The following is a 253,229-nucleotide window of genomic DNA, read 5'->3' on the forward strand; positions in this document are numbered from 1 at the left end:
AGGTCTCTGCATAAATTCATGAGATGGCACATCCTTGCAAAGTGTGAAATCTTGCTAAAGTTTAGCGAACTATTAAAAATGTTTGATCTGACCCGGTAACCCCCTGCTGGTGCCACTGTGCCAAAGTAAGATATGGGTCAGGTAGAACACTATTCCCCCACACATAGCAGCTCATATCCTTCCATTGGTCACAGTGGGGCTGTTGTAGTTATTATGCAGAGCTGTGTGCAATGAGGGCAAGTAGCACTGTGACCGCAGCTGATTCTGGTGTGTGATGAAGCTTTAAATGGCTGGCGGAATGGTATTGCAGGGGAATTTGGATCAGCAAATGTTACCTGGAAGCACCTCTGTAGCATATATGATGGACATGCTCAGAGAGGGAGCAAAAAGATTTCCTTTGAATTCACTTATACCTAAAACATACATTATCGGAAATTCTGTGCTCTGGCAAGCATATTTCCATACATTTTATTATCTCTTACTTTATACTTTGTCATGTATATGAACTAGAGAAAGATTAGGAAAAAAGAGTAAGGTACTGGTATCTGAAAACACAGAAAGATTGGTCATTTATCAGAATCAAACAATAATGTATGTGTATGGTACAACACAGAAGGAATTTGATTTGGTGTTCCCTTAACTTGTAAAGTAGGGGAAAAGTCAGTAATACAATCTACTTTTTGAATTCATTGTGAAGAAAAAAGTGCATAAGCAAGAAAATATTGTTTGCTGAGGTCGATACAAGGATAGCATATTCCCAGTGAGGCTTTGGTGGAGACAGCAATAAATACATATTCTGACAGTAAGTGCCTGTGTGGGACTCAAAGGACACAGTATCCATACCACAGTCTGGTAAGTGAGTAAATCTCACTAAACAGCTACATATTTAAATCCTGACCCATTATAATTCTTATTTCAAATTAATTCCAAAATAAATTGTAATGATAGGAATAGCTTTCAAATAACAATATATAAAGAACATTTTCTGGAGTCATATTGTAACCAAGATTATTTTTTTGTAAATCAAGCCTTACATCAAAGATACTAAAAAGCCATGCAAACATTCTAGTAACTTTACTTTCATTATTGTGCAGCATAGTTTTCTTAGTGGAAGAGCTGCAGTGTTTTAGTGCTTTCGGTGCCAGATCAGTGTACACATGCCTGGAACAATCAAAAGTGTATGACACAATCATTCGCTTGGATGTGTCTCTATCTTACACAGCGATTCACACTGGGATTAGCATATAAAGGTAGATTTGAACAAACGCTACGCTAGAGGCAACCCTGCTGGAATCAGAGTGAAATAAGCATATGACATTGCTATCTTTTGGAGGACACGCTTTAAATTGCGTCTCCTTCCTACACATCCACCTGTTCTCCAGACGCACTCTCGCGGTTGACAGTGATCTGTTTCAGCACAAGTCAGGTGACTGTGAAATGAAATTCCGCGCTCCATACCTAAAGGAAGAGAAAACACTCTGTGAAGAGAAGTGCTGACTGGCACGAACCAGTCGAATGAAAAAGAACGGGCAGACACTCAAATGAAGAGTTTATGTATGCATTATATGGTGTCAGGTGTCATTTAAAAAAAGAATAACTAAAAATAACTCTTGGACACCTGGAACAACCTCTTTATCTCTTTCATATCTAAAGTTGGAATAATATTCACAAATTCATACACCAACAGACAGACAGACAGCCATAGAGACAGGCAGACAGATAGATAGATAGACAGATAGATAAAGTTTCAGATAATTTTCCTCTACAGAATAGGATTTGTCTGTTTTGACAGGGCTATAGTGAGGACAGCGTGAGTGCTAACATGATGAGATTATAAAGAAAGGGAAAAAAAATGGCTTCTTTCCAAGAGCCAGGTCTGAACCAGAAAGGTCCCGTGTTGCCTAAATGATGAAGATCACGATCTATTAGAGGTGAAAGATACACGATTTTTGCTGCTCCAAGTGTGACGTCTTAATTTTACACTCCTTGATTTCAGCAGAACCCTGCTGATAAGAAAGACACTATGTCTGTGACTTTTATGAGCCAAAAAGCATTCAGTAATGAGACCAGTTTAGTACAGAAATGGGACATGACTTAATTAAGACTGTGCCAATATATCAAAGCCTTCCAGTAATGTGTTTCTCATGCATTTACTCCTTCCCCTGTGATTACACCATAATGTGGGAAAGCACATGAAAAGACTGTTGAAGACAAATAAGACAAATAATAAACCCTAAAAATGAAGAGGGGAATGCAAAACAATAGTTTTTCTTGCTGCAAATCTTAATTACTACAAAGCTGACTGGAGTCATGAGGAGCACTTGTTAATTTAGATTATAGTAAATTGCGCAAGCCTGATTGTGCCTTGAAACAATGCCTCTTCAGCAGAAGGACAGGTGCATGAATTTTCCGTCATCACTCAAATATCGAAATGACTGTCTGCCCAATGTTGCAAGATTTTTGACTATGCATAATCAGAGTGAACAGCAGTGTTTCCTTGATGACAGCAAGCAAACCTTTATGAAGTCAAATAAATTGAGGCAGACTGGTACTCCTCTGTACCCATGTCTTTCACAAGAGGAAATAAAGATCACTTTAATACTGTGACATTAATGCTTCACTTAACACTTCAGTTGCAGCCATATGCCCTTTTGATGTCACAGGAAATCTGGGTTGTCTGTGGGACCATAAAATCCAGGGAAAGGAATAATTGATATGACTTGTGTTTATATTTTCAATCAGAATCTTCAAGCATGCATTGTTTTAATGCAGAAAAGTTGCAAATACATGATGTTGTTCTGTTTGTTTCATAGAACAGCCCCGTGAGCCCTTTATTCTTCAGTGCATACCACTCCTTCACATGTTCAAAAGAGACATGAAGTGTCACCAGTGGTTCCGATAGTTTAACTGCATAATTGATTGAACCACATGGGGGTGAGGGGTCGTTAAAGTGCCAGTTCTGCCTGTGGTGCCAATTTGCAGCTCTTCATTACATACTGTGATGAAAGGCCTCTGCAGCGCTCTGCACCAAGACCCTTTCATAACTCCTGAAACGGAACCCGGAGTCCACGTTTATTGAATAAGTGTGCAGGTACCACCTGTTGAAAAGGATGATAAAACGGTCTGGCATGCTGTTGCATTAACTGCTTAGCAGATGCCCATATAAGGTATCAGTTACAACATAGAAATGATTTTTTTTTTTGTTCAGATGATTATATGCTGAAGGTTAATTCAGGGCAAAAACGAAGACTGGTCACAAATGTCAACTTGATTAGTTTTATGATATGTACTGAGTACATGCATGCATGACTGGGTATTCCAAACAGTGCCCCACAAGCCCAGAGCCTGCGTTGCCTCCACCAGTCAATGTAAGCTAGCCTTGCTACCAGACAGAAAAAATATATATACATATAAATATTCACTAGATAAGTCATCAATCACTTAGACACAAAGAATCATGTTGAATTGTGTAAGGCTTATTGATAATGATGCTTTTTTAAATTAAATGAAATTAACTGAAAAACCAGATAATGTTATGAACCTAAAATAAAACTAGGAGATACATTATAGAGGCCTGCTCTATGGGCTACAACCACATTTCATCCTGATTGGTCCTTTCCAATGCATTTTCATTGGCTGACTCTCACACTTCTGGATCGGCAAGGGCATGTCAGGACAGCACAGTTATGGCTCATAAAAATGGACCAGTCTTATTTTGCTACATGTGTCATACTCAACAAACGCAGGTGTGAGACATCACAAAAAAATTAAGAAAAACATAAAAAATTAAGAACAGCAGACAGGCAGACCCAAATCTTCAATATATCATTGCTTTTGATAAACATTATGTGAAGGCCTGTTGTTCTGACATAGGCAGCTGGGAGGCAGAGGTACTGAGGGCACTGCAATGATGCTGTCTTGTTATGGCAGGTCCTCAAGAAGCAGATTGGCATCCGAGGACTTTGCCTTTGCAGAGCTGCTATTTAGGTGAAGTGCACCTTGTCTGTCATGCAGCATTCTGACTCTCCATTGTCATTGGGTGCGCGTGTTGAGAACACTTGATTTTGCAATAAAGTAATAGAAACAGATGTGCCACAGATACTCTGAATAGAATTCACAGTGATATCCACAGTGATGGAAAAAGGCACAAATCTAACTGTTTTACAATTAAAACTGTGGCATCTTGTGTGATCTTTATTGAGATAAGGATGAGAGAGATGATCAACAGGAAACTGTACCTGAACACATTAAGCATACTGTAAGCATACTGTAATTAAAGCAGAATAGGGACATCTTTCAATACAGTTAGCAAAGGCGCAAGAAACAATATGAACCTTTAAAAACAGAGCCAGAAAACATGACTGAATTTTGGCTTCATTGTGTTATTTAAAACTCAAAATTCATCCCCAAAGAAATTCAAAATACTGGGCAGAAGACTGTGACTGAATTTTCATGAGGAGAAAACCATTTTTTGGATTCTTATCACCTTGTTCCTGCCAAAAAATAATTTTAACGTTTGAAGACAAAAGGCAGTGTAGTCTTTTGCTTTACTACATCAAAGTGTCAGTTAGGTGTAACCACAAAACAGTGGCAGAAAGAAGAAAACATGATCAACACACTTAATGTAAATGAAAGCTGTTGCTTGCACAAACGAAAAGGTGGAGGATTTGAAATAACTCCCATTTCTGTCCCACTTTTTTAACAGCTGGAACAGAGCCAGTCATCAAACTTGTGGAGGTAAAAATCATAACAAGATTTTGGTTACTGAACCTGAATGACAAACACCTATGGGGTTGCTTGGTGCTTTTTCAACATGCTTTCTTACAGTGGCTTTGTGCAAAGCTGTTAATGTTTTGCATCTCTTGAAAAGAAATGTGCCATCTTTTCAGAAATGTAATAAGGAAGCCTGTTAAGTAGTATATTTTTTTGCATTCACTCCTGGCACCACACAGAGGTCAAAGACTCAACAGCACTGAAATGAGTCCTTGAACTAAAGTACAGTTGCAACTGAAAGCGTACAGCTACATACAAAAATAAGTTAGGCTTGGAGGAGGGCATTCATTTGGACACAATGTCAAAGTAGCTTGAACTTCACTGGTCCTGTGGGGATCCCTTCATGCTGAGTTAATTTGGTATTTTTTTGTATATTTGCATAATTTGTACAGCATAAAATAAGTTATAGGGCAGTTACAAATATGTTAATAGAAGGAGTACTTGGGAGCTGAAAACCATTGGAGCTCTTTTTCAGTGAAGGTCAGCAGCATCAGGTTCCCTCCACTACAGGAAGGGCGAGAGAGCATGGATGGCATTGGGGATTAATAGGTAATGCTTTGTGTAAGGGAAGAGGAGAGAGGAAGTCAGAGGATTGTTATTGAAATACATAGAGAGCAGAGGAGATTTGAGGAGAACGCACAGTCTTTAAGTTTGGATAGGGTTTGAGGGGAATTTAATGGCTGCAGTTCTAATAAAGGAGTGTTATGTGTTTACATTTTGGTGTGAAAGGTCCAGGGGAGGTGATGGTCATGATTGACAGGGGGATTGAGCTTCTTATTTTAGTGTGTGTGTGTACGTGTGTGTGTGTGTGTGTGTGTGTGTGTGTGTGTGTGTGTGTGTGTGTGTGTGTGTGTGTGTGTGAGTGTGGAGAAAACATATTAGGGAGTTGAGGAGCTGAAGTCAGATAAGTATCCCACACTTACAGATAAAACAAAGAGGAATTCTATTACATTATTTTACATTACACTATTTTTTAGGCCTTTTTGCCTAAACCCACAATGCTCAGCGCACAATTTACATATGATCCCTTTATTTGATCAGTAATATCCTATGAGTAAGAAACAGAGGGATGTAGTGGTCTCACTTTAAAACTGTCTTGGCTTGCAGCTTGTTCTCTCCATTCAGTCTGGATAACTCTGTAGGAAATTAAGTGAATTTTGATTATGACAACAATTTTGTTTGTTTTTATTGTTTTGTTTTGTTTTCATTATATCTGAGTGATTTCATATACTATATATGAAGTACAAAAAGGTAACGCTGTCACATACAAATAATCAGACTTTACTGGGTTATGTAAACTTAATCTGATATGTTCCTACAAAATAAGTGAATAATGAGAATACTTATCAATTTTTTTTGCCTTCATTATTTGACGCTCTCCATTCAGTACTGATGCAGATAGACATTTGCTGATGTTATTCAGGTCAAGTATCTGGTTCAAGCTTACAACAGCAACATGCCGCCTAGGAGACAGATCCTGTTCATTAACCCTTATTCCTCCCAATGTCCGGTTCCTCTGACTACACTGCATCACTGAAAAAACGACCACGGTAGCTGGCATGCAGTAGATTTTTATTTGGCCTTGGATCTAGACTTTGGATCTTTTTTGTTTTATGCAGTCAGGATTTTCATACTTCATTTTCCAGAAAGTGGAAATATGTGATGATGACATGACGCTCTTCAAATATCTCTTACTAGCATGGCAATTGATTCCAAATCAGCCCTTCTTCATCCTTCATTCTAGCGGTAAATATTTACCCAAGCCATAAAAGGACTGATGCATGATTAAGTTTTGCCTCCTTTTGCATATCAAAAGGAGCTTCATGTGAGCCAAATGGGAAAGATGTTGACGGAATAACCACAACGGGCCCGTCGGCTAGTGAAGTGCCTTTGAGTCCCAGTTCATTCAGCATGTACTCCTGAGTTTTAACACTAATAAGGAGTCCGTGTGAAACGAGTTAATGCCAAGCCATAAATATGGAGACAGGGGTTACATCGATTTCCATATGCATGAGACAAGTTGAGGGTATGAATGGCATCACATACTGGATAACATCAGTGACTGTCAAATGTAATCACACATTTCATGTGCAGCTTTTCATCCTGTGAATGATCTTTTAGGGTTCATAGGCCATTGCTTTTTACCTAATAGTTTATTTATACTATCACTACTGTAATAACATCACGCATAATGTTTTGAATGTGGTAATATAACTGTTAATAATTCATGTCCATATCAGATCATGCTGTGATGTTCACTATAATATTGACAACTATACAGACATACTGCCATTATAATCCCTCCTCAAATTCATGACAGGATTTTTAATTGCAACGTAAATGCACAAAAAGAAAATTGTCAAATTCATTTTAAGCATATTATAATAATTTTTTGTTGCATCTATCACTGAAATTTCAAAGCAGTTGTTGGGTTTTGATGGCTGTAACACCGGGTATTTGTGATAAGTATAAATTACATCAGCCTAATGAGAAAGCTTAACAGAATCCTTTATCATGGGAATACTGAATGAGATGCTCTGCTCCTTTTCAGTATTTTTCTTGCCTTTATTGTATTTGTCTTCAGGAAACACAATGTGCTCCTGTTTTTCCAACCATTCAAACATGCCTCCAAGTGTGTAGACCATAGCCATTGCTGAAGTGCTTTGAAAAAAAAAACAAACTGAAATATGGAAGCCCACGCTGACCTTGTGTTTCTGGCCTGTGGCCGTATGATTTACTAGATAATAGCCCCTGCAACAGAGGTGGTGGTTACCTTGTTAACTTGCCCTCTTTATACTCAGGATAAATTGACTATCATGGTCCAATGTTGTAGCAGAAAAGGTGAAGAGCAGTCTATGCTCAAGGGGAATTTACAAAAATATATTGTCTGTGGGGTCAAGCAGATTCTTTCAGTTTATTCTCTCTGCGTGTGCCCTTGGGTGTTTATGCATATATGTGCATGTGCGTGTGTGAGAATGCGGGCCTGTGCTGTGGGTTTAATTTCAGATCTTGCTTTTATTTGATGTTTCTGCAGTTTAACAGCCAAACATACCCAAATATAATCCAAGAGCAAACACAGATGTTTTTGCCAAATATAATAATCCAAATCCAACATTACCTGACACTTGTGAATCTCCTGAATCTCTGCCTCACTAAGGTATAATTACTGGACACGTTTGGAGGACACATACGCAGTATCACTGCTTCTTTACCTCCAGTTCATTAGGTAAAGCATGTGCGCTCATGCATTGTTTGTCTAAAAGGAAACAGAGCTCTCACTTTATGTTAGTAAGATATGAATTTAAATAACTGCAGCCATGGAAAGCTCTTCTGGTTGTGGCTGTGATTGATAGTGACTTGTAGATAACCTGTGACTGTCAGAAGATTTGTCCAAAAGGCGATACAGTATTTTGGGTTACAATTTCGTTCACCAATTTCATATAATAAATCAAGGGTTTACCTGATGTATTTAGAGTGGATTTGTGCCAAACACTTTCTAAATAAGAAATGTTTAGCCTCTTAATTAGAGCTTTCATGAATGTTTTAATTAGATATTTTATTTATGCATTTATTTATATGCCTTCAGCCTCCAGTGTTGAAAGGTTCTGCTTTTGAAGCTGTGCTTCAAATAAATGTACTCTATTCGGTCTCTTTCATAAACACAGGCTAAAAGGCTACATTTGTTTTTGCTCTTATGGATGTTGTTGTTTCATCGTAAAAGAAGCCTTTATCGCTGCCATGATCTTTGACAGCAACTGCTCAAAAACAATCTTTCTAGGAAGCGGTCAAAGGGAAATGATGGTTCTATATTTTAGTTAACCATCTACATCCAAATCAGGATTAAAGACAAAGTGTGGATGGGAATAACTAACTCAACACCTCCCACATTGGTAGGGTAAGTACCCATATGCACCCATAATGGAAGTCCTGAAAACTGCAGCTGTCTGCTGCCATGCATATTTATTGTATTAAAACATAATCCCAATTTCTGCAAGGAGTGATCTTTGTCAGAGATGCAACTTGAAAATGACCGGGATTTGTATGCAAAAGATGATGGCAAGTCACTATCGTATTCACAGATGGAAAAGAAATATCCTTTGTTTAAGCCTCCTTGATCAAGTACTGTACGCTGCTCTCTACAGGTTTCACTTTATTGTGAAGTCACCTCATTTATTTAAACCCTCGGATCAAAGCTGTCTGTCAGTTACAATCAACTTACTTTTTAAATTGGCTGAATTCACTCTCTATAATTCTGGAAACATTTTTTGACCATTATATAGCCAATATTAATACCTACAGAAAGCTTCCTCCACTTTACCACAAATGGCAGATAGCCTACCTAAGGGAAGTCTGCTCCGATGCTTTGAAACGCACCTCTGTGCACTCATATGAAATGCTTGCATCAGACATTTCTCAAGTGAATGACAGACGGCTAAAAACAGCACTACACATCACACCTCCAGGAGGGCCACCTCTTCTTACCTCAGCGTTAGCACAGCATTCTGGAAAAGTACTGTCGTGTGTACAGGCACGCTGTGTTGCGCAAGTTCACACTTCACAAGAGCTGGCTCAGAGTTCACTCGACAAAGATTAACATGAACAAGTTCACGTTCATAGTTCACAATTTTGAATTTTGAACATGTTCACAGTCCCAGTTCATTTCTTCCATTTTTTTAAATGCTGCTCCAGGGACTGTGTTATGCGTACGTCTACATGCGCAGTGATTGTTACGCGGGATATGGGCAGTTGGTTGCGAGCTGTCTATCTGATGAGCTGCACTAATAAAAACGTCTCAAGTGTGGAATAACGCCGTCCGTGTTTATTCATCAAGCAGTAACTTTAACACACCCAAGGATTCCGAATCTCGCCCAGACCTGAACGAGCTCAAGTTCACGTTCTTTAGCTGCAAACGAATACGTTCAAGGTCACCGTTTACCGAAAAAACGAGCACGTTCAATGAACTCGCTCTTTTAACGCGTGCATGCACAACACTGCATGCAGAATTGTGTTCATAGAGAAATGTACAAGTGAGCACAAAAAAAGTTTAAATTAAGTTCATATTCCAAAGCCCAGAACCAAATAGGAATTCTTGGAATACTGTAAGTAGCCAACGTTCTGATTGCCCAGCCTTTATAAAGACATGCATGCAGATAATGCACTTGCGGTACAAACAGAACGACTGCTTATCTCTGTGTAACAGTAACTGGGGCACTCCAGAAGCCACTGTTATCACTCATTTATTGTATTTAAAAATGAATATTTGCAATCAATTTTCCAGTTCAGCAGAGGGCCATCCGACAAAGGGAACGATAGAAGTTAATATGACATTCAGTCTCCAACAGAAATTACAGTATCCACTCACTTTTCCAGTACCAAGGACTCATAACAAATTGTCTGGTACAGATATCTGCATATTTTTCATACATGTTTTTGCCGCCAGAGCATCCAGTTTTGTTAACTCCATTGTTTCATAACTGATCAACACAATGTTAAAACACTCACTGGCATGTAAGACAAGGTGCAGATGTACAGGGTGCATACACTTACTTTGTTTTGCATAAAATAAGCAATGCAAAGCAAATTAAGTGTATGCACCCCAGAATTAAGTATAATGTACAAAGCATTAGGGGGGGGGGGGGTGATGCAGAGAGAAAGGCATGTGCACTTACTTTCGTGCTCCAAGATATACTCTTTTTAAATCCAGCTCAACACATCAAGCTGATTTCCCTACATTTAGTTTCCATAAACCAGGTTTGCTTTAAAAGGAAAGCCAGATGGAAAACTTAACTTAATGACACAGCGCTTCTGTAAGTAGAAGGTCCATGGGAGATGGGGTATTGCCTGAGCTTGGTCAGAATGTCCTTCGTCAGCACTTACTTACATCATACTGAATGTGCCCTCTAGCTGATTAGCATCTTAGCTGAAATTAAATGTGTAGCAAAGGTGTGTATGATGAAAGATCACATGAGAGCCTGCTATATAAGGTTGTGCCACCCCCTTCAATCAGAGCAATAATATGATCGGGTCCCTTGGATAGACACCTGTGGCTTAAGCCCAGCAAGCTAAGTCTATCTCTTACTGTCCTGTGAGGGCTATGATTTGAACCCCACAAACTTAGCTCCATTACAAATGCTAAGAGAAGGATCATTTTAGACAGATAGCAAGCATCCATGTGAGGTAACTGCGTGACTACTGCAAATACTTTCACTTAAAATCAAAGTGAATTACTAAAAAACAATGCAACACACTGAAAATATTTAAACAATGCCTTTGTCATTCATTAATTAATTTAAATGCATCACCAGAAAGCTAACAAACACTAATACAAATGTTACACTTGCCAACATTAAGCTGAACCCAAAAGTAGAGTAATTATCCAGCTCTGTAATATTTTTATGCATTGTCTGACAGACAAAAATTACAGTAGGAGTAGCAATATTACTGCACCCACAAATATTGTTGATCAACCCTCTACTGTTGTCATATGACCCAATGCCCAGTGTCATCAGAAACATGCTTACATAGCCACACAATACTCTATTTCTATTTCTTTTCTTATCATTTAGCAGATTCTCTTATCCAGAGCAACTCACAAAGTGAAACTAATAAATTGGTGTACACACAGGACACTAACCATATACAAACATGTGTCAGTACCAAACACAGTGATGAGATAACAAGCGTGTACTTAGTTCATCGCAAAAGTGAAACATAATAAACCACGCAGTAGGACTACCATATACCCTACAGTAAAACTATCACATATAAAATTTCACAAAAGGGAAGCAAGAGATAACACACAGGCAGGAGAACTGAGGTGCAGTCTGATGAGCTGGGTCTTCAGTCTGTGACGGATGCTGGCCGGCAGCTCTGCTGGTCCGACTGCCACAGGAAGTTCGTTCCACCACACAGGGGCCATGATTGGCAGAGGACAAGACCGAAATGTATGCTTGCAAAGGGGGGGGGGGGGGGCAGCCAAGCATCCGGAAGAAGCTGAGCATAGTGGCCTGGCTGGTGTGGTATTTCCCTAGTTTATAGGTGTGATCAGGAAAAAGGGGGGGGAGAGAGAGACCGTCGAGGAGGGAATTGTTATTCAAGGTAAGAAGGGAGGGGAGAGTAGGGATTGTCTCCTCACTTTGAAAGCGATAAAACGCTGAGGACAGCAGAGAGCCATGCCAAACACATCTGGCATCTTAATTGAGACATTCTCTGGAAAGGTAATTTGTGTTTCATTAATGTGACCTTTGGATTATCTTTATTTAACAGAATTCTAATTATGCAGGACATTAATAACATAAATGTGCTTGTGTCTCAGCAAGGTAATATGTAAACTCTGTTTTGGTATCAGCGGGCACCAGGACACAGGGGTAACCCATAAACGCTGAGATGAAAGGGAAATATTTTAATACTGGAGGAATGTAACAATTAATCCAATTAAGACACTGCTGTCATCATCAAAGTATAGAGCATTGTTTCTCAAATGGCGTGAGCAAAGCAGTGAAAAGGGGTCACACTGAAAAAAACTGAATCACAAGCTGAATAAATCAAGTATGCCTCATTCCAAAGAGTTCAATGTGATATCAGTTTTCAGCAGACAAGGGGCTAAACACGTCTCAATGAAAATAAACACTTTTGTCTATTCAGAATGCACATACCTGTATATATGCAATGCTAATGCGAGAAATGATAAAGTCAGTCTGTTGAACAATGGCTAAACAATTTTAAATGCCATTTGATACATTTATTGGGTTTTTTTTTTAACACCATAGGCCCACATTTCATGATACTCGTGTGAACGGCGAACACAGCGTAATAAAGAAACACATTCCGTATACAAAATCCAGTTGCGTTAAATACAAGGGTCTCTATGTTCGACTGCCACTCATAAGCAGACGCAACAGCCCTGCAAGAACTAATATCGAACTGTCTGTACTATTCATGCTTACCAATAAATTACAGCCTTAAACAAATGTCTTGCTATATTACAGGCTACCTTAACCTTAGCACGAAATTTAGTGTGTACTTTCCAACCGTAAAGAAAAACTTTAATATATCAAACATTGTCATCTTAAGATTTCGCCTGTTATATTCGCAAATATTTCTCGATGAATTCCATTTACTCACATAAAAATACCTCCTAATGTCCCAGTTTCCCGTTTTTCCATTTTGCGTTTCGCTTTTTAAATAACCACTCCAAATAAGCGCTTGTCACCCATGTAGTTAACTAGCTCACTGTACGTTTGGGAAGAAACGATCGGAGAGTTTTATGCAGATGACCCAACTATCTTTTAGACATTCCTTGTAACTTTCATTATTCATTCATAAGTGCCCTGCCTGCTTTCAGCGTCTGAGAGTCTGAGCCATAGCCGCTCATTAATGCATCGTTCGATATTCCCTGGCTTCAGAAGTGTTTGCCTATCCTCACAACCTGTCTGCCTCAGCTAACTCAAGAGCTCTCTCACTGCAGACGTGGGTCCCCAGCTGAAACCTGGTGTGGATTACTGGAGAGTACAGTGTTTCTCAAGCAGCAAGAACGAGGGGGGACTGGCGCGTCTTGCTATTTCAGCAAACTGTGTTCAATCTTGGCGACCGACTAGCTATATATTTAGCAGTTTTCTTAATTAACCATGCCTGCCTTAATTGTAGGCGTTCTTTTTACCGGCAGCCTGTTATGCGGAGCGACAGGTGAGTAAGTCGCAAACAAGGTCTTATTTTGTGTGAATCAATCGATTGGTGGAGATTGGTGGCACATAGGGCTACTACAACGAGGTCATTCTTCAGTTTTGCTGGGCTGGCTCTTTCCTCCTGTGAGGTCGACAGAAAATAACATGCAACCTATCTCAGAGTGAATTGTACTGCCAGTCTACCTTAAGGCACGCATAATTAAAAATTTGCATGTATGCGCGTGTAATCAAGAGTAATTGCTTTGCCAGTATGATTAATTGTTTTGAGATGAAACACATTCTTGCGGATGAAAAACGGGCAACATACCTCGCTGTACACCTGTATCCTCAGCTATTGGCGAGTTGGCAGCCTGCAGAATATCATCTAAAGCCAATATCAAAAAGAAAAAAATACTTTATTGTGTTGATTTTAAATCGTACTCGCCACAGGAATACAAAGCTTGATGAAGAGATAGTGTCTGTTAAGAATTTAAAACCAGTTATACGAGAGGATATTTTGGGTGCTTCATTATCAGCAACTATTCTCAGTGGTGAAATAATCCGTTTAAAATGTAACGTATCTTTCTGGTATGCTCGTCAATAACTGCACTGCACACTAGGTCTTTTCGTCCCGGCATCACAAATCAATTTGCCATGAAAATGAAATGGCTTGGAAAGTTTGTACCGATTCTGTTTATTTATAACTTTTATGATTTTGATAGTTTCAATATTCTTTTGTATTATTACGGTCTTGTAATGGCGAGGGTGTCATATGCACATTGCCTTTCGTTCTGGTGCTATACATTGTTTTGATATAATCCTAATGCTTTAACCCAATATCCTCTTTTTGCTATCAGTAGCCTATTACCAACAAAAATGCGACGTGGTGTTCAAAGCACTGATGCTGTTATGTCCGTCGTCACACAGAAAATGACGCTTATTTATTTAAACAGCTTGTTGGACATCAGGGTTTTCATAAAAAAGTGTGTAATGATAATGTGTAATAATATATGTAGGTATATATGTACAACGCATTGTATTTTCACAAATTAATGCAGCCTGCATAATCACAAATGATTGCTCAGTAATCTGGAAATTGGGCCTGTAGGGTCTGGGTTTTCATTGTACAATTCTGACATTTCACAGATGTTGGCACTGCACATGCCATGCTTTTGATATTCCTTGGTCTAGCCCACCGGTCTTCTACATTTTTCCAGTGTGTACTCACTAAGCATTGCCCTGTATCATTTTTGGTTTTATTTATAATCTGTAATATAATCTGTAATTTAATTTATAACCTATAAATTTATAAAGGGCATCTAATAAAATGGCATGAAAAGTTGCACAAACAGGACACCACTAACCACATGTGAACAAGCATCAGTTCCAAACAGTGCTGCGACTGCAAGTGCATGCCTAGTTCACCATGTTAGTGCAATGCGTAAACATGTCACATTCATAGTTTCATAGTGCTAGTCAAGCACATTAGACTTATCTGAGGCTGCAAAGCATTATCATTCAATAATAAGCAGTAATGACGCATACAAATCTATTAACTGCATATCTGGATTCATACTGTATCCTGTAAGTATTATATTTTAACAGCACAGACATTTTCTCTACACAGAACTCATACATGTGCACTGCAAGAGCTCCAAAGATAAAGTGAATCTCTGTGTTAAATGTTTCTAACCCTCTCAGAGGTGAGTCACCAGTGGTCAGTTTGCTGCGTAGGCATAAAAGCAGCCTCTGACATGCAGAAGAATACTTTTCTTTTTTGACTTTGCCCTTTTTGATTTACAGTCACTTTAACCTCATTCAGTGTGCCCGAAAAGAAGTCTAACTGCCCCCTCGGCTACTTTCCATGTGGCAATCTGACCAAATGCCTTCCTCAGCTACTGCACTGCAATGGTGAGGATGACTGTGGTAATCAGGCCGACGAAGAAAACTGTGGTGAGTTCCTTTAGCAGTCTCTGAAAGGAATACCTTCAGTATCAAGAAATGCTATTTTCAGTGTATGAAGAGGTTTACAGTGGGTCTGCATTTACTGTTGATTCCATAGGTGCAGAGTTCTCTTTCTCACTAAACAGAATTAATAACATCTGTGACAGCACACCACTCTTACTTTTTGGGTGTCTCTGTAGAATTTGTGTTATCTCTACTTCTCTACTTTCATGTTCAAATGGTCTAAGAAGAAGACATCTGGTGTTTGTCAGTTTGTGATGGTTCTGGTTTTCTGCTGGATGGTTTACCTAAAAGAAGTGCCAGACCTAAAAATCTACCTGTGAAGAAATGAATATGTTCATATGTACAGGAAATACAGAAATACCAGAGGACTGCAACAATTAAGACATGATACCAAATAATTCTGCAGTTGGTTGAATGAGGAGCGTGGCATTAATACTTACTAACTCATCCAATTAACATACATTTTGTGACTGAATGTGAACTTCATTGTTCATAGTCTTGCTCTCATGGTGTCTGAAGAAAGAAATTAGAAGAGAATTTAAACCCAGGGTGACTTATATGGCTTACATTTATTATATTAACTATAACACTGCTCAATATTTTGTGGACCAATCAAGGCTAATTACTTTGATTATGTTTACGATGGCAGTGACCCTGACAATAAACAGTCAGATCATACTCTCCCAGTCACTGCCACTGACATAGATAGACTGTGGAACAGATACTATAGGTCCTGGCTCCAAAATCATATAGAACAGTAGCTTTAAATGAAACTCATTTGTTCAAATGTTAGGGCCTTGGAATTTGAGCTAAACATTAAAATCAGGAATAAAATCATAAGGGAGTATTATTCTGGATATAATTTACACACACATTTTAGTTTAGTTTTCTGTCTTCATCCACATTCATCCTCATCCTGTAGTGTGGTCGAATGTGCCATCCGTTTCTAATTGAGTGTGTGTGAGTCATATCATTACAGTGATGTGGTGAGTGAGTAAATAATTGCAGAGGTGCTCAGAGGATGACAGCTGGCATGTCTGAGATTGTCACCACTATCAAAAATGAAACATTTTATATTCCACATAAAGATAGAAATCTAATTGCTTTGCACTCTCTTCAGACCTATATTACAAGAGAGTAATCAGCCTGTACCAACGCGGCCAGTACTGTCTCATCATTTTTATTCTGGCCTGGACACCAGGCTCAGTATTTGATTCTGCCCAACGGCTTTTATTCTACATTTTTCAAGCCTGCCAACTTGAAAAAGAAACACAAGTGGAAGTAATTACATGCAGCCCATGGCGGCCAGTGAGCTTACAGATAGTGGATGTGGTGATCTGAAACTGGTAATGATCCTGCATCTGTTTATTAACAAGCTTTCTAGCTTTAGCAAGAATCATCAATCAACACCTGATTCCTCTTCATTTTGTGCTGTGTAGACCATGCTTAATGTTGTAGCATTAGCTTTGTGCACTTCATATTAAAACAAGTGCCATAAAATAGTAAGATCACAGAAAAAGTAACAGCTTATAGCCAAGTGATTCTTTTGAAATGTAAAATCAAGCATGCTTTTCATATACCAAAACCTACCTCAGGTGAAGTGCACAAAATGGAGTTACTGTTGGATATAGTGTGGGTAAGTAAAATGGAATTAACATCGATAACAAGTTACATACTGAAAAAATATACAAACAATGAAAAACAGGATAGTGAAATTGTCTCCTTCCCATATCTTAAGCCCATTGACCACCACTGAAATACAGGTTGAAATAACTAAATACAAGTCAAAATACTATTTTATATATATATAATATGTATATGTATGTGTGTGTGTGTGTGTGTATGTATTACTTGCATTTACGTAAGATGTGTTCATTTCAACATTTATTTATTTTATTATGTATTCATTAATTTTTTTCCTGCTTTTTCCATAATACATGCTATATATTTCCAAATAACCTTCTCAATGCCACTTTCATAAACCAGTCCACTCTACGACAAATGAATATACATTTGAATGTTTCATTGACTTTTATTTTTCATAAATATGCAAGATATGCTTTTGCTCTGTAATTAAACCATCTCGCCTGTTTGTAAGAGGTGTATCTTAATCATGGGAGCTCAGAGGTACAAAATGCCAGACATTTGTAAATGGTGAAATATTCATCTTTGGGCAAGTATACTGTAGTTGCTGATTGTGTTAAAGCATTATACACTCGGTTTTGAAATTGACACAGTCAAAAGGACACAGGAGGTGCTGTCAAAAGGACACAGTGTTTTAACATACATCCCACTCTGTTTCTTAGGAGATAACAATGGCTGGCCTAATCTTTTTGACAAATACTTTGGAATCCTCAATAACGACTTTGGAACCAAGTCCAACAAATGCTGTAAGTATAACTGCACACACACATGTATATCCTTGGTGCAGGGAATTAGGCCCTTATCCATAAATCCACTGATTAGCACAAGCAGAGGGTTGGTGATATGAGGTTTAGTCCTACTCGCTTATGCTTACATCTTTCTCATGTATTATCCTTTTATGTGATTCATATTGTGACATAATGTAACAGGTGGCACCATGTTTTTGCACACTAAATAATGTAGCATTCTCTTGAAGACTGGAAGAAAAAAAAAACAGTCATCATACAGTTGTCATGAATAAACACACACACATATATAAAATACAAACTTTGATGAACTTTGTGTTTTTGGGGAAATGGATATCACATGATGATGTGGTTATGCCTGCCTTCAGAATTTTCTATAATATTTTAACAGCACTGGCACACACATGGTTAAACTTGTCATATCGAACAGAAGACCTATAGTATGACTTAGAATGCTGTGAATTTGTGCTTATAGTTGAAAGAGCTGCTTTAAAATTCTGACAATCTATTCAGGAGAATGTCTTCAAAGGGAACATTTATACTTGTTTCAGATTGATGTCAAAAATAGATTGGCATGAAAGTAAAATGTATGGAAACGAGAATAAATGCAAATTTTTGCTTCAGGGCTCCATATGTGGAATCTTGTAGAACTGAAGGATAGCCACAGTTTGTCAGAAAAAAATCTGAGGAAAAATAACATAGAGAAATGTGTGCGGAATGCAGCTTACTCTCAACTCATGTTAGCAAGAGGACTTGAGCTTTTCAGAAAAAAAAGTTCACCTCTTTATCTGGACTGTCAGAGCATTCAATATACAATGTCATTTTCAAGGAGTCTTGTACCAGCTGTGTGTAATTCTGCACAATCTATATGTAATACATACAGATATAGAGAAAGTGAAACATGCAGACACCTTAAAAATGTATCATTAGACCCAGTATAGAAATATAGTTTTCAAAGAATATTTGCAATTTCAGTGAATACATGTTGGCATATTATGTTTCCAATTTTTTGAACATTTGAATTCATAGAATTTATATTTATAGGTCTCTCTACATAGTATATTTTTTTCTTTAGAATTGATTTTATTTACAAGCCTGCTGAGCCTGTAATTGTTCTTGAACGTGCTGTCTTTTAAAGTGGTATTGATGGTTGAGTGTGAATCTCAATAGTGGGTTTCAGTATTCCATCACTGTGGTTTATTACTTACTTGTTACTGGAGTTATTTTAATTAACTGGAGTCTTGTCCTTATCAATGTAAATCTAATCCATTGTTTCAGTCATCATCAATGGTGCCACTAATTTTCACTTATTAGATTATTTTAATTGCCACAGCTCTGGGAACAAATGATTCTATAATGAGTTCTTTGAAGATATTTCATGGAAGATATGTACTTGTGTAATTAATACAGGAAGTATTTTTCGTTTGATTTTGCACAATAATCAGCAACTGCTTGTGATCATTACTATGCCAACACTTTTTTATTTATGGAAACTGATCAAGGGTGGAGATAACAGTTTACCCTCAGCTTTGATGCATAAATTTAAGAAAGTCTTTCCTCATTACTTAAACATTTCATCTCCACACCTTCAGAACTCATAATGTGTTGTGTTGCTAATGAGAAACTTAACACATGTTTAAAAGTGTTATTCAGAGCTAAAGGCAGAACTGGGGTAAAAGTGATAGCTGGGTTCAATCCTGCCATATGGTGTTTTATCTATAACTTTGAATAACAAATTTAAGCCGGTATTCATTTCTTTCATTACTTAAAACATCAAGTAACAAAAAAGCTACTTTGACTATTAATTTATTTCTCTAAGGACAAACTCAGTATGATCAGACAGAATCTGGGGTTCTCATTTGGTCAGACATTTTCGGTGAAAGTGACCCTGTTGCACTGATCTCCCCTGTCCCTCTCTCCCAGTGCTTGGGATTGTCCCAGACTCTTGCCTCTGCAGAGGCCTGGAGTTGGACTGTGACGGAGCTCAGCTGCGGGCTGTCCCAGCAGTGTCTACAAATGTCACCATGATGTAGGTTTGCCTGCTGCACTGAGTGCCTTTGGATAGAATGGCCATTTGTCACTCTGTGGTCCTCATGGCCCGCCTTTACATTCCAATGGTCAGAAACTGCATTAGTGGAGCCTGATTTTCCTTAGTTGGTATGACACAGGACTAACCTGCAGTGGTGAGAACTGATTCATGGGCAAACATGAATCATGCATTTAGAAATAATGCAAAAAAATTGTGCTTTGATATTTTGCTGACATCACATGTCAGTTTCTGTGACAAAAGGGTAATTATTATATTTCTTATTTTTGATAGATTTCTCAATTGTTCAATTGAGTTCAATTGTTCAATTGTTCCAAAAGTCACTAAAATGTGGCTCAAATAGTCAACATAAAACTGTCAAACTGCTTAAACACTCAAGCCTCTAAGGAGCTGAACAACTGTACAATACCCTTTGTCCATAGCTTTGAGTGAAGAATTTAAGAATGTTATATTTTATCATTTATATTTTCTGCATGAACTGCATGAATCTGACTTTTTAAGTATAAAATAGGGTTGACTACCCAGTGAAAACTTCATCATTTGCAGATGTGTAATTTTGCTTTCCCTGAGGCTGATTATTCATTTATTGAAAATGTAATTATGCATTCTTTCCATAATTGCTTTGCTGTTATTTATTTTTTTCATAACATGCTTTTGTGTACCGTTTGCATGTTTTCCTGAAATGCATTCACTCCTTAGTAAAAGATAACCCAGTAACTGCGCTCTTACACACAAGTTGTTTTTTTTTATTATTGCTGCCTATAGAATAGATCAACTGTACTTTAACTTCAACTTTTACTTCAAACTTTATCTTCTTAACTCCTTCACTGTGTATCCAATCTGTTATTATCACAGATGTTGAGATATATGAAGAGCAGGGTTGTGTGTCCTTTTAGAGTTGTTGCAGAATATGCAAAGGCCTCCCACTATTGTCATTGTGACACCTCTCTGGTGTTCTCTGTGGCACCTAATCAGTTGTTCCCATTTCAGGTCTCTACAAAGAAACAGGCTGAGGAAACTCAATGCTGACATATTTTATAAGTACCAGAATCTTCAAAAACTGTGAGTTGTCTTCTGATGAGACACAATTGATATGTGCCTGGAACCTTTGTGATTAGTTTTGAGGTTCTAGGTGAGGGGCAGAGGTGTTGCATGTTTCAGCTTGCAACCGGAAGCAAGGTAGAGCACTCTTTTTGCAGTTTTCAGCAAAGTACATAACCTGAATTATTTCAATAAATATCCAGTTGTGTACCAGTACATTATGTATCTGTGAAATTACATAAGTGTATTATTTCATGCTTGCTATAGATACCATACACGTCACCCTGGAAAGGTATGATTGCTAACTAAAGAAATCATGTAATAATGCATTTAAAGGAAGGTAAGCCTGAACAATCACCAAGGACAAAATCCACATAAATGAAAACAGCCTTATTTGTGCTCATAGTAGCTCTGTGTGTTTTAATCTTTTAACATACATTGTGTGTTGAGGGGTAGCCATCCAGTTCACAGAGAGAGATCAATATGATCTGTTATTGAGGATGAATTCGCAGACAACAGAATGTTCCATGTTTGCACACTACAGAATTATAATAAGGTTCTGATGAATCTGCTAATCTGCTGAAATCAGAAGGTCAGTCTGTTCATTTTGCCAGCCTGTAGAATTCATTGGGGATTCTTAATTTGGTCTTTCTTAAACTCTTATTACACAGCTGCTGGGGGATTGCTTAAATATAAAATATATAATTCATTATTAGTTTTTAGAGACAGAAATCCAGATTTAATTTTCCATTGGAGAACACTCATCATTTTAATACTTTAGAATATTATTTTTACAAGTGGCCCTTGTTCCTCTCCCCTGGAGCAAAACTGTGTCAAATGTAGAGAGGGGTGATGAAGCAGTGATCGTGCATAAACCTGCCCCGCTGGCAACTTCCCTGAGCAGGGTCCAACAGTGACACCTTGAGGCTGCCACCGGAAATGATCCCACTGTGTACACGAATATAAACGCAGGTTGTTTGTTCTCAACTTTCGATGTCTAATCTTGGCGGAGAGATGAAATATGCAAACACATGCTCTGAATACTTGAAAGTGAATTGATGTTGTTCCCGCTCTTTTTGACATGGCATACTTTGTTTATTTATTTGCCTTTTTTTGTAGATATCTGCAGCACAACAGAATCCGAGTGGTGAACCCACACGCCTTCAGAGGACTGTATAATTTAACAAGACTGTGAGTTAAACTGTTTTTTTTTTACGTTCCTGCCTGTGTTACCTGCAGTATGTAAATGTTTTTAGTATTGCTAGGTTCCCTAAACTTTAATATTATTGTCATTTTAGCTGTCAGCGTACCTGCACACAAAAAAGTTACAAGCTCATGTAGAGTGAATGTTGAATTATTGTTGCGGTGATAACCAGGAATCATCTGCTTGACAAGGAGAGCACTTGAGATGGGGCTGGATCTTCAGGGCCCGGCAGCTTTATGTGTGAGAGCCCTCAGCGGATACTTGTTACGCTCGCCCGGGACTCCCACCAGCACTTTCACTAAGATATCTGAAAACCGCCTGGTGACAGGCACTTGATACAGAATCCCATGAATATGAATTCCTACTTTTCACAAGATATTTATATTTAGCCTATAATGATTCATAGGCCAAGGGTCTCTGTCACAAAGATGAAACTTGGTTATAGATATTTGGGAACTTTACTGCTATTGTTAGTATTTGAGATAAAAACAATAATAAATAAAATAAATTACAATTTTAATTATTAAAACTATAATTACTTTAATAGAATAAATAATACACCTATATTGTTTTTAATTAAACAAGGAAGGTCAAATGAAAACTAATTTCTGACTTGAAGTCACACACTTGGGAAACAATATGGGTGGTGCAAGCAAGGAATTACACAAACAATTAACTGTATAGCTGAGATCATTAGGGTTAACCAGAGTCCTTCCATATATGCCATGGTGTCTTTAATGAACAAACCTTTGTTTACAATTGAAATATTTCTATAATTTCTATGTGTTTTTAATTTCTGTGTCTTTAAAGGTACAGGACCTCAAAAGTATAACTATTTTACATGCTAGTTTGAGGATTACATGCTTTTCTGTATCAACAGACACATCTGGCTGAAAAAATACCCTCTCACTAATATCCACAGTAATTTAGCCATACATTAAAAACTGTGGTGAAGTCTTTGCAGGCCTGCTTTAGTACAGAAAGTACCCGGAGTTTCCCACTTTCTTCAGCCTCCCAACTGCACATCAAAGGAAGCATATTTTGCTGTAAGATCAGCAGGACAGTTAAGTGATTAAAGGGATTCTGGCTGCAAATGGGCAACACATCAGCATATTGTAAAATATTAAATATTAAACTCCCTCCATTACCTCTGCCTGTAGGGCAGCAAAACTGCCCCTTTTTACAGGCGAACAGGATAAGGTAGTGCAATTCTGTTGGTAAATACTGCAAGGCAATGCCTCTGCCACCATTCTACAGTTCCATTCAATGGCAAGAAGTGCTTCTCTTTTAAGTCCAAGCCCTCCTGCTCCTTAATGATAAAATAGAACATCCACGTTCACTTGGATGCTGAAAGGCACATCCGTGCTTGGCAGTTTGATGTATTTTCTTCTTGTTTGATTGTACGTGATTGAATCCTTTTTGTCACCAGCCTGGAACTTATTGTACCTGGTGTCTCACCTGGGAGGAAATGTTGAACTTTAATGACTACAAGATTTTAACTTCATTTAGTCTTCGCTGTGAGGAATCTACAGTGCCACATCTGAGTTTAATAAGACCTCATGAATTTATTCATGTGACTTCCTCCAAGTTTTTTTTTAATTTCTTGCCACTTTTTTCTCTCAAATTCACTCTTAGAATAAAATAGAATGAACTGTCATCATTTCAGCTACATTCTGGCTTCACACTAGGTGGTATGTAACAGGGACTTTAGAATGGCTTACTGAGTGACAGTTGATGGATGACTATATAAGAAATATTGAGCTACATTATGTGCATATTGATGAGTAATGGTTGCGCTTGTTTTTCCAGGTATTTGAGCCATAATAAGATATCCGTTCTAAGGCCTGGGGTATTCCAGGATCTTTATAAGCTTGAGTGGTTGTAAGTTTTCTCGTTAATATTCTATTCCCAATTGTTTTAAGAATTACTCAAGATTATTTAATATAATCATGCATTTACTTTTGCAAATTTACTTACATTTTGCTGTAATTTTTCCATTATGAGGTTTGTAGTGAGCAATTTCCTTAATATTCCTCTGGGTTCCATTTTAAATGTGTGTGAGACAGGACAGTTTCCATCATTAAATTGTTCAGTGACCCTTCCAATCAGTAATTGCCATCTTTGTCATTTTTCCATTGTTGTTCACAGGATATTGGAAAACAACAAAATTAACCAGATTTCCTCACTGACATTCTCAGGGTTACGCTCACTGGTCCTTCTGTGAGTTTCCCATTAAGTGCTTTTTTGTTCCACCTTATTTCCCTCTCCTTAAGTGAGACACGACTATTAAAGACCGTGTTTTTATTTGCTCTGCAAAAGTAAATTGAGTTTGATTTGTCAACAGTTTGCTCAGCAGTGGTTTGAAAAATGTGAATGGTTTCATTTGTGTTGAAGGGTGCTGCTTAATAACGCTCTCAGTCAGCTGCATGACAAAGCCATCTGTCTGGAGATGCCCAAACTGAACTGGCTGTGAGTCCCGCAATATGCACACATCATCTGAACAGATTAATCCAAAGATCTGAATGTATACATTTGAAAATGACAGGAATCCTGTATCATAACTGTAGCTATATTTTGAGCAGTCAGTAAAAAAAGAGCATGAAACTTTCCAGTTTGTTATGAGCTAAATGCCATTTACTATTTTTTTTTCAGTGACATGGAAGGAAATCAGATTGAGAGTGTTGGAAATGTGACTTTCTCCTCTTGCAACATGCTGACTGTGCTGTAAGTCTGAATGCAAGGCACCAATGCTCTGCAATGACTTATCACATTTTATTTTATATATTTGTGTAGCGCTTTTCATTAGGCAAAATATTAAGGGCCTTTGCAACAGTTCTGAACAGTATGAATATGACAGTCAGGAAAACCACAAATTATTCAATAAATCATTTAAAGAGGAAATTGAGAAGTATGTAAGTTCTCAAGTTAGAGGTATACAGATTAAGTATAGCCAGTGACATAAATCATATGTGAAAAAAGTGAGTTTTTTGATCTTTGAAAATCTTTTGAAAGCCAAGACTAAGGCTCTCTAAATTGATCAGGCAGGTTTTTCCCAGGATGGGGTACAGGGCAGCAGAAAGTCAGTTTTCCATGGTACACTGAACAGGATAATCTAATATTGGAATTGGAGTACAGCTATGTATTGAGGCAAGGAAAATATTAAAGGTCTGTACAGGAAATGGCATATTGGGGTAGATGTAATCTGCTCTGTTACTAAGACCCAGCATTGTCTCTTTATATATGTCAGTCAAATATATAAAAGATAGAAAAACATTCAGCCAAACTGATGCCTGTTTTGTCTCGCGCACCCCCCCCCCCCCCCACCCCACCACCCCGCTAAACCACCAGTGTTTTACAGCGAAACAGAATCAGCCACTTACATGAAAACGCTTTCTCACCACTCCAGAAGCTTGGCGAGCTGTAAGTTGTACATTTCACTCTGTAGCCTGTTTTTCTTAACCCTTTTAACCTATGAAATATTTTGATGCAGTTTGAAGGTCTGCGCAAGGTTACATCAAAATTTGCAAGGAAAGACAAGACTGAGAGGTTCCCACAGTTGACATGTCCTTGGGAATTGTCGAGCTGTGTGCTTATTCCAGAAAAAGCTCTGAGGATATCATTACCATTGTTCCATGAATCAACTAAAAATTATGCTAAAGTAATGACAAAAAGTTATAGTGCAATATCAAGCAATTGTGCAACAAGACAGAATACACCACTCTGTAGAAATTAGTGCTGATGGTGACTCATGAGTTCAATGAGTCACCATCCAAATAATGCTATTTTAATTATCATATTCATGGATTACTTATAACATTACAGTTATGTGTTTTCTCCTCTTTTCTCCATGATTCCACAGAGATTTGTCCAGTAATAGAATTGAAACAATTCCCCCAAATCTTTTTGTCGATCTTGGTGAACTGCTGCAACTGTAAGTGAGCTGTATTATATATTATAATTTGTTGAGTATATTGAAATGCAAGTGGGACTTGCATTTTTTTGTTTCAACCAATACTGGCAGAGCTGTACAGTTATTGTTATTATTAAAGATATATAGGTCTGTGCAATATGATTTCACTGATAACAGTTGTTGGTAACTTTTTTATAGGAATATTTCTTACAACCCCATTCTGGAGTTGCAAATGGACCATTTTGATAACCTGCACAAATTAAAATCACTGTAAGTCATTTTCCATTTAGTATTTCATAGAAAAGTATCCCTGTGTGTCAAATCACCCCGAACTATATCCACTTTAATGGTTTAATACATAGCTAATGTTCATCATTATAGTATAGATACTTATTCTTCTCACTGCAGACAATTTCCTGAAGCTGTAACAAAATGCTTTGTTACCTGAAGCTCACCTTTTCAGACAGCTTTACTGGATGAGGTCGAAAGAAAGATTAGACAGGTGTTGCATTTTCCCTGGCTGCCCTGGCAGGTCCATCACCTGAGCAAGCAGCAATAATATGGCTTTATTCACACCAGTAGGGAAATGGGGGATTCACCTCATGAATGAAAAAGCACTCTCTGTATGCAGTGGCACATGGCAGCTGCTTAGCCTCCATTTATATTTGATTGAGTTTTAGGTGGATGATAGCAGCTATTTTAAGACAAATTCTGTCAGTGGAACAAGAGTGCATTGGTGAAAATTAATTAAAGGCAGGTTTAACGCTGTTATGAATGAATAGAATAGCTTACAAGAACTCATAATGAAAGCAGAGACTCCTGGATTGGCCATGACTATGCTTGACAGTGTTGGATACACTCAAGCATAGGCGTCATTTACGCTGGGGACGCTGGGGACATGTCACCACCACTTTTTGTTGTGGCCCATTTTGTCCCCACCACTTTTTGAAAGCCTGAACACGTCGAACCAGTCGTTGTCCCCAGCACTCAAAACAGAGGCCCATGCAAGGCAACAGGGAAAACGCCAAGTCTTGATAATCTGAATGGCCACTTAACATACTTGAACTCTCATGTTTTATACATAAACATATTTTAATAACAGACCTGCTGCATAAACAAGATATGAATGCCTCCCATATGGGTAAAAGCTGTTAAAACTATCTTCATCCTGCTGAAAGGTTAAATTGATCATTCCTACAGAGCTTTGAAGTTAGTTGTGAAACTAACTTCACTTTAGCATTCTTTTTTAGTCAAATGGGGACAAGGACTTCAAGTAATGAAAGATTATGCAATATATGTTGAATGTATATAATCACGGCTTTAGAAGGGAAGAAGACAGGGACGTGGCATGTGTCTAAAGGAGCAAAGGAGAAGACATTAGCAGTAGTTCTGAATATTGAATGACTGATAGAAAGGATTAGCTGACTTAAGTGAAAGTGGCATCTGGGGACAAATGCTCTTCTTTTTCTAGAAGCATAGAGGGGATGGAGATTAGGAACATACAGAGACGGATGTTTGAACCTCTGAAAAACTTGACTCACATGTGAGTATTTACATTCTTATTTGGTTCAATAGTTTTTAAGTGATGTGCATTTACTAGAGCTTGAGAATAATGCTGTAACCTCTAGCCTGATAAATATGTGTCATAACGTGCACCAGGCCACTATGATTAGACATGGCCGTTTTAATGTACAGTATAACAGTACAATATAACATATAATTTCTTGGTAAAGGATTACAGGATATTACTGTGACATTTAAAAATATTTTTGCAAATTATTTCATTAGGATATCCCCCTCAGACCTGGAACAAGAACGTAGAAATCATAAACTTTATAAATGTATTGTTTACTTATAGCCTTAATCATGATAGACTAATATTACATTTTAATCACACCAATGTCTGTACAGTGGACATGAAAGTACCAGTGGATGAGTGTGTCCACCCTTTGCTTCTCTACAGATACTTTAAGAAGTTCCAGTACTGTGGCTATGCTCCACACGTGCGCAGCTGCAAGCCCAACACAGATGGCATCTCCTCCTTTGAGGACCTGCTGGCCAACATTGTGCTGCGGGTCTTTGTCTGGGTGGTGTCGGCCACCACCTGCTTCGGGAACATCTTCGTCATTTGCATGCGATCTTACATCAGATCCGAGAACAAGCTGCATGCCATGTGCATCATATCCCTTTGCTGTGAGTGAGTGTGCTGTAGACTTGAGTTGTCATTTTCTGCCAAACGTGCTCAATAGGTGGACTGTGGGCTTGCAGGTGAGATCTGCTCCGTTGAAAACTTATGAGTGAATGACTTCATCTTTCAGTAATTCTGCAGTTGAACAGACACAATTTGATCACATCCATGCGAGCTTTAATCAGTCAAGCCTTTACCTTTTGCAGTGTGAATTCTGATATCTGCTATCATGCAGAGACCTTAACACTTGTGGTAGGGTATGCATTACTTTAACTGTATTATCTCAATTGCACGACAGCGTCGATTCTAGAACAAGACACTAATAAACTCATTTGCCATAGGCACCCCTAACCAATCATCATAGCACCGCCCACTTTTGCCTCATAGGTGCAGATGGCCTGATGGGTGTGTACCTCTTTGTGATTGGTGCGTTTGACCTGAAGTTCCGTGGGGAATACAACCGCCACGCCCAGTCATGGATGGACAGCATGCAGTGCCAGGTGGTGGGCTCCCTGGCCATGCTGTCCACCGAGGTGTCCGTGCTGCTGCTCACCTACCTGACGCTGGAGAAGTACATCTGCATCGTCTACCCCTTCCAGTACCTGACCCCGGGCCGCTGTCGGACCGTCAGCATCCTGGTGGTCATATGGGTGCTGGGCTTCGTCATCGCCTTCATCCCGCTGGTCGCCAAGGGGTTCTTCCGGAACTTCTACGGCACAAACGGGGTGTGCTTCCCGCTGCACTCTGAGCAGCCCGAGACTAGGGGGGCACAGGTCTACTCAATTGTCATCTTCCTGGGTAAGAGTGGCCCTCAGTGCGCCCATGTGTCATATGAGCAGACATTCACTTTTAAAATCATTACTTATTAATCTTCTTTTTTTTTAATTACATTTTGCAGATGTGCACTTTTCCCTCTGGGTAAACATTTTATTGTGCCATATAATATGACTGCTCTGATCCTTGCTGTCAGATCAGTGTTACTTACCAGACATGCTTGTGACTAACACCTGGTAAAGCCTACTGTGAGATATCTTGTTGTCCACTTTATGAAATAATGCAATGCCGCTTCTAGTCCAGGAGAAGCTGCTACTGAAAAAAAACAACAACATTTTGCACTATGCTGAAAATGAATTTTATATGATCTGAATTTGTGATTGTCCACAGGTTATTCTAACTTTGAACAAGATGACTGAAAAAGCCACGCATTCATTTGAATCTGTCTTTGTGAGATAACTGTCTGTAGAGCGAGGAAGCAAATGTTAGATTTTAGGGCTTCTACTGAATGTCTCTCGTTACTAGAAGTCATAGTGCAAAACAAAAGCTTGGATTAAATCAGACATAACTTTAAACTAACAATGTTATTTCACACATTGTTAGAGTCATATCCTCAGCATATATAATTTCATATTTTCTTCCACAGGGTTGAACCTCGTGGCATTTCTCATCATAGTGTTTTCTTACGGGAGCATGTTCTACAACATACAAAAAACAGGAACCAGAGCAACAGAGTACAGTAATCACATCAAAAAGGAGGTGACCATCGCCAAGCGGTTCTTCTCTATTGTCATCACAGACTCACTCTGCTGGATACCCATTTTTATATTAAAGATATTATCTTTGATGCAGGTGGAAATCCCAGGTAAATCTGTCTTCCCATCACCAGTAGCAAATATATCTTTTTGTGCCAAACAATTTAATAACCATGCAAAGCAAAGTCTTTACTTTCAAATACAGTCCTCTAATAGGTACAACTTTTTAAAACATGTATAACTATTCCAACAGATGTTTAAGGAGATGTAAGTAAGTGTAATGCTTTAAAGAAATAAGTGGAACTGAGACTGTTGTGGGAGTATGTTCATAACTCACCTCAGGAGACGGGAAAATTATCTGTTAGACAGTAGCTGGCCATTCAGAAAGGCAAGGCCACCACATGACTGCTATTTAATACCCCACATGTACATTATTACATTATTGTTATTTAGCAGATGCTCTTATCCAGAGCGACTTACATACAGTAGGTTAGAATTTTATCCATTTATACAGCTGGATATTTACTGAGGTAAATGTGGGCTAAGTACCATGCCTAAGGGAACAACAGCAGTGCCCTAGTGGGGAAATGAACCGACAACCTTTTGCTTACGAGCCCTGCGCCTTAACACTATACTACACTGCTGTATGTTATTCTATAGGCACAATCAGTTCCTGGGTGGTGATATTCATCCTGCCAATAAACAGCGCGCTCAACCCCATCCTGTACACGCTGACGACGCGCCCGTTCAAGGAGACCATCCTGCAAGTGTGGATCAACTACAGGCAGAGGAGGCCTCTCTCCCGCGGCCACGCGGCCTACACGCCCTCCTTCACCTGGCTGGAAATGTGGCCCGTGCAGGACTCCGCCCCGGCGCTGTCCTCCCCCGAGTACCTGGCTCACCCCTCCGAAATGTCATTCACCTCAGGGAAGTCAGAGCTCCTGCCAGCCAAGAGTAGAAATGGTGTATGAAAACTAGTTACTTTCTTTGGCTAGATAACTAACAACCATATTGTGTTTATCGGGCTGTACACTATCAAACAAATGACACGATTGATCATCATCTGGAAAATTGGCTACCTGTATCAGAAAACATACAGTGCAGCTGAAAATATATACAGCTGTCTATTGACCACTGGGGCTTCTGTTCATGGATTAATGCTGCAGATTCTCTGATCTTTATAGTATGTTAATCAGCTTAGTGAGCTCACTGAATTGGATGACCCACCGGATATTTTAAAGATCAGTGAATCTCTCGAGTGTTGACCCCCCCCCCCCCCCCCCCCCAAAAAAAAAAACACTGCCTTCACCTCAAGCACAGCCATGCATTATCAATGTTTGTGATTATCTCATAATAACCATCAAATGGAATGATCAGCCAGCAAAATAAACACTGCCTTTTTTTGTCTTTACCTTTAATTAGCCTAAATGCTATCAATAACCGATTTCTACACATTGGAAGCAAACTTGGTTGCTGTAAAGTGTACAGAAATTACAGTCTGTGATGTAAACAACTGATAAAATATGCGTTCACTGTTATTAACTCAAAAAACAATCAGTATTCATTTTATGCCATTTTATAACATGGTGTATATACATTAAGTGCACTTCATGCTAAGTGATATGAAGAGCATTAAAATAGTAAACGTATATATCCGTTGGGTATGTAATCCATTGTTGATTGCAATGGAGTTTGTCCTTTAGAATAAACTTCATTAAGTTTACAACTACATTTTTGCTTTAAACCACTAATCATTCCCTACCTAGTAATACAGTCATTCCATGCACATTTGTAATAATTCACAAATACATTTAGTTTGCACAATGTCAAAGATAACATTAGACATAAGGTAACAATATCTATATTACTATTTCTCAGAGTCAAGATAAAAACATATTCCCACCTTTTATATTGTGCAGTGATGGATGAAGAAGCTCTGGGATACACAGCAGGAATGAGACTGCACTTTATAACACAATCAACTGTTTCTCAAAGCTAGGATCAACTGGATATCCTGGATCTGCATCAGGATTACTGGAACTTGATGGATGACATTACAAGTACAAACAAATGCCATCTACATTTCAACCAAAAGTAAGAACTGAAAAAGTACAGTACTAAAGCAATTAAAAAAAGACACAGACATCAACAGTAAGGAAATGATGAAAAGATAATGGATTTACATGTTACAAACCCTGGCCCTGGGAATTTGAGTGGCAAACTGCTTACATATTTTGCAATGAATTTCTTTGTGTGTTTCTATTGTCCAGTATTGTACTGACCGTATTGATTATGTATGTTGACTTTACATTAACAGGGGTTTCCAACCAAGGGTCTGGCGTATCCCGGAACAATTCTGAAAGTCTTCAGAATTGTCTGACAAAAAAAAAACAGTTATAAAATATATTATAGTTCAAAAAAAATAAAATAAAAACTCAAAAATGACATGGTGTTTTCTGTAACTTACAGGTTCTTCTATAGGAAGGATAAATAAAAAATGTATATGCAATCGCTGACTATATACAGATGTAAACTCCAGCACTTGATGCAGATTGCATGCTTTGCCCGAATGTGGTCAATGCTGTCAGTTTCCATCACTACGTCAGAGCTAAGAAAAGGTTGAAACACCCTGCCTTGTACTTGTACTATATTATTACAGCTTAGAGTCTGTGCACTTTTTGTTGAATTTTCTTGCCTCATACAGTAGTGCCCTTTGGTATTACCTCTGTGACCAGGAGGTGGAGAGGGGATTATGTGATCGCCCCCTGTGCTTTGGGTCTGTCTGGAAACAGGACTACTGAAAAATTTGAAGATGGATTCTGAGGAAACACGATGAGATTTGTAACAAGGAATGTATTAAGTTATGACTAAGTTGTATGGCAGCTATGGAAACTGAAGGATGGCTTAGGTATTCATGCACACAAGTGCCACACTATTTTGTACTTTAGCCACTGACCCAGCAGTAAAATTTTCAAATAATTACTAGCCAAACAACTGTATACAATGAACTGCTTTGCTTTCTTTGTCTTAGTTATCAGTTACCGTCCTTGTAAAAGCAAACTTGTTTGCCTGCATGAATTGAATTTTGTGTCCAATGATTTATTTGCTTTCATTGTTGCCTTAAAATAAGTATTTTTGTATGTTGTTTAGATGTTATCAATATGTAATCCTACACATGTATTATGACCAGGGTTTATGCAAGCCGATACAACATTGTTTAACCTGTCATGAGACTGCTACTGTGTTGTACCATGCTGTTATCCTCTTAACTGTACATTTTTTTTATTTCATGTCTCTAAAACGCTGAGCATGTTTATTTCACATGTTGGCTATATAGTTTCCTTGGTCCTAAAAATGGGAAATGGTGTTAAGAAGACAATTTACAATCAAATGGACCCAGCCGTGGAAAGAACAGTTGAGAAAATGTCCATGTGTGGTGGCACAGAATAAATGCAGGGCATATTGTCTAAATTATATTTAACTTACCAATGCAACTGTTGTGTTAACAACGGTTTGCAAAAGGCACAGAAAATTGTTGCTGTGATTAGCACACTGAAAGGGCATATACCGACCTAATCAATTGACATGGAAAGCAGCACTTCAGACAGTGTCATGATAAATCAAGTCATGTTTGCCTAAAATGGAGAAGAATCCCGCTGATGTAATGGGAGAACACAGGCCGAGATACAGGATTGCAAACTGTAAATCTGTTTTCTGACAATGACGAGCTGAAACTGGCAATCGCAACTGAACAAAAGTTACGCAAAGTTAGAATATTCGTTGTCAGCCCGCTCCAAACGACTAAGTTGACTGGTTCGCAGAGGATCTTGATCTTTCAGCAATCCTTTGGCTCCGATGGCGTGGTAATGCCACGATGTCCATCTTTGATCAGGTCTCTCCATGCCTTAAGAAACAGTGCATTTGCAGAACACTGAACTGCCAAATCTTTCACTTGGGTGGAGATGATCGTGGTCGCATGCAGCAGACGCGTCATTGAGGCGGCTGCCTGTAACAAATAATGGCAGACAAAACAAATTGTTCCGTTATTATCTGGGAATATGGTGTTCAAACAAATTAACTGTTAACAAAGATAAGAAACAAAGATAGCTAGCTATATTCAACGTTGGCTAGCTAGCCCAAATGGTAAACTGACAAATTAGCTACCTCCCTTGTTCATAGTGAAAATGCTTAACTTTAGCTACTCACGTCATCAATCTGTGCTTCAATTTCTTCTAACATTTCGTGGTCTGTAAGATTAAGTTCGCTTTCCGATGCAACGGACACGTCTTCAGACATTTTCAGAATGCAAAATTATATCCAAAAATATAATGAATGTAAACTGCGCAGCTGTTCAAAATCACTCCTTATTTTCTGTTTTCAACTTCCCGCGGAATATTTTAATGCTCATGCGCACTGCGGATGTGCAGCGCCCGGAAGCGTCAAACAGTGGTAGGCGTTCACGAGGATCATATGTGCACGGTCTTGTGCCGCCGGAGTCTCCAGTGTTTTGATATATGGCATTACATATGTTCTTACGAAAAGAAACATCTGCAAACAATAGAAAACAGCTATATACGTTAACCCTGTATGATTTGGACTTTGGAGTCCTTGGCTTTCACTGAACAAGCAGCTATTTCTAGTTCTGAACACTGGTTGTCTTCTAGGTACATTTTGGCTAGTCTGCCTCTCGGAATCTGTACAATGAACTACGAGAGCGTGTAATATAATGGCTTGTTGGTGCAACAGAAGCTGAAGAGGTCAATATATCGATAAGGTCTATGAAGAGGCTAAATAGCTTACAATACACCGAGTTTAATGTTTACCTTTGCTGCAGCTCACGTTGATACTGAAGCCCGTGAAGGCAATTTGCAATTGTTAGAATAAACACAACTTCCCATGGGTCCTAGCTAACATTATTGTATTTCCTCCAACCAGCAGAAAGGATTTGCTTTTCATAATCTCTGTTTTATAAACTTCCTGAAGCACTGACCTTGAGTCAGTTTTATCTTTTTCGTTGAACGATTGGACTCAAGATGAGAATTAAGTAAACAGATCTGGAGTCGGTAGTTTGAGAAAGAAGTGCAAGTGGGGTTGGAAGGAAACTGCTCAGTTCTCGGTGCCGTCAGGTGGACAGATTGTTGTTAGAGAACGTAAGGTAGTCTATTTTGGTTATTAGAGCATTTTGGGAACTGTAACAGTTAGCTAACGTTAGCTGGCGTCAGTCTATGCTCAAGTGCAATATTAGTTACAGAGGAATCCAAACACCAGAGACGCGTATTTACAGAGTTACTGTATAACACTACGACTCTGTCCAGCAAGAGGTAGTGGTTCTCACATGATGTTTCCAGCCGGCAGGATTTCGCTGCAAAGTAAGTAACTCACGAACTATGTGTCTGCTCGTCCTTATGTTTATTCGAACTTTTTAAATTTGTTTGATATTAGATGTATGGAATAATGGGCGTAACGTAAATTAACCAAGGTACATTTGCACAGGAATGGTAGCTTAACTTGCTAGCTAACTGTTGGCTGAAAGCCATTATCCATAGCTAAAAGATCGGACCTCATTGTCCTTAGCACGGTTGTTTGCCGTCATTCATTGGCTTGAATGGTGAATTCCTCCAACTAAAAATAGCACGTCTTGCCTGCAATGTAGCAATCTAGATAACTAGCTGGGTGGCTATATTTTGAATGGGAAATTGCAAGGTACGCGCCTAGTGGTGACGAGCTATAAAATGTAGGGCAGAGTTCACGTTTGACAGTGCCCTTGATGTACCCCATTGAGTCAGGCCGGAAAACGTGTCACTTTGCACAATTAGCTGTCTAGACTAGTTATCTAATGCTGTCTATTGTAGCATTCTAAAGTTTATCCTGTCTGTGATATTTGGAGATGGATGTTTATCATGGGACTAAGTGACATCTTCCGGTACTGGGGTCCTTGCCAAACACAAGGGAAATATGTATTCGGGAAATGCATGGTCGAACCCAGTCCATTTTATTTTATATTTCTAATTCCACAATGTTCAGTGTCAGGATTTATAAAAAGGTGTGAATAAATATTGAGGGTACTGTATGTCATTAGTACTGCTATTCAGATTATTTACCCTGTGGTTGAATTGAACAACCTTGTTCTGATGCTTCTAAGCCCCCCTGTCGCTGACTATCGTATCTGTTTGTTGCCATACAGCTAATTTGGTTTTAGTATTCAACCTCATATATGTCTTACCTAGTTTTGCCCTGAATTTTGGAGACGGTTAGACAAGCAATCAGTCTTTTTTCGGGCCGGTCTCAGTCCTCTCCTGAACCCACTTCTTTCGCGTAGCTCGGCAGTGTGCGCGGGTGTTGAAGACCCTGCGAGGTGACTGCCTCCCGGCACAGAGACTGTCGTCCACTTCGGCCCCGGTGCCGCGTATCACAACACACTACACAGTCTACCCGAGGGAAAAAGACCCACGATGGGAAGGTACGGTCCACATCAGTGTCTGAATCCAAGATTTATATAACTGAATCGAATATAAACATATAAATATAAATAATTATAAATTATAAATAAATGTGAAAACAACTACAATAAGTTTTTTTTAATATATATATTATTCGTAGATTATTTTTGTCCTGAATTGAATGTGTCCATTCCATCAAACGTTTTACCTGATTCCTTTGTCAATGAAGTTGCAGAATCTGTGTGCAGTAGTTTGTGTGAGAATAATTAAGATCTTGTTGTGGCAATTAGCACATAGACTGTACTTTTCACAATACAGCCAAATGTAAAGGTCATGACATACTGTGTACCATAACATGGTAATAAAGGAGTTCAGTGAACTGTAAAGTTTTACCAAATTTCCAGTTTGCAAGCAAGAGAACAATGATCTCTTTGATCATAACTGTACCAAGAGAGTGAAGGAAATTGGCAGCTAATCAAAAAATGTTAAACGCTTACTCTTCCTTATGTCATCAAAAATGTCAGCAGTGTCGGGTTGGCTCTTGTTAATGTACACTGTGATAGCTATACTGACAACATGGTAAAAGGAAATTCTTTGCAGGGGTGGAGATGGAGCGTTTTGCAGACGAGGCCGATGTAGTGATTGTGGGAGGGGGCCCGGCGGGCCTGTCGGCTGCGATTCGGCTGAAGCAGCTGGCTAACGAGCGGGGTGCAGAGCTGCGTGTGTGCGTGGTGGAGAAGGCCTCACAGATCGGAGCCCACACCCTCTCCGGGGCCTGTCTGGAGCCCAGCGCCCTCACTGAGCTCTTTCCCGACTGGAAGGAACGAGGAGTGAGTGTTTCTGTCTCTGTGTCCTAAAGACCACCTGGAGCTTATATAAGAAGGAGATACAGGCCATTTACAGCCATCATTTTATTTTGTATTTGGTAAAAATTATTAGCATTTGACAGTGAAACCCTGGGAGTGGTTAGCTGGACACACCAAGCACACATCTTGTAGAAGAGTTTTAAATGCTTGGCAAGTTGAGTCAAACAGATGAGATGACAACGATTTTTTTTTTCATCCTATAGGATCACCCAGATACCCTTTAACAAAGTTTAAAATAGATTAGCTTCAGGGCTGCTTTTTAATTACACAATTTGATGCCATGAAAATAGTAATAACTTAAATTTTTTTAAGATAATGATGAGATAGGAAACATAATTTTCATGACGTACATCTGTTATCAAAGGTGGACTTCATGGTTTACATTTTTGAAGTGGTTATTTGGTTAAATTACAGAATATAGAGGGAGATATTGAGACATTCAGAGTGTAGCATTTTGAAAAATGCAACATTGCTAGGTAATTTTTAAACCTGGTTAGAGAATAGGTAATTTATGTTACTACTGCTGCTGTTTTTAGGCCCCTCTGAATACGCCTGTGACAGAAGACAAGTTTGGAATTTTAACAGAAAAATATAAAATCCCTGTTCCAATAATTCCTGGTGAGTGTGTAATGTGAATGGTTTGGAAAATAAATATTTCTTCCAGTTATATGACACATTTCAGACTTTGAACACCACATTTTTGTTATATTTTGTACTGGTGGAAAAGCGTTGAACTTGTTTAAAATTTGTACAGTTGTCATGATTATATTGCTGTTGTTAATATTTATTAATTTCAACATGTTTTTCATTATTGACATTGCTGATATAGTTGTTCTGTTCCCTGAACGTGCTCTTAGGGCTTCCAATGAACAACCATGGTAACTACATTGTCCGCCTGGGCCATTTCGTACGGTGGCTGGGGGAGCAGGCTGAGGAGCTTGGGGTAGAACTGTACCCTGGGTATGCTGCTGCCGAGGTACAATGGAGGTCTTTCATGCACTCTGTGATATACTGGCTGCAAACCTCACCATATACAAGGGTACAACAACAGCATCCAGCCTGGGATTTGACCCCATCACCCTCTGTTTAGGATCTGGTGCTGTAACATTGCACCACCTACTGCCCATAAGTGAATGTTTTACGTTTTTATTATGACATAATAAAAGCCTTCGTTAGATCGACTCACCAGTTACTGGCAGTAATTCTTGAATTTATTCTTCAACACTGTAGGTACTGTTTCATGAGGATGGAAGTGTGAAAGGAATCGCTACAAATGATGTAGGGATTTCCAAAGACGGTTCACCTAAGGTAAGATTTTGCCATGTCATTTTAATTCGAAATATGGCTCATGTCAAAAATGTGGCCATTAGCATGTGCAAAATTATAATGCCTCATTGTCTAATAAAATTATTTTCTATTATTGTTCAAAACATATCAATAAACCAATTGTACAGTATGTCATTGTATATTGGTATGTTCTCATTGTTGCCAAGATGATTATTGGTTTCTTATGTATTACTGTTTGATGCAATCTTATATGCAGGATGTGTTTGAAAGGGGCATGGAGCTTCATGCAAAAGTTACAGTATTTGGGGAAGGCTGCCATGGGCACTTGGCCAAACAGCTATACAAACAGTTCAACCTGAGGGAGAAGTGCCAGCCTCAGACCTACGCCATTGGACTAAAAGAGGTTGTCTGCTGTTGATGTGCATTTTGCCATTTTGTTACATTCTGTTTCTCAAATGAATATTAGGTAACAGAAGAGGCGAAACCAAATGCAATGATGCAATCAAGTTTTTTTTCACCAAGAGAAGTGGGTGCAAGTTTTCAGATCTGATTACAGATGACATTTTAATGGTGGCTCACAGTTAGCGAGTAGATTGTTGCTTTATATAGAGTTTTAACAGAAGTTCAGTACCACCAGTCTATAACTCTGTGATCCTTGGATAAAACAATTATTGCTTTGGGACTCCACCATTACATGTCCCAGCCATGTCTTTGTAGAGTTTCATACTGTTTCCTAAGTGAATTGACCAGTGCAATCTCCAACACTGACTGTAGGTGTGGATCATTGATGAGAAGAAGTGGAGACCTGGCAGAGTTGAGCACACAGTTGGCTGGCCACTGGACAGGAACACATACGGAGGATCTTTCCTGTACCATCTGAATGAAGGGGAGCCACTAGTGGCCTTAGGTTTTGTAGTGAGTAACATATACTATAGATTTTCAAGCATTTTATTCCTGGATTTGTTTCATGGAATGAATGAATCCCCTCAGTGGCAGAAACCTTTTGGCCAAATTAACATTTAAGTGCAGTAATATTCGCAGGCAAACAAGATTTGGGCAACAGATGACATGTGAAATATGAAAGTTGGCAAAAGCTCTTTCGTGTCTTTCCAATGAAACGTTGAATGGAAACCGACATAAGTTTAAAAACGCTGTGTTATCTCTTTGACAGGTTGGTTTGGATTATCAGAACCCTTACCTTAGTCCCTTCAGAGAGTTTCAGAGGTGGAAACATCACCCTTCTGTTGCTCCAACTCTGGAGGGAGGATCCCGCATCGCATACGGGGCAAGGGCACTCAACGAGGGCGGATTCCAGGTGGGCCAGCCTTTTGTGGAGGGTGTCGGGGGTTTCAGCACAGGCCAGAATTGGTCTTGTCATTCCCCAAGATGTCTGCTCTGGCTCGTGACCCTTCCCATCTCTTTCTCCAGTCCTTGCCCAAGCTCACGTTTCCTGGAGGACTGCTGATAGGATGCAGCCCTGGATTCATGAACGTCCCCAAGATCAAAGGCACCCACACGGCCATGAAGAGTGGCATGCTGGCTGCAGAGGCCATCTTCCAGAAGATAACAGATGAAAACCTGCAGTCTGAGACAGCAGGTAAAACTCAGAAATTTGTCCCACTCCCATTTAACCTCCATTGAACATGTTACTACCTTATTAACTGGGTTTGAAATTGTGGTATTCACACCAAGCTGAAGAGTGGAAAAGTATAGGGAACTGGGTCTACAGTGAATAAAGTTTTGAAATGCAGATCAGCCTTTGGCAAGTTAGTATATATTTGTATTTAAATTATTAAATTTACAATCTAGTGTAAAATACTTAGGGATGGATGGAAGTAACATTAACAACATTAAGAAGCTTGACTAAGAATTTTGAAACAACATTTAGGTTTCATTTTAATTTGTATTTTTCTGTTGGTAGGAATCCATGTGCCTGAGTATGAAGAGACCTTGAAAAAGTCCTGGATTTGGAAAGAGCTGTATGCTGTGAGGAACATCCGGCCTTCATTCCACAATTATTTTGGCCTTTACGGAGGAATGATATACACGGGGATATTTTACTGGATCTTCAGAGGCAAAGAGCCATGGACATTGAAACATGCTGGTAAGAACTTCACAGGGTCTGTTCCGCTCAAATAAAAAAAATCCAATTACTGACATTTTAAAGATAAAATATTGATGCATTGCTAAATTTGTGAAATTAAGCTACTTTGAAGATGGACATGCAGGGAGAAATCGTTTTTAAGACATTATCTTAAAATATTTTTCATCTGCATGGACACACATTTACAAGTGTCCTTGGCAGTAACTAGTAACTAGTCATTCTTTAGCACATTGTGAAATATTAAAATCTTGATGTTCACCAGTGTTTGTTCCTGATTTTAGGGGCAGACTCTGCTCAGCTGAAACCAGCAAAGGATTGCACCCCAATCGAGTACCCCAAACCGGATGGCAAGCTCAGCTTTGACCTTCTGTCCTCCGTTGCACTTAGTGGGACAAACCATGAACATGACCAGCCCCCACACCTCACTCTCAAGGACGATAGCGTACCTGTTGCCCAAAACCTGGCTATCTATGATGGGCCAGAACAGCGTTTCTGTCCTGCAGGTAATGACAAAACTGTCTTAACTGCCCACATTCGGTTTGAGCCTTATTATCAGTGATGTACCAAAGGCCACTATTCTTTCAGAGACTAGTACAGATGCTGATAGAGGTATAGGATGGAAAGAACACAACTTGTTCTGAACGTAGTTCATTTGAACAGGCTTCATATTCTCATTTACTCAGAGGTGCACTACGTAGGACCAAAGACTTGCCATTACTTTTTTGTTGTTCTGTAACTGTATGCTGGAATGTTGTAAAGTGCAAACCATTGTTTTTACAGGTGTGTATGAGTTTGTTCCTCTGGAGTCTGGAGATGGCATGAGGCTGCAAATTAACGCACAGAACTGTGTTCACTGCAAGACCTGTGACATCAAAGATCCCAGTCAGAACATTAACTGGGTGGTGCCAGAAGGAAGTGGGGGACCCGCCTACAACGGCATGTGATCTTTTGAAGACCGCGCACTGGGCTGCCACTACGATGGTTAGGGCTGCCCTAACCATGTGGTATGTTGCTTTTCTCACTCCATTGATCTAGACAACCTGTCACACGCAAAAGCAGTGTGAAAGAGAAAAGCAATACGCCCACACTTTGGACAAATCTAACCTTATCATGTGCCTAGTTTCTGAACAGAAAGTTATCATTTTAACAGTATGGGCAGGATGAGCGGAATCTGAGTTTCTAAGTTGAATGTTGAATCAACTTAGACAAGTTATGTTCGCAGAAAATTGGACGGAACTGTATGTGGATTGGGCGTGGGGGGTAAGATGTGAAATGGTAACTGATGTGAATGATCTGCTTGTTTTTAGCTCGCTTCTACTGACTAACTACCAGACACCTGCAGATATTGTAATATGTAAATGATTTTATGAACTATTGAAGGTACTGTTCTCAGCACATAAGCTCTATTGTATACATACACAATAGTGCTTATGTCGCATTCAAAGCATTGGTTTCAGTAGAGCTACATAATGTTAAGATATAAAACTACTTTAAAAAAAGAACATATCAGCTACCAATTATAAAAAAAACCAAGTTAACTGATTACAAAAGTACAAGTAATATGCAAATAACATACAAGGTTCATATTTTATTCAGTCAGAAAAATCCCAGGATTCACGTGGCATTTCAAGTGTATGAATTTTGTGGTTAGGTATTTGTGCAACCATTCAAAGTTTGCAAACACAAATAAGTTACTGAACAGGGATCAGGTAATCAGTCCTTTACTGAGAAAAGTTCAGTCTACAACAGTAATCTACTTGGGAACAGATACAACACAGTAAAGTTCACCTGGTACAGTAAAAGGAGGTAAAAGCATATGACATGTTGAACACAAGATATTTTTCTTGCACCTTCGACCATGCATGTGTGAGACAGTCCAGGATTCTCACCTTCCTGTTGCTTCTAATAGTGCATCTTTACAATTTCATTTAATAGAAATGTTTTTTGTCCCACCAAACAATTAGACAATACATAAAATAGACCAGAAAATATTCTTATCACTCAAAATATAGCACTATTGGCTTGGCTGATCTTAAGTCAAAGTAAATGTTGATACCACAGGTGTAGGCTATTAAACCCGTGTATGGTTCAAATGTCAAAGGAAGGGACCACGAATTCCCGCCTGGCCATCTGAATGTGTTGCTCATGTCCGCACAGTGAGATAACCCTCCTCAGTATCTACAGTGGAAATCTTCACGCGAACATTTTTGCATATGTTCTCTTCTCCTTCTCCTTCTCCTCCTTCACCTTCTGTCTGACCCTCAGTATCTCGTTCCCAATAGCTGGAAGTTGAGATTTGCAGTGAAAATATTAATTATTATGGAGCAAAATCAATCAAATCGACAGCAATACTTTGCAGTAATAACTGTTCCGGTTGATTTTTTTTTTTCCCGTAACAAAACAATGACAAATTCAGGGCTACATTCCAGAATGTAAATTATTACTTTTTCCACTAGAAGGAGATGGGGAAAGCAGCCAATTTATTCAGAGATGAATTGAGTAATTCTGAAATCATTATGACCTCACAGGAGGTCGCGCCCAACATTATGCTGTTTATTCGGAGCACTTTCTGAGACGCACAATAAATTATCCTTTTCAGTTCAATGGTGGCTTCTTTTTTATTACTGACAGCCATGTAAGCAGTGTAAATTTTTATTTACACATACTCAGGGGTTTCTTCTTCTCCCACTTGCTCATGCTTGTGATAAACAGACAAGAGAAATAAAGTTAACCTTAAAATTGAAAGACTTTCTCACCTTTATCCTCTGGTGCTATTTCTTGAGCTTTTTTAAGGTCAAGCTGTAAATTAAATAAAATGTCAGTATTACTGGAAGTTACTTACACTGCTCTCTACTGTTGATTCTGTGAATTACAAAAAAAGCTTTACCAGTGCTTTATCGTACTCCTTCATTCCTTGCCATCCTTGAGCCCTCCTGTACAGTGCTTTAGTGTTTGTTTGGTTCAGTTCAAGTGCCTTTTCCAGAAGACAAAGAAACAAAGGGGAAGAGTTAAATAAATAGTGCACTTTATAATTTGAAATGATATTCCTAAAGGGACTTCAATTAAATTGTCTTGCCAGGGCCACTGACTTGGTGTGTGCCTGGCTCTTGCAACTGGACCCTACTGCATTTCATTTTCAGGTACATTTTCTTAAAAATATTACTGTAACATTCTAATACACTTCATTTAATACATGTAGGGCAACATGTTTCAGAGAACAGGCCCCTGTAAACTACATGGGAATTTTTCCCCCCTCCTCTGTTGACATTTGATCTGCCACATTTGGACTTCTAGCATTTCGCTAGAACCCTTAGAAGAACCCTAGTTGCAAGAGCTAGAGCTCTTGCAACTAGACTCTACTGTGTTTCATTTTCAGGTACATTTTCTTAAAAATATTACTGTCATATTCTAATACACTTCATTTAATACATGTAGGGCAACATGTTTCAGAGAACAGGGCCCTGTAAACTACATGGGAATTTTTCCCCCCCTCCTCTGTTGACATTTGATCTGCCACTTTTGGACTTCTAGCATTCCACAGAACGTTACATTTACCTCGCTGCAGCTGTCGATGGCTTCTTGCCAGAGCTGCATTTTCAGCTTACAAGCAGCAATGTTCAAAATACAGCTCAAGGCTATGGGTTCAAGTTTTTTCTGTGCGTCGTCATCGTCCACCACATCTCCACAGACTTCCAGGTACCTGTGGCCAGCATGAGACAGCACCATTAGGTTCCAGCTGAGTGTTAATTACCTCCACTACCAGCAGGTGGAGTAGACCTTATTTGATGTCCCCTCTATATCTGTCTATCATTGGACAGGATAACTCAATGTTACGGATTTTGATGACACAATTTGTGATTATTGGCATTTGGGTAAAAAAAGAAATTGTAATTAGGGCTACTAGGTATTGTACATGTGATATGCAAGTCATGTGACACCAGAAATATGAGTAGGCCACCTGGCAAGGGATTGTATGTATCCCTTTGGGATTCCAGGTGGCAGCGGTGCGCAATCTAGTAAACTACTGTTTCTGTAAATGTATCACTTTACTGGACTTGAATATGTTCAACATTATATAGTATTACTGATTCTATGCAGTGCAACTAAGTAGCTGTAATGGTTCACTCATAATCAAACATGCACATTTTATGTTTTCACGTCTGATTCATGACGAATTGACGATGATTAACTTTCAAAAGATGTGTGGGTGCTTTTTGCCACAGGCGTGGCTTTGCAATGGCTTCATAGGTGTGCAAAATGCAGAAAAACCTACTAGCCATTTATTTTGTGAAACTACTTATCTACATGAACCTTAGAGATAAAATTATTTACAGTCAATACAAGTGTACAACTTTAAAGTAATGTACAGTACAAACAGGAAAAAGCCAGCTAATAAGAGGCAAACATGAACATAATACCACGATTATCACACCTTAGGGCTTTGGAGTACTTCTTATTAGCTGCTGACCAGTTTTGGGTTTTGAAGAAGTTGTTCCCAATACTTTTGACATCTTCAGCAACTGATAAAATTTTGTCAACCTAATGCAAAAAGGAAAAACGAAAATGTAAGCATACACACTGATCCTCAATTCCCCAAATGACAGTCAAACTGGAACTGTAAAAGAAAGTAGTAAAGATGAGAAAATGGCACCTACGTCTTTGAAATCTATATCTGAGTCCTCTGGAAAGTCTGGATGGGTGTCCCCTGAGCCATCATTTGGTGCAACCCCCCAGTCATCTCCTTGCTTGTGTTCTCCACACTCAGCTATGATGCACGGCTTCAAAGGATCAAAAAAGCACACCATTGATCATCTCCTGACATATCAGATATTGTAAAAGGATTTGCCTCCAAAGATGTGCATGCGCATTTTCACTGTTTATCAGACACTGTTTGCGTTCTATCATAAATTGACCTCCCAGAGCAGCTAGATGAAGGGAGGGGGCTTCCTTGGTGCTCTGGAAATACTCCACAACTGAAAAAAGTAATTATTATTGTCACGTACCTTCACTGGGGCATCCTCCTTTGTCTCCGCAGCCTCCAAAATTTTGACAACCCCCATTCCTTTTAGAACCTGCCCAAAGACTACATGCTTCCCATCAAGATGCGGGGTCGGTACGGTGGTGATGAAAAACTGGGAACCATTTGTGTTGGGTCCAGAATTGGCCATGCTCAGCAAACCTTCCTTATCATGCTAAAATAAACACACAAACAATACAATCAAATACTGTTAACATTCATTCTGAGCTTTGCCAGGGCACTATACAGGCTCAGTAGAGCTGATGTCTTCAAGAAAAAATGAAATGATTTGATATTTTTAACTTGATCCACACATGACTCCAGTATTCAGTGTTGCATAACACTCCTCTTAGCGACAGGCAAACTTATTTTACGTAGCTCATCCAAATCTTTTATCATTATGCAGAAGTGCCTTACCTTGTACTGAAAGTTTTCATCTTCAAACTTCTCCCCGTAAATGCTCTCTCCTCCAGTGCCATTTTGACGTGAGAAATCCCCTCCCTGGATCATGAACTTCTTAATAACTGTGTGACCGCAAGAACAATTACAAGGTGATTAGACTGATTGAACATTGAACAGACTGATTGAACATTGAACAGACTGATTGAACATTTGTAAAGCCACCCAAAAACACAACTGCACAATGTAAATAACAACATGTTACCCTATCTATATAGTATAAAGTCTGACTTCCACTTACTCCTGTGGAAAGGGCATCCTTTGAAGTGCAGTGGCTTCCCTGTAGTCGCACCCTCTCCCTTTTCGCCGGTGCAGAGAGCTCTGAAGTTCTCGGCGGTTTTAGGGACGACATCAGCGAATAGCTCTAACACTATACGCCCCACTAAAAAGAACAGTGGATTAATGGCATGATTAATAAAACGCTACTGGCTACACAAATATGGAAAATGACACTCTTATCAGCTTCCACAATGTAAGGATCCTATCACTTAAAAGTACAGTATATAAAATAGAACTGTGCACAAATATTAGCCAGTTAACATCTTTGCCATTAAAATGGAAAAGCGTTCATGTCAGCATACCAGAATTTTCACAGTGACGTCAAGGCTAGTGTGCATGCCTATATGTAGAGCTACTTTGGCTAATCAGATGTCTACCAATAACTTAGTTCTAAGTTGTAAGTCAGATCGCAACCTAGCCAGTTGTTGGAGGAAAATCAGGATATATTGTTATAGTATGTTGTGTTAAAATATATAATCATACATACAGCTCATTTACATTGTATTCTAGAAATGCCTGATAACTACTGAGTTAGCGTTAATTATAGCTACACTAGCTCCCGGATAATGGCAAATTAACTAACCAGACCGACGCATGAATGCTCGTTATCTTCGCTAAACAGACTGATAGTTATCTAGAAAGCCTGCTGGTAGACAACCTAAAGACGGCATGATAGTATTCCGGCTCAGCGCCCCTGCCAGCTCTGCTAGCTCTAGCTAACTAGCTACCCGAAATGTCAGATTTAGCTTGCGGTAATTGAACGCGTGCATCTACGGCTAACTAGCCCTCAGCTACCTTCGCTTCAGACTAAGGTAGTTTTAGATCACTATCGAACCTCTTTCTCCGCCAATATCAACGTCTAAGAAAACCCGAGGGTTGTCAGCGTTGGAGGGCTTGCTTGCAGGTGTTGCGTTTGACATTTTTCGCTTGGTTTTTGGAAAATATCCGCGGTACAGTTCTTCTGATAGCACCGGATCAGCACCGTCTACAGCTACTTGTGAGAGACATTCACAGAACTTCCGTCGCAGATTGTAAGACATCCGGGAGCTGGAGTCATCTGACGCTGATTTTTTAACCAATCAGAGAATAGAGCGCTGAACGTTATACCAATAAGCGACTAGGGCGCATCTAACTCATTGACGATTACAAAAAATACCATTAATACCATTCTGGTGTTCCAAGAAAAATAAAGTCAGGGAATATGTTCGAGTTCCCATAATAGTTTACAGTACGCGTCTCGAACATGTCATTAGACTCTGTTGGTCATGAAAGCTTGCAGTTTTCCAGTAATATCGCAGGGATGAAACCAATTCTCATGCCTAAAATGCTAGACTGGTATGGTGTCAGTCGGGCAATATACTTGAAGCAATGACTGCTAAACTAGGCAATGTATACATCATTTGTTTGCGATTACCTAGTGACCTGAAAACAATACACGCATGCAACAAGACTGGCAGTGCTTTTCCCCATTCCAGTTATTAGCTTGCAATATACACTACCTGACAAAAGTCATGGGACATGGGCAGTTATGAATAAAACATGTCTTTATTCCAAGAAAGAAACAACATTAGCCTGCTTTTTACATTAAATGTGTGCTTGTGTTTACTTCATTCCAAAGATGTTCTGTCGTGTTGAGGTCAAGTTTCTGTCCTGGCCACCTGCAATGTGATGATGTTATACTCATTTTACGACATGTAGTTACACCTATTTCCCTGAAATTAGATGGGGTGTCCGACAACGCTTGGTAGGATGCTGTAGTTCACTGCCCCCAAAAGAGGTCACAGCCCTTCTTACTTAAGTAAATATGTACATCTTAAGTAAATACCTTTATGCCACAGAAATGGTCATGCCGTACCATGCTAAAGGATGTCGGCTAAGCGTAACTGTTGTGTATCTGTGCTGTTTTGTGTTTGATTCTCTTTCTGTGGATAGTTCCTTAATAAAAATAGACTGTCTTTGGAATCTCAGGGGCTTGGTGAAGGAAGGATCTCATAACTCACAGGCATTTTCGCATACTGGTTATGCGTCCATACCCCAAATCAAGGCAGTTAACAAGCAGCATATGTTGTGTGCACATGTGTTTGTATTTTAGCCAAATACTATATGATTTATCTCCAATGAATAAATCTGTTATCAAAAATATATTTACCTTTATCCCGTTTAAAATAACTGTTGCTTTCTAGCCGTAAACAGACGTGTAACTGAGTGAGCAAATGGAGCAAAAAACAAAGCCCATAATGCCCGTAATGGGATGAAATTTTATACCCAGGAACTACCACTCAACCATAAAAATGTCGAGCACTCAAACGGCACATGAATGTGACACAATACATATGATATTTTTGATATAAATGTTCTCAACATATAGTGATCCTTCGCGCCCAATAAATAAACAAGAAAATAAATAAATAAATGCCAAGGCATTAAAACCGCATTTCATTCGGGTTTTAGCTTTTTGGGCATTGTGCTGTGGCTTTCTTTATAATATCAATATGACAAAGACAGAAATTGCATCGCGTTCTGTCTTTGTTCCTGAGATGCTGCGGTGAAATGATTTTATTATAAATTAGAGTCATTGATTTCAAAATGTTTAAAAATCAAACTGTAAAACATCTCGTAACATGAAAACATGAAGTAAAAAGGGGCAGGAATTCGTACATATTTATTTAAATAACGTCACAACTGCGGCGATTCATGAATCAGAGCACACCGCTCATATGATTCGCCTTTACGCAAGCACGGCATGCGCCGCTTTTTGTGTCCTTCCCACCACACACGTGTTGGAAGCATGCACACAGACATGATTCCAATGGCAGCTGCCTGTGCTTGGGTGTGTGTGCGCGTCCCTTCGCAACCAATAGAGAGCGTCCGAGTTTAATCTCTGTGTGTGTGTGGCTGAGGTTGCGCTCGCCATTGAATACTGTCATATGACTCTGATAACTGATCCATGGAGTTACTGAACTGCAACTCTCCACCATGGCCACGCAGAAGAACCAAACGGGGCGAGCTGGGTACCTTTGAAACGGTACATTATGGCTCCCACTCTCCTTCAGAGGCTTTTTAGTAAAAGGGCCAACGCGGCGTCTTCGCGGGATTATAAAGGGCCGGATCTATGGTAAGCATAATATGACTGAGACAGGTATCTTGCTAACGTTAGCTAGCTAGCAACAAAGCAGCGCCACAGTGGCACAGATGTGGTCCTCTCGGACAACGTTTCTTCTGCACAGTATTGTTTGATACCAAGCTAACTAGCAGGCAGCATTGCATTGCCACGAACGAAAAAACACTTGGTGATAACTTTAAATTGTTCTATCGGAATCGAATGCATTTATTTTCTGTGTTTGATTAGCAGACAGACAATGGACAGCAGTCAGCTGGTTTACAACCTAGCAAGCTAACGTGATTTGTGGATAGCAAGGCAGTTAGCTGGCTGGCTAACTTGCTCGTGGTAACGTGACTTCATTTTTTTTTCGTGCCTGCAATGATCGCATTCATGTGCAGCTAGATAGTGAAGCGTTTATTTTATTTAGTCACAAATTGTGCATGATTAATATTGTATAATACAGATTAGTGTGTAGATTGGATGGACAGAACTACCTAACATGCTGCTGCGAGAATCTTAAACCCGCTGGCGTGAGGCTGTTGTGTGAGGGCTGGACGTCAGAGGATAGCTGGTCATTCTCCGCTGCGTTATTCACTGCATTTCACGACTGGGCTGAACAGCCAGATCACCACTGTAATAATGCTCAGCGTGCATTTGGATTTTGTAGCTATTGTATGAAACTTAGAGTAAGGAGGCACTTTCTCTCAGTTGCCTGTGACAGTGATTCGTTCAGTTCTGACCTCATCATTTTTAGATGTTATAAATATTTAATGCAACCTTTGTTTTTTTCCCCATTCTTGCATTGTGTCCTTTTCGCAGTTATTTTGTAGTTAATTGCCACCTGTTAGATGTCAAAGCCTGCTTTACTAATAGAATGTTACATGTCAGGTAGACCACTGATTCTCAATCCTGCTGATGGGGGCCCCCTGCTCTGCACGTTTTCCATCTTTCCTTGCTCTACCTACCTGACTGAACTCATCAGTGGCACTTCTGATTAGCTGAGCACACCTGATTTAATCAAGAGCATGTTAATCACACTAATCAGGTGTGTTTGGAGCAAGGATGGATAGAAGATATGCAGGACAGGGGGGCTCCAGGAGTAAGACTGAGAAACACTGAGGTAGACTACATCTTATTTGCCAAAATCAGACTTGAGTTAAACAGCACAAACTTGCATTTCTTCCTCAAGTTGACATTTTTTAGGAAGCATCTCCTTGGCATATATTTTAATATACATACATATAGTCAACTGTGTACACAATTAACTACATCTGTCCGTAAACTGCTCACTCGTTTTGGTATTAAATTGCTATTGTAACATGATGTAGCCAAATGTTGAATAATTGTTAGTGCAGCCAATATTTGACTGTGAGCTGAGAGCTGTCTAAATGTCTGAGTGGACTTGTACCTGTATTAATCCTTTATCAATACAATAGAGTAATCAGACACACACACTCTCACACACATACACATATAACTGGTTAGGCAAGCAGATATTTAGAGTGTAAGGTAGTCACAATCAGGATGATTGCATGATGATAGGGAGGTGCAGATAAGGAATGTTATAGGTTAAGTCATACAGAAGTGATGCTTCCAATGAGCCAGCAGACAGAGAGAACATTGGCATACGTGTAGCAAGGCAGAAAAGATTAGCAGGTTGTCTGCAGAAAGGTTAAGATAACTTAAGTGGAGGTGGGTATTTAGACGAAACTGAAAGACATGGTTAAGTTTACATGTGCTTCAGTGATGTGTGGAAATTATTTATTGCACATATGACACAGGACCAAGGAGCTTGTTTGAGCAGAACCTGATCCTTTGACTTCTATGGTTTTGTCTGTGCAGAACCTTATAGAGTGGAAAGGTAAGGACTCTATACAGCATGTTTATGAGCTTTGCCCTGAAAAATGTGTTTGGAACTTGCTCTAATGACCATTCCTTTGAAGTGCGTATTATACCACCTAATAGTGTCACTTGAATGCAGTAGTCTTTCAGATCTTAGCTTCCAGAATTAAGCCTAAAATATGAAATACTGGTATTCAGATGAATTTAAAAGCGTCTCCATTTCGCTGAACTAGGTGCAGAGTCTACCCCAGGGTAAGCATTAAAAAGTGGAACAACCTGAAGAATCAACAAGAAGCTGGCATACTACATAGATTCCTAACCGCAGTCAAATTACTGTGGGATGGAGTAGATGATTAAATTAAATGTGTGTTAACTTCATTGTAAAAGACCGCTTGCCTGTGTAAGTTGTGAACTACTTGAGTGAACACCGTTACCCTGAGGCCCCCCCAGCATTTTAAGTGCATACGGAGAAGGAGGCTAATCATGCTAAATGTATTCAAATATCACAACTGCCAAATGTGGCACAGCCATTACTGTATAATGCAGTCAAGCACATCAACCTGGTGAGAATAAGGGATGTGTGGGACAGGCATTAATTTGCCTATATACCGTAGGTCACCATTCTCTCACTTAGAGTAGATGGCGGAGTGCTTTCATGTCATTTGGTGAGAGGAAAGGTTGGGCCAGTTGGCAGTTCTCTTGTATTTTCGTTCTGTTCAAAGGGTCCTAAGGACTGTTCCCTGATTCCCTGTTTGCCAGTATTTTACCCTGCTGTACAGTGCCCTCAATATTTATTTGTAACATGAATAATGAAGCAGTTAAAAAGAATGAATAAAATGATGTAACAGAAAAATGTATCTTGTGTATTTTTTATGAACTGTACAAAGTATATCATCAGTACATTTTACCATAAAAAAATGACCCAATATGTGCATTTTTTCCTTTATAATACGTTTCCTCCTGTTAAGTCAGGAGTATGTATACTTTTAGAGGGTGTGTGTGTGTGTGTGTGTGTGAGAGAGAGAACGAGAGAGAAAGAAAGAGAGAGAGAGAGAGAGAGAAAGAGACAGATCAACAGCAAGGGGTGTGTATGGATTGTGTTTACAGTAAAGGGTATGAGAAAGTGTGTAACCGTACGTAACAGTGCAAGTTGTGTAACTGTATATAATGCCCTCTCCCAGCTCACAGCACCCCTGTGGACATGCCGAGCAGAGGTCACAGCGAGGACAGAGGCATGTAGTATGTAGCTTTGTATAATAATACAGGGGTTGCAGCATTTGCTGAATAATCAGATTGACGATCAGACAAGTCTGAGAACAAGATGTTGTCACTGTTGTTTCCTCCATGTTTGTTTATGTGGTTTTAGGTGGAAATGTGTGAGGTGTAGGCTAATTTGCTCATATAGTGGGTGCATACACATGAGTAAAGTTATATTATTCAGCCAAAGATACAACTATAAGCCCTGACAGACTGATCATTGAAGGGGGGCATCTTTTAGAATATTTTACTAAGCAAGTGTAGCTACTCAATTAACCTTTTTTTTTGGGGGGGGGGGGACTTTTTTCTCTCTCTTCCCCATTAACTAACAGAACTAATGTAGTAGTATGATGCGTATGTGTGTGCTTGCTGCGCTCATCCAGCTGGTTAGCTTTGAATGGGAATGTCTCAGTTGAGTGGCTCAGTGTCATGCTTTTGCTTGTTTGTTTTTGATCACCCGTGCATTGCGCTGTAAATTGTGGCCACACTTGGCATCGTTGGGGATCCAACTGAACAGACTGGTGGCATGTTCTCACTGTAATCAGATGGTTTCCCACAAATGTTGATACTGGGCATGTGAGTCAACAGATTGGTAATCCACAGTACAGTAAAATCGCTCAATAATGATGTGTCAGTTAGGTGGAGATGTAGGTATGTTATTTTCAGTTTTTTCCAGTCAACAAAGTTCACAGGAACAAATGTATGCATTGAGAAATAAACCCATAAAACTTTGAGGGGTTACTTTTTTGCAGTTGGAAAAAAATACATTAGTTGAAAGTCTGCACCTCTTGTTCTTTTTTAGTCATCACTGCAGGGCATTAGTAGAGGCATTTGGTGTGCTTTTGATGTGCGGTTAGCTTTCAATAATATATTGATCACAGTGAAACAATGAGGCAATTACAGCATCATTGACATCCTGTTGCACAACTGAGACAGAGAATGCTTTTAGTGTGATCAAACATGCAATTTTAAGTGAAGCATATATTTGCTACATTCATTCGCTTTTATTTTGGTATGTTACAGGTCAAACTACAACTGATCAATAATTCGTCCTATTGTAGCATGTGACTTGGCATTATTTTTATAAATATGAGAACTGTTTTTTGGATCCAGTTAATATACGGATAGGCTAACATTTCCTTTCAAGAGTAGGAGAGTTGAAATATGTTTACTTCTTGACTGGTGTAGCACTTAATGCTAGTATGCAGTGCAAGACTCATTGAAAGGCAGATGTAGTTAGTGACAGCAAATTCCCCATTTACACTTTTATGGTAAAATGTTTCAACAGCTACTAAGACTCACAAACCTGCTGATTCACAGCATTCTTAATGAAAGTACTATGATGTAAAACAGATTTTTATTAGAAATAATATGGCTACCGTAAGACAATGAAATTGCAGATTTAGTAAATTTGCATTCAATTTAATAACCAAATGAACCGATTACTGGTCTGTAGTACATAACTTAAGAGTCCACTCATCTTAGTTGTAATTATTCTGTTTGGGTGTATTTTGGTTGGTTGTAATTAATTGCCATAGAAGCATGGTGTACCACAGTGTAACACGCGACTTTCAAACATGGGAGTGCAGGTTCTAGTCCTATCTAGTGACAAATTTCGCATAATGGATGTGGTTTATTAAATAATGCACATGTTGGATATTGAACCGGTTGCATTAAATGGCTCAGCAGTTGCATGTAGTTGAATGAATTTGCCTCACAGTGGAGAGTGGCTGTGCTTTGCACATGCAGGGAGACGTTGGCTTTGGTCTTTCCTCTACTGGGGCCAGTGGTTTGTCTGCATGGTTCAGTTGCAGTTGGGGATGTCTTGAGATAGTGGTTTTGAGGTAAGCCGGATTTACTTTGCAAATCTTGTTTCGGGCTGCCATTTCAGCCGTTTCATCAGAACATTTGATAAAGCTTCGATGCTTCTTTCTTGATCATGCAAGGGACGCCGTGCTCAAGTGTTTTTAGCGGTTGAATGCAGCACCATGGTGTCTCCCCCGAGGACTTTAAGTACTAGCATCTTCAGTCATGGTAGAAAGCTTGTAAAACTGTAGGCTCTCATTAAAGTGCATTGTCTGTCCTCTGATGGCACCAGCTTGTGGAAGTACATGTTTATCTAAATGGAGTCTGAATGAAGTAGAGTTTATCTGAATCAGTCTTCTGTTTGCTGACTTTATTTCATTAGCACATTTCAAGCACCAGGGCAGGCTTTCTGATGCTAAAGAACTTGTTCTGTTTCGAATACCTGAATACTCAATTAATTGTGCCCACACCCAAAAGATATCAGAAGGAACAGCTAACTGGATTGTCTTCAAACCGGTATCTGTGCAGAACCAGTGTTGGTATGAAAGCCCCTCGGGCTGTGTTGAGCTGCAGGATCAGTGCAGGAGTTGCGTATCATCTGCCTGTCAGAGTATCTGTGCTGTGATTCATTGTGGCTGAGTGTCACATGCTTTGCAAGGGGGGAAGAAAGTCAATTGGAGTGAAGCAGGCGTCTGTGCTGAAAAACCTGACTCACTGCATTGTGACTCTTTGTTGTGGTCGGGATGGTAACGGGCAGCTTCTCTCTCTCTCTCTCTTTCTCTCTTTCTCTCTCTCTCTCTCTCTCTCTCTCTTTTTCTCTGCCTCCCGCCTGCTGGAAACCATGAATGCAGGGGACACTCTGATGTGCTGCAAACATATAGTGTATACAGCAAACTGTTTGAGAATTCAGTCTTTGCAGTTATTTACATGTTCAAGAGAAAAGGAAATGCCCCTGACTACTGTCAGAAAATGGTCTGCTGGTGTAGGTGTGGACTTATTTTTAAAGGACACACATCACCCAAGTTTTCTTTTTGCCATTTAGGCCTTCTTGTTAGACAGTGCATTGTTGGCCATTGAAACCTCAAGAACAAGTAGAAGTTCTTCTGCAGTTGTCACCATCTGAAGTAAATTTAGAAACTAATTAGGTTTGAATTGAAATACACTCAGTGACATTTCCTTTCCAGTACGGTGTAGACTTTCTCCGCGTAGCATGCGCTGTGCGGTTGCTAAGGTCGGCGGTTTGCCGGCAGAAACAAGGAGCAAATGCCGAGAAGCGCTCCGCTGCCTTTCCCTCGGCGACCTGCCGCGCGCACACCGGGCTCCACTTCCACCACAGATTCAGCGCAGTCACAATCACATGTACCTGCGATCCGGAGCCGTCCTGCACCCCGTGAGAGTGACACACTCTGTGATTGCACAAATAAACTGTAATCCAAAGGGTTCAGGGCCCTGTGGTTAGTCATTACCGTTAGTTTCCCTTTATCTGGTGCACATGGCAGTGAATGATTATGCATCAGCTCTAAAACGCTGGAGATTTGCCAGAGCAGTTGTATAACATTTAATGTCCATTGATCATGTTTCCCTCGCGCTCGTGGTGTGGATTACCTGAGTCAGCTGGGAGGCGGTGGAGTGTGTTTTTAGCCCTGTTTGCTAAGTGCCACCCTGGGTCTGTTTGTGTTAAAGAAAGCCCTGTAGGGAGGACCAAGCAATCACAGTGATTTTGCAGAGGCACACAAATGGTCCAAATGTGGCTGCGATCAAAGTCAATAAAAACTCATTCTTTCCCTGGACTTCAGTGGAGGGACTGATTTTTTTCACTCTGATTTTGTCAGAACAAATGTGGAATTTGCTTTTTAAAAAGGCATTTTTAAAAAATTGTCCTGCCTCTGAAAATTGGATTATGTAGCCGCTCGGTTCGGATGGGTTGGGGGGTTGTTTTTTTGGGCGGATTTGCATTCCCTAAATGCTGCCGATGTCTGCAGAAGGTGACTGACTCGTGTCATATGATGGTGCTCACATGGTCACATGATATTTGTTGAGCGTGAGGCATTGTGTCAGACGTTTGACCGGCAGTGTTTTTTTTTTTTTTTCCCCTGTCAGGGCAGGTTTAAATTTAAATCGCCCTTGCTTCCCTGTTCCTGCTGAGGTGAGCCCATCTGCGCTCCATGTGATCACCTTTTACATAGATGAGGAGCTGGATCTGAAGCGGGGAGCTTTTCGGTTTTCGGCGCGACCCCCTCTGCTCTCTCTCCCTGTTTACGCGCAGTGCCGTGCCCCGCGGTGTGCCAGTCATTTTTCTCACCGCGCTGTGGCATACCTTGGCATGCCAGTCACAGACAGGCACCTGACACCGGCGGATGGTTGCCAAAGCGAGAGCCTGTTTATGGAAGTTGCGCTTTTCTGCTGAAGATCACGAAAAAAGTGGAATCGGAGCAGCGTGCAGCTGCGCAACGCGTTGAGAAAGGATTGGCCGAGGAAGGAAGAGGGGGAAACGTGTGTGGAAAGTTTTTCTGACAGCGAGGGTTTATTTATTTCCTTGTCAATGGGGAGCGTGTTTTTGTATGGAGGCAGCCGTCCCTCCCCCTAGGGTCACGCTGGAGAGAGACACGATCTCCTATATGCCCCGAGTCTACTATGAAGATAAAGAGGAGTCGAAAATCAAGTTTGTCACCTGCTTTTTCCCAGGCAGTGCCTCTCTTTGACAGGTAATCATTTCAGTCATCAAAGGAATATTGTTATGTGTGTAGCTGTGTGTGTAGCTATTTATTTTCGCTTATCAGGCATTCTTATCCAGAAGCATGTGACTCCATGTGATCTAGACACTCTTGTTTTGCCCCATCAGAAACATTTGTTTTCAGGGTCATTGCTGACAGAAAATGGTGTTTTTGGTATTTAATATTGCCATAAAGTGCAGGTGTTTGGAACCTTATTGTTTTAGTTTGTTGTTTTTGTTCTTCCAGTTTTTTATGAATGGCCATAGCTATTATGATAGATTGAGTATGATGAAACTTGATACAGGTGTAGCACGCTGTTGGATGGATGATCAGCGTAAATTTGGTACTCGTTGGTCTTGTGGTATAACCACCATACTGGATAATGTGGTGATTTTTTTTTTACAATTTCTTCAAAAATGTCTCACATTTATTGAAGTAGGGTCATGAAACTTTGTACAAATGTCAACCAAGGAGCACTTTTACAGTGTCAGCATATGAAATCTTCCATATTGAAAATTCTGCTGTAGTCTTATTTTTAAAATGGTATGGCATCTCTTCCTAGATCATACTTCTCATTGACCTGCAGTTTTTACAGATTTGTTTTTGTGATATTGCTGATTAAACCTGTTCACACCTTGTGTCTGCATTGAGTAAAATGGCAGCCATAGGACTGTCAGTTTATGGTGTTTCTGCAAGTTGCAAATTGCAGAAACACAGTTTTGTTATGCAATTTGCAAATTGCAGGAACACACTTTTGTTGTGACATTTAGTACATGGCGCAGGCCTTCCACCTTACAAAACTGAGTCATAAACATAATATAACATAATCAATATAATGTCCTATGTTAAAGTATGGCAATGCAGGCCAATGCAATGTCCAGTCATCTCAAATTGAAAAATCGAAAATGATTTGGATACAACCGTTAAATTCAGTAATACCTTGCAGACTTCTAGTCGTTTGTGAGTGATCGAATATGTGTCTGTCACATGGGGGCAGTTCCCTTATGATGCCTAGTCTCATCATCGCTGCTTTCAGCTACATTTGGTATGATTATTTGGCATTTGTATCATTGAGAAATGTTTTGTTTATGGAGCAAAAATGAGATTTTAAAGGATTATAAAGCAGGCTTTGATGTGCTGCCATTACTCCTGGTTTGTTTTCTACGACAAAGGGCTAACAGTAATAATACAAACAGGAATAATGAACTTACTGTTTGTATGTCATGCCTGGTATTGTAAAAAATTAATGTTACAAAGCTACCTGCATTTAGTTTGAAGACTGAAATGACTTTCTATTGCCTGTGTGTATTTCTTGCTCATATTCTTATTGATAATCCCGTTAGGTGTAGATTCTCTGGCTTTGCGGTGAGGAGGACATTAGAATCAAACCACGTTTGAATCAAACCGGTATCATCATCTGCATTTGTGGACAAGTCTGCTGTCAGTGTCTGTTACGCTTGAGTGGAATCCAAAGAGCCTCCATAGAGCCGAGCCACCATGAACACCAAGTATCTGGTCATCGAAGTAGGTGAAAAGTCACAGGCAAATGTACCCGTGTAGGATTGCATTTCCCTGCAATCGGTTGCGTGTTCCTCTATGCTGATGCACCTCATATTGAGCATAACAAAATATTTTATCGGGAAAATCAATAAAATCAATAATAAAAAAAACAGGCAAACAAAAACCCTAAGAAACAGGAGGTCGAGTTTTGATTTTTGAATGATGATTATTAGCAGGGTAATGATGATAATAACAGGGTGCCATTTTGTCAAAAGGCCTGCGTTTGTTTATTTAAGTATTTTGTGAAGTGACATTCTTTGTAAACCTGAGTGCTTTTGCTCTGGGGCCCCTCGGATGGGGGTGTGGCCTCACGCGGCAGGAAGTCAAGGTCGCCCCAGCATCCACAGAATGGCAGCGGGGTCTGCAGGGGGTGGGGCTGCGAAACGTCACCCCCTCCATTGGGACTTGCTGAGCAAAGGAATTTTACATTCTCTAAGATCAATAAAAAAATGCCACATAAGTTGAGCTTGGGAGCAGCTGTACCCTTGTGTATCCTGGCCTCTGTCTCTGAGATGCACTTTTTTGTAACGACAAACCCGCCGCTCCCCTTTGAGGGGAAAAATCTAGGGGAGGGGAAACTTTGTTTTGTTTTGCTTATCATTAAAAAAAAAAAAAGCAGTCGTGTGACGGCAACAGGGAAGCGCGGGGTCTCAGAGGAGCTGGTGACCCTGGCCATGAGCAGCCTCTTTGATTCTCTGGTGGCATGTACCACCAGCTCATGGGCACTGGCAGGGGCAACGTGCCAGCCAGCAGATTCTTAGTGTCAGGAGCATAAAGGACGGGTTGTCAGGCTCGCAGAAAGCAGGCGCTGTGCTCCCCGTAGCATTGTTTCTTGTTACTGGTGGCGCGCAGCTGGGCGGCAGTGGCTCAGTCGGGGTTCTGCGTGGACTGCTGGGGACAGAGGCTGCGGGAAGGGAGCGAGGGCTCTCCCGGGGATTTTGGGATTTTCTTTTCCTCCCCCCGCGGGATGAGGGGAGAGCGCACCTGAGCTGCGGTGTGTGCCGGAGACATGCAGGGGCCAGAGGGCCGGGGAAGGGTCGCCCCAAGCCTCTGAGCCGAATTCGGAGCCTTATCTCGGGGGGAAATGGCCTGAGCCGAGCCGTTTCCGCCGCCCCCTTCTTGGCCCGGCGAGGCCCCCCGCCGCAGATCCGCGTTGGAAACACCGCTACCACACCACGCGCTCACACACACACACACACACACACACACTGAGCGCACACAATGCAGTGCAGAGGTGCAGCCCCGGCCGCGGTAGCCAGCTCCACCAGGTCATCTGACAGTCTTGTGCTTTAGGATGGGCTCCGCTTTGGGATAATTCTCAGTACGGCGCCGCCGTGAAGGGAGCGTTGCAGGGAGCGTTTCCCCCCTCTGAGGGGAGGGTCACCTGGAGCAGGATGGAGAGCAGGTACGGTAAACAGTCCCAGGAGGGGACGAATTCCACAGGTGTAGCAGCCTGACTGCATCTCCTTCTGTTCTCTTTACCCAGAGACTTGAGCTACAGCGTGCTGTGGACATACATGTCAGCGTATTGTAGTCGTAGCGTAGCGTAGCATAGCTTATTGGCTGCAGTTCATGTTTCGTGTCTTTTGTTTTTCATGGTATGAAGTTGAAATGTAAACGTGTTAATGTGTGCTTGACGTTGGCTGGGGAACATACCAACCTAGTAACATAGCATGAGATAAATACTTGAGGCATTTAGACTGTAAGTCCTTTGGTCAGCATATTTCTAGTGCTTAAAGAAAACGGTTTCCAAAATAAATTTGTTGGCCTAGCATGTAATGTATATGTAGCTTGCGTTCTGTTGTGGTTCCATTGTGGTTTGTCCTATAGAGTAGGATATGTTGCAATGTTTGATACAATGTTTTTGATTTTTTTGTTTTTGTCTGTTATGCTGAGTCCTGGTGACCAGCTAGCACTGTTCATTATCAGTTATAATGGTGGCAATGTTGACATTGGAATAAACTGGATTTGTCCAGCAGCGTGCAGCTTGCTACCGATGTTCCACGCAGCTGTTTGAGTTGATGCTGCTGTTATGGAGGTGCAGAGGCTATTGCATTGTGTCCCTAAGTGTGGTCATTTATCTGCTGCTTGCAGTGACACTCGGTGTGCCTTAACCGTGATGTTTTCCCTCCCCCTCCCTTCCCTCGAAACCTCTCCAGCTGGGCGTCATCTGAGTTGGACCTGAACCAGATCCGCCTGATCGTCTACCAGGACTGCGAGCGCAGGGGGCGGCAGGTTCTGTTCGACTCCAAAGCCATCCGGAAGATTGACACGTCTGACCCGGTACGGTAAACTGAACATCAGTACACGTTAACAATGGCTGTGAATGTTTAGGACAGGAAGTGTATGGCAGAATGGACCAGCACATCCTCTCATACTGAAAAGAACGTCTGATGGTCTGAGTAATGCGATGCATCGAGGTGTGTGTCTGTACAAGTATCTGACTGCCGTGCGATGAGATGTAGTTATTCATTACATCCCGTTAGCTGTCATATTTGGTGCATCGTAAAAGTGCCTTACCAGTGTCGTACAGAGAGGGCTGTTAGAATGAGGTTTAACAGAATTGCGCATGTTTTCCGTAAAGTGGAACGTGATTTGACACGTGATGGTGTGCTATGGCGGCTGGGTCAGTGTGTTGTGGTGGTTGCAGGTTTCTTTACCATGTAAACATTGCAAAGAGGTGGCCCCCCCACTGTGCTGTATTGGTTAATAACAGTGAAAAAAGATTCTACTTGTATTTTGTCTTTCTTTTTCTGACAGTCAGGGACATATTTAAGTGTGTTTTACTCTTTCACGTTGTATTCATCACTGTATCTGGTCCTCAGTCAGGGCATGATAGGATGTGGGTGATTTTGACATTAGCATTGTCTTCAATGAAATCACGCCTAGGATGTTTGTGTGACAAAGGGAAACCCAGGTAAAGTGTCTGGCTGTACCATGCATTCTTAAATTAGCCTTGTGTTTTGTATTCCATATGTCCAACTAAACGCTTCCCCAGGTTCAGTGTCAAATACTCACTGACCTTTTCCATAGAACTGCAAAAGATAGTCACATTCCAGTGAGGCCCTGCATGTTAAAGTGTCACTGTGGGGGAGTGTAGTGGGAGATACTACCTGAGAACAGTCTCTGGTACCATGTGAGAGAGTCTTTACCATTTGCAGGGCAGAGGCCACAGTGATCCAGGAACTGTCCCGGCTGTGCCTCTCTGATGAATGGCATCCTAATCAAAAGCGTATGACTCCTGGAGTGGTGCAATTCATAATGCTGTATTAAGTGCTGAAAGTATTTATTTGTGTTGTGATAAAGGACTGCTTGAATGAAGCAGTCATGTACATGAAAGTGCTCTCCATCCTGTTGAACTGCAAAATGCATCACATGCTCCGTAATCCAAAGTGGGTGAAGGATCTCATGACAGGTCTGACTGATCAGCTGCTGGTGTGTGTGTGGCCTAAATAGGTCAGGGAGTTAACACCCACATGTTCGGACTGTCCAGGCCATTGGCTCTCCCCCACGCTGGGAGCTACCAGTCCTGGAGGGCTAATAAGGGGTGGGGGGTGGGGGGATGGGGGGTGAAGGGGAGGGGCTTCAGGAGTGCAGAGCTAGAAGTTGCTGATGCGTGCAGTGTGGTCAAAATCTCAGGTCGCTCCCCCCAGCCTTGCCCTTAGATGATGAGCGGATGGTAACATAGTAACATAGATATTTGAATGCTGCTTCCGATTATTATTATTATTATTAATAATAATAATAATAATAATAATAATAATATTAAAATTTCATTTGCTGTAGTTTCAGGTTGGTTAGATTTTTTTTTTCTTAACTGCAATCCTGAATTTTCCTCTGCATATCCATTATAGCGCGTACCGATGGCAATTCAGGCCATTTTGTGCTTGATTTCAGTTTTTAATAAAACAACAAGTGGTAATGCTCTGAAATCCCCACAAATGAGAAATGGAGAAGGAAAAGAAAGGCAGTCCTTCGAATGCAAGTGACGGGGAATGTCACGGCCGCTCGAGATGCCTCATAGACTCGCGGCTCTGTAAGGACCTCAGCGATGGAAATGCACAGTTGTTCCGCGCAGTAAAGCATTTCGCAGCTCTCAGATCCTCGCCCAGCACCCGCTCCGCATCACGAGACACGCACAGGCTAATTTTGGCTGTGTCACATAACACTCCGGTCTTACGAGGTTAAATAACCTTCCACCCGGAGCGCAAGGTAAACTCAAAGTCTACAGCTACAGTAGGTCAGTATTTCTTTCCTCCTTTGTTTCAGCGCGGCAGTCACTGAATTGCCACGTGCTAGCTAATCCTGTTAAATAGTCCTGCTGGGTAGGGTCTGAATGGGAAAGTATCTTTTTTTTTTTTTTTTTCTTCAAATGTAAGTTATTTATTTTTTAAAGATTGTGAGGAGACAGTTTCCTCAATAGCAGAATGTGTCCCCTTCTTCCCCGAATGAGCTGGGTCTGTTCCTGCCGTAGTCCTCTTTGCTCTCTGTACAGAAGCCTGGCAGGGACAATGGTGCCAACAGCGCAGTCCGCTCCAACACTGCACGTACTTTATGGCCGCAGTCCTCTAGTCAATAAGTTGACAGGAGCACATGACTGTGATTGTTGCCACGTTTATTATGCACTAAAGATAGTCACGCTGGCCATAGATAAACAACCATTAGATTGAAGAAGAAAAAAAGAAAAAAAAAAAAAAACACATGCCCAGGAAGTGTGTGTGCTGGTTGGGGGGGGGCGTCTAAGCCAGTCATTGATACACTGTGTTGTGTATCAGTGAATTTCTCCCTCTGTCCCTTTCAGACCGGTTCCCGCTTTAATGCTGACTGCGGGCATTGAGGCCGTTTATAAATAAACGTGGGAAAGGGGAAACGTGGAGAGTAAGGGAACCGTGTCCACTTTCCTGCAGTTGGGTTTCAGTTGTACTGTCTGCTTATGATTATAAAAAAGTTGTTCCTTTTTTTTTTTTTTTTAAAAATCCCCCTCCTTACATGTTCATTTAAAAGTCTCTGCTGAATGCAGTTTTTACAGCCTTATATGTACTGCTCATCTCTGGAAGGCACTGTTTTAATTTTGAATTGAAATGTATGAAGGGTTATCACGGGACCTGTCATACTGTCAGCAGCTGTTTCCTGGCAGCGTTTGTGCTGGGAGACTCATTGCCCCGGGCCGAGAGCGTAATATTGACCTCAGAGCGTAATTATGCGCAGATTAGACCCGAATCCAGCACACAAATAAAAGGTGGCGGTAAGTAGCTGCGGAGCTTTTAACACGTGCCCCATTTGCTCCGCTCCAGAAGAATGGCGATGAGGCACAGGCGAAAACACAGGGCAGGTGCTACCAGGGAAACAGGAGCGGGGCCTGCACCATTAACGCCCCGAACGTCAGCGCACCTGGCGCGCCCGGCGACAGAGAGGCACTGCCTAGCTACCAGGTGAGTGCCTGCCTTTCCCGGCTGCTTACGTGCCGTCTCTCAGGAGGGCTCGCACCTGACCCACCCCCCCCCGTCTGTATCTCATTAACCCGCGCCTGCAGGTGTGGGTGCAGGCATGTTTGCATGTGGATGACAGCTGCTGTTTTGCTTAATCCAACAGGCTGATGGAATATCAAAAGGGATCTCCCCTGAAGGGACCTCTCCGTATGATATGTGTTATCTGTAAAAAAAAAAAAAAAAGTGTTTTCATGCCTCAATTCCAAGTATTCCAGCCACTCTGAGTTTTTCTCAATGTGGGAGGCTTCAGTGCTTGCTTTTTCTGAAGTTAGTGTTGCTTAGCTGTTGTGTGAGGGCTTCCATATCTAAATGTCTTCTGATTGGCTCGTGTTGAGCAGTTGCTTCTGAGTCATTACATGCACAGTGGCAGTGAAGACATTTACATTGTTTTTGGCGGGTTTAATCCAGTGAGTGGAGTCTACCTCTGCACTACCCACACACTGTGTTGTCCTCAGGTTTGCACTGAGCTTCATTTAGCACAGCCTAAGCTTGAATAACAGGGAATATGTGCTGGGAAATAAGTCATCTTTGTGGAGGGACGGTGGGAAGAAGTGTCAATGAGAAGGTTGAAATAACAAAAAAGTCTTCACTTGCTGCCACGGTGCCATAGTAAGAGCTTCAGTCTGAACTTAAGGGATGATTACATCAGAGACACAAAAGAGCAAACGCTAACTGTTCCACAGACCGGGACCGACAGCACAAGAATGAGTTGTTTTGGTTTAGCTCTCCTTTAAAACGCATTTAAAAGCCTGGCGTTTCATCTTTCAATGTTGTGATTGCAGTACACAAGGCCAGCGTCGGATGTCAACATGCTGGGCGAGATGATGTTTGGCTCGGTTGCCATGAGCTACAAAGGGTCTACACTAAAGATACACTACATACGGTAAGGCGGCCGCCATGCCGAGGCTGTGATTTATGGCTTGCGGCAGTTCCATTTTCTAACAGACCGCGTGCCCTCTCCTTCCAGCTCACCACCCCAGCTGATGGTCAGCAAGGTCTTTTCCACCAGAGTGGGCAGCGCAACAGGGAGCACAAACACGTGAGCCTCCCCTTTTCTCATAACTCCCTTTTAATAAATGGCTAATTATTAATTATTAATGCTCTGATGGTTCTGAAAGGTTTAATGCCCTTGACTGTTAATAGTCATGAGAGCTGATTTTTTTCAGGTAAGGGATAATAGTCAGTTTTAAATGTTTGATCAAGCAATTTCATATTGAATAATGAATGTTTGATGTATCTGTCTGTTTTAAATATTTGATCTGAGTCCACAAGTTAAGTCTGCTGAATTGATATGATGGGTTAAGTAAGGTAGAACATCCGTTGTGAAGGGAGTACAGACCTCTGGTAACCCCCCGCTCTGCACATTTATGCAGTATGTTCGTCATCTGTGGCTAGTGTTACAGAGGCAGAAGTGCTCCAGGTGGCTGAGCTTGTCAGGTGTGAGCAGAGCATTGCGTTTTTCCTTCCACAGGCTGCAGGACAGCTTTGAGTACATCCACCATGAGTCTGTGGCAGGGAAGTCCTGTCCAAGCCAGAGCGGCCTGGGAAGCCAGAGTGGAAGCAGCATAGGTATGCTCTCTTATTCTCTCTGTCTTACACACACACACACACACACACACACACACACACACACACACACACGTGTGCTCTCTTGCTTGGTCTTGCTCTTTCTCACACTTGCTATCTTTCTCCTTTCCTCCCGCTCTCTCCTGCTCCCTCTTTCTCACTGTCTCTGTTGTTCTTTCTCTCGCCCTCTCTCTTCCCTCGCTCCCTCTCTCTCTCTCTCTCTCCCCCCTCGTATCCCCGGTGCCTGTGTGTTCACGGTCCCTGTGCCTCTTTCAGGAGTGCCCCACCTTTACGGGGACAGGGCGCCGCCCGGCGCCCCCCACGCCCCTCACGCCGTCCAGCTCCGCCTCGTTCGGAGCGCCTCTTTCTTTGCAGGTTTGTGTGGAATGCTGAGCCCAGTGTGAGCGGTACACAAAACACCAAAACACCCAAACACCCCCGCTCTCCACCCCTCTCCTGTAGACCAGCCAATGAACAGTCAGAGGGATGCTCCTGCAGGGGGGGGGGCACGCTTGACAATCATGACCAACTGATCACAAATTTATTCTCTGCAGTGCGCATGTCACTGAATCTTAAGAATGCAATGAAGACAGCCTCTTTGATAATAAAGATAATAATAATCATCATCATGGATTGAATTTATAGTGCCTTTTAAGGATCACTTTACAGTGAAGGGAGATTAACTTCATTCACTGCTGTGGAATGTGACTGTTGTTTACAATGCAGTTACCGGCCAAGTGAGATCTGGTGTAGAGTTGCAAATGCATGATACAACCAACAAAATACTTTCCATTGTGTTTAACTTCTCATGGAACTGTATTAGTCATTTTCTGAAAGGCGCTAACAGTTTTAAAAATCTGCGTAATGAGACAGAGGCCCAATCTGACCTGATGATGCTGGTGCCTCTCCCTGCACATGCGTACCCCCTGACTGCATGAAGTGTGTGTGTGTGTGTGTGTGTGAGAGTGCGTTTTTTCCGTCCGGTGTGTGCACCTCCGCTGGTTCACTCCACCGCTGCCTGGTGTGGGCTCTCTCCTTCTTTCATAGCCATGGACTCCTTCATTCCAGCGCCTTCCTTGTCCTTGGTTTCCAATGCAAAATAAGTGCCTAGCGGTGCACTTCCTGGACCCTTCAGAAACGTCACATTATGAAAAAACAAACATTGTGGCATCGTGTATTGTGGCACTGGGTGGTCAGTATCACCAGTGGTATAATATTATTATTATTATTATTATTATTATTAATACAGTATATTAACAGTAACAACAAACTGATCTATGCGAACACCTTGTTCAGAGATAATAGTAATTATGATAATAATAATAATTGCAATAATAGTAAACCCTTTAATAGACAGCTGTTTTCTCTCTCCAGCTTTAATTTCATTTACCAGTGTGGTGTGTATTAGAAGGGTCTGTGGACAGTCACATGCATGCACTTGTCTTCCATGCTGTGTCATGCACACAGAATAACAGCATATTGCAGAAATACACCGCTGGATCCATCCCTTTTCCTGAATGGTGTATTTCCAACAAGAGTCTTAATATGGGTGGAAATTCTGTGGTTTGTGCTTGTGGTGTGTCACGATTGCGGCAAAATGCTGTTGTCACGTTGCATGGTTTTTGGGTCACAAGCCCTAACTTTCAGTTGTGCCATTTGATGTGGGTGTTTATTACAAGTGAAAGTCTGTGCGCCCCTTAATTCTTCACAGTCCCGACATGCACAGAAGACAAAGATTAATTCTTCCTGCATGTCCTCATGTTTCTCCGAGCGCAGTAACAGAATGCCAAATATATTATTGTCCTTTTTGTTAATCAGTCTTGTCTGTATGAAAGCACCGTATAGCTGTACTATTCTTTTGAATACAGTTGTGGTCAGATGTTACGTAATGGCTTTGTGTGTAGCAGCTGAGCCTACCGCTGTTGTTGTCGGAACATAGATGTATAAGGTTGGGGTGAAGGATTACATAAGCATGGCTGCCCCAGCTCGCAGTACTCCAGTGATCAGTGATATACAGTTAGGAGTGGGTTATGTAATCACTGACAGCTTTGTGTGTGTGTGTGTATGTGTATGTGTGTGTGTGTGTGTGTGTGAGAGAGAGAGAGAGAGAGAGAGAGAGAGAGAGAGAGAGAGAGACAGGTAACCGTCAAGGGGAGTGTACAATTTTTCTTCATAGTAAAGGGTATGAGAAAGTGTGTAACAGTATGTAATGGTGCTGTTGAAGTGAAGTTGTGTAATTGTATGTAATGCCCTCTCCCAGCTCACAGCACCCCTGTGGACATGCCGAGCAGAGGTCACAGCGAGGACAGAGATAGCGGCATAGCTCGATCAGGTACTCCTCATCCCACACCATGTTCCCTATGAGCGCATGCAATACAGAGACACGCATCACTCTGTCAGACGCTGCGCATTCGACACAGTGTTCCTTATGAGCACATGCCATACAGAGACGTCGCTACATTACATTACACTGCATTACATTATATTTATTTAGCAAACGCTCTTATCCAGAGCGACTTCCAGCACAAAAGAACAGAAGTGTATCCATTCAAGTTGAATGACCAAACGGTGTCAGACCAGGCCAACGACACTCCCAGGCCAGTTAGTGTGAACATAACACGATTCAAGCCCTACCACAAGTTAACTTGTGCAGCCTGACAAGACAGCCTAGAAACTAAGGGAAGCCAACCATCATACATCGCAAGTCACTATGTCACAGAATCCAAAACGCATTACGATACTACATGTAAACAGCAGCTAATACATTGGTCGAACAGGTGCTCATCATTCAACACAATGTTCCCTATCAGCAGAGATCATTCCAGCTCTGTTACTTTCAACATACAGGAGATACAGAAACGTTTAGAAGTACAGTGGTTTTATTTAATAGATACTTTATTTAAAAATGTAAAAATATTGTTTCTAGGTTCCCTCAGCTTACACAAAGCAGCACAGTGGAGTGCTAACTGGCCATATTACCTGTGTACAGCTTGCTGCATACCACATTCTCTTATTTGCATTAGTCACACAGTGCACTCTGTCCGTGCGGCCGTTGGACGGACTGTCCGTGTCACACGATCGTGACCTTGTGTGTGTGTGTGTGTGTGTGTGTGTGTGTGTGTGTGTCCACAGCGTCCCTGAGCAGCCTGCTGGTCACGCCCCTCCCGTCCCCAGGCTCCTCCCTCTCCAGCGGCTGCGCCAGCAGCTACCAGCGGCGCTGGCTGCGCAGCCAGACCACCAGCCTGGAGAACGGTCCCGTGCCACGCTGGTGAGTGCCGCCGCCACCCACAATGCACCTGGGTAGAACACAGAGTACACATGTACTCTCAATAGGTTGAGGAGTTGTTCTGTTTATGTGCTGGTGAAAGCAGTAGCCAGACCTAGCGGAGGAGGTTTTGGCAGTGTAGTAAGTGTGTGTACAGCTTTGCCAGGGTGGGGTTTTTTGTGCTGGTGGTGATCATGGGAATCTTTTTCGCAGGGGTAACGAGGAGACCTTCAGCCTATCGGACGAGAGCTGCAGCTCGAACCCGGCCATCGTCCGGCGGAAGAAGATTGCAGTCAGCATCATCTTCTCTCTCCCGGAGAAGGAGGAGGAGAACAAGAGCTTCCAGGACTTCTTCTTTTCTCACTTTCCCCTCTTCGAATCCCACATGAACAAGCTGAAGACTGCCATTGAGAAGGTGGGCCATCACCCAAAACACAACCAGGAAGCTGGCACGGTCCTACATGTCTGATCTACTTCCTTTACATTGTAGTTCATATATCAACATTGTATTGCGCTACAATATGAAACTACACAGTTAAAAAAAAAAGCAAAATATACAAGCCACTGTCAATTCTCAGAGAAAAGAACTGGCTTCATCTGAGTTGCAAAGTGTGACCGGCTCAGTGAGAAGCTGGCTCTGACCCAGTGGCCCGCACACAGACACCTTACCTTCTGATCTTTCCAACTGGTTCAGAGACAGCAGACACCACATGAATCCTCTTCTCCCCAAGTCCAGCCAAAACTGCCCTATCGCCAACAGCCAACACTATGCTGTCTGGGTCTGTCTTACAGCAATTAGCTAGGTAACACACAGACAGTACAATGAGGTTCCTTGACCTTTGAGGAAGCTTGCCTCACTGTGTCCAGGCTACTGCTAAATAGCACCAGACATTGTTCAGGGAAGGGATACACAGCTCTGAGACTGGAGACCTGCCATACAGCAGGCGTTCCAGCTCTCTTTAAATGAGTAGCACTTAGGAAGAGGGGGAGGGATGCTGAACTGACCAGCTGAGGTAGATATGTGCCCAACGGCAACAGAAATATGCAGGAGCTAGTGGTCCAAGAAGACCACTTGAGCAGCCCTGCAGACACTGCAGCATTCCAGGTCTATGATTGGACACCACTGGTTCTGGCAGTGCATGCTGTTCTGCCGTGGACTCAATGAGCAGCAGAACTCCTCTTTGTTTCAGGCGATGATCCTGTGCCGGAAGATTGCGGAGTCCAGCCAGCGGGTGCAGGTGTACCTGTGTCGAGTTATGGACGCACTGGGGGAGTTCCGGTGAGTACTGAGGCAAGACGGTGCCCCCTACTGGTAAAAAGGAAGAGGTGCACTATTATGTGTGACCTCACTAATGTTGAACCTCCCAATGGAGTCTGACTTATCAATAACATATTGACAGATAATTAGAAATTGGTTTAGTGGAATATATCTTTGGAGTTCGACTGCAATTTATAGGGACATGCATTAACAACAGAAAGTGTTGATCACAATATTTCTTTGCTTTGGAGACATAATCTGATATCTGTCATGTGAATGTTTAGAGGAGATGTAGGGGTTTTCTTTGGAAAAAAAAAAATGTATGATTATTATGCAATGTGCATGTCTAAGAGGAACTCAAGACAGTTTCCTGGTAAATGAATGAGGATGCATTTGAAAATGAAAGCCAGCTTGTGTTTAGTTGGATTGCAAAATTGTAGTGTCCAACCAATTGCTTTCCTTGTTTTCTTTTCCTCAATTTTTAGCCAACCTTTTTAAAGGAAAACACTGACAGATAGTAGTATTTGTGAAGTAGAAGTGTAGTTTACTTAGTAGTGGAAATGTAATTTGCAGTGATAACAGAAAATGTTGATACTGTACCGCAGTGGTCAGGGAAATGGGTTTTTACACATAAGGTTTTAGGTTCAAATCCCAGGTAGTGCGCTGCTGTCGAATGCTATAGCACCACCTGCTGGACTGTCTGTATAGTTCATAAGAACTGCATTGATAGCTCAAGTTCGTGTGCATCACAAGGAGCAGGGCTTGTAACCGAAAGGCTGCCAGTTGGATTCCCCGTCAGGGCACTGCCGTTGTACCCTTGGGCAAGGTTCTTAACTCCCAACTGCCTCAGTAAAATATCCAGCTGTATAAATGGATAACGTAACAACTGTAACCTATGTAAGTCGCTCTGGAAAACAGCATCAGCTAAATGAAAATAATGCAATGTAATGTCTCATTTGTGTGTTGATAAAGTGGCAGCTGTGGCAGGGTATTTGATGAGTGTATTTTTGCTGGGCTGTGACAGGACGACGGTGTGGAACCTGTACATGGCTCCCCGGATCACGGAGCCCGTGTGGCTGACCATGGTGTCCCAGACGACCGAGAAGAGCCCGCTGTGCCAGCGCTTCCTCAGGGAGCTCACCACCCTCACGGAGCACACCGCCAAGAGCCAGTGAGTCCACTGCATCACCCTTTAAACCATAGATATCAGACACCGCTGGCTACTTAACCTTGAACACCATAGGTATAAAACCATGTTGGCTACGGAACCTTGTGAACAATAGATATCAGACACTGCTGGCTACTTACCTTTGTACACCATAACTGCCAGACCATGGTTCATAGAGCTATGTAACTCCATGAACCATAGATATCAGACGCTGCTGACTAGTTCAACTCTATATATTATAGATATCAGACCATGCTGGCTAATTAACCACATAAGCCATAGATATCAGGCCATGCTGGCTACGCCAACCCTGTAAAGCACAGATATCAGACGCTTCTGGCTACTTAACCTTGAACACCATAGATATAAAACCATGTTGGCCACTGAACTTTGTGAACCATAGATGTCAGACACTGCTGCTGATTAGTTAAGCTCTCATATATACAAACTGTATATATGAGACCCTGCTGGCTACTTATCTCTGACACCTTGAATTAATACAGTTCAGCACTTTGCCTGCTTATAGCATGTGATGGTACTGCATGAGTTTACTGTAGATAACCTTTCCCCTTCTTCGTCCTGTAGGTTTCTTGCCTCACTGTTGACTGCTGTCCTGACCCATCACCTGGCCTGGGTTCCCACAGTCATGCCAAATGACCACCCGCCAATCAAGTCCTTCTCGGGGAAGCACACATCTCAGTCAGTAGACATGCTGGCCAAGTCCCACCCCTACAACCCCCTCTGGGCACAACTTGGTGAGGAACTGCTTCCAGGTCAAGGGGCAGGGTTTTCCGTTGTCAATACTCATGGGCTGGGGAAGTAATCTTTAGACCTCAGTTATTATCTTGGGGTATGCCGGTCTTGTATAAACATCTAGTCACACCACGAATGGCACTTTGACTTTCACGTGAATGGAAAAATGTTATGGTCGAGACAGGTTCTGCCCCAGGTATTGGTCCTTAATCAGTGTTCACTTTTTTTGACAAAAGGTTTGCATTTAGGATACAAGGTGGGTTATCTCATCCTGGACTGGCTATTAGGGTCTTCCATTCTGTTCTGTATTATGATCGATTTTCCTGTTGTAGGCCTGACTTTAAGAATACTGGTATCATCATATCATATATGTTTGTCCTCAGTGGTCAGTTTAAATTTTATTTTGATTGTTGTTTACAAAAACTTAACTGGATGCATTAGGGCAGTAGCCATTATGTAAACAGATCAATCTGTCCCTGGAGTGAAGGTTGTGCCTGATTTAGACAGCAGTTATACTGCCATCTAGTGGTTGTCTGGCTATGTTTTGTCAGGATCATTCTTTCTGTAGCTCACTGCCACATTGACCAACCATTAAGTTTTCAAATACAGTTAAAATTTCTTGCATTTTGTCAATCATGAAATGATTAATTTTTGATTTCTTTGGTAATTATGCAGATGTGGTAAATATGATTTTTCATTATGCCATAATGATGGATAAGTATGTAAGTAAGTATAATACAAGCTGTATGAATTTCAGAAGGCTGGATGTTTAGTTTATGAATATATTGATATATTGCTTTTTGTTTGTGATTACATCTAAATATCCACACTGAAACCGATGTTAACAGATAAATGCTCATGTAATTAATTCGGAGCCGTAGGTTGTGTTTTGTAGCAGCCAGCTCTTGAGCACTTGTGGGAGCGGCAGTGTAGCATAGTGGTAAGGAGCAGGACTCCTAACCAAAAGGTTGCCGGTTCGATTCTACTGCTGTTGTACCCTTGGGCAAGGTACTTAACCCAGAATTTCCTTAGTAAATATCCAGCTGTATAAAAGGGTAACGTAAAATATTGTAACCTATGCAAGTCGCTCTGGATAAGAGCATCTGCTAAATGCCAGTAATGCAGTGTGATGTGATGTAATGTGTGAACCCTGGCCTGCAGGTGATCTGTACGGTGCGCTGGGCTCGCCTGTGCGGCTGGCGCGGACTGTGGTGGTGGGGAAGCGCCGGGAGCTGGTGCAGCGGGTCCTCTACGTCCTCACCTACTTCATCCGCTGCTCAGACCTGCAGGAGAACGCGTTCCGCGCCAGCGAGCGGGCGCAGGGCGAGGCCGTGCTCACCACCACGCTGGAGAGGGGCGAGGTGGAGGAGTCGGAGTACGTGGTGGTCTCTGTGCGGAGCGAGCAGCCGGAGGGCGAGAGGGCCGGGATCCCCGCGGCCCAGGACCACCACGCCCAGGGCGGCGAGCTCGGCCAATCGGCTCCCTGCTCAGAGAGGACGGACGAGGAGGAGGCCACGCCCACCAGCACAGGTTCTTCCAGCCCTACACCTGTGCAGGGGACCAGGCAGAAAGAGGTGGAGACGGGGGGCATGGGCGAGCGGGAGGGGGCGTGCCCCGAGCCCCCTGCCCCGGGGGAGAGACCCTGTTTGAGACTGCTGCCCCAGGAGAGCCCTCTCCTGCACAGGGTAAAGTTCCAGATCGGGAGCTCGGAGTCGCCCGATTCGGACCTGGAGTCCCGTCAGAGGGAGATGGACAGGAGTTACCGCTGCTACAGGGACAGCCTGGCCGAGGACCCTGGCGGCGTGCTGGCCGAGGCGGACGCGGAGACCGAGGACGCCGCGCCAAAGACTCCCCCGCAGCACGCCGCCACACACTGTGACAGGGACACGGGTGCGCTAGGGGACCCGGGCCGGGCCGGGCCGGAGGGGGCGTGTCCCGCTGAGAGACCCGGGACGCCGGGCTGTCCCGGCATGCGCGCGCAGCCCTCGGCAGACAGGGCGGGGCCGGTGAGGCCCTGCCCGGGATGGTGTGCTCCCTATGGGAGCGGCGTGAGGAAGCTGCCCCTCAGGTTGCAGGGGGACATCCGCAGGAACGAAAGCTCGGACAGCGCCCTGGGGGACAGCGATGACGAGGACTCGTCGGTGGAGCCGTCTGCGCGGCAGGAGCATCCCAGAGAAGAGTACGAACTGCCCCTGCTCAGGTAACGGCACGGCACCCCACAAACTCCAGCTTCAGCTCCTAACATCCGCTATTAATGCTGTAGAACAAATAGTGTTAACACTAGCTATTACTGCATTAGAACAATTCTGTTGTGTACAAGTGTTCACATTGTTCACAATCTCCAGCTTCAGCTCTTAACACTAGCTGCTACTTCATTAGGGTGATCTCCAGCTTCAGCTCTTAACGCTAGCTGCTACTTCATTAGGGTGATCTCCAGCTTCAGCTCTTAACACTAGCTGCTACTTCATTAGGGTGATCTCCAGCTTCAGCTCTTAACGCTAGCTGCTACTTCATTTACAAATCTTAAGACTGGGTATTGCTGTATTTCAGCAGCTGCACGGTTTACGAGTGTATATTTTAGATGAATGTTTTGTATTTAGTGGCTTTGTAATTGTACAATTAGCTTGACTCGATACTTCTGCTTCAGTTTAACCTGAGAGATTGTCTATTACAACCAGGCAATTATGTTTCATTTCCTTGAACATGTCGGCTTGTTGCACTTAATTAGTGTCTCTGAGGAAATTTGCTTTGCTGCATCACAAATGAGTGAATTGGATATGCTTATTTACAGGACAGAAATCATCAGCAAGCCAGATGTGAACAATTTTGGCAGGTCGCTGTTTGGTGGCTACTGTCCCCAGTACATGCCAGACTTCGTCCTGCACGGGACCAGCTCAGATGAGCGACTCAGACAGTGTCTGATGGCTGATCTCGATCACACTGTCTTGGTGAGTAGTCTGCTCCTCATTTACCTCCTCATCTTCATTACCATCGCTGTCATCATCATCATGTTTTATTGTGATAATGGTGACCGTTAATCTCCTGAGAAAGTCCTGTTTGGTTTAAATTGCCTTTAAATGACACTGTGCTCTATGATGAAATAATATCCAGGGAAAACATTCATGTAGACTTGCCAAGATATTTTTAAATTCATCTTTATAAGGGCTTTTTACTTGATAGATATGAGTATTGTCTCTGGGGCAATTGAAATTAACGCTGGAATTTTTCCATAAAGCATCGAATTAGTCTTGAGCTTGGATTTAAAATGCATTTTAAAAAGCAAAAGAAGGCAAAGCGATCATTTTTCAGAGAGCAGCCCGAGGTGCTGTCATCACAGGCGTTGGAGGGGCTTTCTCTCCTATCCTTAGGAGACCGTGAGACCACACCCCAGCATCTCTCTCTCACTGCAGCCACATGCAAAATGGCGCATGCAACGCTGGGCTGCATAATTAACGCCCTGCTGCTTGCCTCCCGTCTTCCCAGCACCCGGCCCTGGACGAGCCCATAGCGGAGGCGGTGTGCATCATCGCAGACACGGATAAGATGACCGTGCAGGTGGCTACCAGCCAGCGCAGGGTGATGGACTCCAACAAGCTGGGCAAGGAGGTGCTGGTGTCCAGCCTCGTCACCAGCCTCCTACATTCCCTACTCCAGCTTTCCAAGCTCCACATCTCTCCTGACTTTGTACGTATGTTATTCTGCCTGCAGAAGTTATTTTGAACGAAATGTCCTGTAGTTCACCGTGTCTTCGCAAGTCTTGTTTTTACTGGGATTCCACGGCCTTCAAAAATCCTCGAAGACACTTTTCATTTTCATTAGAAAATCATGAAAAATTATTAGAAAATTATTAGAAAATAATTAGAAAATGATCATCGAAAATCACACCCCCACACTCCCCACATCCTTTTACATTGGACTTTTTAATACTATGCTGTTGAGTCCCAACAGTTCCCTTGAACTGATGTTGCTGACAAATTTGCCATCTTGCTGGCTTGTGTAGTAAGGCCACCAGAAGCCTGATATTTCGAATGTAATATGTATCAGAAGATATTTCCCTAGGCAAATTGATCCTCACTGTAGGCCAGCTTCCCAAGGATCTGACTGTTAAAAGGAGCAATTAAAAGAATCATTACAAATTTTGCATTCTGTCCTTTAAATATAGAAGCGTCATGGAAAATCTTAATGTACTGAAGTGGGAGCCTGCATTTGTCCCTGAGTTGGTGTCAGTGCGGTACGAAGGCTTTACTGTAATACTGCCACTGCCTTGTCTTATCAGTTCTCTTTGTGTTTCCTTTTGGTTTCTCTGAACGTGTGACCCACCCCAGTGCGTGATGCACCTGGAGGATCGGCTGCAGGAAGTGTACTTCAAAAGCAGGATGCTGGCGGAGTACTTAAAGGGACAGACCAGAGTGCACGTCAGGGAACTGGGACAGGTCCTGGGGTACGTCACGTCTGAGGCCTTTCTCATCAGTATGATTCAATGAAAAGATTTCATATGCAAGTCAGGTCTGAGGGTAAAAGCAAATAAAAAGCTGTAATAGATCGGCCAAATCTGAAGACTTTCATATTTATAAGGGACACTTACTTTATTAGTTACATTTTATTAATATCCAGTGGTGCATTTTAATTATTTAGGAGTTTCCTGTCTATTTTGTGTCTACCCATAAGTACCTGCACACACAAAGCAATGCTACAAGCCTTTGGAAGTGTAAATGTTGCTGCTCTTGTTAGTTACTTGTTTTTCTACCCTGTGTATTGTTATGGAGAAAATTATAATCAGCTTGGTGAAAAAAAAGCGAAGCTGAAATTTTAATTCATGGGCCGAATATTCGGCAAAACGGCATCTTCAGCATGATGCTGGAATCCAGCTCTGTGAAAGTGGCACCCTCCACATCTCCATGTGGCTGCTGCTGGTTCTCTCTCTCTCACTGCTCCTTCACAGTCCCCCGTGGCTCTCTTTCAGGATCGAATCGAACGACCTCCCCCTGCTGGCGGCCGTGGCCAGCACGCACTCCCCGTACGTGGCCCAGATCCTGCTGTGAGTGCACCCTCCCCTCAGGCCGCCACGCCCTCGCAAGCCCCGCCCCTTAACGGGCTCAGCCTGACTGGAAGCCCGGGAAGGAGGCGGAGCTCCCTCACAGCATGTCTCCCTCACGCAGAACGTCAGAACAAACCTCAGCTGCTGCTGTCACCTTGAAGCAAAAAAACGGACGTGAAGTTCGAGAAACGGACAGTTTATTCAGCCTTGAACTCATCGTTAACATATGAAGCTGGGTGATTATGTATAAGCTGTTATCGCTTGTTTTCATTTCCTTTTTTTTGTATCTGTGCGATAGTTTTTGATGTTTTTTTTATACAAAAGGGATGAAATTAAGAAAGAAAAATGTTTCAAGGGAAAGCATTGTTTGCTTTAGAGTGTAAGTTTACATGAGCTGAGGATTTGGTGTCTTAGACATGAGGCTGACCATAATTGTCTTGTAAACTGTTCTTAATTTTTTTAAGTCATGCATTAACATGTACTCACACAACCAATGCCACAATTCAGTATGTTAAATGATGAACTAAGTTCTTAATGTTTTTTTTTTTCCAGCGTTGTTTTTGATTCTTGGTGGAGCAGTGATTTGATAACAAGCAGTTTCTTAATATCTCTTTGGGCATTTCATGAAACGTGGATCAGCAGATCTCCAACAGTGGGAATAATTAAGAAACACAATACAGCCACTTTTGTATATGAAGGCAACCTCTTAAGATTCCGTTTGCAAAAAACAAGTTCTCCAGTGCAGTGTCTAAAAATTTGTAATACATGCACAGTGCTTTGAGCGGAAGGAAAGCATCCAGCCCTTTTTACTGGGTTGCACCTTTGGACGCTCTTTTGCTGTATTACAGAGGATAAAACATTTGCATAGTACATAGCATCCCCCTCAATCAACAGGCAGAAATGGACAACCATGTGCTTTCTTACGACCACGATTCCACTGTGAATGAAGGCATCTTGTTCATTCTTTTTTTAAAAGAATCCAGGGATGTGGTTTCTAGACCGACTAATAAACACTCAAAATGATAACAGTAATCCAGGCTTTTGTATGGTTTGCTATGGACTTATTTCCTGCAAATTTCTTAAAAATTAAAAGTTCTATTTTACAGAATTGCAGTGCTAACGCAAGCTTCACTGAGAATATTTTTCGAACATTAGTGGCTTTTATTCCAATGATGATTCTAAAACAACTGAAGAATAGCTTTTCTTACTTTGTTTCCACTAAACACTACCTCAGTTGGCAGGATTGCACCGTTCTAGTCTTAGCTGTCGGAAAGGTTTGTTCATCTTTTGAGATGGTCTATTTCCTCCTAAGGTTCCCTTTCCTGTCTGGATAAGTGGACAAGCAGAATACTCTAAAACAGTCGTTTGTGTAACGAAATGTGATCTCCTCACTGTATTAGCGAGTATTTGGTGTAGGTGTATGTAGGGCGAGGTAAGGTGGGAGATCTCTGCATTTTAGTGTGTGTGATGAAATTGAGTTGTATGTTCATGAGGTTTCATTCGAGCTGGTGTTATGCTTGTGATTGTCATTCTTTGTATCTTTTGTTTTATCCAGTATTGTTTCATGTTGTTTTAAAGGAAACACATGGCACGTTTAATAAAATGCAGATAATATGAATTATGACAGCTGTGTATGTGGGGGCTCTTCATTTATTTTTCAGAGGAAGAAATAGCAAGCGCGATTTAATGCAACCTCAATGTGGTTGCATTTTCAGTTGTCTCACTTTTCCGAATACAGTGGCTAACCAGTTTCAACAGTGCAACAGCCAGAAAATGTCCAAAAAAGTTTCTTGTTCCTTGATTCCGTCATTGGTATTCATTACCAGCTGATTTTTCCCCACTTGTATTTTCTGCAATGACTCTCATAACCAGCAGGTGTCACTGTTGGTATAGTTAAGAGTATAATTTTACATTTTATATAGTCAATGAAGAGCTTGTGGGTGGTTTACAGCAGTAGCCTTGAGGATTCAGAGCATTCAGGACTACCAATCTCAGTTTTGAGGGATGTTTAACCTCTGGGCTTCCAGGGAAACTGAAAATACACACATGGCATGGCATAGCACACCAACTCTTGCTAAGCCCATCTGGGAGGATGACAGTGGAATTTTTCAAAGAGAATTAGCTGCTGGTTAGGCTCCCAGAATGGCATTGAATAACCAGCTGAAAGCCGAGGCTACCTATGGGCCCTCTGACAGTCACCCGAGAGAGAGATACACTGCAATGCAGAGTCAGGTTACAACAGAGCATTGCATGCTGGGATTGCAAAAAGGCCTGGTAGAAGTGGAAGGCTTGCATACATCAGATCAGGCTAAGTGTAACCTATGGTACAGTGTCATGGAAGAGAGAGGTGACCACATGAACAGCAGGACTGGGGTGTATCCCATCCTTACATAAAGAGACTGTCAAGGGCAAATGCAAGAGAAGCTGCTCTAAGGGGAGGAGGGATGCTGTGCGGAGACAGGAAAGGGTGCCTGCACTAAAATGGGCCTGAGCTCTGGAGTGGACAATCTCAGGGGGCAGATCATTTTTCCATCCAGGCTATCTAGTGGCTACAGTGTCCCGACATGCCCTTCACAAGTGCTCTGCTGGAGAAAGCTAGAGACACCAGCATGCACACTCTGCCCAGATAATGGCACACTTGAGCACTCCCTGAGCTACTGCAAAAAAAAAAGAAAGCACTTGGGGAAGGACAATATCACTGTTAGTATCAGGTCCTGAAGCCAGCTACTGATGCCATTTACACAAAAAAAAAAATAAAGCAAGTACAGAAACCCGCAGAAATGTGCACCCGCCATGCACATTTCATTTGAAACTGGGTGAGTCTCCTTCAGGACTTCCACAACATACCGCAAAGATCTCACGGAGGTCTAACATATGGCAGGTCTAAGGAAGATCAAAACAGGTTGTTATTCTGGAGCTCACAGTTTCATGGAAAGACTTTACAGGTGGCAGATTTTATTATGTTAATATACTGTATAAATAGTGATATTGCTTTGTCATGTGTCCCATAATGCAGATGCTATTTCAAATATGCACACACGAGGGCGCTGTGGCATAATATATTGGAGTAGAACGCATCTGTACTTGGGCAGAGCTAATGTTTCGATTTTATTTTTGCAAACTATGAAAAGACATAATAGGGATACTGTAACTGTACTGTTTTTATAAATCCCATTGTTCAAAATCTACACTTGACTGGGCAGCTAATCTATTCCTGAGTTATCAAAACCACAAACAAGGAAGGACACGTGAAAAATTAACAATCAATTGCAGAGGATATTGGTGAGAAATGATTTGACAGTGAACCTCAGCACCATGACCGCTGTCTCTGATTCCAATAACTGTCCAGTTTAATCAGCGGTTAATGATGGGTAATTGACGGAAAATAATCAGCCACCCCGGCAAGGGACCTGGACAGCAATGAGAAAGGATATGATAAACTGTAATGAAAATGATTAGCATTGACCAGTAATGAGCTACAGTAGGCCTAATCCTGGTACTACATCCTGGTAATCACTTTAATCACAGCCTGTCTTCAGTGTAAGGCCCTTCCATTAATGTGTCATAATGCACTGTAGCACTGCAGCTGTGGCTGGAACACACGAAACAGCTACACAATACTGACGACAGACTGCTGTGTTGAAAGGGACTATTTTTTATGGTGCAGATGCTATAACTGTATTCACTGCTGACCACAGAACACACAGGGCACCATGCTGGTATTACTTACTTTACGCATCTATTTGAACATTCAGCCATTTACATACAGCATTTTACATTCAGTAAACAGGGAGGTAAAACAAACAAGATTACATAGTCAAATGTTCCTTCCCAAGTTTCCTTCTAATCAAATTCAGCCAATCAATAAAATTCTGCTCGTTAGTTATTTTTTACAATGGAGATGGAAGACAATGGAAATAATATGGGTTATTGGCTAACAGTAGAATACCCATCCCATAAAGGAAAAGGCTGACTGCAGCCCATTTGAATGGTCTTTAAAACAATTCTACTGGTAACTAAACAAATCCTAAAGTCTGTCAATGGCATTATTCTTCTAGAACATTCTGAAAGCATTTTGAGAACTACAGAAGTATATTACATTCGAAAAGGAATGTTTTGGTTGATTATGTTCTAGTGTTGTTGGCCTTCTTCTCTTTTAAATGAATTATTTTCTGACTAGATAAATAATAAGCCACAGCATCAACTAAAAGTCAAATACTGAGTCTAAGAAGGGAGGTGGGTGTGTATGCTGAGTCGAGGTATAATGGTTGTCACTTGCTATTAGCAGTGCCTCTTGGTTTCTACACTTTGAATGGTCAGTGTACTGCACAATCATTCCTACGACAGTTGACTGTAGCTTCAAGCTGTCTTAATCCAAGGTCAGGCAGTTACTTCCCGCAACCTTGTGCAGCACTTTTAAATTAGTTTTAAACCTAACCCGGTTAAGAATTTGATGACGCCAAGCAACTCACTGGGAGACATACTAGGCTGTATGAACAGAAAGTCAGAGAAGGAGCAACACTTTGTGTCTGGGCTATTTACTGATTGTTTGATGAATGAAACAATTTGTGTTCAACAGAGTCTGGGAAAATTATATTTTCTCTGTAGTCTTTTTGTTTAAATAAGTAGGCAGACATTTCACGAGTAAACAAATAGAAAATGACAAATACATAGCAATATCCTAACCCTTTATTTTAACAAATATTTGATGACATGCTTTTACAAGGTTTCCATTTTTTTTAGCAAGCCAGCTAATGGTGTTCAAGATTCCATTCCATTAAGTATAGATACCAGTTCAGCATGTTAGACATTGCTTACAACCTTCATCATCATTAGTTACATATTAAAAGTACTAGTACACACACTAAAAACAGCGGTAACAGCTACAATTTAATAAATATGTACCCCCGTATAAGATCTTTAAAGTCAATATGCAAAGTATGCAAGTAGCTTTATTGCTGATATGATGTGAGACATGGAGAATGAGGCTGTAGGAGTTAGACATTAAATCTCATTCTCAGCCAAATGTAGCTACAATCATCATCAGTGTTTAAAAAAAAATGTAATGATGGCGGAGCCGCCGTGTAACGCCGTATACCATGACAGTATTAAAGGTTGCGTCCTCACACTGTTGTTGAGTTTTCCAGCTTGACAGTGGGGTGGCAGTATGGAGCATGGAATTTGCCTTAGTTTCGCTACTGCCATTCCAGTTTCTTTAAGTAGGTGGCGACAGAGATTTTTTTCCCTTATCGTATTTTCTTTCATGAATTATATTGTTGTCAATGGACTCGCCCACAAGCTTTCCTCTGTCAGTCACCATGGTGGCACAAAGCAGCAAGCCGTGGCGGTCTTCTCCTTGTCTTTAATGAACAAAAAATATATAATACTCCGTGTGTATGCGCGTATACATTTACTGACTCGCAGATCATTTCAATGGGCGACCGTACATCGATTGAATTTTACCGATTTCTGTAAAACGTCAACCTGGAATTGTTTCAAAAGCAGAATGCAGGAGAGAAGGGACTAGCTAGCTCGCCAGCTAGCCTTCCCGGCGTCTGGATAAAGGGACGATTTACAACATTTCTCTTCAAAGTCTTTGATTGATTACCGGCAGACTCGAGGAGATACTCCAAAACGAAGCATACTCGTCCCGGCTGGAGCCAGAACAGGGGGACCGCCTTGGTGGATCCCGGGGCAATCCTCTGGGATCGGGTTCTGATAGGAAATATACCCCGTGGCTCTGGTCGTGGCCTGGGGGGCAGAGCGCACCTTCGTGGAATTTCTGAAGTATTTTTACAAAGGAAAAAAAGAGATAAGAAAAACAAAAAAACTTGAGATAACTAACTAGAGCGCTCTGCCAGGGAGTGGAATTGATTTTTTTAAATCAAGTGTGATTTTGAATATTGTGGTTTTATTTGCTTTTATTGCAAGCAGAATGGCGTCCTACGTAGATAACAGTTTCCGACAGGCGGTAATGAAGAACCCTGCCGAAAGAACGCAACAGGTCAGTAACCATTCATTTTTCTTAATTAGATAAATTGCCACTTTTTAGACAAAACGTATGTTTACGTAAACATTACGTGTTTCTTGAACTGACCCCGGGTATCTTGTAGTGTTGAGCATGTAGTGCGCCCTACTAGCGAGCTAACCGTTATGTAGCCAGCAATGCTGAAAATGTTAAAATGCCAAGGGGCGTCCGGGTACTTGTGGCTGATCAGTGTGCTGCATTGGTTTCTAAACTTGGAATACAGGTCTAAACTTTAAATGCAGTTTGCCAGTATAGCGACTAAACTGCTTGAACGATTATTATTAATGCTGTTGGCAGCTAAGAAACCCGCCTAGGTAGCCTAACTACTTTTCGTCCTTTTTTGCTGGGACGTCATAAAAGGAATTGCTACTGAAGTGATTAAATCTCCATCATTGTAGCCACAGCGCATACATACATATTCTTAATAGCCGCCTAGCTGACTCCAAATCACAAACATCACCCAGAACGTTTAACTAGCAAATTGATGCCTTCCTACATCAGCACAATATCATTTGCCACATGATGTTCTGGTTTTGAGCTGAGTGTAGTCTAACCATCGCAGAGAGACAGCTGTCCAGTATTTTTATTTAGTCACAATACAAGGGCAGAACCTTGGACTCTGTAGCTCTTCCCCGTCGCAAGCCTAACTGAAAAGGCCTAAAATGTCTTTGAATGGCTTCGGGTTTCTTATTGTTGCTGAGCCGTAAATAGAGGCGGTATGGCGGGGTTATGACGTATAGAATAGCCTAATTACTGTCGGGTTTGATTTTTCTGTCTTACTCAGTGTCCGGTTAAGGCGGCTCTGTTGGGAAATACTGTAGCTAGTAACCTTTTGGTCAAGATGTCTTGTCTCTTGATGTCACCGGCGGTTAGCTACCGGTTAAGACAATGGAGCGAATGGTTCTTGATCAGACAGGGTTTTATATGCCCATTCCAGACTTGGGTTAAGGTTAACCGCCTTGTCTTTAACAGAAACTCAGAAGTAGCCTATACAAATTTAAGAGGTGTCGCATTAGAAAAGAACCCCACCGTATGAAATGCATTTAACATGTATGACACGACGCGAAAGGAATTTGGTTTCCTCTTGAAGGTTGAACCAAATTAACCTGATTTTCTGACGTAGCGACTTGTTTTGAAATAGGATTAGAGGACTAGCCACACTGGTGGTCCTCGTTTGAAGTCAGGTCAGAAAATCGCTCAGGATACATTTTCGAGGATCTGATATTTCCGGAGAACTGTCATGTTACAGATTGCAGTTCCATATGTCACGGGAAAAGCAATGAGCATTGCTGTGATGAATGGCAGCTCATTGCTAAGGCACGGAAAGAACAAACGAGATAGCCTGATAATCCCAAATCCGCAACATGCGATGGGTGTGCTTGCTGGAAACGCGGCTTTTTCTGTAAGCACTGCGGTGTAACTTTTAATAGCCAGTCTCATTTCGTCATTACCGATGTATTAGGAAAGAAATACGGATCGATTGTTATTGCCTGATCACTAAATATAGGGATGCGCAGGAATAACCTCGAACATATTCATTGAGTGGAAGTCTTCAGGGAGCCTCTTGCAATCCTCTTTAGGCTAATGTAGTCAGAGTAAGCCTATTACTATGGTAGGAGGCAAATTTGCAGTCTGCTACAATGCCTTTCTTAATTTGAACCAAAGGAAGGAAATATTACTGCTTTAGAGGAAATGTGCCAGAGCATTCTGATTTGTTTTGTGTTGCTGTTTGATGTAATCAATAATATAATCAAACTGTGAACTAAAGAAAAAAAATCTACTTAGGTGGGCGGTTTACAGTAAAAAAGCTCTGATAGTAATCGCCATTCTGTCTGAAGCAGCGCTCTGTGCATAATGAAAAGGCTTTTTAAATCAGTTGGCTTATTGCCAAGATTGTCTGTTTTGTTTCAGTTAAGATTTTACATAAATGCATTCTAATATCTGTTGGTATACTCTTGAATTTGTCAACTATTTCCATGTTCTTTACATAATGACAACAGTTTATTGAGCGATTTTTTTAGTCATATCATAGCAGTTTGACTTGCAACAATTTGATATGTATTATATTTTAGGCCCACTTTAACCACATCACCGGAACTGAAACTCACTTGAAACAAGGAAATTATTTTGTTGACAGTGATGTGTATTTGTGCTGAAGGTTACGGAACGATGACTTGCGCTGAAACTTTTTCATGTCAGATGTTTCACATGCTTGTCTGGAAAGATGGTAAACACAGTTCTTTAGGGATTTGTCTGTGCTGTGTCTGAAATTGATTGGCAAAGCAAATTAGGAACAATGTGGGGAGAAAAAAAAAAATCAAAAAGGCAACAGTGTGCTTTCAGTTGCATGCGTTTTGTGATCCATGATAAGAATGTAGAATCTATCAACCAGCTCTGTGCCAATAAACTCATGAATAAGGAGGGACTGAGAGATCCAACATTTGAACATAGCCCCCAACCTGAAGCTGGTCAAGTAAAGTAGGTTGGCATTACCTTTGTCTGCCTGGTGCTCCATACGGGGTTTAGTGCATTCACAGAGAATACACAGCTATTCTAGAGCACACGCGAACAATATGTATATCATAACTGTGGTTAGAGAAATGGTATAGGCTTGGCTTTTTACCGAAACCATAACCGTCATTTGTAGGAATTTCTTTCAAGGCTTTTTTTTGAGTTCAGTTCGAACATCTTCCTTGGAATGTGTCTCTGGAAAAGAAAATTGTGCTCATTTTTTTCTCTCCAGCCCTGTGAAAATGAATGCTTTTTCCTTCACTTATGCTCAGACGTCGATAAAATAATAGAAGAAGTTTTTCTGAAATACCTCCAGAATGTCAGTATGGTATTCATTAGTAAATGAGACGCCACTGTTTTGAGTTCATCTTTGAGTTTTCCAGTGACGACACTCTATCGGAAGCCTGTGTTTAGATGTAGAATAGATCTCTAAATCTAGCTTTCTCTGGCAAAGTTATGGTCTTGGCTCCTGCTCAGTAATCACACTAAGTGATGCTTCAGTGTGTTTAAATTTCGTCCCAGATATTTATGGAATTCTCTGCCTCGCAGTCATCCATCGAGAATTCAAGGGGAGACAAAGCAAAAAATATGCATTTCATTTAAACCTTTTGAAGAACAAATCAAAAAGCTTTTGATTTGTTCTGAAAAAGGCTGGATGAAATGCCTATATTAAGAAATATTTATTTTTTCTCCTGGAAAAACATCAATGTCAACAAAATGTCATATGCTAGCAAAATGATGTCCTTTTAACTGGACGTGAACATGTAACTGACACATCCAGTACCAAGGCAAAATGAAAATGCAAGTATTACATGTGACTGCTTGCGCTGTAAGCATCCATGTGGTAAATATTTGTAATGCCTATTCATCAAGGTGTGACATGAGAATCACATGACCAGTCACAGGTCACACTGAATATAATCAGCCCTGTCTTGACTGTTCTCCTTCCCCTGAAAGGGGGGGGGGGGCTTCTGTGTGCCTGTGTTCCTTTGCACCCAGATAGCATTGTAGCCATCAGATGGGTTGTTTTTCACAGCCCTGGCATGCTTCGGGAGAATAGGAAATGGACAGCTGCTCCTTTTGCCAAGCGTTGCGTAATTCCACCTGCAGGGCAGCAGAATCGTTTACACCCACACGTGATGCATTTGTGTGGATTGTATGCGAATCTGCCAATGCCCCGGCTGCATTGCCCTGCAGATAAGGGCTAAAAAGTCTGTGTGCTTTGTTTAAAATGCAGAAGAAATTCCTCTCCACTCCCCAGAGTCTCCCCACGCCCGTAACTGCTCCACATTCAGCACTTCAGTCTTACATATGTGGAGCAGGCTCCGTCCATGTAAATTAGAATTTATAAATCAAATATAATCCTTCCCTGAGCGCTAGTCTTTCCGTGTCTATAGTAAGCTGAAGCCGTGGTTGTGTAGATCAGTGAGTTTGGCCTGGGAGTTGACGTGAAATGTTTTAAATGGACAGAATGTAAGATATGTGTGTAGTCTGTATGTGATCTTGGCGCGGAACTAGATGTCAGCTTCTTGTGGTAGACACATCGGTGTGAGAAGCTCCGAGTTCATTTGTCTTCAATGGCTTTGTTCTCTGCCCTGGTGTTGCCTGCTCCTCTGAGGACCAGGGCCTGGGAAGGCAATCACATTGCGGTCAGGTTTTAAATCCGTAACATGCAGTGATACAGACTGCTTCTTTTTATGTGCTTATAGAAGCTGATGGAGTTTGACAGGGCTAGTTTAGACAGGGCTTTTAGCTGGTTCCCGGTGGTAGGCTGAAACGAGGTGGTGGGGAGTCTCGTCAGGTAACCCCGGACTGCTGGGAATTAGAGAGAAAGCATTCACTGTTACTGAGCTGAAGTTGCCAGTACAGCTGAGAACTCTTACATGGAGGCAGATGATGCATAAAGATGTATGAAGGAATAATCCAAACCTCCAAAGATCATTCCTCTAGCTCTCTTTTTAATTTCCTTAATAATATATATATTATTCCATTTATGTGATTTTAAAGGAAGTTTTGCATTAGCGCAAAAAAGTATAAATGTGGGTAACCAGTATATATTTTTTCAAATAAATTTCTGTTTTCTTTCTGTAAAAAAAAATAAGTTAAGTGCTGGTATTTTGCTCATTTTTTTAACCTAGGCCAGTGTATCTCAGTCCTACTCCTGGAGGCCCAATGTCCTGCATATCTTCTATCTATCCTTGCTGCTTGATTAAATCAGGTGTGCTCAGCTAATCAAAAGTGCCACAGATAAGTTGAGTCAGGTAGGTAGAGCAAGGATCGATAGAAGATATGCAGGTCAGTGGGCCTCCAGGAGTAGGACTGAGAAACACTGGTCTAGGCCTATCTGCCACAAAAAGTGTTGTAATGATTTTCTCAGATGTATCACTTTATTGAGTTGTCAAACAGTGTCAAAAAATGGACAAAAATAAGCAGGTCACATTGTCTGTATGGTTATGTGTATGTTTATGTATATGCAAGGTGGGAGGCCTTTGGGTTGAGAGTAGTGATGGTGTGTTTGGGAGCAAACAGATCAATAAACTGCTGTATTGAGTATTCTGTAAATTCTGTGCTGTCCTCTTCTATTCATATGAATTCAAGATTACAGCCCCTGTCGCTGTTTCATAGCTGTGTTGAAAAGGGGTTTTTGCAACACCAGCATGTGACGCAAATGCTGAGAAACAGGTTGAAGTTTCAAGTTACAAACAAAAAGTTCACACGTGAAAAAGGTAATGTACACATTTCGTAAACATTGTTTCGGAGTCAGCACAGCTGTTTGATTAGAGGTGCTCTTTCCCAGAAAACGCTGGAAGCAGTTAAACGGGCAACTAAAACAAACAGCCTCACTGTTAAAACTGGATGCTTCCTGTCACCTATTTTCACCACTGTCGCTGTTAAGCGAGAACACGGACGCTGTTCTCCGCTTCTCCCTCGAGTCTAGAGGAAACCCCCGAGCACTGCCCTGTGTTACAAAAAAGAAGTAGGCCGTATTTATGGTAAACCCTGACCGGGCAGATAACTCCCCAGTGTTGATCTGATAAATAACGTGTTTCTGCCTTGTGTAATTAACTTCTTCAGCCGATTGTAACAAATCCTTGAAATAACAAACATTGTTTTGTTTTTTTTTTTTTTTTTTTTTTCCCCCCGCCGCTTCGTCTGGGTTTTCTGGCTCTTACGGGCATGTGTGTGGAATGATTCACGATTCTTGGACGAGTCAAACCGGCGAAACAAAGCGAAATAGTTGATGAATGCTTCTGAAGCGTCGGGATTCCGCGGAATGCTTCAGGAAGCGCTGCGCGGGCCATTGCTGAATCTCCTTCCCCTTCGGGAAGCGGTATGCTATTACGGCTGTTACTGCAGAAGAATCCTCTGGCAGTGTCATAAGCCCTGGGGCCAGGACACGATCACATGTCTGAGGAGAACTTTGCAGCATGTGCCCCAGTGACATGAATCGCCTGGCCCCACGCTTGTCCCGCCCTCCATCCCAAATACAGTACTCTGGTAAAGTGCTTATGTCATTATCCTAACAACCTCTTTTCTGGAGATGACCGGAGTGAAGCTGCTGTTTAGGTATAAATACATTACGTTTCAGCAATGAGCCGCAGCTAACAATAAGAGGAGGAATATCTGTATTTTATGGTCAGGTAGAGCGTCTTTCATGTGACCACACCAAAGGCATTTTGCTTTGTGGTGTAAGGACCAACATGGAGAACTGAAAACTGGAAATGTTTGATTAGGCTGCTGTTTGTTCCAACCCATAGCCTTCCTCATAGCTAAAATGTGTCAAGCAATGCAGACAAATACAAATTACAAACAAAAGCCTATTGCATTTTCAAACAGGTTAACGAAAGCCCAAGCTTTTGATGGGTGGGAACATTTGGTGTGACTGAGGGATATAAAAGCCTATTATATGTTGACTTTGTAGCTGGACAATGAAAATAATGGTGAATAAGATAGTTACCAACAATCTAAGATAGTTGCCTTGTTTTTAAAAGTGTGGCTGGCTTGCACAGTCTTTTCTTACTCTAGATGTACTCTGTAAAGTCACTGAAAAGTTCTGCATAACTGCATATGGTTCAGATGTGGACAGTGGCTTTGAAATTGCGTACGACAGTTTGTCATACATGAAGCTCAAAGAACCTGTCTGCAGTGAAACGTACTGAGAGATATTTTACAGAGACAATGAGTTGTGCTCCACCAGGGAAGTTTCAACACCATTGTGCCCAGCCTCCTGTGACTGAAACCTCTGATGATTGAACCCCGCGGTGACTGAAACCTCTGATGTAACATGTGAAAAACGATGACTCCCCGCTGTGGTTTCTTTTACTGCAAATTATTAACATTGCAGCATTTCTGCTGCATCTTGCACAGCATGTACAGTCCCAGCCAAAGGTTTGGACACGATGAAGATAATGGGAAACATGCATTCAAAGACATTTAGAGGACCAGACTTATGATTAGATGTTTGAAATTTGCTTCTTAGGCACCAAGTTCACTTTGTGAATGTGTGAATTTCTTTCCTTTTTTAAAAAAAATATATATTTTTGGCTACTTGCTGCACTGCATAATTCCGTTTGTGTTATTGCATAGTTTTGATGTCTTTAGTATCATTCTGAAATGCGGAAGATAGTAAACATAAAGAAAAACCCTTCTCTGAGCAGGTGTGTCTGAACTTTAGACTGGTGCTGCATATGAAACCGCACTGAAGGCTGCTTGTGCCGTAGCAGATTAGTGAAACTTGACCGCTGTATTTTTAACTCCAAGCCCCATCATTCATGGTCCTTGGTGGATCCAGTGCAGACTTAGCCCTTCTAAAGAAGAAGCCCTTCTAATCCTGAACCATTTTGCAAGCGCATGGAGCCATGAGGGACAGGATCTGAGCACCAGAAGGGGAAGCATTGCTTTAAGCGCTAGATAACTGGGGTCTGGCTCACTGTTGCGTTCCGGGAAGGGTCTGCAAGGCTCGGCCTCTCTCCAGACCAGAGCTGATGCTGTGCCATTTCTTTCAACTGCCATGGCTCTCAGGATCAAGTGCTGTTTCTTATCACTCTGCATGTCACAGCTCCTAATGGGGCTACGGCTAGGATTAACACCAGCTAAGGTTGCAGAGGGATATGCACTGAGAGCTGGGGTGGGGCACTGAGAGCCGGTGAGGGGGAGCACTGAGAGCTGGGGTGGGGCACTGAGAGCTGGTGAGGGGGAGCACTGAGAGCTGGGGTGGGGCACTGAGAGCTGGGGTGGGGCACTGAGAGCTGGGGTGGGGCACTGAGAGCTGGTGAGGGGGAGCACTGAGAGCTGGTGAGGGGGAGCACTGAGAGCTGGTGAGGGGGAGCACTGAGAGCTGGTGAGGGGGAGCACTGAGAGCTGGTGAGGGGGAGCACTGAGAGCCGGGGAGAAGCGCTGAGAGCCGGGGGGAAGCACTGAGAGCCGGTCAGGGGGAGCACTGAGAGCCGGTGAGGGGGAGCACTGAGAGCTGGTGAGGGGGAGCACTGAGAGCCGGTCAGGGGGAGCACTGAGAGCCGGTGAGGGGGAGCACTGAGAGCCGGGGAGAAGCGCTGAGAGCCGGGGGGAAGCACTGAGAGCCGGTCAGGGGGAGCACTGAGAGCCGGTGAGGGGGAGCACTGAGAGCTGGTGAGGGGGAGCACTGAGAGCTGGTGAGGGGAAGCACTGAGAGCTGGTGAGGGGGAGCACTGAGAGCTGGTGAGGGGGAGCACTGAGAGCTGGTGAGGGGAAGCACTGAGAGCCGGGGAGAGGGAGCACTGAGAGCTGGTGAGGGGGAGCACTGAGAGCCTGTCAGGGGGGGCACTCACAGCCGGAGAAAAGAGGCACTAAGAAAGACACTGAGGCTGGGGGTGGAAAACATAGAAAGTGTGTGGTTGTTTGGTTCCTCATTGCTGTTTCCTGCCAGGTGGGGATGGGGAACAGGAATGAAGGACGAGGCATCTCAAACCAGGCAGGAAGGAACAAACTTCAAAGACGGCAAAGAAAAATTTTCAAAGAGCTGAATAATAAGGATTTCCTCGTGCGTAATGGGTGCGCAGTTTGTGTGGGAGCCAGCATGGCTACATGCATGGGACAATAGAGAGCTCTGCATTCCTGCCTCTGCGCATTTTTCTGCACTTTGTGTTATTGTGTGAAGGTCTCTCACTCTGCTTTGCCACTGTGATGTAACAGGACTGTGTCATAGTTGCTTTGAAAGTAGCATGTGGAGTGTGATGCGGAAAGAACCTGCCCCACAGGAGCGTCTAAAGTCTGCACAGAAAGAGATGTGTGCTCATTTTGACGCTGGCTACAGTCTCCTTCCCAAGTGCCTCATTGAATGAAAGGCCACGGTTTGATCTCCAAACTTTCCACAAGTCGCTGAGGTCAGCGCAATATTAACGTCCTTAATGAAGGACCAGTGTGACGCCGTGGCCACAGATTTTGTTCACTGCGGTCGGCAGCGAAGGGCCCATTTTAGGAACTGCTCTGTGTGTCATTGGCGGGTGGCACGGTGCCAGGAGCCATCAGGACGCGAGACTTAACGCTGATTCAACTCATATCGGCCGCGCGGGTCCACTGACCCACGAGCCCGTGAAATCTGATCCCGTTACAAAAAAATCTGTGCTTTATGACCCGCTTAACTGTTGCTGTTCACTTCTCGACTGGAAAAAAAGAAGCCCTCCAGCCTCTGCATCAGTGCAGCCCGCTTCGCAGATTGGAGTCTGATTGGACGCCTCGTGGCGGGGACGCAGCCGGCCTTGTGTGTGGTGCCTTGTTGACTGCCGGGGTCGAGGGGGGTCGGGATAATGATGGTACAAGAGCGGCCTTGTGCTCTCCCGTCTCGATAAACCAAGGAGAACAGAGTGGAGCCCTGCCTCGAGTGCCGAGACCTCACACACTGGAACGCTTGTTTCGAGTGTGACTTGGCCGGCCACTCGCTCGCTCTCCTTCGCGGCTTTAAATCAACAAGCGTTCGTTTGTTGCCTGTGAAAACACCAAAACTTAATTAGGCTGGACCAGTTACGGTTGCCGTGATGTCGCATGAGTGCATGCATGCCGCGTGTGCCCTCACGCAGGATTGGAAGCTGAAAACAGCAGAATGTAATATGCAAATACCTTCCTGAATGTGGTGCACTATGGGAGATGAAAGGGAAAAAAAACTCTCTTTCTGGAACGCTAGATCAAGCCCAAGAACTTGATATATCTGTGCTTCGGTGTGGCTGCATTGGGCCTTCAGAGCACCGCAGATCGTTTATAAAGAGAGGCCCGGTCCTGTGGTCCCTGAAGGCCATCAGTGGTTACCCTCACCCAGGGGTCAGCACTGAGGAGGATCACAGCCTCACAGGGGTTGTGGCTGGCTTTAACCCAACAAACAAAGGGAATGAGTGAAAAGGAAAAAGCCACACGCTCGGTTCATCTCACTCAGGAGAGAGAGTGACAGGGGAAAGATGCATTCGAGAAGAGTGCAACCTACAGGGACAGAGGGTTTCAACCAATGGCCAAAATGATGTTTAGATAACCCCCCTTCGCTGGCTTTGGGTACTATCCCTTTGGACCAACACGCACACACCCTGGCATACCATGTGGCTCAGAGGTTAATAATTAATTTGAGCGCTGCTGGCGGGCCGTGTCTTGTAGCACAGGCAGTGCGGTAGCGCCAGGGGACAGGCAACCCTGAGAGATGTCTAATGTTACAGGCGCACACAGACAATGGCAGCCGGCCAATGGGAACGCCACCTGACTCGGTGATGTCATAATCGTTCCTTTAGCTGTGTAGCCTTGGGGGTGATTGATGAGCACCAGAGCAGCTGAACGTTAACTTCAGTCACCAGTCATGCGATTAACATATTTTCTAAAACAAATGTTAGGCTTATAGTGATTAAGGGGGAAAAAAAATTGTTCTTCCGCCCCATAAAAATAACTCCCCTTCAGCCAGCTGCTGTTCTGAAATTAGACACACGTCCCCTGCAGCTGAGTGGTATGGATGTTCTATTGACAGCCGTCTGGTTAGACGCAGCTCTGAGCGGGCTAAGCGCGGAGTGCTGTGTGCGCTCTCCCGAGCTCCGCCTCCCGCGCTCCGCAAATTGGATTGGAGGTTTAGTGTTTCGGCGGAGGTGAAACGCTATCTCCGTAATTGGGCCTGCAGGTCTGTGTGACCTGCGAGCAGTCACGTTCGCCCGGGCGCCCATTGGCAGGAGAGCGGCCGCTCCTATCACGGCCATCGCAATCCAATTTCCTCCGGCGCGTTCCAGAGGGCTCATTATCTCCCGTGTAGCGCACCGGCCTGGGCTGCCCTTCCGGAACACCGCTCTCCAGCACCAGACTGTCACCTTCGCGTCGCAGAGGCCTTGTTGTGCTTGTCACCAGACTGCTCCCCCCCCCGCTCTGTCTCCCAGTCTGCTGCCCTGGTCTCATCCGCGCCCGTCCCCAAACACTCAAGGTTGTCCCTGCTGGAGTCCAGTTTCTCTGCTCTCACACTGACTGTGCTGAAAGCAGAAGTGTTTTTTTTTTTATAGAAGTACCACAGTGACCATCATCATGTGTGTAGATGATCAGTGCTAGGTTTTGTTGCTCTAAATGGTTGAGAAAGAGGAGGGGGCGTGTGTTGCGATACTGCTCGAGTGCTTGGCTGATCGCGGTGCCCTCGCTAGCGCTAAAGCATGCTAATTGCTGCTAAAAATAGAGGGTCCTAAACCAGGAATGCACTCTATTGTGGAGCTTGTCGCTCAGTCTCTCTCTCTCCCTGTCTCTCTCTGAGGGCCGTGAAACGGTCGGCACGGCGAGGTGTCGGTTGCCGTGACAGCGAGTGCTTTGATCTGTCGCAGGCCGGGTCAGCGTTGTCAGTCACCTGACCCCCCCTCCTCATGTAAGTTGGCTGACCGCAGGGGATGCGTGAGGCTGACTGCCAGGAGGCTTACTGCAGCTGACACACGTCTTAATTCAATCTAGAGTCATGATGCTACCTGGTTAGCTTTCATTCATGGGCAGTGCGCATTGTGAGCCAATTTAAAACAACAAAGTTTAATATATACGAAGCACAGTACAACAGCTTCACCCTTTTATATGGCGGTTTCTGAACTTTGCCTTATAATAGATTTTTATTTTAAGCATTATTACTTTAAGCATTATCTCCGCACAATTCGCCATTCAAATTTATCTTACTAATTCAGTGCTTATGAAATACTGATTTCTCAAGATAAATTTTTGAAATTGTTGCATGGAGGGCACACATGCCACTGACTTGAGAGAGCAGTACGGTCTTGTCTGCAGCAGTACGTTAGCATTGCTCTCAGTGGGAGGAAGTGGTTTGAGCTGGTTGGCTGGAGGCCAGCGCAGCATTTGAAGCCGCAGTGAGAGAGAGAACCTGTTTGCTAAAGCATCGAAAGCATTTCTTCTGCTTTGTCTCACAGTATCGGTGCTGTACATTCACAACAATAGATCTTGGGCTGTTCCTCAGTATTGTAATCTCTCTCCTTATGAGAGTAATTCCAATCCAGTGTAGCGTATGAATATGGTCCCAGGCAAAACGTCTGTTCCATCCTGCTAACTACCAAGTTTTTTTCACACAGCATTAGACAAAAAAATATCTTAATCTTACTGTTGCCTCACGGTTCCTTATATGATAAAATGTCAAGATTATTGAGTGATTCTATGGTTGATATCTAGAGTTGCATGTGCGAGTTATTTCAGATATCAGAGTTGCCTCAGTGTTATTAGCTTTTGTTTGGTCTGGTCTGAAACAGCATTTCCCTCAGGCTATAGGACTGTCTGGGGACAGATGTGAGTTGTAGCATGTAACGTAACATTGTCTGCTTGTAGGAGGAGTGAGGGGGTCATGAACTTGTGTGGAACTCGCAGTCTGGCATTTAAATAGAGCCCAGGTTGATTTTCGGCAGTCAAGGTCGCGTCCCCTCTTCAGGTTGACCTCTACCAAGCCACAGCTCCGAGGGAAGGGGCTGGAATGATAAATGACTCTTATTTCCCAAAAACCCGCCTGTGAGTTTTTTCTAGCAAAAGTCAAGACGGTCGGGCCATAAAACCTCCCTGTTAATGGTTGGAATTGGTACAGGCTGACCCTGTAATGTACTGGTAGAAGTCTCCCTGAACAGAGACCCTTTGGATTTATTGTCTAGCGCTGTGATCTTGAAATATATCCCTCGGAATCCATTTTGACTCTGTGCGGTGCAGCATAAGCCGACAAACCCCCTCTAACCTCTGCTCCTTAATATTTCTTCATAGATGTCATTGTATGTGACAGGAAAAACAAATGCAGCCTCTGTCTAATTGTGAAAAATGGCGGTATGACATTGAATTTCCCCCGGGCAGAAATTGAATTAGGATGCAGGATTGACCCTGCGGAGTGGAAGCCTCGGCTCTCTCCAGTCACATGGGAGACATCAGAGGCCTTTTAGGCTGGGGGAAGAAAGGGATTTTGGTGACGTAGCCCCAGCACTCTCCCTGGAGGTGCTCGGGGCATAAAGTGCCCTCCACATTTATTCATACCTCCAATTAAATAGGAAAAACACAATATAATAATAAGGAAAATAGAACATCATTTTTATTGCGTCGGAGTTTGTAAACTTACTACTTTAACCTCAATATTGTTGCACTGAGCACAGTCTGATTGTTCCCAAGTAGTATATTTAATTCCAGAAAATGCGAGGGTGGCGTTAATTTACACCCCTGTCGTTAGTCATTTGCAAATCTTCGTCTCGTGTGATCACACCGACATGCTGCTTCCTGTAATGCTTTATGAGGTGCTGGCACCACTGAGGGTTCTTAACTATTCCTCTTGGCAAAATTGGTCTAGGTTCCATAGATCTTTTGTGTTTGGTTTGTAAGCTTGTGTCTTGAGTTTGAAACCTTGCTGTTTGATTAGTTTGAGGTCTGGAGGCAGAGATGATTGCTTGGGAACACTGATTTCGGGCACAGTTAGCTGTTTCTTTGTAGATTTGGGTGAGTGCTTTCTTTCGCTGCCATGCTGGAATGTCCATTTTTGGCCAAGCTTGAGCTTCCTGGCAGAGGGAACTTGGTTTCAGGCCTAAATACCCTGGAGTTCATGACTCCCTCTATCCTTAACAAGAGCTCCAGGTCCTGTAGATGCAAAACAACTCTGAAACATAATAGACCCTGTGCCGGATTTCCCAGAGGGTATGTTTCTACCTTTTCTTGCCATACATAACACAGATGAGCATGTCCCAGAAGCTCAGATTCCATTTGAACAAAGGATAAGACGTTCTTCCAGTTGTCATTTAGATGTAGTTAACCAAATTCATGGAGAATTGCCTCCAATACATACTTTTTTTTTCTTTCTTTCATAGCATGTTTTTTGTTCCTGTGTAGTCAGGGTTATGAATGTGAAATATGGAGGCCACTGCTGGCCCCAGTCTGCCCCAGTGCAGCCTTCTGAGGCCCCACTTGTGCTCACTGGAACAGACCCAGGTGTTAGAGTGTCTGAGGATACACTAACCCTCCAGTGTCCTCTGTTCTTGTTTTCCTTGTTGCTGTCTTGCAGTGACTTTATTCATGCAGCCACGGTTTATGGAATCCGTTTAAATATTTAATTCGGCTCACTCTTTTGGATCGAGCTGAATCATAGATCAGAATAACGAGCTCGCTGATGGGTTTTAGCCCCCGAGAAATGAAACACTTACCATGCATTTATTCGAGGAGTCGTGCTGCTCCCCTCTTTTCTGTATGTGCTGTCGCTGACTGGTCAAGATTGCATTTCCGCGTTGAGGTCAATGCAAGTTGTTTTATCTCTGCCAGGGCACATGCACCCAACACCGACGTGGTGCACTGGTGCACTCAGCGGTGCATTCGGAGAGACAGCCAGGGAGCACGCAGGGACAAATGAAATATCGTTTGCCAGTTAAATGGGTTTGGGGTATTTATGCAGCATGCCTTTGCCACGCCTAAGAGGGGCTGGTAATGCTGGTAATGAACATAATGCAATCATAAACATTCTCATAGAGTCTTCCCTCTGACTCCTGGATTAGATGAAAAGCCCTTGGCGTTTTTATTAGGTTACTGCAGATAGAAGCAGGCAGTAAGAGAAATTACAAGATGTATTGTGGTGTAAGGCGCAAGGCAGCGTCCTCAGGAACATTTGCCTGCATGAGTTGCGTGTTTGCATACATTTGAGTAAGGACACTGTTTTTTGAGGTGATGGTTTTTACTCCAGCGCACGGCAGACTGTTATTGTCACGGTTACAGAAGGAGAGCGGGGGTGGGCAGTGACACCGGTCCTGAAGACGTGACCGAGGTCAAGCTGGAGCACAATGCGGGCGTGGGGGGGTTAGCGGTGCGTCTTTGTGCCTGCTCTGGAATAACATCCTGGGGATGTCGGGGACCCAGCCGAAAATAACGCGGCCCCGCGTCTGTGCGCGTCACACGGAGCCAGCGCCCGGGACACGGCGATAACGCGGTAAACAGGAAGCGCTCAGAGCGGCGGAGCGCTAACCCCTTCTCTTTGTTTTACCTCAAAGGGTGCGTGTGTTTGGCTAATCAGGACTCGGGGCCCTTCCCATCCGAAACATGAGACCTGCCACCTGAGGGTTTTCTACAGGACAGGATGATAGTAGACAGATGATAGTGACGCTTAAGCATACTTACGCATAACTTTGCCTAAGAATATGGTGTGACATATGTTCATGGGCAAAGGTTGGTGTAACTACGCTTAGTGGTATTTTTAATGCACATGACAGCTTGTTTTTGTCTGTACACCGTATTTAAAATTTATTTTGCTTTACTGATGGTCGGTGTTTTCCACATAACAATTCACTATTTCAGTTTTTCAAAAAATGTCTCAGGCCAACAGCTCCAATGTTGCCAAATAGATTATTTCCTGATTATGAGTTCATCCTCTCATTTCCTTCTCTATTCTTGAAAAGTAACTCCAAGGCAAAGTCACGGTTTGAGGCGGCTGCGTGATGGCAGTGCGCTGTGGGAAACGCAGTCCTTGTATGGGGTGTTGTCATCGCCCCCTCATGCACCGCCGTGATCTCTGCTCTCAGGATTTGCCTGCTCAGAGGGAGTGGTCTCAACGTGTGTGAAGTGCATGCTGGGTACACCGTATGCATGAATGTTCTGAAATCTGAGATAATGGAGTGAGAAACTGCGGGGCAGAACTGCTGTGTGAACTGGTGGAAGGTGACAATGAAGATGACAGTACTGGGAATTATGCATAATTCAGTGAGGATAGCACGTGTGTGTGTGTGTGTATGTGTGTCTGTGTATGTGTATGTGTATGTACATGCAGGCGAGCGAGTGTGTGTGTGTGTGTGTGTGTGTGTGTGTGTGTGTGTGTGTGTGTGTGTGTGTGTGTGTGCACACGCATGCACGAGTGTGTGCATGGGGAGCACGTGTATGGGTGTGTGTGCGGTTGTGCACACATGTGACCATGCGTATGTGTATGCATGCACCTGTGTGTTTGTTTGGTTGCCTTTTCCCCTGTTTTCAGAACCATGCAGTGGTACCGGCGCTATGGGTGTCTGCAGACCGCGGTCACATACAGGGCACAGCTGTGTCAGATGTCAGATATCCCCGCCGTGACAGACGTGTGTAGCTGTTGTGTAACGCATGACCAGTGTCACCAGATGTTCACAGCTTCCTCCTTTTACAGGAACCCTGATCCGGCCTTACGCTAACACGGTGACTCCTACATCTGCTGCAATGAGCAGGGGATATTTGTAAAAGACGCCGCCATTGTGGCCTCTCTCTCACACTCTCTCTCATTCTGTGGGTCTTCCTCTTCCCTGTCCCTCCCTCTCTCTTTCCCTGGCTCTTTCTCTGTTCAGACTGAATTAGGAAGCACCCCACCCAGACCCCTCTCCACCCCATCTCACCCCACACAGTAAAATGACCAGCCTTTGGCTTAATTTGCCCCTGAGGGTAGTGATAACATCTATATATAAATGAAAACAGCAACGAAAAAAAGTTTTATTGACTCACCAGTTAACACCAGACAAAACAACACTGTAACACATAAACAGCAGCAGCAGCAGGCTGGCCCATCAAAGTGCCTCCATCTTTATCTTAAAGCCCTACATATCTGCAGATTATCGCTGCTGTGTGTGTGCACGCTGCAGCTGCCCCTGTCTCAGTCCCCAACCCCCCCCTCAAAAGCAGCAGGCACTGGTGGCATTTGGGGGGGGGCGGGGCTGCGCATCCGTGTGGTGTCAGCTCCAGCGCAGACATACGCAGTCTAGACAGACAGAGGAGCGGCCAGGAAGGCCCAGAATGCAGAGGGGACTGCAGTTAATGTCTTTCAGAGGAATCCGCCTGGACTCGGCCGGGCCGCTCTTCACCGGCGGCATAGCCGGTGTTGAGTTAAACGACTGAGCTCATGCCTAAAAACTGTCACCCCTTCTCTGAGAGAGGAACGTGGGTGTGCGGGCCAGACGAGGGGTTAGGGACAGCACAGGGCTCATATGAAGGATTTTTGTATCAAGCTTTCAACCGCATTTCTTAAACATCCAGAGATTACACAGCTTTTGCCATCTTTTGACTTAGATTTCAGTTTTCTTCGCGCTCATTAGGAAGCATATTACAGAACCTGGGCTGACCTAGCGTGCAACATATAAAATCGACATATGCCTACTCTTATATGTACCGTGTTACGTATTGGCAAAGAAGAATCAATAAATGTCCATACATTTATGAAGCGGCTTTGTGATGTTAGGCTGCATATGTGAGTCCAGGCATGCGGCTGGATGTTACAGGCTGTGCATTGGAGTCACCTTTGCCAGGGGGGATGTTGTCGGCGATCATTAATGCTGATCTGGAAGATTCTAAATGGCTCTCGGGCTGCTGCTGATACACAGATGCATTGATTTTCCCTGGGGTCGGGGTGGGCGGGCCGCCCAGAGAGGTGCGTTGGGGATTGATAAGTGCCCAGGGCTTGGCAGTAATGCAGTGTGAGGGCTCGGGGTGGGGGGGGGGTTTGCACCGCCTGTCGGGAGGGACTTATTGGGGGGGGCACTCTAAGCTGGTGGGAATGAGCACTCCAGATGCAGCACGTTGTTGAGTAATTGGCCATATATCGAGCCCGTAGAGTGCACGGTGTACCTACCCTTGGACCCATGTGGCATGTGCAGAATGTACAGGTCAACAGAGGTTCTGGTACGCGTGTTCTTTTTCCAGGACTGTTACTGCGGTCGTGTACCGTTCAGAGGAATCAGCCACGCCTTGCGTTTGAATGAGGCGAGGTGTAGCAGTCACGACCGCAAAGCTGCGGCCTGCAAAGCCGTGAAAGCCGAACCCGAGACACTTGTGTTTGCTCTCCGTTTTACATTGTAAAGACGCCGGGTTGCCTGGAGGCCATTACTGCGGACCGCGCTTTTGAAGTGAAGTCCTTTCAAATCGGGGGGGAACAAAGGGACTTCGCTCTTTTATTTTAGTTCATGTATGAAAGCTCCGGCTTTCGCCAAAGAAGCGTGATCTGATTTATGTGTATCTGCGAGGTAAAAGGAGAGACGGATAAGCGAAGGCGGGGTGAGGATTAGCAATCAGGCGCTGCTACACCATGTGGGCGGGGCAGAGACGGGGAGGGAGGGGGGTCCGTCAAGATGCGGTGGACGGGAAGTGAAACCGAGAGAGAACCCCATGGCCTGCTGCACCATTCTGCTCCATTCTGATCCAGGATCAGTGATTTGAAGTGAACAATTCAAGTGATGCCCCGAGGGCTGACCAGAGATCAGCGGGAGTGGGAGGGGGGCAATGAATGGTTTTGGTGCTGCACTCCTCATGATCCTTGTCAACAGCTGCTGTTTGTCAGGACTTTTGTGGGGAAAAAGAGCAGCACAGACATTAACAGCAGGAATACTCAGAGGAAAGGCTGTGCTGTTTAATAACTCTGATTTTAGTACTCCTCTATTGCACTTCTCATTTCTGTCCATGACAGTTTAATGTCTAATCCACATTTAACGTCTACTACATGTCATGTGGGATGCAAGTCCATTTGCTCATCCTTTTACTGCCTGTAATATAGATACATATCTATAATATATGTGTACTTCGATCATGGACATAAGAGTGGGGAAAGTAAGCTGCTTTCTCTTTGGCTTCTGCTTGTTGGTGATAATGAAACTCTCAAGCTTTGCAGAACGTTTGCCCTGTCATCAAAAATAGATGGAAGCGTGCAGAATTTTCAGCTTGCTGCTGCGGTTTCATATTTGCTCAAGTGTCCATATGTTTTGAAACGAATATTTTTGAAGAAAAGCCTTTCTGGTTCCCAGCCCCCTGTCTTGAGAGAGAGAGAGAGAGGGTGCCCTGCGGTCCTGAAATATTAAAACTAATTAAAGTCAAGTTACAGGGGGAAAAAAAATACAAGCTGTCTGGTTGTCCCGAGCAACGAGGGCCAAAATTACCCTCCTTAAAAGCACCTGAGGGCCGAACGTTGAGGGGGAGAACATCCTTCATTTCGGAAAGAGGAGCATCTGCTGTGCTTCCTCTTTTAAACCTGTTCCTTGTTCAGGGCCCATGCACCGGCAAGCAGCCACACTTCTATGAAATGGGGATGTTACACACTTTCAGATTTGGTGTGTGACACCTGCTGTCCTGTGTGCTATATGAGCCGATAACCTCTCTCTGCTGCAACATGAAATATAATACCAGTCATGTTTCGACACACCTGGTTAAGATAATGGGAAACATGCATTCAAAGACATTTTGATCTAAAGACTTCTGCTTAAATGCTTGAAATTTGTTGCTTAGGCATCAGATTCATAATTTATATTTGTCTCTTTATGAATTTCTTTTCAAAAAATTATTTTTAAAAGATGTTTTGGCTACTTATACTACTTAAATACAAGAGTTTTGATATGTTCAATACCGTTTTTGGTCACTGCTTAATTCTATTTGTGTTATTTCATTGTGTTGACGTCTTTACTATTGTTCTAAAATATGGAAAATAGCAAAAATGAAGAGAAACCCCCTCTGAGTAGGTGTGTGCAAAGTTTGGGCTGGTACTGTATATGTTTATAAGTAATCGGTGATGATGTCAGCTTTGGTTAGGGGGGTGCAGGGGAGACGGCAGTACAGAGTGGGTGCTTTCCTCTGCTTGAGTTGGACATGAAGGTCAGTCCTGGCTGTCACTTCACAAGAGATGTGATCTGAGTCACAATGACTGTGCTTCGCCCCCATTGATCCTGTTTAGTGTAAGCATATGAATGTTCTAATTTGTATTTATGCGTCAAACAAGCCCTGCGTGACGCTCTGTCACCCACAGCCGCCTCTCGCTGCTGTTCCGGCTCCCCCCTGCCAATGGCAGCAAAGGGTGTCCCGCGCCCGGCCCTGACGCCTAATTCGGCGGGACGCTCCCTTGATCACCGCTCTCTTGATTCATTTGCTCTTCCCCTGTCTTTGTTTAATACTCTGGCTCCTTGTTATGTCACCTTGCAGCTTAACGGCCTCTCTGAGCCGGGCCGCCCTTCCCGCCTGGCGAATGAGGAGGCAGGGACGAGATCAATCACGGGAGTGAAATGCGCGCTGGCGTTTTAATATGTAACATTAATCCCTGTAATGACGAGCGTCAAGGTGAGGCTCCGGAAACTTCTGCTCCCCGAGGAGTGATCCCTCGATATATGCGTGCTAGAGAAGAGGCTGTAAGGTAATGAAGCAGCGGAGCGTTGTGATTGGTCTGGGAGCGTTTGAGTGTGTCCGGCAGTGGGATGCAGGAGGAGAGATCTGCATGTCCCTCAGGGTGTCCCCTGGGTTGGGAGTTGTGCAGACCCTCATGCCCCCCCAACCGCCCTGCATGCTACTGGAGTGGGTCTGCATCGATACAGACGACTTCCCCACGGCCTGGTCATTGCCGGGCATTGTCTGTGTGTGTCTGTGTGCCCATGCGAGTGTGTGTGTGTGTGTGTGTGTGTGTGTCTGTGTGCCCATGTAAGTGTGTGTGCCCATGCGAGTGTGTGTGTGTGTGTGTGTGTGTGTGTCTGTGTGCCCATGTAAGTGTGTGTGTGTAACGGGGGGCGTGGTCGGGCCACATTGTCAGCACAGACGAATGTTGGGGGAGGGCACGCCGTCTGTGTGCTCAGCACCTCTGGCATTTCCTCCTCGGGTGGGGGGGGGTGTCAGTGTGGCCACAGGCAGGAGGGGAGGAGGAAAGGGTGAAAAAACAAGATGTTCTGGCAGATAGCAGGCAGGGGCAGGGGCTGGAATGCGCTCCTCGGGGGGCCGAGTGTGACCGTTAGGACCCGGAGGGCAGGGAGTGACGGGTAGAGCGTCACCGAAAACCACTCGCCCGCCACACCATTTTAACGGCCTGCCGAACGACCCCCTTCCTTCTGAGAGCCCTCCATTTGCACGCAACTTGAAAAGCCTGCAATAAGTTGCTTTAAGAGCCACATGTGGGCCCTTGGTTGCTTTGACAAATTGTTCTGCAGGCACCTCACGCGGCCGTATGCGCCGTGCTCTGGGCCCCGCAGTGCGCTGATAGAGATTTCTCTCTCTCTGATGCACTGTGCACTAGCATGTCTCTACTAGAGTAAGAGTTTATCTTCCACCAGGTAGGCAGTTTATTTCCGTCTATCCATAATTCCATTACGCCTCTGGGCTGTGACCACCGGTATCCCTTTTTCCTGGCATGAAACCCATTTTTATTTTGACATTGACTGCAAATTGTCAGTGGGTCTGGCCCTTTTTCTCGGTGCCTGCTTGCTTCATGTGTCAGGAATGTCAGAGCAGTCTAGAATGACCTCAAATGGACTGCAGCAGACTACAGCTCCGCTCGTTCAACTGTTGAAACTGTCCCTGCAAAGTCATATTCCCGAACTGGACAGGTGGTGATAGACTTGCAGTATTTATGAGGTGCTGATGGAAAATTGCAGCTTTAACCTTCATTTTGACAATCGCAGAAACGTGCCCTGAATCTTGTGCTTCTCCTTGCTTTAGAGAAGCTGGGATTTCATTACATTACATGCATTTAGCAAACACTCTTATCCAGAGTGACTTCCAGCACAGTAGGACATTTAAGCATATCTATTCAAATTAAATGAGCAACAGTGTCAGACCAGGCTAACAACACTCCCAGGCCAGTGAGTGTGAGCATAACACTATTCACACCCTACCACAAGTTAACTTGTACAAACTGACTCGGCAACAGAAGCCAAGTATTCACAAGGTGCACCACCACGAATGGGCCAGTCTTGTCCAGTTATGACCCTGGAGGCAGCTACCTGGGGCCAGAAAGGGCCAGGATGCTCATGCTGCAACATGGTGGTGTCTGTGGTACTGTTCTAATTACATTACATTATATTATATTATATTATTGACATTTATCCAGAGCAACTTACATAGGATACAGTTTTTGCACGCTATCCGTTCATGCAGCTGGATATTTACTGAGGCAATTCTGGGTATCTGGGTACCTGTCCCAGGGTACAGCAGCAGTTCCCCAGTGGGGAATCGAACCAGCAGCCTTTCGGTTATAAGTCCTGCTCCTTACCACTCTGCTACACTGCCGCCCCTCAGTCAGAGGTGTGCCGTTAGGGTAGAGCTCCTACGTAGCGGTGGCTCTGTGGCCTTCCCTGCCTTCAATCAGGCTGCTGGGGAGAGCGTGCTGACTCCGCACGCGCTGTCAAAGCGGCCCGGGCCGACGACGATGATGGTGCGGACTCAGAAAGCAGCAGGCCTGGGGGAGCGGAGTCCTGCGCCGAGGTCTGACGAGAAGCTCGCTGAATTTTTCAGTCCTTCCTCAGTTAATATTAATCGGGAAACGCCTCGGGGACCGAATTAATAAAAATCTGTGAGTTGCAAGTCGCTCCGGAGTCTGAGTCTTCTGTCCATGAGATTCCCTGAATAATGAGAATTGTGAAGAATGCCTGTAATGCCTTTTAGTGCTCAGGGGTACGGTCAGAAGAGCATAAACATGAACAACGACCCTGACGACGTTGATGCTTTCGGCTAGTGTTGTAACCCCTGCTTATGTAGAGATGTTTACTGTAAAACTGGAAGTGATGCTTTAATCAATCAAGTTTGTACCAACTATAGAATACATTCCTCCGCCAAAATCAATTTCAATCTCCTGTGAAAACGATTTCAAGACACAGCTTTCCCTCCTTACTTTCTTTTGTACTGACTCCAGTGAAAACTTTTTAATTTCACTTTTGCCAAATTGAAAAATGTACAAGGAGTTGGGGAAAAATCATTACAAAATGATCTTCCTTAATACTGGAACTTCCTTAATACAAAAATGCGGTATATCTGTGTTAGCCAGCAGCTGTGGTCAGAAATTGACCAGTACTTGCATGAAGCTCATTAATTTATCATTTCATGTCTTACTCAGTGCACACTGTACAGCAGTAGGGCATTAATTTTACATATCTAAGACTATATTATACATCACTGAATTACATTTTTGTTTGTATTTGGTCACAAAAGCCACGCTTTTCTGATTCGTGTTTGGAGATAGCTGGAGCATAGCTGCTGTTGTCTGAGATTCGGGCTCAGGAAATGAGTGATAGCTGCCTGACAGATGAACCATGCCCTTGATGGGAGATGTTGCTTTAGCGCGGGCTTCCCCCTTAGCCTTAGCTTAGGGATGCGTATCATTTACCGTAAACTCTCTTCTCTGTCTGGAACAGCTGTTCACGGCTTCCCTCTCAAGCTCTCAACAGAAGCTGCGCAAATACAGCAGTTCTGAGATGATGCCCTCTTCACAGTCACGCTTCCACCTTTCTGTCCCGTTTCCCAGTCCTGGTTCTGAAATAGCGCAATAGGGAAGCGAAGCCTGGATGTGGTGGTTTGGGGGGGGGGGGGGGGTTGGCACTGTGTGTGTTACCTCAACTGAGTTTGTACTGCCCTAGTGTGATGCGGGTTGCCAGGTAGCTGTGGGTTCCGCTCTGATAAAAGCCACCATTTTGTCCTGCTTTTCATTCTGAATGGTTGAGATGAAACCGATGATGAGGAAAAACCTTTCTTTCTGTAAGTGCGAAAGCTTCGGCCAACTTCCTCTAAGAGGTATTGAGTTTATGCATGCCAGAAATTACCAAGTTATGTAACCCCACCTTCCTCAGAAAACAAACTGGATTAATACTTGAACTTATTTTTGTATGTTTAGCTTGCTTCAGCAAACACTCAAACACTTGAGTTGGTGAAGAATGTCATGGATTAATGTTTGCAGTTAGAAACTTGAATATCTTGTACTTTATTGATTAGTGATTACATTTTCTTCAGGAATTTGTCCCTGACAGATTGAAAAATGCCGTATTTGGCATTGTCTTTGCATGAGTTGTAAATGAAAGCCAGTCTGTTACAAATACTTTCTGTTCTGTGTTGGTGAAGATTATCAAAGCTATTCTTTTCCATTTTATGTGCAGAGAAGACGTTGACAGCATCCTGCCACTTTTTTGTGTGCTTATCTAGGTCACGCTTTTCATCTTTCTCCATCAGAGTTTTTCTCGGAGTTGAGTGTGTTGGTGGCAATCCCAGCATGCCCTGCTGAAGACTTTGTTCCCCACAGCAGAGGCCTCTCCAGCCAGCACCTCATTCGCTCTTACAGGGGTGGGGAGAGAGATGGGTTTCGAGAGAGAACCCCATGGGACCCGCTGCCACTGCTGGGCGCACAGGGTTTGGGGCTGGAGTGGAGGTGCAGCTTCCAGCTGAACCCTTGCTGTTCAAATGAAGCAGCCGTCCGCGGGGGCGGGGGGGGGGGGGGGGGGGGGCGCGTCCTGTCAGAGACCTGGCTGCAGAGACGGCATGTGCTCTTTCACCAGGAGAGATAACCCCTGCCGCCCATCTCTGCCCACATATCCCGGCTGTCAGCACCGCCACAGCAGCGGTGGCGAGCCAATCAGAGGAGCTGTCTGTACTCACTGCAGCCTCGCCATTCTCTCCAGCCCAGCCCATCTCCTCAACATTGCTCTGTCCCACACCAGACGGATGGGGAACGTTAAAAATTCAACAGGGCAGTGTGTTTATCCACTCACCGTGAGCGGAAGGCGCGATGACGAGTTTCCCGAGTCGTTCTGAAGAGGAAACAAACACGGCAGCGGCCTACTCCGTCACCGTCACCGTGATGAAGCCGGGGTGTCTGCTGCGCTCGGCTGTCTTATCTGTCACGTCTGCCTCTGCCTCCCTGTGCCACTTAAGCATTTTAAGCGTAAATAAGTGAGCAGCAGCAGTTCTCCGAGGGCGAGCACGCAGGATCCATCTGCTCCTCCTGCACCGCTGCAGCAGGGGTACAGCTGCCTAAGAAAGGTTTTGGGAAGCATTACATTGCATTGCATTCCATTATTACCATTTAGCCGGCGGTCTTATCCAGAGGGACTTACATAGGTTACAGTTTATTTTGTTTTATACGGCTGTATATTTTATTCATGGACATTTTTTATCCATTTATACAGCTGGATATTGTGCTGTTGCGAGGCAATTGTGCGTTAAGTACCCTGCTCAAGGGTATAACAGCAATTCCCCAGCAGGTAATGGAACTGACAACCTTTCGGTTACAAGCTCTGCTCCTAACCGCTGTGCGACCCTGTCGCACTGAAGCCTCCTCACATGCTGGCTGCAGCAGAGCTTTCTCAAAATGACAGACGTTGCAGAAAGAACAATTGTGCGAAACACGTGTTATTCCGTGTCCCGATAGTCGCGAATGAGCATCTCGGGGGCTAATGACGCAGTTTAAGGAGGGCCTGTCAGTGCTGTTGCGTGCTGTTGATTCTGTGTGTGTATTCGTACTGCAGCCTGCATCCCGCCTTAGGAGATGGGCTCCAGACAATAGGGCTGGCAGATTGTGCTGCCACTGCAAGCTGATTCACCCGGGAGGAGCAGAGGCAGAGGACACGGTCTGCTCCCAGTGCCTTTCTCCTGCTTCCCCAGCACCAGCTCTCTCACATTTTGTGTGTTCAGGCCTTTTTTTTTTAATTCTCTGGACCCACCGCCTCCCTCACTCCCCCTCGCTCTCGTTCTCTCTCTCTCTCCCGCTCCCCTCTGTTTCTTTCTCTCCTCCTCATCTGTGACAGGGTTTCTGTCTGCCAAGTTTTTTTTTTTTTCCTCTCTCCCCCCCTCCTTTGGCAAGCCGCTCTCTTGTAGGCCCTAGACTGAGGACTGAGAGGGGAGGAGGGGTGTGTGCGTGTGAGGGGGTGGGCGCTGTCTTTGTAGCACGTCGGAAGCGTCCTGCGGAGCGACACCGAGGGCCGGGGGGAGATGCGCGGCCGTGCCTCTCTCCGGGGGCTGGGCCCCGATAAAGGAGCCCATTGTGGCCGGCGTCTTTTTACCGCCAGTCCAGCGGCCCCTGCGTCTCGGCGGAAAAACCGCTGGGAGAAATTAGCGGTCCTCAAAGTGCAGGGTATGAGCAGGAAGGGCCCCTCCGCGCTCAGAGAAACTGGGTGGGGGGGCAGAGCTCAAATTTATAAAAAAAAAAAAAAAAAAGAAAAAAAGGAAGAGGCAAAATAAGGCCGGTTTCGGGAGAAGCGGTTGGTTGTCCCTTATTCCTGTAACTTAGCTTTCAATTCTCTGATTGTGTTCTGTTAGAGAAACGCCGCCGCTTTCCCACTCCCCGCTCGCCACCCCCCCTCCTCTCGGAGTGAAAGGATATAATCCAAAATAATTAGGCCCTCACATGCGCTTTTGTTTCAGCTGCATAGAGAGGGCTTTATTCACCCGGCCTCCGTGGAATTAATGTTTGATGGCAAGACGAGAAGCGAAAGCCCCCATCACACCCCGGTGGGCCGCCCCCCCTCCTTCCCCTCACCAGCCCCAATAGGAAATAGATAAACACCTCAATTGTGTCTCTCACTTTTTCTCAAAGCCCCCCCCCCCCCCTCCCCTTTTCGGCCCATAGGAATATTAATGGCCGTGCCTCTCCCGTTTCTCAATGGAACGAATAAGGACAATGGCATTAGTTCTGATGGCGGAGTTTTGGGGAAGTCTTTGTTCTGGACCCTCGTTCGTTTCATCATCAGTCATCCGTCGGCGCGGCTCATCGAGTGGAATAAGGACACTTGTGACATTAGCGCTGTGTTCTGCGGTGGGGCTGCAGGACGCTCTCTCCTCCTCCCTTTATTCGGGGGACAGCTTTGAAACCGCAGGAAGAGGAGGAGGAGGAGGAGGAGGAGGAGGAGGAGAACGACGAGGAACAATGGGGGTGTGCAGTGGCAGTAAATACAGCATCCTGCTCTCATGCGTTCACAGTGCCCGTCATATTTACGCACCCAAGACATTCCAATTACCGCCGCTCTGACAGACTCCATCCCCGCCACCGCTGTTGCTCAGCTCATTATCGTAGTTTTCCTTTTCCTGGGTATTGGGGAAAAAAACGGCAAGGTACTGCAGTGAGAAATTTCTTTGGTTTAAAAAAAAAAAAAATACCTCACTACTGGGGCTTGAGGACTTCTGCTGCTCTGTTCTTTATGACCATGTAAAACAGCCAATGTTTCCATTCTTAATAGTAAGTCATATGAATTTCATAGGGGGAAAAAAATCATATGTTACTCAGAGGGACATAACATACTGCTGTTGCAGAAGACCGCATTGTAGTAGTTTTTCCAGTGAAAGTCCAGCGAACGCTCAGTTTCAGCAACACATTTCCATTAGTCTCAGGCGTATTCCAGGCTGATAGCCTGGCGCATGGAGTGTGTTTATTGTTCATGTAAACCGATGGTAACATTAATGAATTCTGTCCACACTGGCTGCTGGTCAGCTGCGTGTGAAACGTCCATGTGTTTCCGACATTAGCCAGGCCTGTGGAAGCAGCACGGTAGCCCGGCTCACTTCAAAGCAAAGATGGATTTTTAAAAGATAACTGTTACAAGCAGGGCTGTTTTCTCCATGTGGGCGCCTGTTATGCTGACCTGGCTGAAAGCTGGGTGTTGGGTTGACCTGACTCTCTGTCTGGGTGAGGTCAGGGGTCTGACACCTCAGATAGACATGTTTTGCGCAGAACACCATGACTGACTGAAGGAATTTGCATCCCATAGATTACATATCCAATGATTCCTCCTGCTGTCTTCTCTTAAAAAACTCCCACTCTTCTCAACCTTACTCAGCTAAAACTTGAAGTATATGTGGTGGTTTTCTTGTTAGCCAGCAAGTTTATTTGGACTAAACTTTTAAATCTCTGTAATCTCTGTAATTTAAATTTCTATTTAGATGATAACATTGCTTTTCATGGTGGCTGTGTGTTACAATTTTCTTTGCCATTGATTATTTGTTGTTTGCAACTTCTGAACCATTTCTAATCTCCTGTCACCGAAGTTGAGAGCATAAGCCAAATGAATAGTAAGCAGAATAATAAGACTGAGTCCGTGGCAGGTTTCAATCATGTGGAAATACGCCATATACAGATACCGTAAATGCTAATAGACTAGTTTTTGCAAAGATTTCCTGCTCTTTGGTTTGTGGAGTGCTGACAATGCCAAGCAAACTGGCATCATATTGTGCATATTAAAATTCAAGCATTTATACACATTCCATTTATAAGCGCCACCGACATGGAATGTGTGTGATTCGTCTTGCTAAACACTCGTTTTTAAACACATGCCAACGTTAATCAGGAAACTTTAAAGTGGGTTTCAGGTAGAAGCATGTGATCGCAACGGTAATGCAAGTCGGTGGTTTTTCAGTTTCGAACGCAGTGGCGCGTGGGGAGTGAACAGTCTGAGATTGCATCCTGCCTCCCCGCCGGAACAGCTGGAGGAGGCCGAGGGACGGCTGGCTGGGGTTACCGAAACTAAAGCGCCCAGTTGCGGATTGATTCGGCATAGACAAAACACGAGAGCCAAAATGTTGATGTGAGCGCTTTTCCCGCCACCACCCTTCCTCTGCGCAGGACTTTCTAAATGATAAACGCCTTTCTCAAGGCCGGTCCACGCAAGGACACGTTTTTAAAGGGCAAAGCATTTTAAACTGAATGTGTTTTTACTGCTTCTGTTCGGCCTGGTACATCCTATACCCCTTGTATCAGCGGCAACAGGCTGCGCTCCTTTTTGATGATCTGAGATCAGTGCTGGCTCGTGTCCATACGGTTATGTGTGACTGACTGTGTGGCGAACCGCTCGGTTTCGCTGATCAAATTCTGCACCGTCTCACAGGATACAGGGCAGACCTGTGCTGTTTCAACGGCTGGTTGGTGGAGCTCTGCGTTGTTCAGAAGGATAGGTGGCATTGCTGTGCTCTGTTTTAAAGGCTATTTGGCGGTATTCTGCTCCATTTGAAAATGTAGATGGCGGTATTCTGTTCCATTTTGAGATAGTGATGGTGGTATATTGCTCAATTTGAAGATATAGCTGGTGGTATACTGCTCCATTTTAAAGGGTAGGTGGCTGTATTCTACTCTATACTGAAGGGTAGATGGTGGTATTCTGTTCCATTTTAAAATATAGGTGGCGGTATTTTGCTCCATTTTAAAGGGTAGTTGGTGGCATTCTACACTATTGGAGGATAGACTGGTGTTCTGCTTCATGTTGAAGGTTAGATGGCACTATTTTGCCCAACATTAAAGCTTAAATGGCACTATACTGCTCCATTTTAAAGGACGCACGGTGGTATCCTGCCCTCTATTAAAGGTTAGATAGCAGTATCCAGCCCCTTATTAAAAGATAGATGGCAGAACTCTGCTCCCTTTTAGGGGGCTGAACCTGGCAGTGACAGAGGAATAGTGGTGTGTGCTGCGCCTCAGTCCTGCGTGGTTGGTTTCGGTTGACAGGTGAATTGGGGGGGTGGGGGGTGCTGGGGTATGGCGCGGGTGGGGGGGGGTTTCGTGTTCCTCTTAGCGTGCGCCCAGCGCCTGTCTATTTGCGTCGCGCGATGAGGTTATGTGCGAGGAGCCATCCGCAGAATGCGGAGCACGTGTCCTCTGTGGACACGGTAACGCGACCCGGGACAGCGGCGGCTGCTCTTCGGGGGAAGCGTCAGAGAGGCACACCGCGAGAGGACAGTGGGCCGGAGCAGATCTGACGGAGCTCTTCCTCACCGGCCCCGTTCGCCTGGCTGTGAATGTGGGACGTCTGCGCGGCTCTGCGCAACAGTCCGCATTAAGATCTGCGCAGACGGAGCGCCCGACCCCCCCCCGGCAGCTGCGGGCAGAGTGACCGCGCGTATGTGGGTCAGCCGCTGCCTGGTCTCGCTCGCTCCCTGCAGGTGCCTTTGCGCACTTCACTGCCGCCTGAGAATAAATGCGCAACCCCTCATGCAAGGGGAAAGAGGTCTTGGGGCGGCAGGGTAGAGTAATGCTGATGAGTTGGGCTCGTAACAAAGTTTGCGGGTTCGATTCCCCGCTGGGGCACTGCCGCTGTACCTTTGGGCAAGGTACCTAACCCACAATTGCCTCAGTAAAATGTCTAGTTGTATAAAAGGGTAACATTTAAAATTGTGACCTGTGTAAGTCTCTGTGGATAAGAGTGTCTGCTAATTGACAGTAATGTAATGTCTTTGTGCTGTGTGCATGTGAACTTGGTAGGGAAGCACGCACAGCCCTTAATGGCTGAGCCTTTTCGAGCAGCTGCCTTTTCTCTAACCTCCATACCCACACTGTCAATATGTTCCATTTCTATACATCTGGCTGCTGGATTGATCGTCATTGACTGACAGATCCAGGGGACGGGTGCGGAACGATCTGTATCGAACGGGGACCGGACCAGCAGCAGATCGGGGCTTTACAGAGGCCCAAGTCTGGCTGTCGTCTTCCCCATGCCAACTGTAATTCCATTACATTACTGTCATTTAGCAGACGCTCTTTTCCAGAGCAACTTACATACAGTAGGTCACAATTTTGTGCATTTATACAGCTGGATATTTACTGAGGCAGTTGTAGATTAAGTACCTTGTCTTACCTGTCAGGGTACAACAGCAGTGCCCTCGCAGGAAATCGTACCAGCAACCTTCTTGTTACGAGCCCTGCTCTTTACCTCTACGCCACATTGCTAATGGAGTCGTTTCACTGGCAGCCCCCTGGCCACGGCCCCCAGTCGAGGTCGCGTGTGTGGTTATTGAGACTGTGACGGCATGGTGTGACGTCCGCCAGGTGGCAGCGTTCGCGGCCAAAGTACCTGGGCTCCTGGACAGCTGCTGCAATCACTCAGCCGCTTGGACGGACCCTGCTGGCAATGGCGTAGATAAGGGGGACGGACGGGGTGGGTGGATTTATGATGATGATTATATCCGCAGGCCAAGCAGCTGCTGAGGCAGCGCGCGGAGGGCGGCGCTGACACCGCGACCTTTCACATTCTGAGCAGGGGGCGGCCCTCTGGGCCGACGCTCGCGGCTTCGCGCTGGAAACAGCTGCTGCAACCTTACACTTCCCCGTGCACCCGATACCTCACGGGCCACGCGCTGGCCTCTTCCTCCGAGCCGGGGTCTGTTTAGTAACTCGGTACACGGCTCGGAGAGCCTTCAGCTTGCCTTACTCACAGAGGCTCTGCAGCAGGCACTGACCCACATGCCTCCAGAGCGGCAGCGTAGCGCAGTGGAGCGTAAGGAACCGGGCTTGTAACTGAGAGGTTGCCGGTTCGATTCCCCACTGGGGCACTGCTGCTGTGCCCTTGAGTGAGGTACTTAACCCGAAATTGCTTCAGTAAAATATCCAGCTGTATAAATGGTTAATGTATAAAATCATAACCTGTGTAAGTTGCTCTAGAAAAGAGCTTCTGCTAAATGGCAGTAATGTAATCTAATGAATCAGCTCGTGGCGGTGTGGGCGGAGCCGGCCGTGCACGGCACCGTGCAGGCCGAGCGGGTCAGACGCAGGCTCCGGGAGGAGGGTTTCGCTGTCGGGGCGCACCAACGGGAGGTGCTGGGGAGGCGCTGGGGAGGCGCTGGGGAGGCGCTGATGTCCACAGCATGGGACTCGCATGCAGACTTGGCACATCTGAAGCGCTGAAGCAACCAGACCTCCCGAGGCTGTCCGTTAGGCCCCTGCTGTGTTTAACAGCCCGGCGTTCCTGAAATGCACCGGCGAAGGTCAAAACCATTCATCATTTCAAAATGAAATAAAGACTCCTGACCTTTTGTCTCCGTGTCAGCTGAAGTGCTCCAGCTTTAGCAGGGTACACAGATAGTGGAATGGGGAACAGGTGGTAAGGCATGCCTTCGGAAGTGTGATTGTTGAAAGACAGCGTGCGGTGAAGAGGAGCGGGTTTTGTTTCGCTTGTAAGGCGTGCGGCAATCTCCCAGGTCAGGTGGTGGTCATGTTTGCCGTATGGTCATTGCAGCACCACAAGGATATGACAACTCGGACAAAAATGTGTTCTGCTTTAGCAAACAGTTCCATTAGGGGGGGGGGGGGGGGGGTGTTGAACAAATATGTTCGGCTCATGTTTCAACAATGAGTGGAAATACCTCTCTCTACAATGTAGGCTATGCGTCGTTTCTCTTAGGTTACAGTTGTGGTCTAGAATCAGCTGTAATCAAGAACAAGAGCGCTCGGAGTCTGCCAGAGTGCAACTGTGTGTGTGTGTGTGTGTGTGTGTGTGTCCTGGTCAGCCAGAATCACCCAGTTTTTCTTGGACAGCTCAGTGGAGGTCAGAGGACATTTGGGAGGTGTTGCTGAGGCTTTGGAACTCCATTGAGCAACCTCTGGCCACACCCCCTTCCTGGGAGCTGTGCGTTTGGAGGAATGACGGGAATGACGGGAATGAGGGGAGTGATGGGAGTGATGGGAGTGATGGGAGTGATGGGAGTGATGTGTGTGTGTGTGTGTGTGTGTGTGTGTGTGTGTGTGTGTGTGTGTGTGTGTGTGTGTGCGCCGCCAGCATCCACCCAGGCCGGAGCTCCGGAGGAAATGCCACCGCGCTCTGTGGGTGCCCTCCTCTCACACACATCCCCACGGCCTCTCGGCTCTCCCCCACAACTCTCACACACTTCCTCACACAGATCTGGGATCAGCTGATCCTGCCGCCTCCCTGATTGGGCCAGAGCGCACTGTAACCCTATATAAGCTTCCATTTTTAATGTGGGGAATGCGCTGTGGTTGAAAAAGCAGCTGTGGTCGTGAATTCCGTGGCTCCGGGAGGAAAGAGACGCTGGAGCCGGACCAGCTGTGTTCGCCGGACCCTCCTTGACTCGGCCTGCTCCTTGCAGCTGTGTGTAGGCTGCCCCGGGGCGCTAACCTGCTGTGTTCCCAGCCAGCGGGTTCGGAGCCACCCAGATGCTGCCCATTACTGCGTGAGCTGTAGATCATTTTTATATGGGTGTTAAGGGTTAATACTCGTGGGTGTAGTGTCTCCTTTAAAGCTGAAACGTCGTGTGTGTACATGCATGCAGGTGTGTGTGTGTGTGTGTGTGTGTGCGTGCGCATGCAGATGTGTGTGTGTGTGTGTGTGTGAGTGTGTGTATGTGAGTGTGAGATACATGCAGGTGTGTGTGTGTGTGTGTGTGTGTGTGTGTGTGTGTGTGTGTGTGTGAGAGAGATACATGCGTGTGTGTGTGTGTGTGTGTGTGTGTGTGTGAGAGAGATACATGCGTGTGTGTGTGTGTGTGTGTATGTGTGTGTGTGTGTGTGTGTGAGAGAGATACATGCGTGTGTGTGTGTGTGTGTGTGTGTGTGAGAGAGAGATACATGCGTGTGTGTGTGTGTGTGTGTGTGTGTGTGTGTGTGTGTGTGTGTGAGAGAGATACATGCGTGTGTGTGTGTGTGTGTGTGTGTGTGTATGTGTACGTGTGTGTGTGTGTGTGTGTGTGTGAGACTTTCCGTGAAGTGTCCGTTTCCGGACAGGCCCAGGTGAATGGTGTCGGTGTTTGGAAAGTGACTCAGTCAGATCAGAGCCAGCTCCTGCCCTGGAAACCACAAACCCATCAGCAGCATCTTGTGTGTCAGCTAGGCTTGTAGCAGCTCTTCTTCCTCCCCTAACTGATTGAAAACAAACACAGAAAGCCACAGTGTATGTAGGGCACTGCTCCAACCTCCCCGTCGAGCTGTTTTCATCTTTCTAACAAAGACACCCTGATAAACATCACACTCTTTAAGATCTGCAGGCACTTTCTCCGAGAATGAGTGGGTGTTAAAACAGCCAGACCTGCATGATGGTTGCTCTATTTCTGTATGTGCTATGCTGATTAGATATCCTACTCAGATTTTGGTTGAAGCTTTGTTTATTTGGAGGAATGGAGTGTTGAAGCATGACTGTTCAGGTATACTTCTGAACTTTTTTTGACAGAAATCCCAGTATCCATCCCATATAACGTGCACTGTCCCCCGATTGGTCCAGTTGCCCCATGCTGCACACCTGGACCAATCATGGACGAGCGCACATCCACAAAAAATGGTATGATTAAACCCAGCAGAGTCCCTGGAATTGGGGGGTCACTTCCACACTGCATGAATTTGACGCAATGTCGCTGGTCACATTTGGATGTGGCGTGTTGCTTGTAGTGTCTCCTGGACTGCAATGCTCCTGGCTCTGTTTGTCTGGAGCAGAGACCCAGCCAGGCTTGGGGTACTTGGATGAGGAGATGACCCTGCTTTAGCAAGGTGATTCTGTACTCTACCCCCCCCCCTCCCTCCGGGCAGTCCTATTCTTACTCAGTTTTATCTGGGGCTCTTTGGCAATGAGAAACAACCTGAAGTTCAGTTCTTCATTTAAACGATTTCAACGTTAAGCGCATTTCAGTGGAGGAAACGCCAACTGTAGAATGGCGTGGGATGAAAAACAAGGTTGCAGACATTCTTTCCGCGTTTAATACAGAGCCAGTCGGAATTGCGTAATCTGAGAAAAAAAGGCGTAGTTTGGTTTTACATAACTCAGGTTCCGTCCAGCTGTGGCTAAAGCCATCTCTGGAGTGGCTCTGAGGACCTGAGCTTTTCTGCTTCACAAAGAGGCGGGCCAGTTTGCCCCCTAGTGGCCAGTGTGTGCAATATGTGAATATTGGTCTTTTGTTTGGATATATTTGTAAAAGGGTATGATTATTTTTTACTGCATGTAACCAAATCAGTCATCTTAAGACATGAAAATACAAGATTTACCTGATGTTTGTCCATGAACGTGATTAATGTAGATTATACAAGGTTGTTATTATTGCAAACATCATTGGATTTTTAAATATTGTTCATATAGCAATGAGGTTTTGCTTATCTTCTATAGGAAGAAAGAATGACTTCATTAAGAGGTGTCATTTAGGAATCAGTGCTTGGTTTTACATCAGTGGCCTTTTTATTGTGTCTAAATGGTCTATGGATCTGAATCTGTCCTTCAGTGTAATTTACCTCTGCCTGTGCTTATAGCTATCAGAGTATATTAGCCCTCAAAAGAAGTGACTCCATAATAGGTGTATTCATTGAAGCACGCTCACTCCTTTGGCTTGTGGATCAGTGTGTGTGTGAGGGTGCAAGGCCCCCCCCCCCGAATGCTGCAGTGCTGGGGCTGCACTAGTGTGACCCCCCCTCCCCGAGCCCCAGCCCAGCCCAGTCCTGCTGAGGCAGGATCTGCGTCGGCTCTCCGCTGCAGGCCGCGCTGAGAGAAGCAGCCGAGTCATTGTGCCGCGCGGCTGCGTCTCGGCGTCCCCGTCCCGCAAGGCCGCTCTGCCTCCGTCGCTCCGAATATTCCCCCCCGTCCGCCCGTCGGCTCCAAACGCGTTCGCTCTGTCCGAGCTTCCCACAGGTACCGCTCCGTATTTACAAACAAGCAGCTGTGAATCACCCAGTCTGGGTTAATGGGCAGTACAGCACACCAGCAACAGGGGGCGACATTGTCCAGTCTTTAATTTAAGCATCTTATACAACATTGGGCAGAATCTGAGGTAATTTACAGTTTTTTTTTTTTTTTCCCAAAATAAATAAATCAGCAAGAGCTTTGTGGCTCTGATTAGTGTGTAACAGTGTGTTTGAACACATTTGGCAGTAATTAATGTGTGTGTCATAATGTAGCACGTTAAGCACACAGAAGTAGAAGTGCGTCAAGGCTCAAAGCATAATGTGTACTTGAAGAAGACAGAACACACACTCTATTGTGAAAGACAAACATTCTGTCTGTTTTGTTGCATGTGGTCCTGGAGAGAGAGAAGGCGGGAGAGAGACGGGTAGACAGATACAAAGAGGTGGAGAGGGAAGGAGAGAGAGACAGAGCGCAAGGTCAAACACGCACCCTCCCCGTCGAGCATAACAAGTTGCACTTCAGAGCCCGCTCTGAAAACACAAACAGCGGAAAATGCCACTCCGTCCTGTTTTCTGTGACCGCTCCTTTCCTGATTAAAGCGCAGAGACCCGGCTTCCCCTATCCTGCTGCATCCCTTAGCACCGGCGTGAGAGAGGGCCGCGTCCTGGTGCTTCGGCCCGTCCCAGCAGCCCATTGATCTCGGGGATGCGTGTCTGCCGCTCTGGCTTCAGCGTGACACTGTTTGTCTCTGCGGCTTCCGATACGGCCTGTCCGGGCAGGAAATGCGCAGCAGGCGTTTCTCGGACGTCAGATGTTTGTTGTTCTAAACTCGGAGATAAAGATAGCACATGGGCAGCAGTGTGGTGCATTGGTAAGGAGCGGGGCTCATAACCCGAAAGGTTGTTGGTTCGATTCCCTGCATGAGGCATTGCTGGTGTACTCCTGGGAAAGGTACATTAACCCACAATTCCCTCAGTAAATATCCAGCTGTACAAATGGATAAAAATATAACCTACCGTATGTAAGTCTCTCTGGGTAAGAGTGTCTCCTTCATGACAATAATGTTATGTAACAATGTAGCTCATGCATCTATCTTCAAAAACCAGGGCGGTTCTGGAAATGCTGCGCTGTTTCCGTCTTTCCCAGTGTTTCCTATTGGGCAGCTGCGTCGGCGTTCGCCGCCAGGGCCTCTCTCCCCTCGGAGAATGCGGATATTTAAAGCTTTCAGTGAGAGGCCCTGTGTCTGGGCTGAGCCCGGGCCTGAGCGGCGGTCCCACGGAGCCGTGTCACATGCGGCTGCTCCAGGGGGACCCCATCAATAACGCTCTGTGTTTGAACAGATCCTTCCTTGTCCCGCTGGTAGCCGCCCCCCCACCCCCCTTCAGCAAACGTTTCGGCGTCCTCCACGAGCGACACCCAGTCTCTCTCGCGCCACCCGCAGCGAGACGCTTCAGATAAACGAGCCCTTTTTCCCCCCACTCCCAGCCGGTCGCACTCCAGCGGGAGATCGGGAGTGCTGGCTGAACGCACCCCCTTGTCTGCTGATCCGGGCTCCTCTCATTTCGCATCACAGCATGGACTCCAGTCACCTCATGACCAAGGTCACGCCTCTCAGAACTCCAGTGCCACTGAAACGCGCTGTAGAAATGAAAGCTAACTTGATGTTAAAATGTAGCGGATGTGCTAGTGCAGTGCTTCTTCGCACACAGGCTGTGTGACGGCCAACAGGCGGGGCAGTGAGAGGGTGATAGGCTGCGGGAGAATGTTTTTGTCACCTTGCAGTGGAAGTGACGTTCTCTTTCTTCTCTTTCCACAGGACCTGGAGATAGTTTACTCATACCTCCACGGCATGGAGGCACTCTCCAACCTGAGAGAGCATCAGCTGAGGTAAGCACCTGATCCGGGGTCTGTTACGGTCGTCCATCCAACTGGTTCAGATACTCAGTGGTTAATCAAACAATAAGAACAATACCATGGTTGTATTTACTGAAAAATGAGGAGAGTTGCTTATTATTCATACTTTAGCCAGTCATGTGGTAGCCATCTTCAATATATGGCTCAGTAACTTGCCAGCTAACTTACTGTAAATATAGAACCGTATTTTATCAGTGATGTCATGTTTGATAACTAACTATTTATGCAGAAGCTTTTAGCTGTATTTTGAGTGCTGCTTGTGTTGTAGGAATTCTGACTGTACATACTGTAGTAATGTGGCCCGGCTCAGCTCAGCACTGCACTGCAGGCTCGTCTGCTGCTTACTTTCACAGGAAGCTGTTTTTCACTGCTTCTGCATCTCTTCTCTCTGCAGGTTGATGTGTGAAACGGTGCGATATGAGAGACACGAAGCCAATGAAGTGTTATATTAGTAAGTGTCCCTTTGTCTCAGGCACGCTACATACGCAAACACGCCGACAGAAAGCACACACTGAAATATGCTGTGTGACTCGCTGAACGCCCCGAGGCTGTGCTGCTTTTAGGCTCGAACCTGCGTCAACATGTCACCCCGACCAGTAACACGCTCTCACATGCATATCAGAGCAGCTGGGGAGAGCTGTCAGCAGCATCAGTGTCTGTGCTCAGGGCAGTCTGAGAATCTATTGGTTCAGTATGACAGCTTCTGTGTTAGGTGTTTGTCCAACTCAGTCCTGATTCAATAAACAGCCTACTAATCTAATGTACTTTAATGTACAAAGTCTGATGCAAGGGCTATAGGAAGGCCTGAGAGCCCTGGTGGGGTGTTGTCCTTTGTGGATGTGGCTGTTGGGGGGAGATGCCCTTACTGTGGGCTAATTCATAATGGCACACTTTAATGCTGTAAAATCCAAGCTCTGTGCATTAAGCGCATGGGCCTGTGTGCGGTTAAATCCTCTCAGTCTCTTTGTATTTATCACCATCTCTGTGGATAAGGAGGAGGTGTCTTCCCCACGTTGCATGCTGCCTTTCTCACTTTTGTCAGTTTCTGCAACCTAAATTCGTACTCAGAACTGCTCTTTTTCAGCGCCCTTTATCTTTTGTGAACTGCTGTGATTTCTTGTAAGAATTGCTTTGTCTTTTGTGAAACTCTGATGTTCTTTTGAAAAACCAGTTCTATTGTGAAACACTGCAATTTGCATCTATAGAGAAGGCTCTCTACGCATTCTCAGAAACCTTAAGTACAGAGTATTTCAGAGTAATTCCTAAATCAGTTCGCATTTTCAGGTTTTCCTCAAAGAATGAGTTTTTTGATGGCTGATGGCTGAAAATGCATTCTCTGTTAAACTATTTTACTTATTTTCAATATAATAACAAAACTTTGAGCTTTAAAAAACTGAAAAGTGAAATTTTACAATTAAAAACACATGGAGCACATGTATGAGTAGTATGTCTCCTCAGGGCCCCTCTCTTCTGAGTAAGCAAGGAACAGTCTCTGATGACATGTTAATGTGAAGTGCTAAATTTCAGGATAACCCTGAGTGGGTTATTAGGGCAGAAGCTCTGGTTGCTGGTTGGTTGATGACTGGTCAGTAGTGGAGGGTAGTGCTGTGTCCAGAGAAAGTGGAGGCCTTAGTGGACATTTCAGGGCTGCCAGTCATCTCCGCTCCATGGCCTTTTGATTGGCTGTGAGGAGAACGGAAATGGGGACGAAGTAGATGGACACCACTGGTGTCCTGGAGTGAAATAAATAGCAGTGTAACTCCCCCTCTGCCTCTCTCTGCATGAGATCGCCTGGAGCCAGCCAGGGCCTTACAGAAAATCAGGCCATGGCTATTCTAGAAGGCTGACTCTAAATAAGCACCCGGGGCAGAGGCTGAGGTCCTCCCCTGCAGAGGAGGCTGGCTGTGAGAATGCAGCGTTAGCAGTTAGCTTCCCTGGTGAAACAGTCCTCCCTAGCAGAGGAGACCCCTGGCTGTGGGATGCAGCGTTAGCAGTTAGCTTCCCTGGTGAAACAGTGCTCCCTAGCAGAGGAGACCCCTGGCTGTGGGATGCAGCGTTAGCAGTTAGCTTCCCTGGTGAAACAGTGCTCCCTAGCAGAGGAGACCCCTGGCTGTGGGATGCAGCGTTGCAGTTAGCTTCCCTTGGCGAACCAGGCTGGCTTTGTGTGTGCGAGAACCCGGCTGTCAGTGCGGGCCGCCCGGACAGGAGGTGCCGGGTTTGTCACTCTGAGGTGTCCAGACTGTCGCTCAGTAGGAGGCTTTCGGGGCCGGGCCTGAAGAGCACCAGGGCGTGGTGCAAAGTGCCATCCCAGTTTGTGCACCAGCAACGGCTCCCCTTTAGCCTGCTGTGTCTCATCGCCCACACCGAACTAATGGCTACCTCCGAGTGGAGACATGAGGTCATGACTGGGTACACACGCTCAGGAATAGGTCACCCCTGCAGCCGGCCCCAGGAACACTTGGCTCTTTGTGTGCACCTCCGTCATCTCTTTCTCTCCCTCTTTCTCACTGTGTCGCTCCCTCTCTTTCTCCCTGTCTCTCTGTTCTGTCCCTTTTACTGGTAGGTTACTGTCCAGGCAAACCAAAGTGGTCACAGTGAATATAAAGGGTACCTACAAAGACAACTACAATAGGCAATTGAGCACAATTATATACATGTGGACTTACATATACAGTATATGGAATATGGTATAAGGTAAATGTAGAACTAATGTATAAGAAAACACAGTTGACAATCATTTGAGCAGAAGTTACTGTTAAAAACCTTTTTTTCTTTCCCTTCTACCCTCTCTCCCTCTATTACATTCACTCAGTCTTCCCTCTTTCCCTCTATTACATTTACTCAGTCTGAAAATGTAAATGTAAAGTTCCAGCCAGTGCTAACACTATGTATGTATGTTAGGAGAAGAACCACACACATTCGTTAACACACTTCCTATGCTGTTCTGGGAAAAATGCAAAAACAAAACGTCCGAACAAACAGCATCAAAAAACGACCAACTAGTTCAGTTTGCTCATCTTTACATATGTAGAAAATGGAAAAATTGTGGTTTTTCCCTGTATGTTTTCTCTGTCTGTGCTGAGCTCCTGACAGAGAAAGCATTGAGCCTGCCGGTCACGATGAGCAAAACGGGTCTGTTTTCCTGCTGGGTCCAGAGAAAGCCCTTTCAGTAGAGGCACGCAGGAAGTGAAAACAGGGATTAGGTTCTAAACCCACTTCCTGAATTTAAAGCACAGACATACAGCATCGGGGATTTGCAGTTCAAAGGGCTGGGACGGCTTGTCCTTTTGCCCTCTGGCTCTGTGCCCTGTCACGGCTGCAACCTCTCCAGTCTCCCTCTACTGGCCAAGCTACGGACTGCACCCTGATATATGGGTCTCTGCTGACCGGATGCTAATTAATAGCATCTTGTGTCCTTGACTTTAAATAGTGAAAATTTCTTGCAGACTGATTTTCAGAGTGAGTGGTGTTAAGCAATATTTTAATTAACTGACATTTCCTCATATAGAGCTGTAAAATTCACATATGACATTTATGCATTTGTAGGCTGCGGCTGTTGAAAATAGCAGCGGGATTCCGGCCATTTCGGTAACCCCTGCACTACGTTGCCCGCAGCTGGGTCATGCGCCACTCTCCTGCTTTTAGGAAGGGGTTAAGGGGTTTCACTAGCACAGCTGACAGGCCTGTGGGACGGTCACTGTAAGGTGGAGCAGGCTGCCATCGGACTCCCGGCCAAACAGCGGCTCTGTGAGCGTCCCAGGTGTCCGGAGAGTCCCGCTGTGAGCGCGTGGCCCGTCAGGGCGGCAGGAGGTGCCCGCTGTGTTGGTGCTAGTCCCCGCGCGCTCTCCTGCCAAGCCATGCCGCGCGAGACTGACACTTTTACAGCCATTTCAGTATGTAAGCAAACTCAGTCTTTCCACTGACTGATATCCTTCCAGAATGCATTTAGCGTTGTCAGCCTTTGGCCCTGGTAGACATACACATGCACTAAATACAGTTCCAGTCAAAAGTTCTTTAGTTCTTTATTTTTACTATTTTCCACATTTTAGAGTAATAGTAAAGACATCAAAACGATGAAATAACACAAATGGAATTATGCAGTGAGACCAAAAAAGTGTTAAACAAATAAAAACTGTTTTAAATTCTTCAAAGTAGCCAGTTTTTTTTATGTTAGCACTAAAAGGCTGCTTTGAATGGAGTTGCTGTCTGTAGTTGATTGTAAAGGTGCTTCAGTGTGTAACTGATTATAAGGACCCTGTTGTGAGTAGTTGATTGTCAAGACCCTGTTGAGTGCAGTTGATTGTAAAGACCCTGTAATGTGTAGTTGACTGTAATTGCCCTGTAGTTTGTAGCTGACTGTAAGGACTCTGCCGTGTGTGTAGTTGATACTGTGTGATGTGGGGTGTGTAGTTGACTCTAAAGTCCCTGTATTTCGTGGTTGATCTTACAGGCGCTGCTCTGTGTAGGTATTAAACTGTAAAGGTTGTGGCGAAGAGCGGGTGACCCAGTTCAGTCAGGAGCACGTTTCATCTCGCACGGCAGCCTGTCTCTGCGTCCTCCTCCTCCTCCTTCTCCTGCACCTCTGCACATCGCAGCCCTCCGATTAATATTTCACATGTGGAGAGAGGGAGAGGGGGATCAGAGGAGCTCCGCTGTCACCAGTTTCAGCTCATTAGCATGGGAGCAGAGCGGGAGGAGCCTCCTCCCAGAGCGGGATGGAGGGTGTTTGGGGTGCTGTAGGCTCCCAGGTGCTTTCTGCAGTGAACAGCTGATCCAAGATCAGAGGACCCGCCTCAAATCCAAACCCCGGCCATTTTATGTAAAGGGTGGGTGCAAATCCAGGGTTATTGCCAGGATTTTAACATCCTAAACACCGATGGGAATCATGTTTTAATGCTGCTCCTTGTGCCTTTTTCACAGTTGTTCAACTTATTTAGGCATTCATTGGACCTTCATTTTACACCCATACTCCCCATGTACCCTTCAAGTAAGGTGTAAAGGTGTAAAGTTCTTAAGTTTAAAAAAAAAATCCTTGGTTGTTGGATAAAAAATAACTCTTTCCAATATCCATATCTTAAAGATAAGTGTTTCCACTGGCCATATCTTAAAAACATCTAAAGCATGCATTCACATTGGTGTAAGAAGTGGGATCCGCAGGAGGAAGCCCATGTGTGGCAAGAGGCCAGGAGTCAGCAGTGTGGATTTCACACCAGAGGATCAGCACAGCTCTCCTTTGGAGCCCCTGGGAAAGGTGTTAATCTGGGGTATGGAGCTTCTGTGAGGAGAGGGCAGATAGAGTCACTGTGATTCTGGGTTCTCTGTTTGAGGTGCCGCGGGGCTGGCCCTTGCACAGCACCAGTGTGAGGGCAGAGAATTCGAGCGCATCTGACCAGAGCCCCCACTGAGCTCCCAGTGCTTTCCGGTGACTGCACTTGACACACAGACACTACCGCCTGCACGCTCCCTCTCCAAAGCTTAGACCTGCAAATCGCTACCCCCCCAACCCACCGCACCCACAGCGATAACATGACAAATGGCTCCCGCAAGCTCGCTCAATGACCCAGTCAGTTTGACCATCCCGCTGAACCGTTAAGTGTATTTTCATCGCTTGTGTTTCATCGCTTTTTGCTTGTGTGTTTGCGTGTCTGTGAGGTATGTGCAGGCGTGTGGGTCTGTCTGTGTGTGTGCTCATTTACATGCATGCCTATGTCTATATGTCTGTGCATGCATGCGTTTGTTTGTGGGTGTGTGTGTGTGTGTATTTGCCTTTTAGGGGCTGGGGATTCTCATTGCGTTGTCTACTTCTTTTTCAGCCCTGATGACATCGGCACCTGCTGGTACATCCTCCTGTCTGGATCAGTGTTCATCAAAGAGTCCATGTTCCTGCCAAGAAGCAGGTATGTAACTGAGCAGTACCACATGAGCCACTCAGGCTGTTCATCTATAAGGTGGAGGTGATCTTAGCAAATCCTAAGGGCTCCACGAAATTGGTGCCTGTGAAGGTTCAGACTCAACGTAATGCCCTCTAACTCAAATTAACTGAACTTAATGTTCAATTTCATTTCTTTTATCATGCTTGAAGCGATTATTCAGCTTGACTGAATCTCCTTTCCTCCTTTCTCAGAGGCTAAATTTGGTCCTCCTCAGTGTTATATTTATATTGCCTTTAAAGCAGGCATTGATTTGCATAATTTAAGAGCCAGTGGCACTAATGCAGGTTATTGAACACTAAATCACCTCCCAAATACTGTCCAAGATTGCAGGTAAACGATCTGTGCAGAGAACGGGTACCCACTAAAGCTCTGGCCTGAGGCGTTGTTATTATCCGCCAAGCGGGTGACCTGGTTATTGACGTTGTGTCACATCACGGTTCACTCAAATGGAAGCTCTCTGGGTAACCTCGGTGTTCAATAGTGCAAAAAATGCCATCAGCACACACAATGTTTAATTAATGCGATACCAGATGAGCCTTCGGAGAGTAGTGCTCACATGTTATATACTGTTGTATACATCTAGAATGTACTCTATACTTACAGTTCATTTCTCACAAGCAGTTGTTCAAGAACTGTTTGAGAGACCATGAATTTTTCAAAATGGCCATAATGGATGGTATTGTTCCAGTCATACAGCTGACAATGAGACACTGCATGAATTTATTACTTGATTTACTTATTACTACATTTATTTACTATATTACTATGTTTATTACTGGGTTTGCTTTTTAGTCTGGCAAATGCAATTAATGTCAAGTGCAAGGTACTCTATTAAAATTGTCCACGTGTATGCGAACCTTTGCATACTTTAAACACAAAGGCACCATGAGAGAAATTATCCTTTGCCATATGCAGTTTATTTCTGAGTCAAGCAGTGATGACTGTTTCAATTCTGAGTTTTATCAATCATCTCAGATGCAGCACCGCTTGTCTGGCACTGTAATGTCCGTTGTCAAATTGATTTAGGAAGAGCTTTAAAACATTTTGTTACTTGAGAAGGATAATTTGGGTTTATTGCAGCCTGCAGAGGTCGCAGCGTTGAATCGAATTATCCGTGACCTTACACGTGGTCGCGAGAGCCTTTCAAAAGCTCCTCTGTTCCGCGGACCGACTGAAGCGTGCTCCCACTGAAATTGGTTGTGACGCTGGGAACTTAGAAGACCTCTCCAGGACTAACGGCAGCCAACAAATGCGTATGAATGTGACTTTAAAGCTGCACCAGTGGCACCATGATGCACGTCACCACCGCTGCTGCCTGTGAACACGATACCTGCTTCAGGAATGTAGGAATCAAAAGGGTATGCGGGTACCGTAAAAGACTGCCGTGAAACTCGAACCTCCAAATCACCAGGGCTCTGTGTGACTCATTAGCGTGGCATGTCAAAGCACTATCGGAAGTAGTGTTTCAAGGAGTTGGAGCTTGGAGTCTTCAGATGATTCTTTTAAATGAAGACCCTATCAAGAAAAGGCGTACAGATGGGAAAAAAAATCTCTTGAATCGGATAACTGTAGGGTTATGTTGAGGCATCATATTCCATAAAAGAGCTGAGACCTGCCTATGGACATGCATGCAGTATGTCCTCTTTTTGTACATGTCAGGGTTGCTTATACAGCTGTTTGAATTGCCTTAATAAGCATGATCGTGGCTTTGATGCTTGTAAAGGGAAGGAAAAGTGCTTGTTTGAAATGTGTCATGATTTATTCAGCTGTAATGGGAATAGAGTTGCGTTTTGCTGAGGTAGGTGGGTCTGTCTCTGGTTCCCTCGGCCCCACCCTCAACATCTGAAGGGAAGTTTAAATATATAGCAATATATCACTGTCATCAGGTAATTGCAGCACATGTGTTTCATGTTAGGGTGCTTGTGGAGGTTCTGTGAAAAAGTAAAACTTTTTGGAAATATTTGGAACATGTCAGGCCTTAATGAATTGCGCTTGTTAGGTCAGCTGAGGTGATGGGTGCTTGGTGTGGCCATCTAAACACGTTCCCATTGGTTTGCTTTGAAATACTTAAGATGGAGGCTTCGTGGAGTGGTCTTCTTATGACTGAAACTAACCACACTATCAGGGCTAACTTTGTTTGTCCCTCTGCAGTGTTGAGTATAGACCACCTTCTCCTCCTGTTGTCACAGAAACAAAGACCTATAGGTCTTCATTGAGCTTCTTTCACAGTCTCTCACCATGGGGTCTTATCTGTGCTCTGTCTGTATCAAATCTGTCATCATGCAGGCATTCTGATTAATGGAGCTTCCGAGAACTCACATATTTCCTCAATAATTTCCCCATGCGTAGAAATACCTCTTTTCTTGTAGGAATGATGAAGCAGCAGTTGTCTGTTTTCTTTGCATTTAACTGGTAGTCCTGAGAATGAGGACTTGTGAGAAATATGTGTTAAGCTCTCTATATGTGTTCATATAGATGTTATACAGATGCTTTTGACAGTGTCTGCTCATATCCATGTGCTGCAAAACTGACAGTCGACCAACCATTTGACAGTTCAGTATGATTGGCATCAGGTAATCAATAATTCATGTCAAGGCCATCAAATAAATGTCATAGGGCTGGATTCAGTTCATGTACAGTGACCGGCGTCCTAGTCTTATTCTGTCCCTGTAGTATTTTCTTGGTGCTTTTAACCAGTTTTCACTCCATTTTGGAATCATGAGTTGTGGGCTCGCCTCTCCACAACACTGAGATGAATGCGCTCCTCTGACACCCCTTGCATGCAGCCAATTTCACACTACAAATCCCAGAGTGAATCACAATGGAGACAATGCCAACTGGAGCAAAAGGTGCATGTCCACCAGTCTTCAAGACACTCGTAGGTGCCTTGTGAGCCATCAGCCTTAGCTTAGAGAGTAGGGTACCCTGCTGACAGTTTATCTTGCTGTTGTGGGCTGCCGGTCATTGTCGGTTGACAACACAGCCGGGATTAAACCGGAACAGTAGAACTCAGCCCAGCTATGGAACAAGTGCTTTAGCTGACTGAGCCACTCGGGAGCCTGGATCTCAGCTTTTTTTTTTTTTTTTTTTTGACATTATCTCTCAGTGGTCCCTGTTCGAGTGAGTCATGGGTTTAGATCTTCAAACGCTTCCCTTTTCCAGCATGTAAACCAGTGAGGTTACAGCTGTATTGACTCATATGTCTGGAATGTAAGTGGACCTGATTTATTGCATTTTAGCTTTTTGCTCATAGGGAGGAAAACGCGGAACTACCAGTCTGTCAGCGTCTGCCTGTGTCGCTGATAACTTGGAATGGGAAGTTATGCTCTGTCATTTCCTTCTTGTCATTTCTAGGCCAGACATCATGCAGTTAAGAATGAATACACACAGAGCTGAACATATACAATGCCAATGGTGGAGTGCTGGCAGTGCTTTATCTGATTCCTTTACTTTACAATGTCTCATTTATGTTTCGAAAGCAATCAAAATCAATGTAATTTCGTTAAGCACTTTACTTGTGGCAGGGAATGGGTGACATCGATCTGTCATCATTGTGCCTTGATGTTATTTTAATGTCAGTTAGTGACCTGCCTGAACTGGAGTGGTTAAAATCAGCCAGAGCAGGTCACTGCTCATTCTACTGAAGTTACTCGCAATAGGAAGAACACAAAAGGTCGACCTCTCTCTGTATCAGATATTGCTTCTTCTTATGATAAGGCTAAATGGCAGCATGAGGAAGGGCTATGTCAGAGTTCCTCACTGAAGGGCCAGTGGGTGAGAATCTCCCTCCATACTGTGGGATTATCAGACATGTTGAGTGGGATGGTCCATATGATACCATTGGGATTGGACAGGGAGGAAAGGTTGGCATGAGGTAAGGAAAGTGAGGCATCATGGGAAATGGTGAGGGTTAAGACCGTCAACAGAGGGAAGACTCGTGCCTACTTCCACGGTTCATGTAGAGTGATTCAGAATGAGGTTATATCGAGGAGAGCATGTCTCTTCTCTACTGCAGTCAGTAGGGCATGGCCAAAGCTTATCTGTAACACTTATTTTCTTTTATTAACAGCTTGTAGCCGATATCCAGTAAGCATAGTATGGGATAGAAAGAGTTCTGAATACGTATTGAAAATGTCACCTCCAAAAAAAAAGGAGTTCAGCGGAGCTCCTTCAGTGATGTTGTTTACCCATCAAAACTGACTTCTCTGGTGCAGACAGCTGTTACTGAAAGTGCGGTCACTTGAGGACCTGGTTACTGTAGAATCTCTGGCAATGAGTGGAGGCGTGGCTATCAGGGAATGGGGGCGGGATCTGCTGGGTGGTGGTAGGATCCTAGAGGGACAGTCAGCGCGTCACTCAGGACAGCGGCCAGCTGACTGCTGGGTCGCCCGAGCAGGAAATGGGCTGTCCGCTGGAATGTTGGCCGCACATCAGTGCAGTATGAATACACACACACTCGCACGCGCGCACACACACACTCACATGGCGCTTTGCACGAGGGGCATGCTGGTTGTGACTGTGGTTGTCTGAGGGGGAAACAAGGCAGCTTCATTTCAGTGAAGGGGAAGGTGAGCAGCTCTCTCTCTGTTTCTGTCTATCCTGTGCTATCTCTGTATCTCTCTCTCTCTCGTGAGCTATCTCCAGCTCACTCTCTGTCGCACAGTATCTCCCCTATCTCTCTCTCTATCTGTCACACTCGGTGGCTGTCACTCTCACTATCTCTCGTCCTCCTCCTTGTATGCGGAGGAGTTTTGAGCCGTGGAAAGTAAAGTTTCAGAGATTTCTCAGCTCTCCAACGACGAAAGGAATGCTCTGCAGTCTGGCGCCGGGTAGGAACGCGAGCTTGTGTGGAAAGATGCGGTGTGACGCTGCGCTGCCTTTTGTCAGGGTTTGCCTCATTCTCAGACAGTCATATTTTAGCTCAGTTCGCTCTCCATAAGCAGTGCACGAGGCTGCTTCAGTGAGGCCATAGCAGGATTACAACGTGAGTAACGTGTTTGATGAAGAACAGGGCAAATACAAGAAAATCTCTGCCAGTCATACTTTTTTTATTTTTCTACCTCAGCCAAATGATGAGAAAAACAAACCCAAAATGTTTCTCTGTAATCATGATGCTGGAAGTATTTTTGGCACTGAAGTCATGAGCGAACGGTCAATATTTTGATCTGATTTCAGATGCTAATAAAAGCGCATTTAAAGCAACGCATGGTCCACACTGGACACGGCACTGGTCGACCAGGCTGCAACGGCAAAGCGCTCGTCGTTATCGTAAAGCTGGTTATATTTGTGTAACCCTGGAAGGGCCGCGTGGTTCCCCACGTCCCTCGCTACTTCATGTGAGCTGGCTGTGGTAGCTTTGCTCCAGCTCACGGGCAGAGCTAGCGGTTGGTGTTGAGCAGGTCGAGCGGCTGCTCGGTGATGCGCTGATGAAATGACGCCATTAGCTGCACCGCTGCGGTTTATTTTTAGCAAACTCACTGTGGCGGAGAGAGCGCGTCTGTCTGTCAGGAGAGACGACCATTGAAGAGGAACTCGAAGAGCCAGCGTTTCAGCTGCTGTTGCTGTTCTCTTTCTCCTCTATCTGTGTGTTGGTGTTGTGATGGTTTTGTGCCACTCCTGTTAAGTCGTTTCTCTGGTGTTGAACAGAATTGCTGCTATTGCAGCCAGTGTTATTCAGCATAAGGGGCTGTTGTTTTTGGCTGCCACTGGAGGAAGCAGCGAAACAGTGCTTCTCACCGACTGACTGACTCGCTGAGTGGAGGTCTCTCTCGGTAGTAACAGCAGTGACTCGTTTTACCAAAAGAGGAAGAAAATGCGGACAAAATAGTAGCAGCTCCCTAAAGTGCACCCATGTGTGCCCGTACTCACACATATACAGACACACACACACACACACACACACACACTCTTATGCCTCCATGGACGTAATGCCGGTGACAGTTTACATTCCTCCTCTGTGGAATTCCATTCCAGCGGTGGGACAGAGTGTTGTGTAACAGGCCTGGAGAGGCCCCAGATTAGGTGGTGGGGGGAGGGTGGGGTGGTGTCTCTCTGCTCCCTCCCTCCACGGCCCGGCCCCGAGCCCCCAGCTCTGCGTCTGGACCGAATGGTGAGCTCTGGTGCTGAAAGCAGGTGCTGTGGCGCTCCATGAATAATTTAACCTCCCGCTCCTCTGTTGAGAGATGGTTTACTGTCACTCCGGCGCGCTGGTGACTCGTGATTAGCTGGCGGAGAGCCGTGGCATAGACACTGAGAGACGCTGAAGCACCACAAGTCTCCTTCACAGCGGTCATGGATGAGTACTTGCACCCATACATACAACCACTGAGTACAACTGCTCAGTCTCACGTTTTTCACTTCCCCCTAACAGTCTATCCCTATACATGCAGGGTTTCTTTCATTTCTATAAATATGCACTGTAGGTGGTGCAGCTGTAATGTCACATTTACCAATGCCGTGCAGTGTTGGTCACTTACTTAAATACGCTTTGTACCCGCTGAGTGTTGAGATTGCGTTGCTTTATGACGTCTGCACACCAAGGTCATTTGTGTGGAACTCTGACGTACACAGCGGTGCTGATAAATAACAGGTGGGCCGTCAGCATCCCTTTTGTCAGATAGTCAGAGGTATATAAATAAATAGTTTTTATCTTTGGGTCCTTTAAATTTGTTGTCAAGCACAGAGGACAGACAAAGCTAGTGTAAGCCATTTAATGTAAACATGTAAATTGGTCTGGACAAGCATGTGTGCCAGGCAATTGTAGTAATAATCATCATCGTCATCATCATCCTCATCGTAATAATCATGTTTTTCTTGAAAATTCCTGAGAATATTCTCATCTCGGGAAGTCACAGAAAACTGTAAAAGTTATATTGCCCTTGAAAAATAATTGGGAATTGCTCGAGTCTAAAAAAAAAAAAAAAAAAAAAAGGCTCATTCTTACTTCTGTCTTTTACAGCTAGTAAAATGCATTTCTCTCCTGCGAAGTCACCCGCTTCATGTCATTTACTATTGCATCCAGAAACGCCAGTGTGCTCATATTGTGAACAAATTGCCTTTGTGGCTGGCTTGTGTATTAAGCCCATTTTCAAGTAAGTGGTGAGTGGTGTTTGCTGCCAAGAGGATCTGCAAGTGTGTGTTCAAAATACCACAGACTATATTGGAAAGTAATCTGTCTCAAAACATATTTTCCCTCTCAGCTCCATCTTCAAAGCAGCCTGATCTCACAGGTGTTTTACCACTGCGGCGGTGAAAACAATCCTCGAAAATAGCACTTTCCTTAGCGCATTGAAAACTCATGAAAAATATGAATCTGATTTGTGTATATATTGCTTAACATTAAGGAATATGAGGTATGGGATGCAGAACAATGTAATATGGGGGAACTGGGACTTGCATGTCTACAGCTGCCACTAGGCATTACTGAGCATGCTCAATCTGCACAGTGCTCATTGGCCACAGACAATACCAGTTGGCTGCCATGCTAATCACCAGCACTGCCAGCTTTATTATTGCAGAGCATCACAGACTGCAGGCGTTGAAACATAGCTTTTTTTTTTTCCTCTTTGTTTGGGAACATCTTTGCATCTTGGAAATATTTACGATTATAAATGGAGGATTTTGGCCACTTCTGGCTCTGGTGTGAACAGGTGTTTTCTGGTGATAGAGAGAGTGGCACTCCATCTTCAGGATTTGGCGAGGTGTGTCCCTGTAAATATCCAAAATGGCATCTGTGTCAGTAGAGACGTCATTACATCGCATTGCAGCATAAACATGGCATGCCAAGTTAATCTGTGCTTGTTTTGCTGTAGGAAGCAGGCACTACGTGTTGTGTTAAATAATATTATACATACTATTCATAAACCCTCTAATGGCCTTGATGGTGGCGGCAGCAGCTGTAATGCTTTCTGCTGAAAAGCCAACATAGCGTTGTGACTTAATCCCTGCACTGGCCTTGATGGAGACACTAGCACATTCCATTAAAGAGCCAACATGGCTCCGTCATAGTTATAGCTCTGCGCTGGCCTTGGTGGATGCAGCAGCAGCAGCGGCAGTGCATACAGTTAGAGCCAACATGGCGTTGTGGGTAAATTATGCACTGGCCTTGGTGTAGGCAGCACAGTGTTCTATTAATACGTGTTATTATATTCAGAGTTGATGCATTTTAATTCCGTGTGAGTACTGTTGTTGTATTGTTCAAGTCCTACCAAGGTGTTCAAGGATTAATGTTATATAACCTCTGAGTAAAATTAATATCAAGTTCCTCATTGCAATACTTGATAAATTTGATAAAGCGCAGGCTATTCTATTAACAGATATTACTCACTGTCTTATGTCTAAATGAAAGTCTACATACTGCATAGTGTTACTGTAGATCTGTCTGACTGTACAATTTGGCATTCTCGATCAACTTGTTTTTGAGACTACCATCCAGTTCATTGAATGCAACCACATGTGAATGTGTAACTTATTGAGAATTGTATTAATATTTAATGTTCACATCTACCAGCTGTTTGAAAACATGTTACGAAAGGAGTCCTGATTAAGGAAACATAATATTCTGATTTTCACATGTAAATTATAGGAGTAAATGAGAAATCAACCATAGAAATGCATATCCAACAGAGAAATGTAATTGCTTTAATAGAAATATTAGTGCCTCACCTGAGAACGCATGAAGAACTCCTGCTCTCGTACTCGGTCGGTTCTGTGCACAGCAAGCCCCTTGGGCATATCTTAATGTAGAACTGGAATGAACAAGCTACTAACTGAGCATATTAATTACAGTACGAGAGGACCTTGTATGAATAGTAATTACTCTGATCAAATCTCACTGTCTCGAGAAGGAGTCAGCAGATTCTGCTGTAATATCGTGAAGAGGTTTGCTCCTTCATACTGAATACTGTCGTGGAGCTCAGCCATATGGAAGCTGGCTTAAGGGACCAGTAGCATTGTGTTTATATGTCTGAATGTCTGCTCTGAAACCAGGGCTTCTCATCTCAGGTCCTGGAAGGGCCATAATCCAGCAGGCTTCCCAGCTCTTTTTAACCCACTGTCTCAGAGCTGTGGAGGTAGAGAGAAATAGGTGCATTTGAGACAGTCGTAAGAGAAATAAGGTACCTGACTGGAACAGAAGCCTGTACACCCCACAGCCTGCAGCATTTGGGGGTTAGGGTTCAGTAGCAAGTCCTCAGCAGTACTACCTGTACACGATTCCGGTTTCCATCGTGGGAGTGCTCTCTGTCACTCTACATGGTAAGTCGTCTAGCCGCCCTGCGTAGACGGCGTTGTCATGACAGGCTGTCAGTGGGTGGAAGTTTCCACAGGGCCGTTGTCCTCGGAGCGCTGCTCGGTCCCACAGGAACCACCTGGCAACCACAGAGCCCTTGGAGCGAACAAACAGTACATCTGTGTGGCGTGTTTGTGATGTTCACCTGGCGCCCGCCCCCCCTGTATGCGTTCACCACCGCTCCCTGTCAAAGCCGAACAAGAGACTCGCTAATGTCACACGGTGTGCTTCTAGAAGGATCCAGAGCTGCGGCGCCTGACTGTCAGTCAAGTGCGTTTTCAGGGTGCCAACATCTGCTCTGTGCCTCCACCTGCCTCCACCCACACCCTGCAGGGTGCTCCTCTGAAGTGTTCTGAGGTAAACGAGCAGCGTTTGACTTACCCCCCCCCCTCCCCTCCTTGTGTTTTGTGTCTCCTCAGCTTCGGAAAGCGTTCGGCGGGCAGCCTGAGACGCGGCTGTGAGTGCATCGTGCTGGAGCCCTCAGAGATGATTGTGGTAAGTCTTTGGTGGGGGGGTTGGCTGCTGGGCTTTCTTCTGGCCTGCTGCCCTTGTTGTTTACTCCCTTATCGGCACTCTTCATAGCAGAGAACGTCTGAAGCCTCATTTGGTTGGACGTGTGGAATCTGCGGTCTCTTACTCCAGAGAATGTTGACCGGTTCCTCCTCATTTCCAGTGAAGATGCAGATAAACTAGTCAGAAAACCACTCTGGGCTTTATGTTATACTCACTAATTAAGTCTTGTCCATATCTTACATGTTCAGACATGTCATGTAATTAAAGACATATGCTAGAGAGTCACGTCATTAAGGAAAATATATAGAACAGAGCATGTTGGTAAACAGTTTTTAAACAACGATGACGTGAGACAATGTGATTCTTTGAGTAGTGGCATGGCATGACAGATAAGAAGGCTTCATTTAAAAAAAAAAAAAAATTAGAAATTGCTCCCTGAATGTCATGCTCCTAGCATAACTGATGCTGGTTGCATAGTGAACACTTCCTTGGTACATGAGCTATTGGTACATGACCCATTGTTATCACTGGTATGTTTTTTCCTGAATTAAACTGAGAAGTCTGAAGTAGCATTTGTTACAACTAAATAATAAAAATTTTACTTTACATTTAATGTGTGTTTTAAAAACATAAAATGCATGAAAAATTCCACAGCTGTAACAAGATCTGAGATGTGCAAAGTGACCTCTGCGGCCGGGCAGCACAACAAAGATAAAGTCCGCGCTATGAAAGCATTTATGAGTGAGGATATTTTAAATGTAATTTGCATTTCACACACACAAGGATTCACTTGTCAGTTAAATCATCAGCTCTGTTTTCTTGTCTTCATTTTTGTGTGAAAAAAACTTTGAGACAGTTACGGAGTATCCAGTAATTTTAACTTCAGCTTATTCCAGATGTATCATCTTTGCCAAGCATTGTTAGGTATGTAACTACATTTAAATAAGAACAGGACTTTTAAAAAAATTGAAAAATATTAAAAAGGTAAGGATATTGTTAATGTGGGTAATAGCTGCATATCATGCTGTTTTCGTTTAACCAATATCACCAAGTACTGTTCTAGATGAGTGGTTTTATTATACACCTGTAATTTTGTCTCATTGGCTGTATGTTGACCAGTGACAAGTTCTGTGAAAATTGCAATGACAGCACCAGCAAGCAGCAGGTCCGGAGGTTGAGAGTTGATATTTACCGATGTCACGGGCGGAAATGGCACAGTACCACCAAGCAATGAATGATGGATTACTTTATTAAACAGAGAGGATTATCGCCGTTCGTGAGTGACAGCATTTAGCCCGTTGTAGAGCACCGCCGGCACTGTGCACACACGCTCCCCCTTTTACGCGCTGAGATTCCTGGATAGCCAGCGCGTCTGAGCTATATCTCCTCATAAACGGGAGCCATTTAGTGCGAGCCTGCTGAATCTTCACCGCACTGAGGCGGACTGTGTTGCATCATGGGACACATCATGTGCTTCCTATGATCTTATTTGTCTCGGAATCGCTGAGCTGGTTTTTTTGTCCATGTTTGGCAGTTTGCGCGGGCCCCGCCGTGTTTGCGTTGCTGTCGTACATGCTGGTGTGGTGGACTGCTTTTTGGCTGTTGGGCTTCCAACCCACTGAGGTGCTTGCTGACTGTGGAACATCTCTGAGCTGGAACTGCCCTGGATCCTCCCCCCCCCCCCCGTCCCGGTTGCTTATGTGTGAAAATAAATCACAAGATCGCTCATCTCATTTGGGTGGGCGCCCGCTAGTCTGCGACTGAGGAAGAAATTCTCATGCTCGTACTTCTGTTTTTCCTGCTTTGGTGAGAGTGCTGATTAAATGTAAATCTGGCATGAAGCTCAGGCGGCGATGTTTATTTTCTAGCATGAATATCAGTGATAGGATACCAGCACTGCTACTGCTACTCAAGTAAGCAAAAGCTCTGCAGCTGTGGTATCTGATACAGGAGGAGCAGCTCCTGCTTTATCTGCACTGCGCTCCAGGCCATCCTGCTATTGTGTCTGGGTTTTACCTCACATATTATCAGCCAGGGTCAGCTGGTTGTGGAAGTGCCTCCAGCTTGCCTCAAGTATAGCTGACCTACACCTGGGCCCGTTGAAACATGGGAAACGGGTCAATTTTTGTGTTTTTTTTTGAGCCAACAATGAGCTCTTCAGTGGTCAACAGTATTTGAACCGAATGTTGCAACCCTAGTATCTACAGCTGGTGCATGAATAAGGATGTTTAGCAGAGACGCTTGTCTGTTGCACAGTTTTTCGGCTCCGTGCTGGTACCTGCTGCGGTGCACGGGCTCTGTGCCTGTTCTCCCTGGCTGCTGCTGGTAGTATCTGGGGCGTTGGGGCTGAGGTGTGTGCAGTCAGCACAGACTGAGACAGGCATTCTCATGTGTCGTGTCTGCGTGTTTATGGTAAAATATGCCGGTCGTATTGTCTGCCGGCTCTCCACACTAAATCATAGGCTGCCGGGCAGCTTGTATGTGGGGCGCCCCTGGAGTAAAACGCTTCACGTGCCTGGCGTATTCCCCTCTGCCGTATTTAAGCCCGAGTTTTACCCAAAGCGTCCGCATTCAACGGTGTGACATTTTAGGTAGCGTTGGCTTAATTTAGGTAGGAGATGTGTGACAGGGACCGGATGGAGTCTGTGAAATGCGTGTGGAACTGCGTTCCTGGTATCTGTCTGAACTGTCATCTTGTCTGGAGGTGCTGTTACGATGGTTTCAGCTGTGTATAGGGAGCGGTTTCATTTCTCGCCCGCGAAACGAGGCTGTTCCTGTGAGCCTTTGGCTTTGTCCTCATCAGAACCGCCTGTGTCACTGCAACACGGGTACCGTTTTTCATGCTGGTTGTACTCCAAACCTTTTTGCTGGGCTCCCCGGCCGTTGCCATGGCAGCAGATAGCATGGCGCGGGTATATGCTACACAGGAGGCACAATGCTGTGAAATATGGGTCTGCTCTGACACCGACAAGAATGGAATGTGTAAGCAATAATCCTCTTTTAAAACCTCAGTCCTTTTATCACCAGTTATTGCAGTACACATGTCATCTGTCTTCATCAATCATAATTTTAATGTAGTAACCCGCTAGACCGGCGGTGCTATATTGCTTTTTTTTTTCCCCCCCTCAATTGTGTCAGATGGGAGTTTTTTTTTTTTTTTTTTTTTTCCTTGTGTTGTTTTGTGCTGAATTTGATTGACTGATGCTTCCCGGGGACTCGGTCCGTCTCTTTCCGGTTAATTTGCCGTCGGCGTCCCCGCCGCTGACTGGGAGGTGCGCCTTTATGCGGGGAGCCTGGTGGCAGATTAAAAGATTTGCTGAGTTGCCGGTTAATTTTTGTCAGCTCCGCGCGCACCTAGCGCCGCGTCTGTCCTTCAGTCTCCCGTCGGGAGGGACTATGCGAGCATCGCCGTGCTCTCCCTCGCTCTGTGCGTGCCTTTCCCGACACGGCTCGGCGAAACCCAAACCCCGCCTGGCGGCCGGACGAACAGGTAAAGCGGCGCCGCGCCCGTGAAGGGGGGAGGCAGAGTCTCTAATCCTTTTCTCGCACGTCGCCGTTCTCGCGTTCTGCGTCTCGGTGAGCGGCGAGCTCCCTGGGTCTGCCTCTGTGAGGTAGAGCCCAGTCAGACTGCCGCTCCCGCTGCTGCTGCTGCTGCTGGTACGGCGTCTGCTGCATTAGGGAAGCCAGGCGGTCAGCCCCCCGAGCTCAGCCCTCTCCCCTCTCTCCTCCCCTCCCCTCCGCTCAGGTGGACTATATGGATGAAAATGAGGAGTACTTCCAGAGGCAAGCATCGCACCGGCAGTCCCGCAGGAGATTCCGCAAGATCAACCAGAAGGGCGAGAGGCAGACCATCATCGACACGGTGGACCCGTACCCCGTCGGCAAGCCGCCCTTACCCCGGGGATACCACACGGTGAGTGTGTGGGCCTCCTTTTTACTCAGGGAAAGCCGCTCTGGGGGCTGTTAACTGTCTGCTGGTGGAGGGGGTTGGGAGGTGGAGGGAGTACTTAAAATCAGCCCCATAATGTTAACACATTTCCTTCCTCTTCTAGCATCTTAAGGCTCAAATTTATTCATATCCCAGGCTTAAATTTAACCATATAGTGTCTCAGAAAGAGTCTCAGCTGTCATTTTTCTGCAATACATGCTGCTTTATGTTTTTTTATGCACAATATGGTTGTAGTGAATTGCCATGAGTCAAAACCTTCTACGTTCTAGAGAAATTTCCTCCATTTCCTGCTGCTACTGTCACCCAGGAGCTGACATTAAGTCGTGACAGCCGTGAGAACATAAGCTGATTTTTTTTTTCCCCCCTCCATACCATATATACTCTATATTAATGGGGCGGGGAAAAAAAGACATTGGCGCAGAAGCACAGACAGATGTTCCTCATTGAATGGCACCCATGCCTTCACCAGAGCCTGCATTAAAACGCTGGGAGATGGGGGAGTTCTGAGGCAGAGCATTCCTCGGTAGCCCTGCAGCCTTCTGGCTCTGTGAACTAAATTAATGCCATGAGATTACATCAGCCTCCCTCCTCTATTTGCTTCATGCATGAATGCACTTATTAATAGGGTCTGCTGTTAAGATCCACTAGCTTCCACGAGTTTGATCTCCAAAACGCAAGCGCAAAGGATCTTATTTGTGGCCCTTATTCACTGTTTGTATGGCTTGGCCTCTTCAGATGCTGAACACCATAATGATGTCTGCTTTCACTTATTAGCATTATTACAAAGGGGAAAAAATAAGCCGCTGACGTCATTGACCCTAATTGATACTCGGCTTGTTGTAAAAATAGAATGCTGAACTCTCTCATGGTCCAGAAATGCAGATGTACAATTCTCAGTTTTCATAATGCTTGCGAGCCAGGCGGAAAGCCAGAGCTGTATTTTGGTGTGCAGAAAGTGGGCAGTTTGATATACATTACAGCAAGGTCCTTTTTCTGTCCTTTGCTCAAAAATGGCCACCTACGGCCACAAATAGAGGCTAACACAGTTTTTCACTTTTCAAGGAGATAGTACAGTAGTGGTTGATTCTAACCTGTAGGAATAGCCTGGTTTGACCATAGCGTCTTGTTAGAGTAGCAGCATTAAACCAGATCTGCATTCATTCACATGGTTGTATGTCAACACACACACATGCTACTCTATTAGTCTGAAACCAGAAAAAAAGTTTTTAAAAAGGTGAAAAATTAGAAGGGCAGATTGTGCATCTGAGCATGACAGCCTAGGAATACCGGCCACCAATAAGACGCAAGCGCTAATGCATTTCTCCAGCCTTGGGTCGTTGGATCGTCCACAAGGAGGCTTTTCACACCCGGCCGGTCCCTGGGGCTGGCACGGCTGGCAGGGCGGATTAGCTAAAGGGACACTGAGCAGAGCACTTAGGAGTGGCGGTCAGAGGCGGGGTCGCTGTGGAGATCCGAACTCAGGAGCTGGACGCTGGGGACACTGGGGACGTTGGGGGACGCGGCTGACCCTCCCCCTCAGGAATGTGCGCTTCTCGTACGCGCTGGGGCACGTCCAAACGCTGTTCCCACAGCAGAGCTCTGTAGCGTCACCCCGCGTCCTCAGGGGTTCCAGCGCAGTTTAAAAATGGGACTGGGGATGGGAACCTTTCATGTGAACGTTACAGTGCTGTGCCTACCCGCCATGAGAAATGAGATTTGAGTGACGGGCTGTATTGCAGTGAAATCTGATCATAAAATTTCCTGTTTTTTTTTTTTTCCTTTGGGAGTGCAACTCAAAACATCCACCCGTTTTGGTTCACATTTAAATTGATGGGGCTTAGAGGCTCAGTCCTGTGTGTCAAATGCAGCGTGCTGCGGCTGTGCGGTGTGGAGTGCAGGCATGCCGACGTTCGGGCCTAGCGGACCTTATTGCTTTCGTTGTGTGGAAGTGATTAGCCTTGATCTTTTAGCAAAGCAACCTGCAGGCCACACCTCTGTTGCATCTGGAGAAATTTGTGTAATAAATAATGTAAGGATTCAAAGGGTCTGTCATGGAGATTGCCACAGGACATCTACACCTTTATGTCTCTCCCTGTGTGTGTGTGTGTGTGTGTGTGTGTGTGTGTGCATGCTTTCTTATTCCTACTGTGATACTGTAAGAGCTGTGAAAAATACCCTTAAACTGGGACAATGAAAGACAATCCAATCCAGTTGTCTCCCCATAGACTTTACAATTGCATGTACAGTATGGGAGACTTAGGCTACCAACACCTACCACTAAAAACCCAGAGAATTTGGCGGAAGTTTCCACCCATCAAATCAAATTTTGTTTTGTATTTAAATACAGAATGACCCATTGGCAGAGAGGATGGATTTCTGTTTCTTGCGTTAATCTGGAGAACCCGTTGCCCTCGGAGGGCGGGCGGCGGGGGGACTGTGCGGTCCCCCCGCAGAGGTGGCGTAATTATCACAGGTCCGCAGCACTCTGCGAACGCGCGTAATTCTCTCGGATGATAAGAAACCCCTCCATCGTTTCAGAAGCGCCATTTCAGATTGGCGCTAATCAGGCGAACCATGCAAACGAGTAAACAAACTCCCAAAGGAAAAAAGAAAAAAAGGGTTTCGGTATGCTGCATATTGTGCTCAAATCAAGATTTTCTCTCATTTTTGCTCATTATATTCCAACGATTTCTTCTGTGCCTATCTTCAGATGCATGTTCTCACATCTCTTGGATGTTGATGTTTTAATCATATATTCTAGTCGCATGGTGAGCCTGTGCGGGCATGATAAAGAACCAAAATGCGCTCTCTCTCTCTCTCTCTCTCTCTCTCTCTCTCTCCCTCTCTCTCCATGTCACACTCTCTTTCTCCATCTCTCTCTCTCTCTCCATGTCACTCTTTTTCTCCATCTCTCTCTCTCTCTCTCTCTCTCTCTCTCTCTCTCTCTCTCCATCTCTCTCTTTACCTCATCTTTCCCATCTTTCCCATTCTCTACTCTTTCCGTTTCTCCTTCTCTCTCCTTCCCTCTCTTTCCTTCTCTCTCTCTCTCTCTCTCTCTCTCTCTCTCTCTCTCTCTCTCTCTAAACTCAGCTTGCATGAGTCATTCAGCCTTTTTTTTACAGGACACATAAATGCTTGGAGCATAATTCTGATAATCTTGGGAATGAAATGTGGCATGTGTGATAATTCTCATCTTTTCCTTTTCTTTGATGCCGTTCATTTCATTCTGGCTGGCAGGAATGCTCTAAAGCCCAGGTAACTGTAACCGTTCCCTGTCTGTGTCTACTAACTCCGGCTTCTGTGTCAGTGTCCGTGGTCTGCTTTATTCTCCCGTTAACGTTTGTCCTGCTTGCCTGTTCGTCTTCAGTGTTGCTAACAGCTAACAGCTCTAAGGAGTGATAGTGCAGTAGGAATGATCCATGTGTTGTCTGGATTCAGCTCACAGTGAACTAACTTTGGGGTAGTGGCCAAAATACTAATCTAGTAACCTCACATTAAAATGACTTACAAAGTAACATGTTTAATCTTCCATTGTGTGTCTCAGTGTGTGATTTGTTCTAACATGATTTACAATTTGCAGTACATATTTGATGCTTATTTTGCATACATATGTACATGTCATCTTAATGCTTTTCCACCTCCGAAGGGCAGTTTTCAGTCAAGACCTGAAAGGGTTTATGTCTGGAGTCCTGTGATCCTGTGTGGAAGTCCCTGTCATGTTCTTATAATACCTTGTCAAATGTATGACAGCAAAGTCCTGAAGCCCAGATTAAGCAAGTACATTTTTTTTTTTGTCTTTCTTGGGATGTCATGTTTGATTACCCCCCCCCCCCCTTCCCCACCACCCTAAAAGCTCAGATTTCAGCAATATCCCCTCATTTGCAGACACAAAAGAAGTGATTAGAGGAAAAGGTTTTTCCTTCGAAGGCGTCCGCCGAACACAGGCGAGTCAAGTGACAAAGCCGTCAAAACGCCCCGGCCTATTTTTAGGAGTGTCCTTTGCAGTTGTTGCTGCGGCTATTCAGCCGTGTACGAAAATAAAATCTCCGTGGCAGGTGAACCGCGCCGGCAGGAAATCCGAAAGAGCCAGCGAAGCCAGGGGAACATGGTGTCAGAAAGGCTGTGTGGCGTCTTTATTGTTTTCATGGCTTCGCCACAGTGGCTGGACAGAGTAATTGGAGGATGATTTGTAGCTCATGAGATTCATGTTCCCGTTGAATTATGGGATATTACAGACCCATGTGCATGCAGTGAGGAGTGTGTTTCGTGAGTTGAGATTTACAAGAAATACAGTGAGTGAGATTTATGTGACTGCTAGTGTACATTTACTTCAGTTCTACTCTCCAGGATGGGTTAAACATGTGAAGGAGGGGAGCAATTACATGACTGAATAATATATTTGAGGGCATGGCATTGGTGGTGTTTGCGTCAACATTGCAAACATGGTGAAGAATACTCTTCACATTCACAGTGTCTACCCTCTGTGTCCTCCACACTTAGTCCCTGATTTTCCACTTCTATTCGGTTCCCACTGATATAATTTCACTTCTAGGTTTCATTGTTTAGAAGAGGAATAGAGACATAAAATAACTGAGGAAAAAAGTCGTGATGAGAGAGTGTCCAGGGATGTCCTGTCAGGTCATATGAGTATACATTTAAAAGGGCACCTAGGGTTGTTTATTGGAAGCATCTAGAGATGAGGCAGATAATTTAGCTTGTAGTATGTATAATACAGCTGGAACATGCAATGAATTTTAAAGAAAAATCCCAGAAATATTTTAAGGTTGTAGTTGAATGTACTGTGGAGGCTAATTGCCCTTACAGGGCAGATTTGTAAAGGCCTGGGGCAGCCAACCAAACACTTTCCTGGGGTTTTGTTCTCTCAAAGGACCCCTCTAGGAGCTTTTGAGCTCTCGAATGGGCAGTAGAATAGCAGAAGAGCTAGTGGTAAATATGCACAAACCTGGACTCTTCATCGTTAAGGGCTGCAGTTCTATTTTGGAGGATGATGTCACAGTCCCCCGGCCCCCCTGCGCTGAGACAGTGTGCTCATCCCCCGCTCCGGGACAGTGTAAGTGCATTGTTTGATGGCCCACCTTGTGATGGCCGGTGACAGCTGATGGCCGGAGCGCATTCAGAGGAGGTGACCCCCGTTTGACCCCTGTGGGTCGTGCTTTAACTTGATCCCGGGCCCTTCCCCGGGCGGGCCGGCGTCTCCTTCAAAACGCAGCGGAGAACTGCAAAACAAGGGTACGGAGCGCAGTGCAGCAAACTGCTTCCGTATGAAAGCGGAGCAGAATGTCAGTGTCGGCCAGGATGTTACAGTAGGCATTGGTTTAAACCACAGCTGTTGATCTGCCAGTGTTTTGTCTCAGTGATGTTAATCAGTATTGGTGCACGCATAGCAAAAAAACACAGCATTACGAAATGTGTTCTTACCTCAGCTGTACTTCAAGAATAATCAAGATGATCAAAGAGACATTACAGCCAGCAAACAGTATAATACATTGCAGCAAGCCTTACATAAGAAGAAAACCATTATAACACTCCACTTGCATTTGAATTATAGACCTTGTGTGTTGCTGCTGTTGGTGGCAAATTGAGGGGCCTTACCATGCATCCTATGTTACCCTGTTCTTTCAAGACCTATGCAGCAGCAGCTCTGGGATGCTGTGCAGCACCAACTAGAATGAAAGTTGATTAAAAGTAGCTGTCCCAAAATGACACTGCTAATTCTGCGTGAACGGAGCTGGCAGGCTTGGATCTGGCCCGGGGGCTCACCCAGTCATTTTGTTACCTAAATCACAATGTGGGCGAGTGAAGGAGGTGCTGTAGCTGTTCATTAGCTCTTGCGTGACGGCTTCGGGGGGTTGCTCGCTGCCGGCGGTAAGGATGGATCAGGATGTACGTTTCTGCTGTGGTGATGCTCAGTTGGGGGGGGGGGGGGGGGTTTGGGAGGGGAGGGGGGCGCGATGTGACGACCAGCCAGCGATAAGGCCTTTAATTAGTCCCAGTGCTGCCTTGAAAGAGGGATGCGGCGATAATCAGCGTGGAGGTGCAGAGAATGCGCGCACCGCTAAAGCTGTGTGTGTGTGTGTATGTGTGTGTGTGAAAGAGAGAGAGAGAAACATCAAACATAGCTTGTTTCAGAAAGCTAAGTGTCTCCACATTGTTCATTATCAGAATGCAGTCTGATGCTGTATGAATGCAGTGGAATCCCTCTTTGAGGTCTCCTCATACGCACTGATGTGACCCCATGAGGCAGCTGCTCCTGGTTCTGGGCTGGTCTTGGCTGCCCCTGGCTCAGCTGATTGTGTCCTGGTTCTGCACTGGATGACCGGTCATGTGTCTCATGCTGTGTTTATCAGTTTTTCAAACAAAATGAGTTTGTTTTGGCCCAGTTCTTCATTTTTCCCTAGATATATAATATTTTGTATAAGTACTGTGGTTTTGTTATACATATACAGGGTAGCCAACAATTAGTACATAAAACACTGCATATAATGCTGTTGTTGTTACAGTGTATGTTTTTCTTTTTCCCGGATGGTGTTGCCCAAGCCCTCAGCCGTTTCCCGCCTCTCTGATCCCCTGACCGTGTTTTTGTCCTCGAGGTCTCGCACCTCGGCTTGCCTTCTGAAACCTCCCCTCACGTCGGTGAGGAAAGTCCCAGCCCTTGCTGTTGATGTTTGGACAGGAAGTGGGGCCAGCACACGGCGTGCCTCTGTGCTCCTGTTCCCCGTCCAGCAGCAGCAGCAGCAGCGTGGGAAAGGGGCTGTGAGGAAAAGGGGGAGTAGCTAGAGGACTTCTGGAGAGAAACTTCTGGGCAGGACCGCTTTTTCCCAGCGCGGGAGCCCGCCCTCATTGATATGCACACCGTTTCCTGCCCCAAATGGAAATTGATTCCGTTTGAAACGGGTCCAGACGCGTTAATGAATCTAATAATTAATCCTCGAGGCCTTGCATGGGTGCAAGAATTGGTCGCATCCTTGCATCCATGTTACGGATGGAAAAAACGCAGCCTTCATGTTCGTTAGCTGTGAAGCTAAGCTCGTTAGCGTAGCGCAACTTTAAACATTTTGTGGTGAGGGGTGGGAACAGCACACCCAGCGTTCCAGTGTTACCATTTAAAAGCTGTTTATGGATTTATGTTGGGATATATGTTAGCATTATATTTGGAGCAATATAGTCCCACTATCATGTACTATATATTACGTTGAACTTTGCATGCTTATCTCATCACACACTTATCTCAGCACTATATTTGGCACAACGCTTGTTTATGTGTGGTTAGTGGTGTCCTGTTTGTGCAACCTTTCACGCCACTTTATTAGACGCACTTTGCAAGTCTCTCTGGAGGAGAGTGTCTGCTGCATGACAATAATGTAAAGTAAGTATGACTGACTCATAACCTTAGTGGGCCTCCATTCTCATCCAACCTTTTCAGTCACCCCCAACAAATTACAATTACTAATCTGCTGGGTGTGGGGGGGTGAGGGGAATGCATCTAGGTACTTTCTGCGGATTTTGTACTGCTGTGAATCATCTTTAAATACGGTGCAGGAAGGTGACACATCAGCTGAGTTTGCAGGACTTTAAGGCTCAGCCCTTTACTGTACATCCGCGGGGATCGATATGAGTGATTGTACAGGGAATGATTCTCTGCCAGATCTTCAGTGCCTGTGAGACCGGGAGTGATTGAAGTGCGTGCATCGCCATCAAAAAGCCCGAGTGAAGGTTGCCAGGTTCCTCTCGGATAATCCCCTCTTTGTGGGGGGCTCCTGCGTGCGGAGGAGAAGATTACTGCCGTTCCCTCTGCTGCTGGAGGAGGGTTTTGTGTGGTGGGTCTGCAGCGGGGAGGGAGGCGGCGATGTCAATCTCTCTGCTGGGAAGGAAATGGCAGGGAGGGGAGATGTAGCCTTTCTAAACAGATCCCTATCTACAGTACAGCCCTGAGGACAACTGGCTGCTCTCCAGCGGCAAACATGGACAGAAGCCCATATGCATGACGCCGCCACGTGGAGCAGTCAGTGGAGAAACAGCTGGGCAGAAAGAGGTGTGTCAGTTTCAGTCAGAGAGAGAAAAAGGCAGCAACAGAGAGGGAGTACTCTTATAAAGGACAGCCCTCGATGAGCTGATGGCTCCTTTCCTCTCACCTGTGACCAGGAGAACTTGAATGGGACCGTGCTGGTAAGCCTGTTTGCACTTATGAACAGAACTGCAGGTGAGATGGGGTAGAAAGTGAGAAGCTCCAGGGAGAGTTAGTAACTGGTACACAGTGTGGCTAAGGCAGAGGTATACTGCGTTTGTCTCAAGTAGACATATTTATGTCATGTGAAGAGGCCTGGCCCAGTGAGCTGGAGTCTGCCTGGTACATGTGCTCTTGGCTAACCACATGAGGGCAAAAGTATGGTATGTGCAGAAGTGCAGCACATCACAGTACATACACATACATGTTGAATTTATTATTGCTTTTCCCAATAATGGCTAACAGTAATTTTAAGATGTGATCACTTTTTGGTCATGCTTGTACTACTCAGCTCAGTATTATGTGCTGATGCCTGGAATTCCGCATTTCTGAGGTTCCATACTTTCAGTTCTTGTATTTGTTTTTCCTTTTTATGCATAAAATGCCTTGTGCAGTGCACAGCTGCAGGTAAGATTATATTAGATGGTCTCTCCAGTTGGAGTAATGAATGGAAATTAGGTGCTTTCTAAATGTTCTGAGCAAAAATACCAAGATGAAAATTGTCCTGATAGCTTGTGCAGTCTGAGACTGATACAGTTTAATTTCTATTCAAAATTCAAATCCATGCAGCTTTCCTCATACTATACATGTTGAATTTATTATTGCTTTTCCCAATAATGGCTAACAGTAATTTTAAGATGTGATCACTTTTTGGTCATGCTTGTACTACTCAGCTCAGTATTATGTGCTGATGCCTGGAATTCCGCATTTCTGAGGTTCCATACTTTCAGTTCTTGTATTTGTTTTTCCTTTTTATGCATAAAATGCCTTGTGCAGTGCACAGCTGCAGGTAAGATTATATTAGATGGTCTCTCCAGTTGGAGTAATGAATGGAAATTAGGTGCTTTCTAAATGTTCTGAGCAAAAATACCAAGATGAAAATTGTCCTGATAGCTTGTGCAGTCTGAGACTGATACAGTTTAATTTCTATTCAAAATTCAAATCCATGCAGCTTTCCTCATACTATGACTATGGTAAAACATAAAATTAAATCTAGCGCAGTGCTTTTCAGGTGCATATTCTGTGATGACAAAAAAGTTAATGACTGACATGTAATTTAAAATCAAGACATTATTCAGCTCCTGCTGCCATTTGGCACATGGGTAGAAATTAACAGGAAAAAAAATGAAAGCTGTATCTGTTTGTGTTTGTGTGAATCTGTTAAATCAGCATATACAATCTGCCATAATTTGGTTTTTATAATGTAAATGACTGAGTTTGGAGTCTCTGAAGAGCTCTTCTGGTAGGAACTTATTACTGTGCTGATTACTGAAATGGAGGCAAGAGTCTCAGTTTTTAAATGAGGAAGTTTTGTCTTGCCATTCGTTTTGATGTCATTGTTTATTGTGGTGGGATGCTTTTCGATGCCCCCATGGAAACACTCATCCGTTTTTACAGCCCGCCTCTTAGCGTGGACCCCTTTCAAGCAGCACTGAGTGCTGACTCTATTCATAGTTCACCATATTGCTGAGCTCATCCACTGGAGAGGGGAAGCCATGATTGTTATGCTTATACTCAGGCAGTGATGTCATCACACGTACTTAGCGCCCGTTTGAAGTTTGACATGAGTGCAGTAGCCTGGAATAATAAAAACAGTCATTACACAGCGAGCTGTTGGATGGATGCAGCTGTTGGAGCTGTAATGCGGGAGAAATCGCCTCCGTGCTGCTAAAGTGAAGAGTGGGCTGCGCACGACCAGGTGGCTGCTTCTCGGAGCGTCAACCCAAGAAGCACGCTGTGTTTCATTAACAGCCAACGCAGTGGCAAAGCACAGGAATGCACACAGATGGGATGTAAAATGCACGCCTTTGATGTCTCCTGGTACTTGATTAAAAGACAAGTAGGGGTTGCAGGTTGTTCGCACCGCAGCTTGAAGTCAGTCAGGTACTAGTGAGAATTTGGACGTGAGGTGCATCCGCTATCCTTAAGATTATTGATAGGCCCGCGCTGACGGGCCAGGTTTTGTAGTGTTAAAATGGTGTTCTGTGTTTAATAGCTCAGTCTCTTGCTGGCACAGTGCACCATGGGTAAAATCTATCAGTTTTTTTTTGGGGTCCGGAAGGACATGGTACAAACTCTTCTTGAAACCTCCAGGAATATTTTACAGTCACACGTATGTACCAAACGGTAAGAGGGTTCTTCAGCCAACAGTACTACTTTAAACATGGGGTTAATTTCGTTTAGCGTTGAAATCCTTGGGTGCTTAATACCACCAGAACTACTTTGTAGTTTGTCACTTGAAGTGAATTAGCGCAGCTGGAGCATAGGTGCCATTTTGGAAGCCTGTTCCATCTTGGCTGATGTTCTTAAATTGCATCCAGATAAGCTGCTGGTAATCCTGTGGGTTGTATGCTATCCTCTGTGACCAATCAAACTGACTGAAGGTTTGTTTTGTATTGCACAGTTGACATTGTTGTTTTGGCTGCTCTATTTATATTATCATACTCAGCTAATCTTGCCACGTGAGGAAGGTGACGCTGGAAGTGTTATTTTCCTGTGGCTATGCCCTGGTGGCTGACGTAGAAGCTGTGTACCCGGATACCGATAACAAATGTCTAAACATTTCTCTCTTGATTTGTAAGACATCAGTGTTCTTAATACAAGAATCGCAGCTGATTGTGTGCCCTCAGTGAGTGCACTCTGTTATTTTCGGTTGGGCACTGCTTGCTTAAGGTAGCAGTGATGGTGCAGAAAGGCTCTAGTTACTCTGTAAGCCTCCTGTGCTGTTGGCTGCTGCTGCTTTCATCACTGATACAGTGCCACGCCTGAGTGGGCATGCCTCTGAAGAGACCACGCCACTCTCGCTCCTGCTGAATATTTCACAGGAGGAGACAGAGGGAGGGAGAGGCAGTCAAGGACCGCGAGGGGAAATCAGTATGCGATTACATCACTGGTCCAGCTCTCTGCTGTGCCAGTGCAGGCTCCAAGCCCAGTAGCTGGGATCGGCCCGCTCCGAGCTGGAGCGGCGGTGTGTGTATCCTGAGGGGACTGCAGTCTGAAGCTGGCTGTGTACGTTTATTTTTCTCTCAGCCCCGTTTCGTGTTCTTTTTTTTTTTTCCCCTCTCTCTTTTTTTCTCCTTCCTCCCTCCCTCCCTTTGAGAAGGAAGCGTTCTCTCTCACTTGCTACCCAGGAAATGGCTTTTCTTGTTCGTTGCTATGCCAACTGCCTGCAGCCCTGGTCCTCCTCTAAAGTAAGCATGATAATGACATTACTTTCGCTGGGCATGTGTGGTTGGGGGGGGTGGGTTCCTGATTTTTTTTATTTCTGCCTTCTGCCCTGCTTCTCTCTGCTTATTGCCAACGTTAGTGAAGTGTCTGCTACCGTTTGTAATTTGCTACTGAAGACCCAGCCATGATTGAAGAAGGGGATGAAAGGAGAAAAGGGGACACAAATACTGAAACAAACTGTCAGTCAGTGTCAAACCGACCGGGATTAATTGTGGCGACTGGGCGCTCGGAGCAGCAGGCATCAGCGAGCATACACTGAGCGTCATTAACTGCGAAGGAGGAGGTCCCTATTGACATACTCTGCCCCGTTTTTTTTTCCCTTTATTATCCCCTCCTCCGTTTTGGTTATAAATGAAATGGGAATGTTAACAATGCCCGGCTGTTTGCCGGCGGCTTGGTTCCACGTCCCAGACTAATCTAATACCGCATCATGCCTTTTGAGGGAGTCTGTCTGTGTGTGTGAACGCGAGCGAGCGAACGCGCGTGTGAATGTGCGGTCAGCCATTTTACCGTATATTCTTTAAATTCACCAGTGCTGTGCACTTCATCGGGGACGATCGGTCTGCTGTTTTCCTTGTGCTTTTTTAAATGTTTTTTTTCTGAGCGCGAATGCAAAAAAATCCAACTCGTGTGCAATTTTTGTATGCGTGGTTGTTTTTTCGTTGTTGAAATATGGAGGCAGGCTGGTCTTACTGGAAGAAAGTGATGCTCTGTTTGACGTTTGAGGCGGAGAGCGGCGACAACTCCCCCAGCCGTAGCGTCTTCAGCCGGACGGGCTGACTGCACACGGCTAGACACAAGCAAGGGGACAGCAGGAGAGAGAGAGAGAGACGGCCCAGGATGTTAAAATTCAGTGCGCTGTACATTTTTTCATTATGAAACCATTAGCAATTACTGCCAACCATGGAGTCATGGGCCAGCAGGATAAAAATCTTGTAAGTATTGAAGCACCGTTTATTTACGAGCCTTTAACCAGCGAATATAAAGATGTGTTGTAAAGCACCGCATAATGGTCGCGAATTGATTTCTTTGCTCTAGTGCGTAGATGAATTAATGATGGCTGATCATCACGTCGGGGTGTCAGCCGGTGTAATTCCGCGTTGATTTATCACGGCTACTGATTTGTGTCGGAGAGAGCACAGCTATCCTGTACACTTGGTTACCTGGACAAATGTGGTTTGTTTATAGCTCGAAGGCTTCAGACGTTAAGTTTTAGAGCCCCTTAATTATGGAATAAGTCATTCTGATCGAAAGCAATACGTAAACACATGAAAGCTCACGCTTTGAAATAAAACTGGGTTTTTATTAATGAACTAGAGGCTTGGGTGGTTGCATTTATTCGTTGGAGCTAAGTGGGCTTAAATGTAAATTCCGACAATGTGCAGGGATTTTGCATGGTTCACCAGCACTTTTCTCACGTTAATATAATGTTGAACTTAGAAATTGAACTTAGAATGTTAGAAATATGTAGGGCGTCCTTGTTAAAATAAGGGTAAATGTAAATGTCAGCTAAAGACTTACCAGATGAAGAGCTTCCATCTTATTAAAAGCTGGCAAAGCTTTGTGTGTGTGTGTGTGTGTGTGTGTGTGTGTCAGTCACCCTGTTGTGTGTAGATCTCTGAATTTGTTGAGGTAAAACTGAACTTAAAACAGGCTTGAATGGTATGAGGAGTGAATAGTAGCTACTGTGTTGGAATGCAAGTTGTGTACGGTAAGTGAATAACAGGCTCCACATAACACTGAAACAGATCAGGCGTTTTAGTGGGTCTGGCTCTGTGTACCAGTTAATTGTTTCTCCCATATACCTCGACAGAGATACCAATGGAGAGTGACATGTTTAATATACTGGTGAGCTGTAAATGAATTGATCCACTGATGTCAGCTGCACTTTGTCCCACAGCTTTCTCCCAAGGGAGGGCTCATATGAAGGGTCTTTGTAATCTCCAGGAACAAGTGGCTTGTGTCTCTGCTGTGGCCCCCATTTTTGTGATCTTTCTAAGCAGGCAATTTATATTCCTTCTGCATGCACAGATCAAATTGTTAATGTCTTCAAAGTGCCTTTAGCATATCCGTTAAGAGTTCAGGCATGCTTTTATGAATACCCAACAGCACTCGGTCTCCTGGTAGAAAATGGAGGATCTTTAATTAGTGTTTTGGAAATGGTGGTCGTCAAACTAAGAGAACTCCTGAGATATTTCACTTCATCCTTATTGGTGTAGGGTTTGCAGCAAATGATTTGACTCCACTGCCCAGCTAAATCCTGTGCATTTGTTTCATTCTGTGCTGGTGGGTTTGAGATGTGTCAGCGATGAGGGGACATGGAGTTTGTCAAGAAGAGCTTTTTTTTTGCGTGAAAGAGATCTCTTTCCTGTGCGAATTACTGGTTTGTGCTGCTGCGGTGTCAGCCAGTGGGTAAGCCTCTCAGGATGGCAGTCCAGTTTAATTGAGGTGCCCGTAGGCAGCACGGGGGCTTTAATCTCTTGATCCAGTTGCGGTTGGGGAGGCGAAAGCTCCATTCGGGGGCCACACCGGCCTCAGACGGCACAGGATGCTCCCGCGCGGCGCACTCCGAGCGTTCCCCATCCCGGCGTTGCACAGACGCGGTCAGGGACAGGTAGGAAAGGTCGCTTTGCCCCGGCCTGCTGCTGCTTGCCCGGCCCAACGCTGCACTGTCTGCCTTTGCAGGGGAAAGAGATTATGCTGCCAGCGTGTTGACCATGATTTATTTTACCAAGATCTAGGTCAATAGGTCTGCGGAGCAGTCTTGATCGCTGCCTCTGCCGCTTGTCTGTTGAACGGTTGTGGACAAAAATCAAAGGCACTGTGGCAATGTTTTGCTCTTCAGCGCCTAAATTTAAAAGCTCTTGTGATAATGGTTTGCATGAAGTTATTGAGAGAGTTTTCGAGAGAGAATGTGCAACTGAGAGAGCACTTCCTAGAATAGCCTGAGAGCTTCCTAATCCTTAATTTCTAATTTGATTTGTTTAACTGTATAGACGTGGAAAGGTCACTAGTAAAGGATCACTGTACATTGTCCAAACCAGTTGCAGTTATTTGACCTCTTGACTCAATGTTTGTGGAGTATGTAGTCTCTTTGATCGACAATGCTTGCACTGCCGTGGGGTTTTTAAGGAGGTGTTCTGTTCTGTTCAGTGCTCATTGCTGATCAGATTAATTGCTGTGAAAATCTGGCTCAGCCTGGGTCTTAAGCCCACACTTTCTGTGGAACCCCCTACAGATCACCCATCACTAATACATCTCAGGAATGTCACCTGTTTTTAAATTGGCATCCAGTTGAATTGGATTGTGTTGCCTGGAGAAATGCAGTATGCTGACTTACCAAAGCTGTGGGAGTACTCGGCAGATTCTCAGTGATGCTGCCCGTGCATCTGTGATGGTTTATCCACCGCTGATGGGTAAAGATTCCTTTCTCCTGTGAGTTAATGGATTTCAGGATAACGGAACAGGAAGATCCTCAGCGGGCCCTTCGTGCTACAGGAAATTGAATCATTTCCTCAACCCATCACTCTCCCTGATTGGTTTAAGTGTAATTCAAGATGAAGCGGGCATCATTGCATCTCACGGGCGGCAGTGGGGAAAATGTTACCACATTTTAGCCATGAAATGAGTACTGTCATCCTGCATTTTCAGCGTGGAATAGATTCTGCCCGTCTCAGCAATATCAAATTTTATGTTTAGTTGCTTCTATAGTATGTTTTTTGCTTCTGTTTTTGTGGTGATTGCTGAATGACCTTTATACTGTATGCGTGATAATATTCATGACATGTGTTGCCCTTTATTTGTTTTCATTTGCGTCGCATGTTAGATGAGCCCGTGTGTAGTAGACTGCTGAAGCGTGTGCTTGCCGGCTGAATTAAGAGTAGCAGCTGTGAATGTGGGTTAGTTCACGTGCTTTCTCACAGGTCACTGACCTGGCCAATCACAGAGCAGAATGCAGTGAAGAGCACGGTGGACTACCTTGTAAATACCTAGAAAGCTGTGGTGTTGCGTGGCAGGCAGCCCCCTCCCTGATGCATTTCACCATGGGCAGCGGTGAGTAAACACCGATTTTAAGCCAGGTAACCCAAGGTTGCCACGGGCAGGGCACCTCCATGAATACAGCAGAAGAATAACAATGTTCTAATGCATCGTAAAGCGTCCAGACTTAACTTCTTTTGGAGAGCAGTAAACACAGAAATTTTACTGCTGTAGAGAAACGTACATCTCTGAATTGCATATAGGCTTATATTTTTGGTATCATAACCTGCATGGCACATTGTGTACTAGTGAATGATGGAAATGTTTTTGAACAAACTAAATGTATGCTAAGAACTGTATATTCTTAGCATATCTACAGTAATTACACATTAATTATACATTTTAATTTTATTTAAACAGGGAGACCAGCTGAGAGCTGAGTTCCCTTTTACAGTAACAACCTGGGGAAGTCAAGGGAGGTGGTTTAATAAACAAGTGTGCTGCATGTAGTATACACTGGATGTGTGTATGGTACTCATTCATCATATAGCTTTTAACTATCCTCACTTTGATTTGGTGCAGAATGAGTGAACTGTAGATTGGCTGTTGATTCGATTTTGTTTCTACTTGCAGCTGGGTAGAGGCAGCAATTGAGTTTGCGGTAATGTGCTGGAAATATCTTTTCCCCATGGATATGAGAAGGCTTCCGTCACTTATTGATTGATGGCTGTCCTAAGTGGGAGTGAAAGGAGGCATCTTCATGTATAAACAGCATGTGTAAGCAGTGGTGTCAGGATATGGAGTTGAAATTGTATGAAAATGTAGAGGAGGATGTTTTTGGTTCTGACTGAGTGGAGAAGGGATATTGGAAATGGACATTTTGGTATCCTAACTGTTCTGAGGTTTATCCTGACCTTATTTACTGAAATGTATTACTTCTGTTATATTACTTCTAATATTGTCTTCTTGTTTCATCTCGCAATATGAAAGATATGCACAGATTTTGCTCTTGGCTCTTTTTGGGCTATTATGGTTTTATTTAAATGCCCTGATCTCTTGAAAAATCTTAGTCAAGATGGATTACATTCACCGTGTACAGACAAACAAGGTTCAAGCTTCTCTGAACTTTGGCTGGGTAGCATGCGGCTTCTGTTGAAATATCAAATTGGGAATTAAAATATGACCTTTGAGTCGGAACTGCAGTATAATGGGAGTGCTTCATTATTATTTGTATTTTAGTCAGCACATTTCCTCTTGTGCATGTCTGCGATAGCACATTTTGTTTACATCTTTCAATATCTATATGTTTTTTTTTTTTCTTGAAATAACATTCCTACCAAGGGAAAGATGAATCACCCATTCATATTCAAGTCATCTAGCCCAGATATGGCTGCAATACACTATGGAATATGGATGACATGTTTGTGGTATTAATAGAATGTTCCCACAATGCCGCACTCCTTAACATTTCAATCCAGCCCTGGGTCTTTGAGTTTGTTTTGAGGCACTCTCAGGCCTTTCATATTGAGATGAGATCTCGCAAAAATTAGTTCCTTTCAGTATCTAAATGGATAAATGATTGCCCATTTGTGCCCCCCCCCTTTGCGATGTGAAGTAAGAGTCTCCGCAGAAGCGCGGCTCTGTTAAAAGGAGGCGTTTATGGAGACGGAGGTGCGTCACCTCGGTGCGGCGCTCTCTCTCTCTCAAGCAAGGACGTGTCGATTGGCTGCCGCTGTGAGGTAAGAAGGGCCGTCTGCGGCAGAAACGAGGTCAGGATGGAGATGAGCTGCGTGCGTCCACTCTGAGGGAGAGAGGGAGAGGGGGAGAGGGAGAGGGAGCGTTGCTCCGGGTGCTTTGTGCAACCTCGCGTCGGCGCTGCGGTTGAGTTGCGATCTGGGCTGTGTACAGCGGCTTAAAATAAGCACGTTTTCCCCCCTGTGCGCGGATGTGGCGCTTCCCTCTGCGCGAGGAGATCAATGAGGCTTAATTATTTGTTGGTACCGTTCGCGTTGACCTTGGCTCGCACGCTAGTTAACCAATTAGAAGGGCACTCACTGGTCGTGTTGAGCTTAAATTCTGGATAAAATTGGATGCGTGAGGCTATTGTTCTGAATTGAGCTTTGAGACCTCAGTTCTTTGATTGTGGCCCGCAGAGCCCTGATGTCACCGAGAGCAGTGAGGGTTTATGGTTTTGTCCTCCCAGAAGGCCACCTGCAGGATTTTTTTTTTTTAACAGATTTTTTGGAGATTGGCAACGCCATCCTCCAGACTGGCAAAACAAATCCCCTCTGTGTACATCACAGCTGATAGACAAAATAAAAGTCTGCATTTTCATTCATTGGGCCTGAAATCCAATCTGGCGCAGGTATTTAGGGAAAATGACCCAATTTTTGTTGTCAGTGAGTGAGTGGACTTTCATCCTACACTAATTGTTTTTAAAATCTGACATAATAAGATAATCATTTATCACAGGTTGTGGTGTGTGAGAGCCCTCTCTGCAATCTCCTGGGCTAACATTAGCTACGTTTTAAATTGGGCTTATTTCAGCTGTTCATTTTTCCCTTATGTGGTGTTGCTGGCAGTCCTACTAAACAGTAACACAGAGTCCATTCTGTGGGTTATATTTGTACTGAAGGTGTTTCCCATCATGTCCTAGATGCTCCTTCAGGATAGCAAGTACAGCAGAAATAATTCACCATTTGACCTCAGACACTCTGGCAGAGTTCACAGCCATTGAGCAGTGCTTTTGTTGTTTTTGTCAGCTTGTGGTTTTCTGGATTTTTTTCTTAGCTGTAATTGAGGGTTAAGATAAAAGCTCCTTTTGCAAACAGCTTAAATCTTTTGGAAAATAAGACATTTTTGCAATTGCTGCTGTTCCTTCTGAGTGAATTCTCACATTCACAGAAATACTCCTGTATTCATATACTTCATAGCATTAAAATAACCAGAGTGTCCTAGAGTAGAAACGTACTCTGCTAATAAAGGAAGCCTAACTCCTCAGTGTGCGTTAGCTGTGGAATTGTTGCAGCCTCTGGGGGGAATTAATTCCATTACACCCCAGCTGTAAGCTTGCAAAGGACCATGGATAGAGATGCATGGATGTCACCCAAAGCACTGCATCGAACTGCCATGACAGTGTACGGTCTACACCGGGAGACAGAACATGGCAGATGCACTCTCTGGAATGGGGGGGGCGTGCGTTTGTTCAGTTGCCCACTGCAGCTCCGGCTTGTCAGGCTTAGCAGCGCTCAGGGTTACAGTGCCAGCGACCTTTGGGCCAGAGTTGAGACAGGAAAGGCATACAGACCAACAGCAGCAGCAGTGTGGCCGGCTCTCCTCCTCTCCTCACCCCCCCACGGCATGCCATCACTGTAGGGGCCCCCGCCTCCTCTCAGCACATGCAGAGCATGCATCGCTTCTGCAAGGAGCCGCTAACGAAGAAATTACCGGTGTGCACTGGCATGGATGCGACCCCTTCAAAGTAACTCCTCCAGCAGCACAGCACGTCCGTGGCTCCTGGAGGGTTCCCATGTCAATGGCTGGACATGAATCCCGATGGCGGTCCATAGGCAGAGATGGGACAGTGCGCTCAGAGTGCAGAGTTTGGCTTCAGCAATCGGACAGCAGTCGCACAAAACCCCCTTTCTCCAGCGTTAACCTTAAAGTCGTATTTTCCATAAACCTGAACCATAAACTCAATCCAGATTTCAATTTGGAGTAGCTGTTTTATGACCATGGATGCAGTGCTACTCTCCCTGCATGTTGGAACTCTAATGCATCGCAAATGAGATTTATAATACACATACTGTAAGATTGAGACCAGTGTGAGAGGTGTGCTTTTTGTAATCAGTGACCATTTTGGTTCAGGTGGTGTAATTGATACTAAACAGCATAACTGTAGTAGGACTGAAAATGTGGAGCCATACTTTACACTTAGGATTTACCAATGGAGCTTTAGATGTCAAGACTTGCGTCCTTGTAGGATTAATTTTTTCAGTGTGTTTGTGATATATGTCGCCTTTAGTAAAAGCAGGAATAGTAGAAGTTCTTAATCTCCAGTTTTCAGCATTTCAACATTTTGTGTTCTTGTGTTGTTTTCATATCACAGTATATCTTGTTTACTGCTGTGCAGTTCATATTTGATTTGTGTTATGGTAATTGGCTTGTGCAGGGACCACATTTATGTTTTTTGTGGCATTATATATTTATAGCCTGCCATTGTGTTTGGAATTATGAACCAGTACGTCATGGAAAACAATGGAATTTTAATATTAATACTGATGTCAGAGGTTCAGCACTTGAAATGTAGGTGCTCTACAGTGAACTCCATTAAGTGCTTTTGTCTTCACATATTTTACTGCTATTATGGTAATTGGCTTGTGTTGAAACTAAATTTATGTTTTTTGAAGAGCTGCATATTCATAACTTGTCATAAGTAGTATTTAAGAAATTCAAATTAAAAATAAGGGAGAAAAAAAGGAAAGTAGTAAATTATTAATGCCAACACTGGTGCTTGAAAATTCACTTGAAATGCAAGTACTACTCCATGACCGTTTTTTTTTTTTTCTTTTCATAAAAGGCAGAGATGAAAGGGGAAAGTTATACACGTATGAGTGAATTTTGACTGTGTGAGACTTGTGTTTATTGCTTCACACTCTCAGTAGACCTGGCTGTTCTCGCTGCCTATTTTTGCCTTGATGCCTACCTCAGGAGAGTGTGTGATATATCCATCTGGTCCAATCTAATTATACAGCACAGTGCGGTAATGCCTTCGCTGGCTTGTAGGCAGTAAACGCAGTTTACTGTGCTTGCTGTGTGCTGCCTGAATTTCAGGATCGTTTTCAGTGTATGTGTCATTGCAGATGGAAGTCCTTACAGTATTCAACGATATTTGTTCTTCGGTGGCCAAAATTCGTCTCTCCCTCTTTCTTCAATTTCAAGCCACCAGCAGCATCGTTCAGGGGCTTGAAGTGTAGGCCACCTCCAGCCCATAATCCTCACCTATAACTGGGCTGCCCTGATTGGTACCACTAGAATTTCCCATCATCCACTGCAAAACAGGACGTTTGCATTAACTGCATCCTGTAAACTACATCTCCTCTCCACCCACCTTCCATGCTCTCTGGTCCCCACCCCTGTGTCACCCTGATGATCTACCTCCCAGGCAGATTAGCCTGGAATCACCAGTTATGTCTCCGCAGCAGGAGGAATGACTTCATATTGTACCATACATATATGCTGTGGAAATGGGAAATCCTGTAAAGTGAGTCTGAAATGAAAGTACATATAGAGGAAGAAGTAATTTATTTTGTAATGAGTTTTCTAACAGTGGGTGTTAATGTGTATTACTGCTGTTGGAATTATTTCCATTTAGTAGGAAACACTTGCCAAATGTTCTGCCATAGATGATAAGCCTGTACTTTTCCAAACTAGAGCATCCTCCAGGGATTCTTGAAAAGAAAGATATTAAGGAATTCTAAGCTCTATCTCCAATTACCATGTAGATGGCAGTTAATGCTGCCTCTCTCATTAAATTCAGTATTTCTGGACTTCTTCCATTCTCGCAGTGTTTTGGGATAGAAAAAAAGTGCTACACAACAAACCAATTGTCCGCAAGCTAGCTGTCCTGCTGTGTTTTTAGTATTAGGCGGTACTGTATATGAGAATATACATATCAGCTTGTGTCAGCTACATAAGTGACATAAGTGTAATTTGGTTTGAAATAAAATCCAGGTACAGACAGATGTGTGGTTTTGTGTGTTTGCCTTTGAGTGTATGAATGTGTGTGTGTGTGTGTGTGCGTGTATGAATATGTGCCTGTATGTGCATTTGTATTTGTTTGTGTGTGTGCGCGTGCATACATGCACAGCGAGCTCTCTGCCTCTGACCGCTTGTTTTGCCTCTGTGCAGCTTCCTGCAGACTTCTCCAAGCTCCACCTGGCTGACAGCCTCCACCCACAGGTGACCCACGTGTCCTCCAGTCACTCAGGATGTAGCATCACCAGCGACTCTGGGAGCAGCAGCCTGTCAGACATTTACCAGGTACTGCTCTGCTGCAGCAGCTGTTAGATCAAAGCCCACAGGGTACGCGAAACGTCACAACGTTAAGGGCATCCTAGTGTTCTGTGAAGCCCAGGGAAACGGTTCTGTTGGACGTAGCAACCATTAAAACCTCCACCCCCCCTTCTCTGACCTTGAACCAGGCTAGCTTGCTTAGTTCAGGTTCTGGATAGGTTCCTTTTAGCCAAATGAGAATAAGGTGCATAAGCTCAGCTTATCATTATTTATGCTTCTCTGCATACAGATGAGCTGTGGGTGGAGACAGAAAGCTGTGTAACCATGCTGCTTGCATCAGTGTTAAAATATATTCTGCTCTTCTCTAATCAATAGAAACATATCAGTTTTAGTGTGCAATAACAATTCAGTCTCTGTGATTGGTAATACCTACATCTGTGTGTCATACCACGTACTACCACTCTGGTGGTGTCTGATGTAGTGGAAAGCAATTGTGCCACACCGGCTCAATCCACCCCTGTTTCAGCATTACAGTGGAAAAGGGGTACATTTAATAATAAATTGCTGTATAAAAATAAAAATAAATATATAAAAATAAAAATATAAAATAAACCTAAACCCCTAATGATATAAATGTACAATAAAAATAATTAAATACTGGGTAGATAGTTATATTAAGTAGTGATATAGTGATGTGTGAATAGTTAAATAGTGATATTATTTTATGGGAAGACCCAAGGTGCACTTTAATAGCCTTGGGGGCAGTATTTTAATTATGTTTGGATGTTATTTATATTTATGTGATGTGTGCTCTCTGGGTATGTAAATGCGATTCCAGTGTTTTAGAATTTTCAGGGAAAATATCATTAAAAATAAGCTTACTGGCAGCACAAAAATATACACATACACACAGAGAATGCATTCGGTGATATTTCATCATCACTGTGTTGTTTGTAGATGGACATCTGAATTTTGGGGAATCATTTATCTGTGGCTTCCCTGGCTTAACCCACCCTAATCCCCTTACCGTGACTAGAGACCCCATTGGCTCACACTTGACCCCCTGCTGGGCTGTTGGGACAGTATCCACAGGCACCGCTGTGCCCACTTCTTGATCCCAGTCACAGGGCCATCTGTTTGTTTCCCCGTCCCCATGTCCCTGGTACCTTCCCTACTGGCCTTTCTCCCTGCATAAAGTGATTTCCTGCCCAGATACACCCAGAGCTGCTAGACTGGGCCATTCACAGCAGACAGTTCAGTAACCCTGCCCAGACACATCTAGACCTGCTAGACTGGGCTAGCAACAGCAATAACTTATATACCTGGTGTAGCTAGCCTGTGCCAGTATAAGCAGTACTGTATATACCCAGCACTGCTAGACTCGGCCAGTATCAGCATTATATATACACCAGAGCTGCTAGACTGGGGCAGTATCAGTAGCATATACCCAAAGCTGCTAGGCTGGGTGAGTATCAGTGTTCTATACCTAAAGCTGCTAAACTGGGTCAGCATCAGTAATGTATACCCACATCAGCTAGACTGGGCCAGTTTCAGCAGTATATACGCACAGCTGCTATACTGGGCCAAAATCAGTGGTATTTACCCACAGCTGCTATACTGGGCCAGAATCAGTAGTATTTACCCACAGCTGCTAAACTGGGTCAGTATCAGTAATTTATACCCACAGCAGGTAGACTGGGCTGGTATCAGTGTTATAGAAAGCTTGCCATCTTTCCCCGCTGTAGCCCGCTCTCTGCTCGTGGAGGCTAGATGAAGTATTCCCTGTTAAATTCCAGGCCGACTGTGTTGGGATTATGGAGCATTAAACGCGGATGATTAGGGCGACAGAGGGGCTCATCCAGCTCTGCCGCGATCGAGATCCTCTGTGGTTTAAACAGAGGTCCGTGCAATCAAAATATGACAAGGGAGCCAAAAACACAGCTCGTCACGAAACATGGCGTATATTTTTGCCACGCAATATTTCTGTTTACGGCAGAGACCGCTGCTGCGGGCTGCGGAGTGCTTTGCTGGTCTGGACTTGGGATTGTAGATGGCTTTAAATATGACACCATCTGAATGCAAATTTAATTTAAAACTGCACAATTAGGAGTGGCAGTACACAAATGATGGCACTTTGTTCGTGACAGATAAGACACACACGAGGCTAATTAAGCTGTCAAGGGCCGGTATCTGGAACATCAAACTGTTAAGATGCGAATGAACAATGAAGAACCTTCAAGTGTGATGAATAAGGCATTTATCTTAATTAGAAATGACGTGATGTGGGCGCCCAGGTTTGATTTGAGCACGTTCTTTTTCCAAACCTCTGTAGCAATATATCAGGGATCGCTGTCTTGGCATTAGAATTGAATGTAATGGCATTCCACTGACCTGTCTAGTCTCCCTGTTTTATTGAAGTGAGTCGCTGATGCCATTTGGCTGTTGTGTTTATTGAGGAATGGAGCAGGTTCTGACGGATCAGTAATGGGCTGGAGTGGTGTCTTTGTGTGACAGAGCTCATTGCAAGTCATACTGAAGTGGTGAACTCACCAGGCATCTCAGACATAAAGGGAAGAAGGCGTGATTTGTATTTTGCTGTCATATTTACAATAGGCAAGTCAAAGTAACTGATGTGCTCATATATTTTTAAAATATATTTAATGTTTAAAATAATTGGTCTTTCTGTGAGGTGAATAGGCTAAATCAAAGTTTAGATGATAGTTGCAGTGATTGAGTGTGTGTATGTATGTATACACACACACACACGCACACACACACACGCACGCGCGCACAAAACATGATCCGATATATGGCTGTTGGATGTCCACAAAGCTATAATCTTAACATTATGATGTATTTGTTGGAAAAACAGACTGTGACTGTCTTTATGTAGGTGATTTTTTACGCAATATGTGCGGTGCATCATGTGTTATTTTAAATGCATGTGTTGTTCTGTTGTCATGTACTCTCATATGCTGTAAATCAGTGCTCCCTGCTCGCTGCTGTTAAAATCCTGAGATGGCATAGATGGCTGCTTATTTTCTTGCCTTTTGCTGAAAGCTGGTGTTGGGTACGAGTCTGCTTAAAATGAATTATGACAGGTGAAGCATTGCGCTAAAAGCTGAGTAGCAGCAGTATTGCTGTTCCTTGCGGTTGCCCCCCCAGCGCCGGTCCCACTCTTTGTTGCTCTGTGAGATGAATTATCCTGTGACTGGCCAAGATGGCAGGCTGTTTTCTATTTGAATAAATCATGAAATTTGTTCTTCAGATGGCTGAAAGCATTGATCCAAGAATAGACCCATTGAAATATTAATTCCCCCATCCCATTCATTGTGACAGACAATGTACATTATGAGATAAACTCAGTTAGCGTGTGGGGAAAGGATAATTGATTATTTCGGGGATTTGTGTGTAATCTTTGGCCCTTTTTTGCCTCCGATTAACATCAATGAGGAAAAAGGTCTTATGTCCTCATCATAGCGGGAGCCCTGTTCAAAGCTTCCCTTATTATATTTAAGTACAATTCTACATATAGTCGTATTTTTGGTTCATATTATGTATAATTGGAAGGGAGTTATTCTGTATGAGCTATTGATGAGCAGGATGAACATGCTCTGAAGTAATGACAAGTCCTCTTCGTGTCACACTGTGAATTGCAGTTACAGGCCACCAGAATGGGAGTCAGAACCAGGCTACTGTCAGGGTGTGGCTGCCAAGCCTGTTACTTTGGAAGGGATTCACACAAGCATTGTTCTGGGATCCGTTTTGGGTTTAGACCCAGCAGACTGCACTTGAGCATTAAAACACTTGGACATGATTTACCCTGTGTCCTCTTCACCCCCCCCCCCCCCCCCCCCATCTCTCTCTCTCTCTCTCTCTCTCTCTCTCTCTCCGATCCTCTTGTGCCACCTTCTGTCACAATGTTGTGCAACATTTAAGATTTTTATTTTTTGCTGCTGTAATTGAAAGAGTGCAACTGTGCATGTGTTCGGTGGCTCGAAGACTCGGTCTCAGAAGTGAAGTGGGTAGCAAAGAGAAGGTCTCACAGTCCAGAACAAAGCGAAGCTCCAAGCATTCACTCTGCACAGCATCCTACTGTAAGGCGGTGCATAGGAAAGGAAACCACGTTACGAGAGCAATTACTACGGTGAGGAAGGCAAACGTAATGGGATTCTGCGGTACATGGGAATCCTTTGTTCCTCTTGATGTTCCGTTAAGCACTTGCAAGTTTGTTGCGCAACAGAAGTTTACACAGGCCTGACATGCTGTTTCATGAAAATATGCAGTGTTCCTTCCAACGAAGAGATTTATTCTAAGGCATTAATTAGGATCATGGCTGTTTGTTCTTTCCTGACAAAGGAAGCCCACACCAGCTTAGGGTGTGTGTGTGTGTGTGTATTTCAGGCAGCGATAAGGAGGGGCAGAATTTAACAAGGCTAGACGCGGGGGCGGGGCAAAACCCAGAGGGGAGGGTGAGGACAAGGGCAGATGGTTTTAGCAGAATTAACAGGTTACAGGATGTGTGAAGGGTGTCACAAGCATTTTTTTTCTATTTGTTTTTTGGAAGGTGTTGATCCCACCCCCCCACGATCCCCCCCACACCTCCTGGCTGTTTTCTCTTTCTTATCTCCCTCAGCAGGGACTTAATGCCTCATCGTGTCCCCCCCCCCCCCCATCACCCCCCATCTGTCTACCCTTGATGGCCGAGCCGCTCTCTGGCTCTCCCTTCTGATTTGTGTCAGTCTGATGTCACCAGATAGGTGGCAAAGTGGCTCCGGATAAGATGGAGCGAGTGCCCGTGGTACTAATGAATTCACAATCTCGGCGCGGAGCAGATTAGTCAGGGATAATTGCGCCGTTTGTTACAGGCCCTTGTTGTGAGAGAGACCGTTCTTCTCCTGCTGCTTTGGCAGCCTGAGCTCTTTTGAGTGGCAGCAGCACCCCCCACCTCCCCCCCCCCCCCCCCATCCCTACCCAGTCCTGTTGGTTTCTCCACTCACCATGGTGCTGGTACTTATTCCATCTGATAGATAAGGCCTTTGTGTTCAGTTTGAGAGTAGATAGTTATTTGCAGCGCCTCTTTTAAAACTGAAGCATATTTGTCTTCCTTTGTCTTAAATTTTGAACTCATTAGTCACATGTATTGCAACTGAAGGAATGGCTTCATGGTAACTGATGTGTTAGGGTGATAACAGTGGCTCCTTTCCCCAGGCTAATTCCTGCTCTGTTAAAGGCGCCCCTGATAAAAAGGGGTGCTGTTGGGGGTGCACCTGGAGCTGGCTGTCTGTGACCGTTAAGTCTCTTTCCTTCAGGCCACGGAGAACGAGACCGGAGACATGGATCTGAGCGGGCTGCCCGAGACGGCGGTGGACTCAGAGGAAGACGACGATGAGGAAGATATCGAGCGGGCCTCAGACCCCCTGATGAGCAGGGACATTGTGCGCGACTGCCTGGAGAAAGACCCCATGGACAGGACAGACGATGACATTGGTAAGTGGACGCACATACAACTTACAACACGGACATATACTATACATCCTATATACCATCATATGCACCATTATACCATGGACACGCCACACCGTAATTGTGCACATACAATATACAGCTTGTAGTGCATGCGCGCACACACACAAACACACAGCATACAACGTATGCCAAACTTATAAATACACCACACATACTATATCACACACCACAATGCACCACTGACATACACACACGCCATACCCTTTGTGCAGTTGCTAGAAAAGCGTAGCAGGTTTATCCATTGCTAAGAGATTGTTTACAAGCTCAGGAAATCCTTTGTGCCTTGACTTTTTTTTTACAGTGCAGCTGATAAGAGCTTTTTGGGAAGTGCACTGCGTGCTTTGGTCAGCTAATGGGATAAAATGAGAGGCTTGCAGTGCTCTGCGCGGGAGCTCTCGCTCTTTGTATATGGTGACATCATGTGGCTGAGAGGCCCTCTCTCAGCACCCTGTCACCATTATTGGCCCCGGGGTGTCTGCAGCCTGCGGCTCTGCCCCACAGCGCTGGAGGATTTGGCCCTCTCACTCATATATGCGGTTATTACTGCAGGCATGAGGGAGAAATTAGCTCATGTTTAAGTTATTTATAGTGGTGTTCAATGTCATGTTATATTGTTGGTGTTAAGAGTTTGCTGAAGACATAGTGCCGGGGAAGAAAATACTGCCTGCCAGGCTGTGCAACATTCTGCAGACAGCATGGCTTCAAATGGCATGACATCACATCGAGTGCCAGCCATGTCTGCTACGATGGTGGTGGACTGAGAAAGCAGGACCTCCAGGAGTCCACTGGCAATACTTTCAGAGTCTCTGCAGCCTACCTGTGGTCACAGTCATAGCTCGCATTATTACAGGGATTCCTTTTAATTGTCACACAGAGATGCCAGTGGCCCAATGTGCACATTCAACTTTATGAAAGGAAAGACTGCAGGCGGCCTCTAACACTAGAACTGCTACGAAAGAATGGTTCCTTCCCTATCATAGATGGCAAATTATATATATATATATATATATATATATATATATATATAGGACAAATCTAATGATTTAGAGAGTGTTCATTGGTGCAGAAGCTGGGATGGGGGGAGTTCATGTATCTCCACCTCACACGCGAGTGTTTTGACAGTTAATATGAAACCCTAGCTTTATTTCTGCGTCTCCTCCTAACAGAACAATTACTGGAGTTCATGCATCAGCTGCCGGCGTTCGCTAACATGACCATGTCCGTGCGGAGGGAGCTGTGTGCCGTCATGGTGTTCGCCGTGGTGGAGAGGGCCGGGACCATCGTTCTCAACGACGGGGAGGAGGTCAGCGGAACGGCTCGCGCCTGCGGGCCAGTCCTTTTCTGTTTTCTTCTCGTCTTCGACCTTTAATGATACAGCGGTTTGCTGCTCCGTTAAATCTGAAAGAAGGATGCCTTTTGTTGTCTCCGCCGGTCGTGGCATCGTGAAATTGAATCCATAGCTGAGGCAGAAAAACGCATCGCTTGTCTGGCCTTCTCAGTGTGAAAAGGCCTCACTTTTGAAGAGCCTCTTTCATTTTCCACTGCTGTGCCTCCAACTAAAAGAACAAATACCAATCTGTCCCTGAGGCTAATTTGATTCAAAATGTGTAGTGAATATAGAATAGATAGTTACATGTGGTCCTGTTCGTAATGTACTGAACACCATTCAGTAGATTAACTGTGCCCCACCGTGATAATAAAGGATTACTGTTGAAGGGTGATAATGATAAGGGCTTGCAAATGCAATACCACAAAAATTATCATTATCATTACATTTAAATAATACCACATTAAAGATAATAAAAGGAATTCAAACTGACTGACATGTAAAAATTGCCCACTAAAGGATTTATTACAGATTAATTTTGATTTCAGATCTAAATTGGATCATTATCATGGTCAGTGATGTATGCAGTCATGATGGTTCCTGAGAGTGGCAAGTTTTTTTTTTTTTTTTTTATTTTTCTTTTCAAACGTGAACCATGAGACATGAAAAGTGTACTCCTTGTTTACAATACAAGCCAGATAAGTTGTTTTTTCTAATTTTGAGACTACCGTTACACTCAACCAGATTTGCCCTTGTTTTTTTTGTCTACACAAACAGCACTTCCTCCTGTCCCTATGAACAATGATACAGTATCACATAATCCCCTGCTGAGGGGATAATTGAGATGATACATTCCGCTGTATGCGTACGGAATTACAGGGTTTTGTAAACGTTTTCCTATAAATGTTAGCCTTAACAAATTTACTGCTTCTCTGATTGAGCTGATTAAGATTATCGAAAAATAATCTCACAGATAACGAAAAATAATAATCACTTCTAAATCCCTGTGTACTCCTCTGGATATCTGACCTATTGTGCATGAGTTGTCGATACATAAAGGGACGTGTTACTGGAGAACACACATCTGTTTATCTGAACAAAACGAATCGCTTGATGCTAACAACAACAGGCCCACAGTCCTTTGTATGCATCCATCTTTTGGGGTGGGAGCACTTCACTATCAGTGTCCAGTTACACAAGCCAATTTACCCAGGACTCATATCTTTGTAGTAGTTTTACATATGACAGAAAGGGAGAATTAAGCTGTCAGTCACTCTCCAGTACAATCTGAAAAGGGATGGTTGAAAGCATCTTAAATATTCTTTAACGAGCTGTCCTTTACTGCTCACATTTGCTCACATTCACTAATGCTTATTGTTCAAAATTGGCGAATAATTCAGCAGAAAGAGAGGGCCCATGTTCTTGCAAAGCTGATCCGTTTATTAGAGCTTTGTTAAATTTGTGCACAGCGCACAAAATTATTTCATTAGACATCAGCTGCATGCATTGCGTTTCATGATGTAGCTATACTTAGCCTGTTTAAGTTGAGTTTACTACTGTGTCAGGGTGAAAGTAGTATGTGGTAGTGAGGGGTAGTGGTTAGTCGAGTGGAGCTGTAGAGTTACAGGTTTGAATTCCTGGTGCTGTTTTGTACCCATGAGCCTGATTCAGTACCTGACTTGCCTCAGTTAATCTAGCTCTGCTGGTGGACATTGTGTGAAATGTAAGATTTGTAAGTCACACTGGCTACATGTATGTAACATGTGGCTTTTCTGCCCCAGCTGGACTCCTGGTCAGTGATCCTGAACGGCTCTGTGGAGGTGACCCACCCTGACGGGCGCACGGAGATCCTCTGCATGGGGAACAGTTTCGGCGTGTCCCCCACCATGGAGAAGGAGTACATGAAAGGGGTGATGAAGACCAAGGTGGACGACTGCCAGGTGCGTATCCTTCAACAGAAGCTCCCAGCGTCTTGCCCGGCAATACGCCGTACGCAGGGGAATACCAAAACAGGAAGCCGTGATGCCAGTGATGTCATGAGAATCTTTGCCTGGTCCTCTCAGGGAAATCCCTCTTTCTGTTTCCCCTCTGTGGGAGTACCTGGCGGTTTCATTTTTGAGGCCGAGCCACTCTGACTCCAACCTCTCTGTCTGTCTCCAGTTTGTGTGCATCGCCCAGCAGGACTACTGCTGCATCCTGAACCAGGTGGAGAAGAACATGCAGAAGGTGGAGGAGGAGGGCGAGATCGTCATGGTGAAGGAGCACCGTGAGCTGGACCGCACCGGTACCAGGAAAGGACACATCGTCATTAAGGTACGGACAGCTTCCCTGAGACTGAGAAGTAACGGATTTAGGTCTTGGCTTGGGAGGAGGAATCTGCTCATTTGTGCCTGTACTCGCCTGTAGGCTCTCACTGTATTCTTCCCTTTTTAGTGTCAGTTCAGTTTCAGCTGTTATAACTTTACAGTTATCCGCCCACTGTGGTTACTGTCAGATATGTGAAATATCCAACCTCTTAATTCGTTATGATTAATGACGACTTCACATGGTTTTAAATTAAGCAAGAAAAATAGTCAGAAAATCCAGCATCCCACTTAGTGAAAGGTAAGAAATGAAAAGAAGCGGTTTTTATTGTTTGGGAATAATGTGAGGTGCCGGATATGCTGTGTTGTGATGCAGTGGTGCGTTGATGTTGTTGAGCTGTATTAATCATCTGGCTCCCCCTGTGGATTGAGTAACTCGTCAGTGGAGCTGGCCTCGAGACAGCAGACAGCCATTTCCCTCTGCCTTCTCCCCCTGGGGCCATGTATTTTTAGCTCCTTTCCTTCTCTTAGAGTCCCTTGTCTTGGAAGAGCTGCAAAAACATTTTTATGTTGGGGGGGTTGGAACTTATTTAAAAAGCATAGCTGCAAGTTTTTGTTTAATGACATCCAGGTAAACCTTTGTTGTAGTTTGTGTCGAGATAAAACTTTCGGCTGGTTTTAAAATCTGTGACAGAAAAGGTGAAACCAATAATTGCAAACAAAAAAAGTTTCATGATCTGTACTTGACGCTGTGATCTGAAATTTGATGTTGTTTGAACATGTTTTGGCAGGTATGCATTAAATAAGAACACGTCAAATAGGTATTTTGCTTTGTGACATCACAGTCAAATCCACCTGTTTTCAGGGCACAACCGAAAGGTTAACCATGCACCTGGTGGAGGAGCACTCTGTGGTGGACCCCACCTTCATCGAGGACTTCCTGCTGACATACAGGACCTTCCTGTCCAGCCCCATGATTGTGGGCAAGAAGCTCCTGGAATGGTTCAACGATCCCAGCCTCAGGGACAAGGTAAAACACACACATATTCTTCCTCCAATGTCAGGGACAAGGTACAGCACACACATGTTCTCTGTCTAACCTTAAACACTAAGTATGACATGTACATACTCACACGTTCTCGCTCTAGCCTCAGGGATTTACTATAAAGCAGCTCTTCCATTTTCAGTTTTGGGGGAGTTCCTAGTCTAGAGTCACATAAAAAGTAGTACCACATATGTGGTCAATCCTAGAACTACGAGGTTTTGCTTGTTAGATTCATTACTGTTTTCTGAGAGAAGGATTTTATGTAGGCCTCTAAATTCAGGAGTGAAGATACAGTTCAAGATAAAGTTGAAGCCTAGTTTTTAGAACTTACTTTAAATATTTCTGCCTGGTTTATTTTCCCCTCAAGGTTACACGGGTAGTGTTGCTGTGGGTGAACAATCACTTCAATGACTTTGAAGGTGACCCTGCTATGACTCACTTTCTGGAAGAATTCGAGAACAATCTAGAAAGAGAGGTAGGCCAAAAAGAATACATTTCCATCAAAAAGTGCCTGCTTTCCTAATTTACACTACCTTTCTCAGAATTATACTGTGACTTAAGAAGTCAAGTTTCATTTCTGTTTTTTTTCCTTTTGATAGAAAATGAATGGGCACTTAAGACTGTTAAACATTGCCTGCGCTGCTAAAGCCAAACTGAGGCTGGTGACCCTCACCAAGCCCTCGCGGGAGGCCCTCCTGCCCTTCACCCTCCTGGGGGGGTCGGAGAAGGGCTTCCGGATCTTCATCGACAGCGTGGAGGCCGGCAGCAAGGCCGCCGAGGCCGGCCTGAAACGCGGGGATCAGGTACAGCACAGCTTTCACTTCTGCGGGTAGTTCCCATAACTTTGTTTCTGTTGAAGAGCCCTTATTTCCCAGGGTGGTGCTTGGCTCTGGCTCTTTGTGTGGTTATATTGTCATCATATTGTAATTCCCCACAGTTGCGACAGATTCATATTCCAACCACCACCCACAGCACGCGGTTTTCTGTCCTGAAATTAACACTAAAATCATGTTCATTGTGTTGGTTTCGCTGCAGATATTGGAGGTGAACGGACAAAACTTTGAGAATGTTCAGCTCTCCAAAGCCACCGAGATCCTGAAGAACAATACCCACTTGTCTATCACTGTGAAAACAAACTTATTAGGTAAGATTGGAACGGGGGAGGCTGTGGGACTGGGCTGAACAGAACAAACACTGGCTGTGTTCAGTCCAGGAGGTCAATACCTGCATTTGGCAGGTACCTGCAGCCTGAGAACGAGGCCAACTGTGCTTGAGCTGAGAGCACTTTCCGTTAGTCTGCCTTTTCTTTTAGTCTCATATAAACTTTCTGAAGCAGTAGAGAATATGTATTTCATTTTGAAGCTCAGATCTGATTACATTAATGAATAATAACATACAACTATTTAGATCGTTATAGATAATGCTAGCTACAGCTGCAAAATCAGGTTTTAGATTGCTTGCAGTAGGTCTCTCTAGCTACAGTTCTGTTTTCTGTTTTATGTAATTAGAAGTTGTTTTTCCACTAGATTATTTAGCTATGTCTGTTTTCAATATGGGAACCGTTTGCAGTTTTGTCTCAGTGATACTATTTTTCATGCCAGATGTATGCCTTGTCCTGAAAAGGTAGGTCGTAAGGTCGTATCGCATGACTCTGAATGGGTCTGTTCTCCACAGTGTTCAAGGAGCTGCTGGCCAGGCCGGCGGAGGAGAAGAAGAACGGCGCTCCTCACCTGCCCAAAATCGGCGACATCAAGAAGGGCAGCCGCTACTCCATCCCCGACCTGGCGGCGGACCTGGCGGTGGACGTGGAGCAGGTCATGGGTCTGGAGAAGACCGGCAAGAAGACCAAAGCCAACACTGTGGGTGGCAGGAACAAGCTGAAGAAGATCCTGGACAAAACCCGCATCAGTATTCTACCCCAGAAACCCTACAAGTGAGTCAAACATGTACCCCCGCATCAGTATTCTACCCCAGAAACCCTACAAGTGAGTCAAACATGTACCCCCGCATCAGTATTCTACCCCAGAAACCCTACAAGTGAGTCAAACATGTACCCCCGCATCAGTATTCTCCCCCAGAAACCCTACAAGTGAGTCAAACATGTACCCCCGCATCAGTATTCTACCCCAGAAACCCTACAAGTGAGTCAAACATGTACCCCCGCATCAGTATTCTACCCCAGAAACCCTACAAGTGAGTCAAACATGTACCCCCGCATCAGTATTCTCCCCCAGAAACCCTACAAGTGAGTCAAACATGTACCCCCGCATCAGTATTCTCCCCCAGAAACCCTACAAGTGAGTCAAACATGTACCCCCGCATCAGTATTCTACCCCAGAAACCTTACAAGTGAGTCAAACATGTACCCCCGCATCAGTATTCTGGCCCAGAAACCCTACATGTATTACTTTGCTGTTATTTTTCTTCATTTGCTTCTCTTAATTAATCCACTGTTTGTTCAGGGAAGCATGTTGCAGCTGTTTACTATAATACATAACCCAGCTTTAATTGCTACTAAAACCATGCTACAGTATGAATATCCACAGGCTGCCCAGCCTGTTAAAGAGTCACAGTGTAGTAGATGAAGTGCAGGCATTGTGAAGGCTGTGGTACGTTAGCTGAAGGGTCCGTCTCTCTCCGCAGTGACATCGGGATTGGGCAGTCACAGGACGACAGCATCGTGGGGATGAGGCAGTCCAAGCAGATCCCCCCTGCGCTTCCTGTCAGCGGCAACCTGTCATCCAGCAACCCCGACCTGCTGCAGTCTCACCACCGCATCTTAGACTTCAACAACCCGCCCGGTAAGAGCACCTGCACGCGCACACACACACACACACGCGCGCAGTGGACCTGGGCGGTCATACGGCAAAGACCAGGAGTGCCACTCCTGTCTCGTGCTGTTGGAGGCAACTGAAGAATAATTGTGTGGCTTTTCTAGTGAAATAACCTCAGTACCTATGAGTTAAAAAGTGAGGAAAATGCTACCACCCACCTGAAGTCTGAATTACTGGCTAATGTTCCACTACATATCTGTTTCCTTTTGCAGCCCCGGGTGCGAGTAGTGAGTATCTGACCTGTGTGTCCCTGACATGTGCCATCTTCTTTCCCTGTCTGTGGCGGAAACCTCTGGCCCACTGCTCTCCACTCTCTGTACTGTCTGTCTGTCAGCAGCTGAAACAGATAACATTTCTCTACTGTGACACTGGGAGGGGGCTTCCTGCAGCTCAGAAAGCAACACGGATCCGGTTTGGGTCCGTCTGTCCATGTCCCTTAAACGCTGTTTGCTTCTTGTCAGGCCTTTTTTTTTTTTTATTAGGAGCACATTGATCACGGTCCAATCTGTCTCTTTGTCCAACGTCCTTGAGCAAACTGTTTATTTTTAGTAAATGTTTGGACGTTGCAAAGTGCGCTCGGAATATTCATCAAAGCGTTGGCGCGGCGAACGTTGTCACTTCAGGCTGCTGGCCCGACCTTCATCTGATGAATTTTCAGCATGCTGAAGACAATGTGACATTTACAGCATGTACCCGTGCTGCAAGGGCCAGCACTGCTTCAAACATGATTTACAAAGCAGATTGACAGGAGCGTTTAAGCTCAAGTTTTGATATTAACATCATCTGTTTCCAATTTATGACCTCCATGTTTTTCCCCATTTCCAAACATAATGAATGAAGCCTGCGGGCCTGACAAGAAGCAATCCTCTTGCCCTGTGGTGCATTTGGTTGATTTGTTCCGCTTTCAAACCATTGTAAAAAAGCAGCGGGTTGTATTGCTTGGCACACTGGATGTGAGAGTCATGCCAAAAGTTGGCCTTGAATAACTGGGAAAGAAAAGATTAGGACTGAAATGTAAGTATGTAAGACCAGAACATAGAGGATGTGAGAATGGAGGATTACACGTGAGGGTAAAGAAGAAGGGAACGCTATATTTAGCCCCATGTGTTTATTCCTTCTATATTTAAAATGTTGCACACTGTGTTCCTCAAGCCTATTTGCCTCGTGACGTTATGCTGTGTTTTGTTCCATAAATACGATTTTGGTAGATTATAATTGCACAGCCGTTCAGCGCCCGTGGTAATTTGTTTATAGGCTTACACGTGAAAATCAAGCTTCGTGGCAGTGCAGCATGAACCGATCAGCTGAAATCTCACGTTTTCATAATGCAGAACTCGGTGGCGGACAATCTCATCACGGCTTTGTTGATTTTATTCTTTGCGCTTGCTATGAGGATTCAGTCGCGGAATGTGCGTTCTCTTCTCTCTCCCTCTCTCCGAAAAGACTTGCCAGATCAGGTCCTGCGGGTGTTCAAGGCGGACCAGCAGAGCCGCTACCTCATGATCAGCCGGGACACCACGGCCAAGGAGGTGGTGGCCCAGGCCATCCGCGAGTTCGCCCTGACCGCCGCCCCCGAGGCCTACTCCCTGTGCGAGGTGTCCGTCACGCCCGAGGGCGTCATCAAGCAGCGCCGGCTGCCCGACCAGCTGTCCAAACTGGCCGACAGGATCCAGCTCAGCGGAAGGTAGGGGGCCAGACCCCCCCTGTTCATCCCTGCCCATCTCCCCCCCCGCCGGGCGCTGTTGGATTAGGATTAGAGGCGCTCACGGGACAGCCGTGCGCAGGACTTAGATGACCTACAAAGCCATATCCAGTCACAGTGTGCTTGATTTACACTGTTGTTTGCTCTATTGAGGAGTTCACGAAATGGTTACCGTTACTGGAGTGTGCTCTCTGGGCCTATAGCTGTAGCACTCAAAGAAATGCTTTTAGCAGAGCATGCCTTGATTTTTAATCATTCAGACCCTTCAGGTCTTATTACGCAATGCCCAGTTTGGAGCTGTATGCTTTTTGCATGCCAATTATAGAAAACAGGGTTTCCTTGCCAGTCCACAAAGGTACATGAAAAGCATGAAAAGGAAAGCCGATAGGTCATTGCGCTTTTGTTAAAAAAATTTCCAAATATGGAGAAAGACAAGAATAAGATTGTCATAAAAAGCAGTGTTTTTCAGCTATGACCTCATGAAACCCACCTCAATAAGGCATAGGCATGTTTTACAGTTCTTGAAGAAACTATGTTATGTTTATCTTCAGGTAGGTTTTCTCGCACCGTACTTTAGTTGCGGGACCTCGGTTCACCTCTGCGCTCCCTCCCTCAGGTACTACCTGAAGAACAACATGGAGACGGAGACGCTGTGCTCGGACGAGGACGCGCAGGACCTGCTTCGGGAGAGCCAGCTGTCCCTGCTGCAGCTGAGCACGGTGGAGGTGGCCACACAGCTCTCCATGCGCAACTTCGAGCTCTTCTGCAGCATCGAGCCCACCGAGTACATCGATGACCTCTTCAAGCTGCGCTCCAAGAGCGGCGCCGCCGCCAACCTCAAGAAGTTCGAGGAGGTCATCAACCAGGAGACCTTCTGGGTGGCCTCGGAGATCGTGCGCGAGCCCAACCAGCTGAAGAGGATGAAGATCGTCAAGCACTTCATCAAGATCGCCCTGCACTGCCGGGAGTGCAAGAACTTCAACTCCATGTTCGCCATCATCAGGTAACTTGCGTGGCTTTAAATCCAATGAGCCGCCTCCGGTGAAAGAGCAAAGATGGCTTGTGGAATTAATTTGTCATTTAGTATCTTGCTGCCGTGTTGAGATGTGAAATATCTGTATTATCTTTGTATCGATTACTATTTGCTTAGTATTCCTTTATCAAGGATGTCATGTCTTGCGGTGCTTGCAGTTTTATATCAAACACATTCTGCAAAGTATAGAGCATGATTTTTGTTGAAGCATTTGGTGTAAAGAGTTCTGTAGTCAATGGTTCAACAATTGTCCATCCTGAGATTTGAGTCCAGGATTCTCAGGCCTTCAGTTCTGGCTTGTGAGCCTTATACCACATTTCCTCACCACACGTCTCCGTGTCCCCAGTGGGCTGAACCTGGCACCAGTCTCCCGCCTACGGGGCACCTGGGAGAAGCTGCCCAGCAAATACGAGAAGCTGTTCCAGGACCTGCAGGACCTGTTCGACCCGTCCAGGAACATGGCCAAATACCGCAACGTTCTCAATAACCAGAACCTGCAGCCTCCCATAATCCCCCTCTTCCCTGTCATTAAGAAGGACCTCACGTTCCTGCATGAAGGTAATCCTTTAAAAACATTCACTGGAGCAGTTTTGATTTGTGAGGTTTGCGTTTTTCATTGGAGTTTGTGGAGACTCATGATGTTTGTTGTTTTTTGAAGGCAACGACTCCAAAGTTGACGGTTTGGTGAATTTCGAGAAGCTGCGGATGATTGCTAAAGAGATCCGGCACGTTGGGCGTATGGCCTCCGTCAACATGGACCCGGCACTGATGTTCAGGACCAGGTACGCCTCCAGCAGCAGAGGACCCCGAAAGCGACACCCTAAAACTCACTTAATTACACATTTTGCCTTTTTTCCCCTGTTGTTTTTATCTTAGTTTGAATAACAGTTCGAAGTTTCCTTCTGTTCAACTGTCAGTCGGTGGCTGTTCCCACTGTGACCAGCATCTGATTTTGTGGCAAGAAACAGATCTTAGGCCTGATAGGTTCACTGCTGAAGAGTTTCAGTGTCGCTGCCGGAGGCGAGTCTTCCTGCTTAGTGCCAGCTGAAAGCAGCACTCCGTGTCACGTGATGGTGATCCATTTCACCTCTTTCCCTCTCAAACAATCCAGCTTCCTTCCAGAACACTCCATTGCTTTGGGTGGAAAGTGCTGTGGCCTCTCTTAAGTGTGTTTTTTCATGCTAGAGTGTCATGACTAGCCTTTTTTTGTATATATGTCCATGGGCCTCTGGTTCTCTGGTCTCTCCTGTCTAAGCTCTTGTCTCTTTCTCTCCGTCTTTCTCCTGTACCATGCTTCAATGTTCATGGCTCTCCTTACAGGAAGAAGAAGTGGAGGAGTTTGGGGTAAGTCTGCTGATCGATTGCCATGCTGTTCTGCCCATCTGCATTTTTTTCCCCGAGTCTGCCTCTTCATTTCTGAACGCTGTCGTGCCATTTTTTTTTTTTTTGGTAACGCTTCTGCTCCTGCAAACCTGTCTCTTTGAAAAGAGAGTGAAATGAACGTCACTTTTGCTACTTAAGGTCATTCAGAATCCAGGAAACATCATTTAAAGGATTATTTCCGGGTCATGCAGTTCAGTTGTTTTCAAAACTGACACGCAGCGCACCAAAACGCATAGCTTTGATCGTATGAGAAAACTGGCATTTTGCAGCATTCATGTAAAACTAACCACATTTTGCATCAATCATCCGATTCTACTAAAACAGAAAAATCTTGATTCCCTCATCTGTGTCATACATGTCTGTTTAATTTCTAATCTCATCAAACACTTTGCAGTGTGTTAAAAAGCTTGCTGTATTATCGGGATTACATCACAGATTAGCTGTTTTTTTTTTTCATCAATCCAAACATTTTGTGCAATACTAGACTGTCCCAGTCCCAAACCTGTGCTATTAACTAGCAAAAGTGATTGGTTTGAAACATGGGGTGTTCTGAGAGTACCATGCCAATATTGTTACTTACCAAAACAGCATGTGTTTCGGTTTGTTTTTATTAATGCATTTTTAGTGTGTGGTTGAGTTTTATTAAGATTTTTTGTTCCTCCGCAATTAATATTTTTCTCAACCATTGACATATTTATACTTGAGAGTTCTCTCCTGAACTAATAAATGGAATGAATCTTCCGGTCAGTTCTTGCACATACTGTGAATATTCACTGACTGGGGAGGCATTTTTAATAGCCCCAGACTTGCATGAGCTTTGTATCCAAGCCATTTTATGGAGCGCCGTGGCTTCAACTGTAGGTATCACCAGATGAGCAGATAGGAGGAGAGAGGGGTTTCATTGGGGGGGGGGGGGGGGGGGTCGGCACCCCTCCGATGCGCGACTCGCTGTCCCGTTTTCTGGAATGAGGCATGGAATGTCGTGAGGCCGAACGTCTCGGTGCATGCCAGCGCCCCGCGCCGCCCCCCCCCCCCCCGCCCCGCCCCGCCCCCCTGATCGCACGGGCCGAGCCCCCCTCAGCAGCAGCGGCCTGACTCCCTGCCGCCCCCCCGCAGGTCGCTGAGCCAGGGCAGCGCCAACGCCGCCATGCTGGACGTGGTGCAGACGGGCGGCCACAAGAAGCGCGTGCGCCGCAGCTCCTTCCTCAACGCCAAGAAGCTGTACGAGGACGCGCAGATGGCCCGCAAGGTCAAGCAGTACCTGTCCGACCTGACGCTGGACACCAGCGAGGACAGCCTGCAGGCCATGTCACAGCAGTGCGAGCCTTCCAGCAACACACGTGAGTCCCCCCCCACGCCCTCCGCGCCCTCCGCGCCGGCTCCGGGAGGCCACAGACCTGCCCAGCCCTGGTCCTAGAGGGGGTTTTAATCCCGGCCCAACACATCTGCTTCTCCTTCCCTACTTCCCTTTAACTTTATTAGTTTCCAGAATACCTGCATGATTGTGACCTTATATTAGCTTTGTAGCCGTGATTTACTCCATTTTCAATGGAAAGTCTCATGTTAATGAGCTGGTTAAATGGGCTGGCTAGACAGTTTGATTAAAGGCTCTATGCGTTTCTTAGTTTCTGGTGCACTCAAGCGCACAGCCGTACCGTGAGTCATTGCAGTTTGGTTGTCTGTTTTGCTGTGCTGCGTTGAGAGACGGTCCCTAATATACATGTCCGGTTGCTGTTAAAACGTGCAACGATAGTGCCTAAGAACTCCGGTGAGAAGAAGAAGCCTGACACATCCCCTGTGGTTCCGCGAGCGGCCAGCCAGCAGAAAGCACAGCAGCAGCAGCAGCAGCAGCAACAGCAGCAGCAGAAAGGGCACCAGGCCCTGCAGGTGCCCGCTGTCGCCCTCTACCCGTCTCGCAAGAAAGTGCCAGTCAAGGACCTGCCGCCATTCGGTAAGTGCTGACCCCTCAGTGCCCGTGCCGTACTGCCACTGTCCTCCGGGCGTGTGGCTTTACTCCACTCCCTACAGAATGATTGGCTAATTTTAGAAAATGTTAATTGGTGTTAAAAGCTTGAATTTGAGACAAAGAGTTGGTAAATGGTGACGTCAATTCCCTGCAGCTGAATTTAGCTGTATCACTGGAGCTACAGCACCATCTAGTGGTATGAATCAGAATTGAATCAGGGGTGTGAATATGAGTTGGTTTTGACTTGCTTTATTTCTAATGTAAAAGCTATTTTTAGTGTCCAGTGTAATAAACTGGCAGTCGTAATACTTGTTTTTATATTCAGCACGAATAGCGTTATAGACGCTTTCTAATGAATCAAACAGGTACAAGTTCACCACAAGCCTTGAAGAAAATCTTGTCCTTATCAGAAGAGGCAAGTGAGCGACATAAAAAGCAGACGGAGGACACCATCTCCAACGCCTCCTCCCAGCTGTCCTCCCCACCCACCTCCCCCCAGAGCTCGCCCAGAAAAGGTGAGACCTCGGCCACACCCCACAGCAATGACCGGCCAATCCCAGTGTACCATGCTGCCGTTCACCAAAGACAGGCCCCGCCCTAAAGGCTCAAATGGACACAGCGCATAGCTTAATATGTCGTCGTTCTGTTAATTTGCTTTAGTTTGATTCATATCTGTATCATGGTTCATGTCACTGGATGTGTCATAATATGACCTTGAGGTGCGGCTAACTTGACGTGTGGTTGTGAGTGTGTGGATGATCACAAGATGGACTGTCATACAGCAGATTGTCACCACTGGTAGTGTGACTTTTAAGTCACGTGAGAAAATTAAATTCAAAAAGAGGAGCAAGTCATAGCTAATGACGAAAATAGTGATAGTCACTCAATAGTCTATTTGATGAAACTTCCAGTTTTTTCCACTGTTGGGATGGGTCACTATATGCATCATATTCCTTTTTAATATGAAAATGTGCTGTAACCTGAATGCCTTCTTCCTCAGAAAATATTTCCTCCACATGCTTATTTCTGGGTCATTTTAGCCATGCGGAGCCAGCTTCTTTGCAGGGACAGAACCACTTTTGTGTAGGAACATTGCCCATGTACTCTGTGTAAATGCAGGCTAAGCCACCTGTACACGTGCTGGATGACTGCTCTGTTGAAAAGTGTTTAAGTGTTCCTGTCCTTGCATGCAGGACGTGGGGCTCAGAGGAATCAAGGTGTTACGCACTCCTTTCACAGTAGAAAAGCCACTGCGGGTAATTTGGACCTCTCTCTCTGAGAACTTCGCTTCTAGCTGCGCAGACGCTGTGATGTAGAAGGCTCTATAGCACCGCTGATCAGCCGCTGAGTGATTCTGCGCGTTTCCTTATGTCACGCCGCTTCTAACCCCACGCAGAGCCGCAAATTTCAACGCCAGCGCCCCACCACATTCACTCAGTCAAATCTCATTTTGTAATCACAGTCCGTTTCACGCAGGGAATGGATTCGTTGTTACCTGATCGTGACGAAACGCCGCTGATCTGATTTTGCTGCATAGTTCAGCTGCTGCACAGTGGAAGCTTGGTGCAGTTTCAACCTGGGCGTTGCACAATTTTAAAAAACAAAGCTAGCTTCCAGTCTGCCCAGGTTTTTTTTTTTTTCCTCGCTTATATGAGTAGAGTTGCTGCTTCTTGTCAGTGCCTTTGGTTAACCTTAACAGTAGAGGCTTTGCTGTCCCAGACTCTCTTGCTAGTGTGTTGCAGGCTCTGGTCCTTAAATGATAAAAGCGCAGTTGTGTTTCTGAGTAGCTCCCCCGCTGTAGTGGCTTAAGAAGCGATGAAGAGGCGCTGTTTGTGCCGAATCTTAACTGTACAGCCGGAACAGCCTGGCAGCCGCAACAGTGGGCAGCAGCAGACAGGGGGCGCCCTTAACTGTTTTCTTGTCCTGTTTGTCAGGTGGCAGTCAGCTGAGATCTCACCTCTACAGGCAGTCAGAGCTAACGGGCTCTTCCTCTTCCCTGGGAAGTGAGAACAGTAACAGGAATAACAATGGTGACGCACGGACCTGTGGGATAGGTGGGGTTTTCGCCACGTAGATAGAACGCCTCCCGTGTAGCGAGTAGACTCTCTCACTGGTTCTCCCTCCCCTCCTTCACGCTTTGTTCGCGCTTTGTTCACGCAAACCCCAAGCACAGCTCAAGGGGAAGCGGTGATACATCTGGTATTCGTGTTGTCAGGTTGTGTACAATGCTGTGGAGGTAAGGAAGTGTCCCTTTAGTGTGTGTCAGGCTGGGTTGGGTTTCTTCAACCAATGGTTGCTCTGCTGAAACCAGGCCACTATCGCATCAGTGTGGACTGATGGGAGACGTCTTGTGTCTTGTGTCCAGGGAACTTAGTTGCTGTAACAATGGTCTGTAACAGAGGTGAAAAGTGATACTTTGTTCACAGTCAGCATCACCGGTCTGCCTCAGATGGGGGAGATCAGATCTGTGGTAAATGGAACAGGGAAAAAGAGGAGCTGAATCATATGCAGGGTGATTTTGGCACAGGTGTGGGAATTCAGCTTTATTTCCCCCCCCCTCTCCAAAGGTTACCCCCTGGCTCCGAGCGGGACGGTGGACAACTTCTCCGACTCGGGTCACAGCGAGATCTCCTCGCGGTCCAGCCTGGTCAGCAACTCGTCCTTCGACCTGATGGGCGAGGAGAGGCGGCAGCGGCTGTCGGTCAGCGCGGTGGACGCCGGCATGGGCATGGGCGTGAGGCTGGAGCGCCGGCCCACGCTGGACCCGGATCAGTACAGCCTGGGGTGAGCCCACCGGCACACCCAACGCTGACATTTCATCTCCGATTGCGTTATATGCACACGCACCACAGCTTAGGGTTCATCGATCACAGCACCTCATTCTCTATTGGTTTGACATTTCAACTTTGATTGCATTATATTGACACAATTGCATATAATCCCTAACCTTGTTCTCTGTTTCATGCATCCATAATATGGATTTAGAGTCACGTACACCTCAGATACTTAAGACTGAGGCAGCATTACATTTAGAAATATCCAGAGTTTAGTGTCGAAATGAGAAATGCTTTATAGTTCTGTCTCCAAATGTTTCCTGCTAAATTATAAAATAAAATAAAATTTTAAAAATGTTATCTTATGGTTTAACACACTCGTTAGCTTTATCAGGTAGTTTATACCTTGCCTGAGCAAGGTATGGAAACCTGGTCACACAGTGGTTCTAATATATCTTTGTTTTTTTTGCTTGTGTTGTACTCTGTCGCACTTGTAAGTCGCTTTGGATAAAAGTGTCTGCCAAATGGATAAATGTAAATATAAATGATCTGTGCTGAGGATAGGAGGAGGAATGAGAATTTTTCTGTGTTCCCAGGTCGTACGCCTCTATGCACGATGGCCGCGCGCTGTACGCGGGGGCCACGGTGCTGTCGTCGCCCAGCTCGGAGGAGCTGACCCAGGATCAGGGCGACCGCGCTTCGCTGGACGCCGCCGACAGTGGGCGCGGCAGCTGGACATCCTGCTCCAGTGGTTCCCACGACAACATCCAGACCATCCAGCACCAGCGCAGCTGGGAGACGCTGGCCTTCGGGCACGGCCACTATGACGGCCCCGCCGAAGCGGTGGCGGCCGGGGCGGGGCACTGGGCCGCGGGCGGCGCCGCCGACCCCCTGGCGTTCGCGGGGCGGGCCGGCGGGCAGGAGCACGGACAGGCCCGGGGCAGCTGGGCTTCGTCCACGGGGTACTGGGGCGAGGACTCCGAGGGGGACACGGGCACCATAAAGCGCAGGGGCGGCAAGGACGTGAGCGCCGACCCCGAGACCAGCAGCATCACGTCCATCACCTCCGAGGACTCCAAGCAGCACGGCCGGGCCTCCCACATAACCGTCACCTCCAGCAACGCCAAGAGTCTCATTGGTAAGCAGTGCTCTGCCCCCTGTCCACACTGCACTGCAGCTCTTTGTCTCAAATAATAAGCGACAAGAACGGGTTAGGATTGGCCGTTCCTGTTTTGTGCAGTCACACCCAGGAGATTTTGTTTGGAAGATATAATATTCAGGTCTGTGTGAAATGTCCTGAAGTCTGGCATGGATAATAATAAAATTGTAAAGGAAAAATCTGCAGTATGCAGCAGCCCACATGAAAATGTGAGCCGCGCAGAGTCGGGCTGATTTTAGCCGAGTGGGATGGATCTAACGCATGTCAGCATCATTGTTTGCAAGTCACTGTTCGTTACCCTGTGGAATTGGAAGTCCCAGATTAGGTTTATTCTTGGGTTGTAATGCTGAGCATTCTGTGCGGCGCGCGGCGCGGTTCATTGCTGACTCGTAACACACCGCGCCCGTTTCTCCGCAGCGCGGAAAGAAGGCAGATTCCGAGAGCCCCCTCCCACCCCGCCCGGCTACACCGCCCTGACCATTACGGACTTTGCCGAGGGGCAGCCCCACTCGGGCCGCAAGCCCCCGGACTATAACGTGGCGCTGCAGCGGTCACGGATGGTGGCGCGCTCCTGCGACTCCCCCCTGCCCCCCTCCCAGCCCGGCTCGCGGCCCAGCAGCCGGCCGCAGTGGGGCAAGTCGGTCGACGGGGACCCCCGGCCCCCCCACTTCCAATCGCAAGGGCTATCGGCCGAGGAAGAGGAGGAGGAGGAGGGTGAGTCCTTGTCTCCCAAACTTATTCCTCAGAGGAAGACAGTGGCTTATACACCTGAGACTACCAGGCCATGACTTACAGGCAGGCGAGAGGCAGGTAAAAACCCCCGGCAGATCGGCGCCGCTTCCCACCTCTGCATGTGAAAGTGCAAGCAGCAGCTGCCGCTGTCCACCGCACTCTGAACCTCATGCATGCGTGTTAGGCACCTGGGCCATACCACCTCCCACACCTTCAAAGCAATGCCACTTCTTGTCATCTTTATTATTATTATTATTTTTATTTTTTTTTTCCGTTGTTGTGGTTGTTTCGGTCACCTTTTTTAACTGGATGCTGTCAGCTGGCTGACAGCGAGCTCATTCAGGTACACTCATCTGCACTTTTCTGTTATATTCATGATCACGTGTCATCACAAGCACTGTTACAGTGAAGAGAATGACCACCTCTGCATTATTCATATTTAAATATCATTATGTATTATGTGTTAACTTTCAATTACTGTTCCAGGGTTCCAGGTAAAATTGTATTAAAAATGTCATATTTATATAATGTAAGCCTTACGAGAGGTATGTCATTTGGACATATTGCATATAGACAAAAAGGCTTACTTTATGCTGTTAGCATTTAACTTCAGCACTGAATTCAGCACTGATTTCCTTTTTTTCTTAGATTGATATGTGGCAGCATTCTGTCATTATAGTTACCAGCTGTTTATTGGCGCAATTGTCAATTATGCACAACTATGTGTGTGCATTATAACAGCATGTACCGTAAATGTGCTTAGTAATTCACACATGTCCCTTACCAAGCTGTGCATAGAGTTCATTTCCTGTAGATAAAGTCCTCTGATAGAACTTAGCTAGCATAAAACAGAGTGACTGTGCCAGCAGATGGCTCAGTACTGAGATTGTGATGAATGTTGTGGTTACCGCTGACTGACCGACTTTCCTGTTTTTTTTTCCTCTGTCCTCCCCAGAAGATGAACAGGTGTCTGCTGTGTGAGGTCGCCCCCTGCTGGATGTTGTTTGCAGTGGTGAGAGCTGCCTGTTTGGAGAGTGTGGGACACACACAGGGTGCTGGAGCCTGTAGGAGGCGCTGTCCTCCTCTGTCTCCTGTTCAGTGGACCCTGCTCATCTCCTGCCTTAAATCAGCCTGGGGGCTCTGTGTACCCCGCATGAGAAATACTGTGAAATAGAAAAAAAAAAAACTAACTAAAAAAAATCGCCTTGGCACTTTGGAAAAAAAAAAAACTGTCGCTTGAAAAACAAAAAAATGCACAGTGGTGTAACATTCACATGCTGCCGCTGTCACTTTTCATAACGAGCACCATTCCAGGACTCCGATTCCCAGAATTCCCGGGGTCCTGTTTACATGCACCATCACCAGTCATCGAGCATCGGCTGCACTTTTTACACCCTCCCATTTTATGAAGGAAAACTGAATATTACCCCCCCCACACACACACACACACACACGGTTTTCAGCTTCCCCCTCCTCCACCTCTTTCAGAACTGTAGCACTCCGGATGAAGACGAGCGAAGATTGTGCAGATTTCCCACAATCCTTTGCAGTTTTATACATTGTTGTGCTTTTGAGGACAAACGTGTAAATGAGTCTCCATGACTACAGTATTATTTTACCTGATTTTTAGGGGTTTTATTTTGTAATGTTTTAACTAAAACTGGATGGAGTTGCAGTGAGAGGCGCCAGCAGGTGCGGTGTCTCGGGCTGGCTGGAGTGTTCCTGCGTGACCTCACGGACTGGGTCAGCTCTGGGAGCCACGCGTTTTGGCCCCCCAGTCTTCACTGTCTGACTGCCTCTGTGTGTGAACGGACCTGATGAATTAAAACTCTTGTCGATAGTTGCGATGATAGATTTTTGCTGCATGTCTAAAGAAGGCTGGCTTATAACAACCTGCTCTCTGCTGCTAAGTAACCCTGTTTAAGGACTGAAGAGTAAAAATGTTTTATTGTTTTTTTGTTTTTTTCCGGAAGGCTGCCAACCTGAGTAGTACTCAAATGTGAGGAACTGCTGGTCTTGTTTTTTTTTTTTTTTTTTCTTTTAATTATTATTATTCGTTTAGTTGAACTGATCATATTGATCAGTATGTAAAATTAGATTTTATGAGAGTGCAGTTTTTTTTCACTGTATCGTGTAACATCAGTGCTTTATTTAATATTTTCTTTCCTGAGAAGAAATCTTGATTTAAAATAGTTCTTTTTTATTTTTATGTTACAGATTCAGTTGTCCATTAAGCGTTTGTAATTTAATGGTAATATTCATCAGTCAGTTTTGTTATAGTCTATGGAGATTGTGTGCATATAGGCAGAAAGAATCCTAGTACAAATACAAGTTGCACAAAAAATGTATAAGCATAAGGTAATTGTAGTGAATAGAACTGCTAATTTCAGTTCGATCTGTGATGTCAAGTGTAAAATGTACATTTAACAGGTGATTTCCTCATACTTTTGATACTGCTTGTACCTGTATGTCTTTTAGAAAGACAGTTGGTGGAGTCTGTATCCTTTTTTGTATTTTTAATACAATAATTGTAAATATTGGTTATATTTTTGTTGAAAATTGTAGAAATGTACTATGTTTATGCCTCAACATCCAGTTTATATAAAGCTGGGAACCAATAAATATTAGAAAAATCGACCTGATTGGATGTTATTGATAATGTGCACCCTAAGTTTTCCTGTTAAAAGAATTTTTTTTATGCAGGTCGAGTTTGGCGCCATCCAGTGGCAAGAGGAGTGGGTGTGGCCCACATGGCATACCGGTAAAGAGGTTTAGATGTAATAGTGCTTGGGACAGTTTCGTTAAACAATCATATCGCACACATGCAATCATATCGTACACCTGTAAAAGCATACTGTCAATCAGTACCAAAATAAAAATGCAGAGTTAACACACGGGAATGAGAGTGCCTTTCAATGAGAACTATTTGACACACAGTACATGGAAGTTCACTGTCAATGTAACTTTGTCTTTTCTGAGCCTGAGGGTTGAAATATATATATATATATCTATATCAGGCATGACATACAGTGAATCCTTTCAAGGTTCAGAAGTGTGAAATATCTGGGGAAAACGGCGAACATGAAAAGCTAAATTGAGGATCTGAGTTGAAGTTCAGGCCACTGATAGTGTTATTGGCAGGAGAAAATTGGAGTGAGAGGGATAGGGGATATAAGGGTCACCCATTAACAGCAACAAATGGGAATCGTTTCATTGATGTATTATTAAAATGGAACACTCCGGTATCCGGGGCAAATCCCAGTTTAATTAGTGTATATTATTTGCAGCTGCCCAGCTCGGCTAGTGTGCGCTGAGGCTTGTGAAGCCTGCCTGCCTTCCTGTCACTCAGGTTAGATGGAACACAAGCGCTCCTTGAAAAGAAATGGAGGGTGCTGAATAATAGCAGGTCACTCATTCATTATGTGTGAGGTGCTGTCAGCGGGAGCCGGGGCGACAGGCTGTGTTTAGCGTGGCTGAACTGTCAGAGGAGCCCGAGTGGCGTTCTCGCTGTTAGTCAGCTGTGGGGGGGTGGGGGGGCGGAACAAGAGGGGCCCTGTCCTCGGTAATAAGCGCGGGAGCGGGTGGTGCCGCGGGAATAAGGCTGCCATTGTGTCACGCTGATGTGCTCGTATCCCCTGGAGACCCCAGCCGCTCCGGCTTTAGTGCGGCGCGATGAAAGAGGCGGTTTGCGGCCATATCCTGTGTGTGGGAGGTGTCATCTCCTTGCCATTTACTACTTATGAAAGCAGCAGATGCAGAGGACCATGAGTACAATATGGGAAAAAAAGGTATTCAGTGTAAGTACTTGCACTTTTTCACTTCACAGACATCACTGTCCTTTTGTCCTGTATTGATCCACAACTGGAAGCCCATCTAATGAGACAAGAGGTAAGTGACTTATACACATTTCTCATTGTAACTCTTGCATTGGGTTAGATGCTGTGGTATTGCACTACTTTATGTTTTGTTTAGCAGATGCTCTCATCCAGAGTGACTTAAATAGCTTTAGTTAAAGTTTAAAGTTTAGAATTTAAAGCTAGATATTGACTGAGGCAATTCAGATTAACTACATTGGCCTAGGTTGCAAAAGCGGTGGCCAACCTGAGAATCATTGGCCTATGAGACCGGAGCCTTTTCATTACACAACACTGTTGCCCTTGCTATTGCTCTCATAGAGTCAGGTGCAACTCAGTGACAGTGGGCAAAATTTTCCATTTTGATGGAAGGAAAAAGACGAGTTGAACAGTTACCCCTCTGAACAATCAGACTTGCAACTTGCTACAGACTTGCAACAGAGCATGCAAGTAATCATTTGCACACAGGCAAGAGAAAGCGCAGCTTGAAAACCAGTGAAGCCCTTCAAAAGCAGTATTAAATATTCATGCTCAAAGCATATCTTCTGTTAGTCAGTGGTTTGACTGAGTAGGATGTAAAAATCAGACTTGATGGCAGTGAACGGATAGCCGGTGCCCGCAAAGCGCTCCTTCCTTCGAAGCTGACTTTTTTTTGTGAAGCATCTGCGCTATGTGACAGCTGAAACTTCGGGACTTCTCATCTCCGTCTGAGTGCTGACAAGTTTGCATTAAAGGTGCTGACCAGCTCCCAGCGGGGTGTACCTGTACATCTCACCAAGGGGTCAGCTTTCAAGAAAAAAGCTGCCGAAGAAAGAATAGCACCGTGAACTTCTGTGAGTAAGACTTTTTCTCCAGAAATTACAAAGATGTTTTTTGTCATCTGGCCAAGGTGAGTGAACAGCCTTCTACTTCATTCCTTCCCAGTACAGCACCTGAGTTTGAACCTAATTTGCATAAGGTATCCTGGGATGTAACACTTCTATAAAGTTATGCTGAAAGTGTTCTTTAGCATATCAACAAATGAGTGGCACATCTATTTTTGCAAATATGCACTGATTTACAGCACATGTGAGTAACATGGCCTTTTTTACATTACAGTACTTGCTTAGGATATGTTCTTAAGCAGAGTGGCTTGCATAGCTTATATATGATCCGTTTTACAGCTGGATAGTTACTCAAACTTTGAGCAAACTACAAGGAGTCAATGGCAGTGCCCCTCCAGGAAATCAAGCTGGTAGCTTTTGAGTTACAAGCCCTCTTTCCTTATCACTACACCATACTGCTGCCCCCATGAATGACTGTAACAGATATCATGTCTCTCGGTAGTGTACCTCATGAGTTAAAATGTTATGCAGATGAACTTGTGAAACAAAGGCCAAGGAAATGTACACACATGCATATACATACATGCACACTCAAATGAATGATGGTAAACTGTTTAGTAGTGATGCAATTTTGCAATAGCAGAGATCCTCTTTAAGTTTTCCAGGATGTAGAAAATTGGCGTGGTAACAACAGTGTGTGCAGATAAAGGCAGTGAATTACTACATGTTTCAAGACTGTAAGACAGCTCATAGTAGAAATCATTTTATTTGATCTCAGATCATTCCCTTGAATTTATTTGCCATTGGCTTGGTTAAAGGCAAACTCCTTATATTAGATATAGTGACTTTAAGGTCACATCCACGGTAGCTGCCTCTGTAATACTATATCTAATGCTCTACGAGATGAAAGAGGCAGCAGGCTTGCAGCTGGCTAAGTTGAACAGATGATGGATGCAGGTTGAATGTGATGGAATGGGCTATCGAGCTAGGCAGATCAAAGGTGAGAGGCATTATCAGGACTACTGGAGGACTTCTGATGATCAAATGTGATGGAGAATAAGCAAAAGTAGAAGATAAGGCAGAAAGTCTAAAATGGTTCAAGCTTGGCCATTTATTGTGGCCATATGGAACTGCATCCAAATTCTTGACATTTATCTGAGGTTAGAAGATACAGAAATTAATCATTTTAAGGAGTAAGACCTCAGAGTCATTGTGTTAACAGTGTGACACCCATAAAAAGGCTTCACCCTCGGTGCTGGATAGGTATCAGGTGTACCCCATGAATGGTATGACCCCAAAGCAGCAAGGACTCTAATACTCTTCTGCAGTGTTAGTCTAGTTTATTTGGTTTACACAGCATGGCTTCTAACCTTACACAAAAGTGTTCTTCTAGTTCATATGATGGCGGTTTTAACCTCAGTATGTATCCAGTGTATTGCAGATCCAACTGATTGATTCAGACACTGAGCAGGTATGATAAGGATTGATAGTGTAAGGCGTGAGAAAGTGATCTGATGATCGCTAAGACACAAGATAAGGACAGGAATGTTTGTGTGTTCATTAAAATGTGATATTTTATGTGTGACTTTTACTACAAGGGGAAAATTAAAAACAACAGGAAGCTCCACCCTTCGGTATACTTTGGCATTCTTGAAAATTGCCTCTCTTAACTCTTAAGGTCAAGATTTTATTTGGTTTGCAGTCCCCCCCCATCAAATTCATTTGCAGTAATTTTCTGAAAGCAGTAATTATGATGAGATAAGCAACAGAATGCAATGATGCCTTAATTAATCTAGGATTACAAGATAAGGAGCCCCAAGCATAAATCTAGAGATAATTATGATCTTTAGATATTGTCTTAATGTTTGCCCATGAGTCTTTGCTGCAGGATAGCAATCACAGTGCTGATGGGAAGTTGTGATCTGGCAGTCTGCCCAGCTATATCACATCTGGCCTTCTAAAGATGTGCCTTTACCTTTCACCTCTGAGTAAATGTTTCTGGACATATAAAACAGGGAATTTGTGTTTTTACTCACAATTCCACTTTACAAGTACAGTAACATTTAATTCATAAAAGATTAGGTACTTTTGTTTTCTAGTGTCAGATATTAGGTTAAGGTGCTGCTAGGGTTGCTTGTATGTAATTGCACTCCCACCACATCGTTTGCTTTGTTTCAGATAATTAGTTACACAGTGATTGCAATTTTATTACACATTTCAGTTCTTAACTGAAAGAGCATTGCCATGTTTTCTTTTCCACCTAAAGTATATTGCACCATAAATACATACTGAGAAGTATTTACTCAGAAGTTTAATTGTAAAAAAAATGGACAAAATGCAAGATAGTTGATACAAAAGTTCAGTTTATATAATGCTAATCATATGTGCAAAAAGTAATTGTGCCTGGTGAAAAATTTCAAAAGGGACATTTCCGTTTACAACACCATCTCTGCTGAAGATAATGGGAATACTGAAAGATAAAGCAAACTGAATGGAATCTTGAATATTAACACACTGCATGCCAAGATAAGGAAAAAGGCAAATGGAATAGCATTTATTTATTCATGGCACTTTGCGGAAAAAAATATCTAAATTTATCTACTGTCAAACAGAACAGATTTTCCAGTGATTATGTGGCAGTGTCATAAGGGCAGACGCATCGCTGGAATGAGACAGAGAACGGGGCTCAGAGTGACTGTGGCAGACTGTCTGTCTCTCGCTGGCAGCTTGCAGGAGCCCACCTCTTCTGTGTGTCTGTGCACATAGTCCCTCTACCTGCCCACACACTCTACACAGAGGTACTGTGGGGGGAAAAAGTACAGACTCTGAAGGCTACAATAGTGCTCTGCCCCTCCACACATCACTGCATGCAACAAAACAGAAAGAGAGAGAGATGAGACAGATGAGCGTTGAATCTCCGAGTCTGTCGTGTTCTCCTATCTCTGACTGATGCTACATTGTTAAGTATTGGCATCCCTCAACAGATTGTCTGCCTGTCACTCCTGACACTGAAGCTGTGGCAAAGGAGTCACATTTTTTTTTTTCTTTTTTTTTCATCCCCCACCTTGGCTTTTGATTGAAGTGCTTTTGGGAGATTTTCTCACAGCTTTAGAGACAATTAAGAAGCAACACAACACAATGATACCTGGCTGATTTTACGACAAGAAATGTCCTGTAGAGGTAATCACGATGGCTATCAATTGTTACATTGTGAACATGGTGCAAATAACAAACAAATCATTCACCAGATTCATGCTACAAACACAATGACATATTATCAACGACCTGATTTAGATTTAATCCTGGTACCCACAGCTATATTGCATCCTTTGCCGTGCTTCTTATACCTCAATTCTCCCTACATAAAGTCAGATGTTGTATTATAGATCAGTCTTACATTTTATTTCTTTTTCTTTATTTCTTATTTACTGTTGTGCATTTTCTATACTGTGAATTAGGAAAGATTTTCCTCATAATCATATACACTGTAGGTCTGAATCATATTCGTTGTAGGCTTTCTTGATACTGTTTTCTAGGTCAAGGGTTTGCCACTCATGTCTTCTTTGCTGTTCTGTAACTATGCCCTTGCTCTCAAAGCTCATTATATGCATTGTGCCATCACAGCCTTGTGTGCTGCTCCGGGTAAGAGCATCCATTAAATGAACAAATGATAAATTGAAGGCCACTGTACATTTTTAAAACACTTTCATTTACAGTGAACGACTCAATCATCTACCAATAAAGAACTCTAGGACTCATTTTATAGCAGAGAGCCTCATGAATGGCATTAAAAAAAAAACAAGACAGTTGGATGGAGTTCTCATTGTTTTCATGTATGCTCTTCATGTGAAATTTCTCAAGGAATAACAGGATGAGTTTTATGTGACCTATTTGTGAGGACAAGATTCAGATCTTTCATTTTTCATAAAAAGTAGCATTTTTAACAAATATTTTCTTAATGTTTTTCCCCCTTCCTCTCCCAATTTTGCAACGACAGATGTGCTACCGCTGACTCGCATTGTCTCTGTGCTGGAGTACTGAATCGAGACAAATGTAGTGAGTTCCACAGTCTGCTGCAGCAAAGCAAATGCTGATTGGAGGATTGGCACATCTCCACTGACATCATGCGAGTAATTACCATGACGAGCCACCAGAGGACGCCAGAGCGGCAAGGTGAGCAGACCCTGTTTGGCAAAGCCCAGCCTATGCTGACCAGTTGTGCTCTGCCTCTACAGAGTCCCGGTCATTCCCAAATGACTCAGACCGCGGGCTGAGATGTGCCTATATGGGAGCCACTCAGGAGCCATTTCAAAAAGATTTTAACTACGAATTTGCATCATGGCACAACAGAAGGCACAGTAGTCTTGATGTTTAGTAATGTTGGTGTAATTCAAAACAGCGATTCCCTGCATTTGTAAAGAACTGGGATAGGACCTTGCACGCTCAGCTTACATCTCCAGTCATGCCCTAAATATACGTGATTTAAAGGTAATGAGAGAAACAGCTGACAGTCTAGTACTGTAGTTTTGCTGTTGATACTCACAGATATCCACTGCCACTCATAATCCGGTAAATGGGGGAGTTGTCATTAGATGCTCTCTCTGCTGAGTCAGTCTCATTTCCTGGCCCTCTTTGCACTCTGTGACCATGTCCTTGATTTATATCTCAATTGCTGGCCACCAGACACTCCTCCAGGCTTGCTCTCAGCAATCCACATTGCCTTGGTGACCATCATGTAAGAGTTTGTCATGCAATATCAATGTGCATACTCTGCAGTACAGCTATGCTGTGAAAGTGCACCACTCCTTTCGATGTTGAGAGTTTTCTATGCTGTTACCCTACCTGGTATGTTTGCAGCGTATTTAATTAAGACAGCTATTTGTCATTAGGACGTGGACCATCTGCAGCTCAGCGTCATCTCTCATATGCTGTTTGACTTGCTCAAGGTTGATGTGAGATACCGGTGATGTCGTATGCTTCTGTTTGACTTGGTAACTCAGATGTTTCAGGCAGAACTGCTGACAACAGATGTTTCAAAAGAGAGTTTGTCACCCTCTGCAACATTCCAGGCCCAAACTCTGCTGTTGGATTGTACAGCATTGTATCCATAACAAGTCTGTGACATTTAAACGGTTCTGAGTTAAGGTCTTTGTTGTCGATAAGAGGCATCAGCGGCTTGTGATCTGCGCGCACAGCGAAAAACCTAATCCGTAAAGATAGTTTAAGAATTTATGACATGCCCAAATGGCTACTGAACACTGCTTCTTTATTTGCACATTTTTTTCTTTATCTGTTAGTGGTCTTGGGAAAGAATTCTTGTTTTTGCTGTCCCTGGTATTTCTGTAGCAGGGCTGCACCTAGTTCATAGCACCGCAAGAGTGACAGCTGAGGGCTTTGTCATATCATGGAATACAAGGTCTAAGATGAGCTGCTTTGCTATTCTGAAGGCTTCCTCACCAAACTCAAAGCCCATGCTACACTGCTCTTCAGTAGCTCGTTCCGGAGTCTTGCTACTTCTGACAGGTTTGGCAGACACCTTCCCAGGGAATGCAGCCAGACTCCTCTCAATTAGGGACCGCGCTTTTGTGGCCACAAATCCGTCATGGCTACAGGTAATGACTTCAGCCAGACGGTGATGAATGTCATACATGTAAATGCAATGTTCCAAATAATGATGTTTATCTGGTGCAGTGGCCATTTGTCAGACTGAAGCTTCAAACCTGCATTCCGCAAGTGCTTTGCAGTCTTTCCTCAGCTGTGTTGCTGCACCTTACAGAGATGACATTGCTGATTTCAGACTGGACTATAGCATTAGCCATTTATAACCGGGGGTCTGCAATGTTGAGGCACAATTGGCTACTCCCACTGGTTTAGGGTACACTTCCTTGCGTTGCAACTTTACCCTTCGCACTTGCCAGGTGCCCATAGGTTATCAGAAGTTATAGCTCTCGAGCAGTACACTGTGACCTGCGGTATAACAAATAATAGCCAAGCCTTGAACTGTGTGCGATGCAAAGCACCCCCGTGGGAGTGGGCAAAGGCAGCATAGTCATCAGTTTAGTGTGGCAAAGTCAAAAGGTAGCGTGAGCAAAAAGTGTGACAAAGAACATTGACTACAAATTACCTTAAATGTCACCTTTTATGTTTAAAATGTTTAAAACACTGCGATTCCACTGTGGTCACTCATTGTTTCATTAGCCAGAATTCCATTGGATTTATTCACCAGCCAGGCATGTATTTTCTGGTCCTTCTATCCCAACACAGAAATTTGTACCACAAATCCCATTCTGATATGGACTAAGGTCTACAATGACCAACAATGCAATATTATTTCTACGTTGACAGCATGTTTCCAACTGGTTGCTCAAGAGTAAAAGCCATGGTTTGCTTCTGTCATTAAAGTTATCACAAGGAAAATTGAACAAAATCTGCTATTGATTTCTTTTTCTAAGAATCCACCATATCAGTTCAGTTATACTGCCATTCTCTTCCACACATAATCTAGTACTCTTCAGCAATAACCTGCAATGCAATATAGATGAGTTCACATCCCACATAAAAGTAACATATTGCTGACGAGTTTTATTAAATATACCAAGGAAATGCCTTTGACAAATATGACTGCAATGTTTATATAGAAAATGTTTATTAGGTATTTACAGCATCTATTTATATGTATATATGTATATATACCGTGCATTATGAGAAATGAAGCACATGGTTCTAATGTAACATGGGTTTCTTCAGAGAGAGGCCTTGTCTGACCTTGGCTAATTTATAAACAACATTATTTGGTGCAAGTATCTGGTGTTCAAAGCAAAAAAAAGCAGCTTTTCATGCAAACAGTGTTTTGTTGTTGTGCTGAAGTGGCCATTTCCAAACCCTTACCGTCAGTGCCACGCAAATCAGGTCTGAGCCGTAAGCCCTGGGGGCAGTAAGGGAGGACATTACACGCGGGCAGAAGTGACACTCAGGATGGTCACTACACATACACAATGAGATGTCCTTGTTTTTTTTTTTTTTTGGTGCGCAAAGTCGTCTGGACTCATTTGAAGGGGAAAGGAAAAGTTAACTTTGAATGAGGCCACAGGCCCACTGGCATGTGAAACAGGTGTAATCTGAGATGCTGGTTCCAGTATTTATTTACACTTCCATATTTGGTGTTAGACTGCATTGACAGTATAATCTGTGAAAATGGCATTTTGATGTAAAAAAAAAAAAAAAGTGTCTCTGAATATGATGGGTTGAGTATTCCAGAGAGCGCCGTTCCTCAATATAACATATTCATTCTGTCATTTCCATTTGCTATGCTTTTTAAAAATCTATACTATATTTATCTTAGTGTGACAAGTTGGTTGGGCAAATTAGTATGAAATTAATTCAGAAAGATGTTACCACTTTGACAAGTGCTTGCTTCTGTTTGATCCCCCGGCCACATTACATGAGCAATTGACACATTCATTCTCAGCAGTTTTGGTGCCCTCCAAAGCTTTGAGGAGCAATGTGTCGCCGATTGAAATGGCAGTCGCCCCGTGAAAAGTGACGGGCAAAAGCGAAACCTGTAGCAGACAGAGACTGCGAAAGGAACACAGCAAGCTGAGCAGGTGATAAAACGTCTCAGTTTTGTTTATACCCTGTGGGCCCTGTGCTTTTAATGGTTTATGTTAAGCTAATTCTCACACAAATGACCTGAGGCTTCCTCCCCCCTCCGTTTGCTCTTTGTCGAAATTTTACTCCTGCAGATACTACAAGATCAAATACATCATGCGAATTCACCCCTGGCTGTATGCAAGGTTTTCTTTCTTTCTTTTTTGCCTCTCCAGAATGGGAAAAAATTTTAAAGATCCCTGGTTCCCTTAAAAATAAACCTCAACATCCCAAATCCAAACTTATTAAGTAAAATGGTAAATAAGTAACAAACAGTGTTCCTACTTAAAATAAGTATTTAAACTAACTTAAACAGTAATGAAGTACTACACACTACAATACACTATACTCATACTTACTATACTCAAAATGAAGCCTGTGTCTCTACTAATTTGCACTGCCATTGCCCTTTATGTTTCAAACCCTTTTCTACCAGTGGATAATTGCTGTAGTTGTAGCCAATTGCCAGCAGTAGATATTAAAGTGAAAGGCAACTTTTACCTATCATGCTGGCTAAAGCTGATGCTGCATAGTTTACAATTCTTCTTGAGCTATGCAAACATGAAAAAATGCAAGTACAGTTTGAAAATATTACGACCATTTCCACCAACAGTGCAGTGAAATATATATCCCTGTATGCTGTCCTCCATCAGAGCAGCAGTTTGCTGTGTGTCACACCTTGCTGTGTTTCTCAGCTTCATTATTTGACTCAAACAAATCGCTGTTCTCTAGAGAGGCTAATAACACCCTGGATGTGGTCAGCAGCCACAACCATGGCAAACCCATTGATGTTATAATTGTATTCCTCTCCTTTGAGCCCGGGAACGGCCAATTGTCTTTCTGAGAGGGAACAGGCAATTCAAGGTGGGTAAACAAAGAGACCTTCCGCTGTTTGCATTCATCCAATTCATGAGCCTTGTTGCATCTCTGCTGAGATTTTGGGGAAATCCAGCCTCCAGCCTTTGCTCTCTCTCTCTCTCTCTCCCTCCCTCCCTCCCTCTGCCCGCTCTTTCCCGGATGAAATGTGCTCTTGCAGGTCCTTCCCTACAGGTGGCACTGTGTGCAAACGAGCTCGCGTCCCACTGCCTCTGTGTGCCATTGAATGTGTTTTTCCATTCTTACTCAGTGAGGCTTATCAAAGGGAAACAGACACATTTCACTGCAGAAAACCATATTAAAGGGACAGCATTGTGTGAAAGTGTGAGTGTGTCATCAGCAGCCTCCCTTCTTTTATAAGAGCACAGGGATGGTGGGGGGGGGAGGTGCATTGTGACAGTGTTGTGAAAGTGCCCTTTCTCCTCCGGTCATTCAAAATATGAAAGCATAAAGAGCACCTTCAAATGGCAGAAATTGATTCATGTTGAGGCTGTTGTTGCAAACCTGCACCCTCTCGTCAGAGATCATGTCTCACAAACCAAGCCAGCCTTTGTGCAGCATATTCATAGTTGTCTATTGTTGTCATAGTTGTCATTCATATTAACATTACGAATAAAACGTCATCTCTGCTCTTGGATGGATTTACCAGTTAAAACTCATAAAACTTTCCGCCTTTGATTTAAAATGATACATGGCATGCTTTATTCCACGGCTCAATGAATGATAAGTACACAGATAGACAACGTGTGACTGTAGGCCACATGGCACTATAACCATCTTTCCTAAGAGTACGTATCCATTCACTGTAAGGACAATCATTTTTGCATATGTAACTCGGTGTAGTAACGTAAACCACACAGCATGCAAGCTGAGACTTCTCAGGTATAAAGAACAAACAATACAAAGTTATAACAGAGATTAGACAAAGGAAACCTTGACAGTAACATTGTGCAATGCATCTCTGCTCTTACCTCTTACCCCTGTTTCTGTTGTTATATTGTCACTGTCATGAATGTCATTTTATGTATCTACATGTCTGTGGCATGTGTGTTGTCACGGCATTATACATTGATTATTACACAGCATGTTTATAAAGATGGACCAGCCAGGGATCCTTCTCCAGAGTCCTGTCATTGTTAGTGCAGATCTAGTAAGACCTAGGAGCACAGCCATATGTCTCCATGTCAGTTAAAGTACACAGCCCCAGCAGTAGACCAGTAGACTCCAGAATGAATCCAACAAGTCTAGACATGTTGAACACAGGAACATGTAAGACCTCAGAGTTTATCTTTGTTTTTGTGTAAAATGTGCATATATGTATTGCTATTCAATAACAATTAAGATCATTTCACATGATTAATTAGCTATTCATCTGAAGTAATTATTTGTCATCAGATATCATTAGATATCATTTTAACTTCCCCTTTCCAGTGTTATGTGTTTACAAATTATTGTCTCGTTATTCTAATAGGTTGGGCTCTACTGATTAAACAAACTCATATTAATGACATTTGTGGTCTCCTCCTAGATTCAAATTCATTCATAATTCATTAACTGGTGCCCCATAATTAGAGGAAACCCCTGATCTCACTTCTGAGATATATTACTCAGAAGGATGGAATCAACTCAAATGTCTTATGTCTTTATGTGCTTTTGACAATTAGCATGCAGTTACATATATAAATACCACAATTGATGTATATTGTACCACACATCATGTATTTATACATGAATTTTAAATGTTACAGTATGCTGACATATTACTTTATTATAAAACACAGGATATGGTACAGTACAGTACATTATATTCAGGGCAGGACAGCAATCTCAACCATCTCTTATCTGTAGTCCAGACCATGGGGCTTGTTTTTTTAAACCTTAACTGCTCAGCAGGAATTTGGCACTCGGCTCCATATTCACGAATGGATTCTGAGAGTTACTCAGCCCCCATAGGCAGAATCATGCTGATTATTTGACAAAAGAAAGAAGGTGGTCTTTTCTGACTGTCAATTGACCGGTTTTCTTTTGAGCTCAGGGTGTGGGAGTCGCTCCGTAAAATCAGCCAGTAGATGTGTACACATATGCGCACACACACACACACACACACACACACACACACACACACACACGCACACACATTTATTGGCTGCATCTGTACTAAAACCTGCAACAGGCCCCTTTTGTGTGTTAGTACACACATTTATCCTGCTGGAACAACTTCCTTCAATTCGGTTTTATCAGTTCAATCTGATACTTTCAGTGTGGAAGCCCCTGACATAAATATGGACAATGTACAAATGAGCAAGGCGATTTTTTTTTTTTTTTGACCAAATGAGTCTTCTTCGACTGAGACAAAGGTGCGCGCGTGTGTGTGTGTGTGTGTGTGTGTGTGTGTGTGTGTGTGTGTGTGTGTGTGTGTGTGTGTGTGTGTGTGTGTGTGTGTGTGTGTGTGTGTGTGTGTGCGTGCGTGCGTGCGTGCGTGCGTGCGTGCGTGCGTGCGTGCGTGCGTGCGTGCGTGCGTGCGTGCGTGCGTGCGTGCGTGCGCGCGCGCGCGCGCGTGTAAATCTGAGAGACAACATTTGGCATTCTCACCAGGATTATTAAATTGAAATCAAAACCATTTGCATTAAAATGAATGTTGTTTTTTTTTTTTTTTTATAAACACCATTATGTAAAAATACTCGATCCCCTGTAAAATATGATGCAAAGGTGGTCCATGGCAACCAATGAGCCAGAAACAGTAGAGGAAGAGAAGTTACCCCAAAACTATTATCTGTTCTGAACTGGCTTTTGATTAGTTTTCATGATGAACAAGCATCGGCAGCCATTTCATTTTTATTTTATTTGGCCTTGTGTCATAGCATTACAGTTTCCTTAGTCCACACCTACATGTTACTAATTACCACAGATATCCAAGATGGCTTTAAAAGCAGCATATTGTTTTTCATCATGAAAAACGTCATGCCAATTGCAGAAACTTTCATGTCAACTTCTGAACAGTAAAGCTAAAACAGATGCAGTTGAATAAAATCTGCCAGAATCAGCCGCTTATTGGTGACCCTTGGCTTGCTTGTTAATCACGCGAAACAATCAGAAACAAGCTCAGGATAGGTAACAAATGAAGGTAAGTTCCCTGCCTCCCTCATTCCCTTAGCATCTGCCACTGTTTATGATAACCAGAAGCACAATGTTTAATTCACTACATTTCAGTTTATAAAATCTTTTTCCAGAAATATATGTCAAAAAGGTTAATAGTAGGAGCCATGGAATAATGCAATTACAAGAACAACAGCACGTTTCCACTCATTATATTTTTCAAATGTTTTAAAAAAAAATGTGGTAGATGTATGTTGCACCGATGCAATTAACACAAATAGAGAGAGCTACGACTGATGTCACGACATTTTAACATTGTAAACGACGCCCGTATTGTACTTGCATGTTACACTTATCCCACATTCTTGTTAGTGCGAGCACACTTTGCTCTGGGTGAATAATTGGGGTTCATCCACTGAGACCTGGCAGTAATCGCTGGCAGTAATTGAACCAGGTTGTCACACACACACACACACACACACACACACACGCACACACTGTAAGTGAACTGTAAACAGCAAGTGCCTTCACCATTTTCACCAAGGTGGTAGCCAAGCTCAGGAGAATGTAGACAGAGCTGTGAAAGATGTGAAATGGTGAACAGTTTTAAGTGCTTGTGTGAATGAGGCTGGAGTGAGGTAGGCATGGCTTCCTGTGGCCTGAGGCACACACACATTGGACTCCAGTCCATTACAGCCAAGACACTGAGCTTCCTGCAACATGGCTGTAATTCATTTGAAATCCTCCTACTACCGTGCTACTGCAGTAACTATTATAATTGATCACTAAATATGACTGTGATTAAGAGATAATTAGATAAATAGTTAATTTGATGAAATCCATTCTATTGTTGTGCCAGGCTTTTTTTTCCATCGGCACCTAACCAACATGCACTTTGCCAGCAATGTTTTAAGTGTAGGAAATGTATTTCAATAACATTAAACAGTCCTTGGATATGGTCTTATGTGGCTAATATTTTTAAACACTGTCATGAAAACATGTGTCAGAAGAAAAATGTCATGACAGGAAAGCGTTTGACATTTACATTTATTCACTTAGCAGATCTTTTCCAGAGTGACTTACACAAAATGCATTCGGTAGTGTTAGCTATGTGGCTGTACGAGTACTGAATTGTTTCTGCCATATTTGTAATATAGCAATATTGCGGGAATCATTGCCACAATAAGTGCAGTCATAAAGCACACAACCAATTACTACTCTCAATATTTTCAGCTGCTGATATTGTACTGCCGAAAGCTTCTATCACCACAAAATTTTGACCAGTGAACCTTTTACACAGAAAAGGCTTATACTGTCAACAGGCTATTGCCTCTAAAGCTTATACCTCACGCATAAGCTTTTACCACAGTGTTAGGAGGGGGGAGAGGTCAGTGTCTACGGGGCTAAGATGTAATCTGAATAGGTGGGTTTTCTGTCTACACTGGAAAATGGACAGTGATGCTCCTGTTTTGACTGCTTTGGGGATCTCATTCCTCCACCTGGGAGCAAGAGTAGAGAAGGGACATGACAAAGATGAATGAACCCTCTGGGAAGGGAGGACTAGGCAGCCCGAGGTAGAGGAGTGGAGTGGTCTGGCAGGAGTGTGAGGTTTGATGATAGATTGAAAGTATACAGGTTCTGTTCTTACTACTCCTTCACAGGAGCAAATCCAGAGTTTTGAATTTTATCTAAGCCACAACAGGTAGCCAATGTAGGAAAATGAAAAGAGGCATGACATGATATTATTTTGGTTGGTTGTATATCATTTGTAGCAGAAAGCACCAACATTCTAACTGAAAGCAAAGATAACAAAACTTTTTTTTTTCAATAATAGAATCAATTTTTTCAAACATTTTTTCCAGTTCTATTTAAAAGAGTAAATCACTAGTCCATGCAAAGTTTCTCTTGTAGTATTCCAGTCAGAGAATGTACAATCATTACTTTACAGAGCGTTTTCTTTTGGAAGCAAACATATAAATACATTACCCATACTATCGGGAGATTCCACTACAAATATCTGAATAAAATCAATATACTGTCAGGAGTTTACCTGTAAGTGAGGAAGAGGCGGGGCTGCAGGTGCCTCGACTGCTAACAAGGTGCACCTGTGCCTGGTTTAGTTTGCCATTGGTGGAGGAGTGAAGTGAAGTTCTTATTTAGGTGAAGACTGGGTAGCAAACAGTGGTTTGTGGGCCAGCTGACTCACTAGCTACCAGGAAGCATTGGCAGGGAACCGTCCCCCTTTGTTCTGAGAGCGTATTGTTTCATGCTTTATGTTGGCAGTGGCTGCAGGGGAGGTGAGCTGGGGCATGGGGAAGGCGCGACTGGGCAGTCCAGTGCATGGTGACGGCCGAGACGAGCCAGGCTGGCAGGGAGACCTGAGCCCACCCCTGAGTCTGCACAGTTAAGGGAAGCGTTTAGTTCAAAAGCCATCAGCGCTGCTCCTTTCAGGGCACGCAAGCATGCAATGAGCACTCGTTAAATGACAAATGGAGATCATTAAGCAGCCCCAAATGAATGATGGCTGTACCGGCACCTTGGTGCAGGAGGAGCGAATTGAAGGTTTCAAAACTGGGGAGAACACTAACGACAGGAGCGGAAACCCTTCTTATGCCCTGACTGCCTCTGTGTGATTGAATCCACAATGTGCACGTGCCAGTGGGGATAATCAAATGCAGCTGATATAACACTGGCCAGATGGAGGGTAATGACATTGTGTTTCTGCAGAACATGAACTCTGCAGATGTTATTTGGAATATCAGATTTAGAGGGACTAAAGCATTGCTCTCTCTGGCACCCTGCTTGCTGCGTCCCTCTCCTAAAAAGCCATGACTTTCAAAATGTCCTCCGAATACATTTAGAATGCTTACTGTGTGAAAGTTTGGTGAAAGCTCATCTTTCCCCTTATTTTTGCTAAACATATCAGGATGTGTATCTGACATATATCATATCAATATCATGACAATATCAGAACAAAAATAAAATTGTGTCAGAGATTGAGACATTCATTAAAATCCAATTTGTTGATTGATTAATTCATTTATTCAACCACTCATCATTACTTTTTATATTATTAGTTAAAAATATCTGATACTGTTCCATGTGAACAATTGTTGAATAGCTCAGTCATATTCATGGAGTTTAGACTGAATAACTATAAATGTACATGAACATAAAATACATTATATAGCATTTATTATACCCAGCTTTGTGGCTTTGTGTCATTTTTAGCAGCTTGTTCAATACAACCTGTACAATGTGGCCTTACAGCGGTTCCTGTTATTGTGGTATGCCGTGAACCTTTAATGCCCCACTGTCAGTAATAACCTTGATTTTCTCTGGGTAGCACACTTCATCTATTGAATTACTGAATAATATATTATTTAAATGGAGGTAGCTGTGAAGAGAAAGAAAAAGCACACAAGGTCTTGACCTAAGCCTTGACCACTTGTGTTTTTCCCCCTCAGTAGCATTCCTACATTGTAGTTAATTTCACTTAGAGTCACTGATTTCCCAATCTTCCAATTTCATTGCAAACTCAGACTCTGGAAACCACAGTAATGAATTAAGTTGGCAGACTGAGGTGACTTTTTTTGTTTTTATTAAATTCATTAAAAGGAACTTGCGGGGGAAAGTACGCCGAACGGCTTTCCTGACGAGTGATGGATGGTGTTTGAAAGAAATTAGCTTTCTGCATTTCCCAGGCAGCGACGAGGATACCGGTCATTAATTTTGTTAGATTTACCCTTAATGAAAAGGCCTTCCTTATGATTAATTCAATTTACCAGTAACTGTATTGTTCATTTTACAAGTTGGATTTTCACAGATGTTCATTCGGAGTATCGCTGATAGGGTGAATTCAACTTCAGTCATGGTCGCTGCCCTTTCTAATGAACTGGAAAAAAAGAAGACATGCTATATTTACAACTGCAACTAATGCAGTGTAAGTGTGGTATCCTTGATGCAGCAGACAGCAAGCTGAGCACCAGTTTAATGATGTTCCGCATGAACAGTCATAACGCAGCAGAAGCATAAAATTGCACAGAAAAAGGCCCGAAAATTCACAGAATGTATTTATTTGCCACTTTGTATAATGTGTAAAATTTATCAGTTGTATAATTCATCACTGTATACATGATAATCGAGTTACGTGCATAAAAGAGGGTATTTATATTAATGAGTAATTTATAAAAAATATATCCCTGGGCCTAAGGAAGGGAGTGGTACCAACATGACAGAGAAAAATGCTCACTGCTATAATCTGTACAGTGAAATGGAGTTTTTAAGTGAGAGGTAGCAATGTATGATAAAACACACCGGACAGCGTAAAAACTCAGGAGTTAAGGGGGGTCAAGGGCAGCCTCAATTCTCATATAAAGAGCCTCAGGTGCTACATGATGAAGATGTTTCCTGATCTGAACAGCACCACAATGGAAGCACCTGCCATTATCTTCTGTGCGCACAACAATACGATGGTTGTTACTACAATACTTTTCATGCAGCAGTACCGATTGAAAATGGGAAATAATGTAAATACGCTGAAATCAGTAACGAGATATATTTTCAGTAGACCATATTCATAGGCAATCAATGCTTCTCTCACTGCATAATAATCTCTACCAGCTCAAGACCAGACAAGACTAGGTGTCCAATTTTAACATTAATACAATGGCTAAATTTGGGGATATCCTTTTATGGCTATAACTTTCATCACATGCAAGGGAACTTTCATCACATGCAAAACATTGCTGTCTTTGAGGAAAACCCACCTGATACACAATATCATACATTGCTAGACAATTTTATTTACGTTAGGTTTAAATTCATGACACATTTTATGCAGTTACCATACTGACAGGTGGGAACTGTGTGGCAGCAATTGGAAATACACATAAACATTACATTACATTATTGTCATTTAGATGCTCTTATCCAGAGGGACTTACTTTTTTTTTTTTTTACATGTTATCCATTTATACACCTGAATATTTACTGAAGCAAATGTGGGTTAAGTACCTTACCAAAGGGTACAGCAGCAGTGCCCCAGCAGGGAACTGAACCAGCAACATTTCGGTTATAAGTATTGCACCTTACCACTATGCTACACTGCCGCCCCCTAGCTAAGAAGTATAAGCACAAGTGGAAAATTCAGAACAACTTCACATGAAAGACTTGAACACAAGAGAGACTGGTAAAAGCAACAGGGGAAAACATACAGGTTCCATTCTGGGATTAATAAACAGCGTACGGAATAAAAGCACTGCACTGAATTGGCAGACATAGATTAGCATATGGATACAGACATGGGGCGGATTCACTCCCTGCACGGCAGAATAAAGTCTCCCTGCATGCCCTGGGAATGCCCCTTCCAGGCGGGGCAGGTGTGCCATTTAATGTGTGAATGATCGCTCTATTAAAGTCACATTTGCTTTAATGCGCGCACAGCTGCTTGTTTGCGCAAACACCCAGTGTGAACTGGATATTCATATTTTGCAATGAAAGACAGTGAGCGCTATTACCGTGACCGGTGTCTTAATGTGACAGGGCAGCTGCAAAACTGATGGTTTGCCAGGGTATGTGAATGTTCCCCGTAGGCCTTAGTGGCGAATCGATTGTTTTGTGGCCGTAATTGAGGCGGTCCTTTTTTGTCAGGATTACTTCACACCGTGCTCTGATTAAGGTCCTCATATTATCTGTGGCAGAATAGCTTCTTTTAGGTGTAATCAATCACCTTACATTTCAGGGGCATGGGCTGAGAACAGTGAAGTGGTATGCTATCACACCGGCCACCTTTTACAAACCTTATTTCAGAGCTTCAATTTTAAGTCCAAATTAAGTTAATTGCTTGAGATTGAATGGAATCCTTGACCCAATTTATTCCCAGTTGATTTACCTCACATATGGGTTGAAGTAATTGTATTAATATTCTATCTTAAGGAACTTAAATATAACCGTGTAAGTTACCATAAGACTTGTGAAGTGCTATATAAAAGGTGAGAGTCAAAGCCGTTTTGTTACGGGCACCATCTATTGCATGTCTCATACCATCAGACATTTCTGTAGGTCAATCAGTCAGACTATATAGTGATAATAGGTGAGTAACTAGTGTGGTATTGGAATGAGAACAAGGTATAAGATGTAATAAGGTATTCAGAACAATGAATTGGGAAGACTGAAAAAAAACACAAGAATAGAAGCACTTTCAAAACCTGAAGAAACAGCCATAAAAATGTAAATTAATTTTGCAATATGAGTTCAGGTCATTCATAAGACTAAATTTATATACATCTAAAATTTGAAGGAATATATATTTAAGTTAGCCAAGAGTACTGATTCTATTTAACAGAGCCATAAAAGTTTCCATTACAAAGTTTTCATTTATAATGCTCTACATGTCTTTCATTAATGCTGAAATCTGTACACACCCTGGATTCTGCCAAGGAATTAGTTCTCTGTTCTCATTTTGGTAATATTCCATAAATCAACCATCTCGTCAACATGTGAATATGTATATTGAGTAACCACTGAAAGTGAACATTGTGATAAATATTTTAGGGCACACAATTTAGAAGAACAAGCGAAAGTCATTTGAAGGCACGTCTGATGTCAGGAGTCATAGTGTCAGTTCTTTTACAGCAAATATGAAGCGGCCAATTACTGCTCAAGCCTTTTTCCTGATTGCCTCCCAGTATCCAGCTTAGAGATGTTGCGGGGGGAAGCGGGTCCGCGGAGATGCAGGACGCACACCAACCATCTGTCTCTCTCCGCGCTGCGGCCCTCCAAGACAAACAGCTGGGCTCTCGCACACAGAGAGGAGGAGGAGCCGTGCACTCCTCCGCATGCCGGGGTACACAGTGCGGAGAGCTCCCGAAGAACCTGGCCACATGTCACCCTGCTTTTTACCAATTAAAAGCGCCTCATTTCACAAGCTGCTCTGGAAAGTGGGGCCGGCGGAGGCCCTCGGTTCAGACGGCTCCCTCTGTCCGTGGGAGAAATGACATAATTTGATTACGTCGGAGATAAATTGTTAACGGTGCATTAAGCGTGAATTAGACATGCTGCGTTGACAATGTAATGGTTGTGTTAAGCACATTTTGAGTGCAGTCGGCTCTGAGTCCTGAGCTCCTGTCAAGACCGCATTGCCTGCTGATCAGGTCAGATTAGGCCGTTGTGTGCTATTGCCATTAGGATGCCAAAGTAAACACAACCGAACTTAAATCATAGCAATTTTCACAGTATACCTTTAACGAGTGCTTAGTCCGCTGTTTAAAGACTGTTCATTATTTTTGCCTGCCTGCCCTTGCACTTAACCCCAGACTTTTTTTAATTCCATAAAAGTCTGAGGTTACGTTTAAGGGCAGACTTGAGCTTTGGTGCACATTTACATTTAAGGATAGGCCTTAATGTTATAATGCAGATTATCTGTGCAATTGCAAAAGATCATACTTTAGCACCATATTGGTAAATATCTTTAGTAAATGATGTAGATATGTTGTGGTTACATATTAGTTACACAGTAGTTCCTATGTAATTACTAAGTAGTAGTAATTAGGTAGTGTGTAAAGGAGGCAATGAATTATAAAAGCAAAAATGTACGTAAACTGCTTAATTGACACTATGTATTGTCAAAAATTAAATTAATAGCTCTGTGCCTGGCCCTGTGTGGCACAGGCGGTTTATGCTTCAGCTTTATACAGTTATAAAATTTAGATGAAAATCAAAGCAAAAAAAAAAAAAAAAAAAAAAATCCCATCATCTTAATTGTGCCTATATCTCAAAGCAATATGTGTTGCCTGTGTAAATGTAAGAAATATTACTCTATTAATATTACAGCATGGGAATGAGGCAAAGCTGCAAACCAAGGATTCCTCACTGAACTCCCAGAGCGAATTGTGGCTGTTGCTGGGGGAAGGGCAGTCTGCCCTAGCAACAGTTGCTTAGCACAGATCGTTTCTTCTCAACTAACTGTAGGTGAAGCAGAGAGGTTGAATTTAACGTTTGCTGGCACAGTGTTGGAAAAAAAAAAAAACCCCTCTGGCTCCAAGTTTCAGAAAAGACGCACAAAGACAGATTCAGGTGGGACTACAGGGCTCAACTGAGCAATATATTAAACCCCCCCAGGGCAGCAAGCCTACTGCAAGCTCTAGCAACTTTAGAGAAGAGGTTTTAGAGTCTGCTCCTTAAAGACTTGCATCATGTAAAACTGATTTACACAGTGTATGCGGTGTAATGAACACTGTTAGTCTTACTGTGACAGAAGCGACTTTGTACATTGTTCAGGATGAAAAGAATATAATTTATCCTAAAAAGAAAGAGTAGTTTTACGACTTTAACTAGGCGCTGGTTCACTCCATTAGCACCATATTTATCGCATACAAAACTTACAAATGAAATAAGGGATTATTAGCTATGTGGGAACCCATAAAAAAGTGTTAGCTTGTTCTAGGGCAGCTGAACACAATTGCCTTCCTTTGGCAGGGCAATTGAACCCAACCTTCCTTTCCACTGGTGCAAAGTTCACACTATTACAGTATGTTTGTCCACAAAGAGTATCCTCAAATTCTATCTTGGTTTCTAAAGCACAATATATTTACCTTGTCCTTTGGCTCCACCACTGCGATTCTGGGTGCAGCAGTTGCAGGCCAGAGCAGCCTTGGGTGGCAATACTTTCATGGCATAACTGGAAAGAAAAATACGATGTTAGCTTGGAGCAGAGCAATATAACTGTGGTATCATTTTCCCCCTCAGCCCAGGGCTCCTTCCTCATAAAATGTATCTATGGAGCTACACTATGTGTATGATAGAAAATCTCAGTCTTACAGTATATGCTCCAAATAAGTCTGTAAATTATGACTGTAATAAAGAGTAGCATAAGCCCTTTAAATCAAATTTTACATACAAATTTTTGTTGTTTGTACCATCCTTAAGCATTTTTTATAACTATAGTGTTCATAGGAACTGCATTTAAAATCGAATATGACATGAATACAGTACAATTCCACTGTTGAAGCAAGTGTGTGTTGACTTCATGGGTTCAACATGTTTAGCCCTGAAATAAGTGAGGGTGGCTGCAGCCCCTGTGCAAAAGCTGTCTTTACAGACCTGACACACAGAGAAGAGCATTGGAGATTTAACACCTGTCTGTCAGCCTTCGTTTGGAGCATTATGTTGGACCCAGTTCATAAAACGATAAAGACAACAGGCTCCACAACGGATGCAGCCCAGTCGCGGGTTATGTATTCCCTGTAATTTAGTGGAACGGAATAATCAGTCACTCGTGACAGCGTTCTGCCAGGTAGTGCTCTTCCGGAGAGATGTGGTGTCAGCCACAGACACATGTCATTCCTAATGCCCTGCGATGTGCTGGGATTCCTGGATACATTTTTATTATTTTTGACTTTTCCTGAGGGAGTAATGACACTCACTCCTAACTATGAAAGAATAACAGCATGATCTCTCAAAACTCACTGGCGTGCCGGGCTCTGTATAAATCACTCATATTTCACTCATACCGAGGAGGAATAAAGACACTGAAATACACTGCATGGACTCAAAGATGATGCAACTTATCCTTTCCACAGGCAAAAAAAAAAAACAGACAGATTAATCAGTATTAATTCAATGATTCCAATGGCATCTTGTTTCTGTTACAATAATATCAAATTATGAGTATGCAAGATACCATTTCAACAGTGTAAACACCAAGGCTCCATTTTTTAAAACAATTAACCTGACTTCAGGTGCAAGACGATAAATTTCCTTAATTTCAGTGAGGTGATGCATGACAGCGTGGGGGAGTATCGAGCAGTGCAGAACAGGCCACCGAATAATGACAGGGCTGCTACTCGCAAATAAAGCACAGCAGAGCTAAATTTTTCCCTCAAGACTGGACTGAATAACGCCCTAAATATTTAAAAAACATTTTAGTTGCAAACACTATGGTGTAATCATTGGTACAATTATAATTGTGATTGATGTATAGCCATGAATATGTTATTGTTGTGTAACTGTGATTATGATTGTTATTTTTCATTTGAGAAGAAGCATTAATGAAGCATGTTCTATAAACTTTCAGCTATTTATACTGCTTGACAAAGTACACTGTCTTGCGGTGAGAAATGCAGTTATAAAATCAACATTTTGCCCTAATATTATATCATTTCCAGTGTTAACTTACACTGAAATTAATATATACAAATATATTAGGCTATATTTCACTATGGAAACAAAATTTAGCAAAACGAAAAAGCCTTAAGTCACATACACATACACGTACTGAAATTGCGGACAATGATAAAGTCATTCTAATGTAATGGGCATCATTCGCCAAAATGAAATAACAGAACATTGAAAGCAATACCTGCCTGTTTCAAATAATGCTTTTTCTACCACTACATAGACCAGATACTTGAAATTGCGACAAAGTCAAACTTATCAGGATAAAAGCTGCAGGGAATGTGAGGCTGGAATAGTTTCTTGGTCAAAACATTGTTTCATCGACTGCCAGGGTCATGCCCACCTCTTCAAAATATCACACATTGTTCCACACAGTAGCCTGGGCCCAGTCCTTGTTATTGAGAGTGGAAGTGTCTCTTCTGAGTATGACACGTCCTCAAGCTTCCCAAATAAAGGGGCCACCATGTAATTGAATTTCTGCTCTCTGGTGTAAAGAAAGACCACTGAAAGTATCTCCTTCAAAGCGAGCATTCTAGGGTCACAAAGGCAACCATGAAATATGCCTCCTTTCGGGTGGTAGAGTGTGATAATGTTGTCTAGGTAGAATACATTCACCCACCTTGAGCAGAACATGAAATGCGTTGCACTCTCAGCCATTTTTGTAAGTTCACAGCGTGTCACGTACCGCTGACAAAACCCTGGGCTCACAGCTCTGAAAACACTCCACCATCTCACTGTCCCTTTCCAGTCTCTCCAGACTGATTTGCATGAATGTCATTGAAGTTTAAATGTAAATCTAAAAATACTTTGGTACGACTCCCGATTTAACCCAAATTCTCACCTCATCAGCCTAGCAGCGTACCTCACACCCACATAGCGCATTCTCCGGAGAAACCTTCCCCTGGTCTTTTACCCCCCCCCCCCCCCCCCCCCCTCGTGTCTGCAGAGGAGCTCCTTTTAATTAAGATTTGGGCTTGACAGCGATCAACACACCTAGCTGTAATGAGAGGGAGGCATCGGTGGTAAGGCAATAATTAAATCGGAGTCCCACACAGCAAACCCGAAGAAAGCAGACTTTAAAGCTGAAGTTCGACTCCAGTAAAGGTCTGTGTGAGGTCACAGACCAGAGCTTGCATCACCTTAGTCTCCGCAGTGACATTTAGAAAAAGGGGAAGCGTTGGGAGGATAGTTAATGCTAGGACAGCTCCTCTGCTCATCACATGAAATTGGCTCATAAAAATCTTATAATATTGACTTTTAGAGGAATGGGGTCGTTGGTATAATGAAGTTGTCATGGGCGGTGATGTCACTTTTCCGGACCAGAGAGAGCTCGTCCTGTCCTCTGTTACCTGCGTTACTTTTTGGTGGGCGTGCAATAATGTGTGTGCACAGAACTGCCAAGTATGTAGACATCTGCACTATCCAACACCATGTTAACAAGTGACTCGCAAAAATATCTCCTCAGTTGCTGCAGACAAAGGACGCTGATCTATGTAATCCAGTCAGTGAAAATGAACATTAAATAACACAGGACTATTAATTACCCAGCACTGATGACAATGTCCCAGCTATGGAGATGCCCTTTCAAGCAGCACTGTAATTATATGTAAATCAAGAAATGGGGAATTTTGGTAGGTGTTCCATTTTTAACGCAGAATGCCTAATACCTGTAGATCTGTAAGCATGGTTGAACATCCGTATCTGCATTTCTGTCAGGTTTATTATCGCAATATCTTTATGTGCACAACCCAAAGTCTCTCACTAGCATGTGCTGGGCAGTTGCATTCTGTCTTTAATACAACACACCTTACACTGTGTCAGTATACAGTGTCTGAACTAAAAGAGACACTAGCACTTTCTTTAAGACTGCACTAATGTGAAACAAGTGGAGAAAAACAGAGAATTACAAAAGGAAATAGCCTGAGGAGTCCTGCGGATTGAAGCCCTTTTGTGAAAACCCGTTGTGACTGCTAAATTTGAATGTAATCTCAGTGTTGGAGATTAATGGATCTGAGCAGGCAAGAAAAAAAGGACCAGTGTATGGTTCACACAGTGACACAGCAAAACAAAACAAATCAATCGATCAATCAATCAATCAACTCATATTTCGTAAGGCATCCTTTAGAGTTAGATTGTCACAGAGAATTTTGCGTGACAGTATTTCCGGAAGGAATTAAAAAAAAAAAAGTAATGAACATACTTTACCAGGACAGAGCTGCACATGACATGTTCACCCCATATTTGTAGATAATATCATTAAACAGATGCACATGCAGTGCAATGAGAATATAAGAGGGCCTAAAACTGAATCTTGTGGGACATTTGACTTTGGAGCGATACCTGCACAAACTGGAAACTATCAAATAGATAAGATCTAAATCAGGAGAGAGCGCAAGCACTTAGACTAAAATTGTTTTCATGTCAATTGATGGTCTATTCTATTGTATCGAAGGCAGCACTAAATAACATTGTGTGTGTGTTTTTACACAGACACACACACACAACACCACACTGAAGCAGAGGCGGTTGGCCGGTGTCCCTTGCCTAACTCGCTCATTTTCCCCGCAGTTCCTTGTGAGAAGATTGGAGCATCATTAAGGCGGCGCTGCTCTGAGCGCTGACCTCCAGCCGTGACAGCTGGGCGAAGCGTCGGGAAAGGGGGGGGCAGCGAGCGGCGACGATGGCCCTTCTGCAGCCCTCCAGCTGCCACCAGACAGATGTCACTGCGCACAAAGGTGAAGAGCAATCAGGCCTCAACAACCCTTTTCATGCCCTGACAAACACGCCTAAATGATCAAACGACAGTGATAATGTGTCATTTGTAGCATGATCAGAATGCCCGCGGTCTGAAACGACACAATTTACGTCCCGCAAAACCGACTATCTGCCCACTATTCCTTCTCCTGCTCTGGAAACCAGAAACCCAAATTAATGTGTTGATTGCAATTTAGCTGGTGTCTAGATTCCTTGTTAAATATGCCAATACTTCATCGATGCATGCCAGTTCATTTGATCCTGGCCCCTCTGTCAGAGAGTCTCAACAACAACACGTCATCCTTTTCCCATTACACTATGTGTGCATGTGTGTGTGTTTGTGTGTGTGTGTGTGTGTGTGTGCGTGCGTGCGTGCGTGCGTGCGTGCGTGCGTGCGTGCGTGCGTGCGTGCGTGCGTGCGTGCGTGCGTGCGTGCGTGCGTGCGTGCGTGCGCCAGGGTGGAGAAGGTGGGGGCATTGCTAGAACTAGGCCAACATAATTCTTTGTTTACTACATCTTGCAATGACACTTTTAGTATGATTTATTTGCAGCTCTGCCATTTCCTCATGATTAATTATTTTAGAGCTTATAATTGGTTTGTCACTCGAAAGCTGGCTTGCCCAGGCATTGTTAATTTGATTGATGGCTGGTCGAGTAGCTGAGTTGCACAGTGGACTACAAACTCAAAAATAATCATAACAGTAAAATGTGTAATGGTACATGCTCAGACAGCTCAGCTTGTCTACATTTTCTTTCTGTCTGCACAGGTACAGGGTCTAATGCTTAAGAGCTACAGAATGTACTGAATAATTATACAGGATACAGTATGATATTTTAAAATACTGCAATTATTGCAAAGAGATTGCTAATGCTGACTGTGGAAAAGCACGAGATTGCAGACCACACAGTGATCTGATTGCCTATTGCCATCTCTCCTATTCAGGCTTGGATGGATTGTTTTGTTTTAAAGCTATCCTGGTCCTGAAGGCACACAGTCCAACAGCTTCCCCAGCTCACTCTAAACAGCAACAATTTACTATAAGTTGGAGGAGTGGATAACTCTGTTTGAGAAAGGCAGATATTGATTGACTTGAATGCTGTGAGAATTCAAGTCGAAAAACACACCTGGACTAGGATGGATGGTTCTTAACCCTCTACCCAGTCAGCAGTGAGGTGTGGTCCATGTAATAAATTACACTACATGAAATGGTAATTCTGTTTGCACTACTTTCTTTGGTAAATTTGAAAGCCTTTATACAGGTAAAAGGTGTACATGAGGTCCACATGGTGTGTTGTGAGCCCCTTCTTGATGACCTTGGACTGTGACATTGTCTTCTTCTGAGCTGTTCTCAGATCTTCATTTTTAAATAGCTTATTTGAAAACAACCTCAAAAGTTAATCAGTAAGCTTGTGTTTCTGTCTGATCTGTGCAGTCTTGCTTGTTGCCATTTTTGTCTGGTCATGCCTTTGCAAAAGTACACAGAAGACATACGTTCATGATGCTAATAGTTATTCCATCGCATGTACACACACACCCACACACACCCACACACACCCACACACCAACACACCCACACATACATACACACGCACACATACATACACACACACACACACACACACACACACACACATACATACACACACACACACACACACACACACATACATACACACACACACACACACCCACACATACACACACACACACCCACACACACACACACACACAACCAACAGTAATCTAATGGGATTCCAAACAAAACGGCTGAGCGCTGCGCATATTCTGTGCCCTTATTCAGCTCTTATTGCAGTCTGTATTTCACCATTACATTTAATTTCAGAGCGCTACAGAGGAACGGCTGTCAGTGTCCACCCAGGATGATGAAAGACTAAAACGTTAGTGTGGGAATTTTGTCAGGAGTGGCATAAATAAATAGCGGGACCCTGGCTATTCCACACGCACACACACACACACACACACACGTTGGCAATAAACACAATTCAATTTCTCATGGCGAGCGAGTAGATAAGAGAATTGGACCGCTGGGACCAATAATACAGAACATTCCTTTTTCATAAACAAGGCCATTTCTTTGGAGTGGGGAGCTGTCACGTCGACAAATTCCCACCGTTAGTCAACGCATTAACCCTGCCGAGGTGACAATGATCCCCGGCTCTCCATTCCCACGAATTGCCCATTCATTTGGATAACACACACACACACACACACACATATACATGTGCACACACACATACACATACACTCACAGAGGCACACGCACACACACACATACACATACACTCACAGAGGCACACACACATACACACACACATTTCGCCATTCAGTCTTAATATACCAATAAACTGGCTTAAAAGCAAAAGCAGACTCAAAACACTGGTTGATACAACACTGGTGAGCAATGTAAATAACACTTCACAAGCTGTATTTCATACAATCACTCTCCATACCTGCCTCTTCATTTCTCTCATATTCCTGGTAGTAAAAAAGCAGGGTGTTCAATCATGCAGCCACCAGCAGGGCCTGAGGTGGCAGAAATGTCTGCAATAGTGTTGTGAAGCTGCACTGTGAGGTGACCGATATTGTGTTTGAGCGAGTGAAAAGTTGCCGCCCCTGTTTCTCACGCTGCTCATCTGTTTGAGTGAAATCCCATGATACAGCATATCAGATGTGTGAGGTGGTTCAGATTTCCTGAGATATGTCACCAGTGACACTGGCCCCCATGTATAATAAGTGACATTGTTTACAAGGATTTGTGCTTCCTTTGTACAAACATACAAATCCATATCCATGGATAATTTATGGTAAATCAATAAATATACTTTATAGCAACAGTCTACAACATTGCTAAGTGTAAGCAGATAGTTAACAACTGAACTGCAAACAGAACTGTTTAAAAACTACTGATTAAAACAAAATACTTCAAATACTTTTAATGTGCTTTGCGTGACTAACCTTCATTGATATTAATAATAACAGCATATAATGGAAAAAATATTTGTCAAAATAGATACTGTATATGTACTAAACAAATTAAGAATGCCATCCGATGATCAATTTCGCAGAACTGATATCACGGCAATTGGTATTTATAGCTCCATCAGATCACTAATGTCACCAGCAATGCAGCAGGGAGCATCAACATAAAATGTTGGATTTTAAATGCATCATTATCAGCTCACAGTGGGTACAGATTTACTGTGGTTAAAAATATTGGACGTTATCCCAAACAAGGTTTCTGACCTGGCTCTGTGTGTGGCTTGACAGGGCACTGAAAGACAGTGTGTGGGTGGTGGGGGGCAGGGACAAGGCTGACCCATGGGACAGCAAATTAAATGCAACTTTGCTGGCAGGAACGCCACAAAGAATATCCCAGTCTCCAATGTCAACCAAGAGCAGAAAACAGGTGGCACAGCAGCCATACACTGCATGATTGCAGGTCATATCAGCAAGGCATGTTTCCGGATGTGTACCAACGACCGAGTTAGAAAATGTGAAACAGAGGAAATATAGGCCAGGAAGGATTAACGGTTTTTCCAGTCATTGGTGATACAAATGAACTTGGAAATGGATCACATCCATTATTTGACGAAAAAAAGTGTGAACTTTTCCAAGAAAAAATATTGTGGCCAGACTATAGCTTTCCTCAAAGCACTATTCACTCATTCATTTGATTCCATTTATTACATATTGGCCTAGTTTCACATCATACTGCAATGTAACTAGCACAGAAACTCAGAAAGAAATGCCTGCCATCCATTTCTCTGTTTTATATTTTTTGTACAAGAGCTATCCATCAGCACAAACATGTGTGGCCAATCTATTTAAGTTAATCCACGAGGCTCGGGCTTTTTCTGTACGGTAATTTCTCCTGTGTTGCGTCCATTTTTTAAGCATGTCGTTTAACGGGTGGGCGTATGAAGGGAACCGCTGACGTGAAGCCCACATGAGAGAGAGACGCAGTTCTCTTAAACCCTTGGCACTCAACAGCACACAGCACTTCAACATCACAGACCCAGTCCACAAGCAAAACTACACATTTCTCTCTCTCTCTCTCTCTCCCTCCAGCTAGGATATTCGCGCCTCCACAGAGCACCAAAGCACTTGGCACATTCCGATGACACAGATACTCAGAATAGTTGGGGCTCATTTTGGCCGGCGTTGCCAGCTCTCCTGACTACAGGTGGGATACAAAACGGCATCCCCAGGACTCTCATACAGATGCCTCGCTCACACCACCATCTGCAAAGGTGCAGATTATGCGGCTTGCGTCTGCCAGTATTGAGAACTTCCCATTCATCCCTCTGTCTCTTATCCTGTCACACACAGGCAATGCACTCTGCAGTGAAACTGACAGTATCCGAGATGTCTCCTGCCAGATGAAGTGAGAAAAGACAGGAGGCGGCGTGCCAAATCAAGCAGGCGGGATTGTGGGTAGGTAGTTGTTTGAGGCGTGTGTTCGAATTGGTCACGGTGTGACTCTTCTTCTTTTCGCAGCAGTCCCTGTCGAGGAGTGCTTTTGGAGGAGAGGCTCTTTCATCCGTGTTGTGATTTTACACCTGCACTGCAAACACCGTGTTAATTGCACATGTGGAACGCACACAGGTGCCGCTGTGCATCGTAAGTCACTTAGGGAGCGGGTGTAAAGTTCACGCATGGCAGAGTGCTGGATGTACTGGCCCCTGCTGTGCGCTTGCTATCCTCGCTGGCAGTTAAAGGCCTTAGGCCGTGAAGCAGAGAGATGGATTTCTTCCCCTTCGGGTGCATTTTTCAGAACCTGAATTTCAACTGAGTGGCAGATGTGACGGCACAGTAATTTCAAAATTGCTGGTTTCAACTTTGAACACTTTGTCTGGTAAAAATTGGTCATAGGTATATTATATCGGTAATAAATTATATCGCTTTAGGTTATTCATTTGAATTGTGTCTATTTTCATGTTTTTTGATATCGTTCCCTTTTTTCTTCCAACCACCTTTGACGTGTCATTAATGCTAATGTCACAATTGTAGCCATGACATAAATCTATGACATTTGCTTGACTGCACAACCAGGGCTGTGGAGAGCAGAGACTGGTGAGGTGTAGAAGCAAGCAGAGGGTAAGTAGAAAAAAAAAAGGTTTTCGTTAAGAAAAAGCTCTCTGGACTAGCTTGACAGGCAACAACAAATAACCAACAGAGGGCCCTGCATCTGTAGTTAACCAGACTCTTTCTGCGGCTCATGGGTAAATGAGGTCTCTTTGAGAAGAAGCCCTTCGTTCTCCTCCATTGTACGGTCACTTGTGGGTGCTCTTCATTGTTCATTATCTGCAGGTGTGTCCTGTGTCAGGGGAAAGGTTGGATCTGTCCTTGGTGCTGCAACATCTCCATGCAGGGGGGGAGGCCAGCAGTCCCCTCGAGACTCTGCACTGCTTCACACTTGGGCTGAGGAGCACGTCCTTGATTGAGGCTGTAATCCATTTTCATCAGCTATCAAGAAGGATCTGGCTCATTGTCCATCGCTGAGACTACCCTCAGGTTAAGGTAGCCATATTGGTTTTTGTTTCCCCTCTTTTATTGGAAATAGAAATTGGTGAACAGGTGAACAGATCACAGGAAAAACATCCACATTACGTACGAGCAGCCCTTTCACAAGGAAAAAGACAGGGAAGATCTCATGTTAAAAAATATTCTCCACATGAAGTTATGTTATTGGAATTGCTCCACTTTGGGTCAAGTCTGTGGTACTCCAGTTCAAGAGAAAGCTGAATGGCTTTCTTAAATGTCTTAAAAAATGATCTCAAAAAGCATGAGCTACATGGTGATCTGTCTGTGTTTAAAGTGAATTTTTGATAACTAGAGTATGTTGCAGTAGGCTACTGATGTAATTTAAAATCACCGCAGGAACAGCGGTTTGCCTCCAGTTACCGCGTTATGAAAGCTGCAGCTAAATGGTACACTGCAATCAGATCCTTTGTTACAAGCAAATCAGTGTCTTACTGGTGTGCTTGCCTTTTGTAGTCCTCCTAGATTTCGCTTTTATCGGCGAACAATTCTAACCAGATGGCACTATAGAATGGATAGACCTCCGCGATTAATTCCCATTTTCCTTTCCATGCAGCGTCTTTGCACTCTATTCGCTCCAGCGATGAGGTAATTACAGTCCCACTCCTTTCTAAGGGCTTTGGGCATAAAATCAGTGACTGAGCAAGATTAAAATCCCAAGATCCCGTTCACTGAAGCACGGCAGCTGCTGGCTGGGCTGCTAAACCCTTTTTTTTCCTCTTACCCGCCAAACACTCACATGCACACACATGCGTGCGTGCACGCACGCACATACACACACACGTGCACATAAACACAGACACGTCACTATCTGAAATGATTCTGACGACATCCTTTTCACAGTCTCTGTGGTGATTGGGTATTAGCCCTACGTGGAATACAAAATGGTGCTTGTGGAACATTCCAATCAGGTTAGTTTTGTCAAGGGGGCCGAATATATCCAATTGATAGACACAAATTACCATTTGTGTCTACCAATTCCACACTTCTCACATAGACATAAGATAAACATATCTGCTGTACAGTGCTATATATTGCCCCTGTACCCTCGGTCTATTAGATTGCTGTATACTGAGGGATTTGAAGGTATTCTTAAATACTAACAAAAGGTCTATGCAACTTGAAATGTTGCACTGAACACTTACTGAGCAATAAGCCCTAGCAGTTCATGGAAAATTGCAAAAGCCTCTATGATTAATGCAAAGGTAATGCTGAACGACTCAGGGCTTCCCTAACTATGTCTCGGGGCCTGCTGCCCTACTAGTTTCTTTTTTCACTATAATTGAAATTCCCTGCGTGTAAAACCCTGCTAATTGATCTCTACTGAAAGGCCCATTGACTGTGATCTGTGCTCTAAGTGTGGAGGGCCAGTATATCACCTACTAACATGCAAATGGGCGGACTTTGACATATTACTGGTTTGCAGGCAACAGGCAGACTATTATTACGACGTTATTAGTCTGCTGACATTATGTCAACCTTGCTAGGCAAGTGCAATCGAGGGACAATTGGGTCGCATTGATGAGTTCATTCATCTTTAGCAAAGTAGCCAGTGATCCAAGCAGCACCTTCCAATTGCCCAAATTTAGGTGAAAACAATCAAGCACTGTTTCAGGTTCTGAGTGAAGTCTAATACTGCCCACTAGAGATTAGATTGGCAGCATATAATCGGTAAGCTTCCAGCATTAAAGTGAATGCTTTTAATGCAGTGTCTTACCTCAAGTGATGTTGCTGTTCTTTGGTTTATTGTACATTTGATGTACATTTTGTAGCAATATATCATGCATTTGTGTTATTTAATGGCATACAGTACTTAAACTGTTCATTTTTTAGCACTTAAGAATATGTTGCATATTGTTTGAATTATATATAAAATTCATGCAAAGTATTATTATACTTTGGTAATATATGCTGCTAGATAGCTGTTGTGAAATATGATTCAAGTGTGCACCGTTTTTCCAATTACTATCCCTACACTATGGACATTAATCAAAGCCATATCTACAATTTAGCATTTAATCAGCGTCACCCTATGAAACTCCAGGTGAAAATGACAAGAGCCAGCTGAGCCTTATATACCAAATAATGGAATGCCACCAACTTCTGGGTTTGACCAGAAACCTATGATTTTTTGAGTGTAATCAAATTTTTCCAACAGTCATACTGGTTGTGATATCATGTTTGTTCATACAGTGCATTACAGGTTGGTAAATTAAAAAAAACTAATTTTGATATACCGATGGTTATTTTTAAATTCATGTACTACTGCTTGGACATAATTCAAGTCATTTGGCATTTACATTTATGCATGCGGCACCACATACCCCAATGGGGCATAGTTCAGTAAGGCCCAGAGTTAATGAATTTTTATCATTATAATAAAAAAAGAGAAATCTGTTGAAAACTTGGAGAGACTAATTCAATAGAACAGCAGCTCTAGTGAGGCTGCACATTTCAATTTAACAGCTCAATTATCCAGCTGCTCCTGTAATGCACAACACAGAAAATCTGCTTAAGAGCTTGTGCAATGAAATGGGTGAATCGTCAGGAGATAAAAATCCATTTAAATATTTAAGGCTGATACTTATCACCACAGAGAGAGAGAGAAAGAGAGAGAGAGAGAGAGAGAGAGAGAGAGAGAGAGAGAGAGACACAGAGAGAGAGAGAATGGATTCTGGGTGTGCTTCCAACAAAGATTTTCTCTTCTTGCATCTACTGAAGCATGGGGGTTAGTCCTGCAGTAATTACACACTGGGAGCCAATGTAATGGAAAAATAAGGATTCTCTCCATGTGCTTGAAATGGGGTCTTCCTGTGGCCACTACAGAGTTCCATCAATCCCACTTGTTTCAATTCCCCCTCTCTGAGCTAAATAATCATCTTCTCACTCTTAAACACACACACACACACACACACACACACACACACACACACACACAAAAACACACAAACACACAAACACACCCAGATGGACACACGCATTCTCACACACACATACACACAAACAGACAAACACACAAACACACCCAGATGGACACATGCATTCTCACACACACATAAACACACACACACACACATCCAGATGCACATGCGCATATACACACACACACACACACACACACACACACACACAGTGTTTTATGACCCCTGCTGTACTTCACACTGGTAATTACTCCCTTCCTGGCTGAAGTGACTTGAGAGATGGCTCTATTGTGATCCTCTGTCTGTCTTTCATTAGTCTTAGCAGTTGGCTGTTAAATCCCACTTTTTCACCTTGTCTTGCTTTAGAATTTCCTGGAGTTATGCTCAATACTGGGCTAAATGCACTCACACTCAATTTTAAATTCAACCTTGCTGAGGTACTTTGAAGTGCATTACATTCTTTACTTATTTATTCACACCCCGAAGAAAGCATTAAAATGACGGATATAAATATGAATAATCATCGTCCCTCTACCACATTTAGAATGCAGTGTTTTTAGCTTGCATAAAAATAGCTAAAATATAAATTATTGGGAGATCTTCATGTGGCTCCATTTTAAATAGGTGAGCAGAGGCAGAACTTTCTCATATCGAATTTCTTAAGGGGTTAGAAGATTTTGCGGAGAAAAAAAGCTTACATCGGACCAAAGAGAATGGTTTTATTGATCCTACTCTACAGGGGAGTAAGAGGACTGATAACCAGCTCACAGGATGTACTGAAGTCCTATAACACTGGCACGGAAATGTAGAAATACTTAAACCAGCATTCTTCACAGAATGTATAAGGCACACACTTTCAAATAGGAGCATGTTGCGAAACATTTCCTTGTTTTTATGAAGCAGAATTGCTGATACCTATAACAAACACTATTTTAGTGGAATCAGTCAGAACTCCCCAGCATATCCACCCATAGGGGGTTGTTTGGCTCCATTAAGGACATACAGCATTACTCGTGTGTATGCCCGACTCTTGCAGTGGTCTTGCAAATGTGCTTGCAGCTCTTGCAGTGGTCACAGACTAGTGATCGCTCGGCATCTGTCTCTTTCTCCCTTTCTTCCACTCATACACACATATGCATGAACCCACGTGCACGTATGCATAGACTGACTCCTCATGTTTGTAAGACACCAGCCACTCCTGAATCATTGCCACAGTATAATGTGGCTATGTCAGAACGATGCCGTATCTGTTGGTTCAGCTAGCTTGAAGGACTGGTGCATGGGAAGGTATCAGAGCTACATCAGAGCATTCATGCATGATTTCATTAACACTACCCATTTTGTTCATCACTGTTTAGATTAACATTAAACTATCTGAAGAGCTGCTCAATGAATAAACATAGGTTTGTGTTCCCTAGAAACGTTATGCATATTGCTGTTCCTGTAGCCATTATGACGGTCTGATTCAGATCAAGGGAGACCAACAGCCATCTGTCTCCAAGGATACCACAGAGATACCAGAGATTTATAGAAGGTTAAGGTCTCATTTAACGAAGACCCTTTTTGTACTAAATATTAAGACTAGGACCTCGGTTTTCTCCATTCAGTTATAGTATTGTCCCAGATATCCTTAAAAGACAAAAAATGCAATTTATCACCAAAACATATAAAGTTAATAAGTGCAATGTCAGCAATCAGTGGAGGAAATCGTTTTTTTTTTTTTTTTTTTTTTTTTTGCACTTACTTGCAAAGTAAGATGTTTGATGCTTAAGTGCTCTGTAAAAGTTACCACTGTGGTGAGTGCTATATACATACACACATGAGTACAAATTAAATTAACAAACAAATATGATTTTTCACATATTTTCAGGAAGATTGTCAATGGCTACCACGGTTCTTGGAAAAGTTTAATGATCTGGTCTACTGCTGACCTCAGAGCACAGGTACTTAATTAAACCGATTTGTTGGAGAAAGTCATTTTTAAAGACCCATAATGCTGTGATCATGATGCTTATTCTACGTGGGGTCAAACATCATAGTGTAGTCATTAAAACATCCGCCACGACCATCTCCTTTCATCTGTAACAGAAACCGTTATGTGATTAGAACATATGCTAAGAATATATCTCATAACTAAACAGAACTTTGAACCCGTATCAGGGCATACCGCTTTTTTGATCTGAAAACAAATTCACATTTGTCTCAGGCAAGTGTCACTGATCCACTGTGTCTAGTAGTTTCTGATGATGATGATGATGATGATCCAGTAAACTGTGCTTAGCCTGGTTATGAACAAAATGATCTGCATCTTTTATTCTTTCACTATCCAGTCATTCATCTTTTTGCCTGCTTTTCCATATTTAACTAATCACAAATTACAGTCTTACGAATGCCAGAGGGCTGTTGTCTGTTCTTCATGAGGTTAACAATGCACAGTAAAGTTCCCATGTTTAGGTAGGGAGCTTAGGTCAGGAGACAGTTATGGAAAACCTTATGAACTGACATCATACATAATACGGACTACGTGCATATGCATCATGTTTCCCACAGTCCTTGACAAAACGGTTGCAGCCAACAGGTGCTGGGATGTAAATTGATGGCACCTGTCCGCTCGCGCTGTACCTCCGTCCATGCGTGACACAGTCCGTCCGGCCCTGCCAGACTGTGTAATGGAGGACACTTCCTCGCAGAATGAAAGCCGCGAAATAAATCAATTGCCCTTTTGTGTCGAGCACCGCATTTACTGTGTGTCAGACCTGCTTTGCATTCCATTAAATGAAAGCAAAGGCACAACACTGTAGAGGTCAGTTCTTCAATGCTTGGGTTTTTTTTTTTTCTTTTTTCAATGAGAACATGGAGATGTGATGAGCAATGACATTTACTCTTTCAGCAACTGGGGTGACATATTTCAGAGTTCATCAACCCATTACTTTTTTTTTCTTTTTAATTACTGACTCCTGTTAGCTGCTACTCCATTAGATTTAAAAGTTCTGAAGTCAAATGTCTAGCATACCCCTCCAATGCTTCTGTAGAAAATCTCTTAAAACAAATATACTCTGCTTATAAAAGGTTTACATAGACCATCAATAAAACCACGCGCTCACTGTTTTTCCGGTTCAGTGTTTCATAGGTTGACTCAGCAGTGTAGACTCTTAGATACTGAAGAACGCAGCCATAACTTTATTCAAACAGTGGGAGGTTCCCCACTGTCCTGGTAATATTCTGGATTAAATCATCCCCAGGTTAATTGACTAAATAATTTCCTGTCTTGCTACCTCAGCAGATATGAGGTAACACAGAAGTCAGTTTTCATACAGTGGCATACACATAACTTAAATGAGTTAACATCACAAAAACTGGCAGTGTAGCATAGTGGTAAGGAGCAGGCCTTGTAACTAAAAGATTACCAGTTCAATTCCCCACTGGTTCACTGCTGTTGTACCCTTGGGCAAGGTACTTAACCCAGAATTGCCTCAGTAAATATCCTGCTATATAAATGGGTAATATGTAAAAAATTTTAACCTATGTAAGTTGCTCTGGATAAGAGCATCTGCTAAATGAAAATAATGTAATGTAAAACTAAAAGACACTTCCAATCTCTTAAAGATGAAGAAAAGGCTTGAAAATTTGTTTATCTCGAGGTTACTGTCATATACATTACTTTTGCAGTCCAACCTGTATTTTGTCCACTCATTACATTACATTCATTTAGCAGACGCTCTTACCCAGAGTGACTTCCAAATAAGCGCATCCCTATGCTAAGAGTCCACCCTGCAGTCACTTCATACTGCTGCAATGATTCTGGCCAACACAACAACACAATGTGACTACATATCACCCAGACTAGCCTGTCTGCACCAGCACCACTTTAAATACAGACCAGACCTTGAAATTCTGCTCTTTAGCTTCAAAGTACTGAGTGGGCCACTGTGTCCCCGTCATACCTGAGTGAGCACATTATTCCATATAATCCTGCTAGACCATTACGGTCTGAGGGGAGCTGGATACCTGCTCTTCCCCAAAGTTTAAAAAGCTAAAATGAGGCGGTAAAAGTGCACTTGGCTACAAATCCTTGAATTATAAATCGACAACCCATCCTATGCGGGGATAAGCTATATCTCAGTATTTAAACCCACATTAAAATCCCATCTCATCAGACTCTCTTATGGAAAAAAAAACCCACCTCTCTGCAGTGACATTTTTACCCATTGCTATGCAGCCATAGGTTCCTATGTGTCACCTTTGGTGTGAACTGAATTAAGTTTCTGTAAAGCTCCCACCCTTGCAATCAACTGCTTATTATATCGAGAGCTACGAGCTGTCTTTTCTTCTCTTTCATTCTTCTCGCGCAGGTCCTCCTGCGGCTGGAGGCCCTCAAGATCCCACATCCAATTCGGCGCCCAATTTGCTCTGGATCTACACAGGGCAACCCGACCCCTGATAAGTGCTGAGGCCCTGTGCCTGCCTTGTGCTGCGTGCTTGCTGTGAATAACTGATAAAGCTGTGGACAGTTTGAATGTGCGTGCAGTGCGGGGTCTTTTTCCAGCTGCTTCTATTCTGTGACCTGTCAGAATGGACAAAGTTAATTTTCTCTTCTGGTTTGTTTTTGATCGGTATGAGAGGACAGATGGGTAATTTGCCGCTATTTCCCTCACAAATGTTTTAGGTTTTGTGTTGTTTCTTAGGATTTACAGTACATCTTCTCCAGAGCTAATCATTTTAATGATACCTTACGATTTATATGCGTAGGTTACATGCTTTGATCTCATCCTCCTGCTTCAACTGCTATTACTCTTGTTGATTTATTTTCTGTTGACAAAGTATCATTGCTGCTCATTTCTAGTTATATCTGCTATGTAATGTAATGTAATGTAGTATATAGCATTAACAGCTTCTATTAAATGTAGTCTGTGAAGCACTCCACAACATTCTCATTGTTTGATCATATCATATAAAATAAAAGTTGATCAATCAAAATAAGCAAGAAAATGGATTTCAGAAACAAATGCTTAATCACACAAGTAACCACAATTAAACAGTAGTTAGTGAGCATACTATTTTCTTCTCCTCAACAGTGCTTTTTAGGATACAGAGGCCTCTTCTCTCATGATTGCCTGGCTGCTTCTTCTCACAGTTTTCAGTCTGGAAACTGGAAACTTCAAGTCAAATACATTTTTGTACTTTTCAGCAAAGCAACACACTAATTGGATCAGTGCTAAAGATGTTATGCACCAAGAACAGACACAGCTTCTCTGACTTTCAGTTGATTTGTACTTCCTGCATTGTGCAAGTTAAGGTCAATCAATGTGCATCCCCCTCCAACCCTCCCACCCCAATCCATCGGTTCAAATGGAACGCTGGTTGCCCTGCGATCAAACTATTTGATGGCCTTGGCAACTATTTGATTCCATTTTGAAATGGACAATTTCATTTAGAAATGTTCGATTCCATTTGAAAATAGAAGCTCTGTCCTAGATTTTTAAAGAAAATATGAAAAGAAACAACTTGCCACTAAAGGGAAGTTATTAAGGAAATTAGTGAGACAGAGTAGAAGCCAAGCGTAACACTGAAATAAAGAAATGCCAAATATCACTTATATGTCTTGTGCTCACTAATCATGAATTCCAGCAATTCAGTATTATAAAACGTATAGACCTGACGTGTATGTTGAAGTGCAGAATCTTAAACCATCTAGTATCTTTTTTTATCAACCTTTTTCTACTGGCTTAAATTGACCATAGCACATCAACACCTGTTTTAGTGGCCATCTTTTTATCACCCATCAATGGATATGAGCTTAAATTACGCCAATGAGATGTGAAGATGCCAGATGGAAACCTTCACCATGATTGACTATGAAAGGGTTTTGCTTGGTCACTCTGCAATGGATGATAAATTGTTTTCACACAGTAGCATATTGCAGGCTTGGTACAGCAGCTCAAAAAAAAAACGTTCTGCATTTTTATTTTAACAGACACAAAGAAACCAGTGACGTGTAAGAATTATTTATTTGTACATGGTGCATTAACATTCACTGGCATTTTGAGAAGGTGCAAATGCTATAGAATTAAATTTACAGTTACATTTATTCATTTGGCAGACGCTTTTATCCAAAGCAACTTTACAAGTGAGGTAGAGTACACTGTCTATAGATGCATACACAGTGAACATATGTGGCCAAAATTTCATGGCACGTTTTGCAAAAAGCAATGCAGATAACAATTGTCATAATTCTTTTTGTGAGAGGTGACCATGAGCGTCTAGACTATAACATTCAAAGGGCTTAAATAATGAAGGTGGATGCTTTTCACTATATTCAGTCAGTTATATGTTGGACAAAAAGTTAATCTTTCTAAAAACCCTCATTAATGAAAAATGTGATTCCAGTGTTGATATACATAATACTATCCACAGAGATGAAGAAAGTTTTAACAGTTTCATGTGTGGAATTAAATGGACATTTTCAAAGCATTCAGGTCTCAGGAGGAGACCTTGGAGCCAGTGTGTGATCTTGTACATAACCAAGCGTCAGACCTTAAGAGGGAGCCCAGCGGTCATTATGCTTGTTAGCTTCTGAATACAGGGAACATTGGTGACTTTGTGTCAATGACCCAGTGCAGATAAAAAGGCACTTTTTAAGCAACTAAATTTGCAATTGGTAAATGAGTAAAAAATGAGATATCTATGGTAGCATAGTGAGAATCAAGTGGGGTCCAAATTTGTAAAATTTCTGAAAGTATTTTTGAGAATTAAAATCTATTAAAAAAAAGTTAAAAGTGCTGTGAATGCCTTTTAGCAAGGTTACTGTGTAACTTTGTCTTACACTTTATACTAAATGTGCTTTATAGGATTATAAAGAAAGTCAGAGATGGCAATCATAACGACACCGTTTCAAGGACAGTGGCTGGAGGTTCTTGTTTGTTACCTGGAGTAGTTATTTAAAAAATAAAGTATGTGCATTCTTTGGTATTTTGGAGTCCTTATGAAGACGTCAACATTTTATATATTTTAAAAGTATGTTATGTTATGTTATGAACCAGTTTCTGTCTGATTTTCATATTAACAATACGCGTTTATGTGCCATTTTCAACACAAGCAATGCATTTATTAGGCCTGTCCTATCCACTATCATATTCGGTTTTTGGCTTGCAGCTGACCCTTTTTTCTAGTGATCTGAGTTGTTCGACTTACTTTTACTTTTCGTAGGAGAAATAATCATACATGCATACATAATACATACTTAGATACAGACATGTGCACACATAAATGTACTCACCCCCTATGGTACAAAAAATGAAATGCTGCTGTTTTGACTCCCACCTTGTTATACTATTGATTATGTCCCATGATGCTAAGTGAAAGCAATTATTGTGGACAAAGAAAATACAGCTCTCAGAATAGCCATAATAACCTTTCAAAACCTTTTCCAATGCGGCAGTTTCCTGATACCGCTCGGTGAGTGAACATTCTGTGCTCTGCTTTAGAAATCCTGTAAAGATAACTACAATTATCAGCTCAGATCAAAACCCCACTGCAGGTTTGTGTCCCCAGGCAGATATCGGAAAAGAAGAACTCTTCCAGTGACTAAAAAGTGACAGTTCCATTTGCATCAGCTTTCATTTCAATTGATCCAGTAGCATCAGAAGATTATTTTTGAATGATCAGTGCAACATAATAAACAGGCAATAAATGAAATGGGTAGTCATGAAATTATTGTAATATTCATTGTTTTCAACTTGTTATCAACTTGTAACGGCTTTAAAATTGTAACAGCATGTCACAGTCCGCTAGATTTAGCATCATTTGGCCTAATAGGTAATTCAATGCACTTATTTGCATATAATATGAAAATGGATAGTTTTGACTGGTGATTAATGGCCAGAAAATAGACAAAATACTGAAATCAGAGAAGTGGTTTATGAGAAGGTGCTTATTATATGCTTATTTTTCTATATGGCAGGAAATCCAACCTAGTAAAACCAGCTATTGCAAACTGGAATAGAAGTAAAATGAAGTAAAAAAAATGGGTATGTATGACATGTAGGAGATATAGGTATATAGAAAGAAAGAGAGAAAAAATGAAAAGAAAAAGAAAGAAATAAAATGTGAGAAACTACATAACTTTAGTACTTGGGACACTCAAACATTTTAGAAATTTAATAAAAACATGCCAGGTAATCATATTGCTACTGTAAGACAATGGCTAACATTATCCTCATGCTGTGGTGGAGCATAAAGCACAGTGTACTACCTCTACACTCCCAGGATTGGTCTTTTACCAGTATTACATCTTTTATTATTACATTTGGGATTCACATATCCGCTTTCATTGGATAGATGCCCTGTTCTTCTTTCCGTCACTACACCAGGGCTATATTTTTTATGAATCGCTCATGACAAGGCCATGTTTACAGACTATGCTTTAGAGGTCCTCTACTTTGGACCCTAACTGCGTGGTTGCTGATGAATCAGACACAAGTGGAAATTAATAGTGGCAACAGGCAGACCTGGCCAGCAGAATTTAACAATGCTGGATCCACTTGCAAATCAGGTTCCCTATAAACTGTTTATCACGCTGATGAAATTGAATGCAACTAATGCAAAATACAGTAGGATGCCCATCATAAGAGACCTATTAGTCCTGTCTTACCCTGTCTGCAGAGCTACACTGATGTGATTGATTGGCTGATATTGTTGCCAGGCGGAATGAGTAGCAACAAAAATGGACAAGAAGCCAGTTTACAAAGGCAGCTTTAGCCAAGGTTCATTTTCTCACTTTTATTTTTAAGAGTGAGTCATTAATTCGAAGAAAATTGTGAGCCTTGCTATGAAATGGGATACTCCTCTACACTGAAACAATGATGTGTTTTGCAGACACCATCTGAGGGAGCAGAAGTCAGTTCTGGAGGGGGCGGTGAGGTTCCTTTCAGCAGGCTTATATGGATTGGCACAGCAGTCAAGATGGCAGCCGTTCTCCCTGGGATTCCCTCTGAGTGAAGGACGTAAGGAGGGGAGGGAGTGAAGGGGCATATCTGAGTGAATTGGACTGTAGATGCCTGCTGACCCTTTATTACTGCCGCACACAAAGCTAAGCATGTGGATCGTTCCTGTGAAAGAAGAATTGAATCTTCAGAGATTTTTTCCCGAGGCATTTTCACCTACAGTGTGGAGGCTCCTGGGTGCAGTGCCATGCCCCATTACAGATGAAAACTAGAAGCTGTTACCTTTTCTTCTCTGAGATCATTCACTCAGATATATTGATAAATAATACATTATGGAGAAAAGGCAAAATGAGGTTCATATATTCATAATTCAACAATTGACACACAACGGGCTTTTTGGGGGCCACGTGGCATCTGCTGGGTCAGGCTCCAGCAGAGTGGGGCTCCTCGTTCCCATGTATGTGCAGTTTTATTCCAAACCACTCTCTCAGTTTGGAAGGCCTATTGAAAACACACATTTAAGACCTTATAAGATGTAATTTTCTTCTGATTTTAATATAATGACTTAGCTCACTGTTGTCATTTTCTTAGTTGCTGAATGCATTGATTTCCACATGTGTTCATTCTTTAAACATTTAATTTAATGAGTTGGTGTGCGATTCCAACTACCTGTCAGTGCAATGTTACTTACTACAGTAGAAAATAATAGAAGTGCAACAAAATACACTTTGGAAAATTAATGATTTAGCTGTGATAACCGGGCAAATGTATTTGCCAGTCCTTTAATAAATATCAGATTAGATTTTTTCATGGTACACATGATACACTTTCAGACACATCACATTGCATGCTTTCTCTACCAAAGGGCACTCTTTACTGAGTTTAAAACATTCTTTAAAATTCTTTCATAGACAGTGGTGTCCACTGCATTGCCCTTGCTGTCTCAATGAGATTTTCTCCTGTCTATGCATTCACCCACTTTGATGTAGCATCCGTAATGTTGATTGGTAATGTACACCATACCTAGGATAGGAATGCAATTATGGCTGTTAAAGGAATCAATACATGTGAACTTTGGTTTGGGAGGCCTGTAAGAAGGAATGGTAGTATAAATGGCTAATGCGCATTACAACTAGGCAACTGCTTACCAGCAGACCCGAGACCAGACCAGACCCAAGGCTGGCAAACCCTGGATTAGTGGGTTTGTTCAGAATTATCTTGGTCCTCTGTGGAGATAGATTTGATTTTTTGAACAGCAGATACCTAAAGGTTTTTTTTTTTTTTTTAGTTCTCGCCTGTGTGTGAAGGAAGGGGAATAGTACCAATAACAGATTAATGTCTCATTGGGGGGTCGGCGGGGGCAGGGCTGAGCATGGAGACCCTGCTGCAGGGTAATGTTTGAACCGGCAGGAGATATAAGGCTGGTCATGTTATTAAGCTCCAGTTGTTTTGAGGGAGTGTGCTATACTTGTAAACCTTCACCAGAAATGATTACCAGCCTCTCTCTGAATCACGGAGATTTCCTTCACAGTTCCTCTTCACAATGGTTGCTTTGAAGCTAGGCCCACAGCATCAGGGTTGCTGCCAGAGATTAAAGGCCGGCAAACCTATGAGATTTTCTCCATCTGAACTACAATTCTACTATTCTTTATAGAAAAAAAATTGTTTGGGGAAAGAAAACTGCTTGCTCAAAAAAGAAAGATCAGTGACAACAGAAATAATAAGCAAAACATATTGCAGAAACAGTTATGATAAATACAAAATCCCAAATCAAAAATGTCTTGATCTTGCAAGGTGTTAGACAAATCTAATTCAATGCATACACTAAATGCTTTCAGTGCCAAAAATAAACAACAAATAGTTGGTTTATTCAGTTATTTCCACTCTTTTTATATGCAATATTTTCATGCTAAAACCCGCAGAAGATATCCAGAGTATAAAATCCCTACTCTAATACATGTGCAGGCCTTAAGAATCATTCCTACTCCATCAATAAGCCTGACAAATCACTTAGCAGCTTTTCAACCTTGTCTGACCTTGTCTAAAGCCTCATCACTTGTAATGTGGACTGTTGAAGTGTTTACGAAATGAGACAGAAAGCAATGATGAACCAAAATGGCATACCATTAGACAGGCTTGCCTGGTCTGACCAGTAAGAACAGCAAAAGAAGATTGAATTGCAATGCGATTCCATATTAAGCTGTTTTTATTGGACCCATTTTTTAAGCCTAAGCATCACACTGCAACAATCACTACACACAGTGAATGGGTGGCTTAACTAATACTGAGCCTGATAGCAAAAGATTGCTGCCGACCTTATGATGATGAAGTCATGATGATGATGTCATTGTGGGGCTTTGGTGTTTGATTCCATGTCCTCTTTGGAGACAATAAACCAAACTGATGTGTACGGAAATATATACTTTCCAAACTGTTTAAATAAGCTAATGACTTTCAATATAATATCAGAGCATAGTTAACTTTTTGATGGGGTTATTGAATAAAAAGGACCCCATTTCTGGGAGTCAAGTGTTAAATGCAAAGTCAGCCTGTTTCAGCTTTTGTGCAAGGGACATTACAAAACCAGTCTGAAATGTACTTGAAATTCAGAGCTCAGCATTATTGCCATATGATTTTTCTCTTTTTATTCTGAGACATTTCTCTCTTTTTTCCTTACAGTGCTATTGTAACCCGTTAATTGATAGAGGTTACAGTAAATGGCATTTTAAGAGTTTGTTTTTCCACAACTTCTCAATTCATCACTGCACTTTGTTAAGCTCTTGTTAAAATATTTTTAAATTTGTTTTAACAAAGCATTTGTCCTTTTTTGACCTGTAAATCTGATTGGCGAGGTTTGTTTAATGTACATAAGCACTCAGCTGTAAGAGTGACAAAATTCAGCTCAAAATGTAGGTTATGCTGGTAGACCTGCCAGTTTCATTCTTTAGTCTTAACCAAGCATAAGCAAACCTGAGGAAGTTTCAAGCTTCATAAAAAATCCTTTGATTGGAATACATAAGACTGGATGTGGATGGGATGCCATCTAAAAGCAAAAAAAGAGGTTTATCCTTGGGAGGAATCCACACTGAAGAGGCATTTTTATTAAGTGATAAAATAAGCCAATTTGAAATTCGTCTGTGGTTCCATAGCCTCCTCCACAGCAATCAAAGTCACATTCAGACTGCAGGAAGCATTTCACCATCTCCCTCCCTCTCTAGATTGAACAACCTTAGTAGCCATTTTGGGAGCTGCATATTGAAAACATAGCTCTCTGTTTGAAATGAGAATTTTTATTTATATTATTATATTTATTTGCTTATCATATTAATAAATACTGGCTATATTTTATTTATAAATTAGAACTAAAATGAAATAAAACCCTACCGAAACATAATGGGCTTTTTTTGTTCCAGGACAGCCACCAGAGCACACTCCAGGCTTATATTGTGGCTGCAGAAACACTAGCTTTATACAGGGATAAACACAACCTTTTGATATCAGAATGTGTAAAAACTTTTGGTGCACTGCACTTGGATTCCAACAAATTTGAAATGAAAACAATATTCGTTTATGCAGTCTTTAAAGTTTCAACTTCATGTCTGGCAGGCTATCTGCTCTTTCTTCGTGACAGAGTCCTCTGTGCATTTAGTAGTCTGTGTTCATGTTTTCTATTGACTCCCTTTCCTGGCTGGCTGCTCGCCAGTACGGCTTGTTTCTCTTGAACTTTTAGCTCTGTGCCGTGTCAGTTTTAGTCTAGTTTCATCTAAGAAGTGAGTGAAAAAAAACACTGTCACCCCCAGAGAACGGGGAAGGACAGATGTGCCGTTGAACATCATCAGTACCATGCTGCGCCGGCTCCATTATGCTTTTCAGTTGAATGAACTGAAAACATGAAGTGAAAATGAATCTCACTCTGTGAACCAATAAATGTGTAATAGTATTCTACATCTCTGAATGGGGAAAAAAGAGACCACAATCCTTTTACATCAGTCCCTGGCTGTAATGCGGAAGCACAAATATGCTTTTTGCTGTTGTCCAGACAAAGTGAGATTAAGGTTCTGGACTGCACACATGGATAGGCCGAACTTGCCCCTTTCAGTGAGAGAGACCAATAAGATCTTAGTTTTCAGCTGCTGAGGTGACAAAATGCATGCAGTGGCACAGCGGTATTGGAGCATAACAAAGATCACCCCATACACTGTTTACAACCTGAGGGTGTATATTGATATATGAAGTCCATGCCCCATAAACTACAGACAATACTGCAGATGACAAACCAGACACACATAGCATATAACAACAACCCAGTGGAGCACATCCTCTCAGTCAATCCGCACGATCAATGCGAACATATAAAAAAGGAATATTTCAAATGGGGTGACCGTGTGGAGTAGTGATTAGACAATTGGTCTTGGACCCAGATAATTCTTGGATGGAAAACTGATGTTGCACCAGTAATTACTCAGCCTCATAAATATATAATACGTGAAGTGTTTCAAAATGTCAACCTTTATAATGGCAAATAAACATAAAAGGAAGAAATGCTCACACTCCAAATAAAATATTTTCAAGACATGCATATTTTTGCATTTGAGCAAATGTAATGCATGTATGTATGTATGTATTTTGATATTTGCTGTAGGACGCCTTTAACGGTGCACTTTCATAGTGTTATCCAAAGTGGACATTTTAACAAGTGTCATTCAATGTAAATTCAGTTAAATGAGTTCTGTAGACCAATTCTTGCTAAAAACACTGTCACTAGTGTGAGAGAGCACATGGCACATTCCTTGATTTTTTCATTCAAAGAAGCAATATTCACCTGTCAACAACATTGAGAATACTGAGGCATCAGGTGTCACTTTATCCTGAATTATGCGTTATCCTGTGATATTCTGTAATATGAGTTACACAAAATAAGTACACATATTTTCTCAGATAATTATGTAAACAAGCATAAAACAAATGTTTTACTGATTAAAAATGAATAAAACATTGGATCATCATCACAATCTACTTCCACTGTGATCATCTAGTGTAAGTGTGACTATTGTAGGCAATATTAAAACTTGATTTTTAGATGACAAACATACAGTAATATCAAATCTGTGGTACTGTTCTGTCTGGATTATGACGTTACATCCTGAAGCTGAATACTGTGAGACAATGCTCTCCACTACTGAACAACCCAGTAGTTGTTGGCAGTCAGTATATGACCCACACAATGTGAAAATGTATTCATGCAAAGCAATAGCACTTTGCGTAATTGCCACAACCTGCTATCCAAATCGTACCGTCGTTAAAATGGCATCAAATGGATAAGGAATTTCCAGTGCAGTCAATGAGGCAGTGAGTTTACAACCCAGGTGAAATGGGTCACATTCCTCAAAAGTCTGAGCAAGTATCAGTGGCAGGTCAATGTTCAGCTCCTATTAGCCCATTTCCCAGTACTATGGTCAGAGCCAAGCAGCTTTTACATGAATGTAAATCTGTAATGTAAAATGTAAAAAGCATGCAGTTCCATACAATTTTCACATTTTAAAGTTATGCTTAGCAAGTTAATCAGCAGTTTCTCAATGTCATGTAATTCATATTACATGAGTAATATTACATTACATATAATAATATAACATTAAATCAAATATTATATATAAAATATATTAAATCAAACCCTGCAAACCCTGACATGGTCATTGTACGCATTTTTGTTTCATATGAGAGCTTCCAGACTTCTTGTGTTTAAGATGTATGTTTTCAAGCCAGCTACTGATGTTATCACCCGCAAATTGAAAACTGGCACAGAATTCATACTTTTTTTTTCAGTTACAGGATGGCAGTTAACACAAGTTGATCTTGTTTCAAGCGAGACTAAATGAGTGCGACAAAAACTTACAATGCACTCCAGAATTCAGCCAAGCAGAGCTGTGATATCCATATCTGAGATTTAGCGATGTGGTTTTCAAGGGAGATTGAATGTTGAAGTAAATGTCTGTTTTGTAAAAAATGCCATGTTTAATCATTCAATTGTGCTACACTTTTTACAATATACAGACTTTTAGAGCATCATGCCATACAGTATGTACCAGATATTCCAGCAGTCATACTCATTATCTTTATATTTGGGCTTCTGGACTTCTTGTGTCAGAAAGAATACAGCATTGGTTCCGTCTGCTACTACTACTAATGCAATTAAATGGCAAAAGGAGGAATCTACAAGTGATTGGATTAGCATGGATGGTTTCTTGCCCCAAGAATGTCCGGAGCAGAGTGAATTACAGGGCCAACTGTCATTCTCTGTGATGACCCATTAGTTCTAACAGGAAGGACGATGAGGGCTGTAAGAAGATTCGTTCTTTACTGGAATGAAAGTGCCAAGCTCTGTGACAGTGAGCGTTCTCTGTGGCCTGTTGGTACATGCCTTCCACACCAACAGGCTGCAGCCCATTAATGAGCAAGTCAGAGTAAAATGAAGAGATCTGTGAATCTCCGCTGTGAACCACTGCACAAGACTTTATGTAATAGGGCTTCCCTTCTTCCCTATCCCTTCCCTTCTTAGAAAACTGTAATGATATGTATATTATTTTTTGTAATTATTTGCATCTTTTAAAGATTTGTTTTCGTTTTAATAAGCTGCTATGCAGCTACTCTTCTTGAAATGAAATAAAATTGCTCTCATGTTCAACGGAACTGAACAGATAGCAATTACATACAACTTCCCAATAGCGCAATCCACTGATCCTTGAAAGAAAAAACTGGAATAGAGCAACAAAAACAAACAAGACCATATGCCCTAAATGGAAGAAACTAAAGAAAATACATCTGATTTCAACCCCAAGTCATTTCTATAACAAGCTCTCTCCACACTTCGCCAAGCATGTGATTGTGTGATCACTGAAATGTGAAGCCACAATATGACAAAAAATAAAATATTCAACAGCAGGGATCAAAAGACGGACTAAATCTTATGAAGTGAATCCCGATACATATGAGCAAGAGTTTTGTTTATGGCATGTTAACTTTTTCAATTTTTAAACAAGTTAGTAGTCACATCTTCCATGGCTCCGAGCCACGGTATTCTAAAGTTCATGAAGCAAGCAGCACATATGCGAGGAGTCTGATTAATATGTAAATGAACTAACTCCATTCAGCACTTGTTATGAACTGTGCACCATCAATCAGAAAACTCTTTTCAGAAATCTGTCTTCTGCTGTCCTTGAAGTCAATATGGTTGTATCCCTTATAAGACTTCATCATTTAACGTAAGAATGTGTGCCTGTGTTCAGGTTTTCAGTTTGGTGACCTCTCATTTTCTTGCATGTATGCTAAAAATAAAAAGAAGAATCTGCACATTACTATTAAGAATGCATGGCATTCATCTCCAGGAAACTCACAGACAGGATATTGCCCAGATAAAAGGTAGCTGTTAAATAATATGATCAATAATATAAGACCAATTGAGTCTGCCTTCAATTGAGTCTATGCACGCCATGAGTGCTTAACATAATGACATTGTGTTTCCCTCTGGTAGAATGCTGTCATGTTATATATGATGTTTTTGTCTTCATTAAAATCAATTTGGCAATGTTATCATTTAGGGAAAATGCTCCTGGCATGCATGTATTTTATGACAACAAAAGTCTTTTGAAAAGGATGCTACTACCATCACTATTACTACTACTAATATTAATATCATTATTGAACTAAAACTTAAGAAAAAAACGTTATTCAATGCAAATTCATTCAAAGATACAATATGGCTAAAGAAGAGTCATTAAAAAGTAGCTACAGTACCTTTGTTTCCACAGCGAGCATCATCTTTGCAAAAGTGAAGTCAATTCAGTCTAGATGTATTGTTTGGGTTTATATGGGAGCCGCTGTGAATGCCTCTTGTCCTTGGCAGGTCATGCAGTTAAATTTACAATGTCCATATTTTAACTTCATACTTTCACATGAATATATTCCAGAATGTCATTGAATTAACAAAACACAAAATCACTTTATGTATGGTGTAAGTGTACTTATTATGGCAGCATAAAACTGCATAAAACTCCAAAACCCTGTTGGACTAAAATGAACTGAATAGTAGCACATTTATTATTATTTTCAGTGATTGAGATCAGCACTTACTTCAGTCTTTATTGTAGACATTCTGAGCCATTGATAGCTTGATCCGTTACTTCAGTGGGGCATTCACATGCACTGTATCAGCTAACGCATAGAGCTAGTAAGCAAATACAGTTCATGTTTGAAAGTTTGGCACAATTTTGGCACATTTAACATTTCATGGCAGGTTTTATTTCTATAGTGCAGGCTAAAAATTGTAGAGTCATACCTCAAATGCTGCCTTGACCTGAAGTCTTTGGTAAGTTGGGGTCTGCCGCGAATACATTAAGCGAGAAATACATATTTTGCGGTGACAAGGTTGCAGTTACAGTACATTAGCCCGGCGTTTGGCTGCATGGTGCTCCGCTGAAGGACTGCTGCGCCGTTGTCCAGACATGTGCCTTGTCCGAGTGTGGTGTGGGAGCACGAGCTGTCAGACGAAAGAAAGAAATCCCCCAAGGCTCAGACAGTGGAAAGCCAGCGCTGCCAAATTCATTAAAGCTCAAACCGCCAGAGTTTCAAAGGAACAATTTCACTTTAGGTGCGATACTACAGTGCTCAGTCAGAATCTGTTCAGACGCATTAAAAATGTAAAAGGAAGGAACATGTCCATATATCTACATCTATTGATTTAATGAGGCAGGAAAGGTTTCTGAAAGGTTTCATACTGTCTTGTGCCAAGTGTAGTTTGGGCAATTCTGTGCTGCAAAAAAACTGAGACAAGGTGAGGTGAATCAAACAGCTCTTAATTTACAGGTTATTTATTTCTACAGGCCTTCAGATTATAAATCTGAAGTCACAAAACAACTTGCCTTGTTATTTTCATACCAAAGAAAATTTCTTTTAATACTTTGTATCCACTAATGCTATATCCATGGATATATTCATAATAATCCATGGCAGATTTGACTCGGGATCTAACACAAAACAGCCTAAAGGAAAGCAAAGGAAATTGAAGAGTTTCCTGATTACAAAAAAATGTCAAAGTGTTTGGGGTAAGGAAAGGCACTGTAAAAAACCTTTACATTGCACCCCTTAAGTGATTGTGGGTCATCGCAGATTCAACTGCAGCCATCATAAATAAGAGGTTTCCCACTGTTGCATTCAAAAGCAAAGTGAGAGGGAAGAATACCCTCTCAGTTTTGAGATCAAAGGCATCTATAAATTGTGCAACCATTACTCTGCTACTGTAGGAATCACCAGCAGAAATTCTGCTGGAGAGGTTTCTGACCATTATTTTGCTCCACTTAACCCCAGGAGTGATTCAAGCATGATGCTGTAGTTATTTTATCCCCCAGTGTCCTCATTCATTTTTTTTTTTTTTTTTTCAAAATATGATTCTGTGTCAAAGTTGTTGAATCAGAGTAGCAATAAACAGCCTCTGTGTGTGTGTGTGTGTGTGTGTGTGTGTGTGTGTGTTTCCAGGTGACAATGCAAATAATACACACGCAACTCAATGATTCAGCCATTCATAAAGCTAAAGTATTCTGGCAATATTTTTCAAGTTGGCCTGCCTCAGAACATTGATAGTGCCAGCCCTGGGTTGGGGCCTGTCTCCCTCTCCCCTCCACTCTGACTGGCTACCTACTGTATGTCCTGTCGCTGCTATAAATAAGCTCCTTATGCCTCTAGCTGCCGATGCGCTTCAGCAGGCCTCTGCCCCACGCCACAGTCCCTCCATTTCCTGCAGCTGCTGCCTCGATCCCTCTTCATTAAGGGCTGCCGCCTCGGCCCCCTTTCTATTCCCACTTCCATGCCGGGGTCAGCATTCGCTGCGCTGGAACAGATACCTCCAACTCAACTGGTCCCCGCGATGCTCCCAAGCGACAACTCGCTTGTCTCTAGCGAGTGTGTGTGTTTCGTGCAAGTTATTTGCACGAACAAGTGAACTGTGGCTCTTTCGGGTTACACTGTATGTGTCCTTCCAGCTAACCAGGGGTCCCCGTTCTTCTAGCTCACTGCACTAATGAGGACACCACCTGGAACACACTGGTGGCTGCCAGGACCCCACCAGATGAGCTGCCCTCTGCAGATCCTGCAGAAAATGTGCTCCCATCTGTAGTGCCCGCTGTCATTTCCTCCTTTGTTGGGTATTTCTCCCTTTATTTCGTTCCTTTTTTGCAGATTGTACCCGAATCGTCTGTGCAGCTGAGCTTGAAGTCATGAGCGAACATGAGACCATCTGTTACAGGTGATGTCACCCCCCTAGAGCAAGAACGGGAGTATGATTAGTTCCACTAGCTGGGAATGAGCTCACCGCATCTCTGTGTGTGTCATGTGGATGGCGAGGACTGTAGCTGGGAACCTGCAGCAGACCTGCCCTCGTTGCATCTGTTATATCCACCAGTTGTTTTTTTTCCCTGTGTCTGCTTGTCCAATACCATGCAATACCCCCCCCCCCCCCCTCCCTCCTCCACTGTCACATCACATCATCCTACCTGGTAAAGGTTCCAGGCTCAAGCTGCAGGTGGTGTAGGGCATCCAGGCGGATGACATAGAGTATACTATAACTAGACTGGCATCAAATCATCCTACCTGATAAAGGTTTCAAGCTGCAGGCAGTGTATGACATCCATGCCAGTGACGTACTGTATACTATGACTAGACTGGTGGGCCATTTCGCTCTAATGCCCGAAGAGTCCAGCAGTACTGTATCCCAGCTGCTAGTCTAGTTATATGTATGTTATTGATTCAGGCCGTTCCTGCCAGTGACCTATCACAACCTCTGCCCCACGCTGTCTGTTCAGCCTCTTCCTATCTGCTCTCATCCAGATGCATCATGATGACACGATTCACTTTCCAGACTCAACCTCCACTCGTTCTTTCTTCTGCCACAGGTGAGTGCCTGGACTGATCCATGGCAGTGACAGTGAAAATGAAAACATCACCAATTCATAATTCATGTAATATGATATTTTATAATAAATAAGATCAGCTGCCATCCTTCACAATCAAACCAATCCCACAGCTTCTAAGCACCGCTTATGTATGTTTATGAGAGCACGTCTCCAAGCGGACGTGCTCTCATAAAGCGGTCAAGCGGTCATGGACACCACGGAAATGTGCCAAGTGCAGGTCTGACTCATGAGATCAGGTTGACTTTTTTGACCTCCTGTTCATACAGATCGACACCTTGCACAAACACTTGCTCAGTATCCTTCACCTTACTGCATCTCCCTAGGTGAGCCGGTCCTCGAAGGCATTCTCTTCTGTGTCTAGCGTAGTAATCAGTGGGAACACAAGGTCTGGCATAGCCCATGCAGCTGTCACTGAACATTTTGTCAGAAAACGCCAGTGGAAAACCAAATGCCGACTAACATTTGGATTCTGAGCATTTTCAATTAAGCAACTTTGATATCAGTGTCGGCATATTTAATTCTTTTATCACTGGTAAACAAACTTGACTGCAGTGATTCAGCATATTATGTTTATGGAATGTTCTGAACTTTTTTAAAAACCGAAATGCTCGAAAATATTTTTTAATGAAAAAGTCTCCTCTAATGGAGTGTGTGAGCGTAGAAAGACAAAGCAATGCAGGCAAACACAAATAATATTTTCCAGTGCATTTACATAAAAAGAGCATGTAAACTTAAAACCAAATTTGAATTGCCATAAGGTGAATAAGGACAGAAATATTCCTGTCATTCTTGTATCAGTTATGACCTCCATTAAGACTTCAGATTATTGAAGACTGCAGTGGAATTTAAATAAAGTCTCTGCAGTTATGATTTTCTCCTTAGCTTTGCCCCTGAAGGTCTTATTGCTATTAAATAATTCTACCATGAAGCTGGGACAAGACGTGGGTACTTCGTAATTTGACTTTAGTGTAATTGATGAATGGTCGCAGTCATTGCAATACACCTCCAATCCCTCGACATGGCATAAACACACCCGGACCCCTCCCACCCCTTTCACTTGTGGTCAGTGATCCACAGAGGGAAGACCTAATTCATCATTACTTATGATCATTTAGAGGCTCACTGTGGACAGCTTTACTTCCATAGTCTAGCTGTAAGTTCCTGAACACGGAAAAGCTGCCTCCTTTCTCTGGGTTTATAGTACAGGTCACCTTGCAGTTCATTCTGTTTTAGCGTTATCAGATATCAATAGCTATTCCACAGTCCATACTGTGAAATTATCCCAGGAGGGGTTACCCCTCAAATGTTTATATATAAATAGGGAAAGTATTGCATTTTTTCCAGTTTGAACACTGGAATTTTTTTTACATAAAAATAATGTCCATTGTATAAATAATATACAGACAATATTTATGTTAGAATTTTATCTCTAATATAGTTATATACAAAATATGCAGATAAATAGAATCAAAGGTACAGATGGATATTTTTCACATATTTGAAATATTAATAACTTGATATAAGGAACTCTATTTACACAAGTACAGGAGATTAACAGTACTGTTAATGGCACACAGGAAGTGGTCTAGACAGAAAGCACTTCTGGTCTCCCTTTTTAACTGGTAATTAGAGAGAGAAATGAACCGAGCCAAACTGAAACCATGTGAGTCACACATAGAGAGAGGAAACATTAGCCTGACAAAAATGTTTTGTTCGTACAGTAGGCTTTTCTCATCATTTGTAAAGTTGTTCAATCAGATAGATGTTTCGCACCTGGATCATATCGTGTGTACTGATGTAAATACTTCCCAAATGCATTTGTTGGATGTCTGCTACAATGAGAGACAAAGTCTCATTGTAAAAGGAGTGCGCTGAACCAGGACTGTTGTTAATTTTTAAAGGATTTGAAGACCAGTGAAGTCATTTTCACACAAGAACTTGCATTAACATTTGAGCAGAGTTTGCCAGGAGGAGATAACCAGGCAGCATATGATGAAACTCTCTGCTGTCAATTCAGGAATGCCTTCTCAAAAACACACAATGTTTAACTGAGTCCTTACATGTAAATGGTTAGGAATGACAGACGGTAAGCTCATAAGAACATTGACCTTTTTGTAAGAATAAGTCAATATGGAACTAGAGTTCAGATACAGGTAACGATCATGAAATGGGAAGATAATGCACTAGCTGTTTTAAGGCTTTTTTCCCCTTCACACAGTCCTATTTTGAAATAGCCTCTTGGAGCCACAGGGTGCCCAACAGTGGTGAGATGAGCAGCTGGCAAACCCACCCCCATCCCTGGCAAAATGAAGCAAACATGTTCCGGTGCTGTGGACTCCTGGTCATCACCGACTGGTGTCAAAGCAGGGATGGAAGCCGGGCTGCAGGTACTCAACACAAAGTGTTTTTTGCTAGATTTGAATGATGTAACAAAAATCCACCAAGCTGCTGTTGTGAGCATCAGTGTTTGTTATTGTTTATCCCATGCAGGTTTAAGGGAGACAATTCCCGGACAATTATTTAAAATACCATGTGAAAGTGATCAAAAAGGCTTCTGGGCAAAATTTACCATCAACCTTCACAAAGTAAGTGTTCACCTTGCCTCCATCACACTCAATCCTGCCACACATAAACCCCTCTCACCCCAGGTGCTGTCATCTCACCGATTAACACTGTACTAGTGGCTGATGCTCAGTCACACAGGTACCAGACTAGAAAAATCTAATTAAACCTGTCAATTGACAGGTTTCAACAGTTCAGTTTGTCTTTCAGAAGGCTGGTAGGACACCCACTTCCAATTAGTTTCAAATGAGTAATCAGGAAAAAAGTATTACTCCTTTTCAACATATCACACTGTATGTCAGAACATACAGTATTTACAGTTTCTATCTGGTGTTCTATTAATTCTGCAAGTCTGAAATTAAAGGCATATTGGAAGCATTCTGAAAAACAGCTTCCTTTCCAGCACTCTTATAGAACTGCCTGCAATCATGACCACAGCTGATATATCAACATCAGAGCCATTGATTGAATGGAAGCTTGAACCTCTGTCTAAGATGCCTATCAACTGTTAACTGAATAGCACCACTAGAACCCTCAGTCATGTGATCTTCAGGCCCAGGTTATTGATATGTGTGATGAAAATATGAATTTCAAAGGTGTATAACAAGAGGGCAGCAATGTTCACTGAGGATTACTGTTATTCAACACATTCATTCATTGAAAGTATAATTTCTACAAAGTAAAACAATAAGGCTTATATTTGATGCAAAATAATAAAAATGACTAAATAATTACATTTTATACTCATGCTAACTTAAAATAAACTTCAAATACATTATGGAAATACTTGAATGAGTTGGTAATCAAGGCATGCATATTGATATTTCCAGTCAATCAGTCAATCAGTACAAGTTACTCATCTAACCAGTCAACTTGTTCTCCTAATTTTTCAAGTCATGATGTGGCTATGACATTGTAAACATCCCCAGTATAAATACTCGTTAGGATTCCCTCAACTTTGGTCTGCCAATAGATAATTAAGACAGATGCATTAGTATGATAATGTTGCTGTATATCATTTTGATACTAATACCTTTCAGAAAGATTTAAGGTGGACTTGCCTCTCATATATTTGACATTCCGAGGCCATATTTCAGATATTAAAATCTGCACACAGCGAAGAATGAGCCATTATGCCTTGGAGCATTTCATTGTCCATATTTCTTGACAGTTTTGAAATGTTATTCACCAATACACCAATGGGGAGAAGCGGAAAATTTGGCTGTCAATATTATTCACTGCAAATTGCTAATTTATTCTGATATTTGATTCCAGGGTAGCTACTGATGAAATATGGGTGCACCACCTGAAAGGTAAATTAAATGTGATCCTGTTTTGTCCTGGGTAAATTGTGGAACAGCGGTGTTTCCCCTAAACCACGTATTGCCTTCATTTTCTTCGCATATATTTGTGTTGTCAGCAATCATTAATCATGATTTTGATTTGTACAGTGTGTCAATGACAAGTCACTAATAATTATATGGAGGTGGATAGACAACTGCAATGCTGCTCATTCTGATACCATCATTGTACTCTGACTTCAACTTTGGCTGCAACACCTGAAACCAGATAACTTAAGTCTGATACGAATGGCCCCCAATAGGGCTGTATCATGAATTGAAAAGGACAGAGAGGGACTCAGCAATCAGACTTGACAGAAGAAGCAGTTTCCATCAAGCCTGATTTAAATTTATAATCCACAGATTATGGTGATTTGGTAGTTTTAACCAAGAAATTAAAAAAAAAAAAATAAACCCAAAGCATAACGCAACTGATTTGTTTTGATTTGTATAGTACCAGTCAAAGGTTTGGACACACATTTCTTTCTTATTATTTTCCACATATTAACATAATAATAAAGACATCAAAACTATATAATAACATACATAGGGAAGTTGATGCCTATTTTGAAGAATCTAAAATTTAAGATGGTTTTGATTTTATAGTTTAGTTAGTATAGTATAGTATAGTATAGTTTATAACACTGCATAGTTCCATTTGTATTTGTCTACGAAACACATCTCAAGCATTTAAACATGTCTTAAGATCAAAATATCTTTGAATGCACGTTTCCCATTATCTTAATCAGGTGTGTCCAAACTTTTTACTGATGGCCCAGGCAGATGACAGAGTGGCTAACAGAATGGTGACAGAGTGGAATAACATTCCCCTGTTAAGGTTTAGGACTGGCTCAAGGGCATTACAAGCAACACAGCCTGTTCAACAGACAGTCAAATGTTCCTTTGTAGCAGTGGTACATAAGAAGCCTCTCAGATCAGATATTAAAGGGCTCTGTTGGAGCTGATACTTTGACTTCAGTTGTCAGTTGTGTTTATGGTCATATAATTATCAGATGCATTGTAGGTTTCCCTGGATAATAGCATCTGCAAAAGGATGATAATAAAAATAACAACTAAATCAATTATAAATCAAATAAAATCAAGAGTCAATGGAATTCAAAGCAAAATTACTCTTTGTCATTTATTACAGAATGTTTTTGGTTTGTTTTATTTGACTTCGGAAAATTACAATAATTAAGTCTAATCATATGTCTAAGCTTAAGTCTGTTGTGAGGCATCGCTAAAGTTAAGGCGCATCATAATGTACAGTACCAGTTTATTGTGCAATTTGATGAGTCAGACAGGAAAGTAAAGGGGTTAAACTCAAAGCCATACTCATGTTGCTCATATTATGGATAGCTTATATGAACCTATGAAACCTACAAAATATTTTTGCATAGTGTTGAAAGTGTGCAGAAGATTGTTGGACTGGTGTCACTCTGAATTACTGTTCATTCTACTCACTTATTGTAACATCTTTCTAACTATACTACTACTACAACTACTGCTAATAATAATAATAATAATAATTATAATGATAATAATAATAATAATAATAATAATGATAAATGATTCACCTGTATTGTTGTGTGCGTAGACACCATTCAGGGTGTCCTGACTCTATGCATAGTCTATTACTCTAATCACTGATGTGATTGTGTGCAGGTGTCAGCAGACAGGTATAGTTGTCCATGGGGGGCCCTGAGGGGAGCCTGTCTGACATCAATTCATGGGGGACCATCGCTGAGGAGTGGATATGTCTCCAGGTATCCTTAGGTGCTGCAGGGAGAACTGAGGTGTTCCGGAAACATGATCTCACTTGGTCCATTGCATCAAAATTACTTTTTCCAGGATCACCTGTGTATTAGATGTCACTATACTGTTGAATTTTGTCTGCACTGTAAAATGTGTTTATTTTTTTATTTTGGTGTAGCCTTGGTTGATACAATGGGGAAGAACATATTGCCAAACACTGCTTAACTGAACTTAAAAAATGAAGATGGCAAATGGGGAGAAAGAGTAAATATTTGATGAAAATTAAAAATACATTTTGTTACAACTAGTGATACATAAATTGATGTAATAATGTTATATATTATATTATAAAATATTTAAATATCAAAATATTGAAATACTTAAATCAGTGGGTAATATGTAATCACCTTATTTAACAACTTCACCAAAATCTCTGAAGGGGAGACCCCATACTAAATTAACATCACAACCATACATACACATTACACATCAGTGTACATGTGGAATAAAATTAAAAATTAATTTTAATACACAAGTTATTAATGAAGGAGAATCCTTACACAGTGAACACATTAAAACTTTTATACAATGTACAAAAATCTGAGTTTCTCAACAAATTATGCTATGATATAATTCATGTCAAGAGCATATCTTTGTCTGTACACATGTTTGAGCTAAAAAGAAAACTCAATTATTCATAACCTTATCTAAGGGGAATTTGCTCAACTACAAAGCTAAAAAAAGCTGTTTTCTGAATTGAACTGAGTGTGGCTTCTTCATCATGGGTTTACTTCCATTTGAGGTACAAAATGGTGGAAAGTGATGACAGCGCAGGTTAGAAAAACGTGAAAACAATCAACAAGATGTAAAACGAAGAGGAAGAGGATCTAAACTTTGAAAGGAACGCCACATTTTTCTTAGAATTTTAGCTCACTAAGTGACTTTAAACATGTTCAGATAAGTCAATGAGCTGTTCAGGTTGGGGTTTGTATTCGACACATTCTACAATACAACATCCAACACACAAAAATCAGAGATTCAACAGCCGGAATGTGTGCTGTACAAAAAACAGAAATGTACTGTTTCTGGACCATTACTCACTTAAAAAGCTCAGTGGTCTCCAACAATTTAAGCATACATTATGCATTACCTTTTCAATAAGATTTACAATCGTGTATTTAATGCTACCTGATGATAATTAGTTGTGGAGCACATTTTTAGTGCCTTCTCCTAACTGTGTTTTTCTAACTGTGAATTTCAATTAACCAGCACGATTTTATCAGTTATAAATGGGTAATTGAGATTCAACTGTATTTTTTTGACAATCTGTAATAAGGTAGCACTCTCTTTTCAAACGTGTGATTGGTGCTAGTTTGTGTCCTGATGTGTAAAATGTAGCCAGTGGAAGCTGCCCCTCCTGGATTCTAGACAGGGCTGCATTGTTAGACCCTGCAGACGGCTACAAGCAGTGGCTGACAGCCAGGCTGAAGAGGATAATGCATGCTCTCTCACCAGCTCATCACAGCCTTTCTCATTTGTCACATCCTCTCCAGATCACAGCTCACAACTTCTCAAAAAAAAAGTGAAGGAGAACGAGAAGAGGAGGCAACGCTTTAGACCCGAACCCACGACGTCACCTTGGCAACAGCCTGATAATTTTCCAGCCTATTCACTGCTATTGTTGCGCCAAAGCCATGTTTCATTTGTCTTTAATCAAACATGAAGGGAGCTGTCCATCACTGTATGCTTTCATACCCATGCAGATATTTAATCAATCTATGGGGTCATTCATCTTACTGTTCCTCTGTCTCCTCCGTATTGCCCAAATATAGTAAACAATCTGTACTGTACGCTTCAGACATTTAAAAAATTTGTCTGATTACTTATCAGACAAATTCAGGTGGGTCCTTGTTTTAACTTCAGTGTAGGAATTGGGTATATGTAATGAAATGATCTGAAGGCGCAGACATTAGAACTGCAGTGAAGGAGCAGTGATTTATCAGACATGTTCATATGGAAGCCTGCATGAGCAATGTGGTGTGCCAGTACCACAGTTCTGTGATGGTTTTGCAAAGAACAGCTTGCAAAGGGATCAGAGTAAGGCACAGAGGAGACGGAAGGCGCTGGTGGTGGTGGGGGGGAGGGGTAGTGGAAATAAGTCAAGATGTGCATTTATTGGTAGCTATTTGGTAAATTAAAATGGGTGGTGAGCATTGATTGAGGACCATTGATTGATTCATGCTAGTTAGTGGGGTTGACTGTGCATGGTAGCTATGTCCTCAGTAGGATTAATGAAACTCATTATTAATAATACAGAACCATGCCCTAAGTTGTTTGCCAAATGTGTGAGGTTTCCTTGACTTGTCTTTGGTCTCACTTTGTCTTCAAGTGTCTCCAGTTCCCTGGCTGGAAAAGTATGAATATGATTCAGGACACACAGTTGAATGGAGCTTGTTCACTGCGAGAGTGATGCATCTCTTAGCATTCATCAGAGGCATTACAGAAAGTGGCAAATGGCAGCGAAAGAGGGTATGTCTTCACAGGAACGAAGCAAAAAATTTGGTTTTTGCATTCGTGAATTTGAGTTTAACTAAACAGTGATCAGCTAGACAGCCAAGAGAGAACCCCATCATTTTCATGATGATGACATAGCTGCAACAAACTATCAAGGATATCACATTTCATACGATATCTGCTAAAATATTCCATTTGTAATATTTTGGAAATGCATTATTCAGTCCATCTTGAGGAAGATTCTTGGCATGAATGTCATGAATTGTGAGGGTCAAAAGAAATAGTTCCTCCTAAGGCCATCTGAAAATTATAAGAAGAGAAAAAAGTATCTCAAACTTTTAATAACAGGTCCCTGGCACTTCCTAGACTTCTGGAAGAATCTTTGAAATAGACACCAGTCTATTTTATATAATCTCACAACCCTCCCCAATCCTGTGAAACAAACATGTATATCAGTAGAAAATTATTTTAATAAGAAAATGGTATAAAAATGTGGTGTACTCACAAGGAACTGGGAGGTAAAAAATGTAAGACATATTCTGACTTCCTAGGTTGCAATGATCTTTGTACATGTGATACATGCAAAAAATAGAAACTAATTTTCTTTTATTTGTGAAGTTATCCCCTTGATACCTTTGAGAATGTAAAATTAATTGTAATATTCTAAGGCTGCATTTCTTTGCAAGAAATGAGGCTGCAGGCTTGCTTGTTCACAGATGGTGTGCAGAAAAGATACCAACATTAAGAGCTGAGAGAAGTTTAAGAATGATATAATTTACTTTACATCTGACCTGGTTCTATTCAAAAGGCTTGCTGTTTTAGTGTCTACTCCATGCCATCACGCATATATCTTATTTATTAATATCCCTTTTGTCTGGGCTGCTTTTCCCATTGGAAATAACAAACAGTGTTTGCCAGTATGTTTTATTGTAACATGTTAGGACATGATAGATGTTCTATAAGGGTGGTACCTTCCCACCTTCCCTCATTTGTCTGTAATTTCAAAGAAAGAATTGAACAAATTCTTATTTTATACATAGCGCTACAATGTAATAACTAACATTATTCTCTTTGTGTCTGGTTTTGTTTAAGATTTCTGTTAGATGACAGGCCTCAGATCTCTTTTTTGTATCGCTGTTATTGTCAATAGAAAATGAAATGCTTCAGGTAGTTTTGCATGTGAAAGGAGACACAACAGAAATAAGTTATATTTCTATCCTGTCTCTCTCAGGGAAAAGAGTGTTGCAACCAATTCAGATGGGTACAGTCAATACTTAAGCAAGGCTGGAATCTGTGATCACGAACTTAAGAGCTGAATTCAATTTAACTGAAAAGCAGTTTGTATTCAACTCTGAGTACAATTTCCTTAGTTACTCAATATACACTATATTTCCTAGATTGTTATACCAGCTAGTGGTGAATGTAGTGAAGCAGAATAAGGGCTGAATCGTTATTGTTATTGGTAGTTGAGGCCAAACTGCATTGTGGGTAGACTGAAATTCATCCATACTGAGGAGCATTAACTGATAATATTCTCCTTGCCATTTTCACTGGACATCATGTGTATCTATAGAAAAATGTGAGTTGGTAATAGTAGTGAGTTACTATTGTAATACTGTATTGTAGCATTTTTTTTCTGAGGAAATAATAGTTATGCAGCAATATACTATGCATGTGTTGTCAGGCTGTGCCAAAGTGTCAACACATAAATGCTAGAGTACATTTTAAAAGGTGTTGGCTTTATTGATTTGTCAATGTCAAGCATTTTTTCTACATAAATAGCAACCACATGGTTCAACATACAATACATGACTATATGTAAAAGACAGTGATATCATAAGTAACATCACAATGTATCATGGGGAAACAGGTTTTGTTCTAAGAAAGGAAACTTAGGGCTTCATTCAATTTAACCACAGTGTACTTTATTCTTAAGATTAAGCATTAAATGTAATCCTTACTTTTATATTCACTGTATAACCTTTTCATAAATGCAACCACGGAACTCAATCTTAGTTGTGTGAGAAATTAAAGGAACAGTTTCTTTCACTCTACATTGTAAAGAAAATGACAAGGTAAGGACGGTTGTTGTCATCCTCATACTCTCATACCTGTGTTATGTCCTGTGTTATCTTAAACAAAAGATGGGAGTACATTGCAGTTAGGTTGAATAAAGGTCTTCGTTCTACAAATTATAAACTGATCACTCAGATACATTTACGCAAACTAATAAGTGGTATATCCAAAAGACCACTCAGCTGGCTGCTATGTACAGAACACAGCTAGAAAAAGTGACAGGTCACCAGACATCAGTAAAAAGCAGTGAGGTTTGAGGAGTGCTACTGTCTTCTATGTCAAACACAATACTATAAAACAATACATTTTGAATGATTGCCTTCAACAAATTTAAAAGTCTGAATAGGATAACCAAAAAAGAAAAATAAACAAAAAAAGAAAAAAAAAAAAAAACTGGCAACCATGTAGCAGGCTATATTCAGAGGATCCAAATAAGTTACATTTTAAAAAATGACACTCTTAAAATACCCCTGTTTAGGGT

The 253,229-nt window shown here is 43.3% G+C and overlaps 5 protein-coding genes across 15 annotated transcripts; 4 read left to right on the plus strand and 1 right to left on the minus strand.

Moving 5' to 3' along the window:
- The first annotated feature begins 13,310 nt into the window (after window positions 1-13,310).
- On the plus strand, window positions 13,311-30,684 carry LOC118769484 (relaxin receptor 1-like). Its single transcript, XM_036516609.1, has 18 exons — window positions 13,311-13,458; window positions 15,240-15,389; window positions 17,711-17,794; window positions 19,718-19,823; window positions 20,832-20,903; window positions 22,002-22,073; window positions 23,896-23,967; window positions 24,235-24,306; window positions 24,481-24,555; window positions 24,739-24,810; window positions 25,435-25,506; window positions 25,946-26,017; window positions 26,195-26,266; window positions 27,468-27,539; window positions 27,960-28,189; window positions 28,572-28,982; window positions 29,605-29,823; window positions 30,374-30,684. The coding sequence occupies exons 1-18, from the start codon at window positions 13,401-13,403 to the stop codon at window positions 30,682-30,684; spliced, it is 2,292 nt and encodes a 763-aa protein (XP_036372502.1). The 5' UTR covers window positions 13,311-13,400.
- Window positions 30,685-34,728: 4,044 nt separating this feature from the next.
- On the plus strand, window positions 34,729-41,883 carry LOC118769480 (electron transfer flavoprotein-ubiquinone oxidoreductase, mitochondrial-like). Its single transcript, XM_036516604.1, has 13 exons — window positions 34,729-35,082; window positions 36,033-36,173; window positions 36,754-36,983; window positions 37,556-37,637; window positions 37,877-37,995; window positions 38,250-38,327; window positions 38,563-38,709; window positions 39,081-39,221; window positions 39,478-39,621; window positions 39,735-39,903; window positions 40,228-40,410; window positions 40,692-40,913; window positions 41,191-41,883. The coding sequence occupies exons 1-13, from the start codon at window positions 35,049-35,051 to the stop codon at window positions 41,352-41,354; spliced, it is 1,854 nt and encodes a 617-aa protein (XP_036372497.1). The 5' UTR covers window positions 34,729-35,048; the 3' UTR covers window positions 41,355-41,883.
- Window positions 41,884-42,007: 124 nt separating this feature from the next.
- ppid (peptidylprolyl isomerase D) lies at window positions 42,008-47,165 on the minus strand. Its single transcript, XM_036516603.1, has 10 exons — window positions 47,001-47,165; window positions 46,128-46,268; window positions 45,845-45,951; window positions 45,414-45,602; window positions 45,066-45,188; window positions 44,843-44,949; window positions 43,966-44,110; window positions 43,298-43,384; window positions 43,167-43,209; window positions 42,008-42,692 (listed from the first exon to the last, which is right to left on the minus strand). Exons 1-10 carry the CDS (start codon window positions 47,083-47,085, stop codon window positions 42,604-42,606), a joined length of 1,116 nt encoding a protein of 371 aa, XP_036372496.1. The 5' UTR covers window positions 47,086-47,165; the 3' UTR covers window positions 42,008-42,603.
- A 1,939-nt stretch (window positions 47,166-49,104) lies between these two features.
- Window positions 49,105-77,230, plus strand: fnip2 (folliculin interacting protein 2). Of its 3 annotated transcripts, none has more exons than XM_036516795.1 (17): window positions 49,105-49,280; window positions 60,607-60,730; window positions 63,742-63,879; window positions 64,719-64,819; window positions 64,904-64,975; window positions 65,408-65,505; window positions 67,763-67,834; window positions 68,635-68,770; window positions 68,981-69,182; window positions 69,958-70,046; window positions 71,050-71,196; window positions 71,779-71,948; window positions 73,108-74,146; window positions 74,738-74,894; window positions 75,430-75,630; window positions 76,272-76,387; window positions 76,910-77,230. In XM_036516795.1, exons 1-17 carry the CDS (start codon window positions 49,198-49,200, stop codon window positions 76,986-76,988), a joined length of 3,024 nt encoding a protein of 1,007 aa, XP_036372688.1. In that variant the 5' UTR covers window positions 49,105-49,197; the 3' UTR covers window positions 76,989-77,230. The 3 variants fall into 3 exon arrangements, with proteins under 3 accessions (XP_036372688.1, XP_036372689.1, XP_036372690.1); XM_036516796.1 differs by having other exon boundaries at window positions 63,745-63,879; XM_036516797.1 differs by lacking the exon at window positions 49,105-49,280 and adding an exon at window positions 59,821-59,852.
- A 5,076-nt stretch (window positions 77,231-82,306) lies between these two features.
- Window positions 82,307-187,021, plus strand: LOC118769425 (rap guanine nucleotide exchange factor 2-like). 9 transcript variants are annotated; one of them, XM_036516500.1, is made up of 31 exons: window positions 82,307-82,988; window positions 119,853-119,923; window positions 120,345-120,401; window positions 125,764-125,847; window positions 135,592-135,667; window positions 139,431-139,598; window positions 142,872-142,889; window positions 160,996-161,127; window positions 166,413-166,590; window positions 167,796-167,932; window positions 169,738-169,896; window positions 170,117-170,269; window positions 171,125-171,289; window positions 171,672-171,779; window positions 171,904-172,107; window positions 172,340-172,448; window positions 172,979-173,237; window positions 173,948-174,105; window positions 174,351-174,365; window positions 175,582-175,822; window positions 176,457-176,843; window positions 177,220-177,431; window positions 177,532-177,655; window positions 178,194-178,217; window positions 179,373-179,596; window positions 180,010-180,207; window positions 180,588-180,737; window positions 182,790-183,006; window positions 183,593-184,134; window positions 184,573-184,965; window positions 185,843-187,021. In XM_036516500.1, exons 1-30 carry the CDS (start codon window positions 82,920-82,922, stop codon window positions 184,941-184,943), a joined length of 5,010 nt encoding a protein of 1,669 aa, XP_036372393.1. In that variant the 5' UTR covers window positions 82,307-82,919; the 3' UTR covers window positions 184,944-184,965; window positions 185,843-187,021. The 9 variants fall into 9 exon arrangements, with proteins under 9 accessions (XP_036372393.1, XP_036372399.1, XP_036372392.1 ...); XM_036516506.1 differs by having other exon boundaries at window positions 184,573-184,869; window positions 185,843-187,020; XM_036516499.1 differs by lacking the exon at window positions 185,843-187,021 and having other exon boundaries at window positions 184,573-185,105.
- Window positions 187,022-253,229: the final 66,208 nt, after the last annotated feature.

Source organism: Megalops cyprinoides, chromosome 22, assembly GCF_013368585.1.
Source record: "Megalops cyprinoides isolate fMegCyp1 chromosome 22, fMegCyp1.pri, whole genome shotgun sequence".
In the NCBI taxonomy this organism is placed as follows: Eukaryota; Metazoa; Chordata; class Actinopteri; order Elopiformes; family Megalopidae; genus Megalops; species Megalops cyprinoides.

Excerpts from the sequence above, each read along its gene's own strand:
- LOC118769480 (XM_036516604.1), top strand. The coding sequence starts at position 35,049 with ATGATGTTTCCAGCCGGCAGGATTTCGCTGCAAA. Across the intron at positions 36,174-36,753 it reads AAAAGACCCACGATGGGAAG|GGGTGGAGATGGAGCGTTTT; the intron begins GTACGGTCCACA and ends AATTCTTTGCAG. Across the intron at positions 37,638-37,876 it reads CCCTGTTCCAATAATTCCTG|GGCTTCCAATGAACAACCAT; the intron begins GTGAGTGTGTAA and ends ACGTGCTCTTAG.
- LOC118769425 (XM_036516500.1), top strand. The coding sequence starts at position 82,920 with ATGGCGTCCTACGTAGATAACAGTTTCCGACAGGCGGTAATGAAGAAC. Across the intron at positions 82,989-119,852 it reads CTGCCGAAAGAACGCAACAG|GACCTGGAGATAGTTTACTC; the intron begins GTCAGTAACCAT and ends CTCTTTCCACAG. Across the intron at positions 180,208-180,587 it reads CAAGGACCTGCCGCCATTCG|GTACAAGTTCACCACAAGCC; the intron begins GTAAGTGCTGAC and ends TGAATCAAACAG.
- ppid (XM_036516603.1), bottom strand. The coding sequence starts at position 47,085 with ATGTCAAACGCAACACCTGCAAGCAAGCCCTCCAACGCTGACAACCCT. Across the intron at positions 46,269-47,000 it reads TGATATTGGCGGAGAAAGAG|TGGGGCGTATAGTGTTAGAG; the intron begins GTTCGATAGTGA and ends TGTTCTTTTTAG. Across the intron at positions 43,385-43,965 it reads CCATCGACAGCTGCAGCGAG|GCACTTGAACTGAACCAAAC; the intron begins GTAAATGTAACG and ends CTTCTGGAAAAG.
- fnip2 (XM_036516795.1), top strand. The coding sequence starts at position 49,198 with ATGGCTCCCACTCTCCTTCAGAGGCTTTTTAGTAAAAGGGCCAACGCG. Across the intron at positions 74,895-75,429 it reads ATCTCGATCACACTGTCTTG|CACCCGGCCCTGGACGAGCC; the intron begins GTGAGTAGTCTG and ends CCGTCTTCCCAG. Across the intron at positions 75,631-76,271 it reads TCCACATCTCTCCTGACTTT|TGCGTGATGCACCTGGAGGA; the intron begins GTACGTATGTTA and ends GACCCACCCCAG.
- LOC118769484 (XM_036516609.1), top strand. The coding sequence starts at position 13,401 with ATGCCTGCCTTAATTGTAGGCGTTCTTTTTACCGGCAGCCTGTTATGC. Across the intron at positions 22,074-23,895 it reads CTGTATAATTTAACAAGACT|GTATTTGAGCCATAATAAGA; the intron begins GTGAGTTAAACT and ends TTGTTTTTCCAG. Across the intron at positions 27,540-27,959 it reads CTGAAAAACTTGACTCACAT|ATACTTTAAGAAGTTCCAGT; the intron begins GTGAGTATTTAC and ends GCTTCTCTACAG.